This window comes from Bufo gargarizans, chromosome 2 (assembly GCF_014858855.1).
Source record: "Bufo gargarizans isolate SCDJY-AF-19 chromosome 2, ASM1485885v1, whole genome shotgun sequence".
Lineage (NCBI taxonomy): Eukaryota > Metazoa > Chordata > Amphibia > Anura > Bufonidae > Bufo > Bufo gargarizans.
The window spans coordinates 548,024,806-548,313,163 of record NC_058081.1 but is presented as its reverse complement, the minus strand read 5'-3'; the positions used below and the strand labels follow the sequence as shown (position 1 = coordinate 548,313,163).

General features: G+C 44.0%; 1 pseudogene; it reads left to right on the top strand.

Moving 5' to 3' along the window:
• Nucleotides 1-159,191: 159,191 nt before the first annotated feature.
• LOC122926135 lies at nt 159,192-287,773 on the top strand (annotated as a pseudogene).
• Nucleotides 287,774-288,358: the final 585 nt, after the last annotated feature.

Here is a 288,358-nt window from a genome sequence, read left to right as displayed (position 1 = left end):
TTATCTGCAAGCTATTTGAGTGAATGACACCCTGTAACGGTATGAGTGCAGACCTAGCCACTAGCAGTACACAGTATGTGTGGGCCTGACACACACGGGCTTGCAAATGTGATTATATCACAGAAAATTTAAAAAAAGATTTTTTTTATCTGCCCTGTATTTGAGTGAATGACACCCTGTAACAGTATGAGTGCAGGCCTAGCCACTAGCCAGTGGCCACAATACAGTATGTGTGGGCCTGACACACACAGGCTTGCAAATGTGATTATATCACAGAAAAATGTTAAATATAATTTTTTTTATCTGCACGGTATTTGAGTGAATGACACCCTGTAACGGTATGAGTGCAGGCCTAGCCACTAGCCAGTGACCACAATACAGTATGTGTGGGCCTGACACACACGGGCTTGCAAATGTGATTATTCCACAGAAAAATTTGAAATAGCTTTTTTTATCTGCAAGGTATTTGAGTGAATGACACCCTGTAACAGTATGAGTGCAGGCCTAGCCACTAGCAGTATACAGTATGTGTGGGCCTGACACACACGGGCTTGCAAATGTGATTATATCACAGAAAAAATTTAAATATATATTTTTTTATCTGCACTGTATTTGAGTGAATGACACCCTGTAACGGTATGAGTGCAGGCCTAGCCACTAGCCAGTGGCCACAATACAGTATGTGTGGGCCTGACACACACGGGCTTGCAAATGTAATTATATCACAGAAAATTTTTAAAAATATTTTTTTTATCTGCAAGGTATTTGAGTGAATGACACTCGATAACGGTATAAGTGCAGGCCTAGCCGCTAGCCAGTGGCCACAATACAGTATGTGTGGACCTGACACACACGGACTTGCAAATGTGTTTATATTACAGAAAAATTTTAAATAGAATGTTTTTTATCTGCAAGGTATTTGAGTGAATGACACCCTGTAACGGTATGAGTGCAGGCCTAGCCACTAGTCAGTGGTCACAATACAGTATGTGTGGGCCTGACACACACAGGATTGCATATGTGATTATATCACAGAAAAATTTTAATATTTTTTTTTATCTGTAAGATATTTGAGTGAATGACACCCTATAACGGTATGAGTGCAGGCCTTGCCACTAGCAGTATACAGTATGTGTGGGCCTGACACACACAGGCTTGCAAATGTGATTATATCACAGAAAACATTTTAATATAATTTTTTTTTATCTGTAAGGTATTTGAGTGAATGACACCCTGTAACGGTATGAGTGCAGGCCTAGCCACTAGTCAGTGGTCACAATACAGTATGTGTGGGCCTGACACACACAGGAGTGCATATGTGATTATATCACAGAAAAATTTTAAATACATTTTTTTTATCTGTAAGATATTTGAGTGAATGACACCCTATAACGGTATGAGTGCAGGCCTTGCCACTAGCAGTATACAGTATGTGTGGGCCTGACACACACAGGCTTGCAAATGTGATTATATCACAGAAAACATTTTAATAGAATTTTTTTTATCTGCAAGGTATTTGAGTGAATGACACCCTGTAACGGTATGAGTGCAGGCCTAGCCACTAGTCAGTGGTCACAATACAGTATGTGTGGGCCTGACACACACAGGAGTGCATATGTGATTATATCACAGAAAAATTTTAAATACATTTTTTTTATCTGTAAGATATTTGAGTGAATGACACCCTATAACGGTATGAGTGCAGGCCTTGCCACTAGCAGTATACAGTATGTGTGGGCCTGACACACACAGGCTTGCAAATGTGATTATATCACAGAAAACATTTTAATATAATTTTTTTTATCTGCAAGGTATTTGAGTGAATGACACCCTGTAACGGTATGAGTGCAGGCATAGACACTAGCAGTATACAGTATGTGTGGGCCTGACATACACGGGCTTGCAAATGTGATTATATCAAAGAAAAGTTTTAAATATATATTTTTTTATCTGCAAGGTATTTGAGTGAATGACACCCTGTAACAGTATGAGTGCAGGCCTAGCCACTAGCCAGTGGCCACAATACAGTATGTGTGGGCCTGACACACACGGGTTTGCAAATGTGATTATATCACAGAAACATTTTAAATATATGTATGGCAGGCTGGATTCCCAGCCTGCATTTGTGGGAGGGGCGTAGGGTATTTAGCCGGCCCCACGCTCTCCTCCCAGGTGTCGGCATCGCGGCATCGTGCAGTGTCCCACCCGACCCTCCCTCATCTCCAGTCTCACTCTCAACTCAGATTCCCCGGGTTAGCCCCCTTTTTTGGCTACCCGCGTCACATGGCTAAAGGCACACCACTAGCCAGTTAGGTCCCACCACGTCCGGTGTCTCCTCCTTCGTTCCCACACTCCCCCCGGAGCCTTGACCACAAATATTTTTTATCTGCACGGTTTTTGAGTAAATGACACCCTGTAACAGTATGAGTGCAGGCCTAGCCACTAGCAGTATAAAGTATGTGTGGGCCTGACACACACGGGCTTGCAAATGTGATTATATCACAGAAAATTTTGAAATAGCTTTTTTTTATCTGCAAGGTATTTGAGTGAATGACACCCTGTAACAGTATGAGTGCAGGCCTTGCCTCTAGCAGTAAACAGTATGTGTGGGCCTGACACACACGGGCTTGCAAATGTGATTATATCACAGAAAATTTTTAAATAGAATATTTTTTATCTGCAAGGTATTTGAGTGAATGACACTCTGTAACGTATGTGTGCAGGCCTAGCCACTAGCCAGTGGCCACAATACAGTATGTGTGGGCCTGACACACACGGGCTTGCAAATGTGATTATATCACAGAAACATTTTAAATATAAATTTTTTTTATCTGCAAGGTATTTGAGTGAATGACACCCTGTAACGGTATCAGTGGAGGCCTAGCCACTAGCCAGTATACAGTCTGTGTGGGCCTGACACACACGGGCTTGCAAATGTCATTATGTCACAGAAAAATATTAAATATAATTTTTTTTTATCTGCGAGGTATTTTCTGTCTCACTCTGCAGCCTCTCACACACGGGCAGCCAAGCAACTGCAATATATGTATATTGTACTGATGTACTAGCCCTGAAAAGGACTTTTTGGGGTGCTGTCAGAACGCTGTCCTTACAGCAGATGAGTCTGTGGACACAGAACATTTCCCTAGCTAACGCTTTCCCTATTGAATTAACAGCAGCAACACTCTCCCTCCTCTCACTGTGAATACAGCTTCCAAATGAATCTAAAATGGATGCTGTCCCGGAGGTGGGAGGGTCTGAGAGGGAGGGTCTGCTGCTGATTGGCTGGATTGTGTCTGCTGACTGTGAGGTACAGGGTCAAAGTTTACTCAATGATGATGTATAGGGGGCGGACCGAACATCGCATATGTTCGCCCGCAGCAACGAACGCGAACAAGCTATGTTCGCCGAGAACTATTCGCCAGCAAATAGTTCGGGACATCACTACTCATCGGTCTGTTGTTCCATAACCATCCACAGCTCCTGCGCTATGTGGGGTTTGTCCCCCAATCAGATACGTTTTAAAACTGCCTGCTGTCGTTTCACCCGGGCTGTGATGAAGTTGGTGGTGGAGGTGTTACGCTGACCAGATGAGGAGGTGGTAGAGGATGAGGAAGCGGAGTAGGAGAAGGAAGCAACAGTAGGCAAAGAGAAATGCCCTGCAATCCTTGGTGGTGGAAGGACATGCGCCAAACTGCTATCTGCCTTAGGCTCAGCCGCCACTGCATTTACCCAGTGTGCTGCTATGGAGATTTAACGTCTCTGACCGCGCTTACTGCCCCACGTATCCGTAGTTAGAAGGACCTTGCCACAGATGGTGTTGCGCAGTGCACACCCAATTTTGTTCCCCACTTGGTTGTGCAGGGAAGGGATGACTCACCTGGAAAAGTAGTGGCGGCTGGTAACGACGTACTATGGGACAGCAACCACCATAAGACTTTTAAAACTCTCCGTCTCCACCAGACGGAATGACAGCATATCAAAGGCCAGGAATTCAGGGCCATGGATCGTGGGTGGGTAGGGGGGTACTTCCTCTTGCTCTTCAGCATTTGGGAGATAGACAGCTGAACGCTTCCATGGGACATTGTAGAGATGCTTAGTGACCCAGGTGCTGGCGTTGCTGGCACATCCTCTGTTTGCGGGGTGGCAGGTGCCACTTTCACTCTAGAGGGGAATGAAGAGGCCGAGACTGCAGCAGAAGAGGAAGCAGGAGGAGCCAGAGACCTTTCTTGGTTTTTAAAGTGTCTACTGCAGCTTGTGCTTTGCACTTAGATGCCTGGTCATGCAGGTTGTGCTCAGGTTTAGAACGTTTATGCCTCACTTCAGGTTCTGATTGTACAGAGTGCAAGCCAGTTGTTTCTTGTTGTCAGCACATTGTCTGAAGAACTGCCACACCAGGGAACTCCTTGGAGCTGGTTTTAATGTGCTCGGTCCCTTGGTGCAGTGGGCAGTGACAGGCATACTGTCTAGGGGACAGCCGCTCCGCTTTTGCATCATGCACCCTCTTCTGCTGTGCTGGTGGCTCTGTGCGACCACTGCCTCTTCCTCCGAACTAGACAGGTCACTCGCATGACCTTGATTCCATGTAAGGTCGAGGACCTCATCGTCCTCCACATCATCTTCCACCCAGTCTTCACCCCTGCCCTCCTTGTTGTTTTGCACACTGCAGAAAGCCACAGCAGTTGGCTCCTGTGTTTCGTCATCATCCGAGACGTGCTGCGGTGGTCCTCCCATTTACTCATTCTAAAACATAAGTGGTTGGGCATCAGTGCACTAAATATCTTCCACTTCTGGGGCAGGTGGATGGCCCTGGGAAACCCTGCTAACAGAGTCATCAAAAAGCAGAAGAGACTGCTGCATGACTTGGGGCTCAGACTGCTTGGCTGATTTACAAGGGGGTGAGGTGAAATACTGAAGGTTATGGGCTGCAGGTGCCAACTCTGATACTTCAGCAAGGGACTGGGTAGGAGACAATGTGAAGGAACTGGGGGCACTGTCAGCCAACCAATCTACTACCACCTGTACTTGTTCTGTACTTGTTCTGGCCTCACCATTCGTAGAGCCACATTCGACCCTACCAAATAACGCTGAAGCTTCATTCTTTGCGTTCACCCACCAAACTAACTGATGGTTTATGTCAGGCGACCGCCAATAGTCAACAATTAAGTTCACTGACAGTAAGGCAGTGCCGGTGTCATAAAGAGGAAAAAATTATTGAGGTCACACAACAGTGTGACAGGCGAATTTTATACAATTACTTCACAGTCAACCAACAAATGTAGTGTCTTGCACAAAATAGGTGTTTTTTTGTTAAACCAGAATATAACAGCAGTATTTAAAGCTTGTATTGGATTGTCAGAAATGCAGCAAAGGCCCAAATGTAGTGTCTTGCACAAAATTGGTGTTTTCTTAAAAAACAGAATATAACTGCAGTATTTAACAATTGTATTGGACTGTCACAAATGCAGCAAAGGCCGCAAATGTAGTATCTAGGACAAAATGGGTTTTTTTAACCAGAGTATAACAGCAGTATTTAACGCTTGTATTGGACTGTCACAAATGCAGCAAAGGCCCCAAATGTAATATCTTGCACAAAATAGGGGTTTTCATTTTAAAACCGGAATATAACAGCAGTATTTAACGCTTGTATTGGACTGTCAGAAATGAACCAAATGCCCCTAATGTAGTATCTAGGACAAAATTGGTGTGTTTTTTTTTAAACCAGAATATAACTGCAGTATTTAAAGCTTGTGTTGGACTGTCACAAATGTAGCAAAGGCTGCAAATGTAGTATATTGCACAAAATGGGTGTTTTTTTAATACCCGAATATAACAGCAGTATTTAACGCTTGTATTTGACTGTCGGGAATGTAGCAAAGACCCCAAATGTAGTGTCTTGCACAAAATGGGTGTTTTTAAAAAAAAACATAATATAACAGCAGTATTTAACGCTTGTATTGGACTGTCACAAATGCAGCAAAGGCCGCAATTGTAGTATCTTGCAAAGAATGGGTGTTTAAAAAAAAAAAACAGAATAGAACTGTAGTATTTAACGCTTGTATTGGACTGTCACAAATGCAGACTTTTTCACCCACAATTAAACAGATGGATTTAACTGATTTTCTTTCACTATTACAAATGCAGTGCAGGGTGCAAATGTACTTTTTAGCAAAACAATAATAATATGTCCCCACAGAATCTAACAGAAGGATTTACTTGGATTGTACTTTACAGAAAAAAATGAAAATATGTCACTCCCTGGGTCCCTGAACTCACATACGGATTCCCTATATTATAACCCTTCCCCTGCCACATATGCAGTGCAGGTGTTCTTAAAAAAAAGTGTATATGTTGCCCACTGAACTAAAAGAACAGGGTTAAATTATTGTAGAGTGACGTGCGGTGCTACATGACTCCAGCTTATATAGAGGCTGGGTCACATGCTACACTGGCCAATCACAGCCATGCCATTAGTAGGCATGGCTCTGATGGCTTTTAAGGGCACACTAGTTAAATGCTTATTGATTGGCTGCCTTGCAGCCTTTCAAAAAGCGCCATTAAATCGCTAAACACCGAACTCGAACCCGAACTTTACAGTTCAGGTTTGCTCAACCCTAGTAAAGAGTAAAAAAAAGTCAGTGCCAAGAAATAGGATACTTCCAGAAATGATAAAATACAGCCCGCCAGGTACTCTTCAATGTTGTGCTGAATGCTGGATACTTCCTCCATAATTCGAACCACGGTCTCACAACACCAATACACAAAAATGGAGATAGGTATTACTCGGCCAACTATTGAGGGATATGTGTCAGAAACAGCCTAGGTAAACTTTTCAGCAGCATCCTAAATGAGAGGATCCTTAGCTTCCCCACCCAGCACAATGGTTTAATTCCAAAACACTGCACCACGGACAACATCTGTACTCTGCACAGCTTCATCAAAAGCCACGTCCACAATACAAAGCACATAAAGCACTAGTGATATAGTATAGTAGATGGTACCCAGGTGTAGGAATGAGTGGTCTAAGGTGGCCTAATGTTGGTGCACGTGTCACGGTGCTCCTACCTGCATACGCTGGAACCCAGGTGTTGTCGAGCAAATAGGGGAATAATCATGAGATTTTAAGAAATAAATTGAGTCCAGACCTTGTGATGAAGTTTAATAATGGCTTAACTTGAATAAATGTTTCTCCAACAGTTTTAGGCTTTGTCTTGGTTCCCAGCAGGCGTTAGCATTAACTCTGGCAGGCAAACAAACTCAACTCTTCTACATCTGTTGCCCTCTGGCTCTGCTGTGCTGACAAGCATACTGTATAACTATATTTGATTAAAGCAGGTATATCGCCCCACTCAATCAATATTTTGTGGAAGCCGGTGTATCGCAGGCGTCAATCAATATTTGGTGGAAGCAGGTATATAGAGCCCCTTAATCAGTATTTTGTAGAAGCAGGTAAATCCCACCCCTCAATCAGTATTTTGAAGAAACAGGTATATAGAACACCTGAATCAATATTTGGTGGAAGCAGGTATATCACACCCCTCAATCAGTATTTTGTGGAAGCAGGTATATCGCCCCACTCATTCTGTATTTTGTGTAAAAAGGTATATTGCACCCCTCAATCAATATTTTGTGGAAGCAGGTATATAAAACCCTTTAATCATTATTTTGTGGAAGCAGGTACTGTATGTAGAACCCTTTAATCAGTATTTTGTGGAAGCAGGAGTATTGCACCCCTCAATCATTATTTTGTGGAAGCAGGTATATAGAACCCCTTTATCAATATTTTGTAGAAGCAGGTATATCGCATCCCTCAATCAGTATTATGTAGAAACAGGTATATAGAACACCTGAATTAGTTTTTGGTGGAAGCAGGTATATCGCAGCCCTCAATCAGTATTTTGTGGAGTCGGTGTATCGTAGGCCTCAATCTATATTTGATGAAAGTAGGTATATCGCCCCACTCAATCAATATTTTGTGGAAGCCGGTGTATCACAGGCCTCAATTAATATTTGGTGGAAGTAGGCATATTGCATCCCTCAATCAGTATTCTGTAGAAGCAGGTATATAGGGCCTATTAATCAGTATTTTGTAGAAGCAGGTATATCCCACCCCTCAATCAGTATTTTGTAGAAGCAGGTATATCGCACCCCTCAGTCTGTATTTTGTGGAAAAAGGTATATTACACTCCTTAATCAGTATTTTGTGGAAGCAGGTATATAGAACCCCTCAATCAGTATTTTGTGGAAGCAAGAATATTGCACCCCATAATCAGTATTTTGTGGAAGCAGGTATATAGAACCCCATAATCAGTATTTTGTAGAAGCAGGTATATCCCACCCCTCAATCAGTATTTTGTGGAAACAGGTATATTGCACCACTCAGTCTGTATTTTGTGGAAGCAGGTATATTGCACCCCTCAATCATAATTCTGTGGAAGTAGGTATATACAGCCCCTTAGTCAGTATTTTATAGAAGCAGGTATATACCACCCCTCAATCAGTATTTTGAAGAAACAGGTATATAGTGTTGCGGAGCTTCAAGGTATACCCTCAATATCTTCACGTAAATCCCCTTGTAGCTAAAGAAGCAGGTCAATATCCAAGACAATTTCCCCAGTAACTGGACGACACACAGTTTTGGAGTCAACTGACTTTACTAGGCATGCACACCTGGTTTCAAACCTCCAACAGCCTCATTTACATACAATACATAGATTACTATGGTACAAGGAGAGGTGGGGTCAGACAATAGCAAGGGCTGATGGGAGGTTTAGGTGGGACACTGCAGCTAGTTTAAACAGGGTTGTCAGTGTCCCTGGGACACAGCCCTGATCTTGGGAAACAATGGAACAGGAAAGTGGGGAAGTGGAAAGGGGGTATACAGACAGTGGAACATAAAATAATATAAAAGGGTCCATCTGTTACACTGCATCCCCTTAACCACAAGCCGGCATACATAGTCTGATCCCCCAACGGATCAGCTTGGAGATGCCTCGGAAATAATCACAAATCACTTTTCCAGTTCAGTTTGTTGTGATAACCCGTCAGCATTGCCATTTTGTTTTCCGGGGCGGTAGTGAATTGTAAAATCGTATGGTTGTAACGACAAGCTCCAGTGCAACAACCGGGCATTGTCCCCTGCCACACGATTTAACCATACTAACGGGTTGTGATCCGAGAGTAATGTCATTTGCTGTCCATACAAGTAGGGTTGAAGCTTCTTTAGGGCCCACACCACAGCCAGGCATTCCTTCTCTATGGCGGCGTAGCTCACTTCCCTGGGTAGAAGCTTCCGACTCAAGTAAACCACTGGATGTTCACCGCCATCTTCTCCAACTTGGCTCAGTACCGCTCCCAATCCAAACATTGAAGCATCTGTGGGAACGAGGAATCTTTTAGATTGATTGGGAGCAGCGAGTACAGGACTATTAACAAGGGCCTGCTTGAGCTGTTGGAATGCTTGCTCACACTCTGGGGTCCAGACTACTTGGCGGAGACGGTTCTTTTTGGTGAGGTCAGTGAGGGGTTTGGCCAGGGTACTATAGTTTGGGACACATTTCTGATAATAGCCCGTGGTCCCTAGGAAGGCTAACACCTGCGTTTTGGTACGGGGTGTTGGCCACTGGGCTACTGCCTCTACTTTAGCTGGTTCAGGCTTTTGCTTCCCACAACCCACGCGGTGTCCTAGGTATGGTACCTCTGCCATCCCAATATGGCACTTGCTGGGCTTTAGGGTTAGGCCAGCCTCTCTGATGCGGTCTATCACGGCACTTATGTGTCTCAGATACTCTTCCCAAGTTTCACTATAAATAGCAATGTCATCCAAGTATGCACATGCATAATCTTGGAAGCCATCAAGCAGCCGGTCCACCATACGTTGGAACCTGGCTGGGGCATTTTTCATCCCAAATGGCATGACCTTAAATTGGTAGAGACCAAACGGGGTGACAAAGGCCGACTTGGGAATGGCATCTGACGCTAAGGGAATTTGCCAATAGCACTTACATAAGTCGATGGTCGTGAGGTATTGACCTCTAGCCATCCTATCTAAGAGCTCGTCTATCCTGGGAATAGGGTAGGCATCAGAAACTGTTTTATCATTGAGTCTCCGGTAATCTACACAAAAGCAGGTTGTGTCATCCCGCTTTGGTACTAGAACTACCGGAGAGGCCCAAGGGCTATCCGATGCTTCTATGACCCCTAAGTGGAGCATTTCCTGAATTTCCTGTCTCATGTGCTCTCTGACAGCCTCAGGAATTCTGTAGGGAGTCTGTCTAAGGGTTTGTTGATCGGCCGTGTCTACCCTATGGGTAGCTAGTGTAGTGTAGCCAGGTGCGTTAGAGAATGTGGTGCCATTTGTGGCTAACAGTTGTCGAACCTGGATACGCTCTTGGGGACTTAGTCTATCCCCTAGATGAACGCCATCTAGGGTCCCTAGTTTATCATGCTCCCCTAGAAGATCCGGTAGGGGAAGATTCTCAAAGTCGTCAGAGGCGGGCGCACAGATGGCGGCCCCATCCTCTGTTCTCTCATAGTAGGGTTTGAGCATATTCACATAAAGCATGCGTCTCCCACCACTACCAGAGCACGGGCCGATCACGTAAGTTGTGTCGCACCTCTGTTCCATCACTTGGTATGGGCCCTGCCTGGCGGCCTGGAGCTTGTCATGGCGCACAGGTATCAAAATCAACACCTTTTGGCCAATCCGAAAGCTCCAATCCCTGGCACCTCTGTCCAACCATCGGCACTGACAGGTCTGTGCCGCCTGGAGGTTAGTATGCACTTTCTGAGTCAATTCCTCCAAGCAGTCACGGAACTCCAGCACATAGGGTATGACAGGGGTACCATCCTCACCTACTGCTCCCTCCCAGTGTTCCCGGATTAAATCTAGGGGACCTCTAACTCTCCGTCCGAACAGTAGTTCGAACGGTGAAAACCCTGTCGATTCCTGCGGCACTTCCCTGTAAGCAAAAAGGAGGTGGGGTAGGAATTATTCCCAGTCCCGACGGGTGTCAGTAAAGGTGCAAAGCATCTGTTTTAAGGTGCCATTAAATCTTTCACACAAGCCATTTGTCTGGGGGTGGTAAGGTGAACTAACGATGGATTTGATGCGCACAGTTTCCACAGCTATTGGGTAACTTCTGCAGTGAACTGAGTGCCCTGATCCGAGACTGTGTCTCTGGGAAAACCCATCCGAGAGAAGACTCGCATCAATGCCTCCGCCACCGTCTCTGCCTGAATATTAGTCAGAGCCACAGCTTCTGGATACCGTGTTGCATAATCCACTATAGTTAAAATATACCTTTTGCCTGACGGGCTGGGTTTGGCCAACGGTCCTATAATATCTACCGCTACCCGTCCGAACGGTTCTTTGATGATGGGTAGAGGTTGCAACTTAGCTTCCCTCTTTTACCTACTCGTTGGCATGTGTCGCATGTTTAACAGTATCGCCTAACATCTTTAGAGATGCCAGACCAAAAAAAAGTGTGGGTAAGCCTGTATCTGGTGCGGCTGACCCCTAAGTGTCCTGCCAGGGGGATATCATGCGCGATATTTAATAACTCCCTCCTGTACTTCTGTGGGACTACTAGCTGTCGGGTGGAGATAGGTGGGGACCCTGCTGTGACCCTTTCAGAGTCCCGGTACAATAACCCCTGCTGCCAAAAATATCTCTCTCCTTCTATTCCGGTCTGGTTTACTTTATTCCTATAAACCTGCAACGTAGGGTCACTAAGGGTTTTTTGCCCAAATGCTGCGGGGGTATCCCAGGGGATAGGGTGAACGTTTTGGGGAAGGGTTCTTACCTGGACCTCAGAGTGTGCCGGATTTTTCAGGGAGTGGGCCTGTGACCTGGTGGTAACAGGATAGGTTTCGTTGGTAGCCTGGGAAGATACAAAAGCGGAAGTCATCGGGCCAAGATCATTTCCCAGCAAAACATCAGCAGGTAGGTCTTTTATCAACCAAACATTAACCATTCCAGCCCCCACACCCCAATGGAGATGTACCCTGGCTGTGGGTAATTTGTGGATGGTCCCTCCCGCCACCCGTACAGCTACACAACCCCCAGTGCGGTCGTTCTCTGGAACCAGATGTCGTCGCACCAGGGTGAGGGTGGCACCGGAATCGCGCAGCCCCTGGGTCTCCTTACCGTTGAGGATAACCATCTGCCTGTGATGCTGTCAATTATCAGTCTCCGCCTGTATTGGGTCTGCCTCATGTAGAACACCCCAGTGTTCCTCTGGATCCTCTGCTCTGATGTTAAGCGGGACAGCCTCTGTATGGTAGTAGTGGGCGTCTGCCCGCGCTGGAGGAGGTGGACCTGGACAGATCCATGCAGCCTGGTTTCAGTTATGGGTACAGTTCCTCTGATAATGCCCAAACTTTTTGCAGGTATGGCACTGTATGGTGCTGCAATTAGGGTATCTGTTTGCTGGGATACTAGGCAGGAGCCCTATGCGTTGTGGTGCTGGTGGCCCAGGGGGTATTGGTCTGGTATTGGGTCTGAAGCTTACCCTGGATTGTCTGCGGGCATCCTGGTAGTCATCTGCCTATCCCGCTGCATCAGATAGAGTGGTAGGTTTCCGGTCCCTTACCCACTCCTGCACTTCTGGATTTAGTCCATTGAAAAATTGTTCCAGTAGAACCAGCTGGGTAATTTCCTCTGCTGAAAAAGCTTGGCTTGTCTATAGCCAGGCTAGGGCTGCCCTATGCATGCAGCAGGCCCACTCTTTGTATGAGTCTTTTTCCTGTTTTTTAGTGTCGTTGAATCGTCTCCTGTATGCTTCTGGGGTGATGGCATATCTTGCCAAAATTACATCTTTCATCCGGTTATAGTCTGCAATCTCTTCGTCAGGTACAGCTCTATATGCCTCTGCTGCACGGCCAGAGAGCTTACCAGCGAGGATCCGTACCCAGTCTGCTGGGGGTACCTGGTGTAGCCTGCACTGCCGTTCAAAGTCTTGCAGGAAGCCATCGATCTCATCCTCGGCTTCTACAAATTTTTTAAACGCATCATGCAGTACCTTGACTTTGGGTTCAGGAACCAGAGTACTAGTTAGCGATCTTTCCAATGCCCGCTGCTCTGCTATCCGGAGTTGGTTCTCTCTCTCTTCCCTTGCAGTGATCAAGCTATCCACCTGGTTCATGGTGGCCTGTACCAGCTCTATGGAGGGATTCTCTCCATAAAATGCTAGCCTGTGTTTCACCTCTCTGTCGAACTCTGACTCTCTGGTTTCTGTAGCCATACTGTGTGCCCGGTCTCCCTCGGTCAGTTCAGCAATTAGTACGGCCTTCATTTTATTGCTGGTTATCTGCCCTCTCGCTTCCAGCAATTCCTTTAATGTTGTCCGTTTTAATCCAGCATAGTTCGTCTCCATTTACAGTTCCATTAAACGACCTGTTATCTGCACGAACCGCTGCTGCTTTCTTCTGCTGCAAGGCTTGTATCCCACCGCTGCCACCAATTGTTGCAGAGCTTCAAGGTATACCCTCAATATCTTCACCTAAATCCCCTTGTAGCTGAAGAAGCAGGTCAATATCCAAGGACAATTTCCCCAGTAACTGGACGACACACAGTTTGGAGTCAACTGACTTTACTAGGCATGCGCACCTGGTTTCAAACCTCCAACAGCCTCATTTACATACAATACATAGATTACTATGGTACAAGGAGAGGATGGATCAGACAATAGCAAGGGCTGATGGGAGGTTTAGGGGGGACACTGCAGCTAGTTTAAACAGGGTTGCCAGTGTCCCTGGGACACCGTCCTGATCTTGGGAAACAATGGAACAGGAAAGTGGGGAAGGGGAAAGGGGGTATACAGACAGTGGAACATAAAATAATATAAAAGGGTCCATCTGTTACATATAGAACACCTGAATCAATATTTGGTGGAAGCAGGTATATCGCACCCATCAATCAGTATTTTGTGGAAGCAAGTATATCACCCCCCTCAGTGTGTATTTTGTGAAAAAGGTATATTGCACCCCTCAATCTGGATTTTTTGGAAGCAGGTATATAGAACCCCTTAAAGGGATTCTGTCACCTCCCCTAACCCAAAATCGGATTTTAAAGCATTCATGCAGCACAGCTTACCTTGAATAGGCTGTGCTCTTCTATCTTGTAATCCGTCCAGTAGTTTATGTAAAAATCGACTTTTATGGTTATGCAAATTAGCCCTGAAGATGCCCAGAGGGGCGTTTTGTTCCCCTTAGTGAGCCCAGTAACGCCCCTCTAACTGTGCCCAGCCCGCCTTCCTTGCGACTGTCTAACCGCCCCCAGCCTCCCACAGCCTCTCATCCCTCTCCTCCCCCTCCCTCAATGCCGAACGAACTCTCGCACAGGCGCAGTACCCACTGAGGGCTGCGCCAGTGCGATCTGCAGGAGACTGAGGGCAGGAGCTTCATCCTCGTCACTGGGCATGCGCCAAGCCCAGTGACGTCCGATGCTCGCTCTTCTCTGCTGACTGAGGGTTTGAGAGTTTGTTCGGCCGTGAGGGAGGGGGAGGAGAGGGATGAGAGGCTGTGGGAGGCTGGGGGCGGTTAGACAGTCGCAAGGAAGGCGGGCTGGGCACTGTAAGAGGGGCGTTACTGGGCTCACTAAGGGGAACAAAACGCCCCTCTGGGCACCTTCAGGGCTAATTTGCATAACCATAAAAGTCGATTTTCACATAAACTACTGGACGGATTACAAGATAGAAGAGCACAGCCTATTCAAGGTAAGCTGTGCTGCATGACTGCTTTAAAATCCGATTTTGGGTTAGGGGAGGTGACAGAATCCCTTTAATCAGTATTTTGTAGATGCAGGTATATTGCACTCCTCAGTCTGTATTTTATTGAAGCAGGTATATCAAACCCCTCAATCATTATTTTGTGGAAGCAGGTATATAGAACCCCTTAATTAGTATTTTGTAGAAGCAGGTATATTGCACACTTCAATCAGTATTATGTAGAAACAGGTATATAGAACACCTGATTTAATATTTGGTGGAAGCAGGTATATCGCAGCCCTCAATCAACATTTTGTGGAACTCGGTGTATCGCAGTCCTCAATCAATATTTGGTGGAAGTAGGTATATTGCACCCCTTAATCAGTATTCTGTGGTAGCAGGTATATAGAGCCTCTTAATCAGTATTTTGTAGAAGCAGGTATATCCTACCCCTCAATCAGTATTTTAAAGAAACAGGTATATAGAACACCTGAATCAATTTTTGGTGAAAGCAGGTATATCACAACCCTCAATCAGTATTTTGTGGAAACAGGTATATCGCACCCCTCAGTCTGTATTTTGTGGAAGCAGGTATATCGCACCCCTCAATCAGTATTTTGTGGAAACAGGTATATCTCACCCCTCAATCCGTATTTTGTGGATGCAGGTATATCGCACCTCTCAATATCAGTATTTTGTGGAAGCAGGTATATAGAATCCCTCAATTAGTATTTTGTGGAAGCAGGTATATAGAACCCCTTAGTAAAGTAGTCAAGATTTTGTAGAAGCAGGTATATCGCATGCCAAATCAGTATTTTGTGGAAGCAGGTATTTCGCACCCTTGAATCAGTATTTTGTGGAAGCAAGTATATAGAAACCCTCATTCAGTATTTTTTGGAAGCAGGTATTTCGCACTCCTCAATTAGTATTTTGTGGAAGCAGGTATATTGAACCCTTTAATCAGTATTTTGTGGAAGCAGGTATATCGCACCCCTCAATTAGTATTTTGTGGAAGCAGGTATATAGAACACCTGAATCAATATTTGCTAGAAGCAGGCATATTGCACCCCTCAATCAGTATTTTGTGGAAGCAGGTATATCAAACCCTTTAATCAGTATTTTGTAGAAACAGGTATATCACACCCCTTAATCAGTATTTTGTGGAAACAGGTATATAGAACTTTTTAATCAATATTTTGTGGAAGCAGGTATATCGTACCACTTAATCAGTTTTTTGTGGGGCAACAGATATATTACACCCGTTAAAAATAGTTGTTCCTATACCGCTTGTACCTCTATATACCTGCGGTATCACAGCAGAACCGTACACAACTACTGCAGAATTCAAATGCACTATAATATACTGTCTATGTTAAGACACCCCTCAATCTGTATTTTGTGGAAGCAGGGATATCAAACCCCTTTATCAGTATTTTGTGGAAGCTGGTATATCGCTCCGCTCAATCAGTATTTTGAAGAAACAGATTTATATAACACCTAAATCAATATTTGGTGGAAGCAGGTACATTGCACCCCTTAATCATTATTCTGTGGAAGCGGGTATATAGAGCCCCTTAATCAGTATTTTGTAGAAGCAGGTATATAAAACACCTGAATCAATATTTGGTGGAAGCAGGTATATCGCACCCCTCAATCAGTATTTTGTGGAAGCAGGTATATCGCCACCCTCAGTCTGTATTTTGTGGAAAAAGGTATATTGCACCCCGCAAATCTGTATTTTGTGGAAGCAGGTATATAGAACCCATTAATCAGTATTTTGTAGATGCAGGTATATCGCACCCCTCAATCAGTATTTTGTGGAAGCAGGTATATCAAACCCCTTAATCATTATTTTGGGGGAGCAGGTATATAGAACCTTTTAATCAGTATTTTGTGGAAGCAGGAGTATAGAACAACTGAATTAATATTTGGTGGAAGCAAGTATATCGCACCCCTCAATCAGTATTTTGTGGAAGCCGGTGTATCGTAGGCCTCAATCTATATTTGAGTAAAGCAGGTATATCGCCCCACTCAATCAATATTTTGTAGAAGCCGGTGTATCGCAAGCATCAATAAATATTTGGTGGAAGTAGGTATATCGCACCCCTCAATCAGTATTCTGTGGAAGTAGGTATATAGAGCCCCTTAATCAGTATTTTGTAGAAGCAGGTTTATCCCACTCCTCAATCATTATTTTGAAGAAACAGGTATATAGAACACCTGAATCAATATTTGGTGGAAGCAGATATATCACACCCCTCAATCAGTATTTTGTAGAAGCAGGTATATCACACCTCTCAATCTGTATTTTGTGGATGCAGGTACATCGCACCTCTCAATATCAGTATTTTGTGGAAGCAAGTATATAGAACCCCTCAATTAGTATTTTGTGGAAGCAGGTATATAGAACCCCTTAGTCAGGATTTTGTAGAAGCAGGTATATCACACCCCCAATCAATATTTTGTGGAAGCAGGTATTTCGCACCCTTTAATCAGTATTTTGTGGAAGAAAGTATATAGAAACCCTCATACAGTAATTTTTTGAAAGCAGGTATATCGCACCCCTCAATCAGTATTTTGTGGAAGCAGGTATACTGAACCCTTTAAAGGGAGTCTGTCACCTCCATATGGCCATATACAGTGCTTACATGGCTCTGTAGCACACCTATACAGAATTGTAACGGTACCTTTGTCTTTGTCTTTAGACTTGCACCAGCAGGAAAAACTGAGTTTAATTCATATGCAAATGAGCACTCGCAAGTGCCCAGGGAGGAGTTCAGTGTGTAGGAGCCCAGGCTGCTCTGCCTTCTTTTCACTTTACTCCTCCCCAGTCTCTGCCTTTGCTCGCCCTCCAAGTCTCTTGCCTCATCGATTGGTCCGGACTTGAGGGCGGGCAAAGGCAGAGGCTGAGGAGGAGTAAAGTAAAAAGAAGGCAGAGCAGCCTGGACACCTACACACTGAACTCCTCCCTGGGCACTTGCGAGTGCTCATTTGCATATGAATTAAACTTAGTTTTTCCTGCTGGTGCAAGTCTAAAGACAAAGACAAAGGTACTGTTACAATCCTGTATAGGTGTGCTACAGAGCCATGTAAGCACTGTATATGGCCATATGGAGGTGACAGACTCCCTTTAATCAGTATTTTTTAGAAGCAGGTATATCGCACCCCTCAATTAGTCTTTTGTGGAAGCGGGTATATAGAACACCTTAGTCAGTATTTTGTAGAAGCAGGTATATCACACCCCTCAATCAGTATTTTGTGGAAGCTGGTGTATCACAGGCCTCAATCAATATTTGGTGGAAGCAGGTATATTGCACCTCTCAATTAGTATTTTCTGGAAGCTGGTATATAGAACCTCTTAGGCTAGGTCTACATGATGACATTTGTCGCGCCAATGTTGCGTGACAATTTTTATAATGGCAGTCTATGGTGTCGCACTGCAACATGCAACATGTTGCGACTGCGATGCAACAGTCGCAGAAAATCCATTCGAGATGGATTTTTCTGCGACTGTTGCGTCACAGTCGCAGCATGTCGCATGTTGCAGTGCAACACCATAGACTGCCATTATAAAAATTGACGCGCGACATTGGTGCAACAAAACGTTGCGCAACAAATGTTGCGCCCTATCTGTCGCGCGACTTGTTGTCGCGCGAGAAATGTCATCGTGTGGACCTAGCCTTAATCACTATTTTGTAGAAGCAGGTATATTGCACCCCTTATTCAGTATTTTGTGGAAGCAGTTATATAGAGCACCTGAATCAATATTTGCTGGAAGCAGATATATCACACCCCTCAATCAGTACTTTGAGGAAGCAGGTATATCAAACCCTTTAATCAGTATTTTGTGGAAACAGGTATATCGCATCCCTTAATCAGTATTTTGTGGAAACAGATATATAGAACCTTTTAATCAGTATTTTGTGGAAGCAGGTATATCGTACCACTTAATCAGTTTTTGGGGGGCAACAGGTATATTACACCTGTTAAAAATAGTTGTTCCTATACCGCTTGTCCCTCTATATACTTGCAGTATCACAGCAGAACCGCACACAACTGCTGCACAATACAAATGCACTATAATATACTTTCTATGTTAGAAAGTATATTATAGGTATATGACACCCCTCAATCTGTATTTTGTGGAAGAAGGTATATCAAACCCCTTAATCAGTATTTTGTGGAAGCTGGTATATTGCTCCCCTTAATAGTATTTTTTTGGGCAAAAGGTATATCACACCATTAGTAATTAGTTATTCCAATAGCGTTTGTCCCTCTTTATAGCTGCGGTATCGTAGCAGAACTGCACACTACTGCTGCACAATACAAATGACTATAATATACTTTCTATATTAGAAAGTATATTATAAGTATATCACATTCCTCATTATATCACACCTATTGATAGCACACCTACACCAATCTTTAAAAGGACTTAAGGACTATTAGCTAGCCTTTGGTGTCCCTAACAGTCTGTCCCTTCTCCACAAAGCAACCTCTCTAAACACTGGCAAAACGCAGAGTGTAAAATGGCTTCCAGATCGGGTTTTGTTATATTGTGGTGGTGTGTGAAACATCTCAATTGGCTGTCCTGTCCCACCTGATGGATATGTCATCGCCATATGTTCACATGTTCGGCAAATCGCGAACAAGCAAAGTTCACCGCAAAATGACCGCCGGGCGAAACGCAAGGCCATCTCTAGTTCTGACTCACTGTTCACAATGCTGGTGTGAACACAACCTTATACAGGATCATTCTGGAGCAAAAGTCTTGTGTATGTGTGTCTTTAGAGAAGCACAAATTGATGATGATAGATTTGTTACAGATATAACACTGATCCTGATAGTTTGGTTACAGATATAGCACTGATGATGATATATTGGTTACAGATATAGCACTGATGATGAGAATTTGATTACAGATATAGCGCTGATGATGATAGATTGTTTACAGGTAGAGTGCTGATGATGAGAGATTGGTTACAGATAGAGCGCTGATATTGAGAGATCGGTTACAGATATAGCGCTGATGATGAGAGATCGGTTACAGATAGAGCGTTGATAATGAGAGATCGGTTACAGATATAGGGCTGAGGATGAGAGATCGGTTACAGATAGAGCGCTGATGATGAGAGATTGGTTACAGATAGAGCGCTGATATTGAGAGATCGGTTACAGATATAGCGCTGATGATGATAGATAGGTTACAGATATAGCACTGATGATGATAGATTGGTTACAGATATAGAGCTGATGATAGATCGGTTACAGGTATAGTGCTGATGAGAGAGAGGTTACAGATATAGAGCTGATGATGAGAGAAAGGTTACAGATATAGCGCTGATGATGAGAGAGAGGTTACAGATATAGCGCTGATGATGAGAGATAGGTAACAGATATAGTGCTGATGATAGATTGGTTTCATATATAGCGCCCCCTCACAGTAGTTATACCTTCTCAGTTGTTTTGCCCCCTTTGCACTAGTAATTACCATACTATACACGCACACACCACATTATGATGACCCCCTATTCACACACACCATATGACACTTACCCTGTTCACCCATAGTTTAGTCCTCCTCCTGTGCAGCGCACGACTGAAGAAAGTTGATCATGTGACTGTGACATCACAAAAGGTCCTGCAGCTTCTGCTTGCTATAGATGGTGAGCTGCTCCCGTAAGGCTGTAGCCCCACCCACTCTCCAGTCCTCTGCTCTAGATAGCTAGGGGAAGATGAGCAGTGGACTTGGCCAATCCTGGATACTGAGAACCGGTGTCCCCAGAGATGAGTGCTCAGAAACACAGACAAGCTGTCAGGGAAAAGGAATCCTATAGCTGTTCATCTCTTACCAAACAGTCTGCTGTCTGCAATGTATGCTGTGGCGCACCTCCCCCTACTTTAAGAGCTCCAGATATGTATGTAAATGGAGACTGTGGACAAGAATAGGACATACTCTATATTTTTCTGGGGAGCAGGGAACGGAACAACTGATGCTGACAGCACTTGGTGTGCTGTCCGCATCTTTTGCGGCCCCATTGAAAAGAATAGGTCCAAAATTGCATACAGTCGTGTGACTGAGCCCTAACAGTGATAAGAGCAATGCACAGGTAAGTGGACATGTGGTTTGATAGTAGCAGTAAGTTATATTTGAATCTAAGAGACATTAAAATCAGACCATAGAAATGTAATTAAATTTATATTAGTGGAACTATCCTCTGGAAACCATCAGTATCTGATTGGTGGGGGTTCAACACCTGGGACCCCTGCAGATCATCTGTTTGAGAAGGCAGCCGCAGCCTTCTCGATGCTTTTACTAGGCCGCAGGACGTCAAATTCATCGCTCACATGGCCTCGTGCAGCTGAGCCCCATATCTGAATGGGGCTGAGCTGCGATACCAAGCACAGCTGCTATACAATGTACTGCACTAGGTGAGTTGGTGCCTTCTCAAACAGCTGATCGGCATGAGTCCCAGGTGTTGGACCCCGTCCCCTACCAATCAGGCACTGATGACCTATTCACAGGATAGGTCATCAGTAGGGATGAGCGAATCTACTTTAGATGAAACATCCAAAGTTGATTTGCATAAACCTTCGTTTGAATACTGTACAGAGCGAACGCCCCATACAGTATTAGAATGTATTGGCTCCGATGCGCCAAAGTTATTACTTCACGAAGTCTCGCGAGACTTCGGGTAATAACTTCAAAAATAAATTTTTAAGGTTAAAAACCTTTTCTCGAACTCGGATTCGGTTCCAATGTTTCATCCGAAGTCGATTCGCTCATCCCTAATCATCAGTATTAAAATCTTGAAAAGCCCCTTTAAAGCAATATTTGACAATAAATGGGAAAATAGCTCTCCTGGGTCCTCCTTGTTTAATGAAATGGAGAGTCCTATCTATTTTTACACATGAAGTAAAGCTGTGTGATCCCATCTGCCAACCTTATACCATTTTTATTCAGATGGGTCCCTACACTAACACTTTTATAACAAGAATAAGCTGTTATGTGGAACTGCTGTGGACATCTCAGACCCCACAGAATCGGCATTACATTATTGCAGTGCTGGTATCAGCTAATGCAATATCTCTGGGTGTCCAGTCAGATAAAAAAGTCTTAGGGTAAGGACCCATCTGATTGAGGTCGCCGTGACGGGGCAGATGGGCTCGCACAATTTCATTCCAATGAACCTCATGCTAAGAACCTCATGTTAAATTTTGAAGTTCTAGGTAGAATTTTTTACTTCTTATACTATATATGTATATATATATATATATATATATATATATATATGTATAGTGGGATAACTGAATTATGATCAGAATCTTCTGAATAATAACTGCATTGTGGTTTCTACCAGTGGCACCCAATGGACCACATAGACTTATAATGTGATTTATCAGATTCCTAAAACCTGTGTACCTGTGTACATAGCCTTACTCAAGGTAAATCAGTAAATTAGAGTCCTGTTGCAAATCTCAGCATTCCCCTAATGCTAATGCGCATGCCCAAGCGCTATCTCCACCCCTTTAGGACATGTGACCAATTCCGATTGCATTAGCGTTAGGGGAATGTCGAGATGTGCAACATGATGTGAAGCCTATGGGTGTGTCTCATGTGGTCTGATTTTTTGCATTTTTTACTGGTGCATTTGCACACATTCTTTTCATGGACCCACTGTGAATTTTGCATGCTATCCTCTGGATAGGTCATCAATATCAGATTGGCGGGGTCTGACACCTGGCTCCCTCCCTCACGTCTCCTCATACAGCTAATTTGCAGGGCTGCCGGGTGTTGGACCCTCACCAATCTGATATTGATGACCTAGCCTGAGGATAGGTCATCAATACTAAAAGCCCGGACAACCCATTTAAAAATTTCAGCACAGCAACACTGACAGAGCATTGTAACTAGAGATGTGTGAATCAAAGCTAATGAAGTGGAATTCGATCCGAATTTCAGTAAAAATTTTATTCGCACTGAATCCGAATTTCTTCAGGCTTCCTGGTAACGATACAAATTTTTTCCTAAAATGGCTACTGCATGTGTGAGGACATGGAGCAAAGAACTCTGGGAAGGTGAAATCATCCATAATGCCATGCATGCAGCCAATCATCAGCCAGCCAGCCCTGTGATGTCATAGCCCTATAAATAGGATTCTGCCATTTTCCAGTGTACTTTTTTTTAAAATTATTATATCTCTTTATTTCCATCATCTCAACAGAATAGAAAAAATTTCCACATTAAAAAATTACACTTTTAGTATATCCAAAACATACCAGTTTTTCCTATATATAAACAAATATCTTCATTCCCCATTTACCCACCCACCTACCACCCTTATGGGGAGGGGGGAGAGACGCATGAAAATAAATAAATAAATGAATAAATAATTTAATCTATCTATCCAGCCCTAAAGTAACCAGTTCTTCCATATTTCGTCAACACTTTTTTCTTTTCTACTATGGCCCTCCATCGTTCGTTCTTCTTTAATCAGATTGTCCACTGCTTTTCTCCACTGTTGGAGGGTCCGCCCCTACCCATTTCTTAAGTATAAGGAGTCTAGCTTGAAATAGTACCTTAAGACCATTCGTATGTCTCTATTTAGCCTCAGATGTTCGGTTGCCCCCAAGATACAAGTCATGGGATCTTCTGATATTTGAACCTTCAAAATTAAATATACAGTATCTGTTATTTCTGTCCAGTACCTAAACAGTCTTGGGCATCTCCAAAAACAATGTATTAAGTCAGCATTCTCTCCCCCGCATTTTGTACAATTATCCAAAACTCTAACACCCATTCTTTTCAATATCCGTGGTGATCGATGCAGCCTATGAACTACGAAAAATTGTGAGATCTTATGTGAGCCCCTATTAGAGACTCCCGCGTAGCTTTTTAAGGCATCGTTCCATTTTTCTTCCGTAAAAAATTGGAGTTCATTTTCCCATGCAAATTATGCAATGTATCAGATGTTTCCAACTTATATTTATCCTTTTGCCTAACTGTACGCAATGCATTCTTAAGCTGGAAATATTGATATATATATCCTTTTGCGGTATACCAAACTCTCTAACCATTGTATTGAAGTCTTTTAATTTACCCTGTTCAAATATCTGGTTTAAGTATTTCACCCCATTTTTCCCCCAATCTATATACGCCTTAATCCCTTGCAGTTCCTTTTTCCAGTGTACTTAGTGCAGGGAGAGACATCAGCAGGCACTAGGGACAGTGCTAGGAAAACTTCATAGCAATACATGGCATATATGTCCATACTTATCACCATTCCCCAAACCATTAATAATTGACATTAATTAAATAAATAAATAACTAGACAGTGGAGGTAATAAATTGGCCATGGCCTGTTTCAACTTAAACTTTAATATACCAAGTCTGAGCCTAGTCATAAACTCTGATTCAATCAAACAATAACCATACATCAGAGTCCATCCTATCACGGGATTACTATCCAAAACACCCTCCTTAGAACCATAGTCAACATTCAACAATTAGGGCGAGCGGAGAGGGGGCACAAAGGATCCGGCTCCATGGGCAGATGAAAGGCAACCCGGCCCGCGGAGCACGGACACTTATAGCCCATTTACCGTCCCTTTCAACCAATCAGACCATTGTTACCAGGGTCCAGGTAACCCTACCCGGAACCCTAGTTCACAATAGGTCAATAAAACTGACCAATTAAATTGAGATCACTAGGCAGAATCAAACTTCTGCTCAGTGATCCTGACAGAAGCAGGAAAACTTTTCCCTCCAAAACTCACAGGCTACAAATAGCCTGTCATCACTGGGCAGAAAACCTTTCTAGCCCAGTGACGGTCACTTACAGGTCAGCAGGCAATGCAAGTATTGCCATGTGTACCCCTCCTTAATGTCCGGGGTCCCTCCATGGCAATACATGGCATCTATGCCCATACTCACCACCATTCGTCAAAACCATTAATAATTAACATTAATTAAATAAATAAATACACAGACTAGAGAGTAAAGTAAAAGTAAAAATTGTCCATGGCCTGTTTATTTAAACCAAAATTTCAACTTAAACCGTACCAAATCTGAGCTTAGTCATCAACTCCAACTCAATCAAACTATAACCGTACATCAAAGCCCATCCTTTCACGGGATGACTATCCAAACCACCCACCAGGCCCAAGCCGCCTTCAGCAAGGCGGCAAGGGCCCCACCCCACCCACAGCTACTTCCACCATGGCCTGTAGGTTGAGGTTAAAAATGTCACAACCAATATATGATAAATGAATACCATCACGAAAAACAGGCCTTGCTCTCCACTCTCTAAATCAAAATGTCTGAAAGAAAAACCCCACAGCAGCGGCATGAACCATGAACCATGACATAGCGCTATTAATATGCTTCCTCACTTTATCCTTAAACTTTAGATCCAGATACATGTTCCAAAACCACCTGGAAATAATTTCATAAAAGATTAATCTGGTATGGGGAAAAAGGTGGTGAAGATCCGTCATCGTCTTCTTCATTTAAAAAATCCAATCCATGGTGTCTCCACAGCCCATGTCGTTACCTGCTAAATTAATGATTATAATGTCCAGGAATGTCAACGAATAAAATATTAATCAATTAACAAACTGGGCCTAACATATAACTGATAACTATTAGAAGACCACCTAAGAATACGTCTAATCACCGATTCATGAAGGCCTGCCTGAGCCACAGCTGTCGCAGCCCCAATCCGAAATGAGTGTGAATCTCGCGCACAAACCCAATTTAACCAAACATTTAGATAAGACCGCTCTAAATTTAAATTGTGATAAAGGAGAGAAATCATGATGCACCAGAAAAAAATCGTCATTACACCTGGGACGGATTGCCAAATAACTCCAAATGGCATTAACTGGACAAATATGCTTATCCGAAATAGCACCAATCTTTAAATAACAACCTTTACCCTTCTGATCGGTTTTCCAGCCACAAAAGAACTCTGAACAAGCACATAGTGCAAGGCTAGACCAGTCTTTCCAAAACGAGACCGAGGTAATAACTCACCGATCCACACAGCCCCAAAAAATAATACAATTTAGGCTACTTTCACACTAGCGTTCGGGGCTCCGCTTGTGAGTTCAGTTTGAATGCTCTCCCGAACGGATCCGTCCAGCCCTAATGCATTCTGAGTCGATGCGGATCTGCTCAGAATGCATCAGTCTGGCTCCGTTTGTCCTCCGCTCCGCTCAGCAGGCGGACACCTGAACACTGCTTGCAGTGTTTTCGTGTCCGCCTGGCTGTGCGGAGGCAAACGGATCTGTCCAGACTTACAATATAAGTCAATGGGGATGGATCCGTTTGAAGTTGACACAATATGGCTCCATTTTCAAACGGATCCGTCCCCCATTGACTTTCAATGTAAGTCAAAACGGATCCGTTTGCATTATCATTATAATTTTTTTTTGTTCATGGTAATGCAAATGGATCCGTTCTGAACGGATCTAAGCGTTTGCATTATAGGTGCGGATCCGTCTGTGCAGATACCAGACGGATCCGCACCTAAACGCAGATGTGAAAGTAGCCTAATGCTGTACAGAATAATGATGCTTCAAACTGAAAAACAAACTGAACTAGTAATTTTACACAACCTAACCAACAACTCTGGCGAAATGGGAAATCTATCATCAGGTAAGTATCCAATCCATTTATATCCCTTCAACAGCTGTCTAATCAAAAACATTTCATAAAAGGACATTGACCGAAATTATTTAAGGAAAAAAAAAACACCAGTCAAAATCCTACACACTGAGCTGTATGACAACTTTTCCTCGAATAAATGCAAGCAAAAAGCCAAGGCCAAAGATAAATTTACCAATAAAGGTGATACTGATAAACCAGCCACAAAGCGGTCCCAGCACACCCAGGCTGACAGATAACCTTTCCATGTAGACGCTACAACAGACCGACTCAATAAATCCAAGGTTAAGACCAGATTAGACTCCACAAGTGCTCCGGACAAGGACTCCCGAAAGCATCGGCTGATGGAACCAAACTGCGAAAAAATGGTCCATCTGAAAACGGGACAAGGCATCCGCAATTTTATTATTGACACCTGTAACATGCAGCGCCTTAATCCAAACATTCAATTTTAAACAAAACAAAACTAAATGCCTCAATAGCTTAACCACCATTGGGCTCTTGAAAGATAGACAATTGACAGCAAACAAAATTCTGTTATTGTCAGTATGCAAACGGATACGCTTATTATGAAATAACGGACACCAGAGCATTAACGCTACTACTACTGGAAAAAGCTCCAGCAAGACCAGATTGGAGAACACAGCATTAGAAACCCAAGATTTATGCCATGCCGCTGCACACCAATGCCTGTAACAGAATGCACCGAAGCCAGCACTATCATCCGTGAACAAGTTCAATTGTGCAGCAACAATTTCCTCCTGCCACAACGACCTACCATTAAAATCCTGCAAAAAACGTAACCAAACCAGCAGGTCATCCTTCATATCCTTATTCAAAGACACATGCAACCGAGGATTTCACAGACCAGCTACTCTTAGGCCTCTTTCACACGGGCGTCTTATTTTTGGCCCGGATAAGAGGCGGGTGCGTTGCGGGAAAATGCGCGATTTTTCCGTGCAAGTGCAAAACATTGTCATGCGTTTTGCACTCGCGTGAGAAAAATTGTGCATGTTTGGTACCCAAACCCGAACTTCTTCACAGAAGTTCAGGTTTGGGATCAGTGTTCTGTAGATTGTATTATTTTCCCTTATAACATGGTTATAAGGGAAAATAATAGCATTCTGAATACAGAATGCATAGTAAAACAGCGCTGGAGGGGTTAAAAAAAATAAAAAATAATTTAACTCACCTTAGTCCACTTGATCGCGAAGCCCGGCATCTCCTTGTGTCTCATTTGTTGAATTAGGACCTGTGGTGAGCATTAAATACAGGTAAAGGACCTTTGATGACGTCACTCCGGTCATCACTTGGTCTTTTACCATGGTGAATCACCATGGTAAAAGATCATGTAAAGTACCATGTGATGACCGCAGTGACGTCATAAAAGGTCCTTTACCATGTTATAAGGGAAAATAATAATGATCGGGTCTCCATCCCGATCGTCTCCTAGCAACCGTGCGTGAAAATCGCACCGCATCCGCACTTGCTTGCGGATGCTATGCGATTTTCACGCACCCCATTCACTTCTATGGGGCCTGCGTCGCGTGAAAATCGGACAATATAGAGCATGCTGCGATTTTCACTCAACGCATAAGTGATGCGTGAAAATCACCGCTCATGTGCACAGCCCCATAGAAATGAATGGGTCCGGATTCAGTGCAAGTGCAATGCGTTCAACTCACGCATCGCATCCGCACGGAATACTCGGCCGTGTGAAAGGGGCCTTAAAGATAAATGTCTACAAAAAATTTGTCCCACAGGCATAACTCTACAGCAAAATGCTAACAAACCTAACAACGATTGAACTTCATTTACTGCAACACTATGACTGTACAAAAAAAACACTGATCAGCCAAGCTGCTTGCATAATTTTTTCCTCAGGTAACCTAAACTCCTCAACGCAAGAATCAATAACTATGCCTAAATATTCAATATTACTAGAAGGAAAAACTGTTTTCTCAGTAGCTAGAGGAACACCAAAATCTGCACAAACAAAAAAAACAACAACAATACTTCAAAACAAACTGGAGAATCCGCCAGGCCAACAAGCAAAAAATCGTCCAAATAATGAACAATGCCACCTTTCATAGCACGCACTGAAACAATCCACTCAAGAAAATTGGAAAATGCATCAAAATAAAAACAAGAAATGGAACATCCCATAGGAAGGCATTTATCAAAATAAATACAGTGAAATTAGGGAGGCTCAACACTCTAGATGAACAGATAACAGTGGGTTCGCTGCTGATTGGGTCACTCACCCAATTGTAAAGTGCAAAATTGTAACAAGGAAGAGCAGGCACACCACTTTCTGGAAAATGAGTGGACTACTGGAAATACTCTAATGAGATTATTATAAAAGTTTTATTCTGAGATATCATACATAAAAATGGCCAGTAAATTACTCTAAAATACATTAAAAATAAAATTGATAAAAATTATCACATAAAAGTCAAGGTTGGTATGTAGTATCCTGAAATAATGTCTTCTGAGTTGAAGAGAAAGTTACTTGTCAGTATTAGTCTGTCTCCATGAGACTCTTACCACTCAGCAGTGCCGATATTCTTGGCATGTGGTATACATGCACGGAGCAGTGTAGTCTCCAAGACGCGGGACTCCGTGCGCAGAGCGCCAAATACTGGATCAATTATAACAGGCACACAGCCCGAAAGACGCACTCAAAGTGACTGATGCACAGCAATGAAAAACTGCAATCACATGAGCGCAGGACGCAGGACGCTGGACGCTGGGTTCACAGGGCGTGCTCTCAATCAGGTGATGATATGCAAATGAGTCAGATGTTCTGATCAGCTGGTACAAGTCGCCCAATCCCGTGGTTCACAGGTCCTTGTACCAAAGGTGATCTGTTCCGATCAGCTGGTATGAATCGTCCAGTCCTGTAGTTCACAGGTCCTTGTATCAAGGATAAGTCCAGGTCCTATATTGCGTAAATGGCTGTGTTCAAATAAGAGTTGTTTACAGGATAATACTTTTGATCCACAAAGTCTTCTGTACTTGGGGTCCGGACCAGTACTGGATGTAGGAATTGCGTAGTCGGCTTTATCAAAATAAAAAGAATCCTAAAAATGAAAACCAAAAGAGTAAAATACTGTGAGATGTATAGGAAGGAGCCAAAATGCTGGCTTAATATCAGCCTTAGCCATTAAGGCCCCTTCCCAAAAGCAATAACCACTGAAATGGTCTAATTAAAAGTAGCATAACACACTTTAGATAATGATATATCAATTTCATCATTCAAATATTTTCCAAAAGGATAAGACAAAAGGATGAATTATCCTGAAAGAATAAGGCTCCTTTTTTGGAACCACCCCCAGAGAAGACAAACGGAAATCGTCAAAAGGAGGCACCTCAAAAGGACCCGCAACCCTGCCAACATCAATCTCCTTTTGCAATTACTCTGCAACCACCTGCGGAAATTGATGAACTGAGGGCAGTGTGGCAGGCGCAGCACTATTGTGGCGTGGCATTAGAAGAATTTTGATTAGTGATAGACGAACATCGGTCGGGACGGTTCGCGAACCCGATTGCGCGAACGCGATCAAATGTTCACGAACTACAAGTTCGCGGTGGGCCCTGTTCACTTTAATGGCAGGCGTAACCTTAAAAACCTTCAGCTATTTTTTGCAGCCACCAAATACTTAGTAGAAGTGTACAAATAGTCCCACAACAGGGACAATGGCATACTAGAGGGGGATCAATGACAAAAATTCTAACAAAAACTATGTATTTTAATCAGGGGACATATTTATGCATCTTAAAGGGACATTCTCTGAAATGTGCCCTGTTGCAACCTAGAAAATTTTTATTTTAGGCCACAGGAATACACACCTTAAAAATTAGGCATTTACCTGACAAAAAGAAATTCTGATTATGTGGCTCGAGGTACAATATGCGGTCAATGGATACAAATTTAACTGTAGGCCACTGGACTGCAGGCCCCAAACATTAGGCATTCATCGTACAGAAAGATCAAGTGATTATGTGGCCGGAGGTATATTACACGGTCTATGGATATAAATTTTACTGCAGGCTAGTACAAATGCAGGTCAAATACAAAGAACTAAAAATATAAAATTGGATTAAAAACAATAAAGGATTGTTTTCAATAAAGGATTCTTTTTTTACTCTAATGTTGATTATTGACAACTTTTTGGTGGTGTGTGCAACAAGCTTTTTTTACTTCAATTTAGATTGTTGTGAATGCTCGATAAAATATATTTTAGTGTCTATGCTGTGGAATTACAACAGTTTGCATATGTGCCTCCCACTTGTTAAGAGACCAAAAGTAATGGGACAAAATAATAATCATAAATCAAACTTTCACTTTTTAATACTTGGTTGCAAATCCTTTGCAGTCAATTACAGCCTGAAGTCTGAAACGCATAGACATCACCAGACGCTGGGTTTCATCCCTGGTGATGCTCTGCCAGGCCTCTACTGCAACTGCCTTCAGTTCCTGCTTGTTCTTGGGGCATTTTTCCTTCACTTTTTCCTCTAATGACTATGAAACATCTCAAGGCGTTGATGAATGCGTGAGTTGACATATCCTCTAAAATTTCCAGGTGAATTGCTCTGGAGCTCAGACATGTAAATATTAGTCCATATCTCTTGTACTCCTTGCGGTTCTGATTGGTGATCAATGGGCCAAAACAATCCATTGGCTATAAAGAAATGCTGGTGATCTGCCAGTAAATCTGCCATTCTTTGTCCTTTGGTAGGTCTACGTGCCTTCCTGCAGACTACACATTTACGTATATACTTTGCTATAACTTTGGTTCCTTTCATTATCCAGTAACCACCTTCTCTCAAACAGCTTTGAGTAAAGCTTCTTCCCTGGTGCAAGGATTTGTTGTTGTAGTGATCAATAATGAATCTTGTGAAGGTAGAATTTTTGGGTAGAATTGCTGGATGCTTCACTCTGCTAGGTACCGATGCATTTTCCAGTCTCCCTCCCACCTTCAGTATACCATACTGCAGAGCAAGATTAAGCTTGTAGAATTAGTGGTTGTTTGGAAGCCTTTTAGGTTCTTGACTAAGTCTCTTCAACTCTTTACTGTAGAATATCTGTTGAATGAGTCTTATGACTGTTTCTTCAGCTTTCATTCGTTCCTCTACATTCAACAATTCCTTCTTTTTGATTCCCTTTGCCAAACGTTGAATTCAAACTACTACATTTATGCCCGCATTCCATTTTGAACATCTGGCTAATCTTTCAAGTATGTCATCTTGACACTTGGCAGTAGTACTCAATGTTTGTACAACTTTTACTTCTGGATCACCCATAGACAATTCTGTGTAACCTTTACTGGGCGTGATTTACTTTTCCCAAAGGAACTCTGGGCCTGTGAACCAATTAGAATTTTTTCAATTCTGTTACATTCAGGCCTCTTAACCACTTAAGGACCAGAGGTTTATACCCCCTAGTGACCAGGCCCTTTTTTATAAATCGGCACTTCACAACTTTAATAGTTTATTGTTCGGTCATGCAACTTGGCACCCAAATGAATTTTACCTCCTTTTCTTCTCACGAATACAGCTTTCTTTTGGTGGTATTTGATTGCTGCTGAGATTTTTTGTTTTTCTGATATTAATCAAAATAGACCGCAATTTTCTCAAAAAAAGTGTATTTTTAACTTTCTCTGGTTAAATTGTTCAAATATAATTACATTTCTATACAAGTTTGTGTCAGAATTTATTGTGTTACATGTCTTTGATAAAAAAAAATCCAATAAGTGTATATTTAGTGGTTTACGCAAAAGTTATAGCGTTTACAAACTATGGTACAAAAATTTGAATTTACACATTTTGAAGCAGCTCTGACTTTCTGAGCACCTGTCATGTTTCTTGAGGTGCTAGAATGCCAGGATAGTATAAATACCCCCCAAATGACCCCATTTTAGAAAGAAGACAACCCAAAGTATTTGCGGAGAGGCATGGTGAGTTTATGTATGATTAAATTTTTTTCACAAGTTAGTGTAAAATGACACTTTCTGAGAAAAAATAAAATAAAAGTTTCCATTTCTGCTAAATTCTGGCAAAAAATAATAAAATCTCCCACGGACTCACTATGCCCCTCAGTGAATACCTTGGGCTGTCTACTTTCCGAAATGGGGTAATTTGTGGGGTGTGTTTACTGTTCTGGCATTTTGGGCGGGGCTAAATTGTAAGCAACCCTGTAAAGCCTAAAGGTACTCGTTGGACTTTTGGCCCCTTTATGCACCTAGGCTGCAAAAAAGTGTCACATATGTGGTATCGCCGTACTCAGAAGAAGTAGGGCAATGTGTTTTGGGGTGTATTTTTACGTATACCCATGCTGGGTGAGAGAAATATCTCTGTAAATTGACAACTTTGTATAAAAAAATTAAAAAAGTTGTCATTTACAAAGATATTTCTCACACACAGTATGGGTATATGTAAAAATACACCCCAAAACACATTGCCTAACTTCTTCTGAGTATGGCGATACCACATGTGTGACACTTTTTTGCAGCCTAGGTGCGCAAAGGGGCCCAAATTCCAATGAGTACTTTTAGGATTTCACAGGGCATTTTTACGCATTTGGATTCCAAACTACTTCTCATGCTTTAGGGCCCCTAAAATGCCTGGGCAGTATAAATACCCCACAAGTGACCCCATTTTGGAAATAAAACACTCCAAGGTATTCTGTGAGGAGCATGGCGAGTTCATAGAAGTTTTTTTTTTTGGGCACAAGTTAGCGGAAAATGTTATTTATTTTTTTCTTACAAAGTCTCATATTCCACTAACTTGTGACAAAAAATAAAATTTTACATGAACTCGCCATGCCCCTCACGGAATACCTTGGGGTGTCTTCTTTCCAAAATGGGGTAACTTGTGGGGTATTTATACTGCCCTGGCATTTTAGGGGCCCTAAAGCGTGAGAATAAGTCTGGAATCCAAATGTCTAAAAATGCCCTCCTAAAAGGTGCTCATTGGAATTTGGGCCCCTTTGTGCACCTAGGCTGCAAAAAAGTGTCACACATGTGGTATCGCCGTACTCAGGAGAAGTAGGTCAATGTGTTTTGGGGTGTCTTTTCACACATACCCATCCTGTGTGTGAGAAATATCTCTGTAAATGACAACTTTTTCAATATTTTTATACAAAGTTGTCAATTTACAGAGATATTTCTCTCACCCAGCAAGGGTATATGTAAAAATACACCCCAAAACACATATCCCTACTTCTTCTGAGTACAGCGATACCACATGTGTGGCACTTTTTTGCAGCCAAGATGCGCAAAGGGGCCCAAATTCCAATGAGTACCTTTAGGATTTCACAGGGCATTTTGACACATTTGGATTCCGCGAGGGGTAGGGTGAGTTCATGTAAGATTTTATTTTTTGGCAAAAGTTAGTGGAATATGAGACTTTGTAAGAAAAAAAAATATATAAATAAATAAAAAAAATTCCGCTAACTTGTGGCAAAAAAAAAATCTTCTATGAACTCGCCATGCCCCTCAAAAGTGATCTTTATAGTGCTGCAGCGATTTTACGGTGTTTTTGCAGTGATCAGAAAAAAAAGAATTCTGTCACTGCGGTGGGGCGGACTGAACGCAAGTGTGCTTACAAGATCAGGCCTGATCGGGCGAACACTGCGTTTTTTGTAGAGCCTAAGGTGACCCTAATGTACTGATATAGATCTGATTGCGATCAGTTTGATCACTTACAGATACTATATAGTACAAGTGCTGATTAGCGTCAGCGATGATGCTAATCAGCGACTAATCAGGGACTGCGGTGCGGTGGGCTGGGCGCTAACTACCTAACAAGTAGCTAACTAACTGGCGGTGATAAGGGACCCTTAGACCCCATTCACACGTCCGCAATTCTGTTCCGCATTTTGTGGAACGGAATTGCGGACCCATTCATTTCTTTGGGGACAGACTTTGTCCCGCTCGGATCCGGAATTGCGGATCTGCACTTCCAGGTCCGCACTTCCGTTCTGCAAAAATATAGAACATGTCCTATTCTTGTCCGCAATAGTGGACAAGAAAAGGAATTTTCTATATAGTTCTGGCAATGTGCGGATTCGCAAAGTGCGGAAAGCACATTGCCGGTGTCCGTGTTTTGCGAATCCGTGGATCCGCAAAACACATACGGACGTCTGAATGGAGCCTTACAGGGGGGTGATCAATGACAGGAGGGTGACAGGGGGGTGATCAGGGAGTCCATATGGGGTGATCAGGGGTTAATAAGGGTTAAGTGACGGGGGTGTGTGTGTGTAGTGTAGTGCTTGGTGCTACTTACAGAGCTGCCTGTGTCCTCTGGTGGTCGATCCAAACAAAAGGGACCACCAGAGGACCAGGTAGCAGGTGTATCAGACGCTGTTAACAAAACAGCATCTAATATACCTTTCTGATGCGATTTTTTTTTTAACATATACAGCCTTCCAGCGAATGATCATCGCTGGCAGGTTGTAGTTTAACTTCTCAGCTGCGCGCTGCTGTGAACACGTGCATGCACGCGTTCACACGAAATCTCTGGTCTCGCGAGATGACGCCAATAGGCGTCACTGAGACCTGAGAGAGCCACCACACTGACGCCTATCGGCGTTAGTGTGACGGCAGGAGGTTAAAGCATGATCTGCTGGGTTATGCTTTGTGTCAATGTGATGCCAATGTTCCGGATTTATTATTTTCCGAATTTTCTCAACTCTGTTGGCGACAAAGATATGGAATCTTCGAGCTTTGTTGTTTTTGTGTCCTTGGACAACTTGTGAGTCCTTCCAAAAATATTCTTAATTCGTTTTTAATTCCAATTCTTCTCTCAGAAACGTGCTTACTGATGCTGAAACAACAGCTGATGTCAGTTCAAGTCTTGGTATTGTCTGAATACTGGTAGGTGCCACTCTGGTCTTTCCTAAAACCAGGCTACAGTGTATCTTTTCTTCTCCTATCACTCTGATGCAGGAGCACTGACCATAGCCATAACTACTGGCATCTGAAAAGTGATGACTTTCTATTTTCTTGTACTTTCCAAAATCACTATCATATATAGTTGCAACTTTGTCTTCAATAGATACTTCAAGGAAGAACTTGTCATTCTCTACATTCTATCCCAATCCAAGTACGTTCTGAACTGGAAGATGATGATGATTGAGATCTACATTCTTCATTGTTGCTACACGTGCGTGAAAAAAAAACCCTGAAGGTTTACAAACATCTCTTAGCAACTATCAATGAAAACGCATCGCACCTGCACTTGCTTGTGGATGCAATGAGTTTTACACTGAAGCCCCATTCACTTCTATGGGGCCAGGGCTGCATGAAAATCGCAGAATATAGAACATGCTGCATTTTTCACGCAGCGCACAACTGATGCGTGAAAAAAAAACGCTCATTTACACAGACCCATTGAAATTAATGGGTCAGGATTCGGTGCGGGTGCTATGCGTTTACGTCACGCATTGCACCCGCGTGGAAAACTCGTTCGTGTGAAAGGGGCCTTAGGGCTCATGCAAACGACCGTTTCCGGGACGTGGCCATACTGCAGCCCGCATACTGCGGGTCTGCAGTACACGGGCACCAGCCGTGTGCACCCTGCATCACGGATGCGGACCCATTCACTTGAATGGGTCCGCAATCCGGAACATGCCGTGTGGTGTGGAAAGGAAGCACGGATTGGAAGCCCACGGAAGCACTACGGAGTGCTTCTGTGGTGTTTCTGTCCGTGCCTCCGCACTGCAAAAAACATAGAACATGTTCTATTTATTTACGGTGCGGACGGATAACAGACCCATTCACAGATAACAGACCCAAGTTGAATGGGTCTCGATCCATCCCGGGCGCCGCACGGATGTTGCCCGTGTATTGGGGACCGCAAATTGCGGTCCCCAATGCACAGATCGGCCGCACAATGGCCGCGTGCATAAGCCCTTATGGTCGTATTGCTTGCATTTATGCTAGGTACAAAAGAAACACTAATAAAGCATCTCATTAACCAGCCTTAATTCTAATCGATACACCTCTAAATGAGGAACCATGAGCTCTATATATGAGTAATGGTCCTTTGTATACTGCTACAGTAATTAAATAGCAGATCTAGCATTACACGAAGCAGAACAAGAATGCACGTCCTAAACAGCGGGTCCTTTCCACATTAGAATAAGCATTCTTATCCAGCGGTTAACCGCTTCCTGACACGCACTGACTTCATCAGTGGCAGGGGCCACTGTATCCACCAGCATTGGGGAAAATGCTGATGTCAGTGGATAAAAGCCCTATATGCCACAATTAACTCTGACCATGGCATACAAGATGTTCACAGAGGGAGGCGGCTCCCTCTGTCATCCTATCGGGTCCTGATGGTTGCCATGGCTGCCCAAGCCTTACAAAGGCCTTGGGGCCTGGCAGCTACCGAGGCCTGAGATGTTGAAGATCCATAGTAGGACAAAAATAAAAGTGAAAAAGGCTGAGTTCACATGGGCGAGATTTCCATGCGGGTGCAATGCGGGAGGTGAACGCATTGCACCCGTACTGAATTCATTTCTATGCGGCTGTGCACATGAGCCGTGATTTTCACGCATCATTTATGCTCTATATTGTGCGTTTATCACGCAACGCAGGCCCCATAGAAGTGAATGGGGCTGAGTGAAAATCGTAAGCATCCGCAAGCAAGTGCGGATTCGGTCCGATTTTCACGCATGGTTGCTAGGTGACAGTCTATTCACAGTATTATTTTCCCTCATAACATGGTTATAAGGGAGAATAATAGCATTCTGCATACAGAATGCTTAGTAGGTGGTCAATTGAGGGTTAAAAAAATAATAATAATTAACTCACCTTCTCCTCTTGATCGCGTAGTTGCCGGTCTCTTCTTACTTCTTTAATGATGAGCAGCCGGCTAAATGACCTGTGGTGACGTCAGATCACATGCTCCAATCACATGGTCCATCACCGTGGTGATGTTAGTTTTTTAACCCTCAATTGACCACCTACTAAGCATTCTGTATTCAGAATGCTATTATTTTCCCTTATAACCATGTTATAAGGAAAAATAATAACATCTACACAACACCGAACCCAAACCTGAACTTCTGTGAAGAAGTTCGGGTTTGGGTACCACAGTCGGTTTTTTATCACGCGCATGCAAAACACATTGCACCCGCGCGATAAAAACTGAACATCGGAACTCTGCCAAAATAGCCATTTTTGGTCACATTGCCTTACAAAAAATGCAATGGTAAGTGATCAAAAAGAACTACACAAGTTGATCATCAGTAAAGTAAAAAAAAATATTGTTCTCAGAAATTGCCAACAGAAAAACAGATTTTTTTTTTTTTCGAAAATGCTTTTATTTTGTAATATTGCAAAAAATATATATATTGTGTAATTATCGTGCCTGTAACAATCAGCTCTATCAAAATATCACATGATCTTCCATGTCATGTGAACACCAATAAAAAAATTAATAATAACGGTGTTGAAACAGCCTTTTTTGTCACCGTGCCTTACAAAAAGCATAACAGTGAGTGCTCAAAAAGTACTATGTACCCTAAAATGGTACCAATGAAAACATCAACTCATCCTGCAAAAAAAGAGACTGTACTCAACTAGACAAAAAATAAAAATAATGTGGCAACACAAAAACCGGATTTGTTTTTCAAAAATGCTGTGTGATTGTAATGAAATGTAAAAAAAAAATACAAAAATAGGTATTTCTGTTATTGTACTGACCAGCAGAATAACGTGTCATTTTTCTTGCATGGAGTGTGCCGCAATAACAAAACCCAAAAAGCAGTGACAGAATTGCTTTGTTTTGTTTATCCTGTACACCAAAATAGAACCAATGATCCAAAGACATCCTTAAAAAAATAAGCCCTCTCACAGAAAATTTTAAAAACGTACGGTTCCCAGAAAATTACTGTACAGGTACTATAGAGGCTGGTACGATAGCAACATTGTGCTCGTAAATTAATCCATCAAAATCTGCGCTGCAAAAGCCAAAAGGTTGTCTTTCCCTTCTGAACCCTACAATGTACCCAAATAGCAGTTCATGTCCAGGTTTATGGCATTTCAGTAACCAGTAGAACCTACCTAATGTTTTAAAGGGCACTGTGTTTCTCAGATGGTACATGCTGGCCAAAACATATTTGGCAGTGAAATGTGATATCTGTGGAAAACCTAATTTTTACTTTGCAAGATCAGCTGCACATTAATTTCTGAAAAATATTATGTGGCATCAAAATGCTCAATCCACTCCTCAATAAATACCTTGAATGGTATAGTTTCCAAAGTGATGTCACTTCTAGGGGGATTCATTTATTATTTCACCCCAGATTCTCTACAGTTGTCTGCACAAGATGTGTAAATCACCACATTGGGCATCAAATGTACATGGTGCTCTTTTAATCCTGAGCTCTATTGTATGTCCAGGGAAATTATTAAGACCACATATAGGGTTTTTATAAAACCAGGAAGCATGGCATAATATGAGGGCTCACTTTTCACACTGGCACACAATGGGCACAACACATTGGGCACTGAGACTGAGATGGGATATCTCTGTAAAAATAGCAATTTTCATATTGCACCATCTGCTGTGCATTAATTTTTGCAGAAGATCTGTGGGGTCAAAATGTTCAGTATACCCCTTGGTAAATTCTGTGAGAGGTGTGGTTTCCAAAATGGGGTCACTTCTTGGGGGTTTCTTTTTTTATTTCACCTAAGAGCCTCTGCTGTTGTTTTCCTGTGCTATATAAGGCCTCTTTCACACTTGCGTTGTCCGGATCCGGCGTGTACTCCACTTGCCGGAATTACACGCCGGATCCGGAAAAACGCAAGTGTACTGAAAGCATTTGAAGACGGATCCGTCTTCAAAATGCTTTCAGTGTTACTATGGCACCCAGGACGCTATTAAAGTCCTGGTTGCCATAGTAGTAGTGGGGAGCGGGGGAGCGGCATACTTACAGTCCGTGCGGCTCCCGGGGCGCTCCAGAATGACGTCAGAGCGCCCCATGCGCATGGATCATGTGATCCATGCGATCACGTCATCCATGCGCCTGGGGCGCCCTGACGTCACTCTGGAGCGCCCCGGGAGCCGCACGGATGGTAAGTATGCTGCTCCCCGCTCCCCACTACAGTTTACCATGGCTGCCAGGACTTTAGCGTCCCGGCAGCCATGGTAACCATTGAGAAAAAGCTAAACGTCGCATCCGGCAATGCGCCGAAACGACGTTTAGCTTAAGGCCGGATCCGGATCAATGCCTTTCAATGGGCATTCATTCCGGATCCGGCCTTGCGGCAAGTGTTCCGGATTTTTGGCCGGAGCAAAAAGCGCAGCATGCTGCGCTATTTGCTGCGGCCAAAAAACGTTCCGTTCCGGAATGGAAGACATCCTGATGCATCCTGAAGGACGGACTGTCCATTCAGAATGCATTAGGATAATCCTGATCAGTATTCTTCCGGCATAGAGCCCCGACGACGGAACTCTATGCCGGAAGACTATAACGCAGGTGTGAAAGGGCCCTAAGCCACCAAACTAGATCTCAAATGCACATGGTACTGTTTCACTTCTGAGTCCTGCGGTTTGCCCATACAGCACTTCACAACCACACATGGGGTGTTGCCATATTCAGGAAGAAATGGGTAACACATTATGGTGTCCATTTTCTCCTGTAACCACCTAAAAATGAAGAATCTGGGCCTAAAGCAACATTTTCTTGTAAAAAAATTGTATATTTCCATAGCCAAGTGTTTTTAAATTCTATAAAACTCCTATTAGGTCAAAGTTCCCACTACATTCCTTGGCAAACTCATTGGGAGGTGTAGTTTCCAAAATAGGGTCACTTTTCTGGGGTTTCAGCTGCAACTGTACCTCAAGATCTCTTCAAATGTGACATGGTGCCTGGAAACAATTCAAGCAAAATCTGCCCTCCAAAAGCATGTTGCACTCTTCTTGAGTCCTGTGGTGTGCCTATACAGCAGTGTATAATCACAAATGGGGTGTTGCCGTATTCAGAAGAAATTTTTCAATTTAATAGCCAAGTGTTTCTAAAGTCTATGAAATGCCTATTGGGTCAAAGTGGTCAGTGCACCCTTCAATAAATTCCTTGAGGGTGTAATTTGCTAAATTGGGTCACTTTTTGGGGGTTTACAATCTATGGGTATCTCAGGGTCTCTTTGAATGTGACATGGTACCCAAAAATCATTTCAGCAAAATCTGCCCTCCAAAAAACCATATGGCATTTCTTCCCTTCTGAGACCTTCCATGTGCCCAAATAGCAGCTTTTAACCACATATGCGGTGTTTCTGTAAACAACATAATCGAGGTAATAAATATTGAGTTTTGTTTTGATGTTAAGTCTTGGAGCATTACAGGAAAAAAAATAGATTAAAATGGCAAATCTGAAAAAAAAATTACTTTTCTAAATTTCCCTCCATTTTCCTCAAAGTCTTCTGAAACATAAAAATAGTATAGTTTCTAAAACGGGGTGATTTATGGATGGTTTCTACTATATAAGCCCCACAAAGTGACTCCATAACTAAATTAGTCCTTAAAAAATTGGGTTTTGGAAATTTTCTTATAAATTTTATAAATTGTTTCTTATTCTAAGCCTTCTAATGTCCCGCCAAAAAAAATGACATTTACAAAATGATGCCAACATAAAGTAGACATATGGGGAATGTAAAGTAACAACTATATTATAAGGTATCACTCTCTGTCTTTAAAGCATACGTAGCAAATGAAATTTAGAAAATAGCTAATTTTTTAAAAATTTCTGTAAATTTTTATTATTTTTAATAAATAAAGGTGAAACATATCGACTCAAATTTACCAACATGAAGTACAATATGTCATGGGAAGACAGTCTCAGAATCAATTAAATAAGTAAAAGCCTTCCAGAGCCTTATTACCACATAAAGTGACGTGTCAGATTTGCGGGCCCCTAGACTATAATGGGGTATGTTAAGTTTAAAAAATCTTCCTCTGAGCGGAAATATAACGGACCCCATTATAGTCTATGGGGTCTGTAGGCTCCGTTCGGCTCAGTTATGTGTCAAGTCCGTCCTTTCCATTCTTCTGTTACTATAACGGAGCAGGAGAATGGAAAGGCTGAATGCTGATGTGAACTCAGCCTTAGGCCTCATACAAATGGCCTTTGCTCGGCCGTGGCCGTATTGCAGCCGGCAAACGGCGTGTCCGCAATATACGGGCGCTGGCCGTGTGCTCCTTGCATCACAGATGCGGACCCATTACCCTTGAATGGGTCCACAATCCAGAGCTACGGTGTGGAACGGAGGCACGGAACCCCACGGAAGCACTACAAAGTGCTTCCTTGGTGTTTCTGTCCGTGGTGCGGACATATCACGGACCCATTCAAGTTGAATGGGTCTCGATCTGTCCCGGCCACCGCACGGACTCCCCAATGCATGGAATGGCCGCACAACGGCCGTGTGCATGAGGCCTTAGTTTTACAAGTGGACTTTTCACAGACTGCTTAAATCCTTATTCTGAAAACAGTTATGTGAAAGTGGCTGCCCTAGCTACATATACTACTATTATACTTTGTTTGCTGCATACCTTCCAGTAAAGACAATAATTGCAGCCGTTAGCTGAGTCTACTTGTCACCCATTCACCTGTACCTTACACATTCAGAAAATGCTTTTTTAATCTCAGATGGTCAGAATGGCTTTGGCTGTTGCATTATGCTTTCTTGTAAAATAAAATAAAGTCAGTTAGTCCATCAGGATCTGGTAGCATCCATCTGTCATATCAGTTATCATATTCTATAATAACTGGCCTGTCCTCTGTCCCACCCATGCTATTCCCACAATTTTAGACCTGGTATGAGTGGGGCGAAGTCGCAGATAGGGTCACTACTAATTTAGGCGTATTTCAGAATAGTAAATTACCTCGTTTGTTTTTTATGCTGTTTCCATACAGCATTAAAATGTATTGGCTCCGTGTAGGCAAAGTTCATATCACCTGAAGTGGCATGAGACTTCGGTGAATTACTTTGGTATTGCTGTCTACATTTCTAAAAACATTTTAAAATAGGAAACCTCAGTACCAAAACAGTTGTTTTTAAAGACGCAGATAGGAATACTGAAGTAAATCACCTAAGTCAGGCTACTTTCACATTTGCACTTTCCCTTTCCGCTAATGAGATCCGTCATAGGATCTCAATAGTGGGGGAAAACGCTTCAGTTTTGTCCCAATTCACTGTTAATGGGGACAAAACTCCACTGAACGAAACAGAATGCATCAAAATGCTTCAAACAGTGTTTCTCTGTCCGCGATGTGGTGCGGAGCAAGACACAATGTAACTCAATGGGGACGGATCTGTTTTCTCTGACACAATAGGAAACTGATCCGTCCCTCAATTGACTTACAATAGTTTTAGAGACGGATCCATCATGGCTATTTTAATGATAATACAACCGGATCAGTACATATCGGATGCAGACGGTTGTATTATTGTGACAGAAGCGTTTTTGCTGATCCATGATAGATTCAGCAAAAATGCTAGTGTGAAAGTAGCCTTAACTTCAGGCAATACAAACTTTGCCTACGTGGAGCCAATACATTTTAATTCTGTATGGAAACAGCATTAAAAACAACGTTTTTTAACAAATCAACTTCAAATCTATGATCCAAAGTTCCATTTGCTCAAGCCTAGTTAGAACCCAACAGATAATGTTATGGAGCATTACAACCTTGAAATCACAAAAATCTAGCCCCGAGCATCAAAGTTGACTGCAAAATTAACACTGTCACTTGTTTCTGCTCCAGAGGCCATGCAAACAAGCAGGGAGGGCATAGATTGAGAGCTGTGAGGAGCTCACATGTTCTAGCTCCTGAGATGGAGCAGACAGGCAGAAAGGGTCTTGTCTTGAGAGCAAATAAGATCTGTGATGCATTTAAATCCTGCTGCCCTTTGTACAATGTCAGTTATTATTCTTTTTCCAGGTTTGTCTCTTTGTGCATTTTGTGAGTATACTACTGTTAACCCCTTCAGGACCCTGCCATTTTTCACCTTAAGGATCAGGCCATTTTTAGCAAATCTGACATGTGTCACTTTACATATGTTGTAAAAACTTTAAGTGGGAATAACTTTAAAACGCTTTTACTTATCCAGGACATTCTGAGAGTTTTCTTGTCAAATATTGTACTTCATGACAGTGGTAAAACTCAGTCAAAATACTTAATTTTTTATTTATAAGTAAAATACCAAATTCACAAAAATGTTTGAAAAATTAGCAAATTTCAATTTCTCTACTTTTATAATAGAAAGTAATAACTTAAAAATAGTTTTTACTTTACATTCCCCATATGTCTACTTCATGTTTGAATCATTTTGAAATATAAAATTAAATTTTTTGGGGACGTTAGAAGGCTTAGAAGTTTAGAAGCAAATCTTACATTTTTAAGAAAATTTCCAAAACCCAATTTTTTTGAGGACCAGTTCTGTTAGTCACATAGTCATAGTTCAATTAGTCATAGTTACTTTGTGGGGCTTACATATTATAAACCACCCATAAATCACCCCATTTTAAAAACTACACCCCTCAAGCTATTCAAATCTGATTTTATTAACTTTATTAACCCTTTAGGTGCCTCACAAGAATTAAAGGAAAATGGGAATGAAATTTCATAATTTCACATTTTTTTAGCAGATTTTAAATTTTTATCTATTTTTTCTGCAACACATCAAAGGTTAACAGCCAAACAAAACTCAAAATCTATTACTCTAAATCTGGAGTTTACAGAAACACCCCATTTGTGCTCAAAAACTGATGTATGGGCGCACAGCAGGCTTCAGAGTAGAAGGAGCACCATATGGCTTTTGGAGAGTAGATTTAGCTGGAATGGTAATTGGGAGCTATGTCGCTTATGAAAACACCCTGAAGTGGCCCTACAGTGGAAACCCCCTTAAAGTGATCCCATTTTGAAAACTACACCCCTCAAGGATTCATTGAGCTCAAAGGTGTTTCTTAGAATTAGGAAACAATTGGCAGTAAAAAAGCAAAAATGCATTTCTTTCACAAAAAAAAGTTGCTTTACACCCACATTTTTCACTTTCCCAAAAGGATAACATGAAAAAAATGCAACTCACATTTTGTTACCCATTTCCCCCCAAGTAAGGCAACACCCCACATGTGCTCAAAAAATTGGGTATGGGTGCACACCAGGGCTCTAGAGTCAAACAGCAAAATATGGATTTTAGGTGCCATGTCGCATTTAGAAAATTCCTGAGGTCCCCAGAAATTAAAAACCCCAAGAAATGACCTCATTTTGGAAAGAGCACCCCTGTACATACATGTTAAGGGGTGGAAAGGGCACTTTTGACCTAACAGGTGTTTCACAGAAATGAATATGTAATGGTTGCTGAAAAATGGATCTGTAGTAATTTGGACTAAATCAGAAATATAAAGTGGTAAAACTACAGGGTACATTATGGATGAAATTAAATTAATACTCCATGGATCAGTGGTAGATTTTAAAACACTCCTGCATGCACAGGCCAGTTTTTTCAGGCCAGGTTTCGCAGTGGTAAATGGTGTCTTTCCTTATCCCCCTTTTGGAACACACCCTGCATCTTGTTTTTGGTCCTTCCTTTCCTTGCTGTCTGGTGGACTTGACCTGAAAAATGTTGTCCTAGTACAACACAAGTACCATGACTTTCATAAGTAATGGGACCAGGGGAGTTGCTAGGTTAAAACATTCAGGGCCTGGGACCCTGATGTTTTGACCCAGGCCCCGAATGTACTGCCTGTTTGCTAGATACAACTGTATTGCCATCCTCAGTACGGCAATACAATTGAATCTAATGCCCTGCAAAAGCTGAAGGAGCTGGGATGACATCACAGGTTAAGTGACCAATGCAAAATGCAATAGCTGAAAAGTACCTGTGATCATGTCACCGTCATTTGACCAGTACAGGAGAGGACAGCCCAGCAGTGAAGAGAAGTCCTGAGAAGAAGCTGTGGTGAGGTCTGCTACATGAGGAGAGGCAAGTGAAGGGGTAGATTACTCAGTGTGAGAGGCAGAGCAATGTTTGGAGTTGTAGTTATTTAACTGGGACTGTATGTTAGGGCTGAAGGTAGGGAAGTTATTTACATAGGACAGTGGAGTGGAGTGATGTTATTTACATGGGACTGAAAGTTGAGGGAGTGATGTTATTTACATGGAAATGCATGTTGGAGGTGGCTGGGGTAGGTTGAGGTTATTTACATGGGACTATATGTTGAAGGCGGCTGTGGGAGGGAGTGATATTATTTACACGGGACTGAATGTTGAGGGATAATGTGATTTGCATGGGCCTGCATGTTAGAGTTGGCTGGGGAGGGGGTGATTTTATTTACATGGGACTGTATGTTGAAAGTGACTGGGTGACGAAGTGATGTTATTTACATGGGACTGAATATTGAGGGGGTGATGCTATTTACATGAGACTGTATGTTGAAGGCGGCTGGGGAGGGGATAATGTTATTTATGTGGGACTGTATATTGGAGGGGCTGGAGAGATGGTCTGATGGTATTTACATGGCACTCTATGGCGGAGAAGGGAAATAATGTTATTTACATGGGACTGTATAGAGAAGGGGCTGAGAATTATAATTTTTTAGGACAGTAAACGGAGGAATATATCTACAGGGGGCACTGTAGGCGGCATTATAAATACTGTGAGGGCTTCAGGGCGAGCATTATAACAGTAGGGGGCGATATAAATACTGGGGCACTTCAGGGTGAGCATTATAACAGTATTGAGCATTATAAATACTGGAAGCACTGTGGGGGCATTTTAAATCCAGGAGACATTAGGCGTTCTTATTACTACTGGGGTCTCTATAGGAGGGACTTATAGATCCACATTATTTCTTCTAAGAGCACTGTGGGGGTCTTATTACTACTGAGGGGTCAGTAGAGGTAGTCAGTAGAGATATCCATAGCATCTCCTGCCTCTCTGCCCAATGCTGTCTCCACCACAAAATTATTTATTTCTATTCTTTCCCTACCGTGTCCCTGTTACACTAGAATAGTTGCTTGCTTATGCCTCTGTATACTATGTAAAATAGTTTTCTGTCAGACACTGCATACACCCATACACCCTCATCAACAGCTCAACCCAGAGCGACATTCTGCTTGCTCTGCATAGGCATCTCCCTGCTTGCTGCCCCACTAATTGGGTGATCCAGGCTATCTGTCAGACTGAGAGCCAATGAGGACAAGTTCTCCCACCACTTGCTCCCAGGGTCATGTGTGCATCCTTCTTCCCTCATGTTTTCAGTGGCGTCGCCGGGGGGAGGGGGGGGGCGGCAGAGGGGGCCACGACCCCCCCCTACATCATGCTGTGCCCCCCCATGTGACCCACCAACTAAAATGCGCCCCCCTCAAGTGAGCCGCCGCCGCCAGGCACAAGAAGATGAGCACTTCCATTGCGCTCATCTCCTTAGTAATCTGCCTGTGCCAGCGGCGGTGCAGGGGAGGGAGAGGCGTGTCCCTTCCCCTTGCTCTGATAGGCTGCAGGCACTAGGCCGGCAGCCTATCAGAGGCCGGCGCAGGCGGCGCAATGACGTCATCGCGCCGCCTGAGCCATACAGCGTGGGACACAGGCCAGAAGAGGCCTGCATCGCATCGCTGACACTGAGGTAAGTATAAGTGTTATTTTTATTTTAATTTTTTTTACAATAGTGATACTGGGGGGGGGGGGACTTACTTAACCACCTCCCGACCGCTGTACGCATATATGCGTCCGGGAGGTGGTTGCTTTATTCCTCCTGGACGCATATACGCGTCTTCTCGCGAGACGCGAGATTTCCTGTGAACGCGCGCACACAGGCGCGCGCGCTCACAGGAACGGAAGGTAAGCGAGTGGATCTCCAGCCTGCCAGCGGCGATCGCTCGCTGGCAGGCTGGAGATCCGAATTTTTTAACCCCTTACAGGTATATTAGACGCTGTTTTCATAACAGCGTCTAATATACCTCCTACCTGGTCCTCTGGTGGTCCCTTTTGTTAGGATCGACCACCAGAGGACTCAGGTAGGTCAGTACAGTCGCACCAAACACCACACTACACTACACTACACCCCCCCCCGTCACTTATTAACCCCTTATAAACCCCTGATCACCCATGATCACCCCATATAAACTCCCTGATCACCCCCCTGTCATTGATCACCGCCCTGTCATTGATCACCCCCCTGTCAGGCTCCGTTCAGACGTCCGTATGATTTTTACGGATCCACGGATACATGGATCGGATCCGCAAAAAGCATACGGACGTCTGAATGGAGCCTTACAGGGGGGTGATCAATGACAGGCGGGTGATCACCCATATACACTCCCTGATCACCCCCTGTCATTGATCACCCCCCTGTCATTGATCACCCCCCTGTAAGGCTCCATTCAGACGTCCGCATGATTTTTACGGATCCATGGATACATGGATCGGATCCGCAAAACACATGCGGACGTCTGAATGGAGCCTTACAGGGGGTGATCAATGACAGGCGGGTGATCACCCATATACACTCCCTGATCACCCCCTGTCATTGATAACCCCCCTGTAAGGCTCCATTCAGACGTCCGCATGTGTTTTGTGGATCCGATCCATGTATCCATGGATCCGTAAAAATCATGCGGACGTCTGAATGGAGCCTTATAGGGGGGTGATCAATGACAGGCGGGTGATCACCCATATACACTCCCTGATCACCCCCTGTCATTGATCACCCCCCTGTCATTGATCACCCCCCTGTAAGGCTCCATTCAGACGTCCGCATGATTTTTATGGATCCATGGATACATGGATCGGATCCACAAAACACATGCGGACGTCTGAATGGAGCCTTACAGGGGGGTTATCAATGACAGGGGGGTGATCAGGGAGTGTATATGGGTGATCACCCGCCTGTCATTGATCACCCCCTGTAAGGCTCCATTCAGACGTCCATATGTGTTTTGTGGATCCGATCCATGTATCCATGGATCCGTAAAAAATCATGCGGATGTCTGAATGGAGCCTTACAGGGGGGGTGATCAGTGACAGGGGGGTGATCACCCTGATCACCCCCTGTCATTGATAACCCCCCTGTAAGGCTCCATTCAGACGTCCGTATGTGTTTTGTGGATCCGATCCATGTATCCATGGATCCGTAAAAAATCATGCGGATGTCTGAATGGAGCCTTACAGGAGGGGTGATCATTGACAGGGGGGTGATCACCCTGATCACCCCCTGTCATTGATAACCCCCCTGTAAGGCTCCATTCAGACGTCCGCATGCGTTTTGTGGATCCGATCCATGTATCCATGGATCCGTAAAAAATCATGCGGATGTCTGAATGGAGCCTTACAGGGGGGGGGGTGATCAGTGACAGGGGGGTGATCACCCTGATCACCCCCTGTCATTGATAACCCCCCTGTAAGGCTCCATTCAGACGTCCGCATGCGTTTTGTGGATCCGATCCATGTATCCATGGATCCGTAAAAAATCATGCGGATGTCTGAATGGAGCCTTACAGGGAGGGGGGGGGGGGGGTGATCAGTGACAGGGGGGTGATCACCCTGATCACCCCCTGTCATTGATAACCCCCCTGTAAGGCTCCATTCAGACGTCCGCATGTGTTTTGTGGATCCGATCCATGTATCCATGGATCCGTAAAAAATCATGCGGATGTCTGAATGGAGCCTTACAGGGGGGGTGATCAGTGACAGGGGGGTGATCACCCTGATCACCCCCTGTCATTGATAACCCCCCTGTAAGGCTCCATTCAGACGTCCGTATGTGTTTTGTGGATCCGATCCATGTATCCATGTAATTTCATTTCAGCCAGCACATGTAATGTGACTAAGAATCACTCTGAATAAAGCAAATCACCCTCAATCCAATTGCTGGTTCCAATATTATCCCACAACACTAGGTGGGACGTATTCACATCCATCAAAACATCCCGTTGATTTAAAGGGAACGCGACCACACCACTCCGAATTAACCCTAGCCAATATCAGACACTGACAATTTTAAATAACTGTTCTTCCGAGCGTGTTTTTTCTTTTTCGTTTCAAATTTTTAATTAATAACCATTAAAGATATAAGTTTTAATATCAGTTAGGGACCCCTACAGGGATTCAAGGTCTCATTAGACCATTGCCATATATATATAAATATCCCGAGGGTCTCTAAAAGGGACTTTTGTTTATGAAATTGTTAAGATAGGGGTCACCCCCCACTAAAATTGAGTCCCAAATTTTGGAAAATTTATTCCATCATAATAGTTCTGCTATGGCGGGCTTCCTAGCCCAGGGCATAAGTAAAGATATATTTAGTTTAGAAGCTACACAGGTGTTTTCACAGCAGGCAATCCCCCTAAATAGTACGGATATTGCTACGGGCTTCAAAAACCTCAGTAAGACATACAAGCAATATTATCGGTCCTGGTGGGAGATAGCTAGCCTTGAGACCTATTTAAATCAGAAAATAATATACAGAGGCCTTAGAAGCACTTTGAGACCTAACATCCATACTGAGGACCCTGAATATATTAAAGGGTGGGAGGAAATTCAGACAGAGAGCTCATTGAAGCTAATGAGATATATGGTGGAGTATGAAAAGAAGTGTTTAGAACGCACAATTGAACAACTAAATCAGGAAGTTAAAGAAATACTCACCTTTGGACAACATCCGGAATTCAAAAATCAGGAATTAAGACTGCAGAAGAACTTGGAAACTCTAAAAGAGGAAATAAAAGAGAGGAAACACCGTAAATATATCCGGGATAAACTGGACTTTGACACTAACCGCATCTATAATTGGAGAAATAGGCAGAATAACCCAATTAGAAGTACACGATATACAGATTATTCTGAGTCTGATACATCAGGCACCGAAAGTACCAATAATCAAGACCCCAGAAATAGGGGGGGAACTAAGAGGAAGGTGCGATATAACAGATTCAAAGACCAGAAAAAAACTGGTAACCCTAAAAATAGTATATCGGAATGTACTCAGCCACAAGCAAGTGGGGCCTCTTCCTTTTTGGGTGGCTTTACATTCTCCAATGTAAATATGGGGGCTCAAAACAAGACAGACCAAGTGGCCTCTGTGAGATCAAAAGTACCTCCCATCGCACCGAACCCACTAGAAACAACATCATCTGCATCCACACATGTAAGCATGAGTGGCACAAATGCAGTGACATTACCAAACCTGGGCTCAAATATGCCAGGGCAACCAAATCTATTTTGTACACCACCCATAGCCCCCCTTTTTTTAGGACAGAGCAATGTCCAACCGAGGGACAGGGACAAGTGGGGGTACAACACGAAATAGCCCGGATTGGAAATGTGGAACCCACCCAAATTATTAATCTCTCATCACAGATTCTCACAGAAACACAAATTACCTTATTAAAAAAAAGGTCTTACGTTTACACCAGTACCGAATTTCAATAAATTCAACTGGATAAAAGATATCAATCTTTTTGCACGAAAGTTGGCATTGCATAAGCAATTTTCAAGCACAAACATAGAAACTGGAAAACTTATCCAGAAAGAACAAGAAGCTTTAGACGTATTGGAGAGCCTACATTTGGAGAGTGAGGGCTTTAGTATAGAGATAATTCCCCCACTTACGGACCTCAAACCAAGGTCCAAATGGACCCCCCCCTTCTCACAGTTTCAGAAAATCGATACTTTTGTCCAGTTGGTATCTCAGGACATCAATAAGGTGAGAATAAATAGGGAATTGAGCCCTAGGAATTTAACCAAGGAAGAACTGGAGTCACTGGAGGAACTAGGATCCAACAAAGACATAATAGTGAAGCCTAGTGACAAGGGGGGAAACATAGTTATCCTTGACAGGGACGACTATGTAGATATGGTAAACAGATTACTGGGGGATAAAGAAATATATCAGATCCTTCCTGAAAATCCAACCAGGAGATATTTGGAGGACCTTAAAGGGATCCTGAGAACAGCTAGAGGCAATAACCTCATATCCAAAGATGAGTTGGATTTTCTGTACAATAAAAGCCCAACGATCCCCACCTTTTATGCACTACCCAAGGTGCATAAGAGGAAGCAACCAATACCAGGGCGCCCGATAGTCTCGGGCAATGACTCTCTTAGCCAACCTGCCAGTGAATATGTGGATGAGATATTGAGGCCGTTTGTCTCTTCTCTCCCCTCATATATTAAAGACACCACCGATGTACTAACAAGAATTAGGGGGATTACTTTATCTCCATCCACATTCCTGGCAAGCTTGGACGTGGAAGCCCTCTATAGCAATATAGAACATGAGCTGGGCATTCAGGCAACAAAGCACTTTCTGGATACTAAGAGCACCAATTTTTACGAGCACAACGATTTTATTTTATCACTATTAAGATTTATTTTAACTCACAACTACTTCCTCTGCAACGGTACCTTCTATCAACAGATGAAAGGTACCGCGATGGGGACGCCGTGTGCACCGACTTTTGCTAATTTGTTTTTGGGGTGGTGGGAAGACACTATAATTTTCACGGAGAATATGGCACAATTCACGAGTCACATTTTATTTTGGGGACGTTTCATCGATGATGTTCTGTTATTCTGGGAGGGGGAGGAACATGAGTTTGTCACCTTTGTAGACAGGTTAAACCACAATCATATAGGTATGCACTTCACCTTTGAAATTCACCCCAACCAAATATGCTTCCTGGATCTGGTGATCCAGAAGGACGAAAATGGGCAAATCCTAACACAAATCTTTCGAAAACCAACCTCAACCAATAGCCTTTTGCACTGGACGAGCTGGCATCCAGTAGCATTGAGAAAAGGAATACCAACAGGGCAGTATCTGAGAGCCAGAAGGAACTGCGCTACTGAAGAGGCATTTAAGAAAGAGGCGGATGAGCTCTATAATCGATTCAGGAGCAGAGGTTACCCACGTAAATGCCTCAAAAAGGCATTTAATCGTGCCAAAAGCATAAATAGGGATGAATTAATATCTCAGAATTACAAAATTAATCAGAAGAAAGAAGAAAAAGACAAAAGGATAAGATGCATAGGGACCTATGATTGTGGTAACCAACAGGTGATGAAGATTTTAAAGAAGCATTGGAGGATACTTACCAGTGATGAACAGCTGAGGGATGTACTACCATCACATCCCAGCGTCACATATAGGAGAGGACCAAATCTGAGGGATAAGCTTGTTCACAGCTTCCTACCTGAAAGACAAATGATAGATGCAAGCTGGTTAAAGTCCAGTATCATTGGTTCTTTTCCTTGCGGAAGTTGTACGTTTTGTAAATTTTTGCCAAAAGTAAAACAATTCAAAAACCCCATGGATGGACGTATCTATGAGATCAGAGAATTTTTTAATTGCCGCAGTAGTGGCATTATCTACATTGCCTCATGTAATTGTCCCAAATTATATGTGGGCAAAACCACACAGGAGTTGAGGCGCAGAATATCTGGCCACATCAGTGCCATCAATACGGGCAAAGATACGTCCTTATATAGACATATCACCTATGTACATGGTGGAAATTTGGAGGTTTTGAAGTTTTGGGGTCTGGAGAAAAAAACTCTAGGACCAAGAAAAGGCAATTTAGATACCAAACTACTGCAGGAAGAGGCCAGATGGATATACAAACTACAGACTCTGAGCCCTGGAGGACTAAATGAGGGTTTTTCATATACGGCCTTCATTTAAAATAAAATATACATAGCAAATGCCTAAAAAAAAAAAAAAAAAATGACAAAAGAATTATAAGTAAATAATTATTGAATATTATATTGAAAGAACAAACTAGAAGAATCATAATTTGACCCCAATTTCATTCCAGCAACCACTGATTCACTAGTATATGACTACGTTATAGCTCTGAATGAAGCAGCTTGCCATGGAATCACATCCACGAAGAGAGATGATAGGAGTACTAGTCTATGGAGCGGTATAAATCATGGTGGATGGTCCATAGGTAGGCAGCTTTGAGATATTACATATTAATATCAAAATAAAGATACAAGAACTGGTCTTTCCTCGCTCCAGCCACAAACGATATGGCTGCGCTCCCCCCCCCCCCCCTCCTCCCTCCATCTTAGATGAATACCATGACATCCATCTATGCAATTAAAATCTGGTATTGATGTGTAGAATTACGTAACAATTTAATAACAATAAAAATGTTACATTGATGGATGTCACAATACACATTTATCAACATAGACATCTGCAACAGTCCAGATTCGTTAGTGCCTTCACTAAAAACCTGTTAGTGGTGTATAGAATTATATAATAATAAAATAATAATAAAAATCTGACATTGATATATGTCATAATACACACCCATTAACATAGATAATTGCTATAGTCCTGATCCGACAGTGCCCTCACCCAAGGATATCTATATGATATACAGTATGTATGGAGTGATAATACTGTGGGGCACTAAAGGGTTAATGGGATTAGTCATGGAGGAGGAGAGAATGTGGTGATAGGGTGGAGCCTCTGCAATGCGATCTTAAATGGATCGGAACCGCCTATGCACCATGCAACATTATTGTTTACCTGTCACTAATAGATGACGGAGAAGTAGGAGAGGAGCGCACAGGAAGCGCGTCGGTGAACGAAGCCTGTGTCATGGATGAATGACTTGACGCAGGCTACAGTGATTGGCTGGAATGGTGAACGTTGAGAGGTGGGCGGGACCCACAAGGACATATAGGAGGGTCATAATGAGCGCGCGGACACATACACCTCTATCCCCTGACGAAGCCACGGTGTGGCGAAACATGTCGGGAGGGAGGGAAATGTGTTGTCAATTTTAAGCAGTGTCTGACCGGCAGGGAAACGAAGTATTTAGTACGCTGCAATCAGCAGCATTGCAAACATAGGAGACAGCATTGCAAACATAGGAGAGAGTGTGAGAGCGAGCCCTAACAGGGACAGATAGTGTTACAGCGTGCCTCTATGAATGATAATAGAGGACACGCTAGAGCAAAAGCAGAGGGAGATGACAGGGAGCCAGCACAGATAGAGGATGAATGGTGATGTAGCGATAGCGATGTGTGAGAAGCTGACTACTACATCTGCAGGAGTGGAAATGGCAATATTGTTAGCAGAGTGTTACTAAAGGTCACAGTGAACCTATAGTAGGAGTGACACTTCAGCCAGCACATGTAATGTGACTAAGAATCACTCTGAATAAAGCAAATCACCCTCAATCCAATTGCTGGTTCCAATATTATCCCACAACACTAGGTGGGACGTATTCACATCCATCAAAACATCCCGTTGATTTAAAGGGAACGCGACCACACCACTCCGAATTAACCCTAGCCAATATCAGACACTGACAATTTTAAATAACTGTTCTTCCGAGCGTGTTTTTTCTTTTTCGTTTCAAATTTTTAATTAATAACCATTAAAGATATAAGTTTTAATATCAGTTAGGGACCCCTACAGGGATTCAAGGTCTCATTAGACCATTGCCATATATATGATCACCCTGATCACCCTGATCACCCCCTGTCATTGATAACCCCCCTGTAAGGCTCCATTCAGACGTCCGCATGTGTTTTGTGGATCCGATCCATGTATCCATGGATCCGTAAAAAATCATGCGGATGTCTGAATGGAACCTTACAGGGGGGGTGATCATTGACAGGGGGGTGATCACCCTGATCACCCCCTGTCATTGATAACCCCCCTGTAAGGCTCCATTCAGACGTCCGCATGTGTTTTGTGGATCCGATCCATGTATCCATGGATCCGTAAAAATCATGCGGATGTCTGAATGGAGCCTTACAGGGGGGGTGATCAGTGACAGGGGGGTGATCACCCTGATCACCCCCTGTCATTGATAACCCCCCTGTAAGGCTCCATTCAGACGTCCGCATGTGTTTTGCGGATCCGATCCATGGATCCGTAAAAATTATACGGACGTCTGAATGGAGCCTTACAGGGGGGTGATCAATGACAGGGGGGTGATCAGGGAGTCTATATGGGTGATCACCCCCCTGTCATTGATCACCCCCCCCTGGTAAGGCTCCATTCAGACATTTTTATTGGCACAAGTTAGCGGAAATTTTTTTTTTTTTTTCCAAAGTCTCATATTCTACTAACTTGTGTCAAAAAATAAAATCTCACATGGACGCACCATACCCCTCACGGAATCCAAATGCGTAAACATTTTTAGACATTTATATTCCAGACTTCTTCTCACGCTTTAGGGCCCCTAAAAAGCCAGGGCAGTATAAATACCCCACATGTGACCCCATTTCGGAAAGAAGACACCCCAAGGTATTCCGTGAGGGGCATATTGAGTCCATGAAAGATTGAAATTTTTGTCCTAAGTTAGCGGAAAGTGAGACTTTGTGAGAAAAAAACAAAAAAAAATCAATATCCGCTAACTTATGCAAAAAAATAAAAAATTCTAGGAACTCGCCATGCCCCTCATTGAATACCTTGGGGTGTCTTCTTTCCAAAGTGGGGTCACATGTGGGGTATTTATACTGCCCTGGCTTTTTAGGGGCCCGAAAGTGTGAGAAGAAGTCTGGGATCCAAATGTCTAAAAATGCCCTCCTAAAAGGAATTTGGGCCCCTTTGCGCATCTAGGCTGCAAAAAAGTGTCACACATGTGGTATCGCCGTACTCAGGAGAAGTTGGGGAATGTGTTTTGGGGTGTCATTTTACATATACCCATGCTGGGTGAGAAAAATATCTTGGTCAAATGCCAACTTTGTATAAAAAAATGGGAAAAGTTGTCTTTTGCCAAGATATTTCTCTCACCCAGCATGGGTATATGTAAAATGACCCCCCAAAACACATTGCCCAACTTCTCCTGAGTACGGCGATACCACATGTGTGACACCTTTTTGCAGCCAAGGTGGGCAAAGGGGTACATATTCCAAAGTGCACCTTTCGGATTTCGCAGGCCATTTTTTACACATTTTGATTGCAAAGTTCTTCTCACACATTTGGGCCCCTAAATTGCCAGGGCAGTATAACTACGCCACAAGTGGCCCCATTTTGGAAAGAAGACACCCCAAGGTATTCCGTGAGGGGCACGGCGAGTTCCTAGAATTTTTTATTTTTTGTCACAAGTTAGCGGAAAATGATGATTTTTATTTTTTTTTATTTTTTCCTTACAAAGTCTCATATTCCACTAACTTGCGACAAAAAATAAAAAATTCTAGGAACTCGCCATGCCCCTCACGGAATACCTTGGGGTGTCTTCTTTCCAAAATGGGGTCACTTGTGGCGTAGTTATACTGCCCTGGCAATTTAGGGGCCCAAATGTGTGAGAAGAACTTTGCAATCAAAATGTGTAAAAAATGCCCTGCAAAATCCGAAAGGTGCACTTTGGAATATGTGCCCCTTTGCCCACCTTGGCAGCAAAAAAGTGTGACACATCTTGTATCGCCGTACTCAGGAGAAGTTGGGCAATGTGTTTTGGGGTGTCATTTTACATATACCCATGCTGGGTGAGAAAAATATCTTGGTCAAATGCCAACTTTGTATAAAAAAATGGGAAAAGTTGTCTTTTGCCAAGATATTTCTCTCACCCAGCATGGGTATATGTAAAATGACACCCCAAAACACATTCCCCAACTTCTCCTGAGTACGGCGATACCAGATGTGTGACACTTTTTTGAGGCCAAGGTGGGCAAAGGGGCACATATTCCAAAGTGCACCTTTCGGATTTCACCGGTCATTTTTTACAGATTTTGATTGCAAAGTACTTCTCACACATTTGGGTCCCTAAATTGCCAGGGCAGTATAACTACGCCACAAGTGACCCCATTTTGGAAAGAAGACACCCCAAGGTATTCCGTGAGGGGCATCGCGAGTTCCTAGAATTTTTTATTTTTTGTCGCAAGTTAGTGGAATATGAGACTTTGTAAGGAAAAAAGAGAAAAAAAAAATCATCATTTTCCGCTAACTTGTGACAAAAAATAAAAAATTCTAGGAACTCGCCATGCCCCTCACGGAATACCTTGGGGTGTCTTCTTTCCAAAATGGGGTCACTTGTGGCGTAGTTATACTGCCCTGGCAATTTAGGCTGAGTTCACACGAGCGTGACAGATTTGGTCCGGATGCGTTCAGGGTGCGTTCAGTTAAACTCGCACCATTTTGCAAGCAAGTTCAGTCAGTTTTGGCTGCAATTGCGTTTAGTTGTTCAGTTTTTTCCGCGCGGGTGCAATGCGTTTTGATGCGTTTTTCACGCGCGTGATAAAAAACTGAAGGTTTACAAACAACATCTCTTAGGCCCCTTTCACACGGGCGAGTTTTCCGTGCGGGTGCGATGCGTGCGGTGAACGCATTGCACCCGCACTGAATCCTGACCCATTCATTTCTATGGGGCTGTGCACACGAGCGGTGATTTTCACGCATCACTTATGCGTTGCGTGAAAATCGCAGCATGCTCCTCTTTGTGCGTTTTTCACGTAACGCAGGCCCTATAGAAATGAATGGGGTTGCGTGAAAATCGCATGCATCCGCAAGCAAGTGCGGATGCGGTGCGATTTTCACGCATGGGTTCTAGGTGACAGTCTATTCACTGTATTATTTTCCCTTATAACATGGTTATAAGGGAAAATAATAGCATTCTGACTACAGAATGCTTAGTATAATAGTGCTGGAAGGGTTAAAAATAATAAAAAAGTTAACTCACCTTCTCCTCTTGTTCGCGTAGAGGCCGGTCTGTTCTTTAGCTGTGGCTGAAGGACCTTTGATGACGTCAGATCACATGCTCCATCACCATGGTGATGGACCATGTGATTGGAGCATGTGATCTGACATCACCTCAGGTCATTCAGTCCACAGCTAAAGAACAGACCGGGATCTACGCGAACAAGAGGAGAAGGTGAGTTAACTTTTTTATTATTTTTAACCCTTCCAGCCCTATTATACTAAGCATTCTGTAGTCAGAATGCTATTATTTTCCCTTATAACCATGTTATAAGGGAAAATAATACAATCTTCAGAACATCAATCCCAAGCCCGAACTTCTGTGAAGAAGTTCGGGTCTGGGTACCAAACATGCGTGATTTTTCTCACGCGAGTGCAAAACGCATTACAATGTTTTGCACTCGCGCGGAAAAATCGCGCATTTTCCCGCAACGCACCCGCCTCTTATCCGGGCAAAAAACATGACGCCCGTGTGAAAGAGGCCTTAGCAACCATCAGTGAAAAACGCATCGCACCCGCACTTGCTTGCAGATGCAATGCGTTATTAACGCAGCCCCATTCACTTCTATGGAGCCAGGGCTGCGTGAAAAACGCAGAATTTAGAACATGCTGCGATTTTAAAGCATTGCAGAAGTGATGCATGAAAAAAAATGCTCATGTACACAGACCCATTGAAATGAATGGGTCAGGATTCAGTGCGGGTGCAATGCGTTCACCTACTGCATTGCACCCGCGCGGAAATCTCGCCCGTGTGAACGCAGCCTTAGGGGCCCAAATGTGTGAGAAGTACCTTGCAATCAAAATGTGTAAAAAATGGCCTGCAAAATCTGAAAGGTGCACTTTGGAACATGTGCCCCTTTGCCCACCTTGGCAGCAAAAAAGTGTGACACATCTGGTATCGCCGTACTCAGGAGAAGTTGGGGAATGTGTTTTGGGGTGTCATTTTACATATACCCATGCTGGATGAGAGAAATATCTTGGCAAAAGACAACTTTTCCCATTTTTTTATACAAAGTTGGCATTTGACCAAGATATTTTTCTCACCCAGCATGGGTATATGTAAAATGACACCCCAAAACACATTCCCCAACTTCTCCTGAGTACGGCGATACCAGATGTGTCACACTTTTTTGCTGCCAAGGTGGGCAAAGGGGCACATATTCCAAAGTACACCTTTTGGATTTCACCGGTCATTTTTTACACATTTTGATTGCAAAGTTCTTCTCACACATTTGGGCCCCTAAATTGCCAGGGCAGTATAACTACGCCACAAGTGACCCCATTTTGGAAAGAAGACACCCCAAGGTATTCTGTGAGGGGCATGGTGAGTTCCTAGAATTTTTTATTTTTTGTCGCAAGTTAGTGGAATATGAGACTTTGTAAGAAAAAATAAAAAAAATAAAATCATCATCATTTTCCGCTAACTTGTGACAAAAAATAAAAAGTTCTATGAACTCACTATGCCCATCAGCGAATACCTTAGTGTGTCAACTTTCCGAAATGGGGTCATTTGTGGGGGTTTTCTACTGTCTGGGCATTGTAGAACCTCAGGAATCATGACAGGTGCTCAGAAAGTCAGAGCTGTTTCAAAAAGCGGAAATTCACATTTTTGTACCATAGTTTGTAAATGCTATAACTTTTACCCAAACCATTTTTTTTTTTTTGCTCAAACATTTTTTTTTTATCAAAGACATGTAGAACAATAAATTTGGCGAAAAATTTATATATGGATGTCGTTTTTTTTGCAAAATTTTACAGCTGAAAGTGAAAAATGTCATTTTTTTGCAAAAAAATCGTTACATTTTGATTAATAACAAAAAAAGTTAAAATGCCAGCAGCAATGAAATACCACCAAATGAAAGCTCTATTAGTGAGAAGAAAAGGAGGTAAAATTCATTTGTATGGTAAGTTGCATGACCGAGCGATAAACGGTGAAAGTAGTGTAGTGCCGAAGTGTAAAAAGTGCTCTGGTCATGAAGGGGGTTTCACCTAGCGGGGCTGAAGTGGTTAATAATGGCACATGATGGGGGGGACTTACTTAATAATGGCGCATGATGGGGGGACGACGACTTACTTAATAATGGCACATGGGGGGGACTTACTTAATAATAGCACATGATGGGGGGATTTACTTAATAATGGCACATGATGGGGGGGACTTACTTAATAATGGCACATGGGGGGGCTTACTTAATAATGGCACATGGGGGGGAATTACTTAATAATGGCACATGATGGGGGGGACTTACTTAATAATGACACATGATGGGGGGGGACTTACTTAAAGGGAACCTGTCGCCTGGATTTTGTGTATAGAGCTGAGCACATGGGTTGCTAGATGGCCGCTAGTACATCCGCAATACCCAGTCCCCATAGCTCTGTGTGCTTTTATTGTGTAAAAAAAACGATTTGATACATATGCTAATTAACCTGAGATGAGTCCTGTACGTGAGATGAGTTAGGGACAGGACTCATCTCGGGTTAATTTGCATATGTATCAAATCATTTGATTTACACAATAAAAGCACACAGAGCTATGGGGACTGGGTATTGCGGATGTGCTAGCCGCCATCTATCAACCCATGTCCTCAGCTCTATACACAAAATCCCGGTGACGGGTTCCCTTTAATAATGGCACATGATGGGGGGACTTACTTAATAATGGCACATGATGGGGGGGACTTACTTAATAATGGCACATGATGGGGGGGGGACTTACTTAATAATGGCACATGATGGGGGGACTTACTTAATACTGGCACATGATGGGGGGACTTACTTAATACTGGCACATGATGGGGGCCTTAATACTGGCACATGATGGGGGGGCTTAAAACTGGCACATGATGGGGGGGCCTTAATACTGGCACATGATGAGGGGGCCTAAATACTGGCACATGATGAGGGGGCCTTAATACTGGCACATGATGGGGGGGCCTTAATACTGGCACATGATGGGGGGGCCTTAATACGGGCACATGATGGGGGGCCTTAATACTGGCACATGATGGGGGGCTTAATACTGGCACATGATGGGGGGGACCTAATACTGGCACATGATGGGGGGACCTAATACTGGCACATGATGGGGGGACCTAATACTGGCACATGATGGGGGGCTTAATACTGGCACATGATGGGGTGGCTTAATACTGGCACATGATGGGGGGCCTTAATACTGGCACATGATGGGGGGCCTTAATACTGGCACATGATGGGGGGCCTTAATACTGGCACATGATGGGGGGCCTTAATACTGGCACATGATGGGGGAGCCTTAATACTGGCACATGATGGGGGGACCTTAATACGGGCACATGATGGGGGGGCCTTAATACTGGCACATGATGGGGGGCCTTAATACTGGCACATGATGGGGGGCCTTAATACTGGCACATGATGGGGGGCCTTAATACTGGCACATGATGGGGGGGACCTAATACTGGCACATGATGGGGGACCTAATACTGGCACATGATGGGGGGACCTAATACTGGCACATGATGGGGGGGCTTAATACTGGCACATGATGGGGGGCCTTAATACTGGCACATGATGGGGGGCCTTAATACTGGCACATGATGGGGGGGACCTAATACTGGCACATGATGGGGGGGCTTAATACTGGCACATGATGGGGGGGCTTAATACTGGCATATGATGGGGGCTTATTACTGGCACGTAATGGGGTCTTATCACTGGCACGTAATGGGGGCTTATTACTGGCACATTATTGGTGGGCACTATAGGGGAATCTACTGACGCAACACAAAGAAGGGGTGTTTTATATGGGGGGCTCTGTACAGTAGCATTTTATACTGGGACACATTATGGTGGGTACTATGGGGAAGGGGGGAGAGGAGTACTATGGAGTCATCTACGGGGTAACTAAGAAGGAGTAATTTATACTTGCAAAATTATGGGGGACACTGAGGGCATCTACTGGGGCATTTAATACTGGTACATTATGGGGGGCACTAGGAGGAAGGGGGAGAGGAGCACTATGGGGGCATTTACTGGGGGCACTTTATAGGGGTATTTTAAACTGGCACATTATGGGGGACATTAGCTCAACTGGGGGCATAAGGGGGCATTTTTTGCATTGTCATATTATAAGGAGAATTATTTCTACTGGGGCGCATAATGGTGGGCTTTATTACTCACCCATGGTATGACCCCCTAGTAGCAGCACCAGCCTCTCCCTGCTCTGCTATCCCTCTGCCCCTTCTCCAAATCCTTATTATGAAATCTTTCTCATTAGGATAAAACACAACATCAGCTCCGCCGAGCCCCCGGCCAAAGTGTGGAAGTGGCGACCGAGACCCCCAAGGGCCAAGCCAAGTAACTGTGAGTGTTCATGTGAAATATGTTTATGTTATAGACATATAGCCTACACTGTGCCCCACAATATACAGTATACCGCTACACTGTGCCCCACAATATAAAGTATACCTCTACACTGTGCCACACAATATACAGTATACCGCTACACTGTGCCCCACAATATACAGTATACCTCTACACTGTGCCACACAGTACACCTCTACACTGTGCCACACAGTATACCTCTACACTGTGCCACACAGTATACCTCTACACTGTGCCACAGAGTATACCTCTACACTGTGCCACACAGTATACCTCTACACTGTGCCACACAGTATACATCTACACTGTGCCACACAGTATACCTCTACACTGTGCCACACAGTATACTTCTACACTGTGCCACACAGTATACCTCTACACTGTGCCACACAGTATACCTCTACACTGTGCCACACAATATACAATATACCGCTACACTGTGCCACACAGTATACCGCTACACTGTGGAGTCTGTTCTATAAGCACCCTTGTTCTGTGGCGGCGGACAGAAAATAATCTGGAAGTGCCCCTCCCGAGACCAGGCTCTGGATCCGCCACTGGTCTGGACCGCTCACAGGAGTGTACATTTCTTCTAAACTGTAATCCGTATCCTCTGACCTGCAGAAATCAGCACTCGCTCGATAACAACTAACAGGCAGTACCTGAAGGCTGTAGCCTGGCCCTGTTACCGAAGCTAGCCGAGTGGTGTAAGGTTAAGGTACTAGTAGAGATGAGCGGCCACTTAATCCTGATTTAAAGTTAAAGTTACTGCAGGATATGGAATACGGTTTAGAAATGTCAAATGTACACTCCTGTGAGAGGCGGGGAGGGAGATCTGTGGATGACACTGTTATAGGGAGGGGGATCTGTGGATGACACTGTTATAGGGAAGGGGATCTGTGGATGACACTGTTATAGGGAGGGAGATCTGTGGATGACACTGTTATGGAGGGGGAAATGGGGATGACACTGTCATGGGGTGGATCTGTGGATGACACATATAGCATAAGATGCTATACACGGTATGTGGCATCCACAGATCCCCCCCATAGCAGTGTCATCCACAGATCCCCCTCTCTATAAAAGTGTCATCCACAGACAGCTGGACTTTTCTTCCCTGTTGCGGTTTTAGGTATTGGGTAAAGTATCGCAGCATTTCTAAGCATACTTGTGTAAATGTATCGTTGTTATAGCTGCCCCCCCTACTTTTGTTCTGGCCCCCAGTGTGCCCCCCCAAAATTTGAAAGCTAGAGACGCCACTGCATGTTTTTGTCCACCAACATGTGCAGTAAAATGGTGCTGCGTTCCGGTTTATTGGAGTCGTCTGAAGTGAACCTTTTGTACCTGGTTTAGGAATCGATTCACTTAATACATCAAAAGCATTTTTTTTATTTGATTTGGTTATCCTTATCTACTTTTATCTACTTTCTATATTTATAAATAAATATAGAAAATTCTGAAGGGCTCACATGGTTTCAAACGGTTTCAAGCACGACTGTATCACTATCTAGTGTAAAAACCTGTGCTGAAATAATATATGATCATTATCTAGACATGGGTTAGTAAGCCAAGATCTACATCACAATTACTAACCACAATACAACTAAACTTTGTCACTTCAGAGAACTATAGTATTTTGTTAACCTTCATCAAAAGAAACAATTAATCCTTGCCATAACAATGACAGTGATGTATTAACCCCTTCAAGACCTTGCCATTTTTCACCTTAAGGAACAGGCCATTTTTTGCAATTCTGACATGTGCCACTTTAAGTGGTGATAACTTTAAAACGCTTTTAGTTATCCAGGCCATTCTGAGAATGTTTTCTCGTCACATATTGTACTTCATGACAGTGGTAAATTTGAGTCAAAATATAAAAAAAATACCAAATTTACAAAGAATTTAAAAAAATTCACTATTTTCTAAATTTTAATTTCTCTGCTTTTAAAACAGATAGTGATACCTCCTAAAATTGTTATTACTTTACATTTCCCATATGTCTACTTCATGTTTGGATAATTTTGTAAATGACATTTTCTTTTTTTTGGGACCTTAGAAGGCTTAGAAGTTTAGAAGCAAATCTTTAAATTTATCAGAAAATTTCAACATCCCACTTTGTGAGGCTTACATAATAGAGACCACCCATAAATGGTACCATTTTAGAAACTAAACCCCTCAAGGTATTCAAAATTAATTTTACAAACTTTCTTAACCCTTTAGGCGTTCCCCAAGAATTAAAGGAAAATGTAGATTTAATTTCAGAATTTCACTTTTTTGGCATATTTTAAATTTTAATATTTTTTTTTCTTTAACACATCGAGGCATAACAGCCAAACAAAGCTCAGTATTTATTGCCCTGATTCTGTAGTTTACAGAAACACCTCATATGTGGTCGTAAACTGCTATACGGACACACGGCAGGGCACAGAAGGAAAAGAACACCACATGGTTTTTAAGTGTCTGGCTATACTGAATCCACAAAGCTCCGGGAGGCTGGTCTCTGCCGCAACAGCCTGCCAGAAGTGTTTTATTTTAGCAATTTTCCCCCATGTTGCTTTACAGGGGAAGTGACATTACAGTGGTGTATGTAGTTTCCTACAATAAAAAGTATGCAAAGAAACTCCATGAAATACATTTCAGGTGGTAATGCACAGAATATGGGCAAAAACTCAACTAAAAACACAACTAAAAACACTGACCAAGTCAAGGACTTTTTCTGGCCCAAAAACATATAACATACGTGCAACTGTATGTGGCAGCACCCTAAATCAAATATTTCAATTATTTACTGGTAAATTTTAACATTCAATCAATTATCTATATTAAAATGATTGCAAAACAATAAACAATGTTTATCAAATTAGCTTTTATATACAGCAATGTGTGTTCTTGGCAGGTGTGGAATGCGTTCAAAAATAAATGTTACATGGCTATACGGTGACGTGCTGCAGAAAAGACATGCAACTTTTTTTAATGATAGTCAATGGTGTTGCAATGAAACATGCGACATGCTGCGACTGACGCAACAGTGGCAAAAAAGCTGACGCAGCTGTCACAGCATGTTGCATTGTGACACCATTGACTATGATTACAATAAAAGTTGCGCAACTTTTTTGCGACAGGAATTTGCATGACATGTTGCCATGTAGCTGGACCCTAAGGGTTTTCTAAATGCTAAGAAAAATACAGACAGATATCCATCATGTACTACCATCAGGAAGGTGTATAATTTGCTCTATAATTTATTCTACAGCAAGACAACAACCCAACACATACAGCCAATGTCAATGAGCGCTATCTTTAGCGTAAAGGAGAACAAGGAGTCCTAAAAGAGATAATATGGTCCCTACAGAGTCCTGATCTCAACAGCATCAAGCCTGTCTGTGAAAACATGAAGAGACAAAAGAATTTGAGGAGATCTGTGGTTAGTTCTCCATCCTCCCTGCAGAGTTCTTCAAAACTTGTGTGCAAGTGTACCTAAAAGAATTTATGCAGTTTTGAAGGCAAAGGGTGGTCACCCCAAATATTGATTTAGCTAAAAAAAAAATATTTTTGTTCATTAACTTTGGGTTTGTTTCTGAAACCATTCATACCATGAAGCATTTTCCCCTATACAAAGCACTATTTCACCCCAGACATAACTGATGGCAAAAGTCAAGATGAATCAAGGGATTTTCACTTTTGTTTTCATGGGTGCTGCTCAGAAAGATGTCATACTCTATCTCTAGCCTCTTAGTAACAAGATACTGACTGTTTCAGTTGTGTCACTAGGCCTTGTTGATCCAAAAAAAAATCCTTACATTATTACTCAAAAGCATGAAATGCTTGTTCTCATGACCCAGCAATTGGAACTGAAAAGAAATGGAGACTGATAAAAACAAGTGGGGCAGAACAAACTGAATTGTCCCTAAAGAGTTCATACCTTTTGTTTCAGGTGATTTTTAAGAATAAGCTGCTGCGAACATGAGAAGTAGCATTATATCTGACCATTATGTAACTTGTTCTCCTTTTATTACCAGTTTTCCCTTTTGCAGATTCCATCTCTAATTGTCCGCCTGAGGGCCTATGCACACAAACGTCATTTGGTTCTGCATCCAAGCTGTATTTTTGCAGCTCGGATGAAGACCCATTCACTTCAATTGGGCTGCAAAGGATGTGGACAGCACTCTGTATGCTGTCCGCATCCGTTGCTCCGTTCCATGGCCCCGCAAAAAAAATAGAACATGTCCTATTCTTTATGGTTTTGCGGTCAAGAATAGGCATTTCTATTTTGGGCAGCCCGTTCAGTCCTGCAAATTGCAGAATGCACACGGCATCTGTGTTTTGCGGATGCACAATTTGTTAACTGCAAAACATGACACATTCATGTGCATGAGCCCTTACACAGCACACAGAGAAGAGGCGATCCCACTGCCATATTGCCTTACACACAGAAGCATCATGCATGATATATACAGTCATGGCCAAAAGTTTTGAGAATTACACAAATATTAGTTTTCACAAAGTTTGCTGCTAAACTGCTTTTAGATCTTTGTTTCAGTTGTTTCTGTGATTTAGTGAAATATAATTACATGCACTTCATACATTTCAAAGGCTTTTATCGACAATTACATGACATTTATGCAAAGAATCAGTATTTGCAGTGTTGGCCCTTCTTTTTCAGGACCTCTGCAATTCGACTGGGCATGCTCTCAATCAACTTCTGGGCCAATTCCTGACTGATAGCAACCCATTCTTTCATAATCACTTCTTGGAGTTTGTCAGAATTAGTAGGTTTTTGTTTGTCCACCCGCCTCTTGAGGATTGACCACAAGTTCTCAATGGGATTAAGATCTGGGGAGTTTCCAGGCCATGGACCCAAAATGTCAACGTTTTAGTCCCCGAGCCACTTTTATCACTTTTGCCTTATGGCACGGTGCTCCATTGTGCTGGAAAATGCATTGTTCTTCACCAAACTGTTGGATTGTTGGAAGAAGTTGCTGTTGGAAGGTGTTTTGGTACCATTCTTTATTCATGGCTGTGTTTTTGGGCAAAATTGTGAGTCCACTCCCTTGGATGAGAAGCAACCCCACACATGAATGGTCTCAGGATGCTTTACTGTTGGAATGACACAGGACTGATGGTAGCGCTCACCTTTTCTTCACCGGACAAGCCTTTTTCCTGATGCGCCAAACAATCGGAAAGAGGCTTCATCTGAGAATATGACTTTGCCCCAGTCTTCCGCAGTCCATTCACCATTTTTTCTGCAGAAGATCAATCTGTCCCTGATATTTGGGAGAGAAGTGGCCTCTTTGCTGCCCTTGCTGAACTTTCTTGGACGCCCTGAAGCCTTCTTAACAAGAATTTAACCTCTTTCTTTGAAGTTCTTGATGATCCTATAAATTGTTGATTGAGGTGCAATCTAAGTAGCCACAATATCCTTGCTTGTCAAGGCATTTTTATGCAACGCAATGATGGCTGCTCGCGTTTCTTTGCAGGTCACCATGGTTAACAATGGAAGAACAATGATTTCAAGCATCACCCTCCTTTTAACAGGTCAAGTCTGCCATTTTAACCCAATCAGCCTGACATAATGATCTCCAGCCTTGTGCTCGTCAACATTATCACCTGAGTTAACAAGACGATTACAGAAATGATCTCAGCAGGTCCTTTAATGACAGCAATGAAATGCAGTGGATAGTTTTTTTGGGATTAAGTTAATTTTTATGGCAAAGAAGGACTATGCAATTCATCTGATCACTCTTCATAACATTCTGGAGTATATGCAAATTGCTATTATAAAAACTTAAGCAGCAACTTTTCCAATTTCCAATATTTATGTAATTCTCAAAACTTTTGGCCACGACTGTACAGCAGTACTGAGAAGATTTGCTATGAAGAAAGCATTGGGTTAAGATAGAAGACTATAGCTGCAGCAACCTCTGTGAGTGTCTCTCACCAAGCCTCTGCCTACACCCTCTTCTCTCTATAGAAAGCTTGTCATCTGATTTCAATGTGAGGTGAAAACCTGTCTCATCACTTAAGATGCATATATAAGTAAGTGAACAGGGGGGGAGGGGTGAGCCTGGTGACATGAGAAAGGCATTTTTCTCTTAGATATGCTACAAAGTTTCTTATTTTGACTTGTACTATTGAATTATTCTAAGCTTGTTGAAATGACAGAAGCCATTTAAAGGGGTTATCCTATCATTAATGTAATAAAGAAAACAATCGACATCATATAGTACATGGCAACATTTTTGCAACAAAGCTGGGATCTAGCCTGTACCTTACATGGATCCAGAGATCTCCTCATTAATTGCTCCAATTGCTCTGCTAGATTTATTTCAAGCTGGTAGCTCAGGGGTATGCCTTTCCTCAGGGGGTGTGTCCTTTCTCCCTGTCACAGCTCAGGGGCATGTTCATTCTCATGGGGTTTGTCCTTGCTGCTGCAGCTCTCTCCCTTTAACTGAGACAGCTTCTGCCAGTAGACAAACAAACAGCAGGTGGCACTCAGTGGCTATACTAGATTTTTACTAGATTTTTAATTAAATGCAATTAAAATATTAAGTGTGGGTATGAAAATTGTGGAATATTTTTAATTGCATAACCCTTTAAATTATTTTTTAAGAACTATGCAGTGTGGCTACATCAAAAATAGTTTAGCTCTCTTTCAGGAGAAAGAAAACTTTTTTTGTTTTAGTGCCACATAGCCCCATAGCTTTAATAGGCCTTGCAACATGACTGAGGATATTAGCCAAACCTAAATCCATCCCCAAAAATAAAAGGGGACCCATCTCAGGTTTCTTACCCCTTGTAAGTATAGATCAGAATGCTTGGTTGGCTTGGCTAGAGCCCTTTGATGTAGGTTAAAAAGAACCCTGATACTAAATGATGGAAAACATGTCAAGAATAATCTTTGACTCTCCCTAAGGCCTCTTGCACACGAACGTATGGCTTTTTCAGTATTTTGCGGTCTGAAATAAGGATGACGTCCGTGTGCATTCCGTTTTTGCGGATTGGAACAGCTGACCCCTGATTGAACAGTACTATCCTTGTCCGTTATGTGGACAATAATAGGACATGTTCTAGCTTTGAATGGGACGGAAATACGTAAATGGAAGGCATACAGACTGCAGTGGCCAGGAACGGGTGGTTAAATGTTCAGTATTTGTTGTGACGCCAATTTCACCGTGTGCAGGTTATTATCATAGGGCCCTACTAAGGTGTTATAACGCACGTCCCAGGTTAGGAATGCCAGAGTGGTGTAATTGCCTATAATGTCTCTGTATGGTGATGAAAATGGTGTCAATGGTGTCTCCTACTTGGGTATAGGCTGGATTTCTGGCTCCTGGCTCACTTGCAATAAATTTAGTGTAGTGATAGTAGGAGTAATAGAGGGATTTTTGCAGCAAAAAAAAAAATGATGTCCAGACCGTTGGTAAAGTTCAAACTTGTCTTTACTGAAGATAACTCTCATCTAAGCAAGGTACAGCTTTGGTCTTAGGTCCCAGCAGGCTTTGGCAATGGTTGGCAGGAATGAATCTTCTGATCTGTAAACCTGAAGCTTGCAGGAAAGAACATCTGCTTAGTAGCTCTAAAACTATGGCAGGAATTTGGCTTCTGCACTTCTTTATATCTTCTGCTTTATGGGGACAGTCTAGTTGAGGAGGAATATGGCTTCTCCTGGGTCTCTGGACTTTACTCACAGTGATACTCTCAGGGAATGCTTTCTTCCTGGCACTGGAGGTTGTCTACTTGCTTCATCCAGCTGAGGCTACAGGGCTCAGGCTGGGGATTTGATCAATGTCTCAGCTGAGACAAGATTCTGGCTTGGTTCCCTACATCGGGGAGCTCCTAGCATGCACACCCTCCCCCTAGCAGGTTGTGGGCTACGCTCCTCACTAACTTCCTTGCACAGAGGGGGGAGCTACACCTGCACAGAGGGGGAGCTAAGCTGGAATGAACCAGTCCAGTTTTGAAATGCTAAACTGAAACTAACTCCTTACCAATGCATTGCTGCCACCTGCTGGTGAACATGAAAATTACAACAATAATTTATATTTAACATGGTTTATGCACATTTGTGAATGACATAATGTAAAATCATATCAGATGACAAGGTAAAGGCTCTTAACAGATTGTAGCGGGGTACAAGAGTGTCATAACACAACTCTGTGGTGTTACATGGAGTACCTTCTGTTTTTTTGCGGATCCATTGAAATTAATGGTTCCGTATGTATATGGAACGCAAAAAATGGAACATAAATGGAAAAAAAAATGTTTGTGTGCAAGAAGCCTAAGTCTTATAATTCTCGATTAAAATTATTTTTTTTAACTTAAAGTGGTTATGACATGACTAATGTAAAAAAAATTAAAAAAAATAACATGATATAATACTTTGCAATTTCTTTATAACAAAGCTAGAACCAGCCACGTATCTCACATGGTTCTAGAGTGCCCACCATTCATTGCTCAAATTGTTTTTTTTAGATTTATTTCAAGCTGGCAGCTTAGGGGGAGTGTCCTTTTTGAGAAGCTGTGTCCTGTCTACTGCAGCTAGTAGCATCTGAAGAATGAAACTAAGATTGTGCTTTTATCACTGATGTGGACATAGAAATTTGAAAAAAAGAGCAAACAGCAGGCCATAAAATGTGATCTGATCTTCATCTAAGTCACAACAATAGACAATCACAGTCTGCTTAAACTAATAACACACAAAGAATAAAATGCTACCATGTTTTTATTGAAAACACCATGTAAACATTCACAGTGCAGGTGGAAAAAGTATGTGAACCCTTGGCTTTAATAACTGGTTGAACCGCTTTTGGCAGCAATAACTTCAACCAAACGTTTCCTGTAGCTGCAGTTCAGACGTGCACAATGGTCAGGAGTAATTCTTGACCATTCCTCTTTACAGAACTGTTTAAGTTCAGCAATATTCTTGGGATGTCTGGTGTGAATCGCTTTCTTGTCGTCATGCCACAGCATCTCAATCGGGTTGAGGTCAGGACTCTGACTGGGCCACTCCAGAAGGCGCATTTTCTTCTGTTTAAGCCATTCTGTTGTTGATTTAGACATTCAGCTGGTGGACAGATGGCCTTAAGTTCTCCTGCAAAATGTCTTGATAAACTTGGGAATTCATTTTTCCTTCAATGATAGCAATCCCTCCAGGCCCTGACGCAGCAAAGCAGCCCCAAACCATGATGCCCCCACCACCATATTTCACAGTTGGGATGAGGTTTTGATGTTGGTGTGCTGTGCCTCTTTTTCTCCACAAATAGTGTTGTGTGTTTCTTCCAAACAACTCAACTTTGGTTTCATCTGTCCACAGAATATTTTGCCAGTACTGCTGTGGAACATCCAGGTGCTTTTGTGCAAACTGTAAACGTGCAGCAATGTTTTTTTTTGGACAGCAGTGGCTTCCTCTGTGGTATCCCCCCTTGAAATCCATTCTTGTTTAGTGTTTTACGTATCGTAGATTCGCTAACAGAGATGTTAATATATGCCATAGACTTTTGTAAGTCTTTAGCTGACACTCTAGGATTCTTCTTCAACTCATTGAGCAGTCTGCACTGTGCTCTTGCAGTCATCTTTACAGGACGGCCACTCCTAGGGAGAGTAGCAGCAGTGCTGAACTTTCTCCATTTATAGACAATTTGTCTTACCGTGGACTGATGAACAGCAAGGCTTTTGGAGATACTTTTATAACCGTTTCCAGCTTTATGGAAGTCACCAATTCTTAATCGTAGGTCTTCTGAGAGCTCTTGTGTGCAAGGCATCATTCACATTAGGCAATGCTTCTTGTGAAAAGCAAACCCAGACCTGGTGTGTGTTTTTATAGGGCAGGGCAGCTGTAACTAACACCTCCAATCTCATCTCATTGATTGGACTCCAGTTGGCTGACACCTCACTCCAATTAGCTCTTGGAGATGTCATTAGTCTAGGGGTTCACATACATTTTCCACCTGCACTGTGAATGTTTACATGGTATGTTCAATAAAAACATGGTAACATTTAATTATTTGTGTGTTATTAGTTTTAAGCAATCTGTGATTGTCTATTGTTGTGACATAGATGAAGATCAGATCACATTTTATGACCAATTTGTGCAGAAATCCATATCATTCCAAAAGGTTCACATACTTTTTCTTGCAACTATATATATATATATATATATATATATATATATATATATATAATAGATTCCATTGAATAACCTAGTAGCTATAATAAATGTTTAATTGCATGCCATTACAAAAAATATTCACATCTTGGTGCTGGTTTGAAAACTGTAGAATAATATGTGGGACAGCCTTTTTACCCTTTTTTTATACAACAGACTACGGAATTGCATTGTTTCACAAACAAGTTTATATTTTTAGTATTTAAATTTTTACCAACAAATTGCCATCATTTTCAAAAGAAGAATATTTTTTTCATGACCTGAGCATCTGTAAGTGTCCTTTTCTATAATGAATCGCTGGTTTTATCGGTGAGGTGATTTTCACACAAAGAGCAGTAAATGCTCAAGGCTCATTCTATCAACTTCCTACTGGGTAGCGATTTAATCTTACTAGACCAGGTATAAAGCTCTCGTCAGCCTTCACTCCTTAAAAGCAGAAAAACCCACTAAGCTTGTGAAACTGAAATAAATGAGCTGCTGTAGATCTCGGCTGAAAGCAGAACTATGGTTTTCCAGCCTGACTTTTGACGTTTCTTCACACTGTTTGGCAGGTCTTCAAGACACAGGACATTCATTGACAGCTTTTACCCAAATGTGGTTTATATAACTCCTGGCGTTTTTTTTTTTAATCATATTTTAGAAAGCTTGTAAAAGTTTTACGGAAGTTTTAGAATATTATATCCAAAGTTCTCAAAGTCCATAAGGAATTGCTAGAAAAGAAATATGTAGCCTTTTGCACTTTAAATTTCATTGTCCACCAGGAAAAGGGCAAAGAAAAAGAAAGTATTGCTTCTTGGACGGACTGATGTAGCCATCATGTAGCTTACTTTAAAGTAAGTGGTTGATGAGCATGATGCATCAAGAGACCTATGGGAACCATAAAAAATGGTGATCATGGACAATCTACAGACTCTGCTGTATTAAAGGAGATTGCAGTCAGCCTGCGATCAAATCTATTTTTTTGCACTTGTTTTGACTAGAAAATTCTCCAGACTAGGATAATAACTGGCTATACAGATTAGATAGCTATGAGCTCGTACAGCTGATGGTCATTTCTCCAGAGTCCCTGCTCTGCATACACATCCACGCTTGGCTTGGCCAAATATGCATGTGTTCTCAGCATAGACAGTGGAATCATATTTGTGACAGCAGCTTACCTCCCTTGAGAACAGGATCGGGCATATTTAAGTACAACTGCTCTACCCTTTCTTTTTGGTCTCTTACACACGAACGTGTGTGGCCCACAAATTCACTTTATTGGGTCCGCGATCCGCCCCTTCCGCAAAAAGATAGGACATGTTCTATCTTTTTGCGGAATGGAAGTACCGGAAGAAACCCCACGGAAGCACTCCGTAGTGCTTCCGTAGCGTTCCGTTCTGTGCTGCCATTCCTCACGATTCCGCATCTCCGGATTTGTAAAAGAGGCCTTGTGAAAGAGGCCTTTCTTATATCTGTCATCGGGAGAGTTAGGAGGCCCCTTTATATATTAGATGATCAGCAAATCCTGCCAAAATCTGTGAGTTGTGTCACTTCAGCAAATGGCATTTATCATGTAGAGAAAGTTAATACAAGGCACTTACTAATGAATTGTGATTGTCCATATTGCCTCCTTTGCTGGCTGGATTCATTTTTCTATTGTATTATACACTGCTCATTTCCAGGGGTTACGACCACTGCTGCTGTGCAGATATGAGGTAGTGGGGACAGGAGCTGCTGCACATGCATGACTATGCGTACTCCCAAGATCCCAGCTATGGGAGAGGCAAGCACTTTTTTCTATAATGTGAAAGCACCACCACCACTGCTGGAGAGAAGGCTCGTCATAATTGTTAGAAATGAGCCGTGTATAATGTGATGGAAAAATGAATCAAGTCATCAAAGGAAGCAATATGGACAATCATATACATTAGTAAGTGCCTTAATATAATATAAAGTCATTGGTCGGCACTGCCATCCATGTGGTATTAAACATACAGGGTCGGCATCTCTCGATTCTGTGAGGGAATGTGGTGCTCAGTTAACAAGTGTGCATAATCTTTGGTAGAAATAAATAGCAGCAGTCACCAAGCCAGTAGATCTAGCTAGTATCACACCTATACATGAATGTAATGGTACTTTTGTTCATTTCTTTAGGCCTCTTTCACACGGACGAGATTTCCGCGCGGGTGAAATGCGTGAGGGGAACGCATTGCACCCGCACTGAATCCGCACACATTCATTTTTATGAGGCTGTGCAGATGAGAGGTGATTTTCATGCATCACTTGTGCGTTGCGTGAAAATCGCAGCATGCTCATCTTTGTGCGTTTTCCATGCAACGCAAGCCCCATAGAAGTGAATGGGTCTGCGTGAAAATCGCAAGCATCCGCAAATAAGTGCGGATGCGGTAAAAATTTCACACACGGTTGCTAGGAGACGATTAGGATGGAGACCCGATCATTATTATTTTCCCTTATAGCATGGTTATAAGGGAAAATAATAGCATTCTTAATACAGAATGCTTAGTAAATTAGGGATGGAGGGGTTCAAAAAAATTATAATAATAATTTAACTCACATTAATCCACTTGTTCGCGCAGCCCGGCTTCTCTTCTGTCTTCATCTTTGCTGTGCACAGGAAAAGGACCTGTGGTGACGTCATTACGCTCATCACATGGTCCATCACATTATCCATCACCATGATAAAAGATCACGTGATGGACCATGTGATGAGTGCAGTGATGTCATCAAAGGTCCTATTCCTCAAAGAAGAAGACAGAAGAGAAGCTGGGCTGTGCGAACAAGTGGATTAAGGTGAGTTAAATAATTTTAAAAAAAAATTTAACATCTCCAAACCTATTGTACTATGCATTCTGCATTAAGAATGCTATTACTTTCGCTTATAATCATGTTATAAGGGAAAATATTACAATCTACACAACCCCGATCCCAAACCCGAACTTCTGTGAAGAAGTTCGGGTTTGGGTACCAAACATGGTGATTTTTCTCACGCGCATGCAAAATGCATTACAATGTTTTGCACTCGCGCGGAAAAATCGTGCATTTTCCTGCAATGCACCCACATCTTATCCGGGCCAAAAACATGACGCCCGTGTGAAAGAGGCCTTAGACTTGCAGAAGCAGGAAAAACAACATTTAATTCATATTCAAATGAGCGAGCATGCGCGGTAAGCGAGCATGCGCGGCCGAACTGCTGTATCGCTATGCTCGGCAGATCGGTGTGCTCAGCCGAATAATTTGGGTGTTCGAATACAATGGGAATACCCCAGGCACCCCGTGCTCGGAAGAGAAGAGGGTGTCTGATTCATAAAAGAAAGGTTAGAAATTGATGGAAACCCCATCAAAATGGTTTGGCAACAGCATTAAGAGGATAGCTGGATGCGATGTAGACTCCTATGATCTACGACATACAATAGACAACCACACAAAAGCTGTATGCCAAAAGCCATCCATCTATCCATTAAACAGATAACAGCCAGCATACCTTAGAATGGCAGCCTTGTGCACTATGAGTTATTCCAAACCAGCAGCCCAATCATTATGATGGCCTTGGAGTAGTTTCCTCAATAGCAACACCAACCTGACGCACATCAACAAATGTATACACACTGCCTAAACATCTAGATTTAGTTGTAACTTCACTGTGCCCTTACTTCAACCTCTACCATTCCCTGACCCCATGGATTTTTTTGGATTTATATTAGAACAGTGTCCAAAACTGGCCCAGTTTGCCATTGGTGTACTCCTTAAGTGTACAGGCTATAGCTACTAGAGAGGGGTTGTTGATCCAGGGAGTTATTCTGATTGACTGATTGGAGTCGGGAAGGATTTTTTTATTCCCCTAAAGTGGGGAAAATTGGCTTCTACCTCACAGGATTATTATTTTTTGCCTTCCTCTGGATCAACTTGCATGATAACAGGCCGAACTGGATGGACAGATGTCTTTTTTTTGGCCTTATGTACTATGTTACTATGTTACTATGTTACAGAACATTACATTTGTGAAAATGGATGAGGCATGTGCCCATTTATCGCCGGCTCAGTGATGTTACTACCAGCGTCTGCCAGCCAGTATGTTTTGTACTGTATTGCTACTGCTGCTGCTGCAGCTGTTGCACCCCCTACTGACACTACTACTATTTCTATACAGCCACTCATCTACTGACTTGTCAGTGATGTTCCAAACTGTACTGCTGCTGCCACAACTAATTATGCATCTACATGATCCCTACATGGCTGCATATCTCATGTCCATCAGGTTCCACACTGTATCAATGCTGCTGCTGTGGCTACTACTGACACTACTACTACCCCTACACAGCTCCTGACTTTCCTGTCAGGTTGCATACTGTACTTCTGGAGGATTTGGGGACTGCTGGTTCAGAACAAGCCAATCCTTTTTCTTATATTATGGTGTGTGCATAAACTCAAGATGGCACTGCCCCGGTTAAAGCATCATTTTTGACTGCTTGTTCAAAACAAGAAATTGTTTTTTCCATTTCTACCATGTGTATAAAAAACATAGGATTACAAGTAGCAGCACACTGCTTAATGCACAAAGAGATAAGTAAACAGTGAATTCATGAGGAAAAAGTAAACTACGTTACTGCTATACTTACTGTAAGAAAAAGTAGAAGCTCTTTGAGCATATTAATATTGATCAAAAATATGTCGGGCCCATCTACCGACGACAAGGTGGCTTCAAACAGACGGGACCTCCTTTAACACATGCCTTTCCAGGACTATCAGCCTACAATCTAGGCAAAGTAAGATTCAGCTATGTGATAATACCTACTCAAATACTTGCCTCTCCTGGGATTTTGGCCTACAATTTTGCAAAGTAGGATCCAGCTATGTAATGCTACTAATTAAAGGGAGTCTGTCACCACTATATGACCATATACAGCACTTACATGGTGCTGTAGCACACCTATAAAGTATTCTAATGGTACCTTTGTTATTTTCTTTAGACGTCCAGAAGCAGGAAAAACAACATTTATTTCATATGCAAATGAGCACTCGCAAGTGCCGAGGGGCGGCGTTCAGTGTGAAGGTGCCCAGGCTGCTCTGCCTTTTTAATCGTTATTCCTCCCCAGCCTCTTCCTTTGCCCGCCCTCCTATTCCCTTGTATCATCCCTAGGTCCGGCCGAGATCCCGCGCCTGCGCACTGCTTCGCCGGGCCGGGGCATGCACACTGCATCAATTCAACTAGTGCACATGCGCCAGCCGGCGAAGCAGTGTGCAGGCGCAGGATCTCGGCCGGACCTAGGGAGGATACAAGGGAATAGGAGGGCGGGCAAAGGAAGAGGCTGGGGGAGGAGTAACGGTTAAAAAGGCAGAGCAGCCTGGGCATCTGCACACTGAAGCTCTTTGCGCATATTATTAATCAAAAATATGTCGGGTCCATCTACAGTAAGTATAGCAGTAACACATTTTACTTTTTTCCCATTCATTCAATGATTACTTATGTATTTGTGCATTAAAGGGCTTCTGTCACCCAACAAAAGTCTTTTTTTTTTTTTTGGCTAGTTACATTCCTTATAGCGCGATATAGAGCTTCAACTTTTTCTTACAGTAAGGATAGCAGTAACACTGTTTACTTTTTTCCCATGAATTCAGTTTACTTGTAATCCTATGTATGTATCGTATTTTTTCCAAGGCAGCAAGCATCTGCGTTCTTATCTATATACATTATGGAGGTGCAGGTTTAATTTCCCCCCTTTGTTTTTGTATAAACATGGACAGGCATCTTTCCCTGTTGAGACATAATTTGTAAACCACATGTTCAGAACGTGGCTTTTTCCAATACTACTGTATGTGTCTAAACACCAGCAATCATCAGCCACCAATAAGGGACAATTTTGTAAACTTATTTTTAGTTTTAAAAGCATAAAAATTCCATCAGTGCAGTGTGTTATTCACTCTGACATTACTAATACCCTGTTTGAATTAAAGAGCATCTGTCAGCAGATTTGCACTCATGAACCTCGCCGGGATGATTCGCCGGGTTCATTCGTGAATGGGATCGCGCAAACGCGATCAAATGTTCGCAAACCGCAAGTTTGCGGCGGGCCCCAATGACTTTAATGGCAGGCGAACCTGAAAAACCTTTAGGTCATTATTGCAGCCACCAAATACTTGAAGTGCACAAATCATCCCACAACATGGACAGAGACATACCAGAGGGGGATCAATGGCAAAAATTCCCACAAAAAATATGTATTTTTTTGTGGGAATTTTTATGCATCTTAAAGGGAAACTGTCAAAAATATGGCCTGCTGGAGCCTAGAAAATTTTTATTTTAGGCCACGGAAGTACAGGCCCCAAACATTAGGCATTCACTGGACAGAAAACATCAAGTGATTATGTTGCTGGAGGTATATTAGACGGACATTGGATAACAATTTTAATTCAGGCCAGACAGGCCTCAAAAATTATTCATGCAATTTACAGAAAAGAACAAGTGATTATGTGGCTGGAGGTATATTAGATGGTCATTGGATATCAATTTTACTGCAGGCCAGTACATATAAATGTCAAAGACATATGTTTAAAAGAACTAAAAATATAAAATTTGATTAAATACATGGCTAACGAAATCCCCCCTCTTGAATAAACCCCAAATGACAATAGATGAAATTCGATAACACGTAGTCGTCACAGGTGTTTATTCACCGGACATAAAAGATCAAGTGATTATGTGGCTGGAGGTATATTAGACGGTCAATGGATATCAACTTTACTGCAGGCCAGTAGACTTCAGGCCCCAAAAATTATTCATTCACCGTAAATAAAAGATCAAGTGATTATGTGGCTGGAGGTATATTAGACGGTCAATGGATATCAATTTTACTGCACGCCAGTGGACTACAGGTGCCAAAATATATTCATTCACCGGACAGAAAACATCAAGTGATTATGTGGCTGGAGGTATATAAGACGGTCATTGGATATCAATTTTACTGCAGGCCTGTGCAAATAAATGTCAAATACATATGTTTAAAAGAAAAAAATATATAAAATTGAATTCAAAACATGCTAATGAAATCCCCCCTCTTAAAAAAAAAAAGACAATAGTTAGAATTTTATAACACGTGGTCGTCACAGGTGTTGAATTCCTCCAAGGTTCCAAATATTAGGCATTCACCGGACAGAAAAGGCCTTTTATGTCGCTGCATTTACATAAGACAGGGACCATTCTTTGTTCTGGGTGGCGGCGCATATGTGTGGGCTGGCATGAGGAGATTCAATTAAATGTGGTCGCCACAGGTGTTGAATTCCTCCGAGATCCATGCTTCATTCATTTTTAGAAATGTGAGGTAGTCCACACTGTCATGAGCTGGGCGAGTGCGCTTATCAGTCACGATCCCCCCTGCTGCGCTGAACGTCCTTTTGGACAAGACACTCGACGAGAGGCAAGCCAAGAGTTTCATGGCATATTGTGCCAGCTCTGGCCACAGGTCAAGCCTGCACACCCAGTAGTCAAGGGGTTCCTCGCTTCTCAGAGTGTCCACATCGGCCGTTAACCCGATGTAGTCAGACACCTGTTGGTCTAGGCGTTCCCTGAGGATGGATATGGAGGGCGGCTGTCAATGTGTTTGCTGCAAGAATGATCTTATATCCGAAGTGACCAACATATCTTCAAACCGCCTTCTTCTTGCATGCGCTGTAGGAATGGTACTCGCAACAGTTTCTCTACGGGTGGAAATTCCTCTGCCAGTGCCCACAACAGCAGAATGCAGCATCTCTTGAAGCAAGGCCTGGAAATAAAGCATGCTGACATCCCTCTGTGATGCTGGTAACATGTCCGCCATTTTGTGTTTGTACCGGGGATCTAAGTGCGTTGCCACCCAGTGCTAGTCCTTGCCCTTTATGCTTTTTATACGGGGGTCCCTCTTAAAACACTGGAGCATGAAGGCCCCCATTTGCACTAAATTGGAAGCGGTGGAGCGGCCTGGCTCCTGCTAATCACCGAGGAGAATTTTGTGCTCGGTCTCCTGCCCCCATCTACGGACAACACCAGGGATCCCCAAATAGTTTAAAGCATGCTCTTCTTGCTCCTTCTCTGACTCCTCTTCAGACTCCTGCTGACTTGTTTCAAATGGAGTAGCCCCCCCCCCCCCCGGGAATTCATTCAGCATTGCGACTTCCTCATCTTCCAGCTCCTGCTCCTCAACGGCTTGATCAATGACACAATGCAATGCACGCTCCAGAAAGAAGGCTTATGAGCAGCCACTGGCGCATTGAAAAGAAACCAAGCTCTCCAGAACCTGTCCTGCTGCAGAGTTCGTACAGGTAGTCGTTAACGGCACGTTGCTGCTGGAGCAGCCTATCAAGCATATACAAGGTGGAGTTCCAGCTCGTCGGGCTGTCACAAATATGAAGTCTGACGGGCAGGTGGTGTCGCCGCCGAACATCAGCATGAATCACTGCACGACCAAGTTCAGGACGTGTGCTATGCATGGCAAGTGTGTCATTTTGCCCTGTTTGAGCACACTCAGCAGATTGGCTCCGTTGTCACACACCACTTTACCAACTGTCAAATTGAGCGGGGTTAGCCACTGATCGTCATGTGACCGCAGAGCTGAAAGCAGTGCAGGACCGGTGTGGCTCTTGGATTCCAGGCACAACAGCCGCAGCACTTTATAGCAATGTCTCACCTGACACGTCAAGTAGTATCTGGGGAGCTGGGGGGTGCAGCGGAAGAGGTGATAGCAGTGGAAAAAGAAGGAGTCAGCCAAGGAGGAGACAGAGGATGGAGTAGGAAGAGGAGAAGAAGAGCCAGGCCTGCATGCAATCCGTGGTGGTAACACCAAATCCACACAGGTGCCATGGGTTGCATGCTCGACAGCCGTCAGAAGGTTCACTCAGTGGGCAGTAAAAGTTATGTACCTTCCCTGCCCGTGTTTTCTAAACCACGTGTCTGTAGTCAGATGTATCTTGGCACCAACTCTGTGTGCCAGAGATACATTCATATGCTGCTGAACATGGCCATATAGCTTTGGGATGCCCTTTTGGGAGAAATATTTCCTTCCGGGGACCTTCCATTTTGGTGTGCCAATGGCCACAAATTTTCTAATGGCCTCAGAGTCCACCAGTTTATATGGCATCCGGCGTCATCAACTTTTTACGTTCAAACATTTGGGCCCCAGAAGCCTGCCTTTTGCTAGATGAACACGATGACAGCACGGTGGAAGGTGGAGTGGGGGACAAATGGGAGGAGAGAGAAGGAGAAGAGGCAGGATGTGGAGCGCCGGGAGTGTGGCTTTGTAAGTTCTGACGGTGTTGCTCCCACTTGGCTTTGTGATGGGAGGCCAGGTGTCTTATTAATGCGGTTTTCCCTAGGTGAGTGTTGGGCTTACCGCAACTTATGCGTTCACAGCACAGGCTGAAAATGGCAACACCATTGTCAGCAGCTGACACAATATAAAAAGCCCATACTGCGGAGCCATGTGCCGCCATCCTAGGAGCGCCAAATGTGACCGTACATGGTGGACAGCTTGCTTCAGATACATTTGCAGTCTGCCTGGTGCACCTCCCCAACCCCTACCACCCCTTCAGAATGGCCTGCTTCGTTCTCTGTCTTCCGTTTTCAAAATGACCCTGTGACAAAGTCCGTATAGAAGAGCAGTATTTGTGGAAGCAGGTATATTGAACCCCTTAATGATTATTTGCTTGAAGCAGGTATATCCAAAACCCCTTAATCAGTTTTTTGGGGAGGCAACTGGTATATCACACCAGTTGCAATTAGTTGCTCCAATAGCGTTTGTCCCTCTGTAAAGCTGCAGTATCTCAGCAGAACCGCACACAAATGCTGCACAATACAAATGCACTATATAGAAAGTATATTATAGGCATATCCCGCCCCTGCCTCAATCAGCTTTTTGGGGGGGCAACTGGTATATCACACCAGTTACAATTAGTTGTTCCAATAGCGTTTGTCCCTCTGTATAGCTGCAGTATCGCAGCAGAAATGCACACAACTGCTGCACAATACAAATGCACTATAATTTACTTACTGTATTATATCACACTTCTCAGTGTATCACACCTATCGATAGCACACCTATTCCAGTCCCTAAAAGGACTTTTGTGGCCCTATTAGCTAGCGTTTGGTTTCTCTAACAGTCCCTGCTCCACACAGCAACCTCTCCCTACACTTGCAAAAGACTGAATGTAAAATGGCCTGAAACATCTCAATTGGCTGTCCTGTCCCATCTGATGAATGTGTCATGGGTAAAAGTTTGGCACAATGCAAAAGAATATGGCACCGGCGGACATCGCCATATGTTCGCATGTTCGGCGAACCGCGAACAAGCAAAGTTCACCGCAAAACTAATTATATTTTAATATATGCAAATGAGCCTCTAAAAGCAACCATGGTGTTGCCGTTACACCTAGAGACTCTGCTGCACCCTCTGCACTTTGATTATAAGTACCAGACATTATGATGTTTTCACTGCCTGGCCCTGTGATTCAAAGCAGATCGATTCATTTGCATATATTAAAACTTAATTTTTCTCAGCAATGAACATGGGACCAACACAGTTGTCTTTAACTGCTAAGCACACTTGCAACAGGTCCGCCAGTTTCATAGAGACCCCATAATGTCATACACAAATTTTCAGGCCAATTGGAGCATATTTGGGGGAACATAGTAACAACTTTTTTATGGCTGGAAAGAGACATCCGTCCATCCAGTTCAGCCTATTATCATGCAAACTTGATCCTGAGGAAGGAAACAAATCCCGTGACATAGAAGACAATTTTCTTCATTTTAGGGGAAAAATTCCTTCCCGACTCCAATCAGATTAACACCATGGATCAGCCACTCTTCTCCAAAAATCTAATACCTATAACCTATAATATTATTACTAGTGTTAAGCGAATCAAAGTTAACGAAGTGGAATTTGATCCGAATTTCAGGAAAAAATTTATTTGAATTTCCTCACGCTCCGTGCTTCAGATTTTTTTCTAAAATGGCTGCAGCATATGTTACAAAGTAAAAGTAAGAAGCCCAGGATTGAGGTATCACCCATAATGCTGTGCAGCCAGCCAATCAGCAGATAGCCATCCCCTGTGATATCACAGCCCTATAAAAAGCTGTGAAATTAATGCAGGGAGAGACGTGACAGGTGTTAGGGACAGTGAATAAGAAAGCCTTTATTTGTAGAAAAATTGGATAGGAAGAGTTCAGGGATATCACAGGGACAGTGTAGGCAGTTCATAGGGAGACTTTACTCACACTATAGGGAGGGCATAGGAAGAGTGCAGGGACTAATTGAACACATTCTCTCTTGGTTCATAGATAAGCAATTCTATTACACGCACTAATTGGGGTGAAAGCTGCTTAATACTACTGATATTGTGGTGTCCACATTGTTTTATACATATGTAATTATATAACGCCGTGATTCTCTAATAGGGGCTAAAAAATTGGTCTAATATTCCTGCTATAGGGGTGTCCACATTGTGTTATAGATAAGAAATAAAATTATGTAATGGGGGTGAAAAAGCATTGTATTTTTTGGGTTTTACACTTTGTGTTATGGATAAGTAATTCCGTTTGGCCTTAATTCTGTAATTGGGGCGAAAAAGTGCTAAATTTTTTCAGTAATTTTGTTTTCTATCTTTTCTTGTAGATGGGTAATTCAATTAGGCCTTGATTCTGTAATTGGATTAAAAAGCTGTCTAATTCTACTGCTATTGGGGTGTCCACATTGATTTATACATAAGTATTTCTATTAGGCCTTGATTCTGTAATTGGAGTGAAGTAGTGGTCTGATACTACTGCTATTGGGGTGTCCACATTGTATTATAGATAAGTAATTCCATTAGGCCTTGATTCTGTAATTGGATTAAAAAGCTGTCTAATTCTACTGCTATTGGGGTGTCCACATTGATTTATACATAAGTATTTCTATTAGGCCTTGATTCTGTAATTGGAGTGAAGTAGTGGTCTGATACTACTGCTATTGGGGTGTCCACATTGTATTATAGATAAGTAATTCCATTAGGCCTTGATTCTGTAATTGGATTAAAAAGCTGTCTAATTCTACTGCTATTGGGGTGTCCACATTGTTTTATACATAAGTAACTCTATTAGGCCTTGATTCTGTAATTGGAGTGAAATAGTGGTCTGATACTACTGCTATTGGGGTGTCCACATTGTATTATAGATAAGTAATTCTATTAGGCCTTGATTCTGTAATTGGGGGGAAATAGCTTTATGCTACTACTGCTATTGGGGTGTCCACATTGTTTTATACATAAATAATTCCATTAGGTCTTGATTTTGCAATTGGGGTGAAATTGCGGTCTGATACCACTGCTATTGGGGTGTCCACATTGTTTGATACATAAATAATTACAATAGGCTTTGATTCTGTAATTGGGGCGAAAAAGTTCTCTATTTTTCCAGTTATTTTGTTTTCTACCTTGTTTTATAGATAAGTAATTGCATTAGGCTTTGATTCTCTAATTGGAGTGAAAAAGCGGTCTTATGCTACTGCTATTTTACACTTCCATTTACTGTAACCATACAGTATGTCCGACAGACAGGTGCCGGGACCTTCCAAGAGAACGCGCATTGGCCTTTGGTTGTATTTTGACCAGCAGCCCAGCTGTCCTTAAATGGTTGACTCAGTCTTCAACATCATATCGACTGACATCAGACACCGACAGCCAGAAGTCGATGGGTTCCTCTGACACCACACTTAGTGTCAAACAAGCTCTATGCCCTGAACCTGCCTTTTATTATTTTCCTTCTGCTCGAGAAGTATTGTATGCTGCCGCCTCTGCTCCTCTTTTCAGTGATTAAGAGCTTATTGAGGACAGTCAGCAGCTACTGCTCAGCCAAGATTTGGATAAAAGATCTGCTGCTTCCTCCTGTAGGCGCGCAAGTAGTGACAACGAAAGTCGAGTGGGAGCAGGTGTTGCGAGTGCTCAGGCACGCGGCCATGAGACTGGTGAAGGTGACATCAGTGACATCCAGACAGTAGTGGATGATGATGTAGCCTATTGCATGTGGGAGCTGGGTTAAGAGGGGGCTTCATCATCATCATCAGAGGGTGAGGGTAGCAGCTTGCGCGTGAACAGAGGATGAGCCAGCAGAGTGCAAGCTTGTTCGTGAGTCAACAGAGTGGCAGTAGTGTGAGATCTGGAACCAAAAGTGCCTGGGATAGACCGCTAATCAGGAGCCTACCTGTCCAGAAGCAACTAGAGGTACATGGGTTCATAGAGGCAGCGGCAGGCAGTTAGCACACAGTGGTGTGTGCAAAATGCCATACTCGCCGGAATGGGAATTTTTCATCAAGTAGCCGGAAGATGTCAGCATGGCCATGTGTAGAATCTGTGGGCAGAAGGTGATGGCCAGGATAATGTTGGTACCACAGCCCTGCTTCAGTACTTGGAGCATCACTATAAAGTGGCCTGGCAAAACTGTGGCACTAATGTTGTGGTACAGCCTGAGGCATCTCATTTTATTGCAAGTGAGCCAGGATCCAGGAGTCCAGCCGTACCCAGGTAGGAGACACCGTTGACACTATTACTACTACCACACAGAGACATTATCCCCCTCTGGCATTCCTAACCTGGTACGTGAGTTACAACACCTTAAAGGGCCCTAGGACTGTACCCTGCGCACGCTGCAATTGGCATCACAAACAAAACTATAAACCATCACTTACACCTGACCCAGCCATTGCATATTATTGGCATCAGAGTGCATACCCCAATCCGGCTCTATTGCACCATCACCCTAAATCATGTGGAGATCTAGAAATTAACATAAGGGGCCCACTGGGAAGTAAATTTATCAAACTTAGAGGATTTCAAAGCAAAATGTCGCTCCAGGCTAAAATTATTATGCAGCACTTCCAAGAATTCCCCTAGTGTGAGATATTGAGCTGACTTCCAATATGTGGTGATGACTAGTCTGGCAGATATCAGTACGTGGTTAAGTAGGGTCTTGTGTGGAATCTTTATTTGGTAAACAGCCAGGAAGCATAGTACAAGAGCCGGGGCAGGCTGAAAATCTAAGTGTAACAAGGTGGAAGTATACCCAAAATCTCTCCTGTAGAAAAGGCAAACCCAAGGGCAAGTGCATGACATATTAAAAAGGGACCCCCTCTCCCCATAATTTCGCCAACAGCTTTCTGAGTATGTGGGGTCCGCTTTGTGAATAATAACAGGAGTTAAGTTCAGTTTCTTTGCATTCTCCCTGCAGTAGTCCACCTACTGCAGTTATTGCTTTAGTTGCCCTCCTCTGTACCCTCTCCAGCTCTGCTATGTCTGCCTTGTTCACAGGAGCGCGGAACTGTACACAGTACTCCATGTGTGGTCTGACTAGTGATGTGTAAAGTGGAAGGACTATGTTCTCATCATGGACATCTATGCCCCTTTTGATGCAACCCATTATCTTATTGGCCTTGGCAGCAGCTGCCTGACACTGGTTTCTACAGCTTAGTTTGCTGTTCACTAAAATTCATAGGTCCTTTTCCATGTCAGTGTTACCCAGTGTTTTACCATTTAGCATGTACTGGTGACATGTATATTTTCTTACATTTGTCAGTGTTTAAACCTCATCTGCCTCTTCTCTGCCCAAGCCTCTAATCTATCCTGATCCATCTGTAGTAGTATACTGTCCTCAGTAGTATATATACAGTACACTGCCCTCTTCTGTGTTAATTACTTTACACAGTTTTATGTCATCTTCAAAAATATATAGTTTACTGTGCAAGCTTTCTACAAGAGCATTAATAAATACAGTATCTAAAAAAAGTGAGTACACCAACCACATTTTTGTAAATCAGGTGTGCCCTAAAAATAACTCAACACACATCCATTAATGTCTAAACCGCTGGCAACAAAAGTGAGTACACTCCTAAGTGAAAATTGCTAAATTGTGCTCAATTAGCCATTTTTCATGTCCGGTGTCTTGTGACTTGTTAGTGTTACAAGGTCTCAGGTGTGAATGGGGAGCAGGTGTGTTAAATTTGGTGTTATCGCTCTCATACTCTCTCATACTGGTCACTCTCTGAGGATCTGAAAGAAAGAATAGTTACTGTACATAAAGATGGCCTTGGCTATAGGAAGATTGCCAGCACCCTGAAGCTAAGATGCAGCACGGTGGCCAAGACCATACTGCGGTTTAACAAGACAGGTTTCAATCAGGCCTCGCCATGGTCGACCAAACAAGTTGAGTGCACATGCTCAGTGCCATATCCAGAGGTTGTCTTTTCAAAATAGACGTTTGAGTGGTGCCAGCATTGCTGCAGAGGTTAAAGGGGTGGAGGGTCAGCCTGTCAGTGCTCAGAACATATGCCGCACACTGCATCAAATTGGTCTGCATGGCTGTCCTCTCAGAAGGAAGCTTCTTCTAAAGATGATGCACAAGAAAACCGTCAGTTTCCTGAAGACAAGCAGACAAAGGACATGGATTACCGGAACCATGTCATGTGGTCTGATGAGACCAAGATAAACTTATTTGGTTCAGATGGTGTCAAGCGTGTGAGGCTGCAACCAGGTGAGATTGCCTACATTCTAGCATAGTGGAGGGAGTTTCATGGTTTGGGGGCTGCATGAGTGCTGCTGGCTGTGGAGAGCTACAGTTCATTAAGGGAACCATGAATTCCAACATGTACGGTGACATACTGCGGAGCCCCTCCCTTCAGAAACTGTGCCGCAGGGCAGTATTCCAACATGATAACAAATCCAAACACACCTCCAAGACAACCACTGACTTTCTAAAGAAACTGAGTGTAAAGGTGATGGGCTGGCCAAGCATGTCTCTAGACCTAAACCCTATTAAACATCTGTGGGGCATCCTCAAACGTAAGGTGGAGGAACGCAAGGTCTCTAACATTCATCAGCTCTGTGATGTTGTTATGGAGGAGTGGAAGAGGATCCCAGTGGTAACCTGTGAGGCTCTAGTGAACTCCATGCCCAAGAGAGTTGAGGCAGTGCTGGAAAATAATAGTGGCCACACAAAATATTGACACTTTGGGCACAAGCTGTACACTGACTACTTGACATTGTATCAAAGTGTCATATCTTCAGTGTTGTCCCAAGAAAAGATATAATAAAATATTTACAAAATAGGGAGCTAATGTGAGATACTGTATATTGAAGAGAGTAGGGCCCAATACTGACCCAATATCCCACTAGTGACTTTGCTCCAAGCTGAATGTGTACCATTAATAACCACAATCTGTTTTCTACCACTGAGAGAATTACTTACCCACATACAGACATTTTCTCCCAGTCCAAGCAATCTCATTTTATATACTAACCTTTTATGTGGTACAGTATCAAATGCTTTGAAAAAGTCAAGATATATACGACATCCATTGTTTTGCCACAGTCAAGTCTAGAACTTACCTCCTCACAGAAACTGATTAAATTAGTTTGACATGACCGATTTAGGTCAAATTTATTCATACCTGAAATTTTAAGAAAGCTGCTCATCTCTACACAGAAGGCTTGATGCTAGCAAGAATGTACTTACTGGCACAGTGCTCTTAGTTTTTGGGGAAAAATGTTAGCGCGCCTTATAAAGGCAAATATTAGTAAGCGCTCCCAATTTGAAGGTTCAAGAAGCTGGAAGTGAGGCACAGTGAGCACTGCTGGTACCCACCCTCCCTGGGGATATACTGCACTGCCCTGACTGTGTACAGCATCAGAACGGCATCAGGTGACAGAGTGAAGAATACAGGGGAGACTACTGGAACTGCAGAACAGTGGAGGAGCAGGAGAATTAAGTGATTTTTTGTTTTTGTTTTAAGGTCTGATCTGAGGTCATATACGGGGGTCTGGCATGGAGGCCTGGTGTGGGTCTGATCTGAGGTCTGATCTTGATCTGAGGTGTGATATAGGAGTCTGACATGGAGGTCTGATGGGGGTCTGATCTAATGTGCTGATATAAGGGTATAATCTAAGGATCTGAATAGGGGGTATGATCTGAAGATCTGATATAGAGGTGATGTGAGGTCCTGAAATGGGGGTCTGATCTGAGGTCCTGATATGGGGGTCTGATGTGAGGATCTGATATGGGGGTCTGATCTGAGGTTTGATCATTAGGTGCATTTTATAAAGCAACAATTCTGTAGTTTTGTCAGGAAAATTTAGCAAAACTTTGTAGGTTATTAATGTAAAGAGCTTAGGCGTCCAGTGAGCGGTCCTATCATTGATTGACAGTTGTCTCTGCATGCACTGTCACTGAATTGGCCCACTTGACCCCTAAGCACAAAAATAGAAGATATTTGAATGAATAAAATACAAGCTATACAATTTTTTTTTTTTACCACAAAACTACATTTCAATCTGCTCAGCTCCCCCTGCCCTATTACATGCTGTCTGCACAGCAGATACCATAAATAGAACAACACATAGTGCAACAGCACTCTACAAACCAAATAAAGTACAAAGACATATTACATTGCAAATGCTGTCTGCACAGCAGATACCATAAATAGAACAACACATAGTGCAACAGCACTCTACAAACCAAATAAAGTACAAATACATATTACATTGCAAATGCTATGCTAATAAAATTAGAGATGCTTGGCAAATATATTTTGCACAAAAATATTTGAGCCCGTCTGCCGCACGTCAAGGAGAGCTCTATAAGACGGGAACCTAACACTAAGTTCACCTGTTGGGTGCCATGACAGCTACCATAAAGTTCAAGAAGTGTAGGTTCCACATGCATGCTGGGCCCCTTTTGGTTTATATCTCTGTGGTGCCAAAATGGCCTCCATTGAATCCAGGGACTACAAGTATCAACACACATGCAGAGCAAACTATATACTCATGCTAATTAAAATCAGCCTATGAGGCAAAACAGGCTACAGGAGTGCACGACCAAATAGGAGTCAGCCACGTCTCCCATATAAACTACAAAAGAAAAGGGGGTTAGTCAGCACATCCCAATGCGCAGGAGCAATGCACAGGTGCACAGCAGATATCATGTTATACATTCCTCACTGAAAAAAAGAATATAACACTATTAGATCACACTTTAGTAACTGTGATTGATGATGATTATTAAATGAGCCTCATGTAATATATATTGTGTCTGTAAATGTCACATCTTAACTCTGCATAGCTCATGCGGTAGACTGAAATAAGCCAAATATATTGTCGACGAATCATTGTTTTAGAATTGAATACAAAAAATCATCAGCGTATGAAAGGCACAATAAAAATTCTAAAGTACTTTCACTAAAAAAAAACTTTCATATGTATAATTTATCATCTGTCTCCTACATCTAAGCAAATTAATGCTTCAAGAAAAGCCTTTTCATTCATATCCACAGTAGATGCTGTGCATTTAAATTATTTACTCGCTTCCAAAATTCATTAGACAGCTCAAAGATAAAGCAGACAATCTATACACAACTAAATAATACATCAATGACTCAATCCCATGGATGTTGCTATTTAACTCCTAATATTGTATTTCAATTATTTTTGACTGTAAAACATAGACCTGTATTATTCCTAATTCTATTCTCTTAGAAATCATATAACGTTAAAGGGGTTGTCTCACATAAGTGCCTGACCAGCATGATGACATAATTCGTCACAGATCTAATTTCCTTGTGAAATCGGGCAAAGCAGCCACATTTTTCATAACTTCGTCATCTCTAATCACAACCTTGGACCATATCACAATCACAGCACATAAAATGTTTTAAGAAAATCTCCAAATATTTATGGCTAAAACTGTTTTCTCCTCTACTCATAATATGTTCTTTACAACACCTGTCTTATTTAAATCACTATTCTGATGTATAAATATGTGAGTTTTCAGATATCATGTTCAAACATGCTGGAAAAAAAGATGTCTCGGACATAATGAGACATACAGACATATGGAGATCTTTGAAACTGGCAACACGTGGTTTGATTTGACATGCTTACCTTGTGGATCAATAGATGTATGTGTTGTTTCTGGTACTGGCCACACTCTTAACCTCCAGTTGTTGCTATTGTGGTCATTTAACTTTCCCTATTTATAGTTGTTTCTCCCACAATGCTGTGCAGTTTATAGCTTCAGTCGGACCTGTGGATAGCTGGTGTTTGGATTTCGGCTGGTGCTGCCATAGCTTCTTGTAAGTTAAGTGTTATCTTTCCCTTTGTATTTTGGCTTTTCTCTGTTTTTCATTTCTTTGTTTTTTTTTTTATATTAGGCCTTACGGAGACTCATGTTCATCCTTCCTTTTGGAGGAACAGGATGTCTCATTTCTGTCATTAGTACCAGGGTCCGTTAGGTTAGATAGGACTTTGGGTATTCCTGTGTATGAACTCACCTACAGTACTTCTGGGGTCTTTTCATACTGGTAGTCAGTAGAGTTGAGCGGACACCTGGATGTTCGGGTTCGACGGGTTCGGCCAAACTTCATAAAAAAGTTCTGAACTTGACCTGAACTTGACCCCGAACCCATTGAAGTCAATGGGGACACGAACTTTTGAGCACTAAAATGGCTGTAAAATGTATTTATATTTTTTAAATTAAGGTACACCCCAAAACATTGGGAAATATAACCCTCCAGTTGTTCTAAACACACGTTCATACAATACACTGGCTGCAGGGCAACCCAGCACCTACAAGGCGTAAAGGGCAAGCTCAGGTCATGTGCCCAATTTGGAGATCCACAAGTTGCAGGGGCTAACCCCTTTCATTTAGTTCATGTAGGCGTTTGCATACTTACTGCCCCACCATGTTGCACGTCCCTGTGATGTTCACAAACCAATTTGATATCTGCTTTCGATGTTCTTTTATGCGCCTACCATGGTGATCACGGGTGGCGGGGAATCAGGGTTCCAGGCCGGAGAGGGAGCGTGAGAAAAAGAGACCAAATTTAAGGGAGATAAATTTATAAAACAATTTTGGGATCGAGCAGAAATGTGGGAAAAGCTATTGAGCCGCAAATGTGGGACAAATTACAGAAGCCCAAATGTGGGCCAAAAGAGTCAAGCGGAATTGTGGGAAAAGCTATTGAGGCGCAAATGTTGGCCAAAAGAGTATAGCAGAAATGTGGGACAAGTTATTGAAGTGCAAATGTGGTACAACTTTTTTAAGTTTAAGTTTAATCATTTAATCAAAGGAGGTGGCGCATATCATTTAAAGAAGCATTTCAGAAATGTTATTCCCTGTCACCTATGCAGAGCAGGGGTTTATTCACATCTAAAATTGTATAATGTAAACCCAAGAATGTAACAGAAAAATTACAGAAATTTATTAACCTGTCTACTTGGTAGAGCAGAGGTCTATGTCAGAAAACAATTGTTTATTGTCACCCGAAAATGTAAAATAAAAATTATTGAAATTTATTAAGCTGTCAACTAGGTAGAGGAGGGGTATATTACACCCAAAAATTTGTGAATTTGACCCTAAAATGTAACTGACAAATGTTTTTTTTTTTTAACGGTCTAATAGGTATAGCAGTGGTACATCACACCAAAAAATTGGTAAATTTCACCAGAAAATGTAACTGCCAATTTTTATTTTATTTTTTACTGGTCTACTAGGTATAGCAGTGTACCACACCCAAAAATTGGTGAATTTCACCATAAAATATAACAGACACTATTTTTGTTGTTTAACCTGTCTACATCACACCCAATAATTGGTGAATTTAACCCGAAAATGTAAATTACAATTTTTTTTTTTACCTGTCTACAGTGGTACATCACACCCAAAAATTTGTGAATTTCACCCGAAAATGTAACTGACAAAGTAGTGAAATTATATAAAATAAAATACGTATAAATAAGAAAAAAATATTTGATTTATGAGGTGGAGTTCCATATGGAGTAGGAGTTTGAGGAGGCGGTGGACATAGCGGTGTAGGTGGAAGCGGAGGTTGAGGAGGATGAGGTAATGGATCCAATTGCTGCACTGGCAGGACAGTTGCAAGGGCTGACTTTGGAAGTAGCCGATCTTCACATGACCGTCTCGCAAATTCAGAGACCACATGCTATTGGTCCTGGTAGTGGTGGGGGAAACCAGGCCTATCTGGATCCTAAAGTTGCCCTTCTGGACAGATACTCTGGGGAACGTGATAATTTCATTTTGTTTAGGGAGGCGTCCACACTGATCTGGGGATGAGAAACAGCGAGTCGGTGTGGTTATTTCATTGCTTAAGGGGGATGTGCAGTCATGGGTTTTTTCTCTGCCGACCAGAGAGACTGTGATAAATGAATTTTTTCGAAGCCTTGGGTTTTATCTATGATGATCCGGATAGGACATCCCTTGCAAGCTGCATTGCTTTTATCAAGGAGATCGTTCTGCCGAGATTTATTGCTCTGAGTTTAGGAGATGGGCTACGGATACTGAGTGGAATGATCTGGCTCTCCATAGCCAGTTTTGTTAGGGTTTATTAGGGAGGCTGAAGGATGCTTTTGACTTTAAAACTCCTGCGTCTCTGGAGGCTGCTATGTCTCTTGCCATATGTATTGATATACACCTGAGAGAAACAGGAAGGACATTTTATCGGAGTATGTCCATACATTCAGCGGAAAAAAAAGGACGTTTAATTCCCATCTGACTCCCATCTGAAAATTTGCATTTGTCTTTGACTAGTAGTACCTGATTCCTTGTGAATGCTGAGGTGACGCTAAAGTAAAAACCTGTGAGGATTGAGTTGTTTATCGACAGTGGGGCAGAGGTCAACCTGATTGATGCTACGCGTTACCAGTGATCAGTTCGTCTGTATGCACGAGCTGTCACCGAGTGAATTAGAGAAAAATATTTTCATTTTTGCTATTGATTCTGCACCTCTAGCTCAGAAGTGTTTATCGCAAGTGGTGCATGATATCAGATTAAGAATGGGTGACTTTAATCAGGAATTTATTTTGTGTTTTGTGTTGGAGGGTCTCTCTGCTCCGGTGGTTCTGGGTTTGCCGTGTTTAAGCAAGCACAATCCAACTATTGATTGGCAAGCTAAACAGATTCTGGATTGGTTTGACTATTGCATTGACAATTGTCAAATTACATCTTTTTCTGTTTTAACTACTAAGACAATGCCTTCATTTATATCTGATTTTGCTGACGTACAAACCGGATTCCAAAAAAGTTGGGACACTATACAAATCGTGAATAAAAACTGAATGCAATGATGTGGAGGTGCCAACTTCTAATATTTTATTCAGAATAGAACATAAATCACGGAACAAAAGTTTAAACTGAGAAAATGTACCATTTTAAGGGAAAAATATGTTGAATCAGAATTTCATGGTGTCAACAAATCCCCAAAAAGTTGGGACAAGGCCATTTTCACCACTGTGTGGCATCTCCCCTTCTTCTTACAACACTCAACAGACGTCTGAGGACCGAGGAGACCAGTTTCTCAAGTTTAGAAATAGGAATGCTCTCCCATTGTTGTCTAATGCAGGCCTCTAACTGTTCAATCGTCTTGGGCCTCCTTTGTTGCACCTTTCTCTTTATGATGCGCCAAATGTTCTCTATAGGTGAAAGATCTGGACTGCAGACTGGCCATTTCAGTACCCGGATCCTTCTCCTACGCAGCCATGATGTTGTGATTGATGCAGAATGTGGTCTGTGGTCTGGCATTATCTTGTTGAAAAATGCAGGGTCTCCCTGCCCCAGTGAAAACTTGTCCCAACTTTTTTGGGATTTGTTGACACCGTGAAAATTTTAATCAAAGTATTTTTCCTTTAAAATGATACATTTACTCAGAATAAATGTTTGATCTGTCATCTACGTTCTATTGCAAATAAAATATTGACATTTGCCATCTCCACATCATTGCATCCAGTTTTTATTCACAATTTGTTTAGTGTCCCAACTTTTTGGGAATCCGGTTTGTATTTTCTGAGAGTGGATGCCAGGATTTACCTCCACATCAGGAATATGATTGTCCTATCAACCTTATTCCTGGAGCTAAGTTTCTCAAATCTAGGTTGTATAACCTTTCTAGACCTGAAAGACTGGCCATGAGAGAATATATTACAGAGAGTTTGGCTAAAGGACACATAAGACCTTCCAAATCTCCAGTGGCAGCAGGGTTTTATTTGTAAGAAAAAAAAAAAAAAAAAAAAAAGACGGAGGTCTTCGGTCATGTCTTGATTTCTGTGAACTCAATCGGATTACTGTCCCTGATCCTTATCCCTTCCATTGATTCCGGATTTGCTTAATCAAATTGTTAGTGCCAAGGTGTTCTCAAAGTTGGACTTAAGGGGGGCATATAATCTGGTCAGAATCAAGGAAGCGGATGAATGGCAGATGGCGGCTTTCAATACTCCTGAGGGTCACTTTGAGAACCTGGTCATGCCTTTTGGGTTGACCAATGTTCCTGCGGTTTTCCAACATTTTGTGAATAACATTTTTCATCACCTGGTGGGGAGATTTGTAGTCATGTATTTGGATGGCATACTAATTTATTCTTCTGACGTGGAGATACATCAGGATCACGTTAGACAGGTGTTGCAGATCCTAAGGGATAATAAACTGTAAGCAAAATTAGAGAAGTGTGTTTTTGCTGTACACAAGGTGCAATTTTTGGGATACCTGTTGTCCTCTTCGAGTTTTCTAATTGACCCGGAGAAAGACCATGCTGTATTGGACTGGGATCGACCCGAAAATCTGAAGGCTCTTATGCAGTTTTTAGGCTTCCCCAATAGGGTTGAGCGAACCGAAACTATAAAGTTCGGGTTCATAAGGAACTTTAGGATTTTTGGACCCCGGACCCGAACCCGAACTTTTCAGTAAAAGTTTGGGTTTGAGTTTGGTGTTCAGCGATTACTCTTGTGCCTTTAGAAGCCATCACAGCCATGCCTACTAATGGCATGGCTGTGATTGGCCAGTGCAGCATGTGACCCAGCCTCTATATAAGCTGGAGTCACGTAGCGCTGCACGTCACTCTGCTCGGATTAGTATAGGGATAGGCTGCTGCTGCTGTGAGGGAAAGAATAGGAAAGAATCTTTAATCTGAAGTGCTTGTTAACTCAGCGATCTACATAGATTTAGTTTTGTGGGTGCAGTGAACAATCTTTTTACCCTGCCCTGAGCCCAGTGACACAGAAAAATTACTTTTGTCCGTCTGTTAGTTAGGTGAGCTGCGGCGGCCATTTTATGCAAGATCAGTGCACCAGCACAGCATATGTGCATTTGTGACATTCAAATACAAGCTTGAAATACTGCAATAATAATCTGGGTTTTAAAAAAAACACAAATTTCTGGCAATATCTACATCTGGTGCCTTTGTAGCATTTCTAAGTGTGAAATACAAGCTTGCAATACTTTCAGGGTTTTAAAAAACACGATTTTTTTTTGCAAGACCCTACATCTGGGTCCTTTGCAGCATTCGTCAGTGTGAAAGACAAGCTTGTAATATTTCAATAATTTAATGGGTTTAAAAAAATCACCCATTTTTTGCAAAACCCTATATCTGGGGACTTTGCAGCATTTGTCAATGTGAAAGACAAGCTTGAAATACTGCAATAATATTCTGGGTTTAAAAAAACACAATTTTTTTGCAATATCCTACATCTGGGGCCTTTGCAGCATTTGTCAGTGTGAAATACAAGCTTGCAATACTTCAATAATTTTCTGGGTTTAAAAAATCACCTATTTTTTTGCAATCCCATACATCTGGGGCCTATGCTGCATTTGTTAGTGTGACATACATGCTAGAAATACTGCAATAATATTTTGGGTTAAAAAACACCCATTTTGGGTAAAATACTAAATTTGCAGCCTCTGTTGCGCATGTCAGTGTGAAATGCACACATTAGATACTGGTGTTCTATTCTGATATAAAAAATAAAAAAAACATTTTGGGCCAAATACAAAATTTGCGGCCTTGGCTGCATTTGTTAATGTGACATACATGCTAGAAATACTGCAATAATATTTTGGGTTAAAAAACACCCATTTTGGGTAAAATACTAAATTTGCAGCCTCTGTTGCATCTGTCAGTGTGAGATACAAGCTTGAAATACTGCAATAATATTCTGGGTTTAAAAAAACACCAATTTTTGGCAATATCCTACATCTGGGGCCTATGCTGCATTTGTTAGTGTGACATACAAGCTAGAAATGCTGCAATAATATTCTGGGTTTAAAAAAAACACCCATTTTGGGCATAATACTAAATTTGCGGCCTTGGCTGCATCTGTCAGTGTGAAATACATACGTTAGATACTGGTGTTCTATTCTGTTATAAAAAAAAAACACCCATTTTGGGCTAAATACAAAATTTGCGGCATTGGCTGCATTTGTTAGTGTGACATACATGGTAGAAATACTGCAATAATATTCAGGATTTAAAAAATCACCCATTTTGGGTAAAATACTAAGTTTGCGGTCTTGGCTGCATCTGTCAGTGTGAGATACAAGCTTGAAATACTGCAATAATATTTTTGGCATTATCCTACATCTGGGGCCCATGCTTGCTCTACCTAGTAGTTACATATTCGCGTGAAATTTCCCAATTTTTGGGTGTGTTATACCCCTGCTATACCTAGTAGACAGGTAAAAAAAAAACACTAATTTGTCTGTTAAATATTCAGGTGAAATTCGCCAATTTTGGGGTGTGATATACCCCTGCTCTACCTAGTAGACAGGTAAAAACATTTTACTAATTTGTCTGTTACATTCTCGGCTGAAATTCACCAATTTCTGGCTTTGATATACCCCTGCTATACCTAGTAGATAGGCAAAAACATTTCACTAATTTGTCTGTTACATTTCCGGGTGAACTTCACCAATTTGTGGCTGTGATATACCCCTGTTATAACTAGTAGACAGGTCCATTTCACTAATTTGTCTGCTACATTCTTGGGTGACATTTGACCATTTTTGCCGTGATTAAACGGTAACAGGGACATGAATTTAAAAAAAAAATCCTCTGTTATAGGGGACAGGGAATTAAATTAAAAAAATTCTTCTTTAATTTTTCTTACTTGTAAGCTGCGGCTTCAATAATTTGTCCCACTTTTCTGCTCGATCAACATTTAATTTCATCCATTGACCTCCCTTGGATGTGTTATCTCTTTCTCACGCTCCCTCTCAAGCGTTGAACCCTGATTTGCCAATAACCGTGATCAACATAGTAGGCGCAGAAAAGAACATCGGAAGTTGATAGAGAAGATATCCAAATGGATCGTGGACGTACGATCAGGCAGAAGTTATCTAGAGCCAACAAAGCTGTAGCAGGGCTTCTCCTGTCTAAATTTTCCAAATCCAAAATACCCCAGTGAGATTCCCTATAATTTTTTAATAATCATTCCAATAACAGGGCATCTTGAGAGTCCTGTGTTGTTATTTATCATCACTACCCCCCCCCCCCCCCCCCGAGTCGGGAGTGGGTAATTTCTGTGCGCCCCCTCCTTAACTTAGAAGCTTCAAAACTTTGTCCCACATTTCCACTCAATCACATTGAATTTCATCAATTGACCTCCCTTGGATGTAGTATCCCTTTCTCAGGCTCCCTCTCCAGCATGGAACCCTGATTTGCGCGCAAACCGTGATCAACATGGTAGGCGCAGAAAAGAACAATCAAAAGTTGATAGAGAAGATATCCAATTGGATCGTGAACATCACGGGGACATGCGACATGGTAGGGCAGTATGTGTGCACACACCTACACGTACTGACTGATGGGTCTGCCCCCTTCAACTTCTGGGTCTCCAAATTGGGCTCATGGCCTGAGCTTGCCCTTTACGCCTTGGAGGTGCTGACCTGCCCTGAAGCCAGTGTATTGTCTGAACGTTTGATTAGCATGACTGGAGGGGGTTATCACAGGTTATATTTCCCAATGTTTTGGGGTGTACCTTAATTTAAACCAGTGCTTCTCAATTATTTTCTCTCATGCCCCCCCTAGGAAGAAGAAAACATTTCGCGCCCCCCGCACGACTGTAAATAGTATGGTGGGATCTGTGGATGACGGACACTTATGGGGGGGATCTGTGGCTGGCACTGTTACAGGGGGATCTGTGGCTGGCACTGTTATATATGTGGCATCCACAGACCCCCCACCCCATAACAGTGCCATCCACAGTGCCCCCCCAGCCCATAACAGTGCCATCCACAGACCCCCACCCCTTAACTGTGCCATCCACAGATTCTGTGTGCCCGCCGCCGCCGTTTAAAGTTATTAAACATGCCCCCCTCACTCCTAATAGTACCGTATATCCGAATTTCTTCTGTATGATGCCGGCAGGCGGGCCAGGCGGCCGGCGCGTCCCTCAGTGACGTCACTTGTCTGCGCCGCCTGCTTCATTCATAAAGCAGGCGGCGCAGGCACGTGACATCACTGAGGGACGCGCCGGCCGCCCGGCCTTCCTGCCGGCATTATACAGAAGAAATTCGGATATACGGTACTATTAGGAGTGAGGGGGGCATGTTTAATAACTTTTAATTCAATAATACATTTTATATTAGTATACCAGAGGGAGCGGTAGGCGGGGCTATAGTACAGTGACCGCACCGCCCCACCGCTATTGCCGGCCCCCAGCTCCTCCTCCCAGTCCCTCCCCCGGCCCCCGCTCCGTACATTGCGTCCAGCGCCTGCGCCGGCCTCTGATCAGAGGAAGGGAGATGAGCGCTTGCACAATGGAAGCGCTCATCTCCCTGCCGCATATTACACTGCGAGCTGTCGGCCGCCCGGCGCCCAGCCCGCACACCCCAAAGGCCGGCCCTGAATGAGCCCCCCTTTACAGAGTCTGGCGCCCCCCCCTGGCGCCCCACTATTTGAGAAGCACTGATTTAAACAAAAATAAATAAATTTAAACCCAAAAACAGTGTAGCCTACCTCCTCCTCCTCCACCGCCTCTTCCACCTACACCGCCACATCCACTGCCTCCTCAACCTCCTACTCCATATGGACCTCGTCCTCCAAGATCAAGATTATTATTAAAATTTTTATGTATTTTATGTTATTTAAAGTCATTTCCCTATCAACATTTGTTTGCTCACTTGCCATGCTCTTAACCACACTTTGCTGCCATTTTCAGCCCTCTAGACCTTTCAATGACATTTTTAGAACCATTTTAGTGCTCCAAAGTTCGGGTCCCCATTGACTTCAATGGGGTTCGGGTTAGGGGTCAAGTTCGGGTGCCGAACTCGAACTTTTTTGCAAAGTTCGGCCGAACCCGGCGAACCCGAACATCCTGGTGTCCGCTCAACTCTATTAACCAATTATTACCGAAAATGTATTCAGAACTATTCGACAGTTGTGAAACCCTTAACTGTCATGACTAAGAAAGGGACGGATGTCTCAGTGTGGTCTGATTTGGCGTTGCAAACTTTTTCTGCAGTTAAGGAATGCTTCTCTTCTGCCCCTATATTGGGGCAGCCAGATGTATCACAACCTTTTATTGTGGAAGTGGACACATCCAAAGTGGAAGTAGGAGCAGTTTTTATCGCAGGGCCCGTCGCCTGGTAAATGGCATCCATATGCCTTTTTCACTACAAAAAAACTCTCTTCCGCAGAGAGAAATTATGTTGTAGGTAACAGAGAGTTACTGGCTATTAAGATCTACTGCCTCATCTCTCATAGATTCTGGTGGTCGGGGTTGTGTAAGTGGGTTGAGGACTGTGTCGGTCTGTAGTATCTGTGCATGCGCTAAGGTGACACCTACTTGGCCTTCCGGATCCCTACTTCTGTTGCCTATCTCATCCAGACCATGGACTCATTTATCTATGGATTTTATCACTGATCTGCCTAATTTGTTAGGAAAGACAGTTATTTTGGTGGTGGTTGATCGTTTTAGTAAAATGTTGCACTTCATAGCGTTGTCTGGCCTACCTAATGCTAAAACACTTTCTCAAGTTTTTATTGATAATATTGTGAAACTCTATGGCATTCCCTCTGACATGGTTTTGGATCATGGGATTAAGTTGTGTCCAGATTCAGGAAGGCATTCTGTACTCAGCTGGGGGTACAACTGTCTTTTTCAGCTTTTCATCCTCAGTCGAACGGACAGACGGAGCACACTATTCAGAGCCTGGAGATTTACTTAAGATGTTTTGTGTCTGAGAACCAGGAGGAGTGGTCCTGATTTTTGTCTTTGGCAGAGTTTGCCATAAAAAATTGTAAACATGAGTCCACTGGTAAGTCACAGTTTTTTTGGGGGGCATATGGGTTTCACCAGCAGTTTGGCACTTTTTGTGGTTCAGATACTTCTGGTATTCCTGAGGAGGAATTATCAACATCATTATCATCTATATGGTGAAAATGTCAAAATAACTTGATGAATATAGAGAGGCAAGTAAAAACGTGTGGCTTGTCATGGAACCATGAACCAGACGTACAACAAGAGATAAGTGGAAAATAAGAAGGTTTTATTGAAGAGCAAGCCGTAAGCAAAGTCCAAACGGATGGCTAAACCGAAGCAGGGTCTTGCGGAGACAGAGGTCAGGAACCAGAAGGGTAGTCAGACGAAGCCAGGATCAGGAACCAACGGGGTAGTCAGACGAAGCCGGAATCAGGAACCAACGGGGTAGTCAGACGAAGCCGGAATCAGGAACCAACGGGGTAGTCAGACGAGGCCAGGATCAGGAACCAGAAGCAGCAGCAGTCTTGGAAGCATGTGAACACAGGAGGACCAAGCAAGGAACTGAAGCCACAGACCTCCTATATATATGAGCTAGGCATCCAGCTCCTCCCAGTGGGAAGGAGGAGCCGCAGGGTGGGAGGCTACAAGAAAACCCAGAAACCAAGATGGCCGCCAGCACATGTCAAACGAAGGGAACAGCAAGGAGGTAAGACCATGACAGTACCTCCCCCTCAAGGGCCCCTCCTCCGCGGAGTAAGGAACGGTTTCTGAGGGAAGCGTGCGTGGAAGGCTCGGAGCAAGACAGGAGCATGGACATCTGCGGAGGGAACCCAGGAACGCTCCTCTGGACCATAACCACGCCAATGGACCAAAAACTGCACCCAAACGCGGACCAGGCGTGAGTCCAGGATATTGCTCACCTCATACTCCTCACGATTGCCCACTTGGACCGGACGAGGCCGAGGAATCGAGGAAGTGAAACGATTACACACCAGTGGCTTCAACAGGGAGACATGAAACACGTTGGAGATCCGCATGCCAGGAGGAAGCGCAAGGGCATAGGCTACCGGGTTTACCCTGCGAAGCACTCGGAAGGGACCAACAAAGCGAGGCGCCAGCTTGGGAGTGGGCACTCGAAGGTTGAGGTTGCGGGTGGACAACCATACGCGGTCTCCGACCTGGTAGGAAGGAGCGGGCGCTCGTCTGCGATCAGCCTGGAGTTTCTGGCGCTGCGCAGAGACCTCAAGGGACCTCTGGATCTGTACCCAAGAAGCACGTAGGACGGAAAGGTGATCCTCCACAGCCGGAATATCCTGGGGAGAGAATACCTCCGGTAACACGGCAGGTTGGAACCCATAATTGGCCATGAAGGGAGACGTCCCAGAGGAAGAGTTCACCGCCGTGTTCCTGGCAAACTCAGCCCAAGGCAGGAGGTCAACCCAATTGTCTTGGTGATCGGAGACATAGCAACGAAGGAATTGCTCCAAGGCCTGATTGGATCGTTCTGCGGCCCCATTGGACTGAGGGTGGTAGGCCGAGGAGAAAGAGAGATGAATCCCCAACTGGGAGCAAAAGGCGCGCCAGAACCTGGACACAAACTGACTCCCCCGATCCGACACAATCTCCTTGGGCAAACCGTGCAACCGGAAGACCTCCCTGGCAAAAATCGAGGCCAACTCTTGTGCAGAGGGTAACTTCTTGAGAGGAACACAGTGGCACATTTTGGAAAACCGATCCACTATCATGAGAATGACCGTATGGCCTCGGGATGCAGGGAGGTCCACAATGAAATCCATCCCCAGGTGTGACCATGGACGCTCCCCGGTGGCTATGGGTTGCAAAAGGCCCAACGGAAGGTGCCGAGGGGACTTACTCTGGGCACAAACGGAGCATGCCGCTACATATGCGGCGATGTCGGAACGTAGGGAAGGCCACCAGAACAGACGTGAAACAGCCCAGGACAGCTGATTCTTTCCAGGATGCCCCGCGGCCTTGGAGTTATGGTAGGTTCGCAACAACCGAGTGCGCAACTCCTCAGGCACAAAACACCTGCCGTTGGGTCTCCCAGAGGGAGCACCAGATTGAGCCGCCAAAATCTGCTCACCCAGGGGAGAGGTCAGGCTGGTGCGAATGACGGCCAGGATCTGATTCGGAGGTATGACCGAAGTCGGAATCGACTCCTCCCCGGACAGCTCGGAGTACTGCCGTGATAAGGCATCCGCTCTGATGTTCTTGGAACCGGGTAGGTAGGAGACCACGTAATTAAAACGTGACAAGAACAGAGCCCATCTGGCCTGACGTGGTGTCAATCTCTTGGCCTCAGAGAGGTAGGTCAGATTCTTGTGGTCCGTCAGGATGAGAACCGGAACCACCGAGCCCTCGAGCAAGTGCCTCCATTCTTTAAGGGCCTGCACGATGGCCAATAACTCCCTGTCACCAATCTGATAGTTGCACTCCGCGGAAGACAGTTTCCGGGAGTAAAACCCACAAGGAAGCAGAGGACCCTCCGGTGTTCTACGCTGAGACAGGAGGGCGCCTACTCCCGTCTCAGACGCGTCCACCTCAAGGACAAACGGCAACCCAGGGTTGGGATGCGACAGAATCGGAGCCGACACAAAGGCGGACTTTAAAGCCTCAAAAGCTCGGATGGCCTCGGGCGGCCAGACCTGGGGATTGCTGCCCTTCCTGGTCAGATCCGTGAGAGGCTTGGCTAGCATGGAAAAGTCCCTGATGAACTTCCGATAATAATTGGCGAAGCCCAAAAAGCGCTGCAGGGCACGAAGACCACTGGGCTGGGGCCACTGTAAGACAGCCGAAACCTTCTCAGGATCCATGGAGAACCCCTCAGCGGAAATGATGTAACCTAAGAAGGTTACCTGGGATCGGTGAAATTCGCATTTCTCAAGCTTACCGAACAGCTTGTTCTCTCGTAACCGTTGCAACACTCGTCTGACATCCAGAACGTGGGCCTCCATGGATTCAGAATATACCAAGATGTCATCCAAATAGACCACCACACACTGCTGCAACAGGTCACGGAAAACATCGTTGATGAATTCCTGGAAGACTGCGGGCGCATTGCACAACCCAAAGGGCATAACCAAGGATTCATAATGACCGGTCCTGGTGTTAAACGCGGTCTTCCACTCATCGCCCGCCTTGATCCTTACCAGGTTATATGCCGCCCTCAGGTCGAGTTTGGTAAAGACCGTGGCCCCTTTGAGGCGATCGAACAGCTCGGAAATCAAGGGTATCGGGTAAGCGTTCTTTATCGTGATGCGATTGAGACCCCTGTAATCGATGCAAGGCCTCAATTCACCGCCCTTCTTTTTCACAAAGAAAAATCCAGCCCCTGCCGGGGACGAGGATTTGCGAATGTGTCCGCGTGAAAGCGCCTCCCTCACGTACTCCTCCATGGCCTCATTCTCCGCTACCGACAGTGGATAGACTTTGCCACGAGGAGGAACGGCACCAGATTGTAACTCTATGGCACAATCGTATGGGCGGTGCGGAGGTAGGGCAACCGCACGCACCTTATCGAATACATCCCGGTACTCCTCGTATTCAGGAGGCAACAGAGAGTCCGAGGAAGTACTCAGCAACTTGACAGGCCCATGGATGCAACTAGCCCCACACTGCGGTGACCACGAGAGGATCTCGGCCGATTTCCAATCGAAAGTCGGATTATGCTTCTGGAGCCAGGGGTACCCCAAGACCACCGAGTAGTGTGGAGACGAAATAACCTGGAGACAGACCGACTCTCTGTGAACGGCACCAATGGCCATCCCCACTGGAAGGGTCTCATGAGTCACGTGTGGCGGCAGAAGGGGTCTGCCGTCTATCGCCTCAAGAGCCAGTGGGGAACCTCGAGGCTGCAGAGGAATGGAATTGGCGGCAGCGAACACACTATCAATGAACAAACCACCAGCACCAGAGTCCACCAACGCCTGGGTCGTCACCGAGCCCCCGACCCAGGAGAGGACAACAGTAATCAGTGGTTTGTCAACACGGGAAACCGGGGACGAGGAGACTCCACCCAAGATCTGCCCCCGACAGGATCTCAGGTGCGAGCGTTTCCCGGACGGTTCGGGCATGCCAACCGAAAATGCCCACCGAGACCACAGTACATGCATCGGCCCTCGCGTCTCCGGAGTACCCTCTCCCCCTCGGACAGGCGAGCAAACCCCAGCTGCATGGGTTCACCCCCAGACAAGTCATCCCCAGGAGGCGTGGGAGGAGAGGGAGGCACGGGTGGGACAGCAAACGTAGGCGCCAATCTGTTAGAAGGCCTCCGCAGGCTCTCCTTAAAGGAAGGTCTCTCCCTGAGTCTGGTGTCAATCAAAATCAGGAAAGAAATAAGAGACTCGAGCTCCACTGGTAGGTCCTTAGCTGCAACCTCATCCTTCAAGGCATCCGAGAGACCATGAGAGAAAGCAGCGACCAGAGCCTCATTATTCCAGCCCACCTCTGCTGCCAGGGTACGAAACTCAATGGCGTATTCAGCTACGGATCGTGAACCCTGTCTGATGGACATAAGGAGCTTCGCAGCAGAGGCAGCACGAGCCGGCACATCGAATACCTTCAGAAGAGAAGCAACAAAACCGGAAAACTCGGCAACCACCGGATTGTTGTTCTCCCATAAAGGGCTGGCCCAGGCCAAGGCCTTGTCCGAGAGCAGCGAGATCAAGAAGCCCACCTTTGATCTCTCAGTAGGAAAGGCATGTGGCAGCAACTCAAAGTAAATGCCCACCTGGTTAAGGAAACCTCGGCACTGAGTTGGCTCTCCCCCAAAGCGCTGTGGAAGGGGGGCAGAACCGGTCATACCCTGAAACACCACAGGCGCAGCAACAGGTGTCAGGGTAGACTCTGGCGCAACAACCGGAGCGGCAGTAGGAGCGGGCCCAGGAGCGACAACCGACCCATCGGCAACGGAAGCTAAATGAGCCGTGCGTTCAAGCAGGGTTTGCAACGCCACAGCGAACCGACCCAACAGGTGATCCTGCTGATCAAGTCTGGCAACCAGCGTAGGTAGCGAGGGTGGCCCTGTACCGTCAGAATTCATGGCTTGGTCCTAATGTCATGGAACCATGAACCAGACGTACAACAAGAGATAAGTGGAAAATAAGAAGGTTTTATTGAAGAGCAAGCCGTAAGCAAAGTCCAAACGGATGGCTAAACCGAAGCAGGGTCTTGCGGAGACAGAGGTCAGGAACCAGAAGGGTAGTCAGACGAAGCCAGGATCAGGAACCAACGGGGTAGTCAGACGAAGCCGGAATCAGGAACCAACGGGGTAGTCAGACGAAGCCGGAATCAGGAACCAACGGGGTAGTCAGACGAGGCCAGGATCAGGAACCAGAAGCAGCAGCAGTCTTGGAAGCATGTGAACACAGGAGGACCAAGCAAGGAACTGAAGCCACAGACCTCCTATATATATGAGCTAGGCATCCAGCTCCTCCCAGTGGGAAGGAGGAGCCGCAGGGTGGGAGGCTACAAGAAAACCCAGAAACCAAGATGGCCGCCAGCACATGTCAAACGAAGGGAACAGCAAGGAGGTAAGACCATGACATGGCTGACAGGAAACGCATGAAGGGTCCGGACCTAAGAGTGGGTAATTTGGTGTGGCTGTCCACAAGAAACATTAAGTTGATGGTACCTTCTTGGAAGTTGGGTCCAATGTTTATTGGTCCATATAAGATCACGGTCATTATTAATCCTATAGCTTTTCATCTTAAACTTCCTCAGGTTCTGAAAATATATGTGTTTCATAAATCTTTGTTAAAGATGTATGTTGAACCTTTGGTGCCGTCTTTCTTGCCACCCGCTCCTGTCATGGTGGACGGCAGTCTGGAATTCCAGATTGCCAAAATAATTGACTCTCAAGTTCTCCGTAGATCTCTTCAGTACCTTGTTCACTGGAAGGGTTATGGACCTGTCGTTTGGTGAAAGCATTTAACAGGTCTCACCTGGATAAGGTTGGTCCTGGGTGCCCGGAGATCACTCGTAGAAGGGGGTACCCCGCAACAGAGAGTGGTAGGAGATCTGTGAGACTGGCAACACGTGGTTTGATTTGACATGTTTACCTTGTGGATCAATAGATGTATGTGTTGTTTCTAGTACTGGTCACACCCTTAACCTCCAGGTGTTGCTATTGTGGTCATTTAACTTTCCCTATTTATAGTAGTTTCTCCCACAATGCTGTGCGATTTATAGCATCAGTTGGACCTATGGATAGCTGGTGTTTGGATCTCAGCTGAGTTTCTGGTGTTGCCATAGCTTCTTGGAAGTTAAGTGTTACCTTTCCTTTTGTATTTTGGCTTTTCTCTGTTTTGCATTTCTTTGTTGTTTTGTATTAGGCCTTAGGCCCCTTTCACACGAGTGAGTCAATGTGTTGGTCAGGCAGCAGGCAGTTTCACCGCGCCCAGGGCCACAGCCTCTGCATGCACCATCAGAATCACGGCCACTTCCCCATCCATTAATGCTCGCCTTCATATTAAATGTTATATCCACGCATTACACACAAGATGTGGCACGAATGTCATAGTTCACAGCAAGCACAGTATTTGGAAAAACGACGCAAAAGTATGGAAAACGGAAAATAGATTTCACTTATATTTTTACTATGTCTTGTCCTGACACACACACACTATTGCAGAACAGATGTGACAATTCACTGCAGGGACAGTTTATAGGAAAAATTTGGATAAATTATGTAAAAAATGTATTTGTTGTCACTAATATATTTCCCAATATCTGTGCCCCACACACAGCACAGATATGTTGATTCACTGCAGGGATCGCTTATAGGTAAATTATGCATAAATTATGGAAAAAGTATTTTTGTCACTAATATTTTTTCCAATATCTGGGCCTGACACACGCTATTGCAGCACAGATATGACAATTCACTGCAGGGACTGTTTTTAGGAAAAATGTGGATTAATTATGGAAAAAATATAATTGTTTTCAATAATATTCTTCCTATTTCTGCCCCTGACACACAGAAGGTATTGCTGTGAGAGATGTCACAAGTCACTGCAGACAACCTCTAAAGAAAAAGAATCGCAAAGTATGGAAAAAAAAATCAAAGACTACTTTGAAAGAATAAATTGCTGCCACCACACACAATAGTCCTTAAAAGGACTTTTGGGTCTTTGAAACATTTTAAAATTGAATAAAATGTGATAAAAAACTCCCTACACCATCTGTCACTTCCTGAGCACAGCTCTCCCTGAGTCGCAATTAGCCAAACCCTCATCATCGGGTGCTTTATAGCACTCGATGAAGCGTTCTGGCCAGCCAATCACTGTAATACCAGTAGCCAACATGGCTACTGGCATTACAGTGATGGCAGTACTTAGGCTACTTTCACACTTGCGTTTGGGGTTCCGCTTGTGAGATCCATTTGAGGGCTCTCACAAGCGGCCCCGAACGTATCCGTTCATCCCCAATGCATTCTGAATGGATAAGGATCCGTTCAGAATGCATCAGTTTGGCTCCGTTCCGCCTCCATTCCACTCTGGAGGCGGACACTCTGGAGGCGGACACCAAAACGCTGCTTGCAGCGTTTTGGTGTCCGCCTGGTCGTGCAGAGCCAAACAGATCTGTCCTGACTTACAATGCAAGTCAATGGGGACAGATACGTTTGACGTTGACACAATATGGTGCAATTGCAAAAGGATCCGTCCCCCATTGACTTTCAATGTAAAGTCAGGAGTTCCTATTAATATACCATCGGATCAGAATTTTCTCCAATCCGATGGTATGGTTTAACTTGAAGCATCCCCATCACCATGGGAACACCTCTATGTTAGAATATACCATCGGATTTGAGTTAGATCATGAAAACTCAGATCCGACAGTATATTCTAACACAGAGGCGTTCCCATAGTGATGGGGGCGCTTCAAGTTAGAATATACTAAGAGCTGTGTACATAACTGCCCCCTGCTGCCTGGCACCACCCGATCTCTTACAGGGGGCTGTGATCCGCACAATTAACCCCTCAGGATCCGCACAATTAACCCCTCACGAACGAGCAAGGATCACCGTGAAACGACCGCAGGGCCCACCGCAAGACCATCTCTAGTTAGATTTAAGAATAGAGATGGCCTTACGGTTCGCCCGGCGGTCGTTAAAGATGTGCTTTAACTGTTTCAACAGTCTGCATATGTGCCTCCCACTTGTTAAGGGGCCAAAAGTAATGGGACAATTGGCTTTTCAGCTGTTCCATGGCCAGGTGTGTGTTATTCCCTCATTATCCCATTACAATAAGCAGATAAAAGGTCCAGAGTTCATTTCAAGTGTGCTATTTGCATTTAGAATCTGTTCCTGTCAGCTCTCAAGGTGAGATCCAAAGAGCTGTCACTATCAGTGAAACAAGCCATCATTAGGCTGAAAAAACAAAACTAACCCATCAGAGAGATAGCAAAAACATTAGGCGTGGCCAAAACAACTGTTTGGAACATTCTTAAAAAGAAGGAACACACTGGTGAGCTCAGCAACACCAAAAGACCCGGAAGACCACGGAAAACAACTGTGGTGGATGACTGAAGAATTCTTTCCCTGGTGAAGAAAACGTACCCTTCCCAGCAGTTGGCCAGATCAAGATCACTCTCCAGGAGGTAGGTGTATGTGTGTCAAAGTCAACATTCAAGAGAAGACTTCACCAGAGTGAATACAGAGGGTTCACCACAAGATGTAAACTATTGGTGAACCTCAAAAACAGGAAGGCCAGATTAGAGTTTGCCATTGCCAAACGACATAAAAAAAAAGCCTTCACAGTTCTGGAACAACATCCTATGGACAGATGAGACCAAGATCAACTTGTACCAGAGTGATGGGAAGAGAAGGGTATGGAGAAGGAACTGCTCATGATCCTAAGCATACCACCTCATCAGTGAAGCATAGTGTCATGGCGTGGGCATGTATGGCTGCCAATGGAACTGGTTCTCTTGTATTTATTGATGATGTGACTGCTGACAAAAGCAGCAGGATGAATTCTGAAGTGTTTCGGGCAATATTATCTGCTCATATTCAGCCAAATGATTCAGAACTCATTGGACGGCGCTTCACAATGCAGATGGACAATGACCCAAAGCATACTGCAAAAGCAACCAAAGAGTTTTTTTTAAGGTAAAGAAGTGGAATGTTAAGCAATGGCCAAGTCAATCACCTTATCTGAATCCGAGTGAGCATGCATTTCACTTGCTGAAGACAAAACTGAAGAGAAAATGCCCCAAGAACAAGCAGGAACTGATTTCAGTTGCAGTAGAGGCCTGGCAGAACATCACCAGGGATGAAACCCAGCATCTAGTAATGTCTATGTGTTCCAGACTTCAGGCTGTAATTGATTGCAAAGGATTTGCAACCAAGTATTAAAAAGTGAAAGTTTGATTTATGATTATTATTGTGTCCCATTACTTTTGGTCCCTTAACAAGTGGGAGGCACATATGGAAACTATTGTAATTCCTACACTGTTCACCTGATTGGATGTAAATACCCTCAAATTAAAGCTGACAGCCTCAAATGTGTTGATGTCCCAATATTTATGGACCTGATTGTACTTTCTATATAGTGCATTTGGGTAGTGCAGCATTTGTTTGCGGTTTTGCTGCTGTAAAATTTATATCCATTGACCGTTTACTATACCTCCAGCCACATACTTACTTGTTTTTTTCTGTACAGTGAATGCCTAATGTTTGGGGCATGTAGTCCAGTGGCCTACAGTAAATTTTGTATCCATTGACCGCATAATGTACCTCGAGCCACATGATCAAAAATTATTTAATGACAGGTGAATTTTTAAGGCCTGTACATAAATAAAAAATTTCTGGGCTCCAACAGGGCACATTTCAGAGAATTTCCCTTCAAGAAGCATAAAAATGTCCCCTGATTAAGATATATATTTTTGGTTGGAATTTTTGTCATTAACCCTCCCTCTAGTATGTCACTGTCCATGTTGTGGGACTATTTGTGCACTTCTACTAAGTATTTGGTGGCTGCAAATATGAGCTGAAGGTTTTTCAGGTACTCCTGCCATTAAAGTGATTGGTTCCCGCCGCGAACTTGCGGTTTGCGAACATTTGATCGCGTTCACAAACCGATGTTCGTCTATCACAATTTAAGGATAAGACACATTTATCAAACAAATGAGACACTTGATAAATGTGGCATAAAATGATTAGTGTTGAGCGTAAATATTCGAATTGCGAATATTTATTGCGAATATCGCAACTTCGAGAATTCGCAAATATTTCAAATATAGTGCTACAGTATATATTAGTTTTTTGAATATTCGTAATTTTTCCCATCTGAACACATGATTGCTCCCTGCTTCTTGGCTAATGAGTCATTGGCCCACAAGCAACGTAAGCAGGAAAAAATGATGAATATTCTAAAAAAACAAATATATAGCACTATATTCTATAGTGCAATATATTCGTTTTTGACCCACGCCTGTATTGATCGCGTAATATTTGCATATTACGCGATCATTACCTTGCCAATTTTCGAGTTAAAAAAAGAATGTAGAATATAATGAATATTCAAATTTGCAAATATTCTACAAAATATTTGCGAAATATCGCAAATTCGAATATAACCCCTGCAGCTCATCACTAAAAATGATAAATGTGGCATGAAATACATCAGCACAGACTCAAGCAAAACACATATTTCCCTCATGATAAATTCCCCCCATAGTGTTTACAACAAATTGCATGTGGCCATGCTGTCCTTGATCCGTGATATGTCATTCAAATTCTGTACAAGGAATCACCCCAGTTTTAAATGTATATTTATCTGGGTTATTTTTATATGACTTCTTGACATTTTGCAGTTCATTAAAATCATCTTTGCACCTAATGTGTCACGACCCTTGGCCATGGTCGTGACTCCTTGGGAGCCGCATGCTGTCGCCCGCGGTTTGCCGTTGTCAACCGCAGCTGGGAGCACTAGTTGTGTGCCTCAGGTGCGGTTGCCGCGGACAATTGGCATGCGTGCGGTTGCCCTTGGCAACGTGTTTTTGTGTGCACTCCCTTTGTCCGTTGGTTGTGCACGAGGTGGAGTTTGTGTGTATGCACGTTTGTATGTCTGTGTGCACTTTGTGTTGTGTGGTGTGCACTGACATCCGTTCCTTCACTGTGGCTGTCTGTGGCTATGTTTGGTTGATTGGGTACATGTGGTGGCAGTGTCCCGGCCTTTGGGCTGACTCCCAGGACACGGTTGCCACCCATGTTATTGCCTGCGGCAACAGCCACAGTGTGTTTGTTGAGTTTGACACTTCCCCTTTAAGTTGGTGTTTTCCCTTCTGTGGTGCTGGAAGGGTTAACTCCCTTCCCAGTGTGTCTGTTGAGTCACTGGGCGTGTTTGACCGTTGGGTGGGGCCACTTGGCCTATAAAGCCTCAGTTCCGGGCTTGGTTCAGTAGGTTGCGCTCAGCCATGCTGGCTGGAGCAGCCTCCTGTCTCCTCCATCTGCCTGGTGGGGACCATCCTTCTGGTCATAAACCTTTGTCAGTAAATTCTATGTTTCACTATGTTATTTAGGTGTGTATGGGATTGTGTTATTGCAGCCTATGGTCCAGGGTTCCTGTGTGATGTCTGGTGTGTGCTGTGTCCGTTGTTGTCTTGTACTTACAGCACCTGCATATGGGTTCCTGGTTGTGTTGTCTGTGGCAGGTGAGTGATGAGTTGTTTCCATTTGCCTGCCACTGCCATAGCTGTTTTTGTATCCCCCTGTGTTGCTTGGCCGTTGAGACTCCTGCTCCTCCGTGTCTAGGAGGAGCAGGTCGTCTTACTCTGTCCCCTAGTTCAGGGCCAACTTGAGGGCTTGTAGGGACTTTTAGGTTCCGGCGTATGAGCCCTCCTACCACCAAGGTCGGCTCATACTGACAGGAGACAGGGTCAGCGTTAGGGACGCAATAGGAGGTGACCTGCTCCCTAACTCTGTGGTCCCGGCCAAGGGGTAATCCTACCATCTCCTGGCACCGCACGGCTGGGGGTTTCCCCCACCTCCAGCCGTGACAGTATGACCAGAACTGGCACCTCACCTGGTGTCCTTCGAAAGAGGGTGAAGCATGCATCCATAGGCCGTTGGGGTGCATGCGCGTTCTCCGGAGGGAGAGCGTCATGAGGTTCACCGTTAACGGCACGGTTGGTGGCTTTTCCCCGCCACCTTGCTAACCGTGTCCGTGTTGGTGACCCCTCATCCCTCTCAGGGTTCCTATCTCTGATCGTCTGCTGGCAGCATTTCTTTGGTGTTCCGGCAGGTGTGCTGGTTGGGGAGTGTCTGCTGGCAGCGACCTGGAGTAGGAACGTTTTTCCTGAGTTGGATGCGGTGTCCTGTTTCCCTCCTCCAGACTACTTTGTTGGCTGGCGACCTGGGACTGTTGTGTACGGTCCAGGTCTGTTGGCGGCAGTTCTGGGGGAGATACGGGCATCGGTCTGGTGTCCTGTGTTCCTCCTCCGGACTGCTTTGTTGGCTGGCGACCTGGGACTGTTGTGTACGGTCCAGGTCTGTTGGCGGCAGTTCCGGGGGGAGATACGGGCATCTATTTGGCAGTGCCTCCAGTTGTTCTCCCTTCCAGTCTGCTTTGTTGGCTGGCAACCTGGGACTGTTGTGTACGGTCCAGGTTTGTTGGCGGCAGCACTGGAGGGAGACACTGGTGGTTAGCAGGCATTGCCCCTCCCCCCCTCCCTGTTTGGTCCCACCAGCTTCCCTTTTCGGCTGGGGGGGGCTTTGAGGGGAGGGAGTGTCACGACCCTTGGCCATGGTCGTGACTCCTTGGGAGCCGCATGCTGTCGCCCGCAGTTTGCCGTTGTCAACCGCAGCTGGGAGCACTAGTTGTGTGCCTCAGGTGCGGTTGCCGCGGACAATTGGCATGCGTGCGGTTGCCCTTGGCAACGTGTTTTTGTGTGCACTCCCTTTGTCCGTTGGTTGTGCACAAGGTGGAGTTTGTGTGTATGCACGTTTGTATGTCTGTGTGCACTTTGTGTTGTGTGGTGTGCACTGACATCCGTTCCTTCACTGTGGCTGTCTGTGGCTATGTTTGGTTGATTGGGTACATGTGGTGGCAGTGTCCCGGCCTTTGGGCTGACTCCCAGGACACGGTTGCCACCCATGTTATTGCCTGCGGCAACAGCCACAGTGTGTTTGTTGAGTTTGACACTTCCCCTTTAAGTTGGTGTTTTCCCTTCTGTGGTGCTGGAAGGGTTAACTCCCTTCCCAGTGTGTCTGTTGAGTCACTGGGCGTGTTTGATCGTTGGGTGGGGCCACTTGGCCTATAAAGCCTCAGTTCCGGGCTTGGTTCAGTAGGTTGCTCTCAGCCATGCTGGCTGGAGCAGCCTCCTGTCTCATCCATCTGCCTGGTGGGGACCATCCTTCTGGTCATAAAACCTTTGTTAGTAAATTCTATGTTTCACGGTGTTATCTAGGTGTGTATGGGATTGTGTTATTGCAGCCTATGGTCCAGGGTTCCTGTGTGATGTCTGGTGTGTGCTGTGTCCGTTGTTGTCTTGTACTTACAGCACCTGCACATGGGTTCCTGGTTGTGTTGTCTGTGGCAGGTGAGTGATGAGTTGGTTCCATTTGACTGCCACTGCCATAGCTGTTTTTGTATCCCCTGTGTTGCTTGGCCGTTGAGACTCCTGCTCCTCCGTGCCTAGGAGGAGCAGGTCGTCTTACTCTGTCCCCTAGTTCAGGGCCGACTTGAGGGCTTGTAGGGACTTTTAGGTTCCGGCGTATGAGCCCTCCTACCACCGAGGTCGGCTCATACTGACAGGAGACAGGGTCAGCGTTAGGGACGCAATAGGAGGTGACCTGCTCCCTAACTCTGTGGTCCCGGCCAAGGGGTAATCCTACCATCTCCTGGCACCGCACGGCTGGGGGTTTCCCCCACCTCCAGCCGTGACATAATGAATTTTATAAAATATTTTTAATATATAAAGTTACATTAATTAATCAATTTGCAGCTTTGAAGTAAAGTGAGGCTATAATCAAATGCACAGAGACTGCTAGAATATCAATCCTAATATTGTTACATTAAACACAATGTTACTCTTTATAACTATAACCCAGTAATAACACATAGAGTATAGATAAATTCAAATTACCCGTAATTCACCTGTAAACAGCATGAAGTCTATAGACTGTCATAAACTAGTTTATAGTATGGATATTATTAATTGAGCCTGCCTACAGAGAAAATTAATTGTATATGCTCAGAATTCACAAATAAAGTTTTTACAATTAGATTTACAAAATTATATAACATCTGTCGACTGTGGTTAATAACCCTGGCAGCCAAAACACTCAGAAGGATGGAGGATTGGAAGGGTTTGAAGGAAATTATCTAATTTATACTAAAAATCAAAATGAGTTGTATCGGAAATGTGCTGTACAATATGAAGAAATAATTTCTGTAAGACATGTACCAAATAAACTATACATCCATCATTCTCTGATGCATTTTTGCTGACATCAGTTTCTATTCTCTTCTCTGCCATGCTGTGAAGATATATGAATGATGTGTGATTTGCCATTTAAATGGATTGTCCCACAGAAAATATTCTACAATTTTCAAAGCAGCACCTGAATCTCTATACTTTTGTATTTGTGGGTAACTAAAAAAGTATCACTGTACTAATTTATTTTTATATTAAAATATAACTTTTATTAGGATTAGGGTTCATTCACACATCTGTATGTGTTTTGCGGATCCGCAAAACACGGACACCGGCAATAGGCGTTCCACATTTTGCGGACCGCGCATCACCGCAATTGCGGACAAGAATAGAATATGTTCTTTTAGGGTCCATTCACACGTCCGTTGTTTCTTTCCTGATCTGTTCCGTTTTTTGCTGAACAGATCTGGACCCATTAATTTTCAATGGGTCCTGAAAAAAAAATCTGACATTGTGCTGTCCGTTTTTTTTCAGGACCCATTGAAAATGAATGGGTCCAGATCTGGTCCAGATCTGTTCAGCAAAAAACGGAACAGATCAGGAAACAAACAACGGACGTGTGAATGGACCCTTATTGGGGGGAATGGAAGCGTGGATCCACAAATGCAGATGCAGACACCACATTCCGTCCCCATTGAAAATGAATGGGGCCGCACCTGTTCCGCAAAATTGAGGAACGGATGCAGACCCATTTTGTGGACGTGTGAATTGACCCTAACCCTAACTTTTTAAATTTTTCCGTTCATGTAGCCATATCAGGGCTTTAGTGTTGATCGAGCACCAAAGTGCTCAGGTGCTCTGGCAGAACACATTGGGATGAAAGTCAATGGGAGAACTCGAGCATTAAACTAAGCACCCCCTGCTCTGAAGAGGGGAGGGTTCCTGGTTCATAGGTAAAGGTCAGAAATTGATGGAAACACCACCAAAATCAGGAACAGCATGGGGAGGATGTATGGATGCATCTTGGACTCCCAGGTCGCTGCTGGGAACGATGTTGTCCAAGTAGTAAGCTCCTTTTACAGACTGACAATAGAACGCACAAAACCGAAGATATAATAGATTTTAGAGGTAAAATTGTTAGGAAACATTCTTTCCTGTATATTTACTTGTATATAAAGTGCAAGTGCTGCCAAAAATTACAAGGAAGAAGCACTCCGATACAACCTGTATATCACATAAAGGAGGGCCTCATTCACATTATGGTACAATTGTTCATGTAGTGGGACTTCTTAACTCACAAAGCCTATGCACTAAGTGAAAGGGCTGCCAAAAATTACAAGGAACCGACACTCTAATACACCATTTGTTACACATAAAGGAGGGCATCATACACAATCTTGAAAAATTATGATTAATGGCCTGCTGGTGACCCTCAAAAACATTTGGAGCAAGGGCCTGCTAATCTAACCATCTAAAACATTAAAAAGAATGTAGGTGAAGGCCTGCTGGTGAGCTAGCCCTCTAGAAAATTATATGCCAGGGCCTGCTGGTGAGCTGACCCTGTAAAACATTGTAGGTGAGGGCCTGCTGGTGGATTGACCCTGTAAAAAATTATATGCGAAGGGCATATATGCGAGTGCATTATATGCGAATAATAAGCATGTTGATATGATGGAAGAGGAGAAGGAGGATGAGAAAAGGAAGATTCAACCATATACCCTTGTTTGCGGTGGAAGGTGGAAATGGAATACAGTGTATTCAATTACATTATAAACAACACATTTAAAGTGCCTTTATGTTCATCAGCTTTCCTCTGGTGGAGTCGAGAAGTCATGATCAATCCAGGTCTTGTTCATTTTTATCTGAGTCATCCTGTCAGCATTTTCAGTTGACAGATGGATACGCTTATCTGTTATAATGCCACCAGCAGCACTAAATACCCGCTCAGACAAAAAGCTGATTGCAGGCAGGCCAGCACCTGCAAGGTGTAGATCACCAGTTCGTGCCACATGTCTAGCTTGGACACCCAGTAGTTGTAAGGCACTGAGGGATCATTGAGTACGCTGACACCATCTGCTATTTACTCCTTCACCATCTTCCAAAAATGTTTCCTCCTTGTGACACTAGGCCGCGCATCAGGGTGAGGGTGCTGGCGTGGTGTCATGAAATGGTCCCAGGCTTTGGAGAGTTTTGTCCTGCCTCTGTTGGAATAGCTGTGTGTTCCCCTTGTCTCCCCTCCTCGGTTGGCCAAGGAACTATGGACTCTGCTGCCAGTGCTGTCAGCAATTTTTCAACAAGGATCTTCTGGTATTGCACCGTTTTGCTCATTCGCTCCACCAGAGGAATGAGAGATGAGAAATTATCTTTGATGTGGGGGTCGAGAAGGGTGAACAACCAGTAATTCGTGTTATCTAAAATGCGTATAACGCAAGGGTCGCGGGAAAGGCAGCCTAACATGAAGTCAGCCATGCATGCCAGAGTACCAACAGGCAAGAAGTGGATGTCAACATCAGGATGACTCTCCATCTCCTCCTCCTCTTCTGCCCATCCACGCTGAACAGATGGAATTAAAGTTCCATGGGCACTACCCTCTGTAGCAGAGGCAACTGTCTCCAGCTCCTCCTCCTCCTCTTCATGGTCAAATTCGCTCTGAGAAGATGAACTGTGGGTGGTCTGGCTATCACCCTGTGTAATGTCCTCCCCCATTTCCTCGTCTGCCACATTCAGAGTGCCGTCCTTAATTGTGAGCAGCGATCATTTGAGTAGACGATCATGTTGCAGCTGGTATTCCACAACTGCCCTCTGCTGCTCACAAAGCCTGGCCAACATGTGGAATGTAGAGTTCCAGCGCGTGCTCATGCCGCTCAACATTTGGTGAGCTGGAAGCCACAAGCGCTGCTGCAGCGTTGACAGACCGGCTGAAGCTGTGGACGACTTGCGGAAATGGGCACACACGCTGCGCACACATGCGGCGCGCCTTCACTAGTAGCTCTGGCAAATTGGGGTAGGTTTTTATAAACCGCTAAACCACTAAGTTTGAAACGTGGGCTAGGTATGGGATGTGTGTCAAGTTGCCAAGCTCCAAAGCTGCCACCAAGTTACAGCCATTGTCAGACACAACCATGCCTGGTTATAGGTTGAGTGGCTAGAGCCACAACTTGGTCTGGCCTCTTATACCCTGCCACAGCTCTGCGGTGGTGTGATGTTTGTCCCCTAAGCAGATCAGCTACACTGCTTCCAGCTAGCAACTGATAGCTGACTGCTGCTGGAGGTGAAAGTGGAGGAGGAGGTGCGGAGGAGAAGAAGAGGGGGTTGGAGCCAGTAACATAGCTGCTGGCGGAGACCCTGATGGATGTAGGTCCTGCAATCCTTGGTGTAGGTAGCACCTGTACCATTCCAGGGTACGACTTACTCCTGGCCTCCACAACATTCACCCAGTGTGCGGTCAAGGAAATGTAGCGTCCCTGGCCACCAGCACTTGTCCATGTGTCTGTGGTGAAGTCGACCTTCCCAGTAAGTGCGTTGGTCAGGGTATGGGTGATGTTCTGGGACACATTCTGGTGTAAGGCGGGCACGGCACACCATGAAAAATAGTGGCAGCTGGGGACTGCGTACCGAGGGTCGGCCGCCAACATCAGGCTGCGGAAGGCCTCAGTGTCCACAAGCACATTTGGACGCTGCGCTGGAACAGGGAAGTGGATGTTGTTGCTGATGGTTCAAGCGAAGGTCCAGATGCAGGGTGAGGGGCATCTGGGCCTGCTCCTTCGACAGGGGATTGGGAAGCAGTGCGTAACATAGGGGAAGAGGAGGCTGTGGTGTGACCCGCAGACCCAGATTGTGGACCCAGGCATTCAGCCCACTTATTAGGGTGCTTGGATGCTATGTGGCGGATCATGCTATTGGTACGGCACAGATTGAAAACGACCACTCTTTTGTCGTCTGCACTTTCCTCAAAAAAAGCACCATACTATGGAACACCTACCCTTTGGCAAGGTAGATTTACGCATGGGGGTGCTCGGTGTAATGGTTGCAGGCCTGTTTGGTGTGGGCCAACTACTCCCTTTTGCAACCCCACTGCCTCTTCCAGCCAATGATTGCCGTTCACCACCGTCGAATTCTTGAGACTGTGAAGGCTCAAGATGCTGGGAATCAGGGCACAATATCTCAGGTCCCTCTTCAAGCATGCTGGGCGCGAGTGCCAAATCTAATAGTGGCACTGGAAAGAGCTCCTCGGAATATCCGAGTGTGGGATCACTCGTTTGACAAGTCTCTCCATGGTGGGAGGAAGGATGATCAGAGTGAGGATTCGGTTTATCAGACTCTACAGAGACTGGACTTGGTGGAAGAGAGGGTGGTGCTTAACCGACAGGAAGCATTATCTTCAGCAATCTGGTGCACTGGTAGCAGGCACAGTTTCATTGCGCCCAGGGCCACGGCCTCTGCGTGCACCATCAGCATCACGCCCACTTCCCCGTCCCTTAGTGTCACTAGATGTGGAGCAGATTATTTTACTGTCCGCTAAAGACACCGTTTTCGGATGCAGGATAGTATATGTCACAGAAACCCACGGAATATGGACACTATATTAGGCCCAGGTTATCGAAATTTGTAATACAGACACTGTGATGGGGCCCAGAATATTAAAGACACAGTCTGCGGATGATGTACAGTATATGTCACTAATAGGTATAAAATAAAAAATATCTTGCTGCTGTCAAACACACACAGTAATCCTTAAAAGGACTTTGGGGTCTTTGAAAAGCTCTTGGTAGTAAAAACAGCACATTTCTCTCCCTGCACTATCTGTCCCTTCCTCAGCACGGATGTCCCTGAGACTGCATGTAAATAGATTGCTGCTCTAAAACACACACACACACAGTAATCCTTAAAAGGACTTTGGGGTCTTTGAAAAGCTCTTGGTAGTAAAAACAGCACATTTCTCTCCCTGCACTATCTGTCCCTTCCTCAGCACGGATGTCCCTGAGACTGCAGGTAAATAGATTGCTGCTCTAAAACACACACAAACACACACACAGTAATCCTTAAAAGGACTTTTGGTCTTTGAAAAGCTTTCTCAGAATAAAAACTGTGAAATTCACTCCTTACTTTGTCTTTCCTTTCCTACTCTCTGCTCTCCCTGTCTACGTCTGAGCCGATCATGCGTCATCGGTTGCTATATAGCACCCGATGACGTGTTCCGGCCAGCCAATCACTGTAATGCCAGCAGCCAACATGGCTAATAGCATCACAGTGAGGGCAGTATTTACCTGCACCTTTATTGGCTGCTTAAAACCTGTGAAACGTGCGGGGAGGAGACTCGAGCATTGCGTTCAAGCACATGCGGTACTTGATCGAGTACCGCCATGTGCCGAGCATAGCAATGCTCGAGCCAAACAGATATTCAGCCGAGCATGCCAGTAGTCTTCAAACACCAGGTGAATGTGTCTTAGTATGATTCCTCCATTTAAAAGTGTTCCAAAAAAATCTAATTGAAATTGTATACAATTAAGGAAACTTCTAGGTAGAACTATGTGTTTGAAGCTGCCCATAGTACTTTTTTCATCTGGTTACGGTGGTCCAGAAGTGAATATTGATTCCTTTGAGTGGCTTATAAATCCGCCGAAAATGCATTTTTATTCTTGCTCTTAACTTGTTGAAGTCAATAAGACATACACAAACCTCCTGAATATCAGGCCTTCGCCATTCACATCCCCTTCCTGCATTTTGATTGACATTCTCCAATTTCAATGGCTTTTACTTCCCGGACATGGCCAGTGAATAGTGCTTCACTGCACATAAACTAAAGAGTGGGAACACTGTCCTTTCTACAGCTGCTGTTCAGCATTATTTACTGGACCGAAAGTGTAAGACATGGAGCCTGCATTGGATCTCGTGAGAACTGGAAATTACGTTCCCTGGGCCAGAGAACATCAGTCAAATGGCAGGAGGATGACTTCCAGGAGGTTTGTGTGGGCCTCCTTGACTATAAAAAGTTAATTTACATATTGCAAGAACAAAAATAAAAAGTGCATTTTCTGCGGATTTAAAAGTTACTTAAAGGAATCAAGAGTCACTTCTGACCACCATAATCACATGAAAAATGTACAATGGGCAGTTTCAAACACATAAACAAGATGTCAGGTTCACTTTTATAAAATAAACAAAGGCATTCGGTAACTTGCAATGGCCATAAAAATATATTTTTTTTAAAAGACCCTGATTTACTAACCAATTATTTTGTTAGTTTTTGACCCACATACCTGATAAATATTCATTATAAATTATACTCATGTAAATCTCTGGTAATTCTGCTACATCTTCAAATAAAGGTTTCTTGTCTCACAGAGATCAAAGTTTTAGGAAAGTTTTTAGAGCATAAGATACAAGGATACGCAGATTATTATAGAAATAAAAGGGGAATGTGTGCTGCCAGGAGCCCAACCAGAAGGAGAATGTTCAAAAAGTTTGGCTTGATGCCATAAACCATTTTTCAGTCAATTGGGCATCCACTTACAATTTACATGATAACCGCAAGGGCCTTATTATAGTGCTAATCGACAATAAACATGTCTATCGGCCCTCATTTGCATTTACCTATTACACAGGCTGATCCAAAGTATATTGGGGAGGAATGATTACTACTGCAGGTTTTCCTCCCTCATCTAGTTCTATTGATTATCAGCAGCACAGTCCTGATTACACAAGGAGATGAGCTGCCAATATTTGTACAGTTTTCATCCTAATGAAAGATGCACAAAGTCGACAAGCAAGTGATTGCTCCTTTATCGGCTGATTGGCACAAATGGCAAAATTACAAGGGCCATTTATCAGAAATGAGCATTTCTATGAACACTTTTTCTCAATCATTTCCCTGAAAATTGTTCAGTATAATAAGGGCTTAAGAGTTAACATATTAACCAGAAGAATACAGTAGGTTAATGTCTAGCACATCATTACAGTCTCCAGTATTTTGGCCATCTTCCCTGAGACTGACCTTCCCTTGTTGTCCCCCTTCATCAGGGAAAAGCAGTGTATGTTACACGAAAAATTGGTTTCTAGGACATCTAGCTATGCGAAAACCTTCTTTTTAATCAGTTAAAGGTACTTTAACTGTATATGAGTATAAAATAACACTGGTAATTATTAGCAAAGCTATATGTGATTTATTTTTTTCCTTATCAATATTCTAAAATGATAGCTTCTCATATGAAGGCATTCATATGTTGGCACTGAAAGCAGTCTTGATGACGTTAGGGACATCTAATCCAACAAAAAAACAGATAGCACTGACTTGATCCTAAATCCAATTGTCTTTTGAACTTTATACCATAAAATTAATAGTATAGCTATGGGTGCTTAAAAGGGTTGTCCCATGAAGAGAAGCTGGAACTGCAATACCCTCTTCCCCCTCAATAAACTGTTCCATGAACTGTCACAAATTGTAGCTATAACCTAAAGACCCCATACACATTAGAGTATTATCAACCTCATCGGCTGTTTTAGATAGGGTTGGCGAACAATCAAATATGTATGCAGGTCTCCTGATTACACCTGATTGATGCTGAATTTCATCGCCTGATCTTCAGATGAGTAGGTTAATTCTACTGATTCAGAATTCATGCCAATTTTTTTGTGATTTTGTCATTAATGGGAAGCCCAGACCCACATGTAATATTTCACTGGACAAGAGACATGCAAGCCAGGTCTCTTTCCAAACGGAAAAAAGTACTGAATGCCCCATCTTATGCCTCTTTAAAGGGGTTGGTTGGGTACAGAGCTGAACCGGAACATATACCCTTCTTCATCTAGGCAGCCCCTCCTGCATCACACAGGACAAGGTCTGTTTTGTTTATATTTTTGCACTGCTAGGCAGAGGTGAAGGACAAGGGAGACCATTGGAGCATCAGAGGGGCTGCCTGGGTGAAGAAGAAGATTTTATGTCCAAGTTCAGCTCCAAACACAGACAACCCCTTTAACTGGGATGTAAAAGGCAGCTCTCGTCCCAAAAGAGAAAGTAAACAGAATATTGCAAGATGTTATCACAAAGGATATTCACTAGTGCAAAACATAACCTTTACTAATAATGATTAAAATTATTAATTATGATGATTAATTATCATTATAATAATGATTATTGATTAATTATGATGTGTCATAAAAATAAATTTTTCTCATTTAGGCTGGGTAGGCTATGGAGGATGGTGGGAGGAAACAATAGTGCCCCAACTTATGCTAATTTGCTCTGGGGATGGTGGGAGGATACAATAGTGTTTTCTGAACAATATGCTAACTAGTTCTCACACATTTTGTTGTGGGTAAGATATATCGATGATATTCTGATATTCTGGTCATGTGAAAACGAGATTTCTAGCTATTTGTCGAAGAACTCTTCGATGTAAAGATGTATGGATATTATCTCTTTTCTATAGCCGAATATCTAAAAAAGCAATAGAGTCTTTCTGTATCTCATGAGTGAAAAACAGACCAATATTATTAAGATTGAGTGTTTCAACCTTAATAATATTGGTCTGTTTTTCACTCATGAGATACAGAAAGACTATTGCTTTTTTAGCTATTCGGCTATGGAAAAGAAATAACATGATCCATACATCTTTACATCGTAAAGAGACTGCTACCAACAGTTTTTTTGCAATTGGGGATTTTTCATCCCATTCCTTTAAAGAAAGGGACCCCTAAAGGACAGTTCCTCGGAATACAGAGGAACTGTACGAGTCAAGGGGGGTTTTGAAAAAGAGGGTACCACCCTATACCAGAGATTTCGTGAAAGAGGTTACCCCAAAAAATATTAAAATCAGGCATGGGAGTTTGCACGGAGATGTGATAGAACTACACTATTAACCCCTAAAAGCAGAAAACAAGAGGACGAAAATTACGTATCATTGCCACTTATGATTCCTTAGCACATTAAGTGACGAATATACTTGGTAAATATTGGTCACTTATAAAAACATATCCAGATATTTCAGGATTTTACTGATTTTCCAGCAATTATGTATAGATTTGGCCGCAACCTAAGAGATATCTTGGTTTATAGCCATTTAGAGATGTATAAAAAAAGATACATGGCTGTCCAATAGACAACTGGTACCTTTTCGCTGCGGCCACTGTAAAATTTATTAATTCATTTCTAGAGGGTCTCAGTTCTCTGACTCTGGTGGACCCAAGATATATCATACCCGTTTGTTTGCTAATTGCAACACTGAGGGAGTTGTATATCTATGCAAATGCATGTGCAATCTTATGTATGTAGGCAAAACATGTCGGGAAAGAGACAGATTTTGGAACATGGGGTGATGTCATAAATAAACGTGATAAACCTATCTCCAGACATGTGACACTAAAACATTATGTTGATGTCAGAGTCCTGGCCTTTTGTGTGATAGACACAATAAAGACAGGCATAAGAGGTGGAGATCTTGACATCATCTTGAAACAAAAAGAAGCTAGATGGACATATAGGTTGAATACCATCACCCCGTTTGGTTTAAAAGACGATATAGATTTTGCATGTTTTATCTTAATCTTGTTTGGGAATTAGTCATTCTAGTCATCTTTGGGTGAGGTTATAGTGCAACTAATAATTATTTGGTGCACTTGATTTTTTTAAATCTTATAATATGTGGGACAGTAGCCTACCACCTATTATACCTCCCCATCCTATAGTCTATAGGCCCTTATGAAATGATACTATTTGATGACAAAGTATGAATTTCAAAAGACTAAACACACTTCTTGTACTGACAAGGATCAGTCGCCAGCTATCTGTATTATGATTTACATGCCCAGTCGTTTCACTGCCGATATCTGGTCACGTGACATCCGTTTTTGGCGCATAGGTATTTAGAGCGACGTCGACAACATGCAGAGATGGACAGATATCAAACTTTCCATCTAGATGGCCACCACTGCACCACCAATGCCTTCAAGTTGATCCAGAACCAGTCCTGGACTTTATCCTGTCCTGACTTGGCACTAGACATAGGTTGTAGCTACATAAGGGAAGTATAATTATATACTCCCCTTCTGCTCCTATGTGAAATTACTATGGCATGCCTTTTTGATTACCATTATTATAATTACATCTATAGTTACATTGTTATCACTATTTTATTCATGGTTTGTTGCATGTCTATATTCACATTGGTTGCTAATTTTGGGATTTATGCTCTCTTTGGCCATGAGATTGTTATAATACCATATGGGCATTGTTTAATTTAATCTAAATGGATACACACATACCGTTTGTTTTGCCTTTATTTTTTTTGTATTGGCTGACTTTTTCAGGTCATTTATGTTAAATATGGTCCCCTGGTCCTGATGAACTGACCCCAGAGAACGGTTCAGAGAAACACGTTGGGTCAAAGTTTGCATTCCTAAGACATATGACATGTGCTCCTCTTGCATGTTGGTAATCATCATTAACACCATCTGATATGATAGGAGCATATGTGTACTATATGTGATAATATTATTTAATTTTTAATTTATAATCTGACCACTGACAATCAATTCCAAACAGGAATTGGGGCGGCCATTCCATTTTGTTAGACAGGGCCATCAGTTTATAGGGTGAGCATGAGGGTGAGGCATTTTCTTCCCTCCATAGCCTACCCAGCCTAAATTTAAAAAAATATATATAATTTTTATGGCACATGATTGGATTAATTTTAAAGATTATTAGTAAAGGTTACGTTTAACACTGGTGAAGGTGCTCTGTGATAATATGTTTAATTAGATTACACTAGTGAATGACTTGGACTTCTGATGTTCATATCTATCAGAACTGTGAGTCGTTGAAGATTGCAAGAGAAATAATGTTCTGGTTAGCAGAGTAGCCTTTGTTGTGGACTTGGGAATGGTCTTTTTTATTGCAGAGACAACCTAGAAAGCATGAAGAGTATTGTAGTCTAGCCAACGCTGCTCTGTGTTTCTGGGAAACATATGTGCATATTAGCATAGCTAACGTTTTCTGCCATCATAAGGACTTAGAGTTCTTTTTTGTTTAGAAGGAAAGCTAATTTGCATGCCTTTGGGTTCCTAGGAAAGATATCTAAATTAGCTTTCCTTGAAAGAAAAAAAAAAAAGAAAAAGAAAGAAAACAGCATTAAGCCTCTTTGATGGCAGCAGAAATAAGATATGCTAATTTGCATATATGTTTCCAAGAAATGTTGCAGTGGCTAAATGAAAATACTCCTCACACATACTTGGTGGTCTCCCTAATGAGAAATAGCACTCGAAGATCACCATAATGGGCATTTATCTAACCATGGCAGTTTTCTCTTCATGACCAGTTTTAGTTTCCTTTTGGGAAGGGAACTGAGTTGCACATCTCATTTAGAAAAGTGTAATGTGGGGACATACAATACAGGTTTCCTTTTGGTCTGGGTTGTATATATTTTTTTTTCCAGTGGAGTGTGAAGACCTTGGAGTGTTATATAACAATTTTCAGAGCAATTGCAGCATATTTGTTTTGGGTAGAATCAATTCAGCCCCAAATCAACTTTAAAAAACAAAAACATTCCAAATTTGAGACAAAATTAATTTCAAGAAAATCACAAATTTCTAGCCTCATTCTTTTGTTCTCCAGGAGATAAGCAGGCATAATAGGTCTCTTACAGTGCCTTTTTCCTTCCTCCTACTTCAAAACACATACATGTTTGGCTGTAAGTCTGTATGTGTATAAGCAAATCAGGAGAAATAGAAGTCAGGGAGTCTGGGTTTACTTGCTTGGTTTCTTCTGTTATCTTATAAGCTAATTAGAATCAATTATTCCAAAGATAAAGTCTGAACAAAACAATTTAAACTCTTTGGGGGGGGGGGGGGATGAATGAAATTGGTGCAAAGGAAAACGGGCAATCAGATTGATCCTTTCATTTTGCAAAGGTGCTTTTAAAAATGTAAGGTGGAAACTGATTGGTTGCTATGGGCTGCTAAGCCAGTTTTCCTTTGCACCAGTTTTGATAAATCTCCCCCTTTGTGTCTTTGTGATTAAAGGGTACTCAAGGGACTTGAATTAATAAGTGAACAGGGCGGGCAGCAAGATGCATTAGATGTTCTTCTTCCACCATCACCCGCTGCTGCATGAGCGTCTGTTCTAAGATAAATATCAGGGGTATGATATAATTCATAAATATTCAGAGAGGGCTCACCTGTATAATCAAGAGTGGAAGTGGGTGCACCTACCAAGAGGATTCACCCAATCCTCTAAGGTAAAAAATGACAGGATCAGAAGAAAGAGTGGTAGGGCACACCAATATTCGGAATCACAAGGATAATAACAATATTTTATTATTAGGTGACATACACTGTTGAATAGCACACGTAAAAATTATAAAACTATAAAATACAATAAAATAATAAAACAATAGCATACAAATCAATAATCTTATATATATAAATATGCTGATATTTGCCCTAAAGTCTATTTAAATAGTGGTTGTTGTCCTTCCAAGTGGGTTATTTAACCCAATCAGTGCCCCAATAAATGAAGTGGGGAGTAAATCCGCTGTTTGGATAAAGTCTTTTCTTATTTAGTCACTTGTAACAGATATTGCGACTCAATAGTCGCTGCGCCTATGTGAGCGCTACACTGTTGCTGCCTGCTAATAAAGAGAGCCGAAGCTGTTGTACTCACAGTTTGTAGTGAAATAAAGTCGGCTTGCTGCGTCACAGGTGGCGTCCCACGTGTGGTCAGCAGTGATGATACAGGTTACAGCAAATAAAACTGACGCGGCTTCGGGATCTTCAGTGTTTTTATATGGACGTGCTGTCTCGGAGATCAGTCGATGAGCATTTAAGCAGATCTTTTTCCAAGAGTGGATTTGACCACAAAGTCGACTCTCCCAATACGCCAATTTCCTACTTATCTTTACTTTTTTAAGATAGAGGAAGTCACCGATCCCTTGCGTCTTTACTTTCCTTTAGCGCTTCCAGTCCTCCGGTATTGTGTTCTGTTCCATAGGATAGTTACCAAAACCAGCACGTCCAGAAGGCGACAGGTGACTCTGATGAGCTGCCATTGCCTGACCTCACAACAACACTGTTCCGTTGGAATGTCACGGATCAAGCGGTGTAATGGCAAGCCGTTTTGTTGCTGCAACTCGAGGAGGGAGTTACTTTCCACATACAGTAAGGGTGGCTGAAATGCAAGGACAGTCTCCTGGACATTGCAAGTACCTTCTGCAAGCCAGTGTACTTTTAAAAAAAGCATTGCATGACTACGGTAATCATGCGCACTAGGCAGGGAGAATTTGCTAATGCCTCTAGGTTCAGCACAGCCATGCTGTTGTTTTTTTTAAGAATGAGGAATGGTCTAAATGCACTGTGTGGCAAAACTTTTGGTGCATTTTTGGAGTTAAAAAAAAAATCCAATTTATTGGTGGTGCAAATTTAGGCGGGATAGTCTAAAGATGAGACAGGCTTATCATCTGACATCACTGCTACTGCTAATATGATAATGCTGCGGTAAAGCAGTGGCACCACTCTCACTGCTAAATATACAATATGGTAAAAACTCAATAGACGTACCATGCTATCTATCCATGCTATACTGCATTACCTAACTTCCTTGGCACTGCTGACAGTGATAGAATCCTCCACAAGTATGGTAGTGTTGCAGGTATATAAACATAAATAGTACTGTATGTGTGGAGGATTCTAGCACTGTCAGCAGTACCAAGGCAGTTAGGTAATGCAGCATGACACAGATAGATTGTGCTGTACATTTATTGAGTTTTCAACATATTGGTAAATTTGTATGTGTTTAAAATACTGCACAAATCAATGTAAAGATGTATACACGGCTTAATGAGAATGCAAAACTAATCTAATTGCTTGGATCCTGGAAGCAGAAAGAATTGACCATTCGTCCCATATACCAATAAAGTCATCATGTTTAAGCTCTCATGTCCACCTCATTTTTAATTTAGATGTACTGAAGCAATGAATAAAAAAAAAGAGGTTAAGAAATTGGCCCAATATTATAGATGGACAAGTAAGTGGGTGTCTATCCAAGCAACTTGCAATGATCATACAATTAAAACTTTGGGCAAGACTTATCATTAAACTACGCCACTTCTGTGGTGTGAAAAAGTCACAACCTGCACGTTTGCAACTTTTTAAACCAAACTTGTGCAATTGTTTTTTTCTCAAGTGGCATTTCTATACTGGCGTCACCACTTTGCTGAAAAGGGGGCATTGCCAGGGTGGTGGCGGGGCTGGTGGCCCCATCACATGTATCCTCCTCTATGCCAGTTTTCTAGTGTAAAAAAAACCCCACTGAAATCTATTCCAAGGGCTGGTATAGATATCAGTATAGGGACATGAACTGCTGGATGCTGCACCTACTTTATGAAGAGGGATATGCCTCATAATGAATTAGGTACAGCGTTCTGGAGCACACCAGTTAATCATAACCCACCATACACCACAATCTCCCTGTCTGTATCTCTGAAAATATTAACAATTGTTGTTTTTTTCGTTTGTTTGTTTTTTGCATACAGCCGGCTTTCTTTTGGTAAACTTCAATTTGCATTTGTAAATGCAAATGAATACTTCATTGACTAAGAAACTGAAGAAGGTCATGATCGATGTCCAAAAGTATATTACATTTGCTCAACAATAATGTGAATTTCTTAAAAAGTTACAACTCAGAAATTTGGAAGTTTACTGTCTAAAGCCCAAGTTTAGCACTGTCTGATTTCTACAGTTTCATAAATGATCTAAGAGAGGAATTACACTTCCATGCTGATGACGGCATTAATATAACATCCAAGAACAATTACGTGAGGAGCATAAATCTTTTCGCCAGCAGGGATTTGATTTCTTTAACTACTAATTAAACTAGACTAGATATGGGCTTAGATTAGTAAAATATCAAGAAAATTTAAGGTCATTTTACACAGACAGATAATCTAAACGTCATTATTCCATGCACATTGGTGCAATAATATACTATATTGGGACTAATAATCTTTAACATGATAATTCATCCTCATATACTGTGCATATTATTAGTAGCACATGCTACTGCTTACATGTGCATGCTTAGAAATGGCAATGATTGGGAATGATCCTTCATTCAGACAAACACTTGCAATAATGTTGTCTCAGATGAGATACAGTTTTTTAAAATTTCTGTTAATAGAAGATATATACCATTAAGTTCCTGATCCAAACTCCTTACAGAATGCCTTAGCATTAGGAACAAAACAAATTTTTATTAGGTTAAACAAACTAGTAGTACTTTTTAATATACAAAACAGAATGGCATAAGTGGCAACTCGAGTGATAAAAGTATTGATTGACATACAGCAGGGACCAAAACCAACTGTATGAATTGTTAGTTATTCAAAAGAGCTATCATAAAAGAGAATATAATGTAATGTAATTCTGAAGTAAAATGTGTCAGTCAATTTCCCAAGAAAACTGGGAGAATAAATTGAATATTATTTGCAAGTATGATGAACAATTAAGTTCAGACTGGGTCGTACCAGATGTACTTCCTGTGAGCCCAAGCTCTGATGGAATAATGCACCCCTAACCAGGGGTCAAGTCCTGGGAAAAAAAAGTGTGGGAACTCACCCAAGATGCAATGCAAACCCCCCCCCCCCGCATACAATCCCACACAGCAGCGCCCCCCATACAATCCCACACAGCAGCGCCCCCCCATACAATCCCACACAGCAGCGCCCCGCCCCATACAATCCCACACAGCAGCGCCCCCCCATACAATCCCACACAGCAGCGCCCCCCCATACAATCCCACACAGCAGCGCCCCCCCGCATACAATCCCACACAGCAGTGCCCCCCGCATACAATCCCACACAGCAACGCCCCCCCCGCATACAATCCCACACAGCAGCGCCCCCCCCGCATACAATCCCACACAGCAGCGCCCCCCCGCATACAATCCCACACAGCAGCGCACCCCCCGCATACAATCCCACACAGCAGCGCCCCCCCGCATACAATCCCACACAGCAGCGCCCCCCCACATACAATCCCACACAGCAGCGCCCCCCCCGCATACAATCCCACACAGCAGCGCCCCCCGCATACAATCCCACACAGCAGCGCCCCCCCCCGCATACAATCCCACACAGCAGCGCCCCCCCTGCATACATTCCCACACAGCAGCGCCCCCCCCCGCATACAATCCCACACAGCAGCGCCCCCCCCGCATACAATCCCACACAGCAGCGCCCCCCCGTATACAATCCCACACAGCAGCGCCCCCCCGCATACAATCCCACACAGCAGCGCCCCCCGCATACAATCCCACACAGCAGCGCCCCCCCCGCATACAATTCCACACAGCAGCGCCCCCCCCGCATACAATACCACACCATAGTCCCCCCACACAGCAGCCCCCCCCCCGCATACAATCCCACACCATAGTCCCCCCCATCATACAATCCCACACCATAGTCCCCCCCATCATACAATCCCACACCATAGTCCCCCATCATACAATCCCACACCATAGTCCCCCCCATCATACAATCCCACACCATAGTCCCCCCACCCCATCATACAATCCCACACCATAGTCCCCCCCCATCATACAATCCCACACCATAGTCCCCCCCCATCATACAATCCCACACCATAGTCCCCCCCATCATACAATCCCACACCATAGTCCCCCCCATCATACAATCCCACACCATAGTCCCCCCATCCCACATGGCACACCTCACAGAATTGTCAGCCCCCTCCACAGGCTTCACATGTCCCTCTCAGGCAGACACTCTCCCCTGTCAGTGCTAAAGATGCTGGTGCGCAGAGCAGCCATGCCTGACCTTCCTGCTGTAATAGAACTTCTGAAGCGCGCGCTGGCTGCCAACCCACGTGACCTAGAAATGTCACGTGATAGTGTGACGTCAGAAGGTCCGTTTGGTGTCTGGAGTTTAGACACTACCCTTCTGTTTGTATCGCTTTCCTGAGGACAGCGATATAAACAGAAACAGATCACCATGGAGATGAGCGCTTCACTTCCACAATGGAAGCGCTCATCTCAGTGCCTGCCCCGCCGCCGCACACTGCCTGCCCCGCCGCACACAGATGAAAGTGCAGGAACGCCGTTCCCACGCGTTCCCCCTGGACTCGACCCCTGCCCCTAATAAAGCATGGCCCTTAAAGGGGTTATCCGAGACTAAAAAATGTCCCCTATATGCCAGGCCCCTCACACTTAGGCTATTACCTGGCTCCTTGCTGCCTGCGCTGCTCCTGCTCCCCGCACCGCCACAGCTGTTGGTGCTGACCTTGGAACAATAAGCAGACAGATATTCTATTAAATTGTATGGATGATAAATCCTGTATGGGCAATGAAACAAAACATGGCCAATGGAGAAGAGCGAAGTTTGGAAAATATGATACTAACGATTCACCAAAGTTCTTCAAGAAATTCAATTCATTCAAAATAAATTTGTCATGAATCACAATAAATCTAGTATACCCAGGCCAATCTGCCTAATGATATGCATCCCACCTGGTGGTCCAATCTTAGTGTGAGAGCTTGGAACTTAAACTGCAGGGACAGTGCAGGAAGAGTGTATTGCCATGTACATTATGTTCTAGTGCATCCACAGTCATAGTTAATCCATTCTGTAGATACTCTTCCATCAGTATTTCAGCCAGTTGTAATTTATTGCCGTCTACATTTCTATGCGGGGCACCAAGATTAATTGCTAATTCCTTCTGTTAGCTGTGGAATTACTGTGCATCAGTATTACATGTCAATAAAAGTGTCAGTTCTAACTTATCACCATGGACTTAACCATGCAGTGCCCCAAGATTCAAGTAGTGGCACCATGAGAGGGGGGATGGTGGCAGCAGCAACAGCGGCAGTAGTGACCCCATAACAGAATCGGGATGGTGGTGGTAGCTGCAGTAGTGACAGTTATCCTGACAATGGTGGTCCTATGACAGCGTGGAGACGATGGCAGCAGCAATAGCAGTGGCAGTAACCATGACAAAGTGGCCCCATGACAGAAAGGCGGGATAAAGAGACTACATGAAGAATGGCTGCTCACACGCTGTTGGTGTGGAGCCTCCGGCACTTGTATGGCCATGTAGTCTCTTTATCCCACCTCTGTTCAGTTCCTGATGATGCTAGGGTTAGCACAAATGTGTTTAGCAAGGGAACACTTTGAGGCTGGGGGGTTTAGCTTAGGACAGGTATAGGGAGTAGCCTGGAAAATCTTCCCCTTGTTGTATAGCAATAAGCCAGCTCTAGTTCTCACCAGGCAGTCCCTTACCTGCCTTCACACAGCTGTAATCTATGTAAGGAGTAAACCACTCATGTTTTTGCTACTGTAGGGGTGTCAAGGCAGTTGAACTGACTCATGTGACATGGGAGTCGCCCTCCTGTTTTGACACCCCTCCTTAGTGTGCAAGTGGGGTTTACAAACTACTCCCTTGACTAGTGTTGAGCGAGCATGCTCAGCCAAACACTTGTGCAGCTCAAGCATTGCGTAGTTTGACTGAACATCATGTGTGCTCGAGCGCGATGCTCAAGTCAGTGTATTTAAATGTAATTTAGCAACTATTTCTGAAATGTTTATGCCAAGATTTGAACTCCTAACATTGTATATTAGAGGCAAGGACCATATCCACTCAGCTATAAAGATGAATGCTAAAGGGTTTCTGAAAAACCTCATAGTAGTTTCTGATTTAGTTAGTATTCCTATTCAACAGAAGACTTATTTGATATTTCTGTGCAGGTTAACATGTAGATGTATAGTGTAATGGTTTATGGCACAAAATAGATGTGTAATTACTAATATACTGTATATATATATATATATATATATATATATATATATATATATCTATATACTATACTTCTGATATATATGAATGCATAATATGTGAGAAACTACTACTGATGTTTTTAGCCATAATATATTTATATATATTATAATATAATATATATTTTAAATATATAATAATATATGTAAAAATATTATGGCCAAAAACTTATATCTATATAAAAAAATTGAAATTTTCCTGCAGGGATTTGAACTCCCAAGCTTGTATAATAGAGGCAAGGACCTTATCCACTCAGCTATAAAGCTGAATGCTAAACTGTTTCAGAAAAACCTCATAGTAGTTTCTGATTTAGTTAGTATTCCTATTCAGCAGAAGACTTATTTGGTATTTCTGTGTAGATTAACATGTGGATGTATAGTGTAATGGTTAACGTCCTTGCCTCTAATGTACAAGCTTGGGAGTTTGAATCCCGGCAGAAACATTTCAGAAATAGTTAGTAATTGTAAAAAATGTATGGCACAAAATAGACATGTAATTATTAAAATATATATATAATCATACTTCTGATATATATGAATGCATAATACGTGAGAAACTACTACTGATGTTTTTAGCCATAATATATATATATTATAATATATTATATATTCTAACTATATAACAATATATGTAAATATATTATGGCTAAAAACTTATATATAAAAAATAAAATGAAATTCTCCTGCAGGGATTTGTACTCCCAAGCTGGTACATTAAAGGCAAGGACCTTATCCACTCAGCTATAAAGCTGAACGCTAAACTATATCAGAATAACCTCATAGTAGTTTCTGATTTAGTGAGTATTCCTATTCAGCAGAAGACTTATTTTATATTTCTGTGCAGTTTACCATGTAGTTGTATAGTGTAGGGGTTAATGTCCTTGGCTCCAATGTACAAGCTTGAGAGTTTGAATCCTGGCAGATACATTACAGAAATAGAGATTAAATTTATATATTTAATGTTTCTTCAAGGATTCACACTCCCAAGCTTGGACATAGAGGCAAGGACATTAAACACTACACTATACAGCTACATGTTAACCTGCACATAAATATAAAATAAGTGTTCTGCTGAATAGGAATACTCACTAAATCAGAAACAACTATGAGGTTTTTCTGACACAGTTTAGGTTTTAGCTTTATAGCTGAGTGGATAAGCTCCTTGCCGTTAATGTACAATGTTGGGAGAAACTTTTCAGAAATTATATTTAAATACACTGGGGTTTCCCCAAGCACTGACTCCCTATATGGATATAGCTATATATGGAGTCAGAGCAGGGGATCCTAAGCCGAACTAGAGTCCCGACACCCTCCCCTCTTCAGAGCAGGGGGTGCCTGGGGATTATTTATTGACTTCCATGGTGCTCGGTACAACTCCCGAGCATCGCAAAGTGTTCTACACGAGCACTTTGGTGCTTGCTCAACACTACCCCTGACCTTAAAATTACATCTCACTGAGGTGATGTACCTATTAGGGATGAGCGAACCCGAACTGTATAGTTCGGGTTCGTACCGAATTTTGGGGTGTCCGTGACACGGACCCGAATCCGGACATTTTCGTAAAAGTCCGGGTTCGGTGTTTGTCGCTTTCTTGGCGCTTTTTGAAAGGCTGCAAAGCAGCCAATCAACAAGCGTCATACTACTTGCCCCAAGAGGCCGTCACAGCCATGCCTACTATTGGCATGGCTGTGATTGGCCAGAGCACCATGTGACCCAGCCTCTATTTAAGCTGGAGTCACAGAGCGCCGCCCGTCACTCTGCTTTGATTAGCGTAGGGAGAGGTTGCAGCTGCGACAGTAGGGCGAGATTAGGCTGATTAACTCCTCCAAAAGACTCCATCCAGTGATCGATCTGCAGCTGTGGATGATTGAACTGCTGCTATTGAATTGCTCACTGTTTTTAGGCTGCCCAGAGCGTTTTTCAGTCACTTTTTTCTGGGGTGATCGGCGGCCATTTTGTGTCTTGTGTTGTGCCAGCACAAGCTGCCACCAAGTGCATTTAACCCTCAATGGTGTGGTTGTTTTTTGGCTAAATCCTACATCAGGGTGAAGCTGTCACACCAAGTGCATTTAACCAGCAATAGTCTATTTATTTTTTGGCCATATACTACATCAGGGGCAAGCTGTCACCAAGTGCATTTAACCCTCAATGGTGTGGTTGTTTTTTGGCTAAATCCTACATCAGGGTGAAGCTGTCACACCAAGTGCATTTAACCAGCAATGGTCTGTTTATTTTTTGGCCATATACTACATCAGGGGAAAGCTGCGCCTGTCACCAAGTGCATTTAACCCTCAGTAGTGTGGTTGGTCAAGCTGTCACACCAAGTGTGGTTATTTTTTGGCCATATCCCAAAGTCTAATTCTGTCAGTAAACGTATACCTGTCACCCAGCGCCTAAATACTAGGCCTGAAGTTTATATCCAGCTAAATTTGTCGTTACTGGTGTGGCTGGTCAAGTTATTTAGTGTCCGTCAAAGCACAGTTTTTGTTCTGGGTTGAAATACAATTCCCAATTTAGCAATTTCCTAATTTAGTGGTTTCTGCTGTATCAGGCCTACTTTAAATTTATCCCTAAAAGGGTATATCAGATTCAAGGTGCACATAGGGTCATTCTGAATAACTTCACACACACGCTACTGTGCATTTCCAAGTCTAATTCTGTCAGTAAACCTAAAACTGTCACCCAGCACCTAAATACTAGGCCTCAAATTTATATCCAGCTAATTCTGTCGTTACTGCTGTACTGTTGTGGCTGGGCAAGTTATTTAGTGTCCGTCCAAGCACAGTTTATGTTCTGGGTTGAAAGACAATTCCCAATTTAGCAATTTCATAATTTAGTGGTTTCTGCTGTATCAGAGCTATTGGAAATCTATCCCTAAAAGGGTATATAATATTCAAGGTGCACATAGGGTCATTCTGAATAACTTCACACACACGCCACTGTGCATTTCCAAGTCTAATTCTGTCAGTAAACCTATACCTGTCACCAAGCACCTAAATACTAGGCCTCAAATTTATATCCAGCTAAATCTGTCGTTACTGCTGTACTGTTGTGGCTGGGCAAGTTATTTAGTGTCCGTCAAAGCACATTTTTTGTTCTGGGTTGAAATACAATTCCCAATTTAGCAATTTCCTAATTTAGTGGTTTCTGCTGTATCAGAGCTATTTGAAATCTATCCCTAAAAGGGTATATAATATTCAAGGTGCATATAGGGTCATTCTGAATAACTTCACACACACGCTACGGTGCATTTCCAAGTCTAATTCTGTCAGTAAACCTATACCTGTCACCCAGCGCCTAAATACTAGGCCTCAAATTTATATCCAGCTAAATCTGTCGTTACTGCTGTACTGTTGTGGCTGGGCAAGTTATTTAGTGTCCGTCAAAGCACATTTTTTGTTCTGGGTTGAAATACAATTCCCAATTTAGCAATTTCCTAATTTAGTGGTTTCTGCTGTATCAGGCCTACTTTAAATACATCCCTAAAAGGATATATCAGAATCAAGGTGCTGATAGGGTCATTCTCAATAACTTCACACACACGCTACTGTGCATATCCCAGTCTAATTCTGTCCGTAAAACGTATACCTGTCACCCAGCACCTAAATACTAGGCCTCAAATTCATAGTCAGCTAAATCTGTGGTTACTGCTGTGCCTGTATTAGTGTAATACGGTACTTAAATAGATAGCCAGATAGTGTTCGGTGTCTGTAAAAAAAGGCCTGAATTTGAATTCAATACATTGGGCCAAATAATATTTTTGTTGTTGTGGTGAACGATAACAATGAGGAAAACATCTAGTAAGAGACGCGGACGTGGACATGGTCGTGGTGGTGTTAGTGGACCCTCTGGTGCTGGGAGAGGACGTGGCCGTTCTGCCACATCCACACGTCCTAGTGTACCAACTACCTCAGGTCCCAGTAGCCGCCAGAATTTACAGCGATATATGGTGGGGCCCAATGCCGTTCTAAGGATGGTAAGGCCTGAGCAGGTACAGGCATTAGTCAATTGGGTGGCCGACAGTGGATCCAGCACGTTCACATTATCTCCCACCCAGTCTTCTGCAGAAAGCGCACAGATGGCGCCTGAAAACCAACCCCACCAGTCTGTCACAACACCCCCATGCATATCAGGGAAACTGTCTGAGCCTCAAGTTATGCAGCAATCTCTTATGCTGTTTGAAGACTCTGCTGGCAGGGTTTCCCAAGGGCATCCACCTAGCCCTTCCTCAGCGGTGGAAGACATAGAATGCCCTGACGCACAACCACTTATGATTCCAGATGATGAGGACATGGGAATACCACCTCAGCAAGTCTCTGATGATGACGAAACACAGGTGCCAACTGCTGCGTCTTTCTGCAGTGTGCAGACTGAACAGGAGGTCAGGGATCAAGACTGGGTGGAAGACGATGCAGGGGACGATGAGGTCCTAGACCCCACATGGAATGAAGGTCGTGCCACTGACTTTCACAGTTCGGAGGAAGAGGCAGTGGTGAGACCGAGCCAACAGCGTAGCAAAAGAGGGAGCAGTGGGCAAAAGCAGAACACCCGCCGCCAAGAGACTCCGCCTGCTACTGACCGCCGCCATCTGGGACCGAGCACCCCAAAGGCAGCTTCAAGGAGTTCCCTGGCATGGCACTTCTTCAAACAATGTGCTGACGACAAGACCCGAGTGGTTTGCACGCTGTGCCATCAGAGCCTGAAGCGAGGCATTAACGTTCTGAACCTGAGCACAACCTGCATGACCAGGCACCTGCATGCAAAGCATAAACTGCAGTAATGTAAACACCTTAAAAACAAGGAATTCACTCAGGCTTCCCCTGCTACCTCTTCTGCTGCTGCCACCTCGGCCTCTTCTGCTGCTGCCGCCTCGGCCTCTTCCTCCGCCTCTGGAGGAACGTTGGCACCTGCCGCCCAGCAAACAGGGGATGTACCACCAACACCACCACCTCCGTCACCAAGCATCTCAACCATGTCACACGGCAGCGTTCAGCTCTCCATCTCACAAACATTTGAGAGAAAGCGTAAATTCCCACCTAGCCACCTTCGATCCCTGGCACTGAATGCCAGCATTTCTAAACTACTGGCCTATGAAATGCTGTCATTTAGGCTGGTGGACACAGACAGCTTCAAACAGCTCATGTCGCTTGCTGTCCCACAGTATGTTGTTCCTAGCCGGCACTACTTCTCCAAGAGAGCCGTGCCTTCCCTGCACAACCAAGTATCCGATAAAATCAAGTGTGCACTGCGCAACGCCATCTGTGGCAAGGTCCACCTAACCATAGATACGTGGACCAGTAAGCACGGCCAGGGACGCTATATCTCCCTAACTGCACACTGGGTAAATATAGTGGCAGATGGGCCCCAGGCGGAGAGCTGTTTGGCGCACGTCCTTCCGCCACCAAGGATCGCAGGGCAACATTCTTTGCCTCCTGTTGCCACCTCCTCCTACACAGCTTCCTCCTCCTCTTCTTCCACCTGCTCATCCAGTCAGCCACACACCTTCACCACCAACTTCAGCACAGCCCAGGGTAAACGTCAGCAGGCCATTCTGAAACTCATATGTTTGGGGGACAGGCCCCACACCGCACAGGAGTTGTGGCGGGGTATAGAACAACAGACCGACGAGTGGTTGCTGCCGGTGAGCCTCAAGCCCAGCCTGGTGGTGTGCGATAATGGGCGAAATCTCGTTGCAGCTCTGGGACTAGCCGGTTTGACGCACATCCCTTGCTTGGCGCATGTGCTGAATTTGGTGGTGCAGAAGTTCATTCACAACTACCCCGACATGTCAGAGCTGCTGCATAAAGTGCGGGCCGTCTGTTCGCGCTTTCGGCGTTCACATCCTGCCGCTGATCGCCTGTCTGCGCTACAGCATAACTTCGGCATTCCCGCTCACCGCCTCATATGCGACGTGCCCACGAGGTGGAACTCCACCTTGCACATGCTGGACAGACTGTGCGAGCAGCAGCAGGCCATAGTGGAGTTTCAGCTGCAGTATGCATGGGTCAGTCGCACTACGGAACAGCACCACTTCACCACCAATGACGCCGTTATCAGCGTTACAATACCACTTCTATGTCTCCTTGAGAAAACACTTAGGGCGATGATGGAAGAGGAGGTGTCCCAGGAGGAGGAGGAGGAAGAGGGGTCATTTTTAGCACTTTCAGGCCAGTCTCTTCGAAGTGACTCAGAGGAAGGTTTTTTGCAACAGGAGAGGCCAGGTACAAATGTGGCCAGCCAGGGCCCACTACTGGAGGTACAGGAGGACGAGGATGAGGAGGAGGTGGAGGAGGATGAGGATGAAGCATGGTCACAGCAGGGTGGCACCCAACGCAGCTCGGGCCCATCACTGGTGCGTGGCTGGGGGGAAACGCAGGACGATGACGATACGCCTCCCACAGAGGACAGCTTGTCCTTACCCCTGGGCAGCCTGGCACACATGAGCGACCACATGCTGCTGTGCATGCGCAATGACAGCAGAGTTGCCCACATTTTAACGTGTGCGGACTACTGGGTTGCCACCCTGGTGAATCCACGGTACAAAGACAATGTGCCCACCTTACTTCCTGCACTGGAGCGTGATAGGAAGATGCGCGAGTACAAGCGCACGTTGGTAGACACGCTACTGAGAGCATTCCCAAATGTCACAGGGGAACAAGTGGAAGCCCAAGGCCAAGGCAGAGGAGGAGCAAGAGGTCGCCAAGGCAGCTGTGTCACGGCCAGCTCCTCTGAGGGCAGGGTTAGCATGGCAGAGATGTGGAAAAGTTTAGTCAACACGCCACAGCTAACTGCACCACCACCTGTTACGCAACATGTTAGCAGGAGGCAACATTTCAGTAACATGGTGGAACAGTACGTGTGCACACCCCTCCACGTACTGACTGATGGTTTGGCCCCATTCAACTTCTGGGTCTCTAAATTGTCCACGTGGCCAGAGCTAGCCTTTTATGCCTTGGAGGTGCTGGCCTGCCCGGCGGCCAGCGTTTTGTCTGAACGTGTATTCAGCACGGCAGGGGGCGTCATTACAGACAAACGCAGCCGCCTGTCTACAGCCAATGTGGACAAGCTGACGTTCATAAAAATGAACCAGGCATGGATCCCACAGGACCTGTCCATCCCTTGTGCAGATGAGACATTAACTACCTCCCCTTAACCATATATTATTGTACTCCAGGGCACTTCCTCATTCAATCCTATTTTTATTTTCATTTTACCATTATATTGCGAGGCTACCCAAAGTTGAATGAACCTCTCCTCTGTCTGGGTGCCGGGGCCTAAATATATGCCAATGGACTGTTCCAATGTTGGGTGACGTGAAGCCTGATTTTCTGCTATGACATGCAGACTGATTCTCTGCTGACATGAAGACAGATTCTCTGTTACGGGACCTCTCTCCTCTGCCTGGGTGCTAGGCCTAAATATCTGACAATGGACTGTTGCAGTGGTGGCTGACGTGAAGCCTGATTCTCTGCTATGACATGCAGACTGATTCTCTGCTGACATGAAGACAGATTCTCTGTTATGGGACCTCTCTCCTCTGCCTGTGTGCTGGGCCTAAATATATGCCAATGGACTGTTGCAGTGGTGGCTGACGTGAAGCCTGATTATCTGCTATGACATGCAGACTGATTCTCTGCTGACATGAAGCCAGATTCTCTGTTACGGGACCTCTCTCCTCTGCCTGGGTGCTGGGCCTAAATATCTGACAATGGACTGTTGCAGTGGTGGCTGACGTGAAGCCTGATTCTCTGCTATGACATGCAGACTAATTCTCTGCTGACATGAAGCCAGATTCTCTGTTACGGGACCTCTCTCCTCTGCCTGGGCGCTGGGCCTAAATATATGCCAATGGACTGTTGCAGTGGTGGCTGACGTGAAGCCTGATTCTCTGCTATGACTTGCAGACTAATTCTCTGCTGACATGAAGCCAGATTCTCTGTTACGGGACCTCTCTCCTCTGCCTGGGTGCTGGGCCTAAATATTTGCCAATGGACTGTTGCAGTGGTGGCTGACGTGAAGCCTGATTCTCTGCTATGACATGCAGACTGATTCTCTGCTGACATGAAGCCAGATTCTCTGTTACGGGACCTCTCTCCTCTGCCTGGGTGCTGGGCCTAAATATCTGACAATGGACTGTTGCAGTGGTGGCTGACGTGAAGCCTGATTCTCTGCTATGACATGCAGACTAATTCTCTGCTGACATGAAGCCAGATTCTCTGTTACGGGACCTCTCTCCTCTGCCTGGGTGCTGGGCCTAAATATATGCCAATGGACTGTTGCAGTGGTGGCTGACGTGAAGCCTGATTCTCTGCTATGACATGCAGACTGATTCTCTGCAGACATGAAGACAGATTCTCTGTTACGGGACCTCTCTCCTCTGCCTGGGTGCTGGGCCTAAATATCTGACAATGGACTGTTGCAGTGGTGGCTGACGTGAAGCCTGATACTCTGCTATGACATGCAGACTAATTCTCTGCTGACATGAAGACAGATTCTCTGTTACGGGACCTCTCTCCTCTGCCTGTGTGCTGGGCCTAAATATATTCCAATGGACTGTTGCAGTGGTGGCTGACGTGAAGCCTGATTCTCTGCTATGACATGCAGACTGATTCTCTGCTGACATGAAGCCAGATCCTCTGTTACGGGACCTCTCTCCTCTGCCTGGGTGCTGGGCCTAAATATATGCCAATGGACTGTTGCAGTGGTGGCTGACGTGAAGCCTGATTCTCTGCTATGACATGCAGACTGATTCTCTGCTGACATGAAGACAGATTCTCTGTTACGGGACCTCTCTCCTCTGCCTGGGTGCTGGGCCTAAATATCTGACAATGGACTGTTGCAGTGGTGGCTGACGTGAAGCCTGATTCTCTGCTATGACATGCAGACTAATTCTCTGCTGACATGAAGCCAGAGTCTCTGTTACGGGACCTCTCTCCTCTGCCTGGGTGCTGGGCCTAAATATATGACAATGGACTGTTGCAGTGGTGGCTGACGTGAAGCCTGATTCTCTGCTATGACATGCAGACTAATTCTCTGCTGACATGAAGACAGATTCTCTGTTACGGGACCTCTCTCCTCTGCCTGGGTGCTGGGCCTAAATATATGCCAATGGACTGTTGCAGTGGTGGCTGACGTGAAGCCTGATTCTCTGCTATGACATGCAGACTGATTCTCTGCTGACATGAAGCCAGATCCTCTGTTACGGGACCTCTCTCCTCTGCCTGGGTGCTGGGCCTAAATATATGCCAATGGACTGTTCCAATGTTGGGTGACGTGAAGCCTGATTATCTGCTATGACATGCAGACTGATTCTCTGCTGACATGAAGCCAGATCCTCTGTTACGGGACCTCTCTCCTCTGCCTGGGTGCTGGGCCTAAATATATGCCAATGGACTGTTGCAGTGGTGGCTGACGTGAAGCCTGATTCTCTGCTATGACATGCAGACTGATTCTCTGCTGACACGAAGCCAGATCCTCTGTTACGGGACCTCTCTCCTCTGCCTGGGTTCTGGGCCTAAATATATGCCAATGGACTGTTCCAATGTTGGGTGACGTGAAGCCTGATTATCTGCTATGACATGCAGACTGATTCTCTGCTGACATGAAGCCAGATCCTCTGTTACGGGACCTCTCTCCTCTGCCTGGGTGCTGGGCCTAAATATATGCCAATGGACTGTTGCAGTGGTGGCTGACGTGAAGCCTGATTCTCTGCTATGACATGCAGACTGATTCTCTGCTGACATGAAGCCAGATTCTCTGCTACGGGACCTCTCTCCTCTGCCTGTGTGCTGGGCCTAAATATATGCCAATGGACTGTTGCAGTGGTGGCTGACGTGACGCCTGATTCTCTGCTATGACATGCAGACTGATTCTCTGCTGACATGAAGCCAGATCCTCTGTTACGGGACCTCTCTCCTCTGCCTGGGTGCTGGGCCTAAATATATGCCAATGGACTGTTCCAATGTTGGGTGACGTGAAGCCTGATTATCTGCTATGACATGCAGACTGATTCTCTGCTGACATGAAGCCAGATCCTCTGTTACGGGACCTCTCTCCTCTGCCTGGGTGCTGGGCCTAAATATATGCCAATGGACTGTTGCAGTGGTGGCTGACGTGAAGCCTGATTCTCTGCTATGACATGCAGACTGATTCTCTGCTGACACGAAGCCAGATCCTCTGTTACGGGACCTCTCTCCTCTGCCTGGGTGCCGGGCCTAAATATCTGAGAATGGACTGTTCCAGTGGTGGGTGACGTAAAGCCAGATTCTCTGCTATGGGACCTCTCTCCAATTGATATTAGTTAATTTTTATTTATTTTATTTTAATTTTAATTCATTTCCCTATCCACATTTGTTTGCATGGGATTTACCTACATGCTGCTGCCTTTTGCAGCCCTCTAGCCCTTTCCTGGGCTGTTTTACAGCCTTTTTAGTGCCGAAAAGTTTGTGTCCCCATTGACTTCAATGGGGTTCGGGACGAAGTTCGGATCGGGTTCGGATCCCGAACCCGAACATTTCCGGGAAGTTCGGCCAAACTTCTCGAACCCGAACATCCAGGTGTTCGCTCAACTCTATACGGGACCTCTCTCCTCTGCCTGGGTGCTGGGCCTAAATATATGACAATGGACTGTTGCAGTGGTGGCTGATGCTAAGCCTGATTCTCTGCTATGACATGCAGACTGATTCTCTGCTGACATGAAGACAAATTCTCTGTTACGGGACCTCTCTCTTCTGCCTGGGTGCTGGGCCTAAATATATGACAATGGACTGTTGCAGTGGTGGCTGACGTGAAGCCTGATTCTCTGCTATGACATGCAGACTGATTCTCTGCTGACATGAAGCCAGATTCTCTGTTACGGGACTTCTCTCCTTTGCCTGGGTGCCGGGGCCTAAATATCTGAGAATGGACTGTTCCAGTGGTGGGTGACGTGAAGCCAGATTCTCTGCTATGGGACCTCTCTCCAATTGATATTGGTTAATTTATTTTTATTTTTTTAAATTTTAATTCATTTCCCTATCCTCATTTGTTTGCATGGGATTTACCTACATGTTGCTTCCTTTTGCAGCCCTCTAGCCCTTTCCTGGGCTGTTTTACACCCTTTTTAGTGCCGAAAAGTTCGGGTCCCCATTGACTTCAATGGGGTTCGGGTTCGGGACGAAGTTCGGATCGGGTTCGGATCCCGAACCCGAACATTTCCGGGAAGTTCGGCCGAACTTCTCGAACCTGAACATCCAGGTGTTCGCTCAACTCTATACGGGACCTCTCTCCTCTGCCTGGGTGCTGGGCCTAAATATATGCCAATAGACTGTTGCAGTGGTGGCTGACGTGAAGCCTGATTCTCTGCTATGACATGCAGACTGATTCTCTGCAGACATGAAGACAGATTCTCTGTTACGGGACCTCTCTCCTCTGCCTGGGTGCTGGGCCTAAATATCTGACAATGGACTGTTGCAGTGGTGGCTGACGTGAAGCCTGATACTCTGCTATGACATGCAGACTAATTCTCTGCTGACATGAAGACAGATTCTCTGTTACGGGACCTCTCTCCTCTGCCTGTGTGCTGGGCCTAAATATATTCCAATGGACTGTTGCAGTGGTGGCTGACGTGAAGCCTGATTCTCTGCTATGACATGCAGACTGATTCTCTGCTGACATGAAGCCAGATCCTCTGTTACGGGACCTCTCTCCTCTGCCTGGGTGCTGGGCCTAAATATATGCCAATGGACTGTTGCAGTGGTGGCTGACGTGAAGTCTGATTCTCTGCTATGACATGCAGACTGATTCTCTGCTGACATGAAGACAGATTCTCTGTTACGGGACCTCTCTCCTCTGCCTGGGTGCTGGGCCTAAATATCTGACAATGGACTGTTGCAGTGGTGGCTGACGTGAAGCCTGATTCTCTGCTATGACATGCAGACTAATTCTCTGCTGACATGAAGCCAGAGTCTCTGTTACGGGACCTCTCTCCTCTGCCTGGGTGCTGGGCCTAAATATATGACAATGGACTGTTGCAGTGGTGGCTGACGTGAAGCCTGATTCTCTGCTATGACATGCAGACTAATTCTCTGCTGACATGAAGACAGATTCTCTGTTACGGGACCTCTCTCCTCTGCCTGGGTGCTGGGCCTAAATATATGCCAATGGACTGTTGCAGTGGTGGCTGACGTGAAGCCTGATTCTCTGCTATGACATGCAGACTGATTCTCTGCTGACATGAAGCCAGATCCTCTGTTACGGGACCTCTCTCCTCTGCCTGGGTGCTGGGCCTAAATATATGCCAATGGACTGTTCCAATGTTGGGTGACGTGAAGCCTGATTCTCTGCTATGACATGCAGACTGATTCTCTGCTGACATGAAGCCAGATTCTCTTTTACGGGACCTCTCTCCTCTGCCTGGGTGCTGGGCCTAAATATATGCCAATGGACTGTTGCAGTGGTGGCTGACGTGAAGCCTGATTCTCTGCTATGACATGCAGACTGATTCTCTGCTGACACGAAGCCAGATCCTCTGTTACGGGACCTCTCTCCTCTGCCTGGGTTCTGGGCCTAAATATATGCCAATGGACTGTTCCAATGTTGGGTGACGTGAAGCCTGATTATCTGCTATGACATGCAGACTGATTCTCTGCTGACATGAAGCCAGATCCTCTGTTACGGGACCTCTCTCCTCTGCCTGGGTGCTGGGCCTAAATATATGCCAATGGACTGTTGCAGTGGTGGCTGACGTGAAGCCTGATTCTCTGCTATGACATGCAGACTGATTCTCTGCTGACACGAAGCCAGATCCTCTGTTACGGGACCTCTCTCCTCTGCCTGGGTTCTGGGCCTAAATATATGCCAATGGACTGTTCCAATGTTGGGTGACGTGAAGCCTGATTATCTGCTATGACATGCAGACTGATTCTCTGCTGACATGAAGCCAGATCCTCTGTTACGGGACCTCTCTCCTCTGCCTGGGTGCTGGGCCTAAATATATGCCAATGGACTGTTGCAGTGGTGGCTGACGTGAAGCCTGATTCTCTGCTATGACATGCAGACTGATTCTCTGCTGACATGAAGCCAGATTCTCTGTTACGGGACCTCTCTCCTCTGCCTGTGTGCTGGGCCTAAATATATGCCAATGGACTGTTGCAGTGGTGGCTGACGTGAAGCCTGATTCTCTGCTATGACATGCAGACTGATTCTCTTCTGACATGAAGCCAGATTCTCTGTTACGGGACCTCTCTCCTCTGCCTGGGTGCCGGGCCTAAATATCTGAGAATGGACTGTTCCAGTGGTGGGTGACGTAAAGCCAGATTCTCTGCTATGGGACCTCTCTCCAATTGATATTAGTTAATTTTTATTTATTTTATTTTAATTTTAATTCATTTCCCTATCCACATTTGTTTGCATGGGATTTACCTACATGCTGCTGCCTTTTGCAGCCCTCTAGCCCTTTCCTGGGCTGTTTTACAGCCTTTTTAGTGCCGAAAAGTTCGTGTCCCCATTGACTTCAATGGGGTTCGGGACGAAGTTCGGATCGGGTTCGGATCCCGAACCCGAACATTTCCGGGAAGTTCGGCCAAACTTCTCGAACCCGAACATCCAGGTGTTCGCTCAACTCTATACGGGACCTCTCTCCTCTGCCTGGGTGCTGGGCCTAAATATATGACAATGGACTGTTGCAGTGGTGGCTGATGCTAAGCCTGATTCTCTGCTATGACATGCAGACTGATTCTCTGCTGACATGAAGACAAATTCTCTGTTACGGGACCTCTCTCTTCTGCCTGGGTGCTGGGCCTAAATATATGACAATGGACTGTTGCAGTGGTGGCTGACGTGAAGCCTGATTCTCTGCTATGACATGCAGACTGATTCTCTGCTGACATGAAGCCAGATTCTCTGTTACGGGACTTCTCTCCTTTGCCTGGGTGCCGGGGCCTAAATATCTGAGAATGGACTGTTCCAGTGGTGGGTGACGTGAAGCCAGATTCTCTGCTATGGGACCTCTCTCCAATTGATATTGGTTAATTTATTTATATTTTTTTAAATTTTAATTCATTTCCCTATCCTCATTTGTTTGCATGGGATTTACCTACATGTTGCTTCCTTTTGCAGCCCTCTAGCCCTTTCCTGGGCTGTTTTACACCCTTTTTAGTGCCGAAAAGTTCGGGTCCCCATTGACTTCAATGGGGTTCGGGTTCGGGACGAAGTTCGGATCGGGTTCGGATCCCGAACCCGAACATTTCCGGGAAGTTCGGCCGAACTTCTCGAACCTGAACATCCAGGTGTTCGCTCAACTCTATACGGGACCTCTCTCCTCTGCCTGGGTGCTGGGCCTAAATATATGACAATGGACTGTTGCAGTGGTGGCTGATGCTAAGCCTGATTCTCTGCTATGACATGCAGACTGATTCTCTGCTGACATGAAGACAAATTCTCTGTTACGGGACCTCTCTCTTCTGCCTGGGTGCTGGGCCTAAATATATGACAATGGACTGTTGCAGTGGTGGCTGACGTGAAGCCTGATTCTCTGCTATGACATGCAGACTGATTCTCTGCTGACATGAAGCCAGATTCTCTGTTACGGGACCTCTCTCCTCTGCCTGGGTGCCGGGGCCTAAATATCTGAGAATGGACTGTTCTAGTGGTGGGTGACGTGAAGCCAGATTCTCTGCTATGGGACCTCTCTCCAATTGATATTGGTTAATTTTTATTTATTTTATTTTTCTTTTAATTCATTTCCCTATCCACATTTGTTTGCATGGGATTTACCTACATGTTGCTGCCTTTTGCAGCCCTCTAGCCCTTTCCTGGGCTGTATTACAGCCTTTTTAGTGCCGAAAAGTTCGGGTCCCCATTGACTTGGGGTTCGGGTTCGGGACGAAGTTCGGATCGGGTTCGGATCCCGAACCCGAACATTTCCGGGAAGTTCGGCCGAACTTCTCGCACCCGAACATCCAGGTGTCTGCTCAACTCTAGTACCTATCAGAGTGGACAGGTGCCTGCCGGTATTTACTCTTTTGTGAGACTTTTGATACTGGTGGTGGCAGTACTCCTGCTTTTTATACTAGTATATATATTCTATCTGTTCTTTTGTCTCTAGCCTTTTAATGCAACATTATTAACAAAGTTTTGTTATTTTTTTTTAGCATGACCCTATATCTATGAATACACACGCATAGGGGTAATTTATCAAACTGGTGTAAAGTAGAACTGGCTTATTTTCCCATAGCAACCAATCAGATTCCACCTTTCATTTGTGACAGCTCATTTGAAAAATGAAAGCTGGAGTCTGATTGGTTGTTATTAGTGTTGAGTGAATTAAAGTGGAATTCAATCCGAATTTCATGAAAAATTAGATTTTTCATGAAGCCAAATTTCCTTGTGCTTCATGGTAACAACTCAGATTTTTTTTTTCTAAAATGGCTGCTGCACATGTTACAAAAAAGTAAGAAGCAAATGATTATGGAATGAGGGATCACCCATAATGCTGTTCACAGCCAGCCAATCAGCCGATAGCCAGCCCCTGTGATGTCACAGTCCTATAAAAAAACCTCATCACCTCACAGTCTCCACCATTTTCCAGTGAACTTAGTGCATGGAGAGACATTACAGGTACTAAGGACAATAATTAGGAAACACTTTGGGGGTTATTTACTAATCTGAAATACTACTAAATTAGGCATATTTCAGGTGCAGATTGCTGCACAACAGCTAGTCATGCCGCAATCTGCAACTTTTATACTTCTATCACACCAGGTATAAGATTGTTGGGGTGGCATGGGCAGGGACAGGCCAGCAGGCCCATCTCATTTATCATTTTCTATGCCTGTTTTAGACATAGATAAAAGTCTAAATTTATGACAGCTAGGAAGCTGGCTCACATTTACAACTGGTGGAGGATACCCTGAAGTTATAAAGAGGCTGGTGCCTCTGGTAAAGAAATTTAATACAAAGCACTTACTGATGTATTGTGATTGTCCATATTTATCTGACATGATTGATTTTTCATCACATTACTGTATACCCTATTCATTTCCTGAACTATGGTCACCGATTACAGGAAGAACATCATGTCGGCACTGCGTCAAGGAGTGTTGAGCCACGTTGCACATCTTTAATCTGGTTGTAAAGCAGTTCCTGTAGTCTTCCACCCAAATTCAAGACAACCCGAAAATGGGCAGGAACCTCAGTGGCATGCACTTCAGCCACTCTTACCCTGCAAAACATGGCCTCCTTGAGCTGCAAAGGCAGAATAGCATTCCCCACATTGCCTCATATGACATTTCCATCCGTTGGAACTCAACCCTCCACATGTTGGACCGACAATATGAGCAGAGAAAGGCTGTAAATGATTTCTTGATGATGCAGACGGACTTCTCATTTCCATGGTTACAACCACCCTAGGGCCTGCTTTATTGGTGGCCAGGACCATGGGAGTACACATAGGCCAGAGTTATTTTCCTATAGTGTGCAAACATGACCTCCACTGATGAATTGCAGGATGGTTGTAACCATGGAAATTATCAGTGTAATGAGCAGCTTCAATGTGATGGAAAAATGTATCTAGCCAGCATAGGAGGAACAATGGACAATCACAATACATTATATTGCCTTGTATTAACTTCCTCCACATAATAAATGCTATTTGCTGAAGTGACACAACCCCTTTAAGGTTATATTACAAAGCCTGATTTGGCAGACGTTTATCGGAAGGGAATTGTTCCTTTGTGGATATCGCCTGCTCTCTAGCGGAGGAGACTGCAGCTATTATATGCAGTCATCTCCTCCACAGCATGGACACCTCCGCATTATTAGACTCCACAATCTGCCACCTACAAATTTTTAACATGTCAAAAGATTTGGATTGCCTGATGATCAACAGCAGTATTACACTGCCAGATGATTACTAATGCATGAACGCTTTATTATCTGCCAAAAAATCAGCCAGTGTAATAAAAGCTTTACTGTGGCATTGAAAACAATTATTTTAAGTGGTCTGGTGTTGTAGACAGGAACAACACAAGTAGGCGGTGCCAGCAGTACCATTGTGCAGCACAGAATATCACCCCAGCAGAACCATAAACCACAGTGCAGCACAAAATACTGCTCCAGCAGAGCCAAATAAAACCCAATCCCATAGTGCAGCACAAAATAAGTCGCCAGAAGTTGCCCCTCTGTGGTGACCAGTGTCAGCTACCATATTCTGTCCTTATTATCCTCCTCTAGTTGTCTCTAATTAACATATAGAGAAGTAGGTCAAAGAGGTGGGAAGCTAACCCTACCTTCAACGTCCTGTCTGATCTTTCAGAGCAACTAAATTTACAGGAAAACACAGCATTACCTACTTATCACATTCAGTGACATCCTCTGATGTAGGTGTTCTCTTTCCCCATATTGTCCATTCAGCTCAGACCTCCAGGATGACTTGTTTCAGCCACATCTTATCTCTGCAGAGATTGCTGCAATTAGGTTCTTCATTTTTCTATCAGAATCCCCACATTTTCAATGCAAACTTCCCATCCTGTTGCTCCAACTGTGTCATCCTGATACCCCCATACTGTGCCCACAGTGCGTCCAATGCTCTCAAATACTATATAACATAAAAATAACATGCCCAGTAGTAATAATGTTCCTTATAGTACTCCCAGTAATAACAATGCCCCTATTGGGCCTCCAGTAGTAAAAATGACTCCTATTGTGCACCTAATAAAAAGAAATGGCCCATATCATGCCACCAGAAGTAATAATGCCCCCAGTAATAATGCCTACTATAGTGCCTCAAGCTATAATAATGCCTCCCTATTGTGTTCTCATTATTAAGAATTCCCCATCGTGCCCCCCCGTAGTAAAATTTTCCCCTCAGTGCTTCCAGTAATAAAAATGCCCTTAAAGTGCCTCGTTATAAAAAAAAGAAGCCCCCAGTAATGTCCTCTGTGGTGACCCCAGTGTTAAAATACCCCTAGTACTTCTAAAGTGTCCACAGTATAAAAAATGCCCACAGTCCCATTCCATGCCGCTGTTTGCAGTGCAAGCCAAAGGACTTTTCTAGTCTGTGGACTGAGATGCTTGTGTTGTAGCGCAAGAACTCACAAGGACGTCATTGCGCTACCTTGGACCCGGTTAAAACCTTCACAATGGTGTCATTGCCTTACAACCGCCTGTTCCAATCTACTGCATGATAGGCTTTAACTTATATTGGAAGCCACCTTGACGTCTGGTAGATGGGCCCGACACGTATGTGCGCTAAGAGCTTCCATTACTCATTTATAGTCGGTATTGTACCACTTTATTCTAGAATGACCACCATTTTTTAGCTTGTAATTATGTTTGCTTCATGGATATCCACCTGTGATATCCATGAAGGTTTTAGTCAAAATTTTCATGCAATATATTGAGGGTAGCACCTCTGTTAGACTGAACACGCCCATCTACCTGGGGCTTCTGAGCAGAGTAGATTTGTAGCTGGTTCCTACACTGCCCTGAATAGTGTAGGTTTTAAAGAGGACCTTTCACCTGGAAATACATTGTGAACTAATTATCCTGACATATACAGCGGCACCCAGGGATCATACTGCACTTACTATTATCCCTGGGCACCGCTCCATTCTCCCGTTATGTCCTCCGGTATCTTCGCTCAGTAAGTTATAGTAGGCGGAGACTGCCCTTGTTCTGCAGGGCGTCTCCTCCTCCTAGGCTGTAGCGCTGGCCAATCGCAGCGCACAGCTCACAGCCTAGGAGAAAAAAAACTGCCATTTGGCCAGCGCTACAGCCTAGGAGGAGAAAATGCCCAGTAGAACAAGGGCAGTCTCTGCCTACTATAACTTACTGAGCGAAGATACCGGAGGACATAACGGAAGAACGGAGCGGCGCCCAGGGATAATAGTAAGTGCAGTGAGAGTCCGGAATTGGAGTATCAATACATAACTTTCGCCATGATGCGGTTCTATTGCGTTTTTGTTGCAGTTTATTCGGTTGATGCGTTTTTTGTACATTTTTGCTCAATTGGTTGCGATATATCTATATTTATGATTTAAAACACTTAAATGGATAAAATTTTAATATTAGATTAATAAAACACATAATCAGTAATAAAAAATAATAAAATTCAGGATCCAATAACATCATTATAGGTGATTTGTAGAAGTGGATATGGAGAGGGTCGGATTGGGTGAGGGTCACAAACCAGAGGGCGGGTCCCAGCGCCGGTAAACGGCCAGACTTGGGACTCGACATCGGGGATGGGGCCCCCACCTATTAAATAAAACCGAACAGCTCCATATCAGAGTTCAGTCCATATGGTACTAAGGATCCGAACTCATAAATCTGCCTGGACTCTGCTCTGGACATTCTATGAATCAGGTCGCCTCCTCTCCAATGTTGGTCAATTTTCTCCAGACCAATAAATTTGAGATTGTCCGGGTTACTATTATGTTTGTCTTTGTAGTGTTTAGACAGTGAATGTCTGTCATACCCTTTCTTGATATTGGAGATATGTTCCCTAATCCTTGTTTTTAGGGGGCGTTTTGTCCGGCCTATATATTGTCGATTGCAAGGGCATTGGATCAAAAAAAATAACCCCTGATGTATTACAATAAATATAATCGTCAATTACCCATCTATATTGATTCTGGGTTGAGTGGACCTCCAGGGTCTTCCGTGGTGTAATACTAATTTTACACCCTATGCACCTTCCACATTTGTAAAATCCCTTAATTTTCATGAAAGAACCTAAAGTAGTGTTTTTATGAATTTTGTTTGGCACTGATGGAGCTACTTTAAAACCTAAATTGGGAGCTCTAGTGAAAGTGATTTTTGGTGCATGTGGCAGAAGATGACCTATTATTTTGTCACTTAGTAAATATGGCCAGTGTGACCTTATCATTCCTATGGCTGCGCTATATTGATGATGTGACCTTTATTTGGAGGGAAGATAGAGCTGCATTGGAAGAGTTCTTGAAATGCCTAAATAGAAATGACAAAGGTTTGATCTTCACCTCAAAAATTGAAAATAAGACAGAATATTTAGATCTACTAATAGAAGCAATAGATGGGAGATATACGTGCAGTACCTTTCAAAAATCTATAGCCATCAACAATTTTATTCCTTTTTCAAGCTGTCATCTCCCAAGGTGGTTGATCAATGTTCCCACCGGACAGTTTAGGCGTATTAGACGCAACTGCACAGAAGATGCAAAATTTGAGGAATCGAGGAAGATGCAGGGTCATTTTGAGGAGAAACAATATCCCACAGGAATAATTAATGAAGCCCTAGCCACTGTGAGACAATTGGACAGACAACAATTTTTCAAAGAAAAAACATCGCAGCAGATAGAGGATACATTTTTAAATATAAGATTGGTTCTCCCATTTAATAACAATTATAAGAGGATCCAAAAAATGATAAGGTCACACTGGCCATATTTACTAAGTGACAAAATAATAGGTCATCTTCTGCCACATGCACTAAAAATCACTTTCACTAGAGCTCCCAATTTAGGTTTAAAAGTAGCTCCATCAAAATTCATAAAAACACTACTTTAGGTTCTTTCATGAAAATGAAGGGATTTTACAAATGTGGAAGGTGCATAGGGTGTAAAATTAGTATTGCACCACGGAAGACCCTGGAGGTCCACTCAACCCAGAATCAATATAGATGGGTAATTGACGATTGTATTTCTTGTAATACATCAGGGGTTATTTATTTGATCCAATGCCCTTGCAATCGACAATATATAGGCCGGACAAAACGCCCCCTAAAAACAAGGATTAGGGAACATATCTCCAATATCAAGAAAGGGTATGACAGACATTCACTGTCTAAACACTACAAAGACAAACATAATAGTAACCCGGATAATCTCAAATTTATTGGTCTGGAGAAAATTGACCAACATTGGAGAGGAGGCGACCTGATTCATAGAATGTCCAGAGCAGAGTCCAGGCAGATTTATGAGTTCGGATCCTTAGTACCATATGGACTGAACTCTGATATGGAGCTGTTCGGTTTTATTTAATAGGTGGGGGCCCCATCCCCGATGTCGAGTCCCAAGTCTGGCCGTTTACCGGCGCTGGGACCCGCCCTCTGGTTTGGGACCCTCACCCAATCCGACCCTCTCCATATCCACTTCTACAAATCACCTATAATGATGTTATTGGATCCTGAATTTTATTATTTTTTATTACTGATTATGTGTTTTATTAATCTAATATTAAAATTTTATCCATTTAAGTGTTTTGAATCATAAATATAGATATATCGCAACCAATTGAGCAAAAATCAACTAAAAACGCATCAACCGAATAAACCGCAACAAAAACGCAATAGATCCGCATCATGGCGAAAGTTGTGTATTGATACTCCAATTCAGGACTACACAACCAGGACTTGCTGGTCACCCTACAAATGTTTAAAAAGGAGGAGGTTAGGAGTGCCTGCTACCACCACTGAGGAAGGGATTGGAACAGTCCCGAAACGCGTCTGGGCTAACAGACACTCTGCTATAACCTCCAGGAGAAGGACTTTTTTGCATGGCCATGCGATAAGAAGTAATCTTTACAAACTGCTACCTTGGGACAATCCAACTGCCGTATAACGTCTGAGCGAATACAGAGACCGGACGGGAGTCCCACTTGCAGTATCGCGAGACCAGGCCTGATTGTCAGCACTTGCAAGCAGTGAAGACGAGAGCGTGGGCTTCAGCTCACCTCGTACAACGGAGAAAGACACGGATCCTGAGTACACCATTATAGGAGGTAAGACTCCTTATTCCTCAGGAACGATTATCTCCCAGGCAGAGATACAAATTGAGCTGCTAATACCGAGCATATTTAATACAGCCACGGGCTGAGACATTTGTTGCGGCTGATCCAGCATTTTGGTTGATGTGGTTTATTCTCAACACCAGAGGAGGAACTTTGAATTAAGTGTGCACGGTGCACAGGACTATCATCAGGTGTCCCCCCACCTCATTCACTTTATTTTTGCAACAATCTCTCACTATATTACCACAATATTATTTTTATGTCGATTGATTTGTATCACGTTTTGTAACACTGAGGATTTTGTTACTATACGCATATGGTTTAATTCACTATTTATACCAGTATTGAATTTGTATATATTTGCTTTGTCACTTACTTATGTATTTCAATTCACTGTATCACTAGGATACCGCTCCAGCACCATTCATGTGTCTGCCCCTCTACTAATTATTGCAACGCGATATCTTTATTTTGGTGCATACTTGGTCGACCAGCTATTTTATATGTTATTAATATAGACAGAGCCGGACTGGGGGCGCAGCCTTAGGGGGAGGCGACCATGACGGGGGGCTGGTTTGAGGGAGCCCCTGGGGAGGGATTGGTTGGTTTAAGTTAGGAGGGCTGGGGTATGAGGGGTTAAATAGGTGAGGGCCCGGGATGAAGGAGGCCATTTTGGGCAAAAATCGGAGCTGTATGCACTGCACTCTGGACGGAGTAAACTTACTTTACAATGGACGTGGAGGCAATCCTGGCGGAGCTTAGGTCGGCAGCAGCTGCTCGGGGACCCGGCTGGCTCCAGGAGCAGGTCCAGCAGCCGCTCGGAGGGGCGGCTGAGGCTCCCGCTTCGCCTCAGCCACGGGCATCCCGGCCGCGGCGCGCCTCAGCCCAGACATGGCCTCCCCTCGGGCTCAGCGCCGCAGACGGAGCCCTGCTTCTCAGGACCCTCCACGCCTGCAGGCGCCGGGTGCAGCTCCTTCCCGGGCGCCCAGACGTGGGAGGAATCCGGCCAGTAGGCGGAGCCCTCGCGCAGGCCTCAGCAGGCCTCAGCAGCAGCGCAGCAGCGCCACCTCGTGGTCGGGACCGGGAACGGCGGGCCCCCTCCAGGTTCCAGATGTGGATGAGGCCCCTCAGCCAGAGCAGTGTTCCAGAGGGCACGGGGCTGCTGCGGACCTTGGCAGCAGGCCCTCGTCGGCCAGGCAAGTCGAGGAGGAAGTCGTCGCCGCGCCAGTCGTCTCCAGAGGGGATCCGGAAGATCATGTCCCTGGCCCCAGCCCGGCCAGGGGACATCCGTGGGAGATCGCAGTGCCAGGACCGTCTCAGAGGATCGAGCGGCGGGAGTCAGGATCTGCGGCTGATGGGGTCACAGCACCCAGGCAGCCAGGTGAGGCACCTTGGGGACCTTTATGTCAGTTAGTGCCTGGGGGGGCTGGGGGGTCTCAGTCGGATTTGAGTAAGGGACTGGGCCAGCTCGTGGGGGGTTTGGTGGGGTTGTTAGCGAATTTGGGGGCGGCAGGGAATCCCGTGTTACCGTTGGGGGGCCTGGGGGGTGGCGGCGGCGGGGCGGGAGCGTCAGGGCCGTTGCCGGCGTGGGGTGTGGGGGCGGTCGTTGGGGGGCCGCCAGCTTCGAGTACACCCACGGTGGTTTCATGTGGGACTTCGGCGTCCGTTCAGACGCAGGTAGGTGGGTCCGAGCAGGAGGATGGTATGCGGTTAGATGATAGGGCTAAGGGAGAGGTTTATGTTTGTTTTGAGGGCCCATTGGGGGCACATTTAAAGCTGGAGGTTAGGGAGCGCATTTGGAAAGGGGAGTATGTGGATATATTTTCCTTACTCCCTTTGGACAGGTTCAATTTGGATAGGGCGCGGAAGGATGAGGGTAAGCGGGAGGACGAGGAGAAGCGTAGGCACCGACTGATACTGCGGACGTTCCCTAACTGGTTGCAGGCGTTCGCGATATTGGCCAGTGTGATAGGGGAGAAGGCGCCGGAGTGCTGCTCCGCGCTTTTTTGTTACCTGAATGCTATTGGCGAGGCTTACCGGGTGTATGGGGGCATGGCCTGGCTGCGTTACGACGAACAGTTTAGGCAGCGGAAGGCGGTACGCCCTAGCATCAAGTGGGACCACAAGGATATCGCCTTGTGGCTCAAGGTGACAGCGCCGGTTCGGTCGGGTCAGCCCTTTCGGAGTGATTCAGGGGCGGGGGGACAATCCGGATTCGCGGCAGCATCCGCGAAGGGGTTGTGTTTTTTATTCAATGAAGGGGGGTGTAAATTTGGAGCCAAGTGCAAATTTAAGCACAAATGTTCCACCTGTGGCGGGTCTCACGGAGCCACGCGGTGCTTTAGAGGGGCACGACAGAAGGGGGGCGAGAGTTCTGGAAAAGGGGGTGACGCCAGTGCGGCTGGAAGAGATGGACCGATTTCTCGTTAGGTATCCGGATAGGGGGGCTGCGCAGTTGTTGCGGGACGGGTTTTCGGGGGGGTTTAAGATTCCGTTTGTTCCATCAGGGCCGGTGTTGCTTAAGAGGAATTTGCAGTCAGCAAGGGAGCACCCTGAGGTGGTGACGGCGAAATTAGAGAAGGAAGTTAGACTGGGAAGGATGGCTGGCCCGTTTTTGGAACCACCTTTGCAGAACTTGCGGGTGTCGCCTCTGGGGGTGGTTCCAAAGAAAGAGGCGAATGCGTTTCGCCTGATTCAACATCTATCCTTTCCTAAGGGATCGTCGGTCAACGATGGTATTGACCCGACGCTGTGCTCGGTAGTCTATACCTCGTTTGATGCGGCAGTGAAGTGGGTTAGGAAGTTTGGGAGGGGTGCGTTGATGGCAAAAACTGATATTGAGTCAGCTTTTAGGTTGTTGCCGGTGCACCCTGAGAGCCTGCATTTGTTGGGATGTTTTTGGGAGGGTAAGTTTTTTGTTGATCGTTGCTTGCCTATGGGGTGTTCGTTGTCCTGCGCGTATTTTGAAACGTTTAGTTCTTTTCTGGAATGGGCGGTAGTGGATTCCTCCGGATGTGAATCACTCATTCACTATCTGGATGATTTCTTATGTATTGGCCCCCCGGGATCCAGGGTGTGCTCTTTGCTGTTGCACACGATGGAGGCGTTGTTTGACTCCTTTGGGGTCCCATTGGCGGCAGCAAAAACGGTGGGGCCGACCACGGAATTGAGCTTCCTAGGCATAGTGATTGACTCAGTGAGGATGGAATGTAGGCTGCCCTTGGACAAGGTTGAAGACTTGAGAATGGAGGTCGCCAGGGCAGGGCGACTGCGGAAAATCCAATTGCGGAGCTTACAGTCACTCCTGGGGAAGCTAAATTTCGCCTGTAGGATTATCCCCATGGGCAGGGTGTTTAGTAGACGGTTGGCGGCGGCAACGGCGGGGGTCGCGGCGCCGCACCATTTTGTTAGATTGGGGAAGGAGCTTAGGGCGGATTTGCGAGTTTGGGCATCTTTTTTGGAGTGTTATAATGGCAGAGGTCTGTTTATGGGTGAGGCGGTAGACTCTTTTGATTTTGACCTTTTCTCTGACGCGGCGGGGGGAGGCGGTTTTGGGGTCTATTGTGGGGGGCAGTGGTGTGCGGGGGGTTGGCCTGATACCTGGGTGGAGAGAGGCTGGGTCAAGAATTTAGCATTGCTGGAGTTGTTCCCTATTGTGGTGGCAGTACTGTTGTGGGGGGAGGAGTTTAGGAACAAGAAGGTTCATTTCCATTGTGACAACTTGGGGGTGGTGCAAGCGATTAACGGGTTGTCAGCTTCTTCGCCGTTGGTGGTGCGTCTGTTGCAGAGGCTGGTGCTGGAGTGCTTGTCTCTTAATGCGTGGGTAGTGGCAGTGCATGTACCAGGGGTTGATAACGGTATTGCTGACGCTCTCTCTCGTTCACAGTGGGAACGTTTCCGCCAGCTGGCCCCGGGGGCAGAGGAGCACGGGCTGGACTGCCCGAGTGGCCTATGGGAACTTCTGGAGACACCGTAGCTGGTCTCATACGGGCTTCACTTGCACCCGGTACGTGGGAGACCTATGATAGGGCATGGCAATGTTGGGAGGATTGGAAGACCAGGTTGGCTGTTGTGTCAGATGACTTTGAGATTCCCTTGCTATTGTTCATTGGGCATTGTAGGGAGGAGGGGTGGTCTGTCTCCAGGATTAATAGTTGTATTTCAGGATTGGCGTTCGGTTTTCGTCTTCGGCATCTGCCAGATGTCACTAATAGAGTTGAGCGAACACCTGGATGTTCGGGTTCGAGAAGTTCGGCCGAACATCCCGGAAATGTTCGGGTTCGGGATCCGAACCCGATCCGAACTTCGTCCCGAACCCGAACCCCATTGAAGTCAATGGGGACCCGAACTTTTCGGCACTAAAAAGGCTGTAAAACAGCCCAGGAAAGAGCTAGAGGGCTGCAAAAGGCAGCAACATGTAGGTAAATCCCCTGCAAACAAATGTGGATAGGGAAATGAATAAAAATAAAAATTAAATAAATAAAAATTAACCAAAATCAATTGGAGAGAGGTTCCATAGCAGAGAATCTGGCTTCCCGTCACCCACCACTGGAACAGTCCATTCTCAGATATTTAGGCCCCGGCACCCAGGCAGAGGAGAGAGGTCCCGTAACAGAGAATCTGTCTTCATGTCAGCAGAGAATTAGTCTGCATGTCATAGCAGAGAATGAGGCTTCACGTCAGCCACCACTGCAACAGTCCATTGGCATATATTTAGGCCCAGCACCCAGGCAGAGGAGGGAGGTCCCGTAACAGAGAATCTGTCTTCATGTCAGCAGAGAATTAGTCTGCATGTCATAGCAGAGAATGAGGCTTCACGTCAGCCACCACTGCAACAGTCCATTGGCATATATTTAGGCCCAGCACACACACAGGCAGAGGAGAGAGGTCCCGTAACAGAGAATCTGGCTTCATGTCAGCAGAGAATCAGTCTGCATGTCATAGCAGAGAATGAGGCTTCACGTCAGCCACCACTGCAACAGTCCATTGGCATATATTTAGGCCCAGCACACACACAGGCAGAGGAGAGAGGTCCCGTAACAGAGAATCTGGCTTCATGTCAGCAGAGAATCAGTCTGCATGTCATAGCAGAGAATGAGGCTTCACGTCAGCCACCACTGCAACAGTCCATTGGCATATATTTAGGCCCAGCACACACACAGGCAGAGGAGAGAGGTCCCGTAACAGAGAATCTGGCTTCATGTCAGCAGAGAATCAGTCTGCATGTCATAGCAGAGAATGAGGCTTCACGTCAGCCACCACTGCAACAGTCCATTGGCATATATTTAGGCCCAGCACCCAGGCAGAGGAGGGAGGTCCCGTAACAGAGAATCTGTCTTCATGTCAGCAGAGAATTAGTCTGCATGTCATAGCAGAGAATGAGGCTTCACGTCAGCCACCACTGCAACAGTCCATTGGCATATATTTAGGCCCAGCACACACACAGGCAGAGGAGAGAGGTCCCGTAACAGAGAATCTGGCTTCATGTCAGCAGAGAATCAGTCTGCATGTCATAGCAGAGAATGAGGCTTCACGTCAGCCACCACTGCAACAGTCCATTGGCATATATTTAGGCCCAGCACACACACAGGCAGAGGAGAGAGGTCCCGTAACAGAGAATCTGGCTTCATGTCAGCAGAGAATCAGTCTGCATGTCATAGCAGAGAATGAGGCTTCACGTCAGCCACCACTGCAACAGTCCATTGGCATATATTTAGGCCCAGCACCCAGGCAGAGGAGGGAGGTCCCGTAACAGAGAATCTGTCTTCATGTCAGCAGAGAATTAGTCTGCATGTCATAGCAGAGAATGAGGCTTCACGTCAGCCACCACTGCAACAGTCCATTGGCATATATTTAGGCCCAGCACCCAGGCAGAGGAGGGAGGTCCCGTAACAGAGAATCTGTCTTCATGTCAGCAGAGAATTAGTCTGCATGTCATAGCAGAGAATGAGGCTTCACGTCAGCCACCACTGCAACAGTCCATTGGCATATATTTAGGCCCAGCACCCAGGCAGAGGAGAGAGGTCCCGTAACAGACAATCTGGCTTCATGTCAGCAGAGAATCAGTCTTCATATCATAGCAGAGAATCAGGCTTCACGTCACCCACCACTGTAAGAGTCAATTTTCATAAATTTAGGCCCAGAACCCAGGCAGAGGAGAAAGGTCCCGTAACAGACAATCTGGCTTCATGTCAGCAGAGAATCAGTCTTCATATCATAGCAGAGAATCAGGCTTCACGTCACCCACCACTGTAAGAGTCAATTTTCATAAATTTAGGCCCAGAACCCAGGCAGAGGAGAAAGGTCCCGTAACAGACAATCTGGCTTCATGTCAGCAGAGAATCAGTCTTCATATCATAGCAGAGAATCAGGCTTCACGTCACCCACCACTGTAAGAGTCAATTTTCATAAATTTAGGCCCAGAACCCAGGCAGAGGAGAAAGGTCCCGTAACAGACAATCTGGCTTCATGTCAGCAGAGAATCAGTCTTCATATCATAGCAGAGAATCAGGCTTCACGTCACCCACCACTGTAAGAGTCAATTTTCATAAATTTAGGCCCAGAACCCAGGCAGAGGAGAAAGGTCCCGTAACAGACAATCTGGCTTCATGTCAGCAGAGAATCAGTCTTCATATCATAGCAGAGAATCAGGCTTCACGTCACCCACCACTGTAAGAGTCAATTTTCATAAATTTAGGCCCAGAACCCAGGCAGAGGAGAAAGGTCCCGTAACAGACAATCTGGCTTCATGTCAGCAGAGAATCAGTCTTCATATCATAGCAGAGAATCAGGCTTCACGTCACCCACCACTGTAAGAGTCAATTTTCATAAATTTAGGCCCAGAACCCAGGCAGAGGAGAAAGGTCCCGTAACAGACAATCTGGCTTCATGTCAGCAGAGAATCAGTCTTCATATCATAGCAGAGAATCAGGCTTCACGTCACCCACCACTGTAAGAGTCAATTTTCATAAATTTAGGCCCAGAACCCAGGTAGAGGAGAAAGGTCCCGTAACAGACAATCTGGCTTCATGACAGCAGAGAATCAGTCTGCATGTCATAGCAGAGAATCAGGCTTCACGTCAGCCACCACTGCAACAGTCCATTGTCATAAATTTAGGCCCAGCACCCAGGCAGAGGAGAGAGGTCCCGTAACAGACAATCTGGCTTCATGTCAGCAGAGAATTAGTCTGCATGTCATAGCAGAGAATCAGGCTTCATGTCAGCCACCACTGCAACAGTCCATTGGCATATATTTAGGCCTAGCACACAGGCAGAGGAGAGGTTCATTCAACTTTGGGTAGCATCGCAATATAATGGTAAAATGAAAATAAAAATAGGATTGAATGAGGAAGTGCCCTGGAGTCCAATAATATATGGTTATGGGGAGGTAGTTAATGTCTAATCTGGACAAGGGACGGACAGGTCCTGTGGGATCCATGCCTGGTTCATTTTTATGAACGTCAGCTTGTCCACATTGGCTGTAGACAGGCGGCTGCGTTTGTCTGTAATGACGCCCCCTGCCGTGCTGAATACACGTTCAGACAAAACGCTGGCTGCCGGGCAGGCCAGCACCTCCAAGGCATAAAAGGCTAGCTCTGGCCACGTGGACAATTTAGAGACCCAGAAGTTGAATGGGGCCGAACCATCAGTCAGTACGTGGAGGGGTGTGCACACGTACTGTTCCACCATGTTAGTAAAATGTTGCCTCCTGCTAACACGTTGCGTATCAGGTGGTGGTGCAGTTAGCTGTGGCGTGTTGACAAAAGTTTTCCACATCTCTGCCATGCTAACCCTGCCCTCAGAGGAGCTGGCCGTGACACAGCTGCCTTGGCGACCTCTTGCTCCTCCTCTGCCTTGGCCTTGGGCTTCCACTTGTTCCCCTGTGACATTTGGGAATGCTCTCAGTAGCGCGTCTACCAACGTGCGCTTGTACTCGCGCATCTTCCTATCACGCTCCAGTGCAGGAAGTAAGGTGGGCACATTGTCTTTGTAGCGTGGATCCAGCAGGGTGGCAACCCAGTAGTCCGCACAGGTTAAAATGTGGGCAACTCTGCTGTCGTTGCGCAGGCACTGCAGCATGTAGTCGCTCATGTGTGCCAGGCTGCCCAGGGGTAAGGACAAGCTGTCCTCTGTGGGAGGCGTATCGTCATCGTCCTGCCTTTCCCCCCAGCCACGCACCAGTGATGGACCCGAGCTGCGTTGGGTGCCACCCCGCTGTGACCATGCTTCATCCTCATCCTCCTCCACCTCCTCCTCATCCTCGTCCTCCTCGTCCTCCAGTAGTGGGCCCTGGCTGGCCACATTTGTACCTGGCCTCTGCTGTTGCAAAAAACCTCCCTCTGAGTCACTTCGAAGAGACTGGCCTGAAAGTGCTAAAAATGACCCCTCTTCCTCATCCTCCTCCTCCTCCTCCTGGGCCACCTCCTGTTCCATCATCGCCCTAAGTGTTTTCTCAAGGAGACATAGAAGTGGTATTGTAACGCTGATAACGGTGTCATCGCCACTGGCCATGTTGGTGGAGTACTCGAAACAGCGCAACAGGGCACACAGGTCTCGCATGGAGGCCCAGTCATTGGTGGTGAAGTGGTGCTGTTCTGTAGTGCGACTGACCCGTGCGTGCTGCAGCTGAAACTCCACTATGGCCTGCTGCTGCTCGCACAGTCTGTCCAGCATGTGCAAGGTGGAGTTCCACCTGGTGGGCACGTCGCATATGAGGCGGTGAGCGGGAAGGCCGAAGTTACGCTGTAGCGCAGACAGGCGAGCAGCAGCAGGATGTGAACGCCGGAAGCGCGAACAGACGGCCCGCACTTTATGCAGCAGCTCTGACATGTCGGGGTAGTTGTGAATGAACTTCTGCACCACCAAATTCAGCACATGCGCCAAGCAAGGGATGTGCGTCAAATTGGCTAGTCCCAGAGCTGCAACGAGATTTCGCCCATTATCACACACCACCAGGCCGGGCTTGAGGCTCACCGGCAGCAACCACTCGTCGGTCTGTTGTTCTATACCCCGCCACAACTCCTGTGCGGTGTGGGGCCTGTCCCCCAAACATATGAGTTTCAGAATGGCCTGCTGACGTTTACCCCGGGCTGTGCTGAAGTTGGTGGTGAAGGTGTGTGGCTGACTGGATGAGCAGGTGGAAGAAGAGGAGGAGGAAGCCGAGAAGGAGGAGGTGGCAACAGGAGGCAAAGAATGTTGCCCTGCGATCCTTGGCGGCGGAAGGACGTGCGCCAAACAGCTCTCCGCCTGGGGCCCAGCTGCCACTACATTTACCCAGTGTGCAGTTAGGGAGATATAGCGTCCCTGGCCGTGCTTACTGGTCCACGTATCTGTGGTTAGGTGGACCTTGCTACAGATGGCGTTGCGCAGTGCACACTTGATTTTATCGGATACTTGGTTGTGCAGGGAAGGCACTGCTCTCTTGGAGAAGTAGTGCCGGCTGGGAACAACATACTGTGGGACAGCAAGCGACATGAGCTGTTTGAAGCTGTCTGTGTCCACCAGCCTAAATGACAGCATTTCATAGGCCAGTAGTTTAGAAATGCTGGCATTCAGGGCCAGGGATCGAGGGTGGCTAGGTGGGAATTTACGCTTTCTATCAAATGTTTGTGAGATGGAGAGCTGAACGCTGGCGTGTGACATGGTTGAGACGCTTGGTGACGGAGGTGGTGGTGGTGGTGTTGGTGGTACATCCCCTGTTTGCTGGGCGGCAGGTGCCAACGTTCCTCCAGAGGCGGAGGAAGAGGCCGAGGCGGCAGCAGCAGAATAGGCCGAGGCGGCAGCAGCAGAAGAGGTAGCAGGGGGAGCCTGAGTGACTTCCTTGGTTTTAAGGTGTTTACTCCACTGCAGTTCATGCTTTGCATGCAGGTGCCTGGTCATGCAGGTTGTGCTCAGGTTCAGAACGTTAATGCCTCGCTTCAGGCTCTGATGGCACAGCGTGCAAACCACTCGGGTCTTGTCGTCAGCACATTGTTTGAAGAAGTGCCATGCCAGGGAACTCCTTGAAGCTGCCTTTGGGGTGCTCGGTCCCAGATGGCGGCGGTCAGTAGCAGGCGGAGTCTCTTGGCGGCGGGTGTTCTGCTTTTGCCCACTGCTCCCTCTTTTGCTACGCTGTTGGCTCGGTCTCACCACTGCCTCTTCCTCCGAACTGTGAAAGTCAGTGGCACGACCTTCATTCCATGTGGGGTCTAGGACCTCATCGTCCCCTGCATCGTCTTCCACCCAGTCTTGATCCCTGACCTCCTGTTCAGTCTGCACACTGCAGAAAGACGCAGCAGTTGGCACCTGTGTTTCGTCATCATCAGAGACATGCTGAGGTGGTATTCCCATGTCCTCATCATCAGGAAACATAAGTGGTTGTGCGTCAGTGCATTCTATGTCTTTCACCGCTGGGGAAGGGCTAGGTGGATGCCCTTGGGAAACCCTGCCAGCGGAGTCTTCAAACAGCATAAGAGACTGCTGCATAACTTGAGGCTGAGACAGTTTCCCTGGTATGCATGGGGGTGATGTGACAGACTGATGGGGTTGGTTTTCAGGCGCCATCTGTGCGCTTTCTGCAGAAGACTGGGTGGGAGATAATGTGAACGTGCTGGATCCACTGTCGGCCACCCAATTGACTAATGCCTGTACCTGCTCAGGCCTTACCATCCTTAGAACGGCATTGGGCCCCACCATATATCGCTGTAAATTCTGGCGGCTACTGGGACCTGAAGTAGTTGGTACACTAGGACGTGTGGATGTGGCAGAACGGCCACGTCCTCTCCCAGCACCAGAGGGTCCACTAACACCACCACGACCATGTCCACGTCCGCGTCCCTTACTAGATGTTTTTCTCATTGTTATGGTTCACCACAACAACAAATATATTATTTGGCCCAATGTATTGTATTCAAATTCAGCGGGATATAAATTTGAGGCCTAGTATTTAGGCGCTGGGTGACCGGTATGGATTTAGTGACAGAATTAGACTTGGAAATGCACAGAAGCGTGTGTGTGTGAAGTTATTCTGAATGACCCAATGTGCACCTTGAATATTATATACCCTTTTAGGGATAGATTTCAAATAGCTCTGATATAGCAGAAACCACTAAATTATGAAATTGCTAAATTGGGAATTGTACTTCAACCCAGAACAAAAAATGTGCTTTGACGGACACTAAATATCTTGCCCAGCAACAACAGTACAACGGTGGGTAACGAGAGATTTAGAGGGAATTAAATTTGAGGCCTAGTATTTAGGCGCTGGGTGACAGGTATGGGTTTAGTGACAGAATTAGACTTGGAAATACACAGTAGCGGGTGTGTGTGAAGTTATTCTGAATGACCCTATGTGCACCTTCAATATTATATACCCTTTTAGGGATAGATTTCAAATAGCTCTGATATAGCAGAAACCACTAAATTATGAAATTGCTAAATTGGGAATTGTACTTCAACCCAGAACAAAAAATGTGCTTTGACGGACACTAAATATCTTGCCCAGCAACAACAGTACACCGGTGGGTAACGAGAGATTTAGAGGGAATTAAATTTGAGGCCTAGTATTTAGGCGCTGGGTCACCGGTATGGATTTAGTGACAGAATTAGACTTGGAAATACACAGTAGCGGGTGTGTGTGAAGTTATTCTGAATGACCCTATGTGCACCTTCAATATTATATACCCTTTTTGGGATAGATTTCAAATAGCTCTGATATAGCAGGAACCACTAAATTATGAAATTGCTAAATTGGGAATTGTACTTCAACCCAGAACAAAAAATGTGCTTTGACGGGCACTAAATAACTTTCCCAGCTACAACAGGACAACGGTAACGAGAGATTTAGAGGGATTTAAATTTGAGGCCTAGTATTTAGGCGCTGGGTGACAGGTATGGGTTTAGTGACAGAATTAGACTTGGAAATACACAGTAGCGGGTGTGTGTGAAGTTATTCTGAATGACCCTATGTGCACCTTCAATATTATATACCCTTTTTGGGATAGATTTCAAATAGCTCTGATATAGCAGAAACCACTAAATTATGAAATTGCTAAATTGGGAATTGTACTTCAACCCAGAACAAAAAATGTGCTTTGACGGACACTAAATATCTTGCCCAGCAACAACAGTACAGCGGTGGGTAACGAGAGATTTAGAGGGAATTAAATTTGAGGCCTAGTATTTAGGCGCTGGGTCACCGGTATGGATTTAGTGACAGAATTAGACTTGGAAATACACAGTAGCGGGTGTGTGTGAAGTTACTCTGAATGACCCTATGTGCACCTTCAATATTATATACCCTTTTTGGGATAGATTTCAAAGAGATTTTGATATAGCAGGAACCACTAAATTATGAAATTGCTAAATTGGGAATTGTATTTCAACCCAGAACAAGAAATGTGCTTGAACGGACACTAAATAACTCGCCCAGCTACAGCACTAGGGACAGATTTAGCTGGATATAAATTTGAGGCCTAGTATTTAGGCGCTGGGTGACAGGTATGGGTTTAGTGACAGAATTAGACTTGGAAATACACAGTAGCGGGTGTGTGTGAAGTTATTCTGAATGACCCTATGTGCACCTTCAATATTATATACCCTTTTAGGGATAGATTTCAAATAGCTCTGATATAGCAGAAACCACTAAATTATGAAATTGCTAAATTGGGAATTGTACTTCAACCCAGAACAAAAAATGTGCTTTGACGGACACTAAATATCTTGCCCAGCAACAACAGTACAGCGGTGGGTAACGAGAGATTTAGAGGGAATTAAATTTGAGGCCTAGTATTTAGGCGCTGGGTCACCGGTATGGATTTAGTGACAGAATTAGACTTGGAAATACACAGTAGCGGGTGTGTGTGAAGTTATTCTGAATGACCCTATGTGCACCTTCAATATTATATACCCTTTTTGGGATAGATTTCAAATAGCTCTGATATAGCAGGAACCACTAAATTATGAAATTGCTAAATTGGGAATTGTACTTCAACCCAGAACAAAAAATGTGCTTTGACGGGCACTAAATAACTTTCCCAGCTACAACAGGACAACGGTAACGAGAGATTTAGAGGGATTTAAATTTGAGGCCTAGTATTTAGGCGCTGGGTGACAGGTATGGGTTTAGTGACAGAATTAGACTTGGAAATACACAGTAGCGGGTGTGTGTGAAGTTATTCTGAATGACCCTATGTGCACCTTCAATATTATATACCCTTTTTGGGATAGATTTCAAATAGCTCTGATATAGCAGAAACCACTAAATTATGAAATTGCTAAATTGGGAATTGTACTTCAACCCAGAACAAAAAATGTGCTTTGACGGACACTAAATATCTTGCCCAGCAACAACAGTACACCGGTGGGTAACGAGAGATTTAGAGGGAATTAAATTTGAGGCCTAGTATTTAGGCGCTGGGTCACCGGTATGGATTTAGTGACAGAATTAGACTTGGAAATACACAGTAGCGGGTGTGTGTGAAGTTATTCTGAATGACCCTATGTGCACCTTCAATATTATATACCCTTTTTGGGATAGATTTCAAATAGCTCTGATATAGCAGGAACCACTAAATTATGAAATTGCTAAATTGGGAATTGTACTTCAACCCAGAACAAAAAATGTGCTTTGACGGGCACTAAATAACTTTCCCAGCTACAACAGGACAACGGTAACGAGAGATTTAGAGGGATTTAAATTTGAGGCCTAGTATTTAGGCGCTGGGTGACAGGTATGGGTTTAGTGACAGAATTAGACTTGGAAATACACAGTAGCGGGTGTGTGTGAAGTTATTCTGAATGACCCTATGTGCACCTTCAATATTATATACCCTTTTTGGGATAGATTTCAAATAGCTCTGATATAGCAGAAACCACTAAATTATGAAATTGCTAAATTGGGAATTGTACTTCAACCCAGAACAAAAAATGTGCTTTGACGGACACTAAATATCTTGCCCAGCAACAACAGTACAGCGGTGGGTAACGAGAGATTTAGAGGGAATTAAATTTGAGGCCTAGTATTTAGGCGCTGGGTCACCGGTATGGATTTAGTGACAGAATTAGACTTGGAAATACACAGTAGCGGGTGTGTGTGAAGTTACTCTGAATGACCCTATGTGCACCTTCAATATTATATACCCTTTTTGGGATAGATTTCAAAGAGCTCTGATATAGCAGGAACCACTAAATTATGAAATTGCTAAATTGGGAATTGTATTTCAACCCAGAACAAGAAATGTGCTTGAACGGACACTAAATAACTCGCCCAGCTACAGCACTAGGGACAGATTTAGCTGGATATAAATTTGAGGCCTAGTATTTAGGCGCTGGGTGACCGGTATGGATTTAGTGACAGAATTAGACTGGGATATGGCCAAAAAATGAACAGACTATTGCTGGTTAAATGCACTTGGTGTGACAGCTTCACCCTGATGTAGGCTTTAGCCAAAAAACAACCACACCATTGAGGGTTAAATGCACTTGGTGACAGGCGCAGCTTGCCCCTGATTTTGTATATGGCCAAAAAATGAACAGACTATTGCTGGTTAAATGCACTTGGTGTGACAGCTTCACCCTGATGTAGGCTTTAGCCAAAAAACAACCACACCATTGAGGGTTAAATGCACTTGGTGACAGGCGCAGCTTGCCCCTGATTTTGTATATGGCCAAAAAATGAACAGACTATTGCTGGTTAAATGCACTTGGTGTGACAGCTTCACCCTGATGTAGGCTTTAGCCAAAAAACAACCACACCATTGAGGGTTAAATGCACTTGGTGACAGGCGCAGCTTGCCCCTGATTTTGTATATGGCCAAAAAATGAACAGACTATTGCTGGTTAAATGCACTTGGTGTCACAGCTTCACCCTGATGTAGGCTTTAGCCAAAAAACAACCACACCATTGAGGGTTAAATGCACTTGGTCGCAGCTTGTGCTGGCGCACCACAAGACACAAAATGGCCGCCGATCACCCCAGAAAAATGAGACTGACAAACGGTCTGTGCAGCCTAAAAACAGTGAGCAATTGAGGATCAGCAGCTCAATGATCCACAGCTGCAGATCGATCAGTTAATCAAGTCCTTTGGAGGAGTTAATCTGCCTAATCTCGCCCTACTGTCGCAGCCGCAACCTCTCCCTACGCTAATCAGAGCAGAGTGACGGGCGGCGCTATGTGACTCCAGCTTAAATAGAGGCTGGGTCACATGGTGCTCTGGCCAATCACAGCCATGCCAATAGTAGGCATGGCTGTGATGGCCTCTTGGGGCAAGTAGTATGACGCTTGTTGATTGGCTGCTTTGCAGCCTTTCAAAAAGCGCCAAGAAAGCGTCACAAAAGCGCGAAGAAAGCGACGAACACCGAACCCGAACCCGGACTTTTACGAAAATGTCCGGGTTCGGGTCCGTGTCACGGACACCCCAAAATTCGGTACGAACCCGAACTATACAGTTCGAGTTCGCTCATCCCTAGTCACTAAGTCTTTTCTGGTGGTGAGGGCTTTGAAGGGTTGGTGGCGTTCTCAGTCAGGGCAGGATGACCGTAGGCCGGTGTCTTTTGCTTTGCTGTTGAGGTTGGGGGAGCAACTAGTCGACGTTTGTGCCTCGCCGTGGGAGTTGCGGTTGTTTCGGTTGGCTTTTTCGCTGGCATTTTTTGGGGCCTTGCGTTTGGGCGAGTTGGCTTCTCCGTCGGTCAAGAGACAGGGGGGGTTGTATAGGGACGATGTAGACCTTTTTCAGGACAGGGTGGAGTTTCGGATTAGGCGGTCTAAAACTGATGTGGAGGGGAGGTCGGAAGGTTGTTTTGTTTGCGGTCCCGGGTTGCGCGATGTGTCCGGTATGTTGCTTAAGGGAGTATGGGGTTGCGGTGGTGGGGACGAATTCCCCTCTCTTGGTGCATGCGGACGGGTCTTTCCTTTCCCGTTTCCAGTTTACGGCGGTCTTTCAGCGGTGTCTAGGGCAGTTGGGCTTAGCGCTAGGGGGCTACTCTAGCCATTCTTTCAGAATTGGTGTAGCGACGGAGGCGGCCAGACGCGGTTTGGGGCAGGATGTGATCATGCGGATAGGAAGGTGGGAATCGATTCGCTTTAGATCGTATATTCGTCTAGATCGGTTGTGATATTGCATTGTATTCTGTCTCATCCCGCACGGTATGCTTTTGTTATTGTTATTTCGTTGCAGGTTCGGACCCAGCGCTAATCTGGATAATGGGTCACTCCTATGTTTTCTGGGGAGCCATCCGGGCAGCGGTTCGGCCGGATGGACAACAGTTGGGGATTGACCGGTCGGTGGCGGTGGTAAGATGGCTGGGGCGTCGGGGTATGGTGTGGGGGGGCGTGTTACCTGAGGTCCACAGGTTTGTTAGGTTGGATAGAGTGCCGGATGTGTTGGTGTTGCACGTGGGGGGCAACGATTTGGGGGCACGGCCGTTGCGGGAATTGGTGAAGGACGTTAAATTCGACCTACTCCGGTTGTGGGCGCTGTTTCCAGGTCTTATTTCCGTTTGGTCGGACATTGTTCCCCGCAAAGTGTGGAGGGGGGCGCGTTCGGTGGAGGGGATAAATAAGGCTAGGATCAAAGCCAACCGGGCCATAGGGCAGTTTATGGCGAGGAATGGGGCGGTGGTAGTACGGCATACCGAACTGGAAAAAGGGGTTGGAGCTTTTTGGCGGGCTGACGGCGTTCACTTGAATGCAGTGGGGATTGACATGTGGTGTCTGGCGATACAGGAGGGCATTGAGACAGCTTTGCGGATGTGGAGGGACGCACAGGCTTAAGGTGTCAAGCATGTGCGTTCATGGCGGTGGGAGGTCCTTGAAGTTGGAGAGATTCAGGTGACGAGGATGGGAGGGCTCCACGGTTGGGGCTGGACTCCTATGGCTGGTGGTCGGTTGTGGCGGAATTTGGGCGAGCCGTCAGTGGTGCCTCCGAGCTGGTGCTTAACGGCTGGGGGCAAGTCGGCTCAAAAAGGACTGGGAAAAATTCCGAGGTTTGGGGCTTCCAGGACCTCCCCCGTGTTACTCAAGGAATTAAGTTGGTTATATCTTATGGGGATGTTTTGTGGGAAATAAAAGGTTAATTATTTATGTATATGTTTTCAATAAACGGGTGCTGTGGCCGATATAATCCAACTTGGTGTCTGCGTCTTATTGGGGTTCTGACGGGGCCGGTTTAGAAGGTTAGGGCTTGTGGTAAGTGAGTCAAGGGTTAGTAGGTGACTGATCGTGAGGGGCGAGCGGCTAATAACCAATACCCCGTCATGTGTTATGAATTCATTTTATTGCATTATTTCAATTTTAATAATAAATCTGAATATTGGCCATAGAGTGAGTGCTCGCTCTCCTACTTTTTTTCTATCACGAATGATGCCTCCTCTGATGGGAGTACCTAATTGAAGGCTTGTTAGCCTTAAAGGGTTTCTGTCACCAGAATTAACCCTATTAAACAGGCTGACATTAGTGATGTGCTAATGTCCGCAGACCCTAACTCTTCTAATATTATGCTTATAGATGCCCCGTTACTGCACAGTTTTAACTTTGATTATATGCAAATTAGCCTCTAGGAGCAGGGGGGGCGTTGCTCCTGCTCCTAGAGGCTCAGTTTGCGCACCTCAAGTCAAACCCTGCCGTCCTTGATTCACAGGGCCAGGCAGCGTTCGTCTCCTCCTGCCGGCCCTGTGTGCGGAGACTGCGCAGGCACGAGATTTATTTAGCACACAGGGCCAGCAGGAGAAGACTAACGCTGGCCCTGTCAATCAAGGGCTTCAGGGCGTGACTTGAGGTGGGTGAACGGAGCCTCTAGGAGTAGGAGCAACGACCCCTGCTCCTAGAGGCTAATTAGCATATCATCAAAGTTAAAACTGTGCAGTAACGGGGGTATCTGTAACATCCCAGAGTGGGGTTATTAACGCTTTTACCCTGCTACTATCTGCTTAGGGCATCAACACGGTCATTTGATGTGATTTCCCTCATGTCGTTCACAACTTTGCATATGAAACCATTTTAAATGTGATATTTCCTTTGTAATGTTTCAGGTCTACCAGCAGGTGGAGGCCTCGTTGGTAGGAATAGTTTTAATGTTATGGCCATTCAGAATTGAACGTTCCAGTTCTGTATTGCCGCCCTGCTTAAGGGAAGTGGAGTTTCCCACACCCTGCGGCAAGGGAGGGAAAAACCTGTTAGAGCCAGTATGTTCCAGCTCTCCCTGAAAGGGGAAGGCTGTGCTGGAAGGAGCTCCCAGAAATAGGGATCCCAAGCCAGGATCTTGTCTCGGTTGAGACAAAAGATCTTGATTCCCAGCCTGAGCCTTCAGCCTCAGCTGGTAGGAAGCAAGCAGCCACCTCCAGTCCTCCAGGAAGAACCGTCCCCTGTGAGCACAACTGTGAGTAACTATCCAGAGACCAGAAGAAGCCAAATTCCTCCTCAGCTAGTCAACACAGCAGAAGATAGACAGAGCAGAAGATACAGATTCCTGCCATATTCTCCAGGCATATGATAGAAGCAGAAGAGATATATTGCCAAATACCTGCTGGGACCCAAAAGACTAATGCTGTACCTCATATGGATTAAAGCTGCAACCAGTAAAGACAAGTTAAATTATATTCCAAGTCTGGATCTCATTCATTACTACCAAGTTCCTCAATTACTCCTCCTAGCAACACACTCATTTATTGCAAGTGAGCCAGGATCCAGGAGTGCAGCCGTACCAAGGTAGGAGACACCGTTGACACTATACCTACTACCACACAGAGACATTACCCCACTCTGGCATTCCTCACCTGGTACGTGAGTTACAACACCTTAAAGGGCCCTGAGACTGTACCCTGTGCACGCTGCAATTGGCGTCACAAACAAAAACAATAGACTTCTATATCCATATCCGGACCCACTGCATAATTTTGACGTACCACGGTCCTGCTTATTGCACATCCATAAGCATAAGATTAGGAGAGTTAGGGTCTGCTGACATTAGCATATCCCTAATGCCAGCCAGTTTAATAGGGTTAAGTCTGGTAACAGAAACCCTTTAAAAATATATTTTTTGAGGTTACTATGAGTCAAAGTTGTGGACTCAGAAGGGTGTTTCACATGATGTTTTTGCTATTGATAGTTCGTTTTCAGAGTCATTCCTGGCTTTTTTTCCCCCCAAAAAACCCACTACAGACAGATTATAGAAATGAAAAAGCAAATATAAACTGTACTGCATTGTGTCTGCCATTTTCCCTACATTTTGGTGTGTGCTTTGTTTTTAAAATCCATGTTTCTTTAAATGCACCATAGGCTCAGGGAATTTGGTAAATAAAAAAAATAGATAAAAAATTTACAAATAAAGAAAAAAACTAAAATATGCCTATAAAAACCCAATAAAATTCAGCCAAACACAAAGAAAAGGTCACAGAAGTTTGTGTCTGCAGGAGGCCTTATTGTTCTATTTTTCTGTGTATTTTTCAAGTAAAAAGAAATTCCTGCACATTTTGCCAGCTCGGTTCACTGCTAGCATTCCTTTACAATCAGGTACTAAAGGGAACACAGAATTCTGGCAAGTGGCCAATGTGTAAGATATCTAGAAAGCAGACATATAATTAAGCTAAGAATCCAGTTTTACAATTTTTACCGAGCTCAGAGGGTTAACTGGGAAACCTTAAGGTATATAGAGATGCTGATAATACTTGTGTATATAACCGATAAAGCGATAAAGATTACTGCATACTAGGCAGGGCGACAGGGAGTGCCCTAAACTTATTCCTTAGTAGTAAAGGTTAAGGGTTTCCCATATAGGAAGCCTCCTTCATATATTACCCAGCTGAGGCTGTAAACAGACTTCCACTCTCTATTTTAACATTTCTATCCTCTACTTTATTTTCCGCTATCAGGTAAGCAAAATTATAGTAAATATGGATGATTGTATTCTGCCTTGTAAAGTGTAACATTTCTGCACAGTTTGTATCTGATTTTTCACTTGTGTATTTGCTTGTTATTTTCTTGTAACTCAAATAGAATTCAAAATGTTTATGAAGTCAAATTGCTTAAAAAAAAAAATCATTATTTTATTTATGTACATGAATTAGTCCAGTGGATATTTATATATTCCTTTATTAGCACAAGCTGGGAGATCCAGCACACGGCTACTTGTCTGGAATTTGAATTTGTTTCTGCAATATCTGAAAAATAAAGCTACATGTCACAATGCAGGTTATAAAATATATGCCTTATTGTCCTGGTTTATGCTATGCCTAAAAAGCATATTACAGTATGTATATTTAAAAAATCCCTCAGCAGCACAGGGGAGAAGGAAGCAGTCCCTCCCCCCTGTGCTGCCACCGGTGAAAGGCAAGAGGGGGAGAGGAGGGGAGAGGCTGTGGCCATTGCACCACCAATGGAAAGGATCTGTGGATAACACACTTATGGGGAATCTGTGGCTGACACTGTTATGGGGATCTGTGGCTGACACTGTTATGGGGGATCTGTGGCTGGCACTGTTATGGGGGATCTGTGGCTGGCACTGTTATGGGGGATCTGTGGATGGCACTGTTATATATGTGCCATCCACAGACCCCCCACCCCATAACAGTGCCATCCACAGACCCCCCAGCCCATAACAGTGCCATCCACAGACCTTCCACCCCTTAACAGTGCCATCCACAGATGCCCCCCACACTGCTCCAGTGCTGCAGTATACAAACATAAAATGTCTCATTCAATTAAAAGAGATTAAACATGCCCCCTCACTCCTAATATTACTGTACACCCTAACCAGTGTCGGACTGGGGTACCTAGGGCCCACCAGTAAAATTTATTTTGGGGGCCCACTGTACGGTTGAGGTGCTGTATATTGTACATTGAATATATGTATGTAGTGAAGTAAATCTAATGTGTTATGTGCCACTTGTGCAGGGGGTGGGAGACTAGGGGCCCACCTTGCTTAGGGGCCCACCGGGGGATTCCCCTGTACCCCTGTGGGCCAGTCCGAGCCTGCATGCTCCTATTGGGATTAAAAACATAGCTCTTTGAATGTGCACACAATACGGGCCGGCGTCAGCACCCGGAACACTCGGGCAAGTTCCGGGGCCCTCTGCTCCTGGGGGGGGGGAGGGCCCACTGAGCCTGCTCACTCCTGTAGCTGTATCCTGGCCTTCATTAAACTGCCTGTTAATAATTCCAGGGCAGCTTACCCCAGCAATGCAGACAATTTTTCGGGAGTGCACTACTGGGATGGGTGGGCCCAGGACTCAGAACAGGGTAAATTAAGTTTTCTACCACGCTAAAGGACCTTCCTGATGTCATCCGCCCATGTGACCAGTGGGGAAGGAGCCGGAGGAACAGAGAGCTGTGTTCCTGTATGGAGAGGAGCCAGGATGGAGTGTGGTGAGGCCTAACTGTGTGTGTGTTCCTGTGTGTGTGTGTCTGTCCCTGTGTGTGAGTGCCCCTGCGTGTGTGTGTGTGTGTGCATGTGTGTTTGTCCCTGTGTGTGTGTCTGTCCCTGTGTGTTTGTGCCCCTGTGTGTATGTGCCCCTGTGTGTGTGTTTTTAAGAGGCATTGCTTAGACTCCATACCACAATCTAGCCAGTGCCTAATGGGTTACAGTTCAGACCACCTTCTGGTACATGTTGATAATTCCCTTTTAAACCTCACTCCATGTCCCCTCAGTACTGGGAATCAGTGGGAGTCATATTAGAAGGTAACACAAGGTTGGAGCATAACTAAAGGTGGAATTCCCTTTTAATGTCCCCTAAAGGCCACACACATTAGAAGTTGTTAACGATCTCACCATCGCACAGATGTCTGTCCATATGTGTCTGTTCCTGTGTGTGTCTGTCCCTGTGTGCATGTGTGTCATTGTGTTGTATCTGCCCCTATGTTTATCTGCCCCTGTGTGTGTGTGTGTCCCTGTGTGTGTGTGTCCCTGTGTGTATCTGTCCCTATGTGTACTTGTCCATCACTGTGTGTGTGTCCCTGTGTATGTGCCTGTTCCTGTGTATGTCCCTGTGTGGGTGTCTGTCCCTGGGTGTGTGTGTGTGTGCGTGTGTGTCTCTCCCTGTGTGTCTGTCCCTATTTGTGTGAGTCCATGGGAGAGGCACAGGGAGGCACACTAAGGACATAGGTAACACTACCACATTATCAGCACTAGTGTTATTTGTGGTTTTACATAGGACTGCAGGTAAAACTACCACACTATCAGGACTAGTGGTATCTGTGGTTTTACATAGGACTGCAGGTAACACTACCACACTATCAGGACTAGTTTAATCTGTGGTTTTACATAGAACTGCAAGTAACACTACCACATTATCAGCACTAGTCTTATCTGTAGTTTTACATAGGACTGCAGGTAACACTAACACATTTTCTGTACTCAGATAGCCATCACTGTGTTATCTGTGCTGTTACATAGGACTGCAGGGTACAGTGTTATCACTGTGTAAGGTGGCCCACTGAGACTTTATTGCCCAAGGGCCCACATGAGCCTGGAGCCGGCCCTGCACACAATTAATCTTTTGTGGGATTCCTATCTGTATTTTTGTAGAAATTTTCTAATCATATTTGTGATACAATTTGTGTTCTTTTCTGTTTTCTTGCTTGTATAGTAATGCAATTTCCATTTAATTTAGAGATGAATAGTGCTATAGTTCTTATTTGACTCAAAGGAATTCCCCAAGACCAGTAACCCATTTACAAATGGCCAGGCAGAATATAGATGTTAAAAAAAAAGGCTCACCTTACACCGACACTCAGATCCCAGGCATATCACACTTCTGTTCCAGTGAGGATTAAGGTCACTTGGAAGTGGAACCAGAGCTCTGGTGACAAGTGACTCTAGCCTTGAAATGAATTGGGTTACAGCATGACTTGCACGTGCAACCACAGAATTGCATAAAATAAAAAAATCCAAAACTCCTGGAGTTTTTTCTATTTTGGGGTCGTAGTGGTAGCAAACATGCAAGTTGAGCTGCAACCAAGATTGCTACACTGGTGTTGACCAGCAACCCGTTCTGTAAGGTAATGGTTTTAACAACTATATCAGAACTGGGCTGAGCTGGTTGAATCCAATACCTAGTTATGAAAGTGCAATCATCTGCTCTGCATCATCCGTATATGACTCTATATTGTGTGTTCTTCCAAATATTACATATTTCACTGATAGTATATGGGTTATCTGGTAGATTATTCAGTATTTAGTTAATTCATTTTCACTACACACGTTAGAACATATTTACCAAGGCTGGCATACCAGTGAAAGTGGTATGGTTATCAATACAAATGCTAAAAAATATAATTGCATTAATGGGGTTTTCCTGGACTTTTTATCCAGAGGATAGGTCATCAGTTAAAATGTCTTGGAAAATCCCTTGAGGCAATGAGACATTCCTACTCTCCGATTATCAACTACCTAGAGACAATGACCAGGCAGGACAAGGGTCAGAGGACTCCTTATCTGGAGATTGGTGCAGTTCCCTGAGGTTTACGTGCGACTCCTGTACATGTCTTATGGTGCGAATATATATTTAAGTATACAGGGGAAGACGTCCATAAAAAAACGGTCAGGAGATGTCCGTGAAGAATCTATGTTTGGTCTGTGTGTCCGTTTTTTACCCTCCATGTGTAATCTGTATTTCATGAACACATCTAGGCTGAAAATTAATTCCCAGAGCATATTCTAGAAACTCTAAGTGGAAACCATGTAACAAACACAAATAGCATCCATTCTGTAGTTTTCACAGACCCATTGACTACAATGTGGGTGAGGGATCAGTAGTGACAGACAAAAATAAGGCATCATTTTGTGATGTCACTTTGGACCCATAGTAAATAACACATTCAAGTCAATAGATACATAAGCCGTCTGTAGAGACCATGGACAGCACACATCTGTGATTAACTGACATTCGAAAGAAGCCTTAGACCTCATGCACATGGCCGCAATGCATGGGCACTGACTGTAGGACCGCCATATGCGGACGCAGGACCCGTTCACTTCAATAGTGTCCGCAATCCACATTCAATTGTCCGCACCACAAAGAAGTAGTTTAGACGCATGGACAGAAAACCCAGGGAGGCACTCTGTAGTGCTTCCGAGCCTCCGTTGTGCACCGCATCTTTGGGATTGCGGACCCAATATATATGTGCATGAGGCCTTATGCTGTGAAATTTTATACCAAATCTTTTCAATCAATTAGCAAACTTCCAGAAAGACTGTTTGCATCTAGTCACAACTTACACATGTGTGGTGCACGGATGGCAGATATGCCAATGTGGTAATAGACATTAAAGCCCAAGCGTATGCTAAAAAGATGTCTCATTGACATTTCTTTGAACGGTATATATCAGGGTCCTGCCGATCCGACTGTATTGAATAGTGCAATTGACTATGATTTTCACAGCATACAGTACAACACAGGATATGGTTTTAGCTATGTCAAACAAATGAACTGTCCTACCACATGTGATCCATAAGACAGTTTTAATTTAGCCTTTATTGTCTTCAGAAAGTGATAAATGCATTACCATATGCAACAATAAAAAATGATTTTTATATACAGTACAGACCAAAAGTTTGGACATACCTTCTCATTCAAAGAGTTTTCTTTATTTCCATGACTATGAACATTGTAGATTCACACTGAAGGCATCAAAACTATGAATTAACACATGTGGAATTATATATATAACAAAAAGGTGTGAAACAACTGAAAATATGTCATATTCTAGGTTTTTCAAAGTAGCCACCTTTTGCTTTGATTACTGCTTTGCACACTCTTGGCGATCTCTTGATGAGCTTCAAGAGTTAGTCACCTGAAATGGTTTTCACTTCACAGGTGTGCCCTGTCAGGTTTAATAAGTGGGATTTCTTGCCTTATAAATGGGGTTGGGACCATCAGTTGCGTTGTGGAGAAGTCAGGTGGATACACAGATGATAGTCCTACTGAATAGACTGTTAGAATTTGTATTATGGCAAGAAAAAAGCAGCTAAGTAAAGAAAAACGAGTGTCCATCATTACTTTAAGAAATGAAGGTCAGTCAGTCCGAAAAATTGGGAAAACTTTTAAAGTGTCCCCAAGTGCAGTCACAAAAACCATGAAGCGCTAGAAAGAGGGGATAAGTTCATCCGAGTCACCAGCCTCAGAAATCGCAGGTTAACAGCAGCTCAGATTAGAGACCAGGTTAATGCCACACAGAGTTCTAGCAGCGGACACATCTCTAGAACAACTATTAAGAGGAGACTGTGTGAATCAGGCCTTCATGGTAGAATATCTGCTAGGAAACCACTGCTAAGGACAGGCAACAAGCAGAAGAGACTTGTTTGGGCTAAAGAACACAAGGAATGGACATTAGACCAGTGGAAATCTGTGCTTTGGTCTGATGAGTCCAAATTTGAGATCTTTGGTTCCAACCACCGTGTCTTTGTGCGATGCAGAAAAGGTGAACGGATGGACTCTACATGCCTGGTTCCCACCGTGAAGCATGGAGGAGGAGGTGTGATGGTGTGGGGGTGCTTTGCTGGTGACACTGTTGGGGATTTATTCAAAATTGAAGACATACTGAACCAGCATGGCTACCACAGCATCTTGCAGCAGCATGCTATTCCATCCGGTTTGCATTTAGTTGGACCATAATTTATTTTTCAACAGGACAATGACCCCAAGCACACCTCCAGGCTGTGTAAGGGCTATTTGACCAGAAGGAGAGTGATGGGGTGCTTCGCCAGATGACCAAGCCTCCACAGTCACCGGACCTGAACCCAAACGAGATGGTTTGGGGTGAGCTGGACCGCAGAGTGAAGGCAAAAGGGCCAACAAGTGCTAAGCATCTCTGGGAACTCCTTCAAGACTCTTGGAAGACCATTTCAGGTGACTACCTCTTGAAGCTCATCAAGAGAATGCCAAGAGTGTGCAAAGCAGTAATCAAAGAAAAAGGTGGCTACTTTGAAGAACCTAGAATATGACATATTTTCAGTTGTTTCATACTTTTTTTGTTATGTATATAATTCCACGTGTTAATTCATAGTTTTGATGCCTTCAGTGTGAATCTACAATTTTCATAGTCATGAAAATAAAGAAAACTCTTTGAATGAGAAGGTGTGTCCAAATGTTTGGTCTGTACTGTATATATATATATATATATATATATATATTACAGCTATAGCAAAACCTAAGGTTTTTTTTAAGCAGAAAAGCTGTATTTCTTTTCTTTTTTTTTTATATTTTATATTATTTTATCCAAAGAACTGCAGGTAAACGTTCTAAAGCTAGCCATTCACATTAGGTTAAAAATACCTCCCAGCTTTCCCAGATCCAGGGGGACAGTCCCGAATTGTGGTGGCTGTACAACAGTCATGGGGAGGCTGAGGTATGTCTCAATTTTTACCGCCACTGCGCCAGTTCCCTGCTTCACCATTCACTGGCCTACTCTCCACGGCATGAGCGATTGTGGTGACAATTCACGCCTACTGGGCTTTGTAAGAAGAGCGCACAGGCTGGAGAATCGGCCTGTGCATTCCTACACAGCCCAGAAGGCATCCTTTTAAATACCTTGGAACATACGCAAAATATTTTCCTAAAAGCCAGAGCTTTTGTTAATTACAGTTATTCAGCTTTTTAAATAAATTTTAAATTGCATAAAGTACAATTTGCACAGAGGTTCTACTGTGAAATTACAATTAAAAGAGATCCAGTGAGTATAAAGGACCTATTTACATAGATAATATAGGGCAATGATCAGGAAAGAACAGTTCTTGTTCGCTTGTTCTATTAGATTTACATGCAGCGTCCTCTTTGTACTACCTAATATATATAGTAAAGTGCCAGTTTTACTAGTGACAGCAATCTAATTATAAATAATCTAAAAGGGTTGTATAGCACTAGTATTTTGATGACCTATCATCAAGACAGGTCATCAAGTCCTGGTACCCTTGCCAATCAGCTATGCAGTTATGCATTGTACCTTTTTTTAGTCTTTAGTAAATTTCCTATTCTCATTTTTTTGAGGTTTATAGTATGACTATCTAAGGCTACTTTCACACTAGCGTTCGATCGGATCCGTTCTGAACGGATCCGATCAAATTAATGCAGACGGAGGCTCCGTTCAGTACGGATCCGTCTGCATTATTTTTAGCATATAACAGCTAAGTGTGAAAATAGCCTCGTACGGATCCGTCCAGACTTTCAATGTAAAGTCAATGGGGGACGTATCCGCCTGAAGATTGAGCCATATTGTGGCATCTTCAAACGGATCCGTCCCCATTGACTTACATTGTAAGTCTGGGCGGATCCGCACGGATCCGCACGCCTCCGCACGGCCAGGCGGACACCCAAACGCTGCAAGCAGCGTTCAGCTGTCCGCCTGTCCGTGCGGAGGCGAGCGGAGCGGAGGCTGAACGCCGCCAGACTGATGCAGTCTGAGCGGATCCACTCCATTCAGACTGCATCAGGGCTGGACGGCTGCGTTCGGGTCCGCTCGTGAGCTCCTTCAAACGGAGCTCACGAGCGGACCGACGAACGCTAGTGTGAAAGTAGCCTAATAGATGCTCTAACTGTACCAGCTAATGTAGATAGTAAAGTGCCAGTTTTACTAGTGACAGCTAATTCATTAACTAATTCATTCTTACTAGTAGTGGAGGTGGAGGGTAACTACTAGTGATGATCGAGCACCAAAGTATTCGGGTGTTCGGCCTAAACACATTACTATATTCGTGTGCTCGGTCGAGCACCCGAGTATAATGGAAGTCAATGGGAGACAACCAGGCACCCCCTGCTCAGAAGAGAAGAGGGTGTCTGGTTCATAAAAAAAAGGTTACAAATTGATGGAAACCCCATCAAAATTGTTTGGAAACAGCATTAAGAGGATAGCTGGATGCCTCCTAGACTCCTATTATGTACAACATACAATAGACAACCACACAAAAGCTATATGCCAAAAGCCAGGTATGTGCAAGTCATCAATCAATCTATCCATGAGACAGATAACAGCCAGCATTCCGTACAATGGCAGCCTCGTGCACTATGAGATATTCCAAACCAGCTCTCATCTCACTGAGAACCAGTAAACCTCAAAGTTATTTTGCATCTGTTGTATGGCTTGGGTGGACCTGCACACCTAGATCAATATCATTAGGGCGACAAAGTTTTCTGATTGTCCAAACATAATATTCAATAACCTTTCTATACAGTTTTGTCATGTAAAAACTAATTTTCATAAACATGGGCATATGGGAAAGACATGCAAGGCTGCCATTGTAAGGTATGTTGGCTGTTATCTGTCTCATGGATAGATTGATGGTTTACACATACCTGGCTTTTGGCATATAGCCTTTGTGTGTAGCCTTTGCATGTCGTACATAATAGGAATCTAAGACGCATCCAGCTATCCTCTTAATGCTGTTGCCAAACGATTTTGATGGGGTTTTCATCAATTTCTAAACTTTTTTTTATGAATTAGGCCCTCTTCTCTTCCGAGCAGGGGGTGCCTAGGGTTCTCCCATTGACTTCCATTGTATTAAATTGTATTCGAGCACCCAAATTATTAGTCCGAGCACTCAGATCTGCTGAGCATAGCGATGTACAAGCCAAACAGCAGTTCGGCCGAGCATGCTCGCTCATCACTAGTAACTACAACTGCTCGTCTCTTTGACTAATAGTTACACTGCACCGCCACTGCCGTTAGAGCTCTGCAGCCTCTTCAAGCAGCTGATCAGCGGGGGTGCCGGGAATCAGACACCTGCCAATCTGATATCAATGATTGAGGGCTTCCTCCAAACCAACCGAATGGCAAATGGGAGGGAAAGAAAGAGGTTGTATTCAGGCATATGACTTGCAGGTTGGACAATAGCAATGGCACAGGAGAAACAAGAAGATGTCAGTTGAAATCAAAATCCTACCTCCAACACAGAATTACAATGGTAGCATGGGCAGCAGAATGCCAGCTGTAAGCAATGAAATGCTAACTATTTTTTTATTTTTTTACTTGTAATAGCTATGGGGTGCTGAGAAATAAAATTGTAGTGGGTATTTGAGTGTTGTATTAGTTGAAATCACCTCTTGAAACTCTGAATTAATGCCAGGAGGCACTTTAAAAGGAATATGTCATAGCAGTTGCAGTGCTAAGTATTACATCACTATCTATATACAGATTCCAGCTTTGGTTTTTGAAGTTGAAAAATGTTAGTTTACCTTTGGATCAGTAAATAAAGTGTTGTCAAACACAAGTGACTAGAAGGTAATATTCAGTCTTTGCCCTTTATAGTTGAATGTAATTTTTGCATGGAGCTAAGTAATTCATGCAGCAGAGAACAGAAGTTAAACAAGGTACACTTTCCTAGACAGGTCAGCTAGTGATGAGCGGCATTGGCAATATTCAAATTTGCGATATTTCGTGAATTTTTGTCCGAATATTCGCCATAAATTCACAAATTCGAGAATTAGTGATCTCCAGTCATTGTTTACTTGATTGCGAAAATCGGCAATGTAATATATTTGCGATAAATTTGTGATGTATTCGCGATTAGAATATTCAATACTATTCGCAAACACGAATATATAGCACTATATTCTAAATATTCGCGAATTCTCAAAGTGGCGATATTCGTGATTAAAATTTGCTATTTGAATATTCGCGTTGAACACTAATCAGCTTCATGAACATCATGTGCAGTTCAACGCTACGATGTATTACCCTGTTTCCCCGAAAATAAGACAGTGTCTTATATTAATTTTTGCTCCCAAAGATTCGGTAGGTCTTATTTTCAGGGGATGTCTTATTTTTCCATGAAGAAAAATACGGGAAACATTTATTGTTGAACAAAAAAAAAGGAAATCAGGGTGGGGAGGGGGATCACTTAAAATGACACACGGGGAATCAAAATGGTACAGAAGAATCAGAGTGGGGGGTTACTATAGCATTTTAGTACCCCCTTCTGATCCTCCTGTGTCATTTTGATTCCCCCCTCTGATCCCCCTGTGTCATTTTAAATGATCCCCCTCCCCACCCTGATACCCCTGTGTCATTTTGATTCCCTTCTCTGATCACCCTGTGTCATTTTGATTTCCCCCCCTCTGAACACCCTGTCATTTTAAATGATCCCCCTGCAGCCTGATCACCCTGTGTCATTTTGATTCCCCCCTCTGATCACCCTGTGTCATTTTAATTACCGTTTTTAGTCTCCCTCCCCCATCTTCACCAGACATCCCCCACCTTCCATCAGATATTCCCCCCCCTACCTGTCACCCCGTCCCCTGTGTGTCCGTGCCAGCCAAGTTGTGAGACTCCATCAGGGCAGAGCGAGCAGCGGACGGAAGAAGGCGGCAGCTTGTCCTGGCGGCGGCTGCGGCCAATCAGTGAGCTCCTTACATTCTGGGGTGGCTTGCTTTATAATCGGGGAGGCATTATGTCCGGCCGATGCTTTATAATCGGGGAGTCATTATGTTCGGCGGATGCTTTATAAACGGGGAGGCATTATGGTATGTTCGGCCGATGCTTTATAATCGGGGAGGCCTTATTTTCGGGGGATGCTTTATTATCGGGGAGGCCTTATTTTCCGGGGGGATGCCTTATATTACAGCGATAGGCAAAACTAGAGGTAGGTCTTATTTTCGGGGGATGTCTTATTTTCGGGGAAACACGGTACTAGACTCAGACTATTAAATCTGTGGATTGTTATGCATTGTACTTTTTTTTTGTCTTTACTAAATTTTGTATTCTGATTTTTTTTAGGTTTATAGTATGACATCTAATAGATGTTCTAACTGTACTAGCCAATGTAGATAGTAAAGTGAAAGTTTTACTAGTGACATATAATTCAATATAAAAATCTCTAAAATAATATTTAAAAAAAAGTTATAAAAAAAATTCCTGCACATTTTGCCAGCTCGATTCACTGATAGCATTCCTTTACAATCAGGTACTAAAGAGAACACAGAATTCTGGCAAGTAGCCAATGTGTAAGATATCTAGAAAGCAGAAATATAATTAAGCTGAAGATCCAATTTACAATTTTTTCCGAGCTCAGAGAGTTAACTGGGAAACCTTAAGGTATAAAGAGATGCTGATAATACTTCTGTATATAACCGATAAAGATCACTGCAAACTAGCACAGAGTCCTTGAACTCATTCCTTAATAGTAAAGGTTAAAGGTTTCCCATATAGGAAGCCTCCTTCATACATTAACCAGCTGAGGCTGTAAACAGACTTCCACTTTCTATTTTAACTGTCTAAAGCCAACATTTCTATCCTCCTACTTTTCTTTTCGCTATCAGGTAAGCAAAACTATAATAAATATCGATGAATATATCAACACAATTATAACATTTTTGGCTCTATACACCACCACACTGGATTTGAAATGAAATGAACAAGATGTGCTTTAACTGGAGACTGTCAGCTTTAATTTGAGGGTATTTACATCCAAATCATGTGAACGGTGTAGGAAATTACAACAGTTTGCATATGTGCCTCCCCCTCCCACTTGTTAAGGGACCACAAGTAATGGGACAGAATAATAATAATAAATCAAACTTTTACTTTTCAATACTTGGTTACAAATCCGTTGCAGTCAATTACAGTCTAAAGTCTGGAATGCATAGACATCACCAGATGCTGGGTTTCATCCCTGGTGATGCTCTGCTAGGCCTCTACTGCAACTGTCTTCAGTTCCTGCTTCTTCTTGGGGCATTTCCCCTTCAGTTTTGTCTTCAGCAAGCGAAATGCATGCTCAATCGGATTCAGGTCAGGTGATTGACTTGGCTATTGCATAACATTCCATTTATTTCCCTTAAAAAACTCTTTGGTTGTTTTTGCAGTATGCTTTGGGTCATTGTCCATCTGCACTGTGAAGCGCCGTCCAATGAGTTCTGAAGCATTTGGCTGAATATGAGCAGATAATATTGCCCGAAACACTTAAGAATTCATCCTATTGCTTTTGTCAGCAGTCACATCATCAATAAATACAAGAGAATCAGTTCCATTGGCAGCCATACATGCCCACACCATGACACTACCACCACCATGCTTCACTGATGAGGTGGTATGCTTAGGATCATGAGCAGTTCCTTTCCTTCTCCATACTCTTCTCTTCCCATTACTCTAGTACAAGTTGATCTTGGTCTCATCTGTCCATAGGATGTTGTTCTAGAACTGTAAAGGCTTTTTTAGATGTCGTTTGGCAAACTCTAATCTGGCCTTCCTGTTTTTGAGGCTCCCCAATGGTTTACATCTTGTGGTGAACCCTCTGTATTCCCTCTGGTGAAGTCTTCTCTTGATTGTGGACTTTGACACACATTCACCTACCTCCTGGAGAGTGTTCTTGATCTGGCCAACTGTTGTGAAGGGTGTTTTCTTCACCAGGGAAAGAATTCTTCGGTCATCCACCACAGTTGTTTTCCGTGGTCTTTCAGGTCTTTTGGTGTTGCTGAGCTCACAGGTGCATTCCTTCTTTTTAAGGATGTTCCAAACAGTTGTTTTGGCCACGCCTAATGTTTTTGCTATATCTCTGATGGGTTTGTTTTGTTTTTTCAGCCTAATGATGGCTTGCTTCACTGATAGTGACAGTTCTTTGGATCTCATCTTGAGAGTTGACAGCAACAGATTCCAAATGCAAATAGCACACTTTAAATGAACTCTGGATGTTTTATTTGCTCATTGTAATTGGTATAATGAGGGAATAACACACACCTGGCCATGGAACAGCTGAGAAGACAATTTTCCCATTACTTTTGGATCCATAACAAGTGGAAGGCACATATGCAAACTGTTATAATTCCTACACCGTTCACCTGATTTGGGTGTAAGTACCCTCAAATTAAAGCAGACGGTCTGTAGTTAAAGCACATCTTGTTTGTTTCATTTCAAATCCATTGTGGTGGTGTATAGAGCCAACAATGTTATAATTGTGTCAATGCCCCAATATTTATGGACCTGACTGTATATACAGATTACAACTTTGGTTTTTGAAGTTGAAAAATGTCAGTTTACCTTTGGATCAGTAAATAAAGTGTTGTCAAATTTAAGTGACTAGAAGGTAATATTCAGTCTTTGCCCTTTCTAGTTAAATGTAATTCATGCAGAAGAGAACAGAAGTTAAACAAGGTACTCTCTCCTAGACAGGTCAGCTTCATGAATGTCATGTGTAGTTCAATGCTACAGTGTATTACTAGACTCTCACACTATTATATCTGTGGATTGTTGTGCATTGTACTTTTTTTTGTCTTAAGTAAATAATAATAATTTAAAAAAAATATATAGCTCCACCATATTCCGCAGCACTTTATAAATTCATAGGGTTCATTTACGAAACAAAACTAACTGGCTAATATGCAACTGAAACACTAGGAATCAGGGCCCTGCTCGCAAGAGCTTACAATCTATGAGGAATTGGGAGTGACACATAAGGTAGTTGATTGTGATAAGTAGGATTTGAGCCATTATTGAACTGACAGGAGTGGTGCCGGACGATCTGCTTCGGGTTTGGGACTACTAGAGGATTGAGTTCAGACGATCGAAAGCCAATTCTACTGATAGGCGGTCCGATGGGGGCTGTATAGAGGGAGAAGAGTAGAGGACCTAGTACTGAGCCCTTAGGAACGCCGACATCAAGAGGAAGAGGAAAAGAAGAAGAGCCAGCGAATGATACACTAAAGGAGCGAACAGAGAGATAGGAAGAGAACCAAGAGAGAGCAGTGTCCTTAAGGCTAGTTGGGTGGAGCATGGTGAGGACTGCAATTTATGGTTTACGGTATCAAACGTTTCAGAGAGATCCAGCAGAATCAATAGCGAATAGTCACCATTTATTTTTGCTGTTGGGAGATCGTTAGACACTTTACTAAGGGCAGTTTCTGTAGAGTGAAGAGGGCGAAAGTACTGGGGTGATAATAGAGTGTTTGAAAGAGGAGGTAAAGATACCAGAAGAGAGAGAGGTTAAAAATTGTGGTTAAGTGAGTGATGACAGCCGGGGAGAGGGACTGGAGGAGGTGTGATGGAATAGGATCACTGCTACAGGTTGTGGGTCGAGAAGAAGAGAGAAGCCTGGGGACTTCTTCCTCTGTTATAGAGTCAAAAGAGGAGAGAGAGCATGTGGAGGAATTGGAGGGAGGAGGATTGAAATTATTTGGGGACTGGGAGATTATTTCCTGCCGGATACTGCCAATCTTGTCTCTGAAGTAAGTGGCCATGCCATCAGCGCAGAGGTAAGGGACAGGTTCTTGAACTTTAGGGCTTAGAAGGGAATGAAAAGTGTCAAAGAGTCGCTTTGGGTTATTTGAGAGTGAGGAGATTAGAGAGGTGAAGTACTTTTGTTTGGCAATGTTGAGAGCCAAATTATACATTTCCTATTCTGATTTTTTTTAGGTTTATAGTATGACATCTAATAGATGCTCTAACTATACTAGCTAATGTAGATAGTAAAGTGCCAGTTTTACTAGTAGTGACAGATAATTCATTATAAAAAATCTAAAGGGGTTGTATAGCACTAGTATTTTGATGACCTATTCCCAGGACAGGTCATCAATATCAGATTGGCTGGGTCGCTTGTGCAAGCACTGTGGCGAAGTCACCACTGCCTAACCTGTGTAGAACCTGCCATCCTTGCCATACCTCGATCCCTCCAAAAAGAGCACGTGATCTATAACATGGTCAAACCCTGCTGTCTCTTGTGACTTAAACTGCAAACAGTCATGAGCCTCTTCATCTGGATCTGGAATAAAAGTTTTTAAGTACCAGTGCCTTAGCTCTTCCTTTCCTCCTTGCTCCAGAGGCAACAGGGTGGCTGGGTTTAAAGTACTGAACCTTTGGATGGTAACATTTTCAGGCAACAAAATGTAAGACTGCATTCACAAATGGCGGGCAACAGAAAGATGTTTGGGTTTTATTTGCATGAGGATAGGCGTAAAGTAATGAGAAGCAAGCACTGTCACTTTGTGGTTGAGCACTATCTCAGAGCTTTTATCAAGCATGGCTTGTACAACTGCTACAGCTCTGACGCAGGAAGGGGAATCTCTGGCCACAGGGTCAAGCCTGGATGAATAATATGCCACAGGTCGTTGTTGCTGGCCATACTGTTGTGTGAACACAGCTGATGCATGGTCATTCACTCCTCTACAATACAATCTACATGGTTTGATATAATCTGATACGTCTATTGTGGGGGATGACAAAATTGCCAGATTTATGGCATAAAAGGCAACTACCGCCTCATCTGTAAGGTGGAAGGGACTAGAGGCATTGTGTATCCAAGGTCTGCAATAAGAAACAAGGCCCAAAAATATCCTCAGTGCATTCACGTTTCTGGGCAAAAGGATGTCCTCCACAGCATTCTCACGTTCAGGGGTGAGATGTTTCACCCCAGATAAAATACAATGCCCCAGAAAGGTAACAGTAATGCAGCAAAACTGAAGTTTTGTTTTTGACACCTTGCAGCCATGATCAGCCAAAAAGGACAGGAGTGACAGGGAAGCCTGTACACAAATGTCCCTGGAGGGACAGCAGAGCAATAAGTCATCCACATATTGCAGGATCACAACCTCCGTATGTGGTAAGTTCCAAATTGACAAAACTTGTGACAAGGCTGCAGTATACATACTGGGCGAATTCTGGGCCCCCTATGGCAGCACCACCCAGGTATACTGTTTACCCTCATGTGTGAAGGCATACATATACAAACTGTTTGGATGTAGTGGTACTGAAGAGAAAGCATTTGCCAAATCAATCATAGTGAAATGGGTAGTGATAGGGGGAACCTGAGCCAACAAGGTATGTGGATTGGGCACAATGGGGGTGTTATAAATTGGGGCTTCATTAACAGTATGTAGGTCATGTACCATCCGGTACTGAGTAAGTTTGCCCTTCTCACTTTTCTTTTTCACTGAGTACAAAGGAGTGTTACAAAGGGATACAATCTCCTTGATAACTCCCTTTTTAGAAAAGTCTTGTTTAAGATATGGCATCTGATTGTGCCATACTCAAGGGTTACTTCCTGGGAAGTGGGGCGCCAGGTTTCAGCCCCACTTTTACAGGAGAAACTGGGATCTTGCCAACATCCGTGGGTCCAGTAGCCCAGAAATGGTTTGGCAGCCCTGCAAGCAGGGTTTCCTTTTCATCTTCTGGGAGTACTAACACAAACATGGACCAGGTTTTTTTTTTATCATTAACGGCGAACAAACAAAGTTCCTGGTCATTGATGGCACCTGTATCACAGTTCCATCCTCCTGGTATGAGAATCTGGAATGTACATTTGCAAGCAAGTCTGCACCCAGGAGGCAACAAAAAAGAAGGAACAAAGCGCAATGTAAGAATCAAGACTTCTTACCTTTGCTTGAGCTTGATTGGCCATTTTGGCAGCCAACCTTCAGCTCCATTCCTATTTGGGCGCCAGAAATTGTCAGCGTAGTCTGTGCTTTTCTGCCTTCCTAACATGGCTCCTGATAGATAAAAGAATATACGTCCTGACCATACTAACAGCATTTTAGTAAAAAAGCATGTGCAACATCTTTTCTCAAGGTTAGCATTCTTTAAGAACATAAGAAAGACAGAAAGAACAGAACCTGTCCGGCCTTAAAGCTACAGTTTACCACAGTTCAGGCCATTTTCATCACACTAGCAATGTCCCTGACCACCAGACATCAAACACTCTTCCAGCACTCCAGCCAGTGTGAAAATACAACTCCCAACATGTACATTTGCTCAGCTTTTCTCAGAATTTTCATACAAGTGAAAGTATGCTAGGAGTTGTAGTTTCAGAACAGATGATGGAAGACCCAAACGTTCCAGTAGCCTGTTTGTGATGCTCATGTTAGGAAAAGATATGAGCGTATTGAAGCTGAGAAAATTTTATTCGCAGTAAATGCAAATTTTCGTGGTAACGAAACAAATTTTTCCTAAAATGGCGACTACACATGTGAGGACATAGGTGCAAGGAACTCTGGGAAGGCGGGATCACCCCGATTCACATGCCTGCATGCAGTCAATCAGTAGCCAGCCAGCCCTGTGATGTCACAGCCCTATAAATACGGTAGCCATTTTATATTCTGCAATTTTTCTGCGTTCAGAGTGCAGGGACAGACGTGTTAAGAGGCTAGGGACTGCAAGTGGAAAAATGATTGTGGGGAAAAAATAAAACTGAAAAATCAATTTATAAGTGCAGGGAAAGGATAGGGAGGAATCATTTCACAGCATCTTAGTGCAGGGAGAGACGTCAGAAGGTGCTAGGGACATTCATAGGAAAGTGATTTACAAGTCCAGGGAACAATTATTTGGGGATCCAAATAGTCATTAGAAAGCTTTGTCATTCAAGCTTTTTGTTATTGGGCTGCAAGTCTTATGTTGAAAAGCCTTTAGAGGCTTATGTCTTATTATCTTATTCAGTACTGCAAGAAAAATATATACGCATTTTACTTCTGCAGTTATTTTTGGTGAAAGCGTATAGGGGCGTATTTCAGTAAAAAAAGACAAATATATGGGCATTGCACTGTTGCAGTTATTTCTGTTGAAAGCATATAAGGGTGTATTTCAGTAAAAAAAAAAATATATATATATACGCATTGCACTGTTGCAGTTATTTATGGTGAAAGCTTATAGGGGCGTATTTCAGTACTACCAGAAAAATATATCAGCACTTAATTATTTAATTGTTTTTTTGGTTAAAGCGTATAGTGGCCTTTTTCATTCCAACAAGAAATATATATTCTCAGTTCACTTCTGCAGTTATTTCGGGTAAAAGCGTATAGGGGCCTATTTCATTAAAAAAATATATATATATGCGCACTGCACTGTTGCAGTTATTTCTGGTGAAAGCGTATAGGGGCGTATTACAGTAAAAAAAGAAAAATATATTCTCAGTGCATTTCTGCAGTTAATTCTGGTAAAAGCGTATTACAGTAAAAAAAGGAAAATATATACGCACTGCACTGTTGCAGTTAGTTCTGGTGAAAGCGTATAGGGGCGTATTACAGTAAAAAAAGAAAAATATATACACATTTCACTGGTGGACTTATTTGTGGCAAAAGCGTTCAGTGGCCTATTTCAGTACGGAAAGAAAAATATATTCTCAGTTCACGTCAGTGGTTATATGTGTTGAAAGCATGACTGGGAGTCAGCAGGGTGGCAGCAGCTGGAGGTCGGGAGCCAAACGTTCGCAGGGTAGAGCACCTGCTTCGCCTGGGAAGTAGTGGTGCAGGGGTTCACAGAAGTAGTGGCGGTAGCAGTCAGTCAGTGTGGCGGTTATATACAGTCAGGTTTATAAATATTGGGACATCAACACAATTGTAACATTTTTGGCTCTATACACCACCACAATGGATTTGAAATGAAATGAACAAGATGTGCTTTAACTGCCGACTGTCAGCTTTAATTTGAGGGTATTTACATCTAAATCAGGTAACCGGTGTAGGAATTACAACAGTTTGCATATGTGCTTCCCACTTGTTAAGGGACCAAAAGTAATAGGACAATTGGCTTCTCAGCTGTTCCATGGCAAAAGTGTGTTATTTCCTCATTGTCCCAATTACAATGAGCAGATAAAAGGTTAATTTCAAGTGTGCTATTTGCATTTGGAATCTGTTGCTGTCAACTCTCAAGATGAGATCCAAAGAGCTGTCACTATCAGTGAAGCAAGCCATCATTAGGCTGAAAAAACACAACAAACCCATCAGAGAGATAGAAAAAACATTAGGTGTGGCCAAAACAACTGTTTGGAACATTCTTAAAAAGAAGGAATGCACCAATGAGGTCAGCAACACTAAAAGACCTGGAAGACCACGGAAAACAACTGTGGTGGATGACCGAAGAATTCTTTCCATGGTGAAGAAAACACCCTTCACAACAGTTGGCCAGATCAAGAACACTCTCCAGGAGGTAGGTGTATGTGTGACAAAGTCAACAATGAAGAGTTGACTTCACCAGAGTGAATACAGAGGGTTCACCACAAGATTTAAACCATTGGTGAGTCTCAAAAACAGGAAGGCCAGATTAGAGTTTGCCAAACGACATCTAAAAAAGCCTTTACAGTTCTGAAACAATATCCTATGGACAGATGGCACATATGCAAACTGTTGTAATTCCTACACCGTTCACCTGATTAGGATGTAAATACCCTCAAATTAAAGCTGACACTCTGCAGGTAAAGTACATCGTGTTTGTTTCATTTCAAATCTATTGTGGTGGTGTATAGAGCCAAAAATTTTAGAATTGTGTCCATGTCCCAATTTTTTTGGACCTGACTGTATGTTATTTTGTATTTCAGTACAAACAAAAAAATCCATTCTAAGTTCACGTTGGCAGCGGTTATATGTGTTGAAAGTGTTTAGTGGCCTATTTCAGTACAAACATAAAAATGCATTCTCAGTTCACATCAGTAGCGGTTATATGTGTTGAAAGTGTTTAGTGCCCTATTTTAGTACAAACAGAAAAATACATTCTCAGTTCTGGCAAGCGCCTGACTGTATAGGGAGGGTGCTTAGGGACTGATAGTCCTCCCCATCCCCCTTTCCCCCCTAGGGCGTTTAGGGAGCTGGCCCCGTCACAGTAATGGTTAAGTAGGTGGCAGATTAGGGCCATTAAGGGTTAATTCACTGGAGATCCTCCTTAGACAGGATGGGGGTGGTGCAGGAATCCTGAAGGTTACATATACCCCCTCCCTGTTAGGTCACTTCCTCTTGCAAGTGGAAGCAAATTGGTGAGGTAGGCTTTCTCCTGATGCCGCCACCTCCAGACTCGATCATTGTGCCACTGTCACTCTGTGGTTTCCTGATGCTGCCGCCACCTCCAAACTATGTCATCTTGTCAATCTGTGGTCTCCTCATGCTGCTGCCATCTCCACACTATGTCACAATGCCACTCTGTGGTCTCCTGATGCTGCCGCCACCTCCAAACTATGTCACCTTGCCACTCGGTGGCCTCACCATTCTGCTGCCATCTACAGACTCATTGTCATTGTGCCACTCGATGGCCTTCTCGTGATGCTGCTGCATCCGCCACCTCCTGACTCTGTCATTGTGCCACTCTTTCAAAGTGTTTTTTTTTTCGGTAATATTGATGGGTGAACAAAGAACGTCTTTTCCTTTATGGAGCGAATGACGTCGTGTGAAGTCGTGTGACGTCTGAAAGTGTGAGGAAAATATATATTATGAAACAACAAATATACAAAAAGTACATGAAAACAATGACAACCTCCTGATGCTGCCACAACCTCCAGACTCGGTGGCCTCCTCATACTGTTGCCACCTCTAGATTCTGTCATTGTGCCACTCAATGGCCTCCTCATACTGCTGCCACCTCCAGACTCTGTCATTGTGCCATTCGGTGGCCTCCTCATACTGCTGCCAACTCCAGACTCTGTCGTTGTGACATTCGGTGCCTTTTTTGTGATGCCGTTACCTCCAGACTCGGTCATTGAGCCACTCGGTGGCCTCCTCATACTGCTGCCAACTCCAAACTCTGTTGTTGTGCCACTCAGTGGCTTTCTCCTGATGCTGCCACCTGCAGACTCGGTAATTGTGCCACTCGGTGGCCTCCTCATACTGCTGCCAACTCCAAACTCTGTTATTGTGCCACTCGATGGCTTTCTCCTGATTCCGCCATCTCCTGACTCGGTCATTGTGCCACTCAGTGGCCTCCTCATACTGCCGCCACCTCCAGACTCTATCAGTTTGCCACTTTGTGGCCTCCTCATACTGCTGCCAACTCCAGACTCTGTCATTGTGCCACTCGGTGGCCTCTTCATTCTGCTGCCAACTCCAGACTTCTCATGCTGTTCCCACCCTCCCTCACTTCATGACTGGGACACTATTTTTCCTTTCGGCCTGGCTAACATCATGATTTACATAATGAAAAATGAGATGCACAACGGATCCTGTCTGTGTAGCAGCTGTAAGGCCTGTATGGTCCCATCAGAATTGGCTTATGATTTGGTAGCCAAAAGCAGGAGTGAGTTCCAAACACAGAAGAAATGCAAATATTCCATTCACGTGTCATCTCTGTTTTACATCCACTCCTGTTTTTTTAGCAATACTGATGGATTATTGAGCAAATATGACCGAGTGAAGGCGTATGCTCCACAGACAGGATCTGTTTTTTGTGGGTTATTGTTCTGACGGATCAGAGGAAGGGCTAATTAATCAGTGACGTCAACAAAAAATGACTATTGACACCATCTCCACTCTGTCAGGGGGGCTCTACTTGTATACGGGTTAAATAGAACAGGTTCTTTTGACATTGATGTGGAATCAGCTGGCGACGGTGTAAAAGGAGTGCGCTTCTTCTTGGCGCCAACATCGACCTGTAAGGCTGACTTCATACTTGAGTTATTTGGTCAGTTTTGGCCCTGTGAATGCCCAAATAAGTGAAGTGTGCAGTGATTCTAAGAGTGACGCCTGTCATCTGCATGTCATACGAACTCACAGTATTATTTCACTACCAAAGCAGTATTATTTCACTCCCTATGCGTGTTACTGCAAGGCCCAGTGTTCTACACCTCTATAAAGGCTCTCAGCAGCCAGGAAATAGCATTTTTTTTAAACGTAATTAGCCGCAAATATATTCAGATCAAATCAAATTTTTCCAGAAAAATTTGCCGAAACGGCGAATAGAATTTTTTTTACATTCGCTCATCTTTAGTTAGGAACTCTAAGGACAGCTATGCACAAGATAACTGTTGGCTGAATATGTGTTTGGTCGAACACTATCTCAACTGACCCCTTACATATGTATGCTTAGCCATTGTGAATAGGACAGGGGAAAAAGCTGCTGCCAGGCACCTCTTCTTATGTCAAAAGGACCAATCTTCTTTCCCTAGACATCTTCCATCAGAAGGCCACCATACACCCAAAATCGGTGGGCATATATCTAATGTCTTTTGACCTGCTTAACTTATCTCTTTCTTTGTGCTACAGGTGAACCATAGCTTTCTTTCTGCAGTGGTATTCAGCCATGAGAATCTTTAAATTACAGCATTATTACAACTCCCATGTCCTTCACAAGAACCTTCATGCATTCTTCTTTTCTTTCCAATAAAGTAGGTCAGCTGTCTAAAGCTATGATAATATATGGAAAGATAACCTATAAAACCTAATTAGCTAAGAGGAAAAGAGAACAGAATGCATTTGTACAGAATCTCCCTGGCAGGATTCCTATATTAGGTGTTTGTCCTTTAACAATTACAAACATGTCTATTCTCTATAGGGGAAGGAGGGGGTCTTTCCTGCTAGGGTCCCTTCAAACATGAGCCAGAACAGCATGCTGATAAGCAGCATCTAGCTTTAAATATCTATGGATGGCTATTGTTTTAAAGAGGATCTGTCATCCCTCCTGACATGTCTGTGTTAGTAGCTACTTGCATTCCCCATGTAATAACAATTTTGGAGCATCTATTCTTATGGCCCTATCATGTAACATTCCTTTACTATTCCAGATATATTTTTACTAGAAGTTTGCAGTGAATGTCTAGATGGATATTACCGGTTGGGGGTGTGTCCCTGCATAGTCTGATACTGGAATCATTGGATAGTGTCAGACTCTGCAGGGACACACCTCCAACTTGTTACACCCATCTGTACCTTCATTGCAAACTGCTAGCAATTCATTCATACCATCTACCAGGTATAATAAAGGAATCACAGAACATATAGTCATAAGAATAACTGCTCCAGAAGTGTTATTACATGGGGAAGGCAAATAATATTATGTCAGTAGAGAAGACTTTTTAAATGTTCAAAGTATAAAAAGGTATATGTGCACTTCACACCAAATGCAGCAACTCCAATAGTTAGGTCAATCCTCCACAGTCCAATAATAAAAGAGCTGGAGCACACTTCTTTCTTAAAGGGGTTGTCCGAGTTATGAAAAAAAAATATATAGCACTGAAAATCTGATGGGCAGCAATATATAACTAAGCTAAGCAAGTTTTATGCAAAAAAAATAATATATATATATATTTCCTCATTTCCCTGGTTCTTTTCTGGCCCTTTGTTTACATGCAATAAAAACAATCTCTGCCCCTCCCCCTGCTCTGCTAAGGGAGTGGATACAAGAGCTGCCCTGAGTGACATGTCTGCCTGCTGCATGTTGTATGTGTAGGACTACAAATCCCAGCTGTATAATGACACTGCTAAGGGAGTGAATACAAGAGCTGCCCTGAGTGACATGTCTGCCTGCTGCATGTTGTATGTGTAGGACTACAATTCCCTGCTGTATAATGACACTGCTAAGGGAGTGAATGCAAGAGCTGTCCTGAGTGACATGTCTGCTAGGAGACTCTGCAGTATGTTGTATGTGTAGAACTACAATTCCCTGCTGTATAATGACACTGCTAAGGTAGTGAATACAAGAGCTGCCCTGAGTGACATGTCTGCCTGCTGGGAGACTCTGCAGCATGTTGTATGTGTAGGGCTACAAGTCCCAGCTGTATAATGACACTGCTAAGGGAGTGGATACAAGAGCTGCCCTGAGTGACATGTCTGCCTGCTGGGAGACTCTGCAGAATGTTGTATGTGTAGGACTACAATTCCCAGCTGTATAATGACACTGCTAAGGGAGTGAATACAAGAGCTGCCCTGAGTGACATGTCTGCCTGCTGGGAGACTCTGCAGCATGTTGTATATGTAGGACTACAAGTCCCAGCTGTATAATTACACTTCTAAGGGAGTGGCTACAAGAGCTGCCCTGAGTGACGTGTCTGCCTGCTGGGAGACTCTGCAGCATGTTGTATGTGTAGGACTACAAGTCCCAGCTGTATAATGACACTGCTAATACACACAGGATCTTCCCCCTACCTTCTTGTGCAATTCTCTCTCTAGTATATCATCTCCAGTGCCCAGCATGGTCTCCTCACTGCCTGCAGAGCTGTGCAGCTGAAGGGGTTAAGAATCCTAGCAGAGAGTAGACGGCAGTGAAGGGGGGGGGGCGTGGCCAGCACAGTGACTTCTGCCACTGTGGCCAGCACAGTGACCTTTATCAGAGCAGGGAGAGAAGCTGACATCACAGGTCATGTGACCCTCAGTGAAATCTGAGAAACCAGCCACTGCAGATAAAGTGAGTTAATTGGAAAGCTGTTACATTTGCCTAGTTAGGAACATAGAAAGAACAAAAAAATAACTCGGACAACCCCTTTTAAGCATACAAACAGTCAGAATATGAATTTAAAATGTCTCACTTGCAAGCACCCCAGTTCCTTAAGAGCACAGCACTTTTCATCATTAAGGCCTCAATCACACAACCGTAGCCAGCCATGACCCGTATTTTGGCCTGCAAACAGCGGGTCCGTAATATGCGGGCACCGGCCGTGTGCTCCCCATATCAAGGTGCAAACTCATTCACTTGAATGGGTCTGCAATCCGGAGCTGTGGTGCGGAATGGAGGCACGGAACCTCGCAGAAGCACTACGGAGTACTTACATGGTGTCTTTGTCTGTGCCTCGGCACCGCAAAAAAATAGAACTTGTGCGGACGGATCACAGACCCATTTAAGTTGAATAGATCTCGATCCGTCATGGGTGCCGCACGGATGTTGCCCGTGCATGAGGCCTAAATCAGCAATCACTGTTCTCAGTGTAGAACGTCTTCTGTGTCGCACTAGAATTCCTAGATCAGCAAAGCAAAATAGCACCAAATAGTGAACAATAGTTCATGATAAAATCGTATAACATAAAACATCTCATAGAGAAGCTGCCCGTCTCGAATTTCACTATTGCTTCTTCGTGGCACTCTGCTCTTATTTTTCTGATCTAGGTATTATAGTGCAACACATCTGATAGAAAAGTTCTACACTAAGAACAGTGATTGCTGATTTAGAGATGAACTGTCATATGCTCTTAAAGGGAACCTGTCATCAACTTTATGCTCTCCATACTAATGGCACCATAAACTAGAGACAGGTTAGTTGATTTCAGCGGTCTGTCATTTAAAAGTTAAAAGTAAGTGGTTGCCGAGAACCAACATCACAATCATTGCAGACTGGGCCTGGAAAAGAGTCACGGCCACCTGAGAAGAGTCCTGGTTATTAATGAATTCCTGCTCTCCATTCATACCTAGTTTTCTTCCTATATCTCTAGGAGAGAACTGACCATCATCAGCAGATGGGTGAGAGTGCAGGAGATTATAATAACCATGACTCTTCTCAAGTAGATTTGACTCTTTTCAAGGCCTGGGCTGCAATGATTATGATGCTGGTTCTCTGTAACCACTTACTGTAAGATCATGAGTGACACACCGCTAAAATCAGCATTTCTGTCACTATTTTATGTACTGTAGGTATTTGTATAAAGGCATCTGTGTTTTGCGGATCCGCAATTTGCGGACCGCAAAACACGGCACAGTCGTGTGAACAAGCCCTAACTCAGACAGCAGCAAACCCCAGGTCCTCTTTAAATAGCTGCATGGAATACTATATATTCTCTGCATAAAACCCACATAAGGGTGGTTGCACATGTAGGTTTCTTCAAAATCGCCACATTATTGGTTGTCATTTTTTAAAAGCAAAAAATGTTATGCCCAGATGTTCCATGCTGGCCTATAGGAAATTACAAAGTGCCCTACAAACATTGTGTAATAAATAAAACTGCATCAACATACTTTACAAAGTGTGGACTGAGCCTTAGGCTGGTTTCACACGGGCGTTGCGGAAAAATGTGCGGGTGCGTTGCAGAAACACCCGCGATTTTTCCGCGCGAGTGCAAAACATTGTCATGCGTTTTGCACTCGCGTGAGAAAAATCGCGCATGTTTGGTACCCAAACCCGAACTTCTTCACAGCAGTTCGGGCTTGGGATTGATGTTCTGAAGATTCTATTATTTTCCCTTATAACATGGTTATAAGGGAAAATAATAGCATTCTGAATACAGAATGCTTAGTATAATAGTGCTGGAAGGGTTAAAAAAAAATAAAAACGTTAACTCACCTTATCCCCAAGATCGTGTAGTTCCCGGTCGGTCTCTTCTCTAGCTGTGGGCTTGGGCTGAATGACCTTTGGTGATGTCAGATCACATGCTCCAATCACATGGTCCATCACCATGGTGATGGAGCATGTGATCTGACATCACCAAAGGTCCTTTAGCCACAGCTAAAGAAGAGACCGACCGGGAACTAGGCGATCATGGGGATAAGGTGAGTTAACTTTTTTATTTTTTTTAACCCTCCCAGCACCATTATACTAAGCATTCTGTAGTCGGAATGCTATTATTTTCCCTTATAACCATGTTATAAGGGAAAATAATACAGTGAATAGACTGTCACCTAGAACCCATGCGTGAAAATCGCACCGCATCCGCACTTGCTTGCGGATGCTTGCGATTTTCACGCAACCCCATTCATTTCTATGGGGCCTGCGTTACGTGAAAAACGCAGAATATAGAACATGCTGCGATTTTCACGCAACGCATAAGTGATGCGTGAAAATCACCGCTCATGTGAACAGCCCCATAGAAATGAATGGGTCAGGATTCAGTGCGGGTGCAGTGCGTTCAACTCACGCATCGCACCCGCACGGAAATCTCGCCCGTGTGAAAGGGGCCTTACTGTTGATTTTTAACTTGTTCCTAAATTCACTTTTTTTCCCCCACAGTCATCATCAGCATGGAAGTTACAAGACAATACATCACATTTGAAGGTATAAGAGTGCCTTATGGTGTGCACACAGAGGAAAGCTTAACCTATGCATGGAAGGAATTTGAAACACGGGATGATGATGTTTTCAATGTAACATATCCCAAATCAGGTAACTAACATACTTAGAATACATTTCACTAAAAAGTACTGCAGCATTAATCGCTACAGGACCGCCGGACGCAGGATCGCGTCCTGGCGGCGGCCCTGTAATTCCTCCTGGACGCGCCGGCGCAGCCTTTCGCGAGACGCGAGATTTCGGTCAAAGCCGGCAAGCGCATGAGCATCGCGGGCCGGCAAAAGTTAGAGTTCTATTTCGTCACCAGCCTGCCAGCCAATGATCGTGGCTGGCAGGCTGGCGATTTTAAAAAAATCGAATCAGAAGCCAGTTAACACTTTATATTTGTAAATATAAGGTGTAAGGCTCCTTTCACACTAGCGTTCGCTGGTCCGCTCGTGAGCTCCGTTTGAAGGGGCTCACGAGCGGACCCGAACGCTTCCGTCCAGCCCTGATGCAGTCTGAATGGATGCGGATCCGCTCAGACTGCATCAGTCTGGCGGCGTTCAGCCTCCGCTCCGCTCGCCTCCGCACGGACAGGCGGACAGCTGAACGCTGCTTGCAGCGTTCGGGTGTCCGCCTGGCCGTGCGGAGGCGTGCGGATCCGTGCGGATCCGTCCAGACTTACAATGTAAGTCAATGGGGACGGATCCGTTTGAAGATGCCACAATATGGCTCAATCTTCAAGCGGATCCGTCCCCCATTGACTTTACATTGAAAGTCTGGACGGATCCGTCCCAGGCTATTTTCACACTTAGCTTTTTTTAGCTAATATAATGCAGACGGATCCGTTCTGAACGGAGCCTCCGTCTGCATTATTACGATCGGATCCGTTCAGAACGGATCCGATCGAACGCTAGTGTGAAAGTAGCCTTAAATGGCTTCTCTGCTCCTCTGCTGATCCTTTTGGTCGGTTGGTCTCAGCAGAGGAGCAGGCATCACAGTGAGTAGCCACCACACTACACTACACTACACTACACTTAGCCCCAAATCACCCCCCAGCACCCCAATTAACCTCTTGATCACCCCTTGATCGCCCCTGTCAATCACCTAGTGAAAGGGAAAAAAGTGATCAGTGTAAACTGTCACTTTTTTTTTTTCACTGGTATTGACTGATAGTTTTAGGATAGTTTAGGCCCCTTGGTTAGGTAGTTTAGTGATCGTTTAGCGCCCAGCCCACCGCACCACAGTCACTGATTCGCTGATTAGCGTATCGCTAATCAGCATTTGTACTTTTATAGTATCTGTAAGTGATCAGAACTGATCACAGTCAGATCTATAATAGTATTCGTGTCACCTTAGCTCACGCTCCACCCAAAACGCAGTGTTTGCCCGATCAGGCCTGATCGGTTGCCCACATGTGCGTTCACCCACACCCGCCCCACCGCAGTAACAACATTTTTAATTTTTTTTGATCACTGCACAATCACTTTACAAGTGATTTTTTTTATCAATCGCAGCGGCCTCGGGTACTTCACTAGCCTCTGATTTGTAAGACAGGCTTGCTTTTTTTTCTTGGGTAGTCTCAGGGAATACCCCCTAAATTTCGTTGACCAAATGGCAAACAAGGGGTATTCTTCTGAAGAGGCCTACAGGCTTTTGACCCAGTCGGATGAGGAATGGTAACCCTCATCTGACTAATCTAGTGGGTCAGAATATGAACCTGTAGAAAGCAGGCAATCTGACCCAAAGTTCAGACGAGGAGGTTGAGGTCCCTGATAGCACCAGGCGTACCCGGCCCCGTGTTGCTACACCACAGGTTGCGCAGGATCCGCTTCAAGGGCAGCAGAGTGGGGCTGGCGCTGTCGGATTACGTGGTGAGGCATACACCAGCAGCGCAGCCCACCCTGGACCTAGTACCAGCACTGCCGTACAACATGGTGAAGTGGCGAGCACCGGAAGGGCAGTTGAAGCTGATACGGTGGCACGTGCAATAGTTACCTCGTCGCAGCCACTGCACAGACAGGCCCGTAGACCCCCTAGAGTCCCTGAGGTGCTGGCAAACCCTGATTGGCAGTCCCCAACTTCAGCCGCACCATTAGTTCCTCCTTTCACCGCCCAGTCTGGAGTTCGGGTTGAGACAGCTCAGATCGGTTCGGCCCTGGGATTTTTTGACCAGGGCACGATTTGAGGCCATCCTGCGTTTCCTGCACTTTAGCGACAACACGACATCCCGTCCCAGAGGCCTCCCAGCTTTTGACCGGTTCCACAAAATTTGGCCCCTCATAGACCACTTCAACCAGAAATTTGCAGATTTGTATACCTCTGAGCAAAACATCTGCGTAGACGAGTCCCTTATACATTTTACTGGGCGTCTTGGCTTCAAACAATACATCCCAAGCAAGCGCGCCCGGTATGGGGTCAAATTGTATAAGCTCTGTGAAAGGGCCACAGGCTATACCCACAAATTTCAGATCTATGAGGGTAAAGATCATACCCTGGAGCCGGTCGGTTGCCCTGATTACCTGGGGAGCAGTGGGAAGACAGTCTGGGACTTGGTGTCACCCTTATTTGGCAAGGGGAACCATCTTTATGTGGACAATTTCTACACAAGTGTGCCCCTCTTCAGGCATTTGTTCCTAGAACAGATTGGCTGCTGTGGCACCGCGCGACCTAGTCGCCGGGGCTTCCCCCAACAGCTCGTTACCACCCGTCTTGCAAGGGGGGAGAGAGCTGCCTTGTGTAAACAAGAACTGCTTGCGGTGAAATGGAGAGACAAGCGTGACGCTTACATGCTCTCCTCCATTCACGCAGACACGACAATCCAAATTGAACGAGCAACCAGTGTCATTGAAAAGCCCCTCTGTTCCCACGACTATAATTCGCTCATGGGAGGGGTGGACTTCAATGACCAGATGTTGGCTCCTTATCTCCTTTCCCGCAGGACCAGACGCTGGTATAAGAAGGTGTCTGTATATTTAATTCAATTGGCTGCATATAATAGTTTTGTTCTCTACAGTAAGGCTGGGAGAACAGGATACTTCCTCAAATTTCAGAAAGAGATCATCGAGAACCTCCTGTATCCAGGAGGTTCCGTGGCCCCATCCACCAGTGTAGTGAGCCGTCTACACGAGCGACATTTCCCCAATGTCGTTGCTGGTACCTCAAACCGACCGCCACCCCGAAAAAAATGTTGTGTCTGTAGCAGGAGTGGAATAAGGCGTGACACCCGCTATTTCTGTCCTGACTGCCCTGCCCTATGCTTAGGGGAGTGTTTCCGGAAGTACCACACACAGGTACACTTAGCATACGGATTGCATCTCACAGGACAGGCACACAGGGCTATTAGGGCCCATTCACACACAGCTGCTGCTGCAAACCTCTCCTTTCACCTGGGACAAAGTGCATAATGTACTTCGCCACATCTTTGGGCGATTTGCGCTTTGCACATTGTCCCATGGGGAAGGAGAGGTTTGTCCTATAAAGGTAAAAAAACTTTAAAAAAATCACCAGTAAGCAAAAAAGTTAACGTTCAGTTCAAAAAGTTAAATAAAGTTTATATTGTCTGTTCAAATGTTATTATAAAGTTAATAAAATTTATTGCGTTGCGGCCTGGTTTTTCCTTTTTTGTTTTTTTGTTTTTACCTTCCAGGTGGACCAACCGATCGACTAGCTGCAACACTGATGTGCATTCTGACAGAAGCATTGCGCTGCTGTCAGATTACACAAAAGTCAGTGTATGCGGCGCTGCAAGACAAGATTTCTCCTCTGCAGTAAAAGATACGTTTGCCGAGGCATATGAGCTGAGGAGGCGGCGGTGTTCATATGCTTTGGCAAACACTTTGTATATAAAAAATAATAATAATAATAATCCCGGCAATGATTTATTCATCCACATCGATTGATGTGAATGGAGAAATCGGGTTTGCCAGGGCATACGATCTAAGTGGGTATGGATGTTGGGCGGAGCTCCTATGTCCTGGCAGACGCCTTTCCCCTCCTTTTTGGGGGGGGGCATAGATTTTTTCATCCAAATTGATCGATGTGAATGAAGAAATCTGTGCCGTTCATTTTTTCTTTCAGCCCAGAGGCTGAACGGAAAAAAAAAATATCTCATTACCTGTATGCTCAATATAAGGAGAATAGCAGAAACTCCTAATGCTGGCCATACATGTAATGATTGCAGAGACCCTCAAATGCCAGGGCAGTACAAACACCCCACAAATGACACCATTTTGGAAAGAAGACACCTCAAGGTATTCGCTGAGGGGCATATTGAGTCCATGAAAGATTTAAATTTTTGTCCCAAGTTAGCGGAAAGTGAGACTTTGTGAGAAAAAACTAAAAAAAATCAATTTCTGCTAACTTGTGCCAAAAAATAAATAAATTCTATGAACTCGCCATGCCCCTCATTGAATACCTTGGGTGTCTTCTTTCCAAAATGGGGTCACATGTGGGGTATTTATACTGCCCTGGCTTTTTAGGGGCCCTAAAGCGTGAGAAGAAGTCTGGGATCCAAATGTCTAAAAATGCCCTACTAAAAGGAATTTGGGCACCTTTGCGCATCTAGGCTGCAAAAAAGTGTCACACATGTGGTATTGCCGTACTCAGGAGAAGTTGGGGAATGTGTTTTGGGGTGTCATTTTACATATACCCATGCTGGGTGAGATAAATATCTTGGTCAAATGCCAACTTTGTATAAAAAATGGGAAAAGTTGTCTTTTGCCGAGATATTTCTCTCACCCAGCATGGGTATATGTAAAATGACACCCCAAAACACATTCCCCAACTTCTCCTGAGTACAACGATACCACATGTGTGACACTTTTTTGCAGCCTAGGTGGGCAAATGGGCCCACATTCCAAAGCGCACCTTTCGGATTTCACAGGGCATTTTTTACAGATTTTGATTTTAAACTACTTCTCACGCATCTGGGCCCCTAAAATGCCAGGGCAGTATAACTACCCCACAAGTGACCCCATTTTGGAAAGAAGACACGCCAAGGTATTTCATGATGGGCATAGTGAGTTCATGGAAGTTTTTATTTTTTTGTCACAAGTTAGTGGAATATGAGACTTTGTAAGAAAAAAATAAAAGAAAAAAATAATCATTTTCCGCTAACTTGTGACAAAAAAATTCTAGGAACTCGCCATGCCCCTCACGGAATACCTCGGGGTGTCTTCTTTCAAAAATTGGGTCACTTGTGGGGTAGTTATACTGCCCTGGCATTTTAGGGGCCCTAATGCGTGCAAAGTAGTTTGAAATCATTATCTGTAAAAAATGGCCTGTGAATTTCGAAAGGTGTTCTTTGGAATGTGGGCCCATTTGCCCACCTTGGCTGCAAAAAAGTGTCACACATCTGATATCGCTGTACTCAGAAGAAGTAGAGCAATGTGTTTTGGGGTGTCATTTAACATATACCCATGCAGGGTGAGATAAATATCTTGGTCAAATGAATACCTTGGTCAAATGCCAACTTTGTATAAAAAAAATGGGAAAAGTTGTCTTTTGCCGAGATATTTATCTCACCCAGCATGGGTATATGTAAAATGACACTCCAAAACACATTCCCCAACTTCTCCTGAGTATGGCGATACCACATGTGTGACACTTTTTTGCAGCCTAGGTGGGCAAATGGGCCCACATTCCAAAGAGCACCTTTCGGATTTCACAGGCCATTTTTTACAGATTTTGATTTCAAACTACTTTGCACGCATTTGGGCCCCTAAAATGCCAGGGCAGTATAACTACCCCACAAGTGACCCCATTTTGGAAAGAAGACACCCCAAGGTATTTCATGATGGGTATAGTGAGTTCGTGGAAGTTTTTATTTTTTGTCAAAAGTTAGAACGCCGCCAGACTGATGCAGTCTGAGCGGATCCGCTCCATTCAGACTGCATCAGGGCTGGACGGAGGCGTTCGGGTCCGCTCGTGAGCTCCTTCAAACGGAGCTCACGAACGGACCTATGAACGCTAGTGTGAAAGTAGCCTTAGTGGAATATGAGACTTTGTAAGGAAAAACTTCATCCACTCGTACACTGTAAAACACACCCTCCTTGAGCTGCAGCAGCAGAATGGCTTCCCCCAACATAGGCTGATATGCAACGTTTCCACCCGTTGGAATTCCACCCTATATACGTTAGACCGACTATATGAACAGAGAAAGGCCATCAATGAGTACTCCACTGTGTAACTTCGATTTCAGCCAGTGGCAGCTCATGCATGACACCTGCCACTTGCTCAGGCCCTCTGAGGACGCCACATTATTTATCAGTCGCCAGGACTACGGAATGAACAACGTCATTCCACTACTTCATGTCCTGGAACAGTTGCTGGTAACAATGGCTGGTCAAAGGACAGGAGAAGTGGCTCCTCGATCTCAAGGCCACATGAGTACTATGGGAGCTGAACTGGAAGAGTTGGAGGAGGGGGAGGAGGACATTGGAGCATAGACAATGTGTAGCCAAATGGGTGGATTTTCTACTCAGCTGACAGGACAGGAGGAGCAGAAGCAGCCAGAGGAGCTACAGGGCGATGAGGAAGACGAGACAGAGGACCCGGATACACTCTGGCAGTATGCAGTGAAGATGAAAGCAGGGAGTCCCTCTGAGTCACTTCCACAAATGGCACTATGCATGCTCACTTGCTTGTGTATTAACAGCCGAATTGTCATTATTCTGGCTCTCCACCTTGTTGAACCCTTGCTACTGGTCCAGAAACGGGGCCTTTTTTACACCCACCGAGAGGGAGGACATACTACAGAGACATCCTATGTAGTCAGTTGGCCGCTGCCTATGTGCACCATCATCCATCCTCTTGCAGGTCTGACCTGGGGGGCCCTCTGCGCTTATGTTCCACTGCCATGGCTGCTGGGGAGGGGTGGACTGGCAGGAACAGTACCAACTCCATCAGCAGCATCCTGAATCTACAGTCACTGATGAGTAGCTTTCTTCACCCGCATAGTGAAGAAGCTACACACCAGTAGAGATGTCGCGAACATAAAATTTTCCATTCGCGAACAGCGAACGTGAATTTCCGCAAATGTTCGCGAACGGGCGAACCGGGCGAACCGCCATAGACGTCAATAGGCAGGCAAATTTTAAAACCCACAGGGACTCTTTCTGGCCACAATAGTGATGGAAAAGTTGTTTCAAGGGGACTAACACCTGGACTGTGGCATGCCGGAGGGGGATCCATGGCAAAACTCCCATGGAAAATTACGTAGTTGACGCAGAGTCAGGTTTTAATCCATAAAGGGCATAAATCACCTAACATTCCTAAATTGTTTGGAATAACGTGCTTTAAAACATCAGGTATGATGTTGTATCGATCAGGTAGTGTAAGGGTCACGTCCGCTTCACAGTGACAGACCAAACTATGACAGACCAAACTCCCCGTCTAACGCACCGCAAACAACCGCAAACAGTCCATTTGCACAACCGCAAACTTCCCATTTTCACAAGGTTGGATGCCAAGCTAGCCATTTCCCTTTCCTTGTCCTCACTGATGTCATTGAAGGTATCTTCCTCCACCCAGCCACGTACAACACCAATGGTCCCCGAAAGGTGACAACAAGCCCCCTGGGACGCCTGCTGTGGTCGGTCTTCCACCTCCTCAAAGCCACCTTCCTCCTCTGACTCCTCTTTTTCAGACTCCTCTCTCTGCGTTGCCGCAGGTCCAGCAATCGACAACGACAGGGCTGCTTCTGGTGGTGATGGTGACCACAACTCTTCCTCTTCATGCTCATCTACGGCCTGATCCAGCACTCTTCACAGGGTACGCTCCAGAAAAAACCCAAATGGGAAGAGGTCGATGATGTTGCCTTGGGTTTGACTGACGAGGTTTGTCACCTCCGCAAAAGGACGCATGAGCCTACAGCCATTGTGCATGAGCATTCAGTAACGCGGCCAAAAAATACCCAGCTCCGCAGAGGCTGTCCTCCTTTTTTTTTATTAAAAAAAATCTGTTCTTACCAGTTTAATCTCTGTTTTGTCCCCTATCAGGGGCCGGTGTATGGAATAGATTTTAGGAACCGGGAGATGGAAAAAGATGCTGTGTCAGTCCTCTTCCAATTTGGGGCACTGCGCGTGTGCCGTGCAATGTACTGTACAATCCCAATATGAGTGGTATGTCAAGTAGTACTATTCCTATCAGTCTAATCCCTGTTACGTCTCCTATCAGGGGACGTGTATGGAATAGATTTTAGGAACCGGGAGATGGAAAAAGATGCTTGGTTGGTCCTCTTACTTCCAATTTGGGGCACAGCGTGTGCGCCGTGCAATGTACTGTGCTACAAGATATGAATGGTATGTTAAGTAGTACTATTCCTATGGAATAGATTTTAGTGTATGGAATAGATTTTAGGAACCTGGAGATGGAAAAAGATGCTTGGTTGGTCCTCTTACTTCCAATTTGGGGCACTGTGCGTGCGCCGTGTAATGTACTGTGCAATCCCAATATGAGTGGTATGTTAAGTAGTATTATTCCTATCAGTTTAATCCCTGTTACGTCCCCTATCAGGGGACGTGTATGGAATAGATTTTAGGAACCGGGAGATTGAAAAAGATGCTTGGTCGGTCCTCTTACTTCCAATTTGGGGCACTGCACGTACGCTTTGCAATGTACTGTGCTACAAGATATGAGTGGTATGTTAAGTAGTACTATTCCCATCAGTTTAATCCCTGTTACGTCCCCTATCAGGGGCCGGTGTATGGAATAGATTTTAGGAACCGGGAGATGGAAAAAGATGCTTGGTTGGTCCTCCTACTTCCAATTTGGGGCACTGCACGTGCGCCGTGCAATGTACTGTGCCACCCTATATGAGTGGTGTGTTAAGTAGTACTATTCCTATCAGTTTAATCCCTGTTACGTCTCCTATCAGGGGACGTGTATGGAATAGAGTTGACACACTCATGACATAAATGTTATTCCTCTATGCGTCAATCTTGGTGTAGTGATGACTGTGCTTGTGTGCACGTTTGGCAGATTGCAGGCGATGGCGGTTTTTCAAAGCCTATGGTCGTGCTGAGGTAGTTCAGTGACAGTTAAGTGACCCAGAAAACAATGATTCTGCAGTGTGTGCCCATTGTTAGCCTAATAGGCTTTAATAATCACCTTAGATGATCACAAAGAAAATGTATGTTTTTTCTATGCAAAATTATCCAGCCGATCACTTTTGGTCTGTTCACAATCAAGCAACGACCTTATCATCTGGGGTGTGCCAACATTGCCATTGCCAACACACTCATAGAGGTGATCGCTTCATTGTGATACACAAGCCCCTTCACCACAACAAGGTAACAATCACGAAGGGGAATTGACACTTGTATGTGCCTTTTTTTGTTTTGTTTTTGCAGCCACAGTGCAGCACCAGAGGCCAGAAAAATTTGGCATGTACACATGCCTAAAAAATCAGGTATTGTTGCAGCCGCTGCTGGAGACATTTATGTTTTCCAGGCAGAAAGTGCACTAAAACATTGCGGCTTGAACCCTAGTTGGTGCCGGAGAAGTCACGAAAGTCATCCGGCATGCAGAGATAAAATACATCAACATTTTTAGCCCAAGGCAGCTCATCTCATCAGGCCTTTTTTAGTCAAATGTATCGCCCACTGTCAGTCCCTTCAGGATCCATGCCTCATTCATCTTAATAAAGGTGAGGTAATCTAGACTTTTTTGACTTAGGCGACTTCTCTTCTCACTGACAATACCTCCTGCTGCACTGAAGATCCTTTCTGACAGGACACTTGAAGTGGGGCAGGCCAGAAGTTCTATCGCAAATTGGGATAGCTCAGGCCACAGGTCAAGCCTGCACACCCAGTAGTCAAGGGGTTCATCACTCCTCAGAGTGTCGATATCTGCAGTTAAGGCGAGGTAGTCTGCTACCTGTCGGTCGAGTCGTTCTCTGAGGGTGGACCCCGAAGGGCTGTGGCGATGTATAGGACTTAAAAAGCTCTGCATGTCCTCCATCAACAACACGTCTGTAAAGCATCCTGTCCTTGCCGGCGTGGTCGTGATAGGAGGAGGATTACTTTCACCTCTTCCCCTTTTAGATTCCCATTGTGCTGTGACATTACCCTTATATGCTTTTTAAAGCATACTTTTTAACTTGTTTTGGAACTGCTGCGTCCTTTCCGACTTCCGGTAATTCGGTAACATTTCAGGCACTTTCTGCTTATACCAGGGGCCTACTAGCGTGGCCACCCAGTACAGGTCATTCTCCTTCAGCCTTTTTATACAAGGGTCCCTCAACAGGCACGACAGCATGAAATACCCCATTTGCACAAGGTTGGATGCCGAGCTACTCATGTCCCGTTCCTCGTCCTCACTGATCTCACTGAAGGTCTGTTCTTCCCCCCAGCCACGTACAACACCACGAGTACCAGATAGGTGGCAACAAGCACCCTGGGATGCCTGCTGTGGTTGGTCTTCCTCCTCCTCAAAGCCACATTCCTCCTCTGACTGCTCTTCCTCAGACTCCTCTTCCAGCGTTGCCGCAGGTCCAGCAAGCGATGCTGATAAGGCTGTTTCTGGTGGTGATGGTGACCACAACTCTTCCTCTTCCTCTTCACGCCCATCTACGGCCTGATCCAGCACTCTTCGCAAGGCACGCTCCAGGAAGAAAACAAATGGGATGATGTTGCTGATGCTGCCTTTTGTGTGACTGACTAGCTTTCTCACCTCCTCAAGGACGCATGAGCCTACAGGCATTGTGCATGAGCGTCCAGTAACGTGGCAAAAAAATACCCAGCTCCGCAGAGGGTGTCCTAGCACCCCGGTCATACAAATACTCGTTGACGGCTTTTTCTTGTTGGAGCAGGCGGTCGAACATTAGGAGTGTTGAATTCCAACATGTCGGGCGGTCGCAAATCAAGCGTCTCGCTGGCATGTTGTTTCGCCGCTGAATATCTGAAAAGTGCGCCATGGCCATGTAGGAACACCTGAAATGGCCACACACCTTCCTGGCCTGCTTGAGGACGTCCTGTAAGCCTGAGTACTTATGCAAAAAGCGTTGTACGATCATATTCAACACATGTGCCATGCTGGGCACATGTGTCAACTTGCCCAAATTCAATGCCGCCAAAAAATTGCTTCCGTTGTCACACACCACTTTGCCGATCTCCAGTTTGTGCGGAGTCAGCCACTGATCCACCTGTGCGTTCAGGGCAGACAGGAGTGCTGGTCCGGTGTGACTCTCTGCTTTCAGGCAAGTCAACCCCAAGACGGCGTGATACTGTCGTATCCGGGATGTGGAATAGCCCCTGGGGAGCTGGAGGGGTGCAGTTGATGTGGAGCAAGATGCAGCAGCAGAAGATGACTCAGCGGAGGAGGTTAGCGAAGAGGATGGAGTTGGAGGAGTAGAGGAGGTGGCAGCAGGCCTGCCTGCAAGTCGTGGCGGTGTCACCAACTCCTCTGCAGAGCCACGCATTACATGCTTGGCAGCCGTCAGCAGGTTTACCCAATGCGCAGTGTATGTGATATACCTGCCCTGACCGTGCTTTGCAGACCAGGTATCAGTGGTCAGATGGACCCTTACACTGTGTACCAGACATTCCATGACTTCCTTTTCCACAATAGAGTACAGGTTGGGGATTGCCTTTTGTGAAAAGAAATTTCGGCCGGGTACCTTCCATTGCGGTGTCCCAATAGCTACAAATTTTTTGAAGGCCTCAGACTCCACCAGCTTGTATGGTAATAGCTGGTGGGCTAAGAGTTCTGACAAGCCAGCTGTCAGACGCCGGGCAAGGGGGTGACTCTGTGACATTGGCTTCTTACGCTCAAACATGTCCTTGACAGACACCTGACTGTGGGCAGATGAGCAGGAACTGCTCAAGGCGAGAGGCGGAGTGGCGGATGGTTGAGAGTGGGCAAGGAGGACAGCAGTGGTTGACGTGGCTGAAGATGCTGGACCAGGAGGAGGATGGTGGCTTTGAGTTTGTGTGCTGCTGGTACTCTTCATCATGTGTTGATCCCATAGGCGTTTGTGATATGAGATCATGTGCCTTCGCAAAGCAGTTGTACCTAGGTGGGTGTTGGACTTCCCACGACTCCGTTTCTTTTGGAACAGGTTGCAAATGGCATTGCTGTTATCAGAGGCAGAAACACACAAAAAATGCCACACTGCTGAGCTTTGCAATGATGGCATTCTGGTGGTGGCAACAGCATGCGTTGATTGGCGTGCTGTCTGGCTGACCCCGGGTGCCGATACATGCTGTCTGACTGTGCCACTAGCTCCTTGTGAAGACCTCCTTCTGCTTCCAACTCGTCTCCTCCTCCTCCTCTCTGTCTCCCCATCTGAACTTTCCCCCTGTTCTTGTTCTCTTCGAGCGGGCACCCACGTGACATCCACGGACACATCGTCATCATCAACCGCTTCACTTGTATCTGACAACACAGCAAAGGAAGCAGCAGCGGGTACAACATCATCATCATCACACCGTACGTCCATGTGTGTAATGCTCCCTGGCCGAGGCATATCTCTGTTATCTAGTGTTGGTGGTGGCGGCAGGCGGGCGAGTGGTAACTTGAGAGGTGCCCGAAGCTGAGCTGGAGGAGGATGGTGCATCAAGGTTCAGAGCGGAAACTGTAGAAGATTGGGTGTCCTGTGTTAGCCAGTCAACTATGTCCTCAGAACTTTTCAAGTTCAGGGTACGTGGCCTCTGAACACTGGGCATTATTCTAGGGCCAAAGGGAATCACAGCACCACGACCCAGATGGCCCCTGCGGGGTGGCCTGCCTCTGCCTGTCATTTTTTTTAGATTAGTTTTACTATGCGTGCAAGCTACTGTGACACCAGATATGAGTGGTGGCACTGGGCATTGGTAGTAGTGGGCACAGTACATGCTGTAGGCCTGACACACACGCTTGCAGGCAACTGCAATTATATTACAGTCAAAAAATGTTGTTGTTTTTTTTAAATGTAATCTACTGTGACACCAGATATGAGTGGTGGCACTGGGCACTGGCAGTAGTTGGCACAATACACGCTGTAGGCCTGACACACACACTTGCAGGCAACTGCAATTATATTACAGTCAAAAAAGTTTTTTTTTTTTTTTTTATGTAATCTACTGTGACACCAGATATGAGTGGTGGTGACAAATAGGGGGCGGACCGAACATCACATATGTTCGTCCGCCGCGGCAAACACGAACAAGCGATGTTCGCCGGGAACTGTTCGCCGGCAAATAGTTCGGGACATCTCTAGTTCACAGCTCAAAGGCAGTATACTCTATATTTGACAGAATTCGTGCAGAAATGGCTCATGGTTCAGAAGCAGAACATCTTTGCTGAGGGGGATAGGAGTGGGAGAACTTTGGCGTATCTAGCTAAAACAGAAGCTCCACAAACAGTAGTACCAGCCATTAGGGACAGGCAGGGTGTACTTTATACTGTACCAGAAGAGATATGTGATCAGTTTGCTAGTTACTACTCCTCCTTATATTCTTCTAAAGCTACCAAGTCTGCAGAGGAAATAGCACTTTTTCTGGATACTATCCCTGTGACTAAGCTAGCGAATTCGGAGAAGCAATTATTAGATGGCCCCATAGTCCCTCAAGAGATTCAGCATGCAATATTGTCCATGGCAAAAGGAAAGACTCCTGGCTTCCCTGTGGAGTGGTACAACTTTCAGATTGAGGAAGTGAGTCAGAGGCTCAGCAAACTATTTATGTATGCTCTGGAAGGTGGGGCCTTGCCTGCATCTTTTCATGAAGCTACTATAGTGGTCATACACAAAGCGGGGAACCCTCCGGATCAGTGTGGTTCATATAGACCCATATTGTTGATAAATTCAGACGCTAAGTTATTGGCTAAGGTGCTAGCTAGCAGATTGTCATCCGTCATTTCATCTGTAGTGGGCATGGATCAATCCGGCTTCATGCCCGGGAAAACGACAGACATAAATCTGAGACGTCTTTTTACAAACTTACAAATCACGCATGATAATACAGGCAACAGGGCAATCGCCTCAGTGGACTACAAGAAGGCAATTGATTCGGTGGAGTGGAGGTTTATGTGGGACGTCCTAAAAAAAATGGGGATTCCTAAAAAACTTCCTTCAGTGGTTACATCTGTTATATTTACAACCGACGGCTAGGGTAAGAGTTAATGGGTATTTGTCCAAGTCGTTTGCGCTGAAAAGAGCCACCAGACAGGGGTGTCCTCTGTCACCCCTTCTGTTTGCTTTAGTAATGGAATGACTATCGGTGTATATAGCAGGTAATAATAGAATACAAGGTTGGGATGTTGCAGGTATATCCAAAAAGATCTCGCTTTATGCAGACGATATGCTGATATACTTAGAAGATCAACACCAAAAAAGAAAAAGGGCAAAGCACGACTAACAATATATATACAGGGAGTGCAGAATTATTAGGCAAATTAGTATTTTGACCACATCATCCTCTTTATGCATGTTGTCTTACTCCAAGCTGTATAGGCTCGAAAGCCTACTACCAATTAAGCATATTAGGTGATGTGCATCTCTGTAATGAGAAGTGGTGTGGTCTAATGACATCAACACCCTATATCAGGTGTGCATAATTATTAGGCAACTTCCTTTCCTTTGGCAAAATGGGTCAAAAGAAGGACTTGACAAGCTCAGAAAAGTCAAAAATAGTGAGATATCTTGCAGAGGGATGCAGCACTCTTAAAATTGCAAAGCTTCTGAAGCATGATCATCGAACAATCAAGCGTTTCATTCAAAATAGTCAACAGGGTCGCAAGAAGCGTGTGGAAAAACCAAGGCGCAAAATAACTGCCCATGAACTGAGAAAAGTCAAGCGTGCAGCTACCAAGATGCCACTTGCCACCAGTTTGGCCATATTTCAGAGCTGCAACATCACTGGAGTGCCCAAAAGCACAAGGTGTGCAATACTCAGAGACATGGCCAAGGTAAGAAAGGCTGAAAGACGACCACCACTGAACAAGACACGCAAGCTGGAACGTCAAGACTGGGCCAAGAAATATCTCACAACTGATTTTTCTAAGGTTTTATGGACTGATGAAATGAGAGTGAGTCTTGATGGGCCAGATGGATGGGCCCGTGGCTGGATTGGTAAAAGGGCAGAGAGCTCCAGTCCGACTCAGACGCCAGCAAGGTGGAGGTGGAGTACTGGTTTGGGCTGGTATCATCAAAGATGAGCTTGTGGGTAGAGTTGAGCGAACACCTGGATGTTCGGGTTCGAGAAGTTCGGCCGAACATCCCGGAAATGTTCGGGTTCGGGATCCGAACCCGATCCGAACTTCGTCCCGAACACGAACCCCATTGAAGTCAATGGGGACCCGAACTTTTCGGCACTAAAAAGGCTGTAAAACAGCCCAGGAAAGAGCTAGAGGGCTGCAAAAGGCAGCAACATGTAGGTAAATCCCCTGCAAACAAATGTGGATAGGGAAATGAATTAAAATAAAAATTAAATAAATAAAAATTAACCAAAATCAATTGGAGAGAGGTTCCATAGCAGAGAATCTGGCTTCCCGTCACCCACCACTGGAACAGTCCATTCTCAGATATTTAGGCCCCGGCACCCAGGCAGAGGAGAGAGGTCCCGTAACAGAGAATCTGTCTTCATGTCAGCAGAGAATTAGTCTGCATGTCATAGCAGAGAATGAGGCTTCACGTCAGCCACCACTGCAACAGTCCATTGGCATATATTTAGGCCCAGCACCCAGGCAGAGGAGGGAGGTCCCGTAACAGAGAATCTGTCTTCATGTCAGCAGAGAATTAGTCTGCATGTCATAGCAGAGAATGAGGCTTCACGTCAGCCACCACTGCAACAGTCCATTGGCATATATTTAGGCCCAGCACACACACAGGCAGAGGAGAGAGGTCCCGTAACAGAGAATCTGGCTTCATGTCAGCAGAGAATCAGTCTGCATGTCATAGCAGAGAATGAGGCTTCACGTCAGCCACCACTGCAACAGTCCATTGGCATATATTTAGGCCCAGCACACACACAGGCAGAGGAGAGAGGTCCCGTAACAGAGGATCTGGCTTCATGTCAGCAGAGAATCAGTCTGCATGTCATAGCAGAGAATCAGGCTTCACGTCAGCCACCACTGCAACAGTCCATTGTCATAAATTTAGGCCCAGCACCCAGGCAGAGGAGAGAGGTCCCGTAACAGACAATCTGGCTTCATGTCAGCAGAGAATTAGTCTGCATGTCATAGCAGAGAATGAGGCTTCACGTCAGCCACCACTGCAACAGTCCATTGGCATATATTTAGGCCTAGCACACAGGCAGAGGAGAGAGGTCCCGTAACAGACAATCTGGCTTCATGTCAGCAGAGAATCAGTCTGCATGTCATAGCAGAGAATGAGGCTTCACGTCACCCACCACTGCAACAGTCCATTGGCATATATTTAGGCCTAGCACACAGGCAGAGCAGAGAGGTCCCGTAACAGACAATCTGGCTTCATGACAGCAGAGAATCAGTCTGCATGTCATAGCAGAGAATGAGGCTTCACGTCACCCACCACTGCAACAGTCCATTGGCATATATTTAGGCCTAGCACACAGGCAGAGCAGAGAGGTCCCGTAACAGACGATCTGGCTTCATGTCAGCAGAGAATCAGTCTGCATGTCATAGCAGAGAATGAGGCTTCACGTCAGCCACCACTGCAACAGTCCATTGGCATATATTTAGGCCTAGCACACAGGCAGAGGAGAGAGGTCCCGTAACAGACAATCTGGCTTCATGTCAGCAGAGAATCAGTCTGCATGTCATAGCAGAGAATGAGGCTTCACGTCAGCCACCACTGCAACAGTCCATTGGCATATATTTAGGCCCAGCACCCAGGCAGAGGAGGGAGGTCCCGTAACAGACAATCTGGCTTCATGTCAGCAGAGAATCAGTCTGCATGTCATAGCAGAGAATGAGGCTTCACGTCACCCACCACTGCAACAGTCCATTGGCATATATTTAGGCCCAGCACCCAGGCAGAGGAGGGAGGTCCCGTAACAGAGAATCTGTCTTCATGTCAGCAGAGAATTAGTCTGCATGTCATAGCAGAGAATGAGGCTTCACGTCAGCCACCACTGCAACAGTCCATTGGCATATATTTAGGCCCAGCACCCAGGCAGAGGAGGGAGGTCCCGTAACAGAGAATCTGTCTTCATGTCAGCAGAGAATTAGTCTGCATGTCATAGCAGAGAATGAGGCTTCACGTCAGCCACCACTGCAACAGTCCATTGGCATATATTTAGGCCCAGCACACACACAGGCAGAGGAGAGAGGTCCCGTAACAGACAATCTGGCTTCATGTCAGCAGAGAATTAGTCTGCATGTCATAGCAGAGAATGAGGCTTCACGTCAGCCACCACTGCAACAGTCCATTGGCATATATTTAGGCCCAGCACACACACAGGCAGAGGAGAGAGGTCCCGTAACAGAGAATCTGTCTTCATGTCAGCAGAGAATTAGTCTGCATGTCATAGCAGAGAATGAGGCTTCACGTCAGCCACCACTGCAACAGTCCATTGGCATATATTTAGGCCCAGCACACACACAGGCAGAGGAGAGAGGTCCCGTAACAGACAATCTGGCTTCATGTCAGCAGAGAATTAGTCTGCATGTCATAGCAGAGAATGAGGCTTCACGTCAGCCACCACTGCAACAGTCCATTGGCATATATTTAGGCCCAGCACACACACAGGCAGAGGAGAGAGGTCCCGTAACAGAGAATCTGTCTTCATGTCAGCAGAGAATTAGTCTGCATGTCATAGCAGAGAATCAGGCTTCACGTCACCCACCACTGCAACAGTCCATTGGCATATATTTAGGCCCAGCACCCAGGCAGAGGAGGGAGGTCCCGTAACAGAGAATCTGTCTTCATGTCAGCAGAGAATTAGTCTGCATGTCATAGCAGAGAATGAGGCTTCACGTCAGCCACCACTGCAACAGTCCATTGGCATATATTTAGGCCCAGCACACACACAGGCAGAGGAGAGAGGTCCCGTAACAGAGAATCTGTCTTCATGTCAGCAGAGAATTAGTCTGCATGTCATAGCAGAGAATGAGGCTTCACGTCAGCCACCACTGCAACAGTCCATTGGCATATATTTAGGCCCAGCACACACACAGGCAGAGGAGAGAGGTCCCGTAACAGACAATCTGGCTTCATGTCAGCAGAGAATTAGTCTGCATGTCATAGCAGAGAATGAGGCTTCACGTCAGCCACCACTGCAACAGTCCATTGGCATATATTTAGGCCCAGCACACACACAGGCAGAGAGAGAGGTCCCGTAACAGAGAATCTGTCTTCATGTCAGCAGAGAATTAGTCTGCATGTCATAGCAGAGAATGAGGCTTCACGTCAGCCACCACTGCAACAGTCCATTGGCATATATTTAGGCCCAGCACACACACAGGCAGAGGAGAGAGGTCCCGTAACAGACAATCTGGCTTCATGTCAGCAGAGAATTAGTCTGCATGTCATAGCAGAGAATGAGGCTTCACGTCAGCCACCACTGCAACAGTCCATTGGCATATATTTAGGCCCAGCACACACACAGGCAGAGGAGAGAGGTCCCGTAACAGAGAATCTGTCTTCATGTCAGCAGAGAATTAGTCTGCATGTCATAGCAGAGAATGAGGCTTCACGTCACCCACCACTGCAACAGTCCATTGGCATATATTTAGGCCTAGCACACAGGCAGAGGAGAGGTTCATTCAACTTTGGGTAGCCTCGCAATATAATGGTAAAATGAAAATAAAAATAGGATTGAATGAGGAAGTGCCCTGGAGTCCAATAATATATGGTTATGGGGAGGTAGTTAATGTCTAATCTGGACAAGGGGCGGACAGGTCCTGTGGGATCCATGCCTGGTTCATTTTTATGAACGTCAGCTTGTCCACATTGGCTGTAGACAGGCGGCTGCGTTTGTCTGTAATGACGCCCCCTGCCGTGCTGAATACACGTTCAGACAAAACGCTGGCTGCCGGGCAGGCCAGCACCTCCAAGGCATAAAAGGCTAGCTCTGGCCACGTGGACAATTTAGAGACCCAGAAGTTGAATGGGGCCGAACCATCAGTCAGTACGTGGAGGGGTGTGCACACGTACTGTTCCACCATGTTAGTGAAATGTTGCCTCCTGCTAACACGTTGCGTATCAGGTGGTGGTGCAGTTAGCTGTGGCGTGTTGACAAAAGTTTTCCACATCTCTGCCATGCTAACCCTGCCCTCAGAGGAGCTGGCCGTGACACAGCTGCCTTGGCGACCTCTTGCTCCTCCTCTGCCTTGGCCTTGGGCTTCCACTTGTTCCCCTGTGACATTTGGGAATGCTCTCAGTAGCGCGTCTACCAACGTGCGCTTGTACTCGCGCATCTTCCTATCACGCTCCAGTGCAGGAAGTAAGGTGGGCACATTGTCTTTGTAGCGTGGATCCAGCAGGGTGGCAACCCAGTAGTCCGCACAGGTTAAAATGTGGGCAACTCTGCTGTCGTTGCGCAGGCACTGCAGCATGTAGTCGCTCATGTGTGCCAGGCTGCCCAGGGGTAAGGACAAGCTGTCCTCTGTGGGAGGCGTATCGTCATCGTCCTGCCTTTCCCCCCAGCCACGCACCAGTGATGGACCCGAGCTGCGTTGGGTGCCACCCCGCTGTGACCATGCTTCATCCTCATCCTCCTCCACCTCCTCCTCATCCTCGTCCTCCTCGTCCTCCAGTAGTGGGCCCTGGCTGGCCACATTTGTACCTGGCCTCTGCTGTTGCCAAAAACCTCCCTCTGAGTCACTTCGAAGAGACTGGCCTGAAAGTGCTAAAAATGACCCCTCTTCCTCCTCCTCCTCCTCCTCCTGGGCCACCTCCTCTTCCATCATCGCCCTAAGTGTTTTCTCAAGGAGACATAGAAGTGGTATTGTAACGCTGATAACGGTGTCATCGCCACTGGCCATGTTGGTGGAGTACTCGAAACAGCGCAACAGGGCACACAGGTCTCGCATGGAGGCCCAGTCATTGGTGGTGAAGTGGTGCTGTTCTGTAGTGCGACTGACCCGTGCGTGCTGCAGCTGAAACTCCACTATGGCCTGCTGCTGCTCGCACAGTCTGTCCAGCATGTGCAAGGTGGAGTTCCACCTGGTGGGCACGTCGCATATGAGGCGGTGAGCGGGAAGGCCGAAGTTACGCTGTAGCGCAGACAGGCGAGCAGCAGCAGGATGTGAACGCCGGAAGCGCGAACAGACGGCCCGCACTTTATGCAGCAGCTCTGACATGTCGGGGTAGTTGTGAATGAACTTCTGCACCACCAAATTCAGCACATGCGCCAAGCAAGGGATGTGCGTCAAATTGGCTAGTCCCAGAGCTGCAACGAGATTTCGCCCATTATCACACACCACCAGGCCGGGCTTGAGGCTCACCGGCAGCAACCACTCGTCGGTCTGTTGTTCTATACCCCGCCACAACTCCTGTGCGGTGTGGGGCCTGTCCCCCAAACATATGAGTTTCAGAATGGCCTGCTGACGTTTACCCCGGGCTGTGCTGAAGTTGGTGGTGAAGGTGTGTGGCTGACTGGATGAGCAGGTGGAAGAAGAGGAGGAGGAAGCCGAGAAGGAGGAGGTGGCAACAGGAGGCAAAGAATGTTGCCCTGCGATCCTTGGCGGCGGAAGGACGTGCGCCAAACAGCTCTCCGCCTGGGGCCCAGCTGCCACTACATTTACCCAGTGTGCAGTTAGGGAGATATAGCGTCCCTGGCCGTGCTTACTGGTCCACGTATCTGTGGTTAGGTGGACCTTGCCACAGATGGCGTTGCGCAGTGCACACTTGATTTTATCGGATACTTGGTTGTGCAGGGAAGGCACGGCTCTCTTGGAGAAGTAGTGCCGGCTGGGAACAACATACTGTGGGACAGCAAGCGACATGAGCTGTTTGAAGCTGTCTGTGTCCACCAGCCTAAATGACAGCATTTCATAGGCCAGTAGTTTAGAAATGCTGGCATTCAGGGCCAGGGATCGAGGGTGGCTAGGTGGGAATTTACGCTTTCTATCAAATGTTTGTGAGATGGAGAGCTGAACGCTGGCGTGTGACATGGTTGAGACGCTTGGTGACGGAGGTGGTGGTGGTGGTGTTGGTGGTACATCCCCTGTTTGCTGGGCGGCAGGTGCCAACGTTCCTCCAGAGGCGGAGGAAGAGGCCGAGGCGGCAGCAGCAGAATAGGCCGAGGCGGCAGCAGCAGAAGAGGTAGCAGGGGGAGCCTGAGTGACTTCCTTGGTTTTAAGGTGTTTACTCCACTGCAGTTCATGCTTTGCATGCAGGTGCCTGGTCATGCAGGTTGTGCTCAGGTTCAGAACGTTAATGCCTCGCTTCAGGCTCTGATGGCACAGCGTGCAAACCACTCGGGTCTTGTCGTCAGCACATTGTTTGAAGAAGTGCCATGCCAGGGAACTCCTTGAAGCTGCCTTTGGGGTGCTCGGTCCCAGATGGCGGCGGTCAGTAGCAGGCGGAGTCTCTTGGCGGCGGGTGTTCTGCTTTTGCCCACTGCTCCCTCTTTTGCTACGCTGTTGGCTCGGTCTCACCACTGCCTCTTCCTCCGAACTGTGAAAGTCAGTGGCACGACCTTCATTCCATGTGGGGTCTAGGACCTCATCGTCCCCTGCATCGTCTTCCACCCAGTCTTGATCCCTGACCTCCTGTTCAGTCTGCACACTGCAGAAAGACGCAGCAGTTGGCACCTGTGTTTCGTCATCATCAGAGACATGCTGAGGTGGTATTCCCATGTCCTCATCATCAGGAAACATAAGTGGTTGTGCGTCAGTGCATTCTATGTCTTTCACCGCTGGGGAAGGGCTAGGTGGATGCCCTTGGGAAACCCTGCCAGCGGAGTCTTCAAACAGCATAAGAGACTGCTGCATAACTTGAGGCTGAGACAGTTTCCCTGGTATGCATGGGGGTGATGTGACAGACTGATGGGGTTGGTTTTCAGGCGCCATCTGTGCGCTTTCTGCAGAAGACTGGGTGGGAGATAATGTGAACGTGCTGGATCCACTGTCGGCCACCCAATTGACTAATGCCTGTACCTGCTCAGGCCTTACCATCCTTAGAACGGCATTGGGCCCCACCATATATCGCTGTAAATTCTGGCGGCTACTGGGACCTGAGGTAGTTGGTACACTAGGACGTGTGGATGTGGCAGAACGGCCACGTCCTCTCCCAGCACCAGAGGGTCCACTAACACCACCACGACCATGTCCACGTCCGCGTCCCTTACTAGATGTTTTTCTCATTGTTATGGTTCACCACAACAACAAATATATTATTTGGCCCAATGTATTGTATTCAAATTCAGCGGGATATAAATTTGAGGCCTAGTATTTAGGCGCTGGGTGACCGGTATGGATTTAGTGACAGAATTAGACTTGGAAATGCACAGAAGCGTGTGTGTGAAGTTATTCTGAATGACCCTATGTGCACCTTCAATATGATCTACCCTTTTAGGGATAGATTTCAAATAGCTCTGATATAGCAGAAACGACTAAATTATGAAATTGCTAAATTGGGAATTGTATTTCAACCCAGAACAAAAAATGTGCTTTGACGGACACTAAATAACTTTCCCAGCCACAACAGGACAGCGGTAACGAGAGATTTAGCGGGATATAAATTTGAGGCCTAGTATTTAGGCGCTGGGTGACAGGTATGGGTTTAGTGACAGAATTAGATTTGGAAATGCACAGTAGCGGGTGTGTGAAGTTATTCTGAATGACCCTATGTGCACCTTGAATATTATATACCCTTTTAGGGATAGATTTCAAATAGCTCTGATATAGCAGAAACCACTAAATTATGAAATTGCTAAATTGGGAATTGTATTTCAACCCAGAACAAGAAATGTGCTTGAACGGACACTAAATAACTCGCCCAGCTACAGCACTAGGGACAGATTTAGCGGGATATAAATTTGAGGCCTAGTATTTAGGCGCTGGGTGACAGGTATGGGTTTAGTGACAGAATTAGATTTGGAAATGCACAGTAGCGGGTGTGTGAAGTTATTCTGAATGACCCTATGTGCACCTTGAATATTATATACCCTTTTAGGGATAGATTTCAAATAGCTCTGATATAGCAGAAACCACTAAATTATGAAATTGCTAAATTGGGAATTGTATTTCAACCCAGAACAAGAAATGTGCTTGAACGGACACTAAATAACTCGCCCAGCTACAGCACTAGGGACAGATTTAGCGGGATATAAATTTGAGGCCTAGTATTTAGGCGCTGGGTGACAGGTATGGGTTTAGTGCCAGAATTAGACTTGGAAATACACAGTAGCGGGTGTGTGTGAAGTTATTCTGAATGACCCAATGTGCACCTTGAATATTATATACCCTTTTAGGGATAGATTTCAAATAGTTCTGATATAGCAGAAACCACTAAATTATGAAATTGCTAAATTGGGAATTGTATTTCAACCCAGAACAAAAAATGTGCTTTGACGGACACTAAATAACTTTCCCAGCCACAACAGGACAGCGGTAACGAGAGATTTAGCGGGATATAAATTTGAGGCCTAGTATTTAGGCGCTGGGTGACAGGTATGGGTTTAGTGACAGAATTAGATTTGGAAATGCACAGTAGCGGGTGTGTGAAGTTATTCTGAATGACCCTATGTGCACCTTGAATATTATATACCCTTTTAGGGATAGATTTCAAATAGCTCTGATATAGCAGAAACCACTAAATTATGAAATTGCTAAATTGGGAATTGTATTTCAACCCAGAACAAGAAATGTGCTTGAACGGACACTAAATAACTCGCCCAGCTACAGCACTAAGGACAGATTTAGCGGGATATAAATTTGAGGCCTAGTATTTAGGCGCTGGGTGACAGGTATGGGTTTAGTGCCAGAATTAGACTTGGAAATACACAGTAGCGGGTGTGTGTGAAGTTATTCTGAATGACCCAATGTGCACCTTGAATATTATATACCCTTTTAGGGATAGATTTCAAATAGCTCTGATATAGCAGAAACCACTAAATTATGAAATTGCTAAATTGGGAATTGTATTTCAACCCAGAACAAGAAATGTGCTTGAACGGACACTAAATAACTCGCCCAGCTACAGCACTAGGGACAGATTTAGCGGGATATAAATTTGAGGCCTAGTATTTAGGCGCTGGGTGACAGGTATGGGTTTAGTGCCAGAATTAGACTTGGAAATACACAGTAGCGGGTGTGTGTGAAGTTATTCTGAATGACCCAATGTGCACCTTGAATATTATATACCCTTTTAGGGATAGATTTCAAATAGCTCTGATATAGCAGAAACCACTAAATTATGAAATTGCTAAATTGGGAATTGTATTTCAACCCAGAACAAGAAATGTGCTTGAACGGACACTAAATAACTCGCCCAGCTACAGCACTAAGGACAGATTTAGCGGGATATAAATTTGAGGCCTAGTATTTAGGCGCTGGGTGACAGGTATGGGTTTAGTGCCAGAATTAGACTTGGAAATACACAGTAGCGGGTGTGTGTGAAGTTATTCTGAATGACCCAATGTGCACCTTGAATATTATATACCCTTTTAGGGATAGATTTCAAATAGCTCTGATATAGCAGAAACCACTAAATTATGAAATTGCTAAATTGGGAATTGTATTTCAACCCAGAACAGGAAATGTGCTTGAACGGACACTAAATAACTCGCCCAGCTACAGCACTAAGGACAGATTTAGCGGGATATAAATTTGAGGCCTAGTATTTAGGCGCTGGGTGACAGGTATGGGTTTAGTGCCAGAATTAGACTTGGAAATACACAGTAGCGGGTGTGTGTGAAGTTATTCTGAATGACCCAATGTGCACCTTGAATATTATATACCCTTTTAGGGATAGATTTCAAATAGCTCTGATATAGCAGAAACCACTAAATTATGAAATTGCTAAATTGGGAATTGTATTTCAACCCAGAACAAGAAATGTGCTTGAACGGACACTAAATAACTCGCCCAGCTACAGCACTAGGGACAGATTTAGCGGGATATAAATTTGAGGCCTAGTATTTAGGCGCTGGGTGACAGGTATGGGTTTAGTGCCAGAATTAGACTTGGAAATACACAGTAGCGGGTGTGTGTGAAGTTATTCTGAATGACCCAATGTGCACCTTGAATATTATATACCCTTTTAGGGATAGATTTCAAATAGCTCTGATATAGCAGAAACCACTAAATTATGAAATTGCTAAATTGGGAATTGTATTTCAACCCAGAACAAGAAATGTGCTTGAACGGACACTAAATAACTCGCCCAGCTACAGCACTAAGGACAGATTTAGCGGGATATAAATTTGAGGCCTAGTATTTAGGCGCTGGGTGACAGGTATGGGTTTAGTGCCAGAATTAGACTTGGAAATACACAGTAGCGGGTGTGTGTGAAGTTATTCTGAATGACCCAATGTGCACCTTGAATATTATATACCCTTTTAGGGATAGATTTCAAATAGCTCTGATATAGCAGAAACCACTAAATTATGAAATTGCTAAATTGGGAATTGTATTTCAACCCAGAACAAGAAATGTGCTTGAACGGACACTAAATAACTCGCCCAGCTACAGCACTAGGGACAGATTTAGCTGGATATAAATTTGAGGCCTAGTATTTAGGCGCTGGGTGACAGGTATGGGTTTAGTGCCAGAATTAGACTTGGAAATACACAGTAGCGGGTGTGTGTGAAGTTATTCTGAATGACCCAATGTGCACCTTGAATATTATATACCCTTTTAGGGATAGATTTCAAATAGCTCTGATATAGCAGAAACCACTAAATTATGAAATTGCTAAATTGGGAATTGTATTTCAACCCAGAACAAGAAATGTGCTTGAACGGACACTAAATAACTCGCCCAGCTACAGCACTAAGGACAGATTTAGCGGGATATAAATTTGAGGCCTAGTATTTAGGCGCTGGGTGACCGGTATGGATTTAGTGACAGAATTAGACTGGGATATGGCCAAAAAATAAACAGACTATTGCTGGTTAAATGCACTTGGTGTGACAGCTTCACCCTGATGTAGGCTTTAGCCAAAAAACAACCACACCATTGAGGGTTAAATGCACTTGGTGACAGGCGCAGCTTGCCCCTGATTTAGTATATGGCCAAAAAATGAACAGACTATTGCTGGTTAAATGCACTTGGTGTGACAGCTTCACCCTGATGTAGGCTTTAGCCAAAAAACAACCACACCATTGAGGGTTAAATGCACTTGGTGACAGGCGCAGCTTGCCCCTGATTTTGTATATGGCCAAAAAATGAACAGACTATTGCTGGTTAAATGCACTTGGTGTGACAGCTTCACCCTGATGTAGGCTTTAGCCAAAAAACAACCACACCATTGAGGGTTAAATGCACTTGGTCGCAGCTTGTGCTGGCGCACCACAAGACACAAAATGGCCGCCGATCACCCCAGAAAAATGTGACTGACAAACGGTCTGGGCAGCCTAAAAACAGTGAGCAATTGAGGATCAGCAGCTCAATGATCCACAGCTGCAGATCGATCAGTTAATCAAGTCCTTTGGAGGAGTTAATCTGCCTAATCTCGCCCTACTGTCGCAGCCGCAACCTCTCCCTACGCTAATCAGAGCAGAGTGACGGGCGGCGCTATGTGACTCCAGCTTAAATAGAGGCTGGGTCACATGGTGCTCTGGCCAATCACAGCCATGCCAATAGTAGGCATGGCTGTGATGGCCTCTTGGGGCAAGTAGTATGACGCTTGTTGATTGGCTGCTTTGCAGCCTTTCAAAAAGCGCCAAGAAAGCGTCACAAAAGCGCGAAGAAAGCGACGAACACCGAACCCGAACCCGGACTTTTACGAAAATGTCCGGGTTCGGGTCCGTGTCACGGACACCCCAAAATTCGGTACGAACCCGAACTATACAGTTCGAGTTCGCTCATCCCTACTTGTGGGGCCTTTTCGGGTTGAGGATGGAGTCAAGCTCAACTCCCAGTCCTACTGCCAGTTTCTGGAAGACACCTTCTTCAAGCAGTGGTACAGGAAGAAGTCTGCATCCTTCAAGAAAAACATGATTTTCATGCAGGACAATGCTCCATCACACGCGTCCAAGTACTCCACAGCGTGGCTGGCAAGAAAGGGTATAAAAGAAGAAAATCTAATGACATGGCCTCCTTGTTCACCTGATCTGAACCCCATTGAGAACCTGTGGTCCATCATCAAATGTGAGATTTACAAGGAGGGAAAACAGTACACCTCTCTGAACAGTGTCTGGGAGGCTGTGGTTGCTGCTGCACGCAATGTTGATGGTGAACAGATCAAAACACTGACAGAATCCATGGATGGCAGGCTTTTGAGTGTCCTTGCAAAGAAAGGTGGCTATATTGGTCACTGATTTGTTTTTGAATGTCAGAAATGTATATTTGTGAATGTTGAGATGTTATATTGGTTTCACTGGTAAAAATAAATAATTGAAATGGGTATATATTTGTTTTTTGTTAAGTTGCCTAATAATTATGCACTGTAATAGTCACCTGCACACACAGATATCCCCCTAAAATAGCTAAAACTAAAAACAAACTAAAAACTACTTCCAAAAATATTCAGCTTTGATATTAATGAGTTTTTTGGGTTCATTGAGAACATGGTTGTTGTTCAATAATAAAGTTAATCCTCAAAAATACAACTTGCCTAATAATTCTGCACTCCCTGTATAAACTTTATTATGGTTCCCAAAAAAGGGGAAAATCCGGTAAAATACAATGAAAAACAATACATGGGTGGATGAGAGACACAGAGACAGGACGAGAGACAGGGGGTGTATGATATATACACCCCCTGAGGAAGCTTACGCGAAACGTGCATTGGGGCTCTTTTGGATCACTATTCTGGTATTTATGTAATTTTCTATGTTCACATTTTTGGTGAGTTCATTGTAATATGGGTATTTGGGTATTTATCAATTATTTAGTATCTCCTTGACATTTTCATGAATTGTTTTTACATGTCGTCCATTTTGTGATCCTTTCCCACCCTGTGTGTCTCTCGTCCACCCATGTATTGTTTTTCATTGTACTTTACCGGATTTTCCCCTTTTTTGGGAGCCATAATAAAGTTTATATATATTGTTAATCGTGCTTTCCCCTTTTTCTTTTTTGGTGTTGATACTTGGTGTACAGGCCTAGTACGCATACTCGCTTTGTGAGTTTTCTATTATTGGTGTATACTTAGGAGATGTAGGCCATTCCCTGGATGCTTTGTTAGAGATAGTGGACCTGTATGGAACGTTTTCGGGACTACAGGTCAATTGGGCCAAATCGGTACTATATTTGGTTGATGAGTTTCTCCCTCAGAGCGTTTCATCCAGGTCATCACTTCAGGTGGTGAATAACTTCACGTACCTTGGGATAGTTATACATAAAGATGTAACTCAATTTGTTGCTCTGAATATAGATCCGGTAGTTAAATACATCTCGCAAAAACTGAAAGCTTGGGAGGCATTACCGCTATCTCTGATAGGATGCATCAATATATTTAAAATGATCCTTCTTCCAAAGTTACTATAGATATATAGGACGACCCCCTTGACTCTGCTGAAATCTCATTTTCAGACCCTAGATCGCTTACTAACGCCTTTTTATGGAGTAAATCCATTCCCTGCATAGCTAGGGATACTTTGAAAGCTACGAATGAGAGAGGTGACCTGGCAGTTCCGGATATGTATCTATATTACATTGCGATGGTGGTATGGGAGGCGGCCCTCATGGGATCTTATGAGGCTATGACAAACTTAGTGTATAGAGCAGGGAAATACCCGGTGAAGCATCTCACTACACTAATGGTGGGGGTGATCAATGCATGGAATGCCTTTGCGGTGGTGAAGGAGGATGGAGGGGAAAGTAATATATTATCCCCAGTGATGCCTTTGTGGGGAAATCCCAAACTGGCGGAACTAAATTATCTGCTTGAGTTTTAGTTCTGGCTGCGAAGAGGCATTAAGTACTTTACTCAAGTTTATGATTTTTTTTTTTAAAACCTTCTCAGCCCTACAGGCGGAATACAACTTACCACAATCGTCTCTCTTTAGATTTTTTCAACTGAGACATGCTTGTGAATCCCAGTTTGGGTTAGGTCCTTTGAGGCTAGAATACAGTGCAGTAGAGAAAATGGTGTCATCTTTCTACGGTTTCCTTCTATCCTCCTGACCCTCGCCGATGGCAAGGGCTTTTCTTAAGTGGAAGGCTGATATTCCTGCATTGGAAGATTATCATGAGAAAGAGCTGTCGGCCTCCTGGAAGGGGACGGTGATTTGTGCACGGGATCAGCTGATTCAGACTAAATGGCTGCACAGAGTCTACTATACTCCAGTGAGATTGGTAGACATGCATAAACTTACTTCAGATATATGTACAAGATGTAATAATGACAGGGGGACTTTTTTGCACATGGTATGGGAGTGTCCGGTCATTGCTGAATTCTGGGTGGAGGTGCATGGGTATCTTAATGCTCATCTGGGGCTCTCAGCAGTTGTAGCACCTGAAGTTAGCCTGTTGGGTCTTGTCAACGATATTGTTCCATCTAAGCATACTAAAATCCTTTATAGGTTACAGATGTTTTATGTGAGAAAGTCAATTCTTCTGAATTGGAAGCCCCCCAAAAAAACAATACTGTCTCATTGGGTCCAGCTTAGTAACGCTACGCTATCAGTATATAAGCTAACTTTTGAAGCTAGGGGTATACCGGAAAAATTCGAGAAGCTGTGGGATATTTGGCTGAGTGCAAACTTGGTTACAGTGTAATTGGGCTGGAGGAGTTCAGAGAGGTCTGGCTCACTGCCGCTATGAATGTGTGTGTGAATGGGGACAGGTTCTAATGAGATAGCTCTGCTTTATGATAACAACTCTGTTTTATGATGGATGTGAATTGTATTAACGTCCTCTATACATGAAGATACATCATCTATATGTAATCCTATCATCTTGCCTGTCAATTGAATGTGATGTCTGAGGTTACATTGTGTTGAGGGGGTTGTTCCCCTATTTAATGTATTTACTTTTCTGTGAAAATGGAAAAATAAAGCCTTTAAAAAAAAAAAAGATTTATTCTAACAGTGACCTCCACAGCACCCCGCTCCCTTAACTATGACCTTCACTGCACCCCCACCCCTTAACAATGACCTCCAAAGCAACACGCCCCTTAACAGCAACACCCTGCCCCCTTAACAGTAACCTCAACAGCTCCCTGCTTCCTTAACATTAACCTGTGACCTTCACAACCCCACCCCTTAACAGTAACCTCCACAGCATACTGCCCCCTTAACAGTGACTTCCACAGCACCCTGCCCCTTAACTGCGAACTTCACAGTGCTTTACCCATTTAACAGTGACCTCCACAGCACCCCGCTCCCTTAACTATGACCTTCACTGCACCCGACCCCTTAACAATGACCTCCAAAGCACCATGCCCCCTTAACAGCAACACCCTGCCCCCTTAACGGTAACCTCAACATCTCCCCTTAACAGTGACTTATAATAGTGAAATAAAAATTGCTGAGTTGTTTTGGAAACCTGGTGTAAAATATGAGTATCTCAAGAATGCCATGTCCTAGAGAGCTGAGACCTGTGCGTAAACCTTCCCAGACACCCGATGTACCCTTGTGCCAAATTTAGTGTCCAGCGGTTCAGGCGTCTAGATGCCTATAGAGGACAGACAGGCAAACAGACATTGACTCTGACTCTGTTTTGGCACTGCTGCTCTGATACTCCCTGCCAGTGCAGCCTCTACATCATGTTTTGGGTACAGTAATTACATGCCCATATACTGCATGGAACTGTTGAGTCCAGTGATTGGTTGCTGTGGTCACATGTAGTAAATGGGCATGTCACCACTGTAGTCCAGAAAACTATAGTTATGCCTGTCAGAAGTTGGGACAAGAGTAGAGTAGAGTGAAGTATAGGACCACTATACAGTTGTAGTCTAGAGAGAGAGTGTTAAAGGGGTTGTTTTACTTCAGCAAATAGCATTTATCATGTAGACAAATGTAATACATGGCACTTCCTAAAGTATTGTGATAATTCGTACTGCTTCCTTTGCTGTCTGGATTCATTTTTCCATTATATTATACCCTGTACGTTTCCATAGTTACAACCACCCTGCAATTCATCACTGGTGGTCATGCTTGCACACTACAGGAAAAAGCACCATCCTATGTGTGCTCCCATGGTCCTGACCACCAAATAGGCCAGCGCTTTTTCCTATAGTGTGCAAGCACGACCACCACTGATGAATTGCACGGTGGTAGTAACCGAGGAAACGAGCAGGGTATAATGTGATGGAAAAATGAATCCAGACAGCCAGCAAAGGAAGCAATATGGATAATAATAAATTTGGAAGTGCCTTGTATTAACTTCTTCTACATAATAAATGCTATTTGCTGAAGTGAGACAACCCCTTTAAGACTGAAGATGATTATACTGTGCAGTTAGGAGAGAGAGGTAGAAAGATAGCCACAAGAAGGCTACACAATGATGAGGGAAGTAGGGTATAGTGGACTGTATTTGGGAGGGGGGGATTGTGAGGTAGTTTTCAAATTGTAGAAACTGGTTTAGCTACCACTAAATCATTTACAGTAGGAACAGCCCTCTTCTCAGTTTAGTGGTACTTAGAGTTGAGCGAACCCGAACTGTAAAGTTCGGGTTCGTATCGAACTTTAGGTTTTTCGGCACCCGGACCCGAACATTTACGTAAAAGTTTGGGTTCGGGTTCGGTGTTCAACCCTTTCTTGGCGCTTTTTGAAAGGCTCCACAGCAGCCAATCAACAAGCGTCATACTACTTGCCCCAAAAGGCCATCACAGCCATGCCTACTATTGGCATGGCTGTGATTGGCCAACTGTAGCATGTGACCCAGCCTCTATTTAAGCTGGAGTCACGTAGCGCCACCCGTCACTCTGCTTGGATTAGTGTAGGGATAGGCTGCAGCTGCTGTGAGCGAGAGATCAGGGAGAAATCTTATGAAGAACTGCTTTTTTACTCAGCGATCTACAGCAAACTGAACCAACTACTACTGAAAAAACCCTCTAATATACTTCACATCTGGGATTACACTTGCTTAAGTGAGTGTCACATTTAGACCAGAAATACGGCTTTTTGCTTACTGGGGTGAAAAAACCCTCTGATATACTGCACATCTGGGATTAGACGTGCATAAGTTACTGTGAAATTTAGGCCACAAATGCCGCTGTCATATAGAGTAAAAAAATAATAATAATTGAGTGCAATACCCTACATCAGGGTTTTTATTGGCAGTTAAGTATTTTTAACAGACTTAACCACTTTTTACTTTGCTTGGTGAACGCTAACTATGAGGCAAACATCTAATAAGGGACGCTGTCATGGTCGTGGTGGTGGTGTTGGTGGAGCCTCTGGTGCAGGGAGAGGACGTGGCCGTTTTGCCACAGCTACACGTCCTGCTGAACCTACTACCTCAGGTCCCAGTAGCCGCCAGAATCTACAGCGATATTTGGTCGGGTCTAATGCCGTTCTAAGGATGGTAAGGCCTGAGCAAGTACTACCACTTATGTTTCCTGATGAGGACATTGGAATATCACCTCAGCACGTCTCTGATGATGACGAATCACCAGGGACCGTGCACACCAAACTCAGCTTCAAGGAGTTCCCTGGCATGGCACTTCTTCACACAATGTGCTGACGACAAGACCCAAGTGGTTTGCACGCTGTGCCATCAGAGCCTGAAGCGAGACATTAACGTTCTGAACCTTAGCACAACCTGCATGACCAGGCATCTACATGCGAGACACGGGCTGCAGTGGAGTAAGCACCTTCAAAACCAAGAAGGGGCTCAGGCCCCTCCTGTTCCCTGTTCTGCTGCTGCCTCTGCCTCTTCCTCCGCCTCTTGAGGAACGTTGGCACCTGCCGCCCAGCAAACAGAGGATGTGCCACCAGCAACACCACCTCCGTCAGCAAGCATCTCCACCATGTCACACTGAAGCGTTCAGCTCTCCATCTCACAAACCTTTGAGAGAAAGCGTAAATTCGCACCTAGCCACCCTCGATCCCTGGCCCTGAATGTCAGCATTTCTAAACTACTGGCCTTTGAAATGCTATCATTCAGGCTGGTGGAGACGGACAGCTTCAAAGAGCTTATGTTGCTTGCTGTCCCACAGTACATCGTTCCCAGCCACCACTACTTCTCCAGGAGAGCTGTGCCTTCCCTGCACAACCAAGTATCGGATAAAATCAAGTGTGCACTGCGCAACGCCATCTGTGGCAAGGTCCACCTAACCACAGCTACGTGGACCAAGCACAGCCAGGGAAGCTATAACTCCCTATCTGCACACTAGGTAAATGTAGTGGCGGCTGGGCCCCAGGCGGAGAGCTGTTTTGTGCATATTCTTCCGCCGCCAAGGATCGCAGGGCATCATTCTTTGCCTCCTGTTGCCTCCTCTTCCTACTCGGCTTCCTCCTCCTCTTCTACCCCCTCTTCATCCGGTAAACGTCAGCAGGCCGTTCTGAAACTGATGTGTTTGGGGGACAAAACCCCCACCGCGCAGGAGTTGTGGCGGGGTATAGAACAACAGACCGACGAGTGGTTGCTGCCAGTGAGCCTCAAGCCCGGTCTGGTGGTGTGCGATAATGGGCAAAATCTTGTTGCAGCTCTGGGACTAGCCGGTTTGACGCACATCCCTTGCCTGGCGCATGTGCTGAATTTGGTGGTGCAGAAATTCATTCACAACTACCCCGACATGTCAGAGCTGCTGCATAAAGTGCGGGCTTCCGGCGTTCTCATCCTGATCCCATCTCAGCCTTCCTGCTCACCGCCTCATATGCGACTTGCCCACCAGGTGGAACTCCACCTTGCACATGCTGGAGAAACTGTCCGAGCAGCAGCAGGCCATAGTGGAGTTCCAGCTGCACTGCGGAACAGCACCACTTCACCACCAATGACTGGCCTCCATGCGAGACCTGTATGCCCTATTGCACTTTTTCGAGTACTCCACCAACATGGCCATTATCAGCGTTACAATACCACTTCTATGTCTCCTTGAGAAAACACTTAGGGCGATGGTGGAAGAGGATGTGGCCCAGGACGAGGAGGAGGAAGAGGGGTCATCTCTAACACTTTCAGGCCAGTCTTTTAGAAGTGGCTCAGAAAGAGGATTTTTGCAAGGGCCCACTTGCAAAAATTTGGCCAGCCAGGGCCCACTACTGGAGGACAAGGAGGAGGAGGATGAGGAGGATGAGGAGGAGGAGGATGGGGATGAAGCATGTTCACAGCGGGGTGGCACCCAACTCAGCTTGGGCCCATCACTTTTGCGGGCTGGGGGGATACGGAGGACGCAGACGATACTCCTCCCACAGAGGACAGCTTGTCCTTACCTCTGGGCAGCCTGGCACACATGAGCGACTACATGCTGCAGTGCCTGCGCAACAACAGCAGAGTTGCCCACATTTTAACGTGTGCTGACTACTGGGTGGCCACCCTGCTGGATCCCTGTTACAAAGACAATGTGCTGTCCTTAATTTTCTCAGTGGAGCGTGAACGGTAGATGCGCGACTACAGGCGCATGCTGGTAGACACGCTCCTGAGAGCATTCTCGACTGACGCTGGGGGACAAGTTGAAGCACAAGGCCAAGGCAGGGGAGGAGGAAGAGGTCACCAACGCAGCTGTGTCAGCGCCAGCAACTCAGAAGGTAGGGTTAGCATGGCCGACATGTGGAAAAGCTTTGTCACCTCGTCGCAACAACCGGCCCCAACTGCTGATATGGAGCGTGTTAGCAGGAGGCAGCATTTGAACAACATGGTGGAACAGTACCTGTGCACACGCCTACACGTACTGACTGATGGTTCTGCAGCATTCGACTTCTGGGTCTCCAAATTGTCCACATGGCATTGTATGCCTTGAAGGGGCTGGCCTGCCCTGCAGCCAGTGTACTCTCTGAACGTGTATTTAGCACGGCAGGAGGCGTCATTACAGACAGACGCAGCCGCCTGTCCACAGCCAACGTCGACAAGCTCACGTTCATTAAAATGAACCAGGCCTGGTTCCCACAAGACTTGTCTGTACCTTGTGCAGAATATACAGTTCTTACAGCATCAACCATCCATCCTTGTACTCAACTGCACTTATTCCTTTTTTTTATTATATGTCCCAATATTTTGGGGGATACCCCTATGTAAAAATGCAAAATAACACACATCTGTGTTGGCTACCTATTCCTCCTTCGCCGCCGCTTCCACCTAGACCGCCTCGTGAGCCTACACGGCCACGTCCAGCCATTCACCTCCTTCTCAACCTCTTCCTCCTACATCATTCCTAATAAAAAAAATGTAAGGTCTTTAATGTCTTTTTAATTCATTTCCCTATCCACATTTGTTTGCAGACTATTTGCCATGCTCTTAAGCACATTTTGCTGCCCTTTGCAGCCCTCTAGCTGTTTCCAGGGCTATTTTAGAGCCATTTTAGTGGCCAAAAGTTTGGGTCCCCATTGACTTCGCGGTCAAGTTCGGGTCAAGTTCGAGTCGTGAGCCTGAACTTTTTTTTTAAGTTCTGCAGAACCCGAACATCCAGGTTTCTGCTCAACTCTAGTTAAAGTGATAATTATCTTTTATACAGTACCAGCATATTGTGCAGCATTTCCACTTATGTTCCACTCAGAGGAACATGTAAGGACAAAATCATACATTACAGGATAGCATACTAAGCAATTCAAACAATGCAAGCCAGGGCGCTGCTCACCAAAGCTTCCAATCTGTGAGGAAATAAAGTGACACAAAAGGTTAAAGTGTGGTGCCCTAGAGAACTACTACAAAGGGTTAATTACTGCTAAAATTAGTAATTTAATGTTTCTGGGTTAAATGTCATTTGTTGTCAAGTCACATATCATTGTGTACTGTGTATACTTAATAACAATGTATGGGCAAAATATACATGGTTAACACTGGCACAGGCATGGACTTGGCCCACACCCTGGTTAATGGAGTCTTAGGAATGCAGAACTATAGACAGGACCTACATGTGCAAGCTTCTGAAAATAGGACAGAGTACAGAGAACCTTTTATCTCTGAGACTACAGCTGAGAGAAAAAATATATTATTATGAGAGTACCCCTGATAGAAAAAGAACAGACATCCTAAGAAGGTCCAGAACCATCAAGGTTGTGCATGATGTTTAACATCATTAAGGTACTGCTCGTTTATGGAATTTAGGACTTTATTGCTGTGGAAGGAGCTCATTGCTTCCAACACCCACAACACTTTTAGATTGACTGGTTATCTGGATCTAGATCTGCATCCCTCAGGTGTAGAAAGAGTTAACAAGAACAGAATATCATGTCTGTAGTTATTTGGAAAGACTGCAAAGTGTCCTTAGGGATAATTACTGTTACCATCATTGTTGCTGACACATTTCTAAATGCTTGTATGCCCTATATAATAATTCTGAAGCATCTACTTGTATGTCTCTATGTTAGGCTATCCCTCTATTATTGCTGTTAAAATGAATATGAATTGCCAGCAGTCTACAATAAAGGTCACTGGCAGAGCTTATTTGATAGAGTATACAAAATAATAATTTTTGCTATTTACGTGTCATCACAACTGTACACTTTCTTTTATCAAGAATAATGGTTTGTTATTCCAATTGTATTATAGGTACTACATGGATACAAGAGATCTTTTCTCTCATTTATAGCAATGGGGATCCTACACCAGTCAAAACAAGCTTAAGCTGGGATCATGTGCCTTGGATTGAACAGCATAGTGGACGAAAGCAGCTTGAGAACAGACCGTCCCCTAGACTTATCACAACACATCTTCCTTTCCATCTGTTTCCACAATCATTCTTCAAGACCAAAGCAAAGGTTTGTAGTAAAGAATAAATATCATGATTCAATCTAAGGATCAACAAATTGATTCTACTGGTTCAGGATTCGTTCTGTATTTCACAAAAAGTTTGGATTCACACACGTGAATTAGAGATAGAAGAGAGAGCCCAGTATATTATGCAAAGGAGCTGTCCTACTGAAATGAATTGGGACAGTAGAGCATTTTTTACACCTGCTCACTTCTGCACAGTGAGCAGGTAAACAGTGAGGAGAACACAGCATCCATATAAGCACTACATTATCTTGAAACAGCCGATTGGCAGGGATGCCTTCCAGCCTTTTAATCATGCTTATGTAGCAAAGCTAAGAAAATAGCTAAGCCAACCTCACATCTGCAATTAGCTCAATAGAAAAGCCCTTCATTAGAGCAAATCAGATAATAACAGCTTTTCTAGATGCAGGGGCTTGGGGTGAACCTCTGAGAGGGTCCCATTTCTATTATGGAGACCAGTTGATATACTGTATGTAATGACTATAATACTGTGCATACAGATTGTGCAGGGACACACGACCAATTGGTAAAATCCATCTGGACCTTCATTGCAAACTGCTAGTAATTCATTCATATCATCTAGCAGCAATATTAAAGGAATCTCACAACAAAGAGTAATAAGAATAGATGCTATAAAAACTTTTTTATGGGGGTAGAGGATGCAAGTAATTCTGAAATCAGACATGTCAGAAGTGGTTACAGGTCTTCTTTAAATGTCATTGCTAATTGGTTGTGCATAGATTATTATTATTTTCTTCATAGTTATATTTGGCGGCTGGTTTGAACATGTGAAAGGATGGCTAACAATTAAAGATAACCCAAACCTGTTAATTCTGTCATATGAAGATTTGATTAAGGTATGACCTTTTACATACAATCAGTTCCTAAATAATTGTATTTCATTAACATACTAATTGGTGCTTACTAGGTTCGAAACCCCAGTGTTTTTGTAGGAAGACAAAAACTACTCTTGAAGAGCATAATCTGGCCTACTGTCCCCCTGATGGACAATAACATATTTACCTAAAATAATCATACCCCTCTTTCTCATAACTGAGATTCTTAAAATCTGTTATGTTTGCTTAACATAGTAAGTGTGCAATACTACACACCCTCCCTGATTACTTAATTTAGACAATCAACAGGAGTGTAACACCTATGCACTTCTGCACCTGTGCGTGACCACAAATCTAAGTGAAAACTGTAATTTTTTGCAGCGTGTAAACAGATATGGGAAGAAAAAATGACAATATAAAAAGGAGGATAACTCACTTGACTAATCTCGGCAAAAAATCCAAAGTAATCAAATGGTCAGGCAGGGCGCCAAAGGTGGGACTTCTAAGACAGTGATAATTGGATAGATGCTAATTAGATTGGAAAATAGATGAAAAGAACTAATTAGGAGAGGCTGCCGTATGTGGTTCTTTGTGTGCCTGGGCACCAGGCACAACCGAAGACTGAAAATGTGAAAGGAAAAAAATGATAACCACAATAGACTTGGAGGTGCCAGTCCAAGTACTGGGAATAGTTAGGAAGAAGGAATCAAATAGAGGAGCGGGATCTATATGCCCACTAATTGTCTTGTACGGTATACCAGAACACCATGGTTCACACGAGGATGTCAAAAAGATAAAATATATTAAAACTGATATACCTTAACAGATATTCAGAATCACTAGATTATATCAATCAAATTAGAACCATTTAGATAGTTAACTTCACTCACTTCATAGGGAGAATTTCCTATTGGGATGAAGCTCAAGACACCCAAAAGGAATCCTCCCTATCCTGGATCGCCCGTAGAATCTTAGGATGAAGCAGCAGTCTGAACCCCGGATACTTCTTGCAATTTCCTTTATTGGTGTAAAAAGCAGGATATAAAGCTCAACGCGTTTCGAGGAGAATAAATGTCCCCTTTATCAGGAGCAAGCCTATACAGAACTGTATCATTGAGAGTCTTTATAATCATCTAAAAACGCGCCAAAAAAAGGTCACCTGATGTCACTTCCTGTGACAGGGGGTGATGATGACCTAACAGGGGCTCGACCAAATCATGTATATATAGAACAACAATCAAACATACATACAAGGTATTGTCATTAGCATTGGTAGGTCAGTGGGCCTTGAAAAATAAAAAAACCTGCTTTGAAACCATATGTCCGGTCCGTGGAATGCATCGTTGATGTGAGCAGAGGTGTATGCGCATGCGCCAGAAGAGAGAGTAATTCCAAACCGAGTCGTGGAACGCATGGAGAAAATACCGGCCTGTTTGAACGCTCAGCCTCAGTGCGCACGTGCCGTATCATGCGCTATTTGAAAACTGATAGGCAGACTTTAGAAAAGCGAAGTGATAGAGGGGGCCATAAGATCGAAAGTACATCATTGATTAACCAATGTATCACATGTATAAATGATTCAATAGACAGATGAGTATATATATATATAAAAGTATGCATAACTACACAGGTACCACTATATAACCACATATATACCCCCATAAAGAAGATAAATAGATATTTTTTATGGATATTTCATAGATGGATATTTTAAAAATGGGTATTTTAAATAAAATCCCATTATAAAATATTAAATATTGAAACATGATTTATCCAGAATATATATATATATATATATATATATATATATGTAGAAATGGACAGCACATCCAGTAGAAAAATATATTCAAAAAATTTTTATTCAGCCACAGTGGCACAAGAGGCGACGTTTCGGCTCAAAATCCTGAGCCTTTCTCAAGCATTTAAAAATATACAAAAATATATAAAAATATATAGACATGATTTGAGTGTAAAATATAAATATATACAGACGTGGACAAAATTGTTGGTACCCTTTGGTCAATGAAAGAAAAAGTCACAATGGTCACAGAAATAACTTTAATCTGACAAAAGTAATAATAAATTAAAATTCTATAAATGTTAACCAATGAAAGTCAGACATTGTTTTTCAACCATGCTTCAACAGAATTATGTAAAAAAATAAACTCATGAAACAGGCATGGACAAAAATGATGGTACCCCTAACTTAATATTTTGTTGCGCAACCTTTTGAGGCAATCACTGCAATCAAACGCTTCCTGTAACTGTCAATGAGACATCTGCACCTCTCAGCAGGTATTTTGGCCCACTCCTCATGAGCAAACTGCTCCAGTTGTGTCCGGTTTGAAGGGTGCCTTTTCCAGACTGCATGTTTCAGCTCCTTCCAAAGATGCTCAATAGGATTGAGGTCAGGGCTCATAGAAGGCCACTTTAGAATAGTCCAATTTTTTCCTCTTAGCCATTCTTGGGTGTTTTTAGCGGTGTGTTTTGGGTCATTGTCCTGTTGCAAGACCCATGACCTGCGACTGAGACCAAGCTTTCTGACACTGGCTAGTACATTTCTCTCTAGAATTCCTTGATAGTCTTGAGATTTCATTGTACCCTGCACAGATTCAAGACACCCTGTGCCAGACGCAGCAAAGCAGCCCCAGAACATAACAGAGCCTCCTCCATGTTTCACAGTAGGGACAGTGTTCTTTTCTTGATATGCTTCATTTTTTCGTCTGTGAACATACAGCTGATGTGCCTTGGCAAAAACTTCGATTTTTGTCTCATCTGTCCACAGGACATTCTCCCAGAAGCTTTGTGGCTTGTCAACATGTAGTTTGGCATATTCCAGTCTTGCTTTTTTATGATTCGTTTTCAACAATGGTGTCCTCCTTGGTCGTCTCCCATGTAGTCCACTTTGGCTCAAACAACGACGGATGGTGCGATCTGACACTGATGTTCCTTGAGCATGAAGTTCACCTTGAATCTCTTTAGAAGTCTTTCTAGGCTCTTTTGTTACCATTCGGATTATCCGTCTCTTAGATTTGTCATCAATTTTCCTCCTGCGGCCACGTCCAGGGAGGTTGGCTACAGTCCCATGGATCTTAAACTTATGAATAATATGTGCAACTGTACTCACAGGAACATCTAGTTGCTTGGAGATGGTCTTATAGCCTTTACCTTTAACATGCTTGTCTATAATTTTCTTTCTGATCTCTTGAGACAGCTCTTTCCTTTGCTTCCTCTGGTCCATGTCGAGTGTGGTACACACCATATCACCAAACAACACAGTGATTACCTGGAGCCATATATATAGGCCCAATGGCTGATTACAAGGTTGTAGACACCTGTGATGCTAATTAGTGGACACACCTTGAATTAACATGTCCCTTTGGTCACATTATGTTCTGTGTTTTCTAGGGGTACCATCATTTTTGTCCATGCCTGTTTCATGAGTTTATTTTTTTACATAATTCTGTTGAAGCATGGTTGAAAAACAATGTCTGACTTTCATTGGTTAACATTTATAGAATTTTAATTTATTATTACTTTTGTCAGATTAAAGTTATTTCTGTGACCATTGTGACTTTTTCTTTCATTGACCAAAGGGTACCAACAATTTTGTCCACGTCTGTATATATATATATATATATATATATATATACACATATACACAAGTGGAGAGGGACGTGAACATAAGAAAAAGCCATGTATTAGATAAAAAATTTGTACATATAAAAATACAAATACAAATAAATATTGATTGATATCCTAAGTGGATCAATAGTTGGTATATTCTAGTGTTTCATTCAAACCAAACGGGGACAGAGTATTAAGACGATAAATCCAGTACATCTCCTTACGGGACAATTGCTGATAAGACTGTGGGACCCATTCCAGGGGAGTGACTTTTAAAAGAGTGGCGTCACTATTGTGGTGTTCAAAAGTGTCTCAAAACACTATGTGTACAGACTTTTCGGTTGATATTAGAGCGCTGTTCATTCATTTGCTCTCTCAAGCACTGTGTGTTCCTTCCTACATAGCTTAGTTTGCAGGGGCATTCTAATAGACTTTCTTTGTACTGCAATCCATAATGTGTTTTAAGAGAAAGATTTCATCGGACCCTGGGATACTGATTGTCTTCCTTTTATGGGTTATAATCTGGCAGCATTTGCATTTTTTACTAAAACATTTAAAACACCCTCTATTGTTGTTTTGGGTGGAAGTTAGTCGATTGCTCTTCTCTCTTTTCTTGAGATAAGGATGTGACGGGGCCAATCAATTTTTTAGGGTAGGAGCCCTTCTGAAGGTAACTGTCTGGCCAGATGGCAATATATCTTTGAAAACTGGGTCTTTTGAAAGGATATTCCAATGTTTGGTTAATATTTTCCTGATTTGTGAATGTTTATTACCAGAGGTCGCAATAACGCCTGTACAAGCGTCATAGACGCGTCTTCAGGCGATTTTACTCCTTAAAAAAAAGTCTAAGGCGTACCAATACGCTTTAGACTTTCCCTGCCTTTCATCAGCGCAGTGAGCGCTGTGAGCGGCACAGGCAGCGGAGCAATGCTGCCTGTGCCTGAAATGACCAATAACAAAGCTCCTTACAGCAAGGAGCTTTGTTATTATTCGGTTTGAGCGGGCAGCCGGACCATTCTGCACACCGCTCTGAAATCCTGCAGCGGCGCAAGATTCTCACCGGGTGGCGCCTGGCGGGGTAAGCGGTCTTGTGCTGGCTGTGGGTCACTTCCTCCATGTGCTTACGGCGTCCTCTCTAGTGAAGAATGTGCGCCCAAACTCCATAGCAACTAGATACCAACAAACTCTCCAAGGGCACTATATGCCTGAGCATGCTTTCCCTGGTCGGATGAATAAAATGATCGGGTCCATGCTAGGCCAGTCGGGCGCAGCGCATGTTGACATGGAGACTGGGGGGGGCTGATGGTGATGCATTGGGGTGGGCTATGAGTTTGGGCGCACGTTCTTCACTGGAGAAGACGCTGTGAGCACATGGAGAAAGTGACCCACAGCCTGACCGTCCAGAACATGAAGTGAATGTGACTATTGGAAAACTTATGATTGGTTAGCACATTAAATGAATTTCTCATAATTAGATTTGTGATTGGTGCAATGTTATATATGTCCTGCTGGGATCTAAGAGGGTGACTCCAAGAAAACCAAGGAGGGTTGGCAAATAGGCAATAGATTGTCCCAGATATAGGGGCCGCCATTTTGCCTCCATTAAGTCTCAGTTACACGACTGTATCCATTTTGAGGTCTGCAAATCGCAGATCCACAAAATATGGACATCCGTGTGCTATCCACATCCCCATGCTGCAAAAGATAGAGCATCTCCTGTTCTGGCTGACCCACTTAAATCAATGGGTCCGCAAGAAAATGCGGATTGCACACGGACCGCATCCGTGATTTGCGTACCGCAAAATGGATACAGTCGTGTGCTTCAGACCTTATAGAGAAAGCCACAGTGCTCATAGATGTAAAGTACAGAGACGCCAAGTACATTATACTGTGCAATAGTCCAATATACCATGTATAAGACTGTCCTATAACTGCCTCCTATGCATTCGTCCCAGACCGCCACCCACTGCTCCCTGCCACAACCACCAGACGTCCCTGTTCATTTCTTATTTCATTGTGTTTTGCACAGTTTACCGCTCCGATCTTAACGTGACAGATTTGGTGCTTCTAGAAAGGTAGGGATTCAGTCTTCTGAGAGATAAATTTAAAAAGGTCAAAATTTGCTATTTCTGCATGGAAGACATTATAGAGGAGACTGGTAATGGTTTCCTTGCCGAGATAGCAACATCTTAACATTATTTTGGCCTGTGTACTATATATATGAATTACCGCAAATTACGTACTCCTTTTCGGCTAAAAATACTCCTCAAAAATGGTCAGAGGAGTATTTTTACTCTTTACTCTTCCAGAAAGACTTGATTTAATAATTTTTGGTTGTAGAGCTTTTTCTTGATCTAATCTCAGGGCTCTCTCCATCGATCCTTTAATCAAGGTTTTTGGGTAGCCTTTTTCTTTAAAACGCTTTTCGAGAATAGATAACTGAGTTTTCAGGGTTTTTTCATTAGAGCAATTTCTCCTAATGTGCTTCATTTGGCTAAAAAGGATGTTTTTCTTCCATTTAGCATGATGACATATAGTATATTCTAAATAGCTATTAGCGTCCACCTTTTTAAAGCATGAACTCTGTGATTATCTTTTTAGATTCAATTTTAAGATGAATGTCTAAGAAAGTTGCCTTGTTATCATGATATTCCAAGCTAAAGGATAATCCCCACTTGTCCCCATTCAGGTCTCCCAAAAAGAAAAGTTCTTCTTCCGTACCCTCCCAAATAAAAATTATGTCATCTATATAATGACAATAGAACTTGATCTTGTGGTGGGCAAGCAGACCATGCCTTTCTTCAAAAAGGCCCATAAAAAGGTTAGCACACGATGCGGCAAATTTAGTCCCCATCGCAGTACCTTTATTCTGGATATAGAATTTTTCATTAAAGATTAAATAATTATGGCGTAAAATAAAATCTATGGATCTGATTAGGAACTCTTTTTGTAGATCCGGCATAGTAGAAACCAGATTAAGGTAGTGTTCTACAGCCGAAAGTCCAAGTTCATGTTTTATGTTACTATACAATGAGGCTACGTCGAGGGTTACCCACAAATAGTTGTCTTGCCAGTGGAAAGGTTTCAGAAGGTTGATGAGATGAGCAATGTCCCTCAGGTATGAGGGAAGTGTTTGTACATGTTTCTGTAGAAAATTATCAACATATGCTGATAGATTAGAGGTAAGTGAATCTATACCTGAAAGAATCTGCCAGGTGGATGGGTTATGGATTTATGTATCTTCGGGAGGAAGTAAAACTTGGCCAAAGAAGGGTGGGGAGGTGAGAGGAATTGTTTTTCTTTTTTATCAAGTAAATTGGAGTGGAACCCTGAGTCTATTAATTTGACTAATACCTTCTTAAAAATTGTTGTGGGGTCTTCATTTAGGACTCTATAATATTCGGGTCTGAAAGGATCCTATTTGCCTCATTAACGTAATACTCTCGGTCCATAATGACGACACCTCCACCTTTATCAGCATTTTTGATGATTATTTCCTCGTTCTTACGTAGGTTTTTCAAGGTTCTTCTCTCCCAGGGTTTAAGGTTCTGATGATCCGTATTTTTATTCTTATTCTTATTGGATTGGTCTTCCGTGCACATTTTCTCTAGTTCCTCCAGTACTATGTTATAATAACTTTCTATATGTGCACCTCTACTTTCCAAGGTATAGAATGTAGATTTATTTTTCAGATTTGATGGTATAGGAGTCGGTGAGGTGGGATGTGTTCCTATATTAGATGTGATATCTGTATTGTTCTCATTAGTAGGTTGTTTGATAAGTTCCTTTATTTTAAAATGACGCTTCAAGGTAAGTTTCCTGATAAATGTATTGAGATCTATAAATAACTCAAACGGGCCAGGAATATTAGTTGGACAGAAAGATAGTCCTTTGCTGAGCACTTCCAACTCATTAGGTTCTAGAGTGTATCTAGATAGATTAAAAATCACTTTTTCTTTTTGGTTGTTTGATTCTTCCTGATTAAATCGAGTCCCCCTTCTATTTTCTAATGTGTTGGTACCGTTCTTAACTTTTTCTTTTCTTGTCCGTTTAGATTTGCCTCCTCTGCATCCTCTAGTTTTTTTTTTGCCGTTTTCTTGATGATGTTAGGGGAGGGAAAAAGTGTGTTATTTTGAGGCTCTGTTGATTTTGGGGAGCTGTTTTCAAGAGAGTCCCTGTTGGAGTGAAAAAATGGGTAATGGATCAGATAAATTGGTAGGTAGGGCTAAGAATGCTTCCGATTGTGTACTAGAATTAGAATAGGTAGAAATGTTCAAGGAAGATTCTAGGACAATATTTGTTGTGTTAATCGTTATAAGGGGCAATGTAGTGATCATATTGTTAGCCTCTAGTGGTCCTATTATGTCAGTGTCATTTGTATTGATGGTTTTAGAATTAGGAGTGACATAAATGGATAGATTAAGCAACTGTTCAATACTTGGAACGTAGTTGGTATCGTGTAAAGAAGGACTCTTTGCGGTGGTGGAGGAGATTAATTCAATTGATGGGGGGTTGAATAAATGTGGCTGATGGTCTAAGTCGAAACCGAATTTGGTCCCATGTAACTGAGGTTCCTATTCGTAGTGGAGGAAGACGGTTCGATGACAAGAGGTTTATTAGAATCTATTGTAGAAGTGAAGGAATTCTTGGAACTACAGATGATAGGGCACTGTTTTTTTTCAAGGCCCACTGACCTACCAATACTAATGACAATACCTTGTATGTATGTTTGATTGTTGTTCTATATATACATGATTTGGTCGAGCCCCTGTGAGGTCATCATGACCCCCTGTCACAGTAAGTGACATCAGATGACCTTTTATTTGGCGCTTTTTTAGATGATTATAAAGACTCTCAATGATACAGTTCTGTATAGACTTGCTCCTGATGAAGGGAACATTTATTCTCCCCGAAACCCGTTGAGCTTTATATCCTGCTTTTCACACCAATAAAGGAAATTGCAAGAAGTATCTAGGGTTCGGACTGCTGCTTCATCCTAAGATTCTACGGGCGATCCAGGATAGGGAGGATTCCTTTTGGGTATCTTGAGCTTCATTCCAATAGGAAATCCTCCCTGTGAAATGAGTGAAATTCACTATGTAAATTGTTCTAATTTTATTGAAATAATCTAGTGATTCTGAATATCTGTTAAGGTATATCAGTTCATTTATTTTAATATATTTTATATTTTTGACATCCTCGTGTGAACCATGGTGTTCTGGTATACCATACAAGGCAATTAGTGGGCATATAGATCCCGCTCCTCTAATCTATTCCTTCTTCCTAACTATTCCCAGTACTCTCGGACTGGCGCCTCCAGGTATATTGTGGTCATCATTTTTTCCCTTTCACATATTCAGTGCAGCAGCATCACAGGACTTAAGAGAAAGTTAGTCTGGGTGGTCAGACCTGTGATTGGGCCAGGATTTGCTGCAGTAATAAACTAAATGCAACTGTTTTATGCTGTGTGAAATTGGCCTTAAAAAGGTTGTCCAGAGGTATTACATTTTTTTACATATATCGTAGCTTACAGAGGGTAACAATTAAAAACAAGCCATGCTTACCCTCACCGAACCCCTACCACTGCTGTTCTAACACTTACTTGTGCTCACTGCTCTGGTTCAACATGCAAGAATTGCCACAATATTTTTCTCAGCCAAATACTGGCTCAGGAGGGTCACCCCTATGCTAGTGACTGAATAAGCAGTCATCTCCAGGAATTTCCTGTGAATAGGATCAGAAGTGGAGACTGGAGAGCATTAGGCACTGGTAATGGTCGGAAAGGTAGCAGCAGGGGATTGATGAAGGAGCTTAAGGGGTTTTCCAGGATTTTACAAGAGGGGGTCTGACACCCTATACCTTCGCTGATCAGGTGTTCTGCAGTAGCTCTGATGATGGAATTTGGCACCAAAACTACAAAGCTATGTCCGCTGTGTAGTGGACAGAGCTGATTAGAACAGTTAGGCTCCCTTTGAAGTAAATTGGAGCAATGCTACAGTAACCAGATCCATCCACTACACAACCGGCGGAACTGTGCAATTCTGGCATTGTCTTTTTATTCTAGGGAGCTACTTTGAAACATCTGATTGTTAAGGGTGCAAGGTGTTGGAACCTTCCCAATCAGATATTGATTGCCTATCCTGGACAAGCCCTTTAACTTTATTTTTTTTATTTTTTTTATCCACTGTTTTAAAAAGGTAATGCTGCCGAACAAGTCCCTTTTTAGCATATATTTAATATTTGATTTTCCAAACAGAGCCCATTGATTACATGTATGATGTATATGTTGATGATTTTGTTTGTTTTTAATAGATAAAAATGCTGATTAACATCTGTATTTTGCTTTAGGATTTGAAAGGCAATGTTATTAAAATTAGTAAATTCCTGGGAAAAGAGCTGGCTGATGCTGCCATAGACTCTGTAGTAGAACATTCCTCTTTCCAAGCAATGAAAGCCAACCCCATGTCCAACTATTGTCACGTGCCTAATGACTTTTTTGACAAAAATCTTGGAGCATTTCACAGAAAAGGTATATGACATAAACAGTTTTAAATATACAACCTACAAAAGTATGACCTAGAGATGAGAGAATAATTTCTAAATAATTAGGATTTGTTACAAATTTCACAACAAAATCATCTGCCAAATAAATTCATTTTTTTTATTTGTTTCTGACAGTTAACAGGAGGGAGGAAGAAGATGAAGGATCACATGACAATAGTAGAAAAAGGAGTGAGCTTGTCCTGATTGGTTCAGGGGCTGACAATAACTCTGATCAGCCAATCAGGGGGCACTATGCAGACAGGTCCTTATGCTCAGAAGGGAGGAACTCCATTCTGTTTCCAGCTAGTCTTGTGAAAGGATGTGTTATGGCAGTAGCTGTCAAAAAATAATTGCAGACACAAGCTGGTTACTGGGGACACTACAGGGACACTGTAGGGAGAGAATATAGAGATATAATTGGGTAGATTTTAGAGTTTTATCTGGTAAATTGTAGCATAGAGAGTGAGTGAGGGACTGGTCACTGTCTCAGTTGTTCATATATATGGCTGGCAAGTAGTGTTGAGCGCGAATATTTATATTCCAAATTTTTATCATGAATATCAGCACAATTCGAGAATTCAAGAATATTTAGAATATAGTGCTATATATTCGTAATGATGAATATTCTTTTTTTTTAACACAGTACACATCAGGTGATCATCCTTCACTTCTACCTTCTGGGCCAATGAAAAGGCTTTGTCCAAGCTTAGCAACATACCTAGCAACCAATAGAAAAGTTGCCTACCCCTTACTATATAAGAACCTCCCCAGCAGCTATTTTCTACAGTTTATTGCAGTTATGAAAGAGACAGCAGTGTCATTGCTGCGCTCTGTGCTTTGTGTTATTACATTAGACAGATAACTTATATATAAATATATATATATATATATATATATATAAAAGTTAATTCAGATAGTTAGGGGGAGATAGTCAGTGTAGGTTAGATCTATAGAGTAGCTGATAGGTTCTGCTACAGACATAGGGCCAGATTTGTCATTACTCTGACAGCTCACTCCATTTTCACATATGGCTAAAGTGAGTTTTAGCCAAGTCAGATTTATGATCGGCCCTTTAAGACTGTAATAAATGTAGTTTGACGGTAGCAGTTTATCCGTCAGTAAGCAGCTTTACAAAAGTCGCACATCTTTACGAAAAAGTTGCAAGTTTTTATGAAAAAGTCGCATGTTCTATTAAAAAGTCTCATAGGTAAAGCATGGTCCTCACTGGAGTGAAATTGTGACTTTTTTGAAACTTTTTTGCGACTTTTTAAATAGTCCCAATAGTAAATCTGTCTAGATATTCATTTACATAAGAAGAAAACACGCCCACTTTCAGAAAACTGGCGAGCATAGTGCAGAGCAGAAAAAAGTCGCAAATTTGTGCGCAGTTTTAGCGTTTGAGACTTTTTGGGGGACTTTTTCACTCCATTATTCTGACCTGAGCTAAAGATAAATCTGGCCCATAGTGTTGTGATGTCACAAGTTGCACGTATTGCGAAAATTATGCGCATCATTAATTGCCGAAAATTTGCAAGTGCAAATATATTGGAGCACTCTATCTGCATATAAAGCTATTCTAATGTTCTGCCGTGCCAACCATTTTCTCCAGTCTCAGGAAACATACCAGCTTGAAAAATGTAGCATAAGTGACCCACGCAGGTATTTCGCGCGCATTACACAAATAAAACATTGCCAATTTTCGCAATCAAGAATATAATCTCCAATTCTCGAGTTCACAAATATATGATGAATAGTCTACAACATATTTGCGAAATTTCGCGAATTCGAATATTGCCCCTGCCGCTCATCACTACTCGCAAGATTTGCATGACAAAATCTGTCAAGAAATTCAGATTTTTCTGTATGAATATTTCTATAAAAATAAAATAGTTTCTACAGTTCATAGGTTTATTGCCACCACTGCAACAGCAAGCACTGAGGAATTTCCCCCTTTTTTCCAAAAAGGAGTTTGTATTTACCATTTGCGATTGAGCATTTAATTGCATTATAAGTGTGTTATTGAATGCTTTGTGTATAACTGCAGGATATTGATTCGTGTTTCATAGTAAAAGCATTTCACTAGAATAACGCCGTTATTATGACATGTTATATATGACTGCAAAATAACAGGTAGTTACAGCAAAAGCATTTTACTGCAATAACGCAATTATTATACCCGTGTTACTGAAAGCATTGTATAATATTGCAAACATATTTTACTGCAATAACAGCATTATTATAGCTATGTTATTGAATGTGTTGAATATTACTGCAAGATAACGGGTAGTTACAGCAAAAGCATTTTACTGCAATAACGCTATTATTATTCCTATGTGATCCGTCCGTGCCCACAACTGCCCTGCTAATTACCATGACACCCAGAGACCTCTCCCAGTTGCTGTATCCATTGCTCCCATCTCTGTTCCCTTACAGCACTCATGCGCTCACCTGTGGCCTCTTAAAGGGTCAGTGTGTGCATCTAAAAATCCTTTCCTAGCCAATGGCTGAGGTTCCCTTGGTATATAAGGCATTCTCAGCATGGGGGAGGGGGTGCCTGAGCTTTAGGTTTTATACTTTCTAGTTAACCAGCAAAGTTGTGATTTCTTGTCTGACTACTCATGTACTGTATCTTGCCTGTCTAACAATTCTGCTCCTTGCCGCCTGCCCCAACCCTGGATTTGTTATTTGAAATATGCACACACTTAGCCTACCCTGACCTTGGACTGTGCTCAGACGACTACTTGCGTGATTGCTTGGTGCTCGGCTGTTGCCCTTGCCTGCGTTATCTCTGCTTTATCTCTCATCTGTGTTTCTTTGTTTACTTGCACCACCTGTCTTCCCATACCTCTAGTTTTTCAATGTCAAGTTTATCTAGTTGGTCTGTATTGTCCATGTACCTGTCTAGTAACAAGCCTTTTCTTGTTGTTTGAGTCTGCTCACTAATGCAATCCTGTGTCTACCAGTATCTTCATGGTTCTCTACAGATAGGACACCCAAAACTGTCTAAGCACCTGTTCACACATACCAGTTGTTTTAGTGTGTTTTCTTTATCCTGTGCTCCTGGTGCTTGCATCAGAGTCCCTGACCCCATTGGGTCAACTGCCGACCACACTGGGACTATTCCAGGATGTAGTGGCCTAGTTGTTTCCCCACACTGAAGTCCTGATCCCTGACAGGGATTAAAGCGTTAGCCTTATGTCAAACCAGTTGGTTGGCACAGTTGGTCAACACTCCCTAATTCGTGACCATTATACCTGTGTTATTGAACATGTTGTATAGTACTGCAAGATACCGTTAGTGTTACAGCATTTTACTTGTGTTTAGGGATGAGCGAACTCAAACTGTATAGTTTGTATACTGAATTTTGGGGTGTCCGTGACACGGACCCGAACCCGGACATTTTCGTAAAAGTCCGGGTTCGGTGTTCGTCGCTTTCTTGGCGCTTTTTGAAAGGCTGCAAAGCAGCCAATCAACAAGCGTCATACTACTTGCCCCAAGAGGCCATCACAGCCATGCCTACTATTGGCATGGCTGTGATTGGCCAGAGCACCATGTGACCCAGCCTCTATTTAAGCTGGAGTCACATAGCGCCGCCCATCACTCTGCTCTGATCAGCATAGGGAGAGGTTGCGGCTGCGACAGTAGGGCGAGATTAGGCAGATTAACTCCTCCAAAGGACTTGATTAATTGATCGATCTGCAGCTGTGGATCATTGAGCTGCTGATACTCAATTGCTCACTGTTTTTAGGCTGCCCAGACCGTTTGTCAGTCACTTTTTTCTGGGGTGATCGGCGGCCATTTTGTGTCTTGTGGTGCGCCAGCACAAGCTGCGACCAAGTGCATTTAACCCTCAATGGTGTGGTTGTTTTTTGGCTAAAGCCTACATCAGGGTGAAGCTGTCACACCAAGTGCATTTAACCAGCAATAGTCTGTTTATTTTTTGGCCATATACTACATCAGGGGCAAGCTGCGCCTGTCACCAAGTGCATTTAACCCTCAATGGTGTGGTTGTTTTTTGGCTAAAGCCTACATCAGGGTGAAGCTGTCACACCAAGTGCATTTAACCAGCAATAGTCTGTTTATTTTTTGGCCATATACTACATCAGGGGCAAGCTGCGCCCGTCACCAAGTGCATTTAACCCTCAGTAGTGTGGTTGGTCAAGCTGTCACACCAAGTGCATTTAACCAGCAATAGTCTGTTCATTTTTTGGCCATATACTACATCAGGGGCAAGCTGCGCCCGTCACCAAGTGCATTTAACCCTCAGTAGTGTGGTTGGTCAAGCTGTCACACCAAGTGCATTTAACAAGCAATAGTCTGTTCATTTTTTGGCCATATACTACATCAGGGGCAAACTGCGCCCGTCACCAAGTGCATTTAACCCTCAGTAGTGTGGTTGGTCAAGCTGTGACACCAAGTGCATTTAACCAGCAATAGTCTGTTCATTTTTTGGCCATATACTACATCAGGGGCAAGCTGCGCCTGTCACCAAGTGCATTTAACCCTCAGTAGTGTGGTTGGTCAAGCTGTCACACCAAGTGCATTTAACCAGCAATAGTGTGGTTAACTTTACATTTATCCACATTGAACCTCATTTGCCAAGTTGATGCACAATCACTCAGAGTGTTCAAGTCAGCTTCTAGTTTATGGACATCTTCCATAGACTGTACAGTGCTACATAGCTTGGTGTCATCTGCAAAAATAGAAATGGTGCTATTAATCCGGTCCTTGATATCATTAATACATAAATTAAATAATAGAAGGCCCAGCACTGAACCTTGGGGTACACCACTTGTAACCCGGGACCATTATGAATAGGAATCATTGACCATAACTCTCTGGACATGGTTCTTCAGTCAGTTTTTAATCCAATTACAAACTATACTTGCTAAGTCTAGACCTTATTTTACCTATTAAACGTCTATGAGGGACAGTATCAAAAGCTTTTGCAAAATCCAGAAACACTACATCCACAGCCGCCCCTCTGTCCAGGCTACTACTCACCTCCTCATAAAAACAAATCAGGTTAGTCTGACAACTTCTGTCCTTGGTAAACCCATGTTGGTTATCACATATTATTTACAGTCACATACTCCTGTATATGGTCCCTTAAGAGTCCTTCAAACATTTTTCCCACAGCAGATCATTGAAATCAATTACCGGCATCCTCACTGGCCACAGTGGATTCCGGTAAGATGCAGATTTTGACACTTTAGAAGATGTGATCTCACTTGATCATGACATCTAAAGGCTTTAATTACCGTGATCGGAATTATTGCCAGCCGCGGAAATTAGCCACATATCTCTGCTGTTTGAAACAGCCGAGACCCACCCGCCATGACCCACGCTGCACATGTGACCGGGCGCCATGTTTTCCTAAAGCGAGGCTGAGAGCATTGAAACCAATTACCGGCATCCTTACTGGCCATTCCTCGTGCTTCTGGGTTTTTGACACTTTAGATGCTGTTATCTCACTTGATCATGGCATCTAAAGGCTTTAATTACTTGTAATGAGCAGCATGGGCTATATTCGAATTTGCAATATTTCATGAATATTTGGTGAATATTCGTCATATATTTACGAATTGGAGATTATTTTCTTGATTGCGAAAAATCGGCAATGTAATATTGGCATAAGGCTCCATTCAGACCTCCACGAATGGGTCCGCAACCGTTCCACAATATTGGGAACGAGTGCGGACCCATTTATTCTCAATGGGGCAGAACGGGATGCAGAGAGCACACTATGTGCTCTCCGCATGCGCATTTCCGGAGCGCGGCCCCAAACTTCCAGGCCGCGGCTCCGCAAAAAAAAAATAGAACATGTCCTATTGCAATTGCAGACAAGAATAGGCAGTTCTATAAGTGGTGCTGGCCCGGTGTATTGCGGATCCGCAATACATCACGGACATGTGAATGGACCCTTATGTGCGAAATACAGGCGTGGGTCACTTTTTCTATATTTTCCATGCTGCTAGAAGTTTCCTGAGACTGGAGAAAATGGTTGGCACGGCAGAACATTAAAAATGGCTTAATATGCAGTTAGAGTGCTCCAATATATTTACGATTGCACTAATGATGCAAATATTTTGGCGCAATACGTGAAACTTCACATATTAGCAGGTCTGCATGTATGTATGGACAGCAGAACCTATCACACTGCCTAACACACTGCACTGCAACAGCTACACTATATCAGGATATAACCTACACTGACTATCTCCCACTAACTATCTACATATATATACAGGTCCTTCTAAAAAAATTAGCATATTGTGATAAAGTTCATTATTTTCTGTAATGTACTGATAAACATTAGACTTTCATATATTTTAGATTCATTACACACCAACTGAAGTAGTTCAAGCCTTTTATTGTTTTAATATTGATTATTTTGGCATACAGCTCATGAAAACCCAAATTTCCTATCTAAAAAAAGAAAAGTGTTTTTAATACAAAAAAAGTCAACCTTCAAATAATTATGTTCAGTTATGCACTCAATACTTGGTCGGGAATCCTTTTGCAGAAATGACTGCTTCAATGCGGCGTGGCATGGAGGCAATCAGCCTGTGGCACTGCTGAGGTGTTATGGAGGCCCAGGATGCTTCGATAGCGGCCTTAAGCTCATCCAGAGGGTTGGGTCTTGCGTCTCTCAACTTTCTCTTCCCAATATCCCACAGATTCACTATGGGGTTCAGGTCAGGAGAATTGGCAGGCCAATTGAGCACAGTAATACCATAGTCAGTAAACCATTTACCAGTGGTTTTGGCACTGTGAGCAGGTGCCAGGTCGTGCTGAAAAATGAAATCTTCATCTCCATAAAGCTTTTCAGCAGATGGAAGCATGAAGTGCTCCAAAATCTCCTGATAGCTAGCTGCATTGACCCTGCCCTTGATAAAACACAGTGGACCAACACCAGCAGCTGACATGGCACCCCAGACCATCACTGACTGTGGGTACTTGACACTGGACTTCAGGCATTTTGGCATTTCCCTCTCCCCAGTCTTCCTCCAGACTCTGGCACCTTGATTTCCGAATGACATGCAAAATTTGCTTTCATCCGAAAAAAGTACTTTGGACCACTGAGCAACAGTCCAGTGCTGCTTCTCTGTAGCCCAGGTCAGGCGCTTCTGCCGCTGTTTCTGGTTCAAAAGTGGCTTGACCTGGGGAATGTGGCACCTGTAGCCCATTTCCTGCACACGCCTATACACGGTGGCTCTGGATGTTTCTACTCCAGACAGGTCCCCCAAGGTCTGGAATCGGTCCTTCTCCACAATCTTCCTCAGGGTCCGGTCACCTCTTCTCATTGTGCAGCGTTTTCTGCCACACTTTTTCCTTCCCACAGACTTCCCACTGAGGTGCCTTGATACAGCACTCTGGGAACAGCCTATTCGTTCAGAAATTTCTTTCTGTGTCTTACCCTCTTGCTTGAGGGTGTCAATGATGGCCTTCTGGACAGCAGTCAGGTCGGCAGTCTTACCCATGATTGCGGTTTTGAGTAATGAACCAGGCTGGGAGTTTTTAAAGGCCTCAGGAATCTTTTGCAGGTGTTTAGAGTTAATTAGTTGATTCAGATGACTAGGTTAATAGCTCGTTTAGAGAACCTTTTCATGATATGCTAATTTTTTGAGATAGGAATTTGGGGTTTTCATGAGCTGTATGCCAAAATCATCAATATTAAAACAATAAAAGGCTTGAACTACTTCAGTTGGTGTGTAATGAATCTAAAATATATGAAAGTCTAATGTTTATCAGTACATTACAGAAAATAATGAACTTTATCACAATATGCTAATTTTTTTAGAAGGACCTGTATATATATATATATATATATATATATAATCTATCTAATGTAGTGTGGAAAGCACAGAGCACAGCAATGACACTAATGTCTCTCTCAGAACATAAACATTTTTTTGAAAATGGTTGCTAGGGAGATTATTAATAGTAGGGGTAGGCAACTTTCCTATCGGTTGCTAGGGATGTTGCTAAGCTCAGACAAAGACATTGCAGCCTTCTCATTAGCTCACAAACAAGAAGGTAGGTTACTGATGAAAAAAAAATCTAGAATATTCGAAATTACGAATATATATGTCACTATATTCTAAATATTTGCAAAATCTTGAAGTGATGATATTCACGATTCGAATATTCGCGCCCAACACTATTAATTACAGGTACGGCACTGGTAGCAAAAGATTATTGACCAAACACTTACAATTTTGCCAGTACTGTTTAATAACCTGTATACCAAAGCAATAAAATTTCATTTATAGGCATAATAGTAAAATGTGACATGACTTGGATATTAAAAAAGCCACTACATCATCCATAGACAGCTATTTGGGAGAGATTTCCCCTCACAGTGCAGAGTAGAGAATACTGACTTAACCGGGTGAGAGGCCTAATTCAGGATTTGGGGGGTACTATCTCTCCTTGGGTAGACTTATAGGCCATACATGTTCCTCTGGAATGCTGGAAAAACTGGATGCAAATGAGTTCTTAACAAGCTCTGCCTCTAATGTTACCAGATATTAAATAAGCCATCACCTCATCTGCAGACAGCTGTTAGGCCTACTTAGCTCCTTAAGGATCGGGCTCATTATCCAGGCTATTCTGAGTCACATATTGTACTTCATGACACTGGTAAAATGGAGTAAAAAAAAAAAAGCATTTTTATTTATTAAAAAAATACTAAATTTGTCAAAAAGTTTGAAAAATTTTCAATTTCAAAGTTTCTATTTCTCTACTTCTATAATGCATAGCACTACTTACAAAAATAGTTATTACTTTACATTCCCCATATGTTTACTTCATGTTTGGATCATTTTGGGAATGACATTTTATTTTTTGGGGATGTTACAAGGCTTAGAAGTTTAGAAGCAAATCTTGAAATATTTCAGACATTTTCAAAAAACAACTTTTCAAGGACCAGTTTAGGTCTGAAGTCACTTTGTGAGGCTTACATAATAGATACCACCCAAAAATGACCCCATTCTACAAACTACACCCCTCAAGGTATTCAAAACTGATTTTACAAACTTTGTTAACCCTTTAGGTGTTCCACAAGAATTAATGGAAAATAGAGATACAATTTCAAAATTTCACTTTTTTGGCAAATTTTCCTTTTTAATAATTTTTTTTCCAGTTACAAAGCAAGGGTTAAGAGCCAAACAAAACTCAATATTTATGGCTCTGATTCTGTAGTTTACAGAAACACCCCATATGTGGTTGTAAACCACTGTATGGGCACACGGGGGGCGCAGAAGGAAAGGCATGCCATACGGTTTTTGGAAGGCAGATTTTGCTGGAGTGTTTTTTTTTTACACACTTGATCCATTTAAAGCCCCCCTGATGCTCCCCTACAGTTTTGTTGATACCATTTAGGGTACATATGATTTTTGGTTACTCTATATTAAAGGCAAGGTAACAAGAATTAGCTGTTTTGGCAGCGTTTTTATTTTTTGTTATTTACAACATTTATCTGACAGGTTAGATCATGTGGTATATTTATAGACCAGGTTGTCAAGGACGCGGCAATACCTAATATGTATACTTTTTTTATTCATGTAAGTTTTACACAATGATTCTTTTTTTTTGTTTTTTATCAGTTTTATTGTAATAAAATACAACAATGGAACATTGTTATAAATATAAGTGTATCATGTCCCATATTTTGACATACAAAGTCAATACCACTGATGATTATGATACAGCAGGCAACCATACAATGATAGTATAACCGCAACATACCCTTCCCACCCCCCCCCCCAACTCCCACTTCAGCGCTCAATGGACTTCACCTATTTTTATTTAGTGCTAGACCTCCAACGACCCCACAATTTTTCTAATTTTTGCGGGCATCCTCTCTTCTTAAACACAATTTGCTCATAAACTAACATTGTGTTTACTTTCCTTCTAAATTCCTCAATACATGATTTCATTTTTGAAACAAAAAAAATAATGTTTTAGTGTTTCTATAGTCTGAGAGCCATAGTTTTTTCAGTTTTTGGGCTGGTATGATTTTTGCGGGATGAGATGATAGTTTGAGTGGCACTATTTTGGGGTGCATATGACTTTTTGATCGCTTGCTATTTCACTTTTTGTGATGTAAGGTGACAAAAAAATTGTTTATTTAGCACAGTTTTTATTTGTAATTTTTTACGGTGTTCATCAGAGGGATTATGTCATGTGATATTTTTATAGAGCCAGTCGATACGGACACGGCGATACCTAATATGTATTCTTTATTTTTACTTATGTAAGTTTTACACAATAAAAGCTTTTTTAAATAATTTTTTAGTGTCTCCATATTCTGAGCCATAGTTTTTTTTATTTTTGGGGCGATTGTCTCAGGTAGGGGCTCATTTTTTGCGGGATGAGGTGACTGTTAGATTGGTACTATTTTGGCAGGCATACGCCTTTTTTATTGCTTGCTGTTGCACTTTTTGTGATGTAAGGTGACAAAAAATGGTTTAATTAGCACATTTTTTTTTTTTTTTTTTTTTACGGTGTTCATCTGAGGGGTTAGGTCATGTGATATCTTTATAGACCCAGTCGATACGGATGCGGCAATACCTAATATGTCAACTTTTTTATTTCCCCTATTTTTTACCAATCATTTTTAACTTTATTTGGGGAGAAATTACATTTTTGTTTATTTTTACTTGAAACTTAATTTTTGGAGGAAAATTTTATTTTTTCAATTTTACTTTATTTTTTGTCCCACTTTGGGACTTTCAACTTTTGGGGGTCTAATCCCCTTTACAATGCATTCCAATACTTCTGTATTGGAATGCATTGGATGTATGAGTAATACACACTGTATTACTCATGCAGCTTCCGGCCTGTGAGATCCAGGGCTGCCTTCCATGCCATCGGGTCCCCCCTACAGCCCCACGTGGACCCGATGGCACCGCCACCCGCCGCAACCTTTAAAAGCCGCAAACCGCAGGTCTGAATTGACCTGCGGTTTGCGGCAATTTCCGACACGGGGGGGGGGGGGGGTCACAGGACACCCCCGCACATTGACCCAAGGTGCCTGCTCAATGATTTAAGCAGGCATCTTGTTCCGATTACTACCCGCCGGGCAGCGGTGATCGGAAACACACATGACGTAGTTTTACGTCATGTGTCCTTAAGTACCGGGACATCATGCCATACTGGTACATCATGTGTCCGGAAGAGGTTAAGGGGTCATACATTTATTTATAGGATAGCTGCCTTACATCTGGTAACATTAGAGGCAGATCTTGTTAAGATCTCATTTGCATCCCTTTCTTTCCAGAATTCCAGAGGAGCATGTATGGCTTATAAGTCTCCTCATGCCGATTTAAGGCGCTCTCTCCCCAAGGAGAGATTGTACCCCCTTCCCAAATCCTGACTTAGGCCTTTCACCCGGTTAAGTCAGTTCTCCCTACTCTGCACTGTGAGGGGAAATCTCTCCCAAATAGCGGTCTATGGATGAGGTAGTGGCTTTTTTTAATATCCAAGTCATGTCTCAAGGCCTATTTAAAGTGTCAAACATTGACTTATAGTATAGCGGCCTTACATCTGGTGGCATTAGAGGCAGGGCTTGTTAAGAGCTCATTTGCATCCCTTCCTTGTAGCTAAGGATCACAGCATTCCTCATGCTCCTTCTCCTTGCAATCCCAGATAAGGGTACTTTCACACTTGCATTGCTGGATTCTGGCAGGCAGTTCCATCGCCGGCAATCTGTATGCAAACGAAAACCATTTGTAGACGGATCCGTCTCTCCGGTGTCATCTGGAAAAATGGATTCAGTATATATATATTTTTTTTTTACATTTTTAAAGGTCTGTGCATGCGCGGACCGGAAGACCGAATCCATCAATGCGGCAATCTTTTTTTTCTTTCAATATATCTTTATTGAGGATTTTTTCATTTATCCAAAGAAAACAGAAAACATCGGGTCATATTACATTAGTGTACATTATTCTTATAGTTCGCAGGAGCAAGATGATAATATGTACTCCAATGATTACATCTATAAGACAGTTTGATATAACATCAGTACATTCCAATGGCAATGTCTAACAAAGTATACATGGGAAAAATAACCAAAGAGTGGAAAAGAAAATGGCAGAGTTTGTATTGAAACCAAGGCTTTTAGGGTGTACATCACAGGCAGCAATCAGTGTGAACAGTTTGGTATGTTAGTATCCGACACTTGTGTACAGAGTTTGTTAATGTCTGTTTGTCGATCATTGGATGGATTGGTCCACTGCGCCCATTCCCTTTCAAATCTGCATAACGCAAATGATCTAGTAGTATCTACTGAGTTAATGATTTCCTGTATAGTCGGAATTGTTGGGCTTCTCCAGTGCCTAGTTATGGCCAACTTCATGGCCAGGAACAGATGCATAGCAATGGTCCTAAATTTATACGGGATCTCCGTAATATTAGCAAAAAGTAAGGCCAAAGCCGGGTCTCTATCTAGCTTGCGGTCTGCTGCCTTTACAACCAGCTGGAAAATGCTAGACCATAAATCTTTTAGCAGAGGACAGCTCCAGAGTATATGTATAAGGGACCCCCTACTGCCACATCCCCTCCAGCACAGTGGCTCCAAGCCAGGATAAATGCGGCTCAGTCTCAGAGGGGTAAAGTACCATCTGAGTAGAGTTTTCGAGTAAGCTTCAAGGTGGGATACGCATTTCAGTTGTTTAGTCGCATAATTTATAGCTGTGGACCACTGCGCTGGGGGGATATCGCGACCCAGTTCATGTTCCCATGAGATAATGGGAGTGGTTTTTACAAAGGAGTTTTTGTTGCCCAGGAACGTATAGAGAGGGCGTATTCCCTTCCACTTGGAGTGTGTCATGTTCCACTGGTTCAGGAGCTCAGCATGTGAGTGTACAATGAGCGTAGGGTTAGTAGCTAATAGGTAGCGAATCCTCAGATACTTATAAAAGTCACTTTTATGTATCTTGAAACGGTTTTGCAGATTCTCAAAGGAGTCAAGATCCTCCAGGTGGAGCAAATCAGCAACCGTTGCTACTCCTCCATCCCTCCATCCCTCTAGAGAGAGATCAGGAATGAGGCAGTGCAGCGCCTCTATTGGTGTGACTTTCGCTATGGAAGCGACCACCACCATGATATCTTTTCCAGGCTTTCAAGGAGGTGGAAAGTAAATACGGGAGGGATTGTGACAGTACCTCCTTGAAGAGGGAAGCTAACAATATTGCCTTTAAGTTATGGGTTGGGGCAAGGGTCTGCTCAATGTGGACCCAGTGTTTGGGGTTAACAGCGGCCCACCATTCCTTGAGTTGGTGTACCTAGTAGCTAGATAGTAATCATAGATATTTGGGAGGTTTAGGCTGCCCACTTTTCTGAATTTGGACATTATTGACTTAGCAATGCGGGGTGGACCTTTCTTCCAAATAAACCTATTCGGTAGCTTGTTGACAGTGTTAAAAAAGGAGCTGGGAAGGTCCAATGGGAGAATCCTGAATAAATAGAGAAGATTAGGGAGCACATGCTGCTGGAAGGCTGCCACTCTGCCTAACCACGATAGTTCTGTTTTCGCTATACTATCCAATTCTTTCTGAAGATCTAGGAGGAAACTAGGAAAATTTGCATCATACAATTTTTGAATAGTGGGGGTAAGTTGAACCCCAAGGTATTGAACTCCTGTTGTCTGCCAATCCCAAGGGTAGGTTTGTTTTAACTGGTCTAGGGTGTTGTTGGGAATAAAAAGGGGGAGGGCTTGGGACTTACTCTCATTTAGTTTGTAAAATGATAATGTGCCGTAAATGTGGATGACCTTTCTCACCTCGTGAAGGGACAAGGTTGGGTTGGTTAAGGAAAGGATTATGTCGTCCGTATATAATGAAAGGGTATGTTGCCTGTCACCTATCCGTATTCCTGAGATATTCTCAGTTTGTCTGATAGCCTGCGCTAACGGCTGTAGGGATAGAATAAAAATAAGGGGGGAAAGGGGGCATCCCTGCCTCGTACCATTTGAGAGGTTAAAAGGGTCTGACAACACACCGTTGGTTAAAACTCGGGCAGCAGGGCCCTTGTATAGTGCTTCTATAGCTCTGATAGTGGCGACAGGGAAGCCCATCTTTTGGAGCACCGAGAAGGCAAACGACCAATTCACTCGGTCGAATGCCTTCTCAGCGTCCAGCGTAAGGAACACTGTGGGTATTCGCAGTTTGTTGACTCTATCGAGGAGGTTTAACACTCTCCTAGAGTTATCAGTGATTTGCCTACCCACGACAAAGCCCACCTGGTCAGGGGCAATCAGGGACGGGATAATCTCCGCCAACCTGTTCGTCAATAACTTGGCGTAGATTTTTAGGTCAGTATTGAGGAGGGAAATAGGCCGGAAGTTTTGGGGAATAGTCGGTTCTTTACCAGGTTTTGGTAAAGTGACAATAGTGGCCTCTAGCATCTCTCTAGGCATATAACCATCGGACATAATCCTCGCTAGGGATGAGTGAAGATGCGGACCTAGGATCTCAGAGAAAAGTTTATAGTAGGAGTTAGACAAGCCGTCCGGTCCAGGACTCTTATGATGGAGTAGCTGTTTGATAATACTCATTATTTCATCTAGTGTGATGGGCGAGCATATCTTAGTTTTATGTTCTTCAGACATGGAAGGCAGTGAGAGGGAGTCAAGGAAATTGCTAATGTCGTGGTCAGAAGGCTGAACCACCTCATTGTTGTCGGCTAGGTTATATAATTTTGAATAAAAGGACAAGAACCTATTCACAATCTCTTTCGGGTCGTAAATTTTGTGGGTTTTAGAGGAGTCCCAGAGAAAAGCAATCCGGGAATTTTGGGCCCTGCATTTAATCCTACTTGCCAATAGTTTCCCTGCTTTGTTTGCTTGTGAATAGTACATAGCTTTGGCTTTTTTCAAAGACAATTCGTATCTATGCAGCATGTGCTCCCCTAGCTGTACCCTGAGAGAGCATAGCTCTTCTGAGTGACTAGAAGCAGGTGATGCATTATTCAGAATCTCTAGTGCTCGGATTTTGTTCAATAGGTATGTAATGAGGTGCTCCCTTTTCTTTTTAGCTTTGTGTCCAAGTTTGATGAAAATGCCCCTAATGTAGGCCTTATGTGCTACCCAGGTGATAGACGGATTATCTACTGAGTTTACATTATTCTGAAAATATTCAGACAACGCGACTTTCACCTCTGATTGGCAATCCAGGTCAGCCAATAAGTATTCATTTATTCTCCAAGTCGGGTTCAGAGGGCGGTTATATTGTTCTGAAATTTTCACCAAAACGGGAGCATGGTCTGACCATGATATCGTTCCAATGTCTGAGCTCGTGATAATCGAGAGGGAAGTTCTGTCTACCAGCACAAGATCTATGCGGGAATATGACAGATGTGAAGGAGAGAAATAGGTGTAGTCTCGTTCCATGGCGTGGTGTAGGCGCCAAATATCGGATAAGGCCATTTTGGAAAGAAGGCCCATTAGTGTATTAGGGTTCCTTCTCATGAGGGAGGAGGAGTCTACAGATGCATCCGGGACCAAATTAAAATCTCTGCAGATAAGGACCCTTCCCTGTTGAACGGACTGGACCTTATTGTGAAGTTTTTGGAGGAAACGCTGGGGATGCGTATTGGGTGCGTAAAGACTTACCAGTGTGTATAGGATGTTGTTTAGATAACAGACGTGTATGATGTACCGCCCTCCGGAGTCGACAATAGAAGATACCGCAGTATACGCAACTGTATTTTTGATTGCTAGCAGCACCCCTCTTTTTTTTTTGGTGCAATGAGCCTGGAGAATAACTGGGAAACATCTATGTTTAAGGCAATCAGCATCAGCAGCTATTATATGTGTCTCTTGGGCACAGAATATGTCACACTGTAGGGAGAGGGCCTCCCTCCACATCAGGTTGCGCTTGTAAGGGCTATTCAGCCCCCTAACATTTAGAGTGCTAAGCTTCAGTACCATTTGTAATCAATGATGCTATTAACGCAAAAAATACCCTGAGGTGGAGGGAGGCGCAGCCCCAACAGCCAAGGATGTACAGAAGTAAGCATAGCGTAAAGTAGTACTCTGCCAAGAACATGAAAAGGGTTAAAACTGAAAGGTAATAAACAAAAACATCGACTGGGGAGTCACAACACAGTAGTAAGGCACATGTTTGCGCCTCCGCAATTATTGGGGAAAAAGTCCTGCCAAATGCCAGAACAGGGGATAGTAGGACTACTGCTCCATAAAAATAGAAGCAGAAAAAAGGTCCCCTTTAATGCGCTTTCTTACGTCGTCTATTCTCCACCAACTGCCATTCTCCAGATGCATGGTGGCGTCTAGGAACATCAGGATCACGTGTAGGTTCCACTGTAATGTTCCATGAAGCAAAGGTTGCTTTCCCTTCAGCTACTGAACGGATCACTACCATTGAGCCCTCCTTGTGAATTAAGAGCTTAACAGGGAAGCACCATCTGTAAGCAATGGAATGTGCTCTCAGAGCAGTAGTAATAGGGGCAAGAGACTTCCAGAGCTGTAGTGTCGCTGCTGAGAGGTCCACAAATAATTTAACCCCCTCATATGGGGCTGGGAGAGTCTCCATTTTCCTTTCGGCCATGAGGAGTTGCTCCTTAATGTGGAAGAAGTGCACCCTGGCTAGTACTTCTCTTGGAACATCATCCGGCAGGTGCTTAGGCTTGACAATCCTGTGTGCCCTGTCGATTATTAAATCGCGTTCTGCGCTGTTAGGCAGGAGCAAACGTATCAGCTTTTGTATGTATCCTGCTAATTCAGATGCGGCAATGTCTTCTGGAACCCCCCGCAGTTTGAGGTTGTTCCGGCGGGAACGGTCCTCTAAGTCCGCAATCTTAGCTTTAAGTTGGGTGACTTCATCAGAGAGGAGCTCATGGGAGTCAATTAAAGTATTATTGGAAGTGGCAAATTCACCCATTTTGGTCTCCACGTGCACCATTTTATCCCCCAGCTCTTTAACTGTAGCCTGGATCGGGACAATCAATTTTGCGATCTGTGCAGTAATGGAGTGGTGAAATGCTAGAAGCATGTCTTTTAATAAGGTCCCAGAGGCTGGTTGGTCTGATGTCTGCAGACTTTGTAGTGCCTCATGTATAGAGGGAGAACCCGACTGACCCCCGGGTGGAGAAATACACTCACCAGAGTTGCTGGGACCGCGATGCCGTGGCCGCTGTTTATCAGTGCTAGCAGTCGGTGAGGTCTGAGTAATGGCGTTCTCAGGGGGAGCGGGAAGGACTTCCTCCGTCATTCTCTGCAGTCTGTATGAGGCCGCTGCAGGAGGGGACTCCACAGAAGAACTTCTGGAAGGAGACTGGTGTTGCTGGGGTCCGGACGGCGAGTGCGATCCTGATGAGAAGGAAGGGCTAGAGCCCGGTGTGCTGCGTGCACCGTCCCCGCCGGCGCCATCTTTGGTCTTCTCCTGGGCAAAGAAAAAGTCCAGTTTGCCTTGTTGTTTCAGGCTCTTCCTGCCTCTGGTCATCATGGAGGCATACAGGGGCTTGGAAGGAGAAGCGGGCGTCAGTTTGGTGGATGCTGATGGGGATTAGCAGGTCTGCAAAGCTGTAATGGAGCAGGAGCTCAGGTTCATGCTTTCATCTCCCTCGGCTGCTTGGCCACGCCCCTCAATGCGGCAATTTTAATGCACTAATACACTCCAATGGAAAAAAAATGCCGGATCTGGCATTACGGCAAGTGTTCAGGATTTTTTGCCGGAGTGAAAAATGCAGCATGCTGTGTTTTTTTTCTTAGTCCAAATACCGTAAAAGGACTGAACTGAAGACATCCTGATGCATCCTGAACTGATTGCTTTCCATTCAGAATGCATTAGGATAAAATTGATCAGTTATTTTCCGGTATTGAGCCCCTAGGATGGAATTCAATACCGGAAAACATTGCCGCAAGTGTGAAAGTACCCTAAGCCTTTCAGTTGCATCCACTCTGTCTTCACTGCCCCTCCTAGTGGGGTGCCTTTTCTCCTACAAAACAGCAAAAAAAAAACTTTGTGCTATTAAATATACTCAAAAGAGTCTCACTGTGGATTACTTGTGCATAAACTAGAGATGAGCGAATCAAAGTTGATGAATTGGAATTCGATCCGAATTTCAGGAAAAATTCAATTCGCACTAAATCCGAATTTCCTCATGCTTCGTGGTAACGAATAGCATTTTTTCCTTAAATGGCTGCTGCATGTGTTAGGACATGGAGCAAGGAACTCTGGGAATGAGAAATCACCCATAATGCCATGCATGCAGCCCATCAGCAGCCATCCAGACCTGTGATGTCACAGCCCTAGAAATTGCCTCCGCCATCTTGGATTCAGCCATTTTCCAGTGTACATAGTGCAGGGAGAGATGTTAGCAGGCGCTAGGGACAGTGCTAGGAAAGACTCGAAAAATGCTATTTTGCTAAATAGAAGTTCAGGGAAAGAGCATTAGAAGTATAGGGAAAGGATATGGAAAAATTATTACACAGTATTGAAGCCTAACTGGGTTTAGTAGGTGAGTTTACAGCCTGGGTAATAGGAACAATCCTATTACACCTTGCTCCACTGTCTGCAGATCCAAATTGACATTATACAGCTCTGTAATTCCAGCAAACCGTTCTTGTTATTGGGGTACAAGTGTTGTTTGATGCAGCCATTAACAGGGTTTATTACAAGGAAATATTTCTATCTCTTATTTGCCCTTATTTGGCTTGTATGTGGGGAAAAAGGGCTTATTAGCCGTTGTGTGGTAAAGTGAGAAAATTGCAGCCCTTTTTGGCATGTATAAGTGGAAAAAAATAAGGGCCCATATGCCGTTCGGCGGTGCAGTTATATATTCTAAAGCCGTTTTTGGTGTATTTTAGTGGCAAAAAAAAATGTATTATTTGCCGTTCAGCGATGCAGTTATGTTCTAAAGCCCTTTTTTTGTGTGTATTAGTGGCACAAAAAAGTATTTGCTGTTATGTAGTGAAGTGAGAAAATTACAGCCCTTTTTGGCGTGTATTAGTGGCAAATATACATATATTTGCCGTTCAGGAGTGCAGTTATATGTTCTAAAGCCTTTTTTGGCGTGTACTAGTGGCAAAAAAATGAATATTTACCGTTCAGCGGTGCCGTTATATGTTCTAAAACCCTTTTTGGCATGTGTTAGTGGCACAAAAAAAAGGATTTGCCATTCTGGTGTCAAGTGAGAAAATTACAGCCCTTTTTTGGAGTGTATTAGTGGCAAAAAAATATATATTTGCCGTTCAGCGGTGAAGTTATATATTTTAAAGTCCTTTTTTGCATCTATTAGTGGAAAAACAATATATATTATTTGCGTTCAGCGATGCAGTTTTATGTTTTAAAGCCCTTTTTGACGAATTAGTGGCAAAGAAACATAATATTTGCCGGTCAGTGGAGCAGTTATATGTTCTAAAGCCTTTTGCAGCATGTATAAGTGGAAAAAATAAGGACCTATTTGCCATTCAGCGGTGCAGTTATATGTTCTAAAGTCCTTTTTGGCGTCTATTAGTGGAAAAAAAGAGTTTATTAGCCATTTTGTGGTGAAGTGAGAAAATTACAGACTTTTTGGGTGTGTTTTAATTTCTTTTTTATTTATTTATTTGATCTAACAGTATGTCAGACAGAGAAGTGCCAGGACTTGCACAGGGGAGTGGCAGAGGCCTAAATGTTTCTGGCGTAGGCACATGTCGCAGCAGAGTAAGGGGGCATGGCAGCAGGAGTCGCAGCAAGAGGCCTGAGCTCTCAGTGTCATCTAGTGGTCGTTGACCAGCAACCCAGTGGTTCTTGATTGAATGCCTGACTCAGTCATGCACTTCGTCCTAAGTGATATCAGACAGCCCCAGCCAGGAATTGTTGGGTTTGTCAGACACAACCCTTAGTTGGCATGGCCCAGGAGCAGGCCCTGTGTCCTCACCTGTCCTCAACCAGCCTCTATCTTTTTCCGTTCCTTCAGCCAGAGAAGTATTATATGTTGTGGGCTCAGCTTCACTATACAGCGAGAACAAGCTACTAGAGGACAGTCAGCAGCTACTAGCCAGCCAAGATGTGGAGGAGACATCTGCTGCTTCCTCCGGTAGGTGGGCAGGTAGTGATGAGAAGAGTGGCGTGGGAGCTGGGGTTGCGAGCAGTCAGGCTCCTGACCCAGAGACAGTTGAGGAGGACATCAGTGAGGTGGGCCAGTCCTTAAGCCTGTCGGTGTCTGTCAAAGTGCACGGCAGCGCCGACATGTGGAACTGTAACTATGTTCAGGGACAATGCATGTCCTTTACAGTCCACTGGGTAAATGTGGTTCCTGCACAGCCACACCAGAAACTTGGCCAGGTGACGCCGCTTCCACCTCCACGTTCTCATGCTGTTGATCCTGCGACAATGTCCAACTCTGTCTCCTCATCCTCGGTGTCCTTAGCCTCCACTGCAGGGACAATTCACAGTGACCCTTCAGCATACCACATGTGCAGGGTATGGTGGTGTCACGCTGTTCTGCACCTTGTTTGCCTAGGTGAACAGAGTCACACAGGGGAGGAACTGCTCAGTGTCCTTCATCAAGAAATCGAATCCTGGCTTTCTCCGCGACAACTCAAAATTGGAACAATGGTGACCAACAACGCGAAAAACATGGTGTCGGCGCTGTGTCAAGGAGGGCTGAAGTCTTCCACCCATCTGCAAGACATCCTAAAAATGGCCAGGAAACTGTGCATGCACTTGAACCACTTGTTCACTGCAAAGCACACCCTCCCTGAGCTGCAGCAGCAGAATTGCATCCCCCAACATAGGCTAATATGTGACGTTTCCACCCGTTGGAAATCCACCTTCCATATGTTGGACCGACTATACGAACAGAGAAAGGCCATCAACGATTTGTGGATGATCAAAGCGGACAGGAGTACTCCCCTGTATAACTTTGATGTCAGCCAGTGGCAGCTCATGTGTGACATCTGCCGTTTGTTCAGGCCACGTTATATGTAAGTCGCCAGGACTACTGGATGAACAGCGTTATTCCACTGCTTACTGTCCTGGAACAGATGTTGGTAAATCTGGCTGCTCAGGGGACTGGAGATGTGGTGCCTAGATCACACGGCCACGTGAACCTTGTGGGGACTGGACTGGAGAATGACATTGGAGCACAAGCAATGTGTAGCGGACTGGGCGGTTTTTCTACACAGGTGACAGGAGAGGAAGAACAGGAGCAGTCAGAGGAGCTACAGGGCGATTAGGAAGATAAGGCAGAGTACCCAGACACACCGTGGCAGTATGCAGTGGAGATGGAGGCAGGGAGTCCCTCCGAGTCACTTGCACAAATGGCCCAATGCATGCTCACTTGCTTGAGTAGTGACAGCCAAATTGTCACCTTTCGGCAGAGGAATGACTGCTGGCTCTCCAACTTGTTGGACCCTCATTGCCAGTCCAAAATGGGGGCCTTTTTTACCCGCTGAGAGGAAGGAACTACTATAAAGACATCCTAGACCTGGAGCAGGACCTGAAGCAGCAGGTGGTGGCATACTTGCACAGCACCCTGCCACCCCACATTGAAGATCCGCTGGACTACTGGGCAGCCAAACTGGTTTTGAGGCTGCAACTGGCAGAGTTTGCCCTGGAAAAGCTGTCCTGCCCGGCCAGTAGTGTGGCTTCAGAGCCGGTGTTTTGTGAGGCAGGGGCCATAGTTACCACAAGAAGTGTGTAGAGACTGACCTCTATCACGATGAATCAGGCGTGGATCAGCTAGGATGTCCACGCATCAATGCCTGATGCATCAGACTAGATCATCCATGGTGCCACACCAACACTTTAACAAAAGAGTTTCTTCTGGCTACCTGCCTCAGCAACTATTCTGATGCTGCCACCCACCTAATGCCATATATCTGATGCCAAGTGCTCCTTTTTTCACCCACCATCTTCAGCTGAAACTGGTATTGTCACCCACATCCCCACTCTGTCACCGGGTCACCCTGTGGTCTCCTGATGCTGCTGCCACCTCCACACTATGTCACCTTGCCACTCTGTGGTCCCCCAATGCTGCTTCTACCTCCACACTACAGTATGTCACCTTGCCACTCTGTGGTCTCCAGATGCTGCTGCCACCTCCACACTATGTCACCTTGCCACACTGTGGTCTCCTGATGATTCTGCTACCTCAACACTATGTCACCTTGCCGCTCTGTGGCCTCATGATGCTGCTGCCACCTCCACACTGTCATTGTGCCACACTGTGGTCTCTTGATGCTGCTGTCACCTCCATACTATGTTACCTTGCCACTCTGTGGTCTCCTGATGCTGCTGCCATCATCACACTATGTCACCTTGCCACTCTGTGGTCTCCTGATGCTGTTGCCACCTCCACACAATGTCACCTTGCCACTCTGTGGCTTCCTGATGCTGCTGCTTCTACCTCCACACTGTTATTGTGCCACTCTGTGGCCTCCTCCTGATGCTGCTGCTGCCGCCACACTGTCATTGTGCCACTCTGTGGTCTCCTGATGCTGCTGTCACCTCACCACTATGTCATAGGGCAACTCTGTGAACTTCTCATTCTGTTCTCACCCTCCCCACTTCATAACTGGGCCACTATTTTGTCTTTTGGCCTGGCTGGCATCATCATTCATTTGACACTTTTTCTGATCTGTCAGAAGAAAGGAAAAATGAGACGCACAACGGATCCTGTCTATGTAACAGCTGTAAGGCCTGCATGACATGGTCCCTATTTTGCATCAGAATTGGCTTATGATTTGGTAGCCAAAAGCAGGAGTGGGTACAAAACACAGAAGACATGTAAATATTCTATTCACGTGTCATCTCTGTTATGGATCCACTCCTGTTTTTTTTTTTTGCTTTAGCAATACAGATGGATTACTGACCAAATGCTGACCTGAGTGAAGGCGGATGCTCCACAGACGGGATCTGTTTTTTGGGAGTTATTGTTCTATAGGATCAGAGGAAGGGCAAAATAATCAGTAACGTCAACACAAACTTACTGCTGACACCCTCTTCACTCTGTCGGGGGGGGGGGGGGGGGCTCAACTTTTTTAAGCGTTTAATAGAATAAGTTCTGTAGACATCTATCTAGAATCAGCTGCCGACGGAGTAAGAGGAGTGCACTTCTTCTTGACGCTAATATTGACCTGTAAGGCTGAGTACACACTTGAGTTATTTGGTCAGGTTTGACCCCGTAACTGCCCAAACAAGTGAAATGTGCAGTGATTTTAAGAGTGACGCCTGTCATCTGCATGTCATACTGACTCACTGTATTATTTCTTTACCACAGAAGACTCCCTATGCGTGTTACTGCAAGGCACAATGTTTTACACCACTATAAAGGCTCTGCAACCAAGAAATAGTTGTTTTTTAGTGCAATTCTCTGTGAATAAATTCATATCAAACCAAATTTTTCCAAAAATTCAACGATCCGTCCGAATTGAATTTTTTTTAAATTCACTCATCTCTGGTGAGAACAGTCAGTGTTTGGGCTGTCATGAGAAGGAGGCTGATGCAGAGCTGGGGACCCCATGCATAACCAAAGTATTATGGGAGTGATATTTTTATTAGCTAGCCAGAAAAAATACATAATACAAGTTTTCAGAGCACAAAGGCTCCTTCTTCTGACACACTTATAAATGTAAGACACAATGAAAGTCTTCCATCTGTAATTTTGCCTAAATATGGAGCCTTTGTGCTTTAAAAGCTTGCAATACAATTTTTTGGTTAGCCAATGAAGCTATCACTCCTTTAACCCCCTTCAGAACTGAGACATTTTTTACCTTATAGACCAGCCCAAATTTTGGTAATCTGACATGTTTCACTGTATGTGGTAATAACTAGTGTTGAGCACAAATATTCGAATTGCAATTTTTTTTTCTCGAATATCGCGATTTCGAGATTTCACTAATATTTAGAATATAGTGCTGTATATCCGCGAAATCAAATATATACAGTACAGACCAAAAGTTTGGACACACCTTCTCATTCAAAGAGTTTTCTTTTTTTTCATGACTATGAAAATTGTAGATTCACACTGAAGGCATCAAAACTATGAATTAACACATGTGGAATTCTATACATAACAAAAAAGTGTGAAACAACTGAAAATATGTTATATTCTAGGTTATTCAAAGTAGCCATCTTTTGCTTTGATTACTGCTTTGCACACTCTTGGCATTCTCTTGATGAGCTTCAAGAGGTAGTCACCTGAAATGGTCTTCCAACAGTCTTGAAGGAGTTCCCAGAGATGCTTAGCACTTGTTGGCCCTTTTGCCTTCTCTCTGCGGTCCAGCTCACCCCAAACCATCTTGATTGGGTTCAGGTCCGGTGACTGTGGAGGCCAGGTCATCTGGCGCAGCACCCCATCACTCTCCTTCATGGTCAAATAGCCCTTACACAGCCTGGAGGTGTGTTTGGGGTCATTGTCCTGTTGAAAAATAAATGATGGTCCAACTAAACGCAAACCAGATGGAATAGCATGCCGCTGCAAGATGCTGTGGTAGCCATGCTGGTTCAGTATGCCTTAAATTTTGAATTAATCCCTAACAGTGTCACCAGCAAAGCACCCCCACACCATCACACCTCCTCCTCCATGCTTCACGGTGGGAACCAGGCATGTAGAGTCCATCCGTTCACCTTTTCTGCGTCGCACAAAGACACGGTGGTTGGAACCAAAGATCTCAAATTTGTACTCACCAGACCAAAGCACAGATTTCCACTGGTCTAATGTCCATTCCTTGTGTTCTTTAGCCCAAACAAGTCTCTTCTTCTTGTTGCCTGTCCTTAGCAGTGGTTTCCTAGCAGATAATCTACCATGAAGGCCTGATTCACACAGTCTCCTCTTAACAGTTGTTCTAGAGATGTGTCTGCTGCTAGAACTCTGTGTGGCATTGACCTGGTCTCTAATCTGAGCTGCTGTTAACCTGCGATTTCTGAGGCTGGTGACTCGGATGAACTTATCCTTCGCAGCAGAGATGACTTTTGGTCTTCCTTTCCTGGGGCGGTCCGCATGTGAGCCTTTTTTTTTGTAGTGCTTGATGGTTTTTGTGACTGCACTTGGGGACACTTTTAAAGTTTTCCCAATTTTCCGGACTGACGGACCTTCATTTTTTGAAAGTAATGATGGACACTCGTTTTTCTTTACTTAGCTGCTTTTTCCTTGCCATAATACAAATTCTAACAGTCTATTCAGTAGGACTATCAGCTGTGTATCCACCTGACTTCTCCACAACGCAACTGATGGTCCCAACCCCATTTATAAGGCAAGAAATCCCACTTATTAAACCTGACAGGGCACACCTGTGAAGTGAAAACCATTTCAGGTGACTACCTCTTGAAGCTCATCAAGAGAATGCCAAGAGTGTGCAAAGCAGTAATCAAAGCAAAAGGTGGCTACTTTGAAGAACCTAGAATACAACATATTTTCAGTTGTTTCACACTTTTTTGTTATGTATATAATTCCACATGTGTTAATTCATAGTTTGATGCCTTCAGTGTGAATCTACAATTTTCATAGTCATGAAAATAAAGAAAACTCTTGTAATGAGAAGGTGTGTCCAAACTTTTGGTCTGTACTGTATATATTTTTTTAATGCTCCAGTCAGTGCCCGTTGCCGCTTCTGCCGACTTCCGTGCTCATGGAGCGTCCCCATCACCATGGGAACGTCTCCATATACTAGAATGTACTGTCGGATTTGAGAATTAAGTTGAAATCGCAATTCGATAAATTCAAGTTATAATAATCGAATTGCGATTTCAACTTAAGCACTGCTATATTCCATATTAATTAATTCTAGCCTAAAATGGAATATAGCAGTGCTAAGTTGAAATCGCCATGCGATTATTTTGAGTTATATTAATCGCATTGCGATTTCAACTTGGACCTGGTTTACTATGGTTGGCTTCAATGGCTTAGTAGAATTTGCGAATATGACGAATGTATTCGTCATATTCCACAAAACGAAGATAACGAATGTATTCTTCTATTTCACAAAACAAAGATATTCTCCATCTTCGTTTTAGCTACCTATTCATCAACTTCGCGAATTCTAGCAATTATATAGAAAAGTTTACTATAGAGACAGCTAAGTTTAATTCGCTATACGATTATATTACTTAGCTTTTTTTAAAAATAAGTAGAATAATTATAATACCTGATAATTATTATAATTATTCTATTTATAAAAAAAAGCTAAGTAATATAATCGCATAGCGAATTAAACTTAGCTGTCTCTATAGTCAACTTTCCTATATGATTTGAAATTGCAATGCAATTAATATAACTCGAAATAATCGCATGGCGATTTCAATTTAGCACTGCTATATTCCATATTAGGCTAGAATTAACGAATATGGAATATAGCAGTGCTTAAGTTGAAATCGCAATTCGATTATTATAACTTGAATTAATCGAATTGCGATTTCAACTTTGACCTGGTTTAGTTGAGACCCAGCAGCAGCATCAAGTTGAAATCACAATGCGAGTAATATAACTCGAAGTAATCGCATGGCGATTTCAACTTAGTACTGCTATATTCCATATTCGTTAATTCTAGCCTAATATTGAATATAGCAGTGCTAAGTTGAAATCGCAATTCGATTATTATAACTTGAATTAATCGAATTGCGATTTCAACTTTTTACGTATATTCTTAATATTGCTCTAACTTCGTCTTTTAGAATATTAGTAATATTCTAAAAGACGAAGTTATAGCAATATAACGAATATTCTAAAAGACGAAGTTAGAGCAATATTACAAATAGTCTGAAAGACGAAGTTAGAGCAATATTACGAAATTTCGTAAAATACACATAGATTGTAATTTAGCTAATATACTGCTATAGTATTTTTTTTAATAGTGTGCCTCTTTAACAAAACTTAAGTTCAGAAGAGGCAAAAAAAAATTAGAGAAAAAAAAAAGATTATAGCACTATATTAGCAAAATTACAATCTATATGTGTATTTTACGAAATTTCGTAATATTGCTCTAACTTTGTCTTTTAGAATATTCGTAATATTCTAAAAGACGAAGTTAGAGCAATATTACGAAATTTCGTAAAATACACATATTAGCCTAGCCATAGTCAATTAGTCATAGGGACGTTGCCTTATACTATTAAAAGAAAAATCGCAATACGCGATTAATTAAATCGCATATTATTCGCGATAATTGGAAAAATTACGAATATTTGATTTTGACTAATATATCATGAATATTCAATCGAATATTCGCGAAATATTGCGAAATCGAATATGGCACCTCCCGCTCATCACTAGTAATAACTTTGGAACACTTTTACTTATCTTAACAATTCTGGCACGGTTATTAAAAAATCGGAAATTTACCTAAAATTTGGAAAAATGTAAAAGTCAATTTAAAAACTTTTAGGAACATTTCCAAATCCAAATCCAAGGACTAATCAGTTTTGAGGTCACTTTGTGGGGGCTACATGATAGAAACCACACATTTTAGAAACTACACCCCTCAACTTTTAGAAATTGTGTTAACCCTTTAGGTGTCCCACATGAATTTAAGGAACGTAGAGGAGACATTTTAAAATGTCACTTTTCTTTAGAAATTTTCTATTTCAAACCAAATTTTCCTGTAAAACAGCGAGGTTTTACAACCAAACAAACCTCACTATTTATTACTCCGATTTTGCAATTTACAGAAACAACCTATATGTGGTCATATACTGCTGTGTGGCCACACCGCAGGGCTCAGAAGGGAAGAAGCACCATTTTGCTTTTGGAGAGCAGATCTTTGCTGGAATAATTTTCTGGGCCCATGTTGCATTTGAATACCTCCTGATGCACCTACAGTGGAAACCCCCAAAACGTGACCCCATGTTGGAAACTAAACCCCCAAGAATATTTCAAGGGGGGCATGGAACACTTTGTTTCATAGATCAAGGGTAATAGTGAGTGATTTGACCTAACAAGCGTTGGATACAATTTAGAAACACTTGCTAAGAAAATTTTGCTTTAGCACCAATTTTTTCATTTTGATAAGGCATAACAGGAGAAAATGCACCCCACAATTTGTTATGCATTTTTTCCTGAATATGGCAACATTCCAATCTGGATTTTCTAACAAGGAATTTGATTAAATTGTTTTTAGGGGTCATAACAATTTTGTTTTTTGACTGAGCTGTGTAACAGCTTGTTTGTTGCAGGACTAGCTGTAGTTATTTATTTTTTTTGTACCATTTTAGAGTACAAATACTTTTTGATCACTTTTTATGCCATTTTTTGGAGATGAGGTGGGCAAAAATTGTGCTTAATTTTTAATGAGGTTCTTCATGCTGTAAATACGATATGATAACTTTATTCTGTGGGTTGATTTTTTAGCATAAAATCACTTCTGTATTAAAAATAAATATTTACCATCGCCATAAACTAACATCTAACGTCTAACAACTAACTAACATAAAATTTTAATTTTTTCACCAATGTATCTGTGTAAGGGCTTGTTTTTGCAGGATAAGCTGAAGTTTTTTCTTGTATCATTTTGGCATACATATGACTTTTTGATCACTTTTTATTCAATTGTTTTAGGAGATGAGAAGACAGAAACAAGCAATTAATTTTATAGATCAGGTTGTTACGGACATGGCAATACCAATTATGTTTAGTTTATTTTATTTTTTTCATTTTTTTAATGAATTACCAATGAGCAAATATGGGAAAAGGCAATTTATTTAATTTTTAAAGTGAACTGTGGGGGGGGGGGGGGGAGGGCGGAGCTAGCTGCTGAGCCGTGAGGAAGCAGTTTTGTTGAGCTCTGCAGACTTCGTGGCAATTAATAGCTATAAAACAGCGAATCTGGGCTATTTCTGCCGAAAAACAAGATATCCAGATTAAGGGATCCAACCGGAATCGATTGATCCAATTTTCATCAGTTTCTGTAGTGGTGGATGACGCGGCCTACAGCATGTTTAGAAGCGCCGGCCTAAATTTCGGCGCCTTGCCACATCTTGCAAGTAGACCAATGGTGTTACCCCACACCCTACATTAACTCCGCATAGACTCATCAGCGGTTTGTCTACTCTGCACTAATCTGAACTAAAGCCTTTGCAATCAAGCAGATTTTTCCCGCCCGCCCAGACCAGCAGAGCACCGTGACGTACCCCGGACTCAGCGACCAAGCGGCTATAGCGCCGACATCAACAAGCTTCCCCATAACAAGTCTCCGACACACAGTCGTTCGGGAGAGAAAGCAGCCGTATCGGAACTTACCTGCTATACAAAGAGCAGACGAGCCGCCGCAGTGCCAGGCCACCGACTCCCTGACTGACGGCTCCGGTGGAGTCAGATACCCGATCCGGGCACCGGGAGTACCCCTGACTATTCATCAGCATCCCTGCGATTCCTGAGGTTGCCGCTTTGTGGGGACCCCTTACCTACAGCCGAGGACCCCCTGCTGATGTCACCATCCCAACTGGTAAGCGCATTCAGTTATTCTCTATAGCCGGGCCCCAGACTGTGGTGAGAACAGAGCTTAGGGCACCGTGCCTAAGCGCAGGACTGTCCACATAAGAACCTGAAGGCTGCTGCCGGCAGCCAAAAAAGCTCTCCCAACACCACTGTGGACCCTCATGCTGTAACAACAGGCAGGCTGCCATCTCCTACCTAATCGCACAGCTGGATAATAACATCAGCAAAGTGGTGCAGACACCTACACTTGATCTACACTGCATCTCCTCTCTATTCAGGCGGTAACATAACTGACTTCCCTGCAGAACACACTATTCTTCAATAGGCTAAGCCTAAATTTTTGCAGATCTCTGATTAGAGACCGACAAACCTATCTCTTAAAGGGCCCCTGACCCAATTTTTTTTTGTCACACCATAGTGACTCTCCTGCAAGCGAATTAGCCTACTAGAGCACTATGTTTGCATAATCCCTCATTGACTGGCCGATGAGGGCCAACAACAGCGAGTGATCGACAAAAGCTATACTGCCTGTTTCAAGATATATCGGGTCCATCCCTGATTACTCACAGATATGGTCAAAATTGGATCGGGGAAATCCAGAACAACCTCCACTACAAAAGTATCTGGCTCCCTAGACTCTTATATGCAAAGACCTCAAGGGGCATCCTCAACCAAACACACTCCTGCACAGAATCCCATAGAAGATAAAAAACGTGCCCATACACCACGTGACACCTCAGACATGGATAGCGATACAGAAGAATTCCAGGAGGACAGGGGCCTCCCAATTTCAAGAAACTTTCTGGGAAAAGCCCTCTCTAAGGCCTTGGAACCAGTGCTCAAAGAGCTACAAGACATAAAACAAGATGTCAGAAGCATCGGTAACAGAGTCGAACAACTAGAGAATGTCCAATCTCAAATTGTCTCCTACACTGAAGCAGCGACAGCTTCATTCACCTCCTGCCAATCACACATGAACAAGATTGTAAATTGGATGGAGGATCAAGAAAATCGGGCCAGACGCAACAACTTACGGATCAAGGGAATCCCAGAGTCTTTCCTTCCAGAAACCCTCCCTGACACTGTTAAACAAATCTTTATGGCAATCTTAGGAGATAACTACCCGCTGGAGATCTCCATTGAAAGGGCTCATAGATTCCTCAGAGCCAAACCTTCACCAAAAGAACCTCCCAGAGACGTTATATGTCGTCTGTTTAATTCCAGAGTTAGAGATGATATATTGCGACTAGCTCGCACAAACCCTCCTAACCCACTAGAGGGCTCTGCGATATCTATTTTTCAAGATCTAGCAAGAGTCACACTTTCTAAAAGAAACATCTTGAGGCCTCTCACATAAAACCTACGGAGAAGAAACATCCCATACAAATGGCTTTTCCCCTTTGGCCTATCTCTCTCACATGAGGGTAAAAGGTACATCCTTAGAAACCATATGGAGCTACCAGATCTCCTCACACACCTCAACATCTCGGACGTCGACATCCCAGATTGGTCCCCGATCCAGGACGTCACAAGTCTACCCATGATCCCTCCTCCCACTCCTTGGGAATCTGCAGGATCAGAAAAAAGAAGTAAAAGCCGGAAGAGACAAGGGAAGATGACTCCCAGAAGGATCGAGATGGACCCGACCTGAGACCCATTAAGACAGGGTTACATACTCATCTTGAGAATCACTATGATATAACCATTTTTTGTCCCCAACTGTCTACTGATATATTGTTGGTGTCCCCCCCCTATAATGGAGGTGGGGACTAGGGAGGTCCCGACCCGGTTCGATATTATCCTTTTCTGTTCCCCACTTTTCCCAGAATTTTAGCCCAGGCATCTTGGTCCCTTATAATGACTGAGCTTCCTGGTGCTCGGGGTCCTCCCTCCTCCCCTCCATCCTACTGCCTTTTCAGGCAGTCCAATTGGGATATACTATGCTACCTTTTCACTGCCACTGTGTTATTTATACTTCATGTCACTCTATTACTAGATGATGTAGCCGGGCCACAGGGAGGGGGACCGGAACAATGGGTTACCTTCGTCTCCCGTCGTGTCGGTCCTGACACTTCCGCCCTACTAATCCCAACACTCCCGATAACTAGGTGGATCCCCCACCGAACTATCTTATAGTTCCTACACCTCTTAGATTGAGGCCTCTGGGCCCCGCAGGCAACACCAACATTCTCTATTCTTGATTGTTTATTCATCACTCACACAACAGTGCTCTTTTCTGCCATGACCCTCGTGGCTACCAGTTTGCATGATTGTGAACTTTTGTCAAATGTTGTTACCAGCTATGATATTTGTATCAGGCTATGTTGATATTTGTATGTTCTCAACGGTTCTAACCCCTTTCCATACCCATTCACTCCCTCCCCCCCTCACACCCTACGCTTCAACCCCTAAAGGCGCTGGGCATATCCAACAAACTTCTCTCCAGACCACATTTTCTTTAAAGATTCAGTCTAAACCCCCTTACAAATGGCCAACATAAAATTTACCTCTTATAATGTCAGAGATCTTAACGCAGCAGCAAAACGCAGTCAAATCCTGCACGCCTTGAAAAAAGCCCACTCAGATATTATTTTCCTTCAAGAAACCCACTTTAGGGAAGAGAAGACACCGGCCTTGCGTGGGCACTTCTATGATAAATGGTACCATTCTCACACCCCTACCAAAAACTCAAAGGGAGTAGCCATTGCTTTTTCAAAGCGGGTATCTTTTGATCTAGGCCTCCAACAAAAAGACAAGGATGACAGATTCTTGATCTTGGTCGGGAAATTGGAGGGCATACCAGTCACTTTAGCTAACCTATACGCCCCAAACACAAAACAAGCCCCTTGGCTAAGCGATGTTCTTACGCTAATAAATGGCATCTCGCAAGGTCTGTTAGTAGTCGGCGGGGACCTCAATGTAGCTCTAGACCCATTGTTGGACACGTCCACGGGTAAGTCTGCTGTATCCCACAGGGCAATCAACCATATAAAGAATTCCCTCCAACTTCTCTCCCTAAGAGACGCGTGGCGTTTTGACCACCCCACAGACCGAGATTACACCCTATACTCAACTCCGCATAACTTCTACCACAGAATAGACTATTTTTTTTCTACAACAATCCTCACTACCCAAACTCCGTTCTACTGATATCGGCGCTAGTGTACATTCCGACCATTCCCCCATAGAAATGTCCTTGCTCATCACAAGCACTCCCCAGGTTAAATCCCCATGGAGGCTTAATGAAACATTATTATCAACCCCCTCGATACACACTAAGATTATGGCACGACTAGAACTATATTTTCAGCAAAACAGAGACAAAGGCACCTCAATCCCTTATGTCTGGGAAGCACATAAGGCTACTGTCAGAGGGGAATTCATATCAGCAGGTTCGTTCCACAAAAAGCAAAGAGACCAAAAGATATCATCATTATGCTCCGAAATACTTAAATTGGAGAGACGTCACAAAAAATCCCTTTCCACCCCCCATCTCCAGAAACTCGAAGCCCGTCTCCAACTCAAAGACACACTGAACACATCTTCCGCAAAAATTTATATGTCATCCAAGCACGCTTTTTTCGCTCACGGAGACAAATCTTCAAAACTAATGATGTCCCTTATCAAACGTAAAAAAACCCACACAAATATATCAGAGATCAGACAGGACTCAGGTAAAATTACATCTGCCCCATCAGACATAGAGTCTGAATTTATACGATTTTACACCTCCCTGTATCAACTCCCCTCAGAAGCTGGAGAGCATGGCCAGAGTTCACGTAAATCAGCCATCACGGAATTCCTCTCACGACTTGGCCTCCCCAAACTAAATCCCAAGTTTCATTCATCCCTACTTAAGCCTTTTTCTATAACTGAAGTCCGAACTGCACCTAAAAAATGTCCTAAGAACAAAGCCCCAGGACCAGATGGTCTACCTTGCTCCTATTATGATTCATTCTCCTCAGTCCTCCTCCCTCAACTAACGGACACGCTAAATTCGTATCTCTCGGGTTCAAATATCCCCCAACAAGCTTTAGAGGCTTACATCACGCTTATTCACAAAGAAGGCAAAGATTCGGCTAACTGCGGTAGTTATAGACCCATCTCACTCCTGAATACAGATTTAAAATTATACGCAAACCTCTTAGCTAGCAGACTCAAACCTATAATCCTCGACTTGATCTCCCCCGAACAAGTTGGATTCGTGTCCGGTAGAGAGGGAAAGGACAATACCATGAGGATCCTCTCGTTAATCCAAACTGTATCACATAATAAACAACGGCTGGTGTTACTTGGGACAGACGCGGAAAAGGCTTTTGATAGGGTTGACTGGCTCTTTATGAAACAAGTCCTGCAACACTTCGGATTCCCCCAGGCCTTCATTGATGCGATCTTTGTCATGTACTCCAGCCCCACGGCCAGGTTACGCATTAACAAATCTCTCTCAGCCCCTTTCCACATAAAGAACGGGACCCGCCAAGGCTGCCCACTATCCCCAATCCTATTTATACTATCTTTGGAACCCCTACTGACGGCCATTAGATCACATCCAGACATTAGAGGTTTCAAAGATGGCACCCGGACACATACTATGGCTGCATATGCCGATGACATCTTACTAATACTGACCGACCCTACCTCTGCTTTCCCCGCCCTCCAAACGCTATTTAAAGAATACGGACAGATTTCTAACTTTAAAATTAACACTACAAAATCGGAAGCTCTCGGTTTTAATCTACTCAGCAAAGAGGCAGAGATGCTCCAATCACACTATCCATACCATTGGCCTAAAACCCACATCACATATCTAGGCCTAAAAATCAGCTCCTCATGGAAAGATCTATATACCCTAAATTACCCCCATTTTACCAAAATTCAAATCAACTTTAGATTCCTGGGCCCTACCATTTTTATCATGGATGGGTCGTAAAAATCTAATTAAAGCTATCCTTCTCCCTAAACTACTGTACCTTTTCCAAACTCTTCCCATTTCACTTCCCGCACAATTCTTCAGAAATATCAGGAGACTGATTAGCAACTATCTTTGGCGAGGCAATAGACCCAGGCTGAGCCACAACCTGTTGGTTCAACATAAATTAAGAGGAGGTTTGTCCCTACCCGATTGGAGACACTACTACGATGCTGTACATTTATCCAGAATAGTTCAGTGGCTACGCGACGGCGACAGAAGACTCAGCTTTACATTAGAATTACAACTCGCTAAATTCCCACTAAGATCCCTTCTATGGCAATACGATAACGACTCCAATAAACCTCTTAGCCAACTCTCCTCGAATTCCATCACCCAAACCACCTTAAAGATCTGGAATAAGTATAAAAAGTTATCAGCCCCAACCTCTCCCCTCTGATGACATTAGCAGACATTTCAGAACTGTATCTTCCAAAGTTTAAAGAAATAAACTAAATCTTCCAGAACTAAAAAAAATACCCCTCATTAACTTCCTCAATAATGACCCTGGAGAGGACCCATTAGATAAAACATCCCTTCAACATATACAAAGATTGCACATAACTAAACTCATATCGCCTTACCTACGCCATGCCGGTACCCCAAGGGTCCTTACCCCCTTTGAAGAATTATCTTCACATTTAAAACCTCCACCACACCTTCTTTCAAAAGTGTATTCTATATTACAAATAATTAATTCCCCTACAGACAGGCACTATATCTCAGAGTGGAGTAAAGATCTCGCTACCACATGGACTCCGCAGGAATCCAAACAGATTTACAAGTACTCCCACGGCATCTCACGCTGCATAAAATTACAGGAGAATTCTTTTAAACTCATCTCTAGATGGTACCGAACCCCAGTCAGGCTTAAACAAATGGGCTGCCTTGACACAGATGTGTGCTGGAAATGTAATTCTGCACAAGGCTCATACTTACATATGTGGTGGTCATGTCCTGTCCTAATCCCATTTTGGTCTGAAGTCCTGAAAGTATCCAGACAAATCTGCTCCCTAACCTCAGATCCTAAACCAGTCTCCATCCTTCTTAACATTAGATTAGAGGATATCCCTGCCCGGAAAAGGATTCTTTTCCAACACCTCATGGCTGCAGCCAAATCCTTAATACCACAACATTGGAACCAACCAAAAGCCCCTAATGTGGCTCATTGGCTACAAAAGGTTAATTTAATCTACCTAATGGAAGAATTGTCAGCGTGGGAATCACGTTCTCATCATAAATTTCAAAGAATTTGGCAGGACTGGATTGAGTTCCGGTCATCCTCTCAGGTCTTGCAACAACTCACATCTCTTTCACAAATCGCTGTGGTCTGACATTAAACTTTTAAACCTCTGATCTGGATCCCAGCCCTCTCATCTTCCTTCCTCACTCCTTCCCTCCCCTTATCCCAATGCCATCTCCTATTCCCTATTTCTTTCCCTATCCCTTGTTATATTATGCACTATGTTTATGGTTGCATACTCGATACATAGTTATACTGTATTAGATCTCAGCCTTGTGGTCTTATCTGCACTATCACTCACCAACATTAGGTAGACACCTCACAGTATTGGTCGTGCTTGACATTGGCCAGCACTTTATTTTACAGGGCTTGTACCTCATGGTCGCGCCCTCACATTATATTATTTAGATGCAGATATGCGCTTCAAGGGCTTTTCCTCTAAATCCACTAGATGGTTGGGTTACTCTATCCCGGCCCCTTCTTCACAGAGCGATTTGATATGACACTTATTCGCCATGTTGTTGTAACATTATAAAGCCTCATGGATTATGTATCTTGTATCACAAATGTTTATTTGTCCCCATTGTATTCTGTTTGCGTAATGGAATTATTATAAAATTAATAAAACGAAAATTGAAAAGAAAGAAAGTGAACTGTGGGGATCAGAACCTTTATTCAGGATTATCCTCAAATTGGCTAGTTTTTACAGATCGTTGGCTCGGAACTGCACTCATTGGTCCTGTAGCTACTAAGACACAATGCACCCTAGCACCAAAACCTAATCTCAACTATAAAGCATTGTAGGGATTCGTAGGGCTGCTTTGCTACCCCAGGGGCTGGATGTATTTTGATCATTGACAGAACAATGAATTATTAGTTGTGTAGCTTATATAGCACATTTTATTAGTAATTGATATAGAAGTTCAGGTAATTCCAAAGGGTTAATTTCCTGTTTAATAATGATAGATAGATAGATAGATAGATAGATAGATAGATAGATAGAGAGATTGAAAGGGCTGTTGCTATCTATTACACACTAGGAAATTAATGTACAATTAAATAATAACAAAATGACATTTTTTTTTTCCATGTAGGTATTGCTGGAGATCATAAGAATCATTTCACACCTGAGCAAAAAGAGGAATTTGAAAAGATTTACAACGAGTGTATGAAAGACGTCAACTTTTCCTTTACATAAAGCAGAAAATAATAATGCTCATTGAGATAAAAAAAAAATACCTGTTCAGACTATTACTTCTACAGAGTAGACACGGGAGGGCAAATATTACTTGCTTCCAATATGTGTAGAAAATTAATTTTCAATAAAAATATATATTTTCCTTCCTAAGTAATGTATCACCTTAAGGAGTATTTTTATTTTGACAAGATATGCTACCATTTTATAATCAGCCAGGGTGGTCAAACTTTTGGGACCCACAACAATCTAAAAAATGAAGGGAATACTATGATGATGCAGGCAGGCCATGTTTTCCTAGGGTCAAAACTAAGGACAGGCGTGGCATAGGCTGGCTGAACAGAGTTTTCATCAGCCATACACAAAGTAACCCATCATGCAGGGCACCTGCCAGGTGAATATAATAGCTTATTGCTGCTACAGCCATGCAGAACTCTTTTAAACCACAGATTTGCACTGTGAGTGTGCCAGTGTAGTAAATTAAAAATGCAGTGCCACATAAGTTAGGACAGTAGAGGAAGAACCAATAAAACTATGTTATTCTAAATTAATAGAGTAAGTAAATGATTAAATATTCTTAATAGAACT